At 42.6% G+C, this 288,358-nt stretch overlaps 16 protein-coding genes, 1 long non-coding RNA gene and 2 pseudogenes across 20 annotated transcripts in view; 10 read left to right on the forward strand and 9 right to left on the reverse strand.

Moving 5' to 3' along the window:
* Window positions 1–3,669, reverse strand: part of LOC120021193 (adenylosuccinate synthetase isozyme 2-like) — an 8,672-nt gene extending 5,003 nt beyond the window's left edge. The window contains exons 1-7 of the mRNA XM_038964839.1: window positions 3,416–3,669; window positions 2,359–2,461; window positions 2,195–2,263; window positions 2,022–2,072; window positions 1,860–1,926; window positions 1,499–1,606; window positions 1,281–1,362 (exon numbers count right to left, since the gene is read on the reverse strand). Coding sequence (XP_038820767.1) covers window positions 1,281–1,362; window positions 1,499–1,606; window positions 1,860–1,926; window positions 2,022–2,072; window positions 2,195–2,263; window positions 2,359–2,461; window positions 3,416–3,640 — 705 coding nt within the window. The 5' untranslated portion in view covers window positions 3,641–3,669. The remainder of the gene's footprint in view (window positions 1–1,280; window positions 1,363–1,498; window positions 1,607–1,859; window positions 1,927–2,021; window positions 2,073–2,194; window positions 2,264–2,358; window positions 2,462–3,415) is intronic.
* Window positions 3,670–20,414: 16,745 nt separating this feature from the next.
* Window positions 20,415–53,427, reverse strand: ehd1b (EH-domain containing 1b). Its single transcript, XM_038965088.1, has 5 exons — window positions 52,590–53,427; window positions 45,457–45,554; window positions 22,920–23,332; window positions 22,592–22,756; window positions 20,415–22,436 (listed from the first exon to the last, which is right to left on the reverse strand). The coding sequence occupies exons 1-5, from the start codon at window positions 52,976–52,978 to the stop codon at window positions 21,915–21,917; spliced, it is 1,587 nt and encodes a 528-aa protein (XP_038821016.1). The 5' UTR covers window positions 52,979–53,427; the 3' UTR covers window positions 20,415–21,914.
* A 19,149-nt stretch (window positions 53,428–72,576) lies between these two features.
* wdr74 (WD repeat domain 74) lies at window positions 72,577–76,015 on the reverse strand. The gene is made up of 10 exons (XM_038965618.1): window positions 75,898–76,015; window positions 75,584–75,690; window positions 75,308–75,432; window positions 74,899–74,962; window positions 74,606–74,749; window positions 74,391–74,492; window positions 73,918–74,074; window positions 73,440–73,582; window positions 73,258–73,311; window positions 72,577–73,149 (listed from the first exon to the last, which is right to left on the reverse strand). The coding sequence occupies exons 1-10, from the start codon at window positions 75,956–75,958 to the stop codon at window positions 72,967–72,969; spliced, it is 1,140 nt and encodes a 379-aa protein (XP_038821546.1). The 5' UTR covers window positions 75,959–76,015; the 3' UTR covers window positions 72,577–72,966.
* A 2,899-nt stretch (window positions 76,016–78,914) lies between these two features.
* On the forward strand, window positions 78,915–85,847 carry cnih2 (cornichon family AMPA receptor auxiliary protein 2). Its single transcript, XM_038964525.1, has 6 exons — window positions 78,915–78,995; window positions 83,807–83,875; window positions 84,358–84,405; window positions 84,873–84,985; window positions 85,415–85,558; window positions 85,820–85,847. The coding sequence occupies exons 1-6, from the start codon at window positions 78,915–78,917 to the stop codon at window positions 85,845–85,847; spliced, it is 483 nt and encodes a 160-aa protein (XP_038820453.1).
* A 6,966-nt stretch (window positions 85,848–92,813) lies between these two features.
* Window positions 92,814–95,070, forward strand: LOC120021325 (ubiquinol-cytochrome-c reductase complex assembly factor 3). The gene is made up of 2 exons (XM_038965032.1): window positions 92,814–93,065; window positions 94,390–95,070. Exons 1-2 carry the CDS (start codon window positions 92,949–92,951, stop codon window positions 94,525–94,527), a joined length of 255 nt encoding a protein of 84 aa, XP_038820960.1. The 5' UTR covers window positions 92,814–92,948; the 3' UTR covers window positions 94,528–95,070.
* Window positions 95,071–95,278: 208 nt separating this feature from the next.
* On the forward strand, window positions 95,279–97,703 carry LOC120021498. Its single transcript, XR_005472517.1, has 2 exons — window positions 95,279–95,704; window positions 97,440–97,703. It is a non-coding gene; the product is annotated as an uncharacterized LOC120021498 (long non-coding RNA).
* A 61-nt stretch (window positions 97,704–97,764) lies between these two features.
* LOC120021495 lies at window positions 97,765–99,565 on the reverse strand. The gene is made up of 5 exons (XM_038965284.1): window positions 99,435–99,565; window positions 98,926–99,007; window positions 98,667–98,808; window positions 98,469–98,524; window positions 97,765–98,332 (listed from the first exon to the last, which is right to left on the reverse strand). Exons 1-5 carry the CDS (start codon window positions 99,509–99,511, stop codon window positions 98,207–98,209), a joined length of 483 nt encoding a protein of 160 aa, XP_038821212.1. The 5' UTR covers window positions 99,512–99,565; the 3' UTR covers window positions 97,765–98,206.
* LOC120021497 lies at window positions 99,421–106,875 on the forward strand (annotated as a pseudogene).
* A 2,312-nt stretch (window positions 106,876–109,187) lies between these two features.
* On the forward strand, window positions 109,188–111,573 carry znhit2 (zinc finger, HIT-type containing 2). Its single transcript, XM_038964906.1, has 2 exons — window positions 109,188–109,339; window positions 109,430–111,573. Exon 2 carries the CDS (start codon window positions 109,514–109,516, stop codon window positions 111,389–111,391), a length of 1,878 nt encoding a protein of 625 aa, XP_038820834.1. The 5' UTR covers window positions 109,188–109,339; window positions 109,430–109,513; the 3' UTR covers window positions 111,392–111,573.
* A 469-nt stretch (window positions 111,574–112,042) lies between these two features.
* Window positions 112,043–114,076, reverse strand: LOC120021042 (annotated as a pseudogene).
* A 2,671-nt stretch (window positions 114,077–116,747) lies between these two features.
* vps51 (VPS51 subunit of GARP complex) lies at window positions 116,748–124,622 on the reverse strand. Its single transcript, XM_038965090.1, has 11 exons — window positions 124,273–124,622; window positions 122,180–122,309; window positions 121,895–122,041; window positions 120,902–121,121; window positions 119,078–119,999; window positions 118,724–118,939; window positions 118,495–118,578; window positions 118,251–118,385; window positions 117,963–118,084; window positions 117,710–117,797; window positions 116,748–117,608 (listed from the first exon to the last, which is right to left on the reverse strand). The coding sequence occupies exons 1-11, from the start codon at window positions 124,468–124,470 to the stop codon at window positions 117,348–117,350; spliced, it is 2,523 nt and encodes an 840-aa protein (XP_038821018.1). The 5' UTR covers window positions 124,471–124,622; the 3' UTR covers window positions 116,748–117,347.
* Window positions 124,623–124,672: 50 nt separating this feature from the next.
* On the reverse strand, window positions 124,673–132,920 carry frmd8 (FERM domain containing 8). Of its 2 annotated transcripts, none has more exons than XM_038965092.1 (11): window positions 132,789–132,920; window positions 132,382–132,469; window positions 132,080–132,247; window positions 131,481–131,582; window positions 131,122–131,180; window positions 128,903–129,069; window positions 128,553–128,768; window positions 128,309–128,432; window positions 127,959–128,108; window positions 127,611–127,839; window positions 124,673–125,824 (listed from the first exon to the last, which is right to left on the reverse strand). In XM_038965092.1, exons 2-11 carry the CDS (start codon window positions 132,467–132,469, stop codon window positions 125,805–125,807), a joined length of 1,323 nt encoding a protein of 440 aa, XP_038821020.1. In that variant the 5' UTR covers window positions 132,789–132,920; the 3' UTR covers window positions 124,673–125,804. The 2 variants fall into 2 exon arrangements, with proteins under 2 accessions (XP_038821020.1, XP_038821019.1); XM_038965091.1 differs by having other exon boundaries at window positions 124,673–126,306.
* Window positions 132,921–136,590: 3,670 nt separating this feature from the next.
* Window positions 136,591–150,649, forward strand: LOC120021043 (solute carrier family 25 member 45). Its single transcript, XM_038964693.1, has 6 exons — window positions 136,591–136,627; window positions 136,726–136,769; window positions 136,880–136,951; window positions 148,250–148,438; window positions 148,523–148,775; window positions 149,096–150,649. Exons 1-6 carry the CDS (start codon window positions 136,591–136,593, stop codon window positions 149,377–149,379), a joined length of 879 nt encoding a protein of 292 aa, XP_038820621.1. The 3' UTR covers window positions 149,380–150,649.
* Window positions 150,650–151,462: 813 nt separating this feature from the next.
* On the reverse strand, window positions 151,463–161,243 carry ganaba (glucosidase II alpha subunit a). 2 transcript variants are annotated; one of them, XM_038965093.1, is made up of 25 exons: window positions 161,062–161,243; window positions 160,701–160,802; window positions 160,438–160,546; window positions 160,140–160,267; window positions 159,809–159,988; window positions 159,441–159,506; window positions 158,652–158,718; window positions 158,269–158,365; window positions 158,017–158,113; window positions 157,525–157,696; window positions 157,294–157,414; window positions 156,875–157,110; window positions 156,613–156,739; window positions 154,915–154,994; window positions 154,543–154,683; window positions 154,299–154,395; window positions 154,068–154,169; window positions 153,724–153,967; window positions 153,285–153,349; window positions 153,046–153,122; window positions 152,843–152,917; window positions 152,580–152,693; window positions 152,365–152,477; window positions 152,171–152,268; window positions 151,463–151,960 (listed from the first exon to the last, which is right to left on the reverse strand). In XM_038965093.1, exons 1-25 carry the CDS (start codon window positions 161,079–161,081, stop codon window positions 151,851–151,853), a joined length of 2,838 nt encoding a protein of 945 aa, XP_038821021.1. In that variant the 5' UTR covers window positions 161,082–161,243; the 3' UTR covers window positions 151,463–151,850. The 2 variants fall into 2 exon arrangements, with proteins under 2 accessions (XP_038821021.1, XP_038821022.1); XM_038965094.1 differs by lacking the exon at window positions 159,441–159,506 and having other exon boundaries at window positions 161,062–161,242.
* Window positions 161,244–164,996: 3,753 nt separating this feature from the next.
* LOC120021044 (phospholipase A and acyltransferase 4-like) lies at window positions 164,997–165,675 on the forward strand (the record flags this gene model as incomplete). Its single annotated transcript, XM_038964694.1, has 2 exons — window positions 164,997–165,111; window positions 165,374–165,675. Coding segments are annotated over 2 exons (417 nt in total), but the record flags the coding sequence as incomplete, so codon positions are not given.
* A 5,059-nt stretch (window positions 165,676–170,734) lies between these two features.
* LOC120021692 (zinc finger protein-like 1) lies at window positions 170,735–174,474 on the reverse strand. The gene is made up of 8 exons (XM_038965529.1): window positions 174,330–174,474; window positions 173,947–174,063; window positions 173,721–173,832; window positions 173,420–173,613; window positions 173,084–173,159; window positions 172,671–172,877; window positions 171,706–171,829; window positions 170,735–171,495 (listed from the first exon to the last, which is right to left on the reverse strand). The coding sequence occupies exons 2-8, from the start codon at window positions 174,046–174,048 to the stop codon at window positions 171,309–171,311; spliced, it is 1,002 nt and encodes a 333-aa protein (XP_038821457.1). The 5' UTR covers window positions 174,049–174,063; window positions 174,330–174,474; the 3' UTR covers window positions 170,735–171,308.
* Window positions 174,475–177,876: 3,402 nt separating this feature from the next.
* cdca5 (cell division cycle associated 5) lies at window positions 177,877–181,631 on the forward strand. Its single transcript, XM_038965184.1, has 5 exons — window positions 177,877–178,191; window positions 178,664–178,731; window positions 178,867–178,935; window positions 179,050–179,556; window positions 180,714–181,631. The coding sequence occupies exons 1-5, from the start codon at window positions 178,158–178,160 to the stop codon at window positions 180,792–180,794; spliced, it is 759 nt and encodes a 252-aa protein (XP_038821112.1). The 5' UTR covers window positions 177,877–178,157; the 3' UTR covers window positions 180,795–181,631.
* A 16,332-nt stretch (window positions 181,632–197,963) lies between these two features.
* Window positions 197,964–200,487, forward strand: LOC120020945 (RDS/peripherin-like protein xRDS35). Its single transcript, XM_038964591.1, has 4 exons — window positions 197,964–198,113; window positions 199,234–199,664; window positions 199,846–200,092; window positions 200,296–200,487. The coding sequence occupies exons 1-4, from the start codon at window positions 197,964–197,966 to the stop codon at window positions 200,485–200,487; spliced, it is 1,020 nt and encodes a 339-aa protein (XP_038820519.1).
* A 1,784-nt stretch (window positions 200,488–202,271) lies between these two features.
* Window positions 202,272–223,270, forward strand: LOC120021364 (ribosomal protein S6 kinase alpha-4-like). Of its 2 annotated transcripts, XM_038965097.1 has the most exons (19): window positions 202,272–202,577; window positions 203,129–203,244; window positions 203,841–203,912; window positions 204,120–204,187; window positions 204,293–204,443; window positions 204,610–204,725; window positions 204,895–205,002; window positions 205,250–205,330; window positions 205,464–205,567; window positions 205,931–206,081; window positions 206,197–206,358; window positions 213,855–213,980; window positions 214,954–215,087; window positions 215,815–215,908; window positions 218,735–218,905; window positions 219,256–219,447; window positions 219,543–219,711; window positions 221,638–221,801; window positions 222,509–223,270. In XM_038965097.1, the coding sequence occupies exons 2-19, from the start codon at window positions 203,151–203,153 to the stop codon at window positions 222,731–222,733; spliced, it is 2,382 nt and encodes a 793-aa protein (XP_038821025.1). In that variant the 5' UTR covers window positions 202,272–202,577; window positions 203,129–203,150; the 3' UTR covers window positions 222,734–223,270. The 2 variants fall into 2 exon arrangements, with proteins under 2 accessions (XP_038821025.1, XP_038821024.1); XM_038965096.1 differs by having other exon boundaries at window positions 202,272–203,244.
* The last annotated feature ends 65,088 nt before the right edge of the window (window positions 223,271–288,358 follow it).

The following is a 288,358-nucleotide window of genomic DNA, read 5'->3' on the forward strand; positions in this document are numbered from 1 at the left end:
AGGCTTCCACTAGATGTCAACCGTCTTTCAAAACTTGTTTCAGGCTTCTGCTATAAAGGAGGGGGGAATGGGAGCTGAATGAGTCATGGGTCTGGCAGAGTGTCTCAGGCTCGTGACGCGCGCTACCGACAGAGTTAGCTCTCGTTCCAGTGCTTTGCTACAGACAATGGAATTCCCGGTTGGAACATTATTGATGATTTATGTTAAAAACATCCTAAAGATTGATTCCATACATCTTTTGATATGTTTCTACGACCTGTAACGGAACTTTTGAAGTTTTTGTCTGGAGGTAGTGCTCATGAAGATGGATTACTGGGCTGAACACGCTAACAACTAGTGGCTATTTGGACATAAATTATGGACTTTATGGAACAAATCAGTCATTTATTGTCTTACTTGGATTCCTGGGAGTGCATTCTGATAAAGATCAAAGGTATGTGAATATTTATCACGTTATTTCTAACTTCTGTTGACTCCAACATGGCGGATATTTCTTTGGCTGGATTGGGCTCTGAGCGCCGTACTCAGATTATGCTTTTTCCGTAAAGTTTTTTTGAAATCTGACACAGCGGTTGCATTAAGGAGAAGTCTCTTTAATTCTGTGAATAACACCTGTATATTTTATCAATGTTTTATGAGTATTTCTGGGATTTCTGTGGCTATCTGCAAAAACACCAGATGTTTCAGAATCAAAACATTACTGCAAGTAACACGCCAATGTAAACTGAGATTTTTGGATATAAATATGCACATTATCGAACAAAACATACATGTATTGTGTAACATGATGTCCTATGAATGTCATCTGATGAAGATCAAAGGTTAGTGATTAATTTGATCTATATTTCTGCTTTTTGTGACTTTGGCTGGAAAAATTGCTGTTTTTTTTTTTTTTTTACTTGGCTCTAAACTAACATAATCATATGTTGTGTGTTCGCTGTAAAGCCTTTTTGAAATCGGACACGATGGGTAGATTAACAAGATGTTTATCTTTCATTTGCTGTATTGGACTTGTTAATGTGTGAAAGTTACATATCAAAAAAATATGTTCGAATTTCCCACGCTGCCTTTTCAGCGGAATGTTGTCGAGGGGTTCCGCTAGCAGAACGCCTGCGCTAGACAGGTTAACAATGTCTACCCTGTATTTCTGATCAATTTGATGTTATTTAAAAAATTGACAACTTTTTTTGCTTTTCTTTAAAAAACATGGGCATTTCTAAGTGACCCCAAACTTTTGAATGGTAGTGTATATTAGGACATTAAAGCACTGTTCTTTTCACCTTCAGTTGTTGCAGCTCATTGTCAATGTCAACATTTAGGTCAGGGTACATAGTCAGGAATTGCCCTGCTAACACACGGAACCTGTGGACAAAGAAAAGGCCATCAGCTATATCAATCAACATCAACTTTTTTTATTGATCATTAAAATCATTAAGGTTCAAAAGTGTATTTCAGGTAACTTACATGCATTCTTACAAACAATAATTTTGGTACTAACTTCTCCGCAAAGACAGTGAAATCAGACACAAGGTCACAGACTCGCAGTCCATTGCGAGCAGCTTTGGAAGAATAGGCAGGTCCAATGCCCTTTTTGGTGGTTCCCAAACTGGAAAACAATCAAAAACAGAAGAATGGACATTCAGGAATGCCACAGCAATAATGAACACTGCCTTTGCAGTAGCCCTAAAAGGCTACCATGACTTCCATTTTTTGTTGTTGTTGCTACAACCACTTTCACCACACAGTAAAATGAGGAACAGGGCGTCGTCTTCAAAGAGTCTCAGATAAGCACTCCTAATCGGAGACGCTTTATGAACACAGAGTCACCATCACTTCTTCATACAATAAAACCCACGCACTTCTTTCCTGCCTGTAGCTGTCTCTGTTGTTCCTGGATCCCATCAACAGCTTGGTGGAAGTTGAACACTAAGAGCAGATAACGCAAAAAAATATATATCATAAATTCATAGAATTGCAAGACACTAAACCAAAGATTTGTAAAACAAACAGCCATGTCTTACCAATGTGTGCACGGTCAGATATCTTTAACCGCTTCTCCCATCCTTGCAGTCCTGGACAATGACAAAAACAAATAGCTGTTATCAAAAACAAAGTGTTATCAGTGGAATCCACTTCCTTCACCTTTTTATCTCCATCATCTTTCCTGTAGGCCTCTTCAATTGCCAATACTCACCGTTGCCTTTCTGCAGGTTCTTTTCAGCCTCCTCGAAGAGGCCAGGCAGGTGTATCACAACCCCGTTCCCTGTGGATGAGCAGTTCAGTTATGGATGGTTTGAATAGGAAACCAAACCAATGAAAACATTGTCGAGGCTGAAATGTAAGAGAGGGTCAACCCACCAATAAATGAGACAGCCTTCTTGTTGAGCACTCCACTGGGCAGCAAGTGGAAGTCATACTCCACAGAGTCCACCACCACTGTGTGGCCTGCGTTGTTGCCTCCCTGAAAGAGACAACATTTACATGAACAACAAGAGAAGGAACAGAAAGTGAGTACAGCCCGCAGTGAACGAACACAGTGAACTAACACAGTGAACGAACGTGTAAGTACCAGTTAACTGGCAACATTTGATAAGTTTTCACTTTCCCCCCCCCCCTTTTTTTTTTACAACTACATCACTGAGCACAGCCAAATGTGAATAAGTAACTACCCGTTAACTGGTAAAGCTTTGTTTCAACAGCTATAAAACTTCAGTTTAGTACAAAATACGGACACGTGTTTGTGTAGTTAACAGGAGATAACGGTTTATTACTCACCAGTCAAAACTAGTCGAATGAGGGTGGGTATAATTTTTGGAACTTTCCAACAGGAATCTGTCCAAAACTTAAATAACAAGGATGCCAACAAACAGCACATACAAAGTAAGATGATAAATTCACCTAGTTAAATAGCTGCCGAATAGGCATCAACTCACCACGTAACTTACACTTAAAGTTTGTCCATAGGCTACCAGAGTGAGGAGTCATTTTTCGGAATAAAACGTGGTGAGTGAAAAACGTAACAAAATTGGCCACTCCCTACCCGGTATCTTATTCTGCCCGCTATACAACTTTATATGCGTTGTTTGTTGGCAACCTTATTATTTACGAAGTGTTTGGAACAGATTCCGATTGGAACGTTCCACAAACTATACCCACCCGTTACTGTAGCTAGATAACCCATTTGTTGTCGTGGGTTGTTACCCACTACCACCAGATAACATGCTTAACTAGCTAGCAATGCTAACGTTCGCATGATAAGTTGCTAAATAGCTAAAGTTATCTAGTAAGCACATTTCCTAAATATTATATACACTAACTACTATTGGTTTTGCCTAGCCAACGCAGCAGAATGAATGGCGTACTTTTGTCAAGTTCAAAATGCCTTGTTTGCTAGCTAGTTTGAGTAGCTACGTACCTGACACCTGCATACTAAATCCGCGTCCAGCGCTAGCAGGTCAACCACTTTCCCCTTTCCCTCGTCTCCCCATTGCGCACCGAGAACCACGGTTACTTTATTCCGAGGTTCCTTCGGAATCCGCAGGGACTCGACCTGTCCACTCTCCCGATGTCGCTTGAAAGCTGGCTCTCCGTTCATGGAGGCCGTTTCTTGGCCATTACACAATGTGCTATCTGCTGCCATGCTGCTGTGCTTTGCTTAAATCCGGAAGATAAAATTAGCGGGAAACGAGGTTGCCAGGTCTGGTAAAAAAATGGTGTATTGTCCATACAAAACCCACCAACAAGCCCTGAAAACTAGCCCTTTTCTCACAGTAATAGAGGAGTTTGACACATTAAACCTAATTAACCCCCTTTCCATATCATAATACAGCGAATTAAGAATTAATATCTACTTAACTTGTAACGACGAAATGATCAAAATTCAGTTTTCCATCAAAATAATATTATTGCGAGCTAGCGTGACATAATACATTCATTTGAATATGTTGCAAGACAAAATATAACTCGCCTTTATTAAACTCGCCAGATAAATCGACATGCATTGATGGAAAATGAACTCGTTTGAATGATGTTATTATAAATAAATCCCTTTTGGCATGTACATAACTACATCAATTTTACAGGTAACATTGCTTTTGTTGCTGGAATTTCAATCACTGAACAAATATTAATAATATGGATATGAACTGAATATTCTTGAACATTTTTGTTTTGTTTTACCGTCAATCTAATGCATTCTAATAACAAGCTGGCAATTGCGATAGAGCTGTGACCATGATCACAAGTGAAAACTTACAATTGTATTAACTAAACAAACATAGCCATTAATAATTGGCACAAATTGATTTGCATAGACATCATGTCAACATATGTATTGTGACAAATGGTAGGATAAGGCTACATTAGCATATAAATTAATAGGCTAGGCTACTTGTAGGCCAACATATCAAAATCAAATCAAATTGTATTTGTCACATGCGCAGAACACAACAGGTGTAGACCTTACCGTGAAATGCTTACTTACAAGCCCTTAACCCTTAACCAACAATGCAATAAATAAAAAATACCTACAAAAAGTAAGAATAAGAAATAAAAGAAACAAATGACTAAAGAGTGGCAGTAAAATAACAATAGAGAGGCTATGTACAGGGGGTACAGGTACAGAGTTAATGTGCAGGGGCACCGGTTATTCGAGGTATCGAGGTAATATGTACATGTAGGTAGAGTTATTAAAGTGACAGCGTAAAAGAGGTGGGGTGGGGAAATGCAAATAGTCTGGGTAGCCATTTGATTAGATGTTCAGGAGTCCTATGGCTTGGGGGTAGAAGCTGTTTAGAAGCCTCTTGGACCTAGACTTGGCTCTCCGGTACCGCTTGTCATGCGGTAGCAGAGAGAACAGTCTATGACTAGGGTGGCTGGAGTCTTTGACAATTTTTAGGGCCTTCTTCTGACACGCCTAGTATAGAGGTCCTGGATGGCAGGAAGCTTGGCCCCAGTGATGTACTGGGCCGTACGCACTACCCTCTGTAGTGCCTTGCGGTCGGAGGCCGAGCAATTACCATATCAGGCACTGATACAACCAGTCAGGATGCTCTCGATGGTGCAGCTGTAGAACCTTTTGAGGATCTGAAGACCCCTGCCAAATCTTTTCAGTCTCCTGAGGGGGAATAGGTTTTGTCGTGCCCTCTTCACGACTGTCTTGGTGTGCTTGGACCATGTTAGTTTGTTGGTGATCTAGGCACCAAGGAACTTGAAGCACTCAACCTGCTCCACTACAGCCCTGTTGATGAGAATGGGGGGGGGGGGGGGGGTGCTCGGTCCTCCTTTTCCTGTAGTCCACAATCATCTCCATTGTCTTGATCACATCGAGGGAGACCTCCCTCCCTGTAGGCTGTCTCATCGTGATCGGTGATCAGCCTGATCACCGATCACGATGAGACAGCTGTGTCATCAGCAAATTTAATGGTGTTGGAGTCGTGCCTGGCCGTGCAGTCATGTGTGAACAGGGAGTACAGGCAGGGACTGAGCATGCACCCCTGAGGGGGTTGAGGATCAGCGTTGTGGATGTGTTGTTACTGACCCTTACCATCTGGGGGCGGCCTGTCAGGAAGTCCAGGATCCTGTTGCAGAGGGATGTGTTTAGTCCCAGGGTCCTTAGCTTAGTGATGAGCTTTGAGGGCACTATGGTGTTGAACGCTGAGCTGTAGTCAATGAATAGCATTCTCACATAGGTGTTCCTTTTGTCCAGGTGGGAAAGGGCAGTGTGAAGTGCAATAGAGGTTGTATCATATGTGGATCTGTTAGGGCAGTATGCAAATTGGAGTGGGTCTAGGGTTTCTTGGATAATGGTGTTGATGTGAGCCATGACCAGCCTTTCAAAGCACTTCAAGATGACAGACGTGAGTGCTCTAACGCACATGTATCATACTCCACATTTAATGTCAGTTTCATTGTGGACTTTTCTCCACAACAGAAGCATGCGAGGGAGTTCCATAACTTCCATTTCAAATGTCCACTTGCGCAACTCTAGAACAGAGCATGCGTAAAACCCATCGCTTGATACGATTTTCCATAAGTAAATTCGACATTAGAATGCAAATCACCTCCGACCGAATTCATCTAATGCGCTTACATTTGTATTCCAGTATTGTCAGCATTATTTCTTGATTATGTTTATGGAAATAGGTGTCTCCATAATGTCAATCTAAATAACTTACCTTCGCGTGATGTATTGTTGTCTCAACCTTGTTGCCCTTTGTGCTGTTGTCTGCGCCCAATAATGTTTGTGCTGCTGTCATGTTGTGTTGCTACCATGTTATGTTGTTGTCTTAGGTCTCTTTTTATGTAGTGTTGTGGTGTCTCTCTTGTCGTAATGTGTGTTTTGTCCAATATTTTTTTTATTTTGAATCCCAGCCCCCATCCCCGCAGGAGGCCTTTTGGTAGGCCGCCATTGTAAATAAGAAATAGTTCTTAACTGACTTGCATAGATAAATACATCAAATAAAACCTACAACTGGTCAAACGTTTTCACGACGTGCAAGCGTGCTTCTGTCTTCAGCTGCCTGCTGTAGCGCTCTCTTAACACCACACCCCTCCGGACCTCTGCGGCCATGGCTTATTAAAGGCTTCAAGGCTTCGGCCCTCCTCACTCACTCAATAAGAAACTGCCGGACAGTCAGCAGCAGCAGATCAAATTGAAATACATTTTTTGAAATGCCATGGCGGCCGCGGTGTAACCTAGAAGGGGTCCAAAAACCCGCGACCAATTTTATGGAACCCGCCTATATGGCAACTCTGGCGGGAAAGGAAGTGATCAGTTGAAACAGGCAATTGTCTAGTGGTGCACGGGTCAGCTGTTTGTTCATACGCACCCACCTGCAATTGCTTATAATAACCCAGCCCCAACCGCTTTATTCCAAAATGATATTTTTTTTTTAAATTCCTCAGCAATGTATACACAATACCTCACAATGACAAAGCGAATAAAGAGTTTTTAGAAATATTTACAAACAGTTTTTTTTTTAATGTTTGCAAAAAAACACCTTATTTACATAAGTATTCAGACCATTTGCCATAAGATTCAGGTGCATCCTGTTTCTATTGATCATCTTTGAGATGTTTCTACAACTTGATTGGAGTCAACCTGTGAAAATTTCAATTGATTGGACATGATTTGGAAAGGTACAAACCTGTCTATATAAGGTCGATGAGGTTTAAGGAATTGTCCGTAGAGCTCCGAGACAGGATTTTGTCGATGCACAGATCAGGGGAAGTGTACCAAAAAAAATCTGAAGCATTGAAGGTCCCCAAGAACACAGTGGCCTCCAGCATTCCTAAATGTAAGTTTGGAACCACCAAGACTCTTCCTAGAGCTGATAACCCGGCCAAACTGATCAATCAGGGGAAAGGGCTTTGGTCAGGGAGGTGACCAGGAACCTGATGGTCACTCTGACAGAGCTCTAGAGTTCCTCTGTGGAGATGGGATAACCTTCCAGAACAACAACCATCTCTGTAGCCCTACACCAATCAGGCTTTATGGTAGAGTGGCCAGATGGAAGGCACTCCTCAGTAAAATGCACATTAGAGTTTGTCAAAAGGCATCTAAAGACTCTCAGACCATGAGAAACAAGATTTTCTGGTCTGATGAAACCAAGATTCTACTCTTTGGCCTGAATGCCAAGCGTCACGTCTGGAAGAAACCTGGCACCATTCCTATGGTGAAGCATGGTGGTGGCAGCATCATGCTGAGGGGGTGTTTTTCAGTGGCAGGGACTAGAAGACTGGATCGACGCAAAGATGAACGTCCTTGATGAAAACCTGCTCCAGAGCACGCTGGACCTCGACCCTAAGCACACAGCCAAGACAACACAGGAGTGGCTTCGGGACAAGTCTCTGAATGTCCTTGAGTGGCCCAGACAGAGCCTGGACTTGAACCTGATCAAACATCTCTGGAGAGATGAAAATAGCAGTGCAGCGACGCTCCCCACCCAACCTGACAGAGCTTGAGAGGATCTGCAGAGAAGAATGGGAGAAACTCAAACCCAAATACAGGTGTGCCAAGCTTGTAGCGTCATACCCAAGAAGACACAAGGCTGTAATCCCTGCTAAACGCAGTGTCTCCGCGTGGTAGCATAGTAACGACTACCCCGCGGCTTCCCTGTTCCATCTATTGCTGTTCACTGGACCCTATGATCACTTGGCTACATAGCTGATGCCTGCCGGACTGTTCATAAATAACGGTACTCCATTTTGTTTATTTTTTGTATATCTGTCGGCCCCAGCCTCGAACTCAGGCCCTGTGTGTAGTTAATCGACCCTCTCTGCCCATTCATCGCCATTTTACCTGTTGTTGTTGTCTTAGCTGATTAGCTGTTGTTGTCTTACCCGTTATTGCCTTAGCTAGCTCTCCCAATCAACACCTGTGATTGCTTTATGTCTCTCTCAAATGTCAATATGCCTTGTACACTGTTGTGTAGGATAGTTATCATTGTTTTAGTTTACTGCGGAGCCCCTAGTCCCACTCAACATGCCTCAGACACCTCCTTTTTCCCACCTCCCACACATGCGGTGACCTCACCCAGCATAACTAGCCCGTCCAGAGATGCAACCTCTCTTATAACTCGGTGCCTGGGTTTACCTCCACTGTACCCGCACCCCACCATACCCGTTTGTACATTATTCCCTGAATCTATTCTACCACGGCCAGAAATCTGCTCCTTTTATTATCTGTCCCCAACGCACTGGATGACCAGTTTTGATAGCCTTAGCTGTACCCTCATCCTACTCCTCCTCTGTTCCTGGGTGATGTGGAGGCTAACCCAGGCCCTGCGTGTCCCCAGGCACTCTCATTTGTTGACTTCTGTAACCGAAAAAGCCTTGGTTTCATGCATGTTAACATCAGAAGCCTCCTCCCAAAGTTTGTTTTACTCACTGCTTTAGCACACTCCGCCAACCCTGATGTCCTTGCCGTGTCTGAATCCTGGCTTAGGAAGGCCACCAAAAATTCTGAGATTTCCATACCCAACTACGACATTTTCCATCAAGATAGAACTGCCAAATGGGGAGGAGTTACCATCTACTCCAGAGATAGCTTGCAAAGTTCTGTCATACTTTCCAGGTCTATGCCCAAACAGTTTGAGCTTTAAATTTTAAAAATTAATCTCTCCAGAAATAAGTCTCTCGCTGTTGCCGCCTGTTATAGACCCCCTCAGCTCCCAGCTGTGCCCTGGACACCATATGTGAATTGATTGCCCCCCATCTATCTTCAGAGTTTGTTCTGTTAGGTGACCTAAACTGGGATATGCTTAACACCCTGGCAGTCCTACAATCTAAGCTAAATGCCCTCAATCTCACACAAATTATCAAGGAACCCACCAGGTACAACCCTAAATCCATAAACATGGGCACCCTCATAGATATTATCCTGACCAACTTGCCCTCCAAATACACCTCTGCTGTTTTCAATCAGGATCTCAGCGATCACTGCCTCATTGCCTGCATCCGCTATGGGTCCGCGGTCAAACGACCATCCCTCATCACTGTCAAACGCTCCCTAAAACACTTCTGCGAGCAGGCCTTTCTAATCGACCTGGCCCGGGTATCCTGGAAGGATATTGACCTCATCCCGTCAGTCGAGGATGCCTGGTCATTCTTTAAAAGTAATTTCCTCACCATCTTAAATAAGCATGCCCCTTTCAAAAAATGTAGAACTAATAACAGATATAGCCCTTGGTTCACTCTAGACCCGACTGCCCTCGACCAGCACAAAAGCATCCTGCGGCGGACTGCGCTAGCATCGAATAGTCCCCGCCATATGCAACTTTTCAGGGAAGTCAGGAACCAATACACGCAGTCAGTCAGAAAAGCAAAGGCTAGCTTTTTCAAACAGAAATTTGCATCCTGTAGCTCTAACTCCAAAAAGTCTTGGCACACTGTAAAGTCCATGGAGAATAAGAGCACCTCCTCCCAGCTGCCCACTGCACTGAGGCTAGGTAACACTGTCACCACCGATAAATCCACAATAATCGAGAATTTCAATAAGCATTTCTCTACGGCTGGCCATGCTTTCCTCCTGGCTACCCCAACCCCGGCCAACAGCTCCGCACCCCCCGCAGCTACTTGCCCAAGCCTCCCCAGCTTCTCCTTCACCCAAATCCAGATAGCAGATGTTCTGAAAGAGCTGCAAAACCTGGACCCGTACAAATCAGCTGGGCTAGACAATCTGGACCCTCTCTTTCTAAAAAATTCCGCCGCCATTGTTGCAACCCCTGCAATTAACAGTCTGTTCAACCTTTCTTTCGTATCGTCCGAGATCCCTAAAGATTGGAAAGCTGCCGCGGTCATCCCCCTCTTCAAAGGGGGTGACACTCTAGACCCAAACTGTTGTAGACCTATATCCATCCTGCCCTTCTAAAGTCTTCGAAAGCCAAGTTAATAAACAGATCACTGACCATTTTGAATCCCACCGTACCTTCCCCGCTGTGCAATCCGGATTTTGAGCTGGTCACAGGTGCAGCTCAGCCACGCTCAAGGTACTAAACGATATCATAACCGCCATCGACAAAAGACAGGTCTGTGCAGCCGTCTTCATCGACCTGGCCAAGGCTTTTGACTCTGTCAATCACCGTATTCTTATTGGCAGACTCAACAGCCTTGGTTTCTCAAATGACTGCCTCGCCTGGTTTACCAACTACTTCTCAGACAGAGTTCAGTGTGTCAAATCGGAGGGCCTGTTGTCCGGACCTCTGGCGGTCTCTATGGGGGTACCACAGGGTTCAATTCTTGGGCCGACTCTTTTCTCTGTATATATCAACAAGATCGCTCTTGCTGCGGGTGATTCCCTGACCCACCTCTACGCAGACGACACCATTCTCTATACATCTGGCCCTTCTTTGGACACTGTGTTAACTAAACTCCAAACGAGCTTCAATGCCATACAACACTTCTTCCGTGGCCTCCAACTGCTCTTAAACGCTAGTAAAACTAAATGCATGCTTTTCAACCGTTCGCTGCCCGCACCTGCCCGCCCGACTAGCATCACTACTCTGGACGGTTCTGACTTAGAATATGTGGACAACTACAAATACCTAGGTGTCTGGCTAGACTGTAAACTCTCCTTCCAGACTCATATTAAACATATCCAATTTAAAATTAAATCTAGAATCAGCTTCCTATTTCGCAACAAAGCGTCCTTCACTCACGCCGCCAAACATACCCTCGTAAAACTGACTATCCTACCGATCCTCGACTTCGGCGATGTCATTTACAAAATAGCTTCCAATACTCTACTAATCAAACTGGATGCAGTCTATCACAGTGCCATCCGTTTTGTCACCAAAGACCCTTATATCACCCACCACTGCGACCTGTATGCTCTAGTCGGCTGGCCCTCGTTACATATTCGTCACCAGACCCACTGGCTCCAGGTCATCTATAAGTCTTTGCTAGGTAAAGCTCCGCCTTATCTCTGCTCACTGGTCACAATAACAACACCCACCCGTAGCACGCGCTCCAGCAGGTATATCTCACTGGTCATCCCCAAAGCCAACATCTACTTTGGCCGCCTTTCCTTCCAGTTCTCTGATGCCAATAACCGGAACGAATTGCAAAAATCGCTGAAGCTGGAGACTTATATTTCCCTCACTAACTTTAAACATCAGCTATCTGAGCAGCTAACCGATCGCTGCAGCTGTACATAGCCCATCTGTAAATAGCTCATCCAATCTACCTACCTCATTCCCATATTGTTTTTATTTACTTTTCTCCTCTTTTGCACACCCGTATTTCTACTTGCACATCACCATTTGCTCATCAATCACTCCAGTGTTAATTTGCTAAATTGTAATTACTTCGCTACTATGGCCTATTTATTGCCTTACCTCCTCATGCCATTTGCACACACTGTATATAGACTTTCTTTTTTTTCTATTGTGTTATTGACTGTACGCTTGTTTATTCCATGTGTTGTTGTTTGTGTCGCACTGCTTGGCTTTATCTTGGCCAGGTCGCAGTGGTAAATGAGAACTTGTTCTCAACTAGCTTACCTGGTTAAATAAAGGTGAAATACGTTTTTTTTTAAATAAATGTGCAGAGTAAAGGGTCTGAATACTTATGTGATATTTCAGTTTTTTTTGCCTCGTCATTATGGGGTATTGTGAGTAGAATATAATGATGAGGGGAAAAAACAAATCAATTTTTATTTTTAATTATTTATTACAAAAAACACAAGGAAGGGGTAAGAAAGTATTAGAACATGAAGGTCAAACTATACAGCATCAAGACACTATCAAACATGTATCAGTCTTTCCGCAACAGAGCCATCCTTATGTGTGAGGGTGCGTGCATGATAGTGATATAAAATACATGTCATAGTTTCCTTTTTCATGATCACAATCTTGTGAAACCTGAACCCTCCAAGATCCCCAATAGCTGTCCCTCAACCATTCGAGACCCCTCCCACAGTCCCCCCCAGAAAAAAATATTATTCCAGAAATAATTAATTCCATTCCCCACCCCCAAGAACCCCCCCAATGCACCAACAACAAAGAGAATGAACTAAAGAGAAAAAATAAAAAGACAGAAGAAAACAGCAAACAACAATGCAATTAAAAAAATAATAATAATACATTTAAAACAAAGGACATCAAGGACAACTAAATCACAACAGCAATGCCAACTGTTTGTGTGCATGTCTGGCACTATTACATGTATGTGTGTGTTCTTGTATGTGTTTATTTGAATGAGAGTGTGTGTGTGTATATGCATGTGTATTAACACCTGCATGGCATCAGCCTCAGGCAAACCGGCATTAGTTGTAAAAACACTTCCACCTAGTGTCATTCAAATGTACTTTTATGTTTTATTGTGACTTTATTGTGATGGTCAAAAAATCTTTGACCATCATTCTCTCTCTCACACAGCAACTCCACTCCCACTTGTCTCCAATTCCACATACCAACCCTTAGCCCATCCCATCTATCTCTGCTGGGCACCCACTTCGTGTTTCTACGCAACACATATCTTTCAACTATGCTATGATGTTTAACGTACAATTTCAATCTATCGAATAGAATCTACAGATTGCGTGTTGAAGATAAATATTTTACTAAGAGTATTAGTAATTGACTGACCCGGTCTTTCCAGATCTCCTAACAGTACTATTTCTAGGGTCAATTTTAGATCAATGCTATGCATTTTCAGCTATTCCTGAACCTGAGACCAGAAACAGGCTACCTGAGGGCAATACCAAAATAAATGGTCTATTGATTCTGTATCCTCACAAAAAAATCTGCAGAGCTTCGATGATTTTATGGCCCAAATATTCAACATTTTGTTGGTGGCAAGAATTCTATATAATAATTTTAGCTGAAAAGCACGAAGTCTTGAATCTTGCGTTGTTTTATAAATCAACTCATACACCCTGTACCATGGAATCGGTATATCAAAAATCTCTTCCCAACTATTTTGCAATCTGTATGGCACAGTTGTCAACATCCTGGTCCTCAAATGAAACTGGTATACTTTCCTATTTATGCTATTTTTATTCCTCTGCCAGTTTTGATCCTTTATATTGGGCAGAGAGACCAGTTCCCTACCTCCTCCTGCTGCCACTCGCCTCCTCCATTTTTGGGGCAATGCTGTAATCAATTGGTTGTACTCTTGGATTGAGCAGACCTCCCCGTACAATTCTGATAACTCAATGAAGGACATAACTCTACCATTACAATTTACAATATCATTTAAGAACAAAATACCATTTTCAAACATCTTTCCCATAAATATAGGTATTTTATCAACCAGCACATTTGAGTTCAGCCATAATATTTGTTCTAATATTTGTTCTATCTTTTCAGGGGGATGAAATTGAAATTGTAGCCAGCTCTGCAATGCTTGTTTGAAAAAGACAGATACTTTGAAAAAAGTATCATTTTCAATTAATCGAAAATGAGACATGGCCATCTGCACAAAGGCAAAAGGGCCATTTTTAAACAATGGATGAGCTTTTCTTATTAATCTACTTGAGAACCATTTAAGATTCAAATAAAACTTTTGAATGAGTGAAGCTTTTAGAGAGAGGTTTAGTGCTTTTATATGTAATAATCTCAACCCACCCAATTCATATTCATTATATAGATAGGCTCGTTTTATTTTGTCTGGTTTAGCGTCCCAGATAAAGCAAAATATTTTTTTCTCATATGATTTGAAAAATGAATCATCAGGAGTAGGCAGCGCCATAAGTAAGTGAGTAAACTGAGATATGACTAAGGAGTTAAATCAGGGCAATTTTCCATAAATAAACAGGTATTTACCTCTTCATGGTTGCAGGATCTTGTTTATTTTTACAAGTTATCTATTGATTTTCATTGTGGAGAGCTTATTTATATCTTTTGTGATATGAATACCGAGTATGTCTACTTCACCATCAGCCCATTTTATAGGTAAGCTGCAGGGTAATGTAAAAGTTGTATTTTTTAAGGATCCAATACGGAATATTGTACACTTATCATAATTAGGTTTTAGTCCAGAGAGTACAGAAAAGTTATCTAGATCTTTAATGAGACATTGCAAGGATCTAGCTTGCGGACTTAACATAAAACTTGAGTCATCGGCATACATGGGCACCTTTGTTTTTAAGCCTTGGATTTATAATCCTCTAATGTTGGTATTGGATCTGATTTTAATAGCAAGCATTTCGATGGCCATAATGAATAGATATGGTGACAGCGGACACACTTGTTTAACTCCTCTTGACAATTCAAAACTCTCTGAGAAGTAGCCGTTATTTACTATTTTACACCTGGGGTTGCTATACATTATTTTTACCCATTTTATAAGAGAATTACCGAATTTGAAAAAATCCAGGCATTTATAAATAAAATCCAGTCTTACTTTATCAAATGCCTTTTCAAAGTCCGCTATAAATACCATTCCTGGCTTCTTATGTTTCATGATGTTATATTATTTCTAGTAGTGGTCGTATATTATCTCCAATGTATTGTCCATGTAAAAAACCTGTCTGATCAGGATGAACAATACCTGGTAAAACCCTTTTAATTCTGAGTGCTATGCATTTTGCTAGTATTTTTGCATCACAACATTGAAGTGTAAGGGGCCTCCAGTTTTTTTTAGATAGACTGGGTCTTTATATTTGCCATCTGGGTCTTGTTTTAATAATAGAGAAATCAGACCTTCCTGCTGAGTACCTGACAGACTACCTTTTCTATAGGAGTAGTTAAAACCTTTCTAGGACACACGTTCCGCTAGCGGAACCCCTCGACAACATTCCGCTGAAAAGGCAGCGCGGGAAATTCAAAAATATTTTTTAGAAATATGTAACTTTCACACATTAACAAGTCCAATAGAGCAAATTAAAGATAAACATATTGTTAATCTAACCATCGTGTCCGATTTTTAAAATGCTTTACAGCGAAAACACAACATATGATTATGTTAGATCACCGCCAAGTCCAAAAAACACACAGCCATTTTCCCAGCCAAAGATAGGAGTCACAAAAAGCAGAAATAGAGATAAAATGAATCACTAACCTTTGATGATCTTCATCAGATGACACTCATAGGACATCATGTTACACAATACATGTATGTTTTGTTCGATAATGTGCATATTTATATCCAAAAATCTCAGTTTACATTGGCGCCATGTTCAGAAATGCCTCCAAAATATCCGGAGAAATTGCAGAGAGCCACATCAAATAACAGAAATACTCATCATAAACTTTGATGAAAGATGCATGTTTTACATAGAATTGAAGATACACTTGTTCTTAATGCAACCGCTGTGTCAGATTTCAAAAAAACTTTACGGAAAAAGCAAACCATGCAATAATCTGAGACGGCGCTCAGAAAGAAAATAAAATTCTCCGCCATGTTGGAATCAACAGAAATCAGAAATTACAATATAAATATTTGCTTACCTTTGATGATTTTCATCAGAATGCACTCCCAGGAATCCTAGTTCCACAATAAATTGTTGTTTTGTTCGATAATGTCCATTATTTATGTCCAAGTAGCAACTTTTGTTAGCACGTTTAGTACACAAATCCAAACGCTCGTGCAGGTCCAGGCGAACTTCGGACGAAAACTTTTTGAAGTTATATTACAGGTCGAATAAACTTGTCAAACTAAGTATAGAATCAATCTTTAGGATGTTGTTATCATAAATATTCAATAACGTTCCAACCGGAGAATTCCTTTGTGTCTATAGAAGTAATGGAACGCAAGTCGATATCATGTGGAATGCGCGTTACCAGGACCTGGCTCTCTGCCAGACCACTGACTCAAATAGCTCCGATCCGGCTCAACATCACAGTAGAAGCTTCATTCAACGTTCTACAGACTGTTGACATCTAGTGGAAGCCGTAGGAAGTGCAAACAGATCCATATCCCACTGGGATTTCAATAGGCGATGAGTTGAAAATCGACCAACCTCAGATATCCCACTTCCTGGTTGGATTTTTCTCAGGTTTTCACCTGCCATATGAGCTCTTTTATACTCACAGACATCATTCAAACAGTTTTAGAAACTTCAGAGTGTTTTCTATCCAATAGTAATAATAATATGCATATATTAGCATCTGGGACAGAGTAGGAGGCAGTTCACTCTGGGCACGCTATTCATCCAAAGTGAAAATGCTACCCCCTATCCCTAAAAAGTTTTAAAACAATCTAACGATGGAGCTTTTAGTATATCAAAAAATACTTGATATACCTCTACCAGTATGCCATCAAGCCCTGGGTTTTTTCCAGACTGAAATGATTTAATAGCCTCAAAAAGTTATTCCTCTGTAATTTGGCCTTCGCACTGATCTTTCTGTACATTTGTTAATTTTCCATATTATTTGGAAAGAATTCCTTACCGTAATCTTCATTCAGTGGGAGAGGATGAGACGGAAAAGAGAACATCTGCCTAAAATAATTAGCTTCCTCTTTTAAAATATAATTTGTAGAATCATAGATGACTCAGTCTTCAGTAACGAGATTCTGCAACCAAAAAATTGTTAGCGTTCCTGTATTGGAGATTCAGGAAGAATTTTGTGCATTTTTCTCCATATTCCATCCAGTTTGCTTTATTTTTGTAATAGATTACATTAGATCGTTCTTGAATAAGTTCAAGTTCTTTTTGTTTTGCCTCTAACTTATTTTGTATCTCTGTAGTATCGTTTTTATTGGTATCTACCTGTACTATTAGTTCATGGATTTCCCTTGTTAGTCTTGTTTCTTTAGCCAGAAACTGCTTTTTTATTATTGATGAATATTGAATTGAGTGACCACTGAAGGTACATTTATTTAATCAATTTTAGAATAAGGCTGTAACCTAACAAAGTGGAAAAAGTCAAGGGGTCTGAATACTTTCCAAAGGCACTGTATATGACATGTATTAATGCCGAAAATAACATGCAAAACAGGCAACAAAAAACAAATGTCTTTTATCTAAACAGGTGGGGCTCAAAACAGGTGGCTCTGCCCCACCTGCCCTGAATGACCGGTTGCCACTGGTATTGATACACCATCCAAAGTATTTTTAATATAATTAATAACTTCATCATGCTCAAATGGATATTGAATGTCTGCTCAAATTTTTTTTTACCCATCTACCAATAGGTGCCCATCTTTGTGAGGGATTGGGAAACCTCCCTGGTCTTTGTGGTTCAATCTATTATTGCACGTAAAGTGAGTCCACAGAACTTATGTGACTTGTTAAGCAAATTTTTCCTCCTGAACTTATTTAGGCTTGCCATATTGAAGGGGTTGACTCAAGAAATATCAGCTTTTCGTTTTTAATATATATATATATTTTTTTAAATGCATTATTTTCAAATAAAATACAATGTTATTGGTCACATACATGGTTAGCAGATGTTAATGCAAGTGTGGTGAAATGCTTGTGTTACTGCATAGTTTCTTAAGGACCTGAAGCGAGGTGACCATCCCTGTCGGCGCTATATTTTGCCCCATAAAGGGAGGGCGTATTGCCCCACTAACTCCCCCTTTCTAAATATTATGTTTTTATTGAAATACAGAAAATTCTGCTAACTTATTTCCCTTCAAATAGGTTTGCCTAAGGATAGCCAGATAGCTTTTTTTCCTGTCAGAAAAAAATTACTTTTCCCTTAAGGGGGCTGTTAGTTTCCATTTTAACCATCTGAACTGTAGGCTACAGTTCCCTTGACGTGCCTTAGGCCTATTTGAAGTCCCCGTCTTGTGACTAATTTTTATAGCATCTCACATAACATAGCACTGCCTATCATCCTCTTTTACCACTTCACCAAATCTTTCCCAAACATTTCTTTTATAACAAATTCTTATTTACAATGACGGCCGACCGAATATGACGACATTGTGACGTTTTTGTTAGTTTTGGACTTTGGTGAGTGTTCTGGCACACAATTATTTTTCTGGAGGCAAGCCAATGTTCGAAGCTGAAGTCTTTATTTATTTATTTTACTGGGCAAGTCAGTTAACTCATTCTTATTTACAATGACGGCCTACCCTGGCCAAACCGTAACCTGGGCCCCTTGTGCGTTGCCCTATGGTACTCCCAATCACAGGCGGTTGTGATACAGCCTGGAATATAACCAGGGTCTGGAGTGATGCCTCTAGCACTGAGATGCAGTGCCTTAGACCGCTGCACCACTCGTGAGCCAAGTCTACGCCTCTTCGTCAGTGATTTGTCAACAGCAGGGATTCTTCAGTAAAGTATTTGTCATTCAACGAGAGACAATGACAATACAATATAAATAACAGAATTATATTATGACAGGGAGATGGATGATGGTTCCAAAATGGCAGCGTCCATGGAATTGTTGCTTGAATCTGAAATTGCAGCAAGTGAAGTGTGTGACAATGAATGGAGAACAAGCAAAAGTTGTAGAAGACAAGATTTCTTATTGCATTTTTTAGACAAGGAGGTTCATTTGGGAAATGTATTTGTACTATTGAGGACTGTGAAGAGAGCAGTGGGAAAGGTGGGTTCAATCAAGGTGACTAGAAGGGGCCTTGTTTTGGTTAATTGTGTCGATGAAGAACAGAAGAAGCTGCACTGGATCTGGCAAAATTTCCCACGTCAGAAGTAACATGTATTGATCTTCAGACCAGGGCGCCTGCCAAAGTTGTTATAGCTGGAGTCTCGTTAGATATAGATGACTAGTACCTTATTCAGAAAATCCCAGGTGTGGTCAGTGCACCTTATGGTAAATGGAATAAAGGAGAAGCGCCTATATATACTGTTTGAGGAAACCACCTGAACGGAGACCATGTGTCCAAACCACTACAGTGTGGGAATTGTAAAAGATATGGTCACATGTCAAATGTTTGCAGACGGCAGAAGTATGGTATTGAAGAATCTGTGAATAGAAAATGTTGCCACTGTGGTGGGGATCATACTATGGACTTCCTTGAGTGCCCTGTTAGGGTGAAAGAGGTTGAGGTGTCAAGGATCAGGCCTGTACAGCAGATCTTCAATGTGGAGGCGGTGAAGAGAGTTGAAGGGGCAAGAGGCCACAGTGTTGAAGATATGGCGGTGGATGCATTGCAACCAGTTGCTGGTGTTTTAAATCAATCAAGTGAAGTCAGATTTTGTAGCCTTTATAGCCACAATGATTAATTGTACAGCACAAGTGTCTAAGAAGTCCAAGAAGCTGGACATATCTGCAGCCGATATGTTTTTGGGGCTCCAAGACTTCACAGCAGAAGCACTGCAAGGACTATTGTCGCTAGGAAATGTTCCGCCCTCACAGGAGACTTCTGAGCATGTGAAGGACCTATTTAGAAATGTTTTTTAGTTGTTTTTTTTAACAAAAAAAGCAGGTTGATTTTTTAAAGTTAAAATACATTTGTATATTTACATTCCCCCCCCACACTATTTCCTTATTATCCACCCGCACAGTAGGTTGTGGATTGCACATCCAATTATTTGTAAATGCCATTATACTATAGAAGAGACAACACGTCTACGTGCACATTTTTTTTCATTAAAATACAGCACCAAACATCTTAGTTTGATGTAAAATTGAACAACTAAGACATCTTCCAAATTAGTAACAGATTTCAGTTACCTTGAGGAATTGTATACTGGCTACGGCGTATCAAAATGGACAAACTGTACTATTGTCGCTTTTTTCAAGTTAAGGTCTTAAGGGAGTATGAGAACAAACTTGTTCGGTTAGCCGCCAGCTGAACTGAAGCATGCTGACGCTGTCAAACCGCGCATCACTACAGCAAGCTAACATTGGCTGCATGAGCTCACATGTTCCCACTGTGAACATTTGGCAAAATTAAAGCATATTTGTACAAATACAGTGTATTTTACTAATGCGTTTGAACAGTTAGTACATTTTCAAATAGTTCATTATAAGGACTACTGCACTGGAATGAACAAGGACAATTTTAGCAATGTTTTATCCAGTCATTTCAAAACACAGTCTATGAAAAACAAATATTATAATACAATTTTATTTCACAATAGAGACTAAAAACAATGTACATATGAACATTTAAGAGCTGTAAAGTTGAGGCACTTCTACAAAAACGTCTACAGTGACTGTCATTAAAGGCTAACCAAAGATGTGACTGCCAGGGATCAAACTGGGATTTTGAAGCTAGTACTGTTCCCTAAAATCAGTTAATTGGTTTTCCATAAATATATTTGATCAGACATTTTGTCAATGCATACTGTATGCCCAACTAGATCTGGACGATATCAGAAAATCCATATGATAAATTGACTGAAAAATGGCATAAAATGTAGCTTAAATGTCACATATTTCATAATTTTGGACAAAATATATGGTTTACAGGAGACAGCTGTTACAAAAGACACCAGGAGCTAGGCAATGTTTTCCAAGACAAACGTTTGTCTGTGATCTAATAAATCTACAAGTCAGTGACAATATGAGGCACAACAATCTGAACTTATCATTCAATAATAAGTTCAGATAATGTAAGGTTGATGTACCATCTGCATGTCAGTTGAGTCTACAGAAGAGAACAAAGCAGAAGCGTTTGGCATGCTGGGAAGAATACCTTGTCTATTGTTATCATTCATTATGGGGTGACCTATATTTGCCCTGCCAACAGGTAGCCCTATATTTGTACTTCTGCAACTCTTGTTTTCAGACTTTAAAGCCACATTTCCTTTGAGGATTCACCCTTGTTTACCCAAAAGGTTCAGGCTTTTCTTTCCATGGGTGCCTGTGTTTCTGCAACTCTTGTTTTCAGACTCTAAGAACACTTTGCTTTATAATGGCTTTAGAAAAGCTAAACATACACATTGTTTTGATTAGAAATTATATCATATGATTAAATGTTTGTAAGTAGAATAAACAATTGACTAAACTCGGACACAAATCATATCGAACTTAATGGAAGACGAGGATTAAATATAATTTCCCCAGCATATATTTGTTATGAGCGCCCCTTATTTCTTTAATCGTTTGATTTGTTGAGTGACCTGTATAAGTATACGAGACATTTTTTATCAAAGGAATAAATATAATTCACTTTTGGACATGGCCCAAAGTGGAAATTTAAATGTGATTGTACTGTGTGCACAAATTACATCAAAGGCCTTATGATAAAGATGAGAAATATAAGTAATAATAAAGATCAGGGATTCACAGGTGATGAATAAGTTAAAAATGTTTATTTCTCTTTTTCTATTTTTGAATGGACTATGCCAATTGTCATATAGATACAGTCTAACATTACTTTAACCCCAACACCACAATTTATGTCACATTCCCATACCCCACAACACCTTATCTAGGCGGTTTGCTATCGAACACCCACTTAACGGTCACATTTACCTTGGCCAAAATACTAACCCTTTTCCCTTTTAACTCATCCCATCAACCCACCCACCCAGCTCTCCCAAACACCTCTAAGCACCATTCTACTTGTTCAGGCCTATTCCAATGCCATATGACAGATTTCCAATTCTACAGTCCCCTTTTGGAAGGGGGGATAAGGTGTTCTGGCAGGTCAGTGGGAAGCTCGTGACCCTCAAGCTTCACCTTGATCAAGTGATTGGCAAGGGAAAACTCTTCGTCGTCCAGGAAACCGTCCTTGTCTACGTCGGCCAGCTTCCAGATCTTCCCCAGCACTGTGTTGGGCAGCTTGGACTTCACCATTTCCTTCTTGGCCATGGCACCAGACACTTTGCCGTTGACAGGAGACAGGGTGTAGAAGATCTCATCGTAGGTGGGTTTGTCTCGTGCCACCACCCACTCCAGCTCATCAATGCCCTCGCCTGCACCCTCGCCGTAGCCATGGCCGAAGGGCCCATTCATGGTGCCCTCAAAGGCACCACCTTGGACTGACTGGCTGGGCATGGCTGCCTCCTCCTGGCGGACGAGGGTCATGAGTTTGGCGATGTCGTTGGCTAGCATGTCCTCAACGGCCTCCAGCAGCTTGGGCTTCACCACCTGGAACTTACTGAAGTCCTGGTTTGCCAAGATCTCCTGTGTGTTCATAAAGTTGAAGAGGTCAGGGGAATTCTAGTCAAGTAAAAAGGTATCTGCAATGCTCATCACTACTATCGCTATCATTACTTACATGGCCACTTTGGTTAACAGAAGTACTACCTCCACTGGAAAAATAATGTATATTTATGTACCTGCATCTTAGCTAGTTTGGGGAAGTCTCCAGGTGAGATCTGGTGCTCTTTCTCAATCCTCGTGTAGATCTCCCCCAGGTTGGCGATCAGCTCCTTCTTCTTATTATCCTTCCCAAACATATTGGGCATCTCCTTCTTTAGAGAGCTGATGATGTAAGCGTGGACCTGGAGGGAGGGAAGACTAAATCACATCTGGACCTAAACAGCTACCCACTGATCAATTTTTATTTCAGCACAATGAGGGTGATACAATAATGCAGTAGAGTAATTGCTTTCTGAGATTAATGTTACTGTTAACAAGCCCCAACATTTGAGACCTAGGTCTCACCTTGGCGAGGCGAGCCCGCTTGATGAGGTCATTGAGCTTCCTCAGAGCAGCATTCCGAGGCAGCCCCTGAATATCCTTGAAAAGGTCCTGTTCCTCAGCCTCAAAAAGCTTCCGGTTGTCTGGGACCAGGAGCGGCTGAGCCCAAAAAGAACCGATATACACCCGGATCACCTCTGGAGTACCAACAATTTTACCAAGAGACCACATGAGGGCGCCATAGACCCTCATCAGCTGCTGCGTGCCAATCTGGTCAGCCTTGTTCAGAACCACCCGCATCTTGTCCTCATGGTTCTTCAGGGCACGGATCACCTCAGAGAATTCATCTGAGATGTCCAGTTTGTGGGCGTCGAAGAGCAGGATGATGCGGTCAACGCGTTCTGCAAACCACTCCAGCACTGCAGCAAAGTCATAACCTGAAGAGAGGAAAGAGAATTGTATAAAATAAAAAAGGGGGTGTGAAATCTTCAAAACATCAATGTGAATTAAATCCTTTTATCAAAAAGGTTAAGATTTAAATCATATGAAAATTGTGTGAGACGCGTTCAAACAAATTCCAGTCCAACAAGTTTATGGAATCTGATTATGTAAGGAGTGGAAATATTCACATAAATCAACACCAATTTGATTTCAATTGGTGTGAGCCGCTCCTAGTAGTCCATGGGCCACCCACCAAAAAAAAGCTTCAGAAAAGGCATTCTGTGACCCAGGAAACATCATTACGTTGATAATTTTATGAATATGAACACTGTGGTTCAAAACTTGTAAGTTTAACATCAATAGTTTTATATCTTTAATCAAAATTATGATCAAGGAAAAATGTTAACCATATACAGTGGTTTTCTGAACAACATTTTTGATGGGTGACCGTTAGACTAGACCAAAGTAAGAGTGTGGTTGTTTCTCTATGCAAATCAAACTCAGATTCCAGCTTATCCTGTCTCCATGGTCCCTCTCCACACAGCAACAGACACCCCCCAGCTACAGATCCAAAAACAGGTATATTTCACAATGAGACAAAATGTGTTTTTCCTGTGCCAGGAAAACCTTAACCAAACACCCTCCATCTTCCTCCCTCTTCTCACAGTGTGACACAGACACTGACCCTTCACCCATGACCTCCAGAGCATAGAAATGGATAAAGCAGAATCCAGTTCATTGTACGTGACACACCTAGTAAAGCCATATGAAATTGATGTGATGATGCAAGCGAATTTGGGCCTCACATTTCACCCTCATGTTCTAAAAGATAAGCGTCAGGTCTTATTCATAGTTGTTTTCTGGAGCACAATGTTGAACACTAGGTCTAGCCTACATAAAACACAACAAAAATATAAAACATGCAACAATTTAGATTTACAGTTCATAAGGAAATGAGTCAATTGAAATACATTCATTAGGCCCCAATCTATGGATTTCACATGACCGGGAATACAGATATCCATTGGTTGGTTGATTGTGGCATGTAGAATATTGTCCCACTCTTCTTCAATGGCTGTGCGAAGTTGTTGGATATTCGCAGGAACTGGAACACGTTGTCGTACACGTCGATCCAGAGCATACCAAACATGCTCAACGGATGACATCTGGTGAGTATGCAGGCCATGGCAGAACTGGGACATCTTCAGCTTCCAGGAATTGTGAGAAGATCCTTGTGACATGGGGCCATGCATTATTATGCTGAAACATGAGTTGATGGCGGCAGATGGATGGCACAACATTGGGCCTCAGAATCTCATCATGGTATCTCTGTGCATTCAAATTGCCATCGAAAAAATGCAATTGTGTTCATTGTCCGTAGCTAATGCCTGCCCATACCATAACCCCACCATGGGGAACTCTGTTCACAACGTTGACATCAGCAAACCGCTCGCCCACACAACGCCATACACAGCGCTGGTGGACATTCCTGCAGTCAGTACGCCAATTGCACACACACTCAAAACACAAAAAGACACCTGTGGCATTGTGTGTGACAAAACTGCACATGTGGCCTTTATTGTCCCCGGCACAAGGTACACCTATGTAATGCGGTTTAATCATCTGCTTGATATGCCACACCTGTCAGGTGGATGGATTATCTTGGCAAAGGAGAAATGCTCACTAACAGGGATGTAAACATTTGAGATAAGCTTTTTGTGCATATGGAAAGATTCTGGGATATTTTATTTCAGCTCATGAAACATGGGACTAACACATTACATGTTGCCTTTATATTTTTATTCAGTGTGTAATTAATATATATATATTATACACACACATCTCACGCCAAAATAGAATTCAATGTTTAAGCGTTTGTTTACGATCAACATTCAAAGGAAATCGTATGAAATTCTTGGTTCTGAATGAGTACAGATGCTTTACACATTAAAATTTGTCCCAAACTTGACATTCACACTCATCTTTTAAATTAATGAAAGTCCATTCTATTCACTCTATTTCTACGACAGGGATGGCTTCGCCCCACACAATATCCTCCCCTGAATGACAAACAGGAAAGAGCCTTTGGCGCATTAATTGTGCAGCGGGGAGACACTGGGACCACAAAGAGACCTCTTCCTCACCTCTGTTTAGAACGGTTATTTATTTGTTCATTCTGAATTGAACTAGAGGGCAGCAGGGCACTGACTCTGCCTTGGCACGCTGCGCTGGAGACAAAAAAAAACTTTAAAGGGAAAGGCCACAATTACTATCAACGTCCACAGTTTTTAAAATGTGCTTGGGAAGTACAATGCAGAGAACAGTCTGACTCAGCGTTCCATTTGAGTAGCGAGAAACAGCTGTCTTCATCCAATCTCATTGTTCCTCTCGCTCTCCCTCACACATATTAAAGAGATCCATTATAAGCTGTTATTTTATATGCAATAACTAGGCTACTTACTTAAAACCTAGTAAAAAGTAATTTATTTATTAAATCACATTTCTGCTGATTAAACCAGAAGAGAAGCCCGAAAGGCGTCAACCTGTGTGTACGTAGAGCCCGATCTTCCTCTGTCGAAGGATTGGTGCTCGACTAATATCACTTTACGTAATTGTTGTGTCTATAGATTTGTTCAATGTGGTGTTAGTATGTATGTATGTATGTACAGTTGAAGTCAGAAGTCTACACACACCTTAGCCAAATACATTTAAACTCAGTTTTACAATTGCTGACATTTAATCCTAGAAAGATTCTCCGTCTTAGGTCAGTTAGGATCACCACATTAATTTTAAGAATGTGAAATGTCAGAATAATAGTAGAGAGAATGATTTGTTTCATCTTTTATTTCTTTCATCACATTCCCAGTGGGTCAGACGTTTACATGCTACCAAATACATAGAGTGTATTGCCTTTAAATTGTTTTACTTAGGTCAAATGTTTATGGTAGCCTTCCACAAGCTTCCCACAATAAGTTGGGTGATTTTTGGCCCATTTCTCCTGACAGAGCCAGTTGTAACAGAGTCTGGTTTGTAGGCCTCCTTGCTCACACACACTTTTTCAGTTCTGCCCACAGATTTTCTATGGGATTGAGGTCAGGGTTTTGTGATGTCCACTCCAATACCTTGACTTTGTTGTCCTTAAGCCATTTTGCCACAACTTTGGAAGTATGCTTGGGGTCATTGTCCATTTGGAAGACCCATTTGCAACCAAGCTTTAACTTCCTGACTGATGTCTGGAGATGTTGCTTCAATATATCCACAATTTTCCTACCTCATGATGCCATCTATTTTGTGAAGTGCACCAGTCCCTCCTGCAGCAAAGCACCCTCACAACATGATATTGCCACCCCCGTGCTTCACGGTACAAGTACAATCTTTGTCCCCATGTGCAGTTGCAAACCGTAGTCTGGCTTTTTTAATGGAGCTTTTGGAGCAGTGGCTTCTTCCTTGCTGAGTGGCCTTTCAGGTTATGTCGATATTGGACTCGTTCTGCTGTGGATATAGATAATTTGTTCCCGTTTCCTCCAGCATCTTCACAAGGTCCTTTGCTGTTGTTCTAGGATTGATTTGCACTTTTCGCACCAAAGTACTTTCATCTCTAGGAGACAGAACGCGTCTCCTTCCTGAGCAGTATGACAGCTGCGTGGTCCCATGGTGTTTATACTTCCGTACTATTGTTTGTACAGATGAATGTGGTACCTTCAGGCATTTGGAAATTTCTCCCAAGGATGAACCAGACTTGGAGGTCTACAATTGTTTTTCCTGAGGTCTTGGCTGATTTCTTTTGATTTTCCCATGATGTCAAGCAAAATAGGCACCGAGTTGGAAGGTAGGCCTTGAAATACATCCACAGGTACACCTCCAATTGACGTCATTTAGCCTATCAGATGCTTCTAACCATGACATATTTTTCTGGAATTTTCCAAGCTGTTTAAAAGGCACAGTCAACTTAGTGTATGTGAACTTCTGACCCACTGGAATTGTGATACAGTGAAATAATCTGTCTGTAAACAATTGTTGGGAAAATTACGTGTCATGCACAAAGTAGATGTCCTAACAGACTTGCCAAAACTATAGTTTGTTCACAAGAAATGTGTGGAGTGGTTGAAAAATGAGTTTTAATGACGACTCCAACCTAAGTGTACGTAAACTTCCGACTTCAACTGTATGTATGTAAGTTGTTTTGTCAAACTTTTTTCAGACAAGATCCAAGAGTCAATTAAACAGTACAGTAGTTTGTTAGGATTGTTATACACTAGGATAATAAGCACAAAGAATAATAATAGTTGGCTGTAGTGAATCACAGGAAAGTATTCTTCCGTCAGTCTGGGTTTTGTGTCAACGTCAGCAGGATGTGTGATCTCTGGACCGATCCAATGAGGGCGTTACCTGGCAAAGTCCACGAGAACAGCTCCGCTTATCTCTACTCGCTTTAAGGAGGGATGTGCTGGTAATAAAGTCAGGGATGTCAAATCTACACCGAGAAGATCAAAAAGCACAGCGCTGCAGGTCACAATTCTTCACATTTAACTTGAAGGTTAATTGTTGCCACACCACATTGTAACTGAACAATCAATCTCTGGTGAAATAAAGTTGAACACTTCAAGGTGAGCTCAATCACAAGAGAGAAGGAACATTCTGAATATTCAACCTAATATCTTACCAGCCAATCAACTGTATGTCAGGCCCACCCAAAGTCTGTTTCAAACAATGGCATTAATTCTGCTTGTTTTGCAATAACTAAAGAGTTGAATTGCCCCCAACCCTGGAGCCAAATATTGGTGGAGGTGAAAGTGAACCTAATGGAAGGAATTTTTCAGTTGTGTTTTCCAGCAGCACAGCTAGCTAATCATCCAACATCAGTGCCAAACCTCTAATGCCCTTGTGGCTGAATGGAAAGCAAGTACCCGCTGCAATGTTCCAACATCTAGTGGAAAGTCTTCCCAGAAGAGCGGAGGCTGTTATAGCAGCAAAGTGGGGACCTTGGATGTACACAGATAGCTAACAATAATATGCATGTCAAGCTCTCCTGGCTGAAATTGGAGGAGAGAACTACTGGCACACAGCTCAGACACTCATGCATACCCCACAAGACATGCCACCAGAGGTCTCTTCAAAGTCCAGAACAGACTATGGTAGGTGCACAGTACTACATGGAACTGTTCCACATCAAGTAACTCATGGCAGCAAAATGAGAAATAAAAAAAACACCTTTAGGAACAACAGGGACTGTGAAGCAACACATATTGGGCACACACTTCATCTTGTGAATGTATTGTAAATGTTTTAAAACATTTATAAACTGCCTTAAATTTTTCTGGACCCTAGGAAGAGTAGTTGCTGCCTTGGCAGCAGCTAACGGGGATCCATAATAAATACAAATACCAACTCCATATTAATGCACATGATTTTGGAATGAGATGTTCGACGAGCAGGTGTCCACATAGCAGATACACTATATGGCCAAAAATATCAGCAACTATCTGCTATGAACGCACGCATGGAGTTAAGAACAATACCAAACTAGGGGAGATCATTTCTCATTTCAAAATTATGTAATAATAGAGAATGTGGCACTGCCTAGGGTGAGAAGGATCACTGTATGCTGAGCTGGTGGAGAATTTCCACGTCATACTCAGATGCCTATATGAAGCATAGGTTAGAAATTTGAGACAATCCTTGCAGGGCTCAGAAATAGACATACTCAGCTGTCTGTCCGATAGCAGCATGCCTGTTTGTATGCGCCTAGGCACCTACACAGCTTACTCAAAATACTGTCCAGATAGACATCCACACATTCATAACCTATTGTCAGTGCATTCCATCAGTTTGGCTTAGATATTAACTGTGTAAATCATGTCTGAACTTCATAAACCATGCTAGTGAAACCTGATCCATGTGGGGGGGGGGGGGTGCTTTCAAAGACTGACAGTTAACCACCCCCTGCCTGGCATCACTTCCTACTATGTGGTCCTACTGACGTGTACTTGTTGGTCATTAACACCGCTGGCCTTGTCATGAGTTACATTACTGGTTATTTGGTACATGGTAGTCCAACAACTCCACTCCTTCACCCCTGACAATAGGCAGGGTCATTATCAATGTCCTGGTGGATAGAACAGGAGCCGGGGTAGTATAACATCTAATAACTATCTCCTCTGTGTCCCCTTGGGAATTGGCTAGCTTTTCACACTAATGGGGGTCATATGCATGGCATCCCCTCTCCAGTTAATAGAAAGGCTTGGAACAGAGAAAGGATCTAGAAATATGTTCATGGAATGGAAATTATAATTCCACAATACAATGGATATTTACTTATTTGTTGGCACAGGGCCTGCTTTTGATGGAACATGTTGGTATCCTGTATGGCCCGAGGTCAAATGATTCATTGTGGGTTGTGTGTGAATGTATGCATGCGTTCAATACACACAAAAAAATGAACTTAATACATTTCAGAAATATAAAAGAAACAGGCATAGGGTGGTGGACATGAACATTCTTTCTCCTTTAAGGTTAAGGAACCAGCCACGTTGCATAAGCTGTTTGTTGTCACTGGTTAACCACATGGGTTCAAATCTCTTCCAACTCACTTGCTGCTGACAGCAGACACAGCAACCCCTTTATTACCAGCCTTAATTTGACAGGAATTGTCTAAGCGAGAGAGAGAATGCCCGTGACACCCGAAACCGGGAGAAAACTTGGGAGTCACCGAGGAGGACCTTGAGCATGTATACAGTAAATCATGAACGGTCTGTTTAAGTGAACCTTGCAGGTCATGCTAGAGTGGCAAGGACATCGCCTCATTCACCTGCCGTACCTTCACAGATGAAGTAGTAACCTAGATTCACTACTGTAACCCTGAGGCAAAATAGCAGTGCCCTTATTAGGAAAAGTCCTCACTAGCACCCTAAAAGAAAGCTAGCTAAATAGCCTACTCTTTTTTCCATATAGCCTAGTCAAGCAGGCCATAGTATTATGATTAACAGAATTGTAAAGCAGCCGTGGAGCTGAGCTAGTGGACAAATACAGAGTCAGAAGACTTGAGATTATTAACTGCCCTTGCAAGGTCTGAGCTAGGGCAAATGAGACAAGTATTACTTTGAGGCAGATAACACACTACAAAAAAAAAAACTGTTTCAAGTGAGATGTAGGCATCGGTATGAGGACGAAAAATAATTTATCAGCACCACAATACCTACACTCCACCCATGCTCTACCAAGGTTTTCCGGCACAGTGCTTTGACCTACTACAGTATCTATGTTGGTCTATTGTAATTCAAACAATGTGTATGCAGGTTAACCTTTCTAGGACACACATTTCGCTAGCGGAACCCCTCGACAACATTCCGCTGAAAAGGCAGCGCGGGAAATTCAAAAATATTTTTTTGAAATATGTAACTTTCACACATTAACAAGTCCAATACGGCAAATGAAAGATAAACATCTTGTTAATCTACTCATCGTGTCCGATTTTAAAAATGCTTTACAGCGAAAACACAACATATGATTATGTTAGTTTAGAGCCAAGTCAAAAAAACAGACATTTTCCCAGCCAAAGATAGGAGTCACAAAAAGCAGAAAGAGATAAAATTAATCACTAACCTTTGATGATCTTCATCAGATGACACTCATAGGACATCATGTTACACAATACATGTATGTTTTGTTGAATAATGTGCATATTTATATCCAAAAATCTCAGTTTACATTGGCGCCATGTTCAGAAATGTTCAGCCTCCAATATCCGGAGAAATTGCAGAGAGCCACATCAAATAACAGAAATACTCATAAACTTTGATGAAAGATGCATGTTTTACATAGAATTAAAGATACACTTGTTCTTAATGCAACCCCTGTGTCAGATTTCAAAAAAACTTTACGGAAAAAGCAAACCATGCAATAATCTGAGACGGCGCTCAGAAAGAAAATAAAATTCTCCGCCATGTTGGAGTCAACAGAAATCAGAAATTACATTATAAATATTCCCTTACCTTTGATGATCTTCATCAGAATGCACTCCCAGGAATCCTAGTTCCACAATAAATTGTTGTTTTGTTCAATAATGTCCATTATTTATGTCCAAGTAGCAACTTTTGATCGCACGTTTAGTACACATATCCAAACGCTCGTTCAGGTCCAGGCGAACGTCGGACGAAAACTTTTTGAAGTTATATTACAGGTCGAATAAACTTGTCAAACTAAGTATAGAATCATTCTTTAGGATGTTTTTATCATAAATATTCAATAACATTCCAACCAGAGAATTCCTTTGGTCTATAGAAGTAATGGAACGCAAGTCGATATCATGTGGAATGCGCATGACCAGGACCTGGCTCTCTGCCAGACCACTGACTCAAACAGCTCCGATCCGGCCCCACTTCACAGTAGATGCTTCATTCAACGTTCTACAGACTGTTGACATCTAGTGGAAGCCGTAGGAAGTGCAAACAGATCCATATCCCACTGGGATTTCAATAGGCGATGAGTTGAAAATCGACCAACCTCAGATATCCCACTTCCTGGTTGGATTTTTCTCAGGTTTTCGCCTGCCATATGAGTTCTGTTATACTCAGACACCATTCAAACAGTTTTAGAAACTTCAGAGTGTTTTCTATCCAATAGTAATAATAATATGCATATATTAGCATCTGGGACAGAGTAGGAGGCAGTTCACTCTGGGCACGCTATTCATCCAAAGTGAAAATGCCGCACCCTATCCCTAAAAAGTTAAAATGATATGAAAACATGCTTTGCTTTTATACTTACAAGACCATCATGCTTGATTGAGTGTTTTTTCTTGCAGTAATGTGGTGCCTGCCTATATTTTCTTAAACCTTATTTAGAAATACATGTTATTGTGAAAAAAAATGTTTCATAAAATATTTGGGGTCAGTAGTAGGGTTGAATATTTTCCCCAGCATTTTACAAAATGTTCCAAATGTTATAAAAGCGGAAAAGGGAAAGTGGGAGGAGGAAAAAGGAACTTATCTGTCGGTCCTGTATTAAAAAGACCATGACTGTTTAAGGAAAATTGCGATAAATAAACTATACCAGTTTCACTTAAGGACCAGAAAATTGATAGCAGTGCCATTGATTGCAAAAGAGTTGAAGATATTGTTGACGCACATGGTTAATGAACTGACACTCAAAACGTTTAATTTTTCAATTTAAATTCTACACAATTCTTGCAACCAATAGAATGTTATTGATAGACCACTGCGCCACCCGGGAGGCCTTAAGGCACTGCATCGCAGTGCTAGCTGTGCCACCAGAGACTCTGGGTTCGAGCCCAGGCTCTGTCGCAGCCGGCCGCGACCAGGAGGTCCACGGGGCGACGCACAATTGGCCTAGCGTCGTCCGGGTTAGGCCGGTAGGGATATCCTTGTCTCATCGTGCACGACGTTTCCTCCGGCATGTTGGTGCGGCTGGCTTCCGGGTTGGATGCGTGCTGTGTTAAGCAGTGCGGCTCGGAGGACGCATGGCTCTCGACCTTCGTCTCTCCCGAGCCCGTACGGGAGTTGTAGCGATGAGACAAGACAGTAACGACTAACAATTGGATACCACGAAATTGGGGAGAAAAAGGGTGTCAATTATAATTTTTTTATGTTATTGATATGGGGGATAAAAACTGTCCCAGCTCTGCAGATTTTTCTGCGAAGAGACTGAATCATTAGATAATTTGTTTTGGTACTGTCACAGGGCCAGGAATGGCTGAAGAATTGCAATATTTACCTGGAGCAGATAGCACTACTGGGTGATCTGAAGTCAATCGATCAATAATATAAAATAAAACATTTTGTATTAACTTTACAAATCTGTAGAAACAATGAGAATAGAAAAGTTTAGAACTTATGTGAAACATCACAGCACAGTTGAAAAATATGGCATATAGAAATCCAATATCAATGGTATTAAGAGATAGATGGGAGGGGTTGAATGGAGCTGAAGGTTAGGATAAATGACAGCAAATAATAACAAGATAACTAATGTAAAACGTATATGGGTTAAGAACAGTTTGAAAGATTTGGCAAATAGAAATTAAACCGGATGGACATCAGAAATAGATGGGAGGGGAAGGACAGGCGTACAACAGAAAAAATAGAACTATTGTAAAACACATCCAGGCTGTGTAAGGGCTATTTGACCAAGGCGTGTAATGGAGTGCTACATCAGATACCCTGGCCTCCAGTCACCTGACCTCAACACAATTGAGATGGTTTGGGATGAGTTGGACAGCAGAGCATGAATGAAAAGCAGCTAACAAGTGCTCAGCATATGTGGGAATTCCTTCAAGACTGTAGGAAAAGTATTCCAGGTGAAGCTGGTTGAGAGAATGCCAAGGGTGTGCAAAGCTGTCATCAAGGCAAAGAGTGGCTACTTTGAAGGAACTCAAATATATTTAGAGTTTAACACTTTTTTGGGTACTACATGATTCACTATGTGTCATTTCATAGTTTTGATGTCTTCACTATTATTCTACAATGTAGAAAATAGTAAAAAATTAAGAAAAACCCAAGTGTCCAAACTTGACTGGTACTGTATATATAAAATAAGTCCCATCTCGAAAATAAATCACTATTCTCCTTGGTAACCCGGTATTTCCCACAGAAACCGGAAGAGTCATTCAAAAGAATTATAAAACATAAATGTCTGGAGTTGATTAAAGCTTTGATCAGCATGAAATTTCAAACATTGTTTCTACTTGAGCCTGATGAGCCATTTACAGTTGAAGTCGGAGGTTTACATACACTTAGGTTGGAGTCATTAAAACTTGTTTTTTTAACCACACCACAAATTTCTTGTTAATAATAAACAATAGTTTTGGCAAGTCGGTTAGAACATGTACTTTGTGCATGACAAGTAATTTTTCCAACAATTGTTTACAGACAGATTATTTCACTTATAATTCACTGTATCACAATTCCAGTAGGTCAGAAGTTTACATTCACTAAATTGACTGTGCCTTTAAACAGCTTGGGAAATTCCAGAAAATGACGTCATGACTTTAGAAGCTTCTGATAGGCTAATTGATGTCATTTGAGTCAATTGGAGGTGTACCTGTGGATGTATTTCAAGGCCTACCTTCCAACTCGGTGCCTCTTTGCTTGACATCATGGGAAAATCAAAAGAAATCAGCCAAGACCTAAGAAAAATAAATTGTAGACCCCCACAAGTCTGGTTCATCCTTGGGAGCAATTTCCAAAACGCCTAAAGGTACCACGTTCATCTGTACAAACAATAGTACACAAGTATAAACACAATAGGACCACGCAGCCGTCATACCGCTCAGGAAGGAGACGCATTCTGTCTCCTAGAGACTTTGGCGCGAAAAGTGCAAATCAATCCCAGAACAGCAGCAAAGGACCTTGTGAAGATGCTGGAGGAAATGGGTACAAAAGTATCTATATCCACAGTAAAACGAGTCCTATATCGACATAACCTGAAAGGCCGCTGAGCAAGGAAGAAGCCACTGCTCCAAAAGCACCATAAAAAAGCCAGACTACGGTTTGCAACTGCACATGGGGACAAAGATCGTACTTTTTGGAGAAATGTCTTCTGGTCTGATGAAACAAAAATAGAACCGTTTGGCTATAATGACCATCGTTATGTTTGGAGGAAAAAGGGGGGGGGCTTGCAAGCCGAAGAACACCATCCAAATCGTGAAGCATGGGGGTGGAAGCATCATGTGGGGGTGCTTTGCTGCAGGAAGGACTGATGTACTTCACAAAATAGATGCCATCATGAGGGAAATTATGTGGATATATTGAAGCAACATCTCAAGACATCAGTCAGGAAGTTAAAGCTTAGTCACAAATGGGTCTCCAAATGTACAATGACCCCAAGCATACTTCCAAAGTTGTGGCAAAATGGCTTAAGAACAACAAAGTCTAGGTATTGGAGTGGCCATCACAAAGCCCTGACCTCAATCCCATAGAAAATTTGTGGGCAGAACTGAAAAAGTGTGTGCGAGCAAGGAGGCCAACAAACCTGACTCTGTTACAACTGGCTCTGTCAGGAGGAATGGGCCAAAATTCACCCAATTTATTGTCGTAAGCTTGTGGAAGGCTACCATAAACATTTGACCTAAGTAAAACAATTGAACTTCTTATGGCTGCAGGGGCAGTATTGAGTAGCTTGGATGAAAGGTGCCCAGAGGTGCCCATAGTAAACTGCCTGCTCCTCAGTCCCAGTTGCTAATATATGCATATTATTATTAGTATTGGATAGAAAACTCTGAAGTTTCTAAAACTGTTTGAATGATGTCTGTGAGTATAACAGAACTCATATGGCAGGCAAAAACCTGAGAAAAAATCGAAACAGGAAGTGGGAATTCTGAGGTTGGTCGATTTTCAACCAAGTCCCTATTGAATACACAGTGGGATATGGATGAGTTTGCACTTCCTACAGCTTCCACTAGATGTCAACAGTCTGTAGAACCTTGTCTGATGCATCTACTGTGAAGTGGGGCCGAAGGACACAGGAATTAGTCAGGTCTATCATGACCTGACCATGCGCATTCACATGAGGGAGCTCTGTTCCATCGCACATCTGAAGTCAATGTAATTCTCCAGTTGGAACGTTATTGAAGATTTGTTAAAAACGTTCTAAAGATTGATTCAATACATCGTTTGACATGTTTCTACTGACTGCTACGGAACTTTGACATTTCGTCTGCTTTTAGTGAACGCGCTTCCTGACTTTGGATTTGTTTACCAAACATGCTAACATAAATAGCTATTTGGACATAAATGATGGACATTACCGAACAAAATGAACATTTCTTGTGGAAGTGCGAGTCCTGGGAGTGCATTCCGATGAAGATCAGCAAAGGTTAGTGAAGAATTAAAATGCTTTTTATGAGTTTTGTTGACTGCACAATTTGGCGGTTAACTGTATGGCTTCCTTTTGTGGCTGAACGCTGTTCTCAGATTATTGAATATTGTGCTTTTGCCGTAAAGCTTTTTGAAATCTGACACAGCGGTTGCATTAGAATTAAGGATACACTTGTTCTTATGTGAAACATGTATCTTTCATCAAAGCTTATGATGAGTATTTATGTTATTTGATGTGGCTCTGCAATTTCTCTGGATATTTGAGGCATTTCTGAACATGGCACCAATGTAAACTGAGATTTTTGGATATAAATATGAACTTTATCGAACAAAACATATGTATTGTGTAACATGAAGTCCTTTGAGTGTCATCTGATGAAGACCAAAGGTTAGTGATTAATTTTCTCTCTATTTCTGCTTTTTGTGACTCCTGTCTTTGGCTGGGAAAATGACTGTTTTTCTGTGATTTTGCGGTGACCTAACATAATCGTTTGTGGTGCTTTCGCTGTAAATCCTATTTGAAATTGGACACTTGTGGGATTAACAGCAAGATTACCTTTAAAATTGTATAAAATACATGTATGTTTGAGGAATTTTTATTATGAGATTTGTTTGAATTTGGCGCCCTGCACTTTCACTGGCTGTTGTCATATCATCCCGTTAACAGGGATTGCAGCCATAAGAAGTTAAAGGCAATGCTACCAAATACTAATTGAGTGTATGTAAACTTCTGACCCACTGGGAATGTGATGAAAGAAATTAAAACTGAAATAAATCATTCTCTATTATTCTGACATTTCACATTCTTAAAATAAGTGGTGATCCTAACTGACCTAAGACAGGGAATTTTTACTAGGATTAAATGTCAGGAATTGTGAAAAACTGAGTTTAAATGTATTTGGCTAAGGTGTATGTAAACTTCCGACTTCAACTGTATTAAATACAATATGAGCCCAAGCCCAAATTATTGTGCCGTTATCCAATACATGGCCAAAATGATAAGCTACTGCGCATTACGCACACAAAAAAGCCAATAGATGTAGCTAGCCACATGACCAAAAGTATGTGGACACATGCTCATCAACCGTCTTATTAAAAATCATGGGCATTAATATGGAGTTGGTCCCCCTTTGCTGCTACAACAGCCTCCACTCTCCTGGGAAGGCTTTCCACAAGATGTTGGAATATTGCTGCGGGGACTTGCTTCCATTCAGCCATAAGAGCATTACTGAGGTCGGGCACTGATGTTGGGTGAATAGGCCTGGCTTGCAGTCGGCATTACAATTCATCCCAAAGGTCACCGGTCAGCAACAGTTGTGGCTGAAAAATCCTTTGTATATATGCCGTCTTCGGTAAATAAATGAAACTAGCTCCAGTAGGCTAATCTTTGAGTGTGAACTGTATTATAGGGAGTGGAATTACGCACATGGTTCAAACTATGACAAAGCAGAAGAGAACATGCGATTCTGGTGAAGCACGAGGCCTGCAAAGTCACAAGTATAGGTTAGCGAAATTGAAACATAGTGCCTAATTGTATAATTAGTAGGCTGACGCACAAACACAATATTTCGCCTAACGTTTTTAGCCTTCCTCCTCTCCATTGTTGCTTCATTCATTCATTCATTCCTCGCTTTCAGAAGTTAAATATGTTTGTCCTCATCTTCATTCGAATGACATCCTTGAATAATATAGGACTAGAACTAGATGCACTTTCACTTCTTTTCAAGAAGATTGAATGGTTATGGGTCTAAATAAATAACTGCTATAGCCTACCACCATCACGGGTTCACTCCTTTTAACGTACCTGTGAGTTCTATTGGGCTGCTGTATTTAACATTAGGTAAAAAAGAGCTTGCGTCCCTCTTCAAATAGTCTATTGGTATAAGAAAAATAATGTCCAGCAAGCTATTCTGGTCTAGCTTTTTCTGCATGGGACTCCAAGAGCTAAGGAGCATTTGTTAAAGAAGAGGCCAGCAGAGCACAGGTGCTTGCACAAGAGAGAGGATATAAGTTAAGCTTATTATGCATAACCCATAATTAACTTCTTATGGCTGGGGGAGCTATTTTCACATTCAGATGAAAAGCGTGCCCAGAGTAAACTGCCTGCTACTCAGGCCCAGAAGCTAAGATATGCATATTATTAGTATATTTGGATAGAAAACTCTGAAGTTTATAAAACTGTTTGAATGATGTCTGAGTATAACAGAACTCATATGGCAGGCAAAAACCTGAGAAATCCAACCAGGAAGTGGGAAATCTGAGGTTTGTAGATTTTCAAGTATATGCCTATCCAAGATGGTGTAAATTTGGTCCGATTGCACTTCCTACTTCCACTAGATGTCACCAGTCTTTAGAACCTTGTTTCAGGCTTCTACTGTGAAGGGGGAGCGAATAAGAGCTGTTTGACTAAGGGGTCTGGCAGAATGCCATGAGCTAAGTCACGCGAGCGGCCAAGAGCAAGCTGCGTTCCCTTTCATTTCTAAAGACAAAGGAATTGTCCGGTTGGAATATTATTGAAGATTTATGATAAAAACATCCTAAAGACTGATTCTATACATCGTTTGACATGTTTCTACAAACTGTAATGGAACTGTTTTGACTTTGTCTGGACTAAGTGCCTGCGCCTTGTGAATTTGTGAACTAAACGTGCAAGCAAAAAGGAGGTATTTGGACATAAATGGACTTTATCGAACAAAACAAACATTTGTGGAACTGGGATTCCTGGGAGTGCATTCCGATGAAGATCAAAGGTAAGTGAATATTTATAATGCTATTTCTGACTTCTGTTGACTCCACAACATGGCGGGTATCTGTAAGGCTTGTTTTGGTGGCTGAGCGCTGTACTCCGATTATTCCATGGTGTGCTTTCGCTGTAAAGCTTTTTTGAAATCTGACACTGCGGTTGCATTAAGGAGAAGTATATTTTTAATTCCACGCATAACACTTGTATTTATCAACATTTATGATGAGTATTTCTGTAAATTGAGGTGGCTCTGCAAAATCACCGGATGTTTTGGAAGCAAAACATTACTGAACATAACGCGCCAATGTAAACTGAGATTTTTGGATATAAATATGAACTTTATCTAACAAAACATACATGTATTGTGTAACATGAAGTCCTATGAGTGCCATCTGATGAAGATCAAAGGTTAGTGATTAATTTTCTCTATTTCTGCTTTTTGTGACTTCTTTGGCTGGAAAAATGGCTGTGTTTTTTGTGACTAGGCACTGACCTAACAGAATCGCATGGTATGCTTTCGCCGTAAAGCCTTTTTGAAATCTGACACTGTGGTGGGATTAACAAGTTTATCTTTAAAATGGTGTTTAATACTTGTATGTTTGAGGAATTTTAATTATGAGATATGTTGTTTGAATTTGGCGCCCTGCACTTTCACTGGTTGTTGTCAAATCGATCCCGTTAATGGGATTTCAGCCGTAAGAAGTTAAAGCTAATACTGCATTGAATTCATTACCGGAAAGGGGTAGGCTAGGACATCTATATACAGTGCATTTGGAAAGTATTCAGACCCCTTGACTTTCCACATTAAGTTACAGCCTTATTCTAAAATGGTTTCAATTTACACACAATACCCCATAATGACAAAACATAAAAATGTTTAGAAATGTTTACTAATTTATTAAAAACAGGGGTGCAACTCAATATTACGTTTTTTTGTTTTGTTGACTCCGTGTATATTTAAGCATTAAGGCACGGAGGGGTGTGGTATATGGCTGTTCCTATGCACTACGCAAAGCGGAGTGCCTGGATAGAGCCATTAGCCATGGTATATTGGCCATATCCCACAAACCCCGGAAGTGCCTTATTGCTTTTATAAACTGGTTACCAAGGTAATTAGAACAGTAAAAAGTAATTTGTCATTCCCGTGGTCTGATACACCATGACTTTCAGACAATCATTGAGGGTTTGAACCACCCAATTTTTAAACATTTTAATAGCAGGACACTAAAGTTATTCCACTGAAGAATTAGGCTGTTTAAGTAGGTTTGAATCCTAAGCAACCTGCATACACATTGTTTGAAGTACAATAGACCAACAAAGCTGCTGTAGGAGGTCAAAGCTGTGTGCTGGAAAACCTTGGTAGAGCATGGGTGGAGTAGGCATTGTGGTGCTCATGTGAATTTCCTATTTCGTTTAAGACTGATGCGTACTTCTCACTTAAAAATGTTTTTGCTTTGAATATCCATGGTTTTACATCGGAAGGTGATTACATTATAGCACAGCAATACATAAGTAAAAATACACAATGACAAATGGCAACAGAAAGTGTAGTAATTAATATTTATTTAATATTAAAATAGCAGATTTTTCAGAGGGATGTAAAAAAAAAAAAACAGAAACCCATTTAAGCCAATATGGAGTTAACTGGAAAAAAAGACAAATCGAGCAAGCTCCTGGAAAATAAAAATCAATATGTAGCCTACCCATCAACCATTTACATACATTATTGACGGTCACATTAGGCGGCTCGGAGAGCAAGGCATGAAGTGGCACAAACCGCTCTGTGTTCTGCGCCAGCAGAGTGCCTGTGCTACTTCTCGCCATGACATCCTAGTCACCCCCCTCGATGGAAACGACTTGGGATACACCTAGGGGACGGCACTGGTGTGGCAGATGCACGGATTTGGTCATCCAAAGGTTTCCCGGGACAACGGTGGTCTTCTCTGATATCGCACAGCGTAGGAGCTGGATGTTCCAGAGGATAAACTAGTGCATTGAGGGCCTTGTGCTCCATCAATCAGCTGGTGTACGCATTTCAGGGAACACAATCCACTACCCTGCCACTAAACAGTGTGTCCCTGGGATGTACCGTAGAGGTGGAGTGCATCTGGGCATTTTTTATACTTCTATTGGTCATTTTTTAAGCTAGGACTCCGGTACACAGGCGGGAGCACTCCAGTAAAGTAGATGGTAACTCACCATAACGTTGGATGCCAACTGCCGATAAACTCCACAGAAGAAAAGGCGGAGGCAACAACGCTGGTTGGTAGCTAGCTAGGACAACAGTAGACAGTGTCTTTCACCCCAGCTTGTCGGACACTGTTTTCCTGCAGTTCTGTGAACGACGGCGAAGGCAGGTGTTTGGTAGGCGTTAGCGAAGGACACTGGTTGCTAGCTAGATAAGTAGGACTTCAGTACACAGCAGGCGGAATTGTTAACTAGCTCGCACACCAGTAGACAGCGTACTTTGCAGGTGGTTAGCATGCAGGAGCAAAGGACACTGTCCTAGCTAGTTAGATATCAGGAACCCAATGGGATGCTCGAGGTCTGAATTGCGGGCCGCAAACACACACTATTGGCAAGACGCGCGCACTAGTACACACACACACACACACACCACAGTCCCTGTCCATTGCAACTCAGCAATGCTCTGAAGAGCCACCTAATAAGCACACAACATACGTGTGTGTGTTGTTGGGACTGGGGTGTCAAAACAATACATGAAAGAGAAATGGTTAAAACCCTGCCTATTTCTACCATTTCGCATCTTAAAATCTGATTTTAAACCTAACCACACAGGTTACCTTATGTCTAGCCCCAACCATAAATTAAAACCAAAAAGCTAATATTTATGAATTTTTACAATAACCAATTTTGACTGTGGCTGTGGTAACCCTTCAGATTCCATGGCTGTAACGTTAACGCTTACAGGCTGACTGCATCGCATGTGCGAGCGTTGCAAAATAAATTTTGAAATCTATGTTATTCAATTATTATGCGCGCCAACGAGCGTCTGCATTGCCAAGGGCTAAATTTGAAGTCAGTTCTAGTTCTGACGCATATCACGCTGTAAGTCCTGCCTCTCCCATATCCTCATTGGTTATACCCACGTGGGTGACTGAAAGACGAATGAGGTCAGTGGCGGTAATGCACCTAATTTGTGAAAGTTGCCAATTGCATTATAAAGTCAAGAGAAGAAAAACCCTGGAAAAAGGAGAGATGACTAAAAACGAGTCAGTTGACCATTTTATGTGTGGATTAATTGTCGGAGTAGAGGACCTTGTGCATTTCACGTAAAATAACTCAATGTTTATATCCCAGGACAAATCAGCTAGCAAGTGCAAGCTAGCTAAATTGCCATACATGTTTAATGCTTTCGACCTGTCCCCAAATTAATATAATTGGTTCAGAGTTTGTTTTGATATTTTAACCTGCGTGTCGTGATCGCGTTTGGTGTGAGGGGACAAAATACATTTATGCACGATGGCGCACACGCGCAGTCGGTTTGGGTTCCGTGTTATGCTGCATTTAGACTTAGGATGTAAAAACATACCAGTCGGCATAGTGGAACAAGAAAGCATGAAAGACTGACGTCATAGGCAAGCCAGTATGCATTGCTATGGTTCTTTCAGTAAACAAACCAATCAACATCCGGTAGAAAACAACACTATGGCAAACGGCAAAAGTGGAAACATTTGAACTCTGGCGGCAAGCCCCGTCTACCGTGGTGGCTGACCTCAAAAGGCATTTACCATTATGCTCGCATTGAAAACAATGACATCCGGTTTGCTGTCTACCATCTAAAACACTACATTACACTACAAACCCTGTCATGAACGCATTATCTTGACACTATTTAAAATTGACAGTCTGGTGATGACAGGACACTTGTTCTTCATTCACTCAGTACTGATTGAACTTTGTTTTAACCATTGCATGTATAATGCGTGGCAGTTTCCCAAAGTTGCGCATTGACTAGGAACTTTACTTAGCTAGCTGTGATTTGTTTGTGGAAGAATGCGGGATAGCTATATTGTGCCGGTGCATGATCCGTCCATTCAGCTAACATTACAGCCTTGGTGCTAGCTAACGTTACTGGCTAAAGTTAGTTGGCTAGCCAACTGGCAATATAAGCCAAGGACGTTTGCTATGCTATTTGTGCTTATTACGCGCAAGTGTCAAAGACCAACAGTTTACACAAATGACTTCAGCCATGTGAAAAACCTGCCATAGCAAAATAGTTAGATTCCTTTGCGTGTAGCTTGCCTCGCATCCGACTGGTGTTAACTAGCTACTTGCACTGTTAATGCGCAACTCAATTGCTTTGGTCCAGTTTTAGAACTCAGATGTGTCTGAAAAGATGTTAGCATTGTCAGAAATGCTACAACAATGTAGCACATCGTTGGTGCTTATCGGACAGAAATGAGCATGTGAGTGATAAATTATACATTTAATACAAACTGTTGCACCTACAAACGTATTCATTCTGAAAGGTGGAAAGTAATGGTCACTAAATGGATGCTGTAGCATAGTTTTAATCAGACATCTGGAATTTCAGCTAGGTTTGGGTAAAGAAATAATGGCCAACAAAGCCAGTCTGTTAACAGAGTTATTCAATGAAAATGAAAACAAAAGGATGAAAGGGAAAGTAGTTTGGAGTGGGATGAGAGAATTTGTGAAGGGAGATGGACTGACAGCGTTCAATTTGGACATGTGCCACAGTCACAGGGACAATGGGGAAGTGTACTGCAGTGACCCTGGATTGACTATGGTGTGGGTTTCCTATGAGTGTGTGTGTGTGTGTGTGTGTGTGTGTGTGTGTGTGTGTGTGTGTGTGTGTGTGTGTGTGTTTCCTATGCGTGTTTCCTATGTGTGTTTTAGCCCGTGTCTGTGTAGTATGTATGTTATAGAGAGATAAGAGGACAGCTTGGGGAAAATACAACTAACAACCTCCTATTTTCCATCAGTGACTAATGATTGTAGCAGGGCTTCCCCATTGTAGCAACTGGCCCCACTATTGCCTAATAAAATGTATTCTGACCACAATAAGCACTCTACAAACTGTTGTAACCCCAGTTTCATCAACCCTGGTTCAATATACTGTCAGAATGTGAATTCAAATCCATTCTGGCCTGCCCAATTTTACTTCACCATGGTGCTCATGTGACTCGTGGGTACTGAGGTGTTCAATACTCTCTCCAGTAAGTGCATGAAAGCCCTGTTGCAATGTCCCAGTCCCCGACTCTCCCACCTAAAGTCAAGGACGGTACAGCACACCATCGTTCCACTCTCATCAATTCCGCTGGACTTCAAACACTCATTCGATCTCCTGCCTTCAGCACTCAACATCAAAGAGTTCATGAAACGTGACAAGTCTACTTTTATACCACCAAGGTTTTAGTAAAAGACCAACTATAAAAGCCTCCGTTTTCTCACCTTCTACCTACCACTGCATCTCTTTCCTGTCCCCAGGAGGCTGTTTTACCCTGGAGTGACCATGCTAGCATCCTCACACCCAAGGTGACTAATCTGCTAAGGACCAGGATATTTATTTTATTTAACCAGGGTAGAACATGTGAAAGTGCTCGCACCAAGTTGAAAAGTGAAGGGTGAACCAGTCAGGGTGTAGCTGGAAAGGGGAGACTCAAACACATGCTCTAGGGCACCCACAAGCCTAGTCTTTTGCCCATCCCTGAAAGTGTGTGTAAAAACACATACCTAGAACTCAATGTATGCTTTGGATGAAGTCAAAAAGTTCCAGGCTCAACATTGAGTTAAACTAGCAACTCTCTCCGTCATCCTGCCCAGGAGTCAGTGTTTTGCCCTAACCATCCATCCTCCAGCCCTTTCCCTCCGAGGCTCCCACCGTTTCCTGGCCCCTGATGGCCTTCCTCTCTGTCAGGACATTTATCTTGGAGTGGGATGGCACTCACACACATTCTGTCACTGTGTTCAACATGAGGGGGGCAGGGTCGTGGAGAGGTTCTGACATCCTCTCTTATGCAGCACACACATACTCCCAACAGGAAGGTAACACCGCTTAACACCCTACATTCTAAACAAAAAGGTGAACAATTGTTTCCTGAACAAAACCACTAGGCTATATCTCCACCCAATGCACTTGCCCTAGGACCATATATAGGAGGTAGTCATCTTCTGACGCAGATCACACACACAGGAATTCAGCCTAGAAATCAGAATGTAGGCTGTTCTGCAGTAATATAAACAGGACGGCTAAAAATACATGCTGTGTTATGCTCTGGTAATGCAACTTAATCAATTTCATTCCTCTGCTTCACTACGGGTGTGTCTGAATGCCAACAGTATGAATCTGCATTCTCAAAGGCACAAAAAAAAAAAAAAAAAATCATGAGACAATATGGAGAGATAAGATGGAGAGCAGGAGAGGAAATGAACAAGGGAGAGGAATAAAGGACAGTCATTGAGAGGGGGGAGAGGAATAAAGGACAGTCATTGAGAGAAGAATGCAGAAAGTGAAGAAAGATGGGGTAAAATAATGAAAAATAGGAGGTAAAGCACCAACCTCTGCTGAGCCTCTGCTTCTCTCCAGACAGGATTCCTGGGGTGTCGATGATGCTGATGCTCTCCAATACAGCGTTGGGCATCTGAGCACACACAAACCTGGGAGAAAGATGCAGAGCGTTGATATGTAGTAGGGCAGACCCCATTTAGTTGAATGGTTGATTGTTTGGTCGACCAGCATTTCTTCAGTCGAGCAGTTGCAATAATGTTTTACTAAAATCATGGTGTACCTGACACCTGTTTGATTGGTGCCTGTCTGAGTGGACTAATCCATTGTGAATGCCGTGGGGCTGGCACATTAGTGATGTGATCTATTAGTCTAAGACATGCTACTGAAATTGTATATAGTTATATTATGTAAGAATGGTGCAACACAAATAAAATTATATTATTCTATAACAAATGCGCGTTCTCCCGCGTTGGATAGTGGTCTGCGGTTCTGAAACATAATTGCGCTGTTGAATTGGCACCTTCCTAGACCATGCTGGTATGTGCATAATAGCAAAGTTAACAAGCATATTGGTGTTGAGAACCATGCGGCGGAGTCACCAACAAAGAGTTAGGAGACGAGAAAACAGCCCTTGCCTTAATTGTCTAAGAACAGTGAGAGGAAACCAACTTATGTCTATAATCAATACCCTAAAATGTTAAGTGCCTGGCTTTATAAATCATCCATATATAGTGCATTCAGAAAGTATTCAGACCTTGACATTTTCCAAATTTTGTTACGTTACAGTCTTATTCTAAAATGAATTGAATTGCCCCCCCCCCCAACCTACACACAATACATCATAATGACAAAGAAAAAACAAGTTTATGCATTTTTTCTAATATATTTAAAAAGAAATCACATTTACATAAGTATTCAGACCTTTTACTCAGTACTATGTTGAAGCACCTTTGGCAGCGATTACAGCCTCGAGTCTCCTTGGGTACGACGCTACAAGCTTGGCACACCTGTATTTGGGGAGTTTCTCCCATTCTTCTCTGCAGATCCTCTCAAGCTCTCCACAGTATAATTCTAGAGCTCTGTCAGAGTGACCATCAGGTTCTTGGTCACCTCCCTGACCAAGGCCCTTCTCCCTCGATTGCCCAGTTTGGCCGGGCAGCCAGCTCTAGGAAGAGCCTTGGTGGTTCCAAACTTCTTCCATTTAAGAATGGAGGCCACTGTGTTCTTGGGGACCTTCAATGCTGCAGAAATGTTTTGGTACCCTTCCCCAGTTCTGTGCCTCAACACAATCTTGTCTCAGAGCTCTACGCACAACTCCTTCGACCTCATGGCTTGGTTTTTGCTCTGACATGCACTATCAACTGTGGGACCTTATATAGACAGGTGTGATCCTTTCCAAATCATGTCCAATCATTTGAATTTACCACAGGTGGACTCCAATCAAGTTGTAGAAACATCAAGAATGATCAATGGAAACAAGATGCACCTGAGCTCAATTTCAAGTCTCATAGCAAAGGGTCTGAATACTTATGTAAATGTGTGTTTTATATTTTTAATACATTTGCAAAAATTGCCTAGTCATTATGTGGTGGTGTGTGGATTGATGAGGGGAGAAAAAACAACAACACGTCGTATAAACAATTTCACAAATTTGTCTTATTATTGTCATCATCAATCGTTATAATATGTCATTATCATTAGCAGGCTTAGTATAATCACCATCGAGCTGTAGAGCGCATCCTGTTTAGCTTTAATACCGTAACTTAGGCCTATATCTCAATACTTATATAGGCTACTGTATCAATCAATTATTTGTTCATGTCATCACACAAGTCAGTTTGAAATGCAATCAAGCATTTTAGTTAAAAAAAATTATTCAATGGTTGCTATATTTAACGTAAACAATAAATAGGCCTAAACCGTTCCACTTCAGAAATTGAATTCACAAATTAATGCAACTTTTCTGTAATAAAGGCTTTACAAAAACAAAAAATTCTGGTATGCTTATAATTTATTTCGTGTTTACAATGTTCAGAAAAATGATATTGTAATCTAACCGCACCTGTTTGGCATGTATCGCATACTCCTGACCTTTTCTTAATCTCCAGTATTTTCCACAACTAGTCAAATTTATTCCACACATCTGAATTCCCCTCTACCCCCTGAGCAACCAATAAACATTCCCTCGTTTATATACAGTAATCCCTCGTTTATCGCGGGGGTTACGTTCCGAAAATGACCCGCGATAAGTGAAATCCGCGAAATAGAAAACTTTTTTTTTTTTTTACAATTAGCAACTATTACATGTATACAAATACAGTGACTCACGTGTAGGCCGTTTCACTGCTCTTCAGACTGGGCCGCTGCATCCTGACTGCGCTCTGCAGTGTTCTCTTCTTCTGAAGCCCGCGGTGCAGGTGTGTTTGTTCGGGAGAAGAACATAGTGATAGGCAGCTGTTGTCGCTCTTTTTTCTTCTTTGCAAAAAGATCCTTGTACACCGACATGCCACCATCGATTACGTTGGAGAACTGTAATGAACGGCTCATCAAAGGGTCCCATTCCTCAGCTACTCGCTTAAGTTCAGTGGCCATTCGCACCATGGTTGCTAAGCGACCAAGCGTTAGTCCTTCCTCCTCATCTCTCGTGTCCTCTTCTCCCTCTTCTCTTTCATCGTCGCTTTGTGGCTTTGTCATTTCTGCCAGCTCTGCATCGGTCAGCGGCTGTGCGTCTCCATCAATCAGGGCGTTTATGTCATCCGGACTCATGTCATTAAAAAAAGCTGCATAGCTTTTACCTTCCCTTAGCATGTCCAGAAGTTTAACTTTATCTGAGATAGGTAGCATCTTCCGCCGTTTGGGCCCATCCGCAGGTGCTTTTGTCGGTCCAGGCCGTTTCGTCGACATTATGGGTTTAGGAGATGTTCGAAATTACAAGATAATTTGGCCAACTTAATGTAAATTTGCCAAGCTGTTTTATGTACGTACACATAACTGCACGAGACGACAAAATGATAGCACAATTCGTAGCATGTTTTGATACAAGAAGCGGGAGTGAGTTTTTAGCGAATCAGAATGCAGAGCACAATGCACCAAAAAAAAAAAAAAAATGCATTATGAAAATCCGCGAAATAGCGAATCCGCGATAAGTGAACCGCGAAGTGGCGAGGGATCACTGTATAGTTTAGTTGATCCTGTTTTTCCATTCACATTATCAACACATTTGATCTAATTTATGCTTATTTATAAGTTCTGATGACAAGTAAATTACTGGAACTGAGCTTTGATGCAAACCTACATCCTCCGACATCTTACAAGACAATAGATGAGGAGCTGTATCTGAGCTGTCCAGCTCCTCTAGAAATAGACTGACTATTGTTTTAGGAGACCCTCCAAATCAAGGCACAAAACCATATGCTACACTCAATACAACGAGCACACCCACACACTTTGTCCATTCTGTTATAAAACTATTTAGAGAAAGAGTTCAACAAAATCACTTGTGGAAATGTTGGGCAGCTAGCTAGGCCTTAACACCGGAGAACAATAAACACATGACTCCTGCATGATTATTTGAACACCATGTACTTGAAGCAGCTTTCATTTTTCATCCACCCTCAGAGGCAGTCAGTACATTTAGTTGGCAAACTAGACATTTACAAGACGAGATAGACTTATCTATCCGCTGTCAGGCAATTCAAATGTAGTAGAGTCTTGTGTGAAGGGCCTTCAGTGGAATGATATAGTGAACCTGTACATGAGCTCATTTTCTTAGAAATGAGAGTAAATGGCAAAAAGCAGAGCATACTGGAAAAAGCGATTATCGCTTTCCCCTCCCCTCAATGTGACAGAGTGGCAGGAATTCCCTTATTATGGCAGAGGTCTTATCTTTCTAACCCCTTACCTCATCTGATCATGGAAAAAGTTTCCTCAGTGTATCTGGATGCGTATGCATAACTCCTGACTAAACCACTCCATGTCGCTCACACAGCCACCATCACCCAATCCTGAAACATACTTGCCGGTTGCAGTCATAAAATTAAATAACATTAAAAAAAAAAAACCCTAACCCCTCAATTGCAACCCTCCACATATCACTCAGCCAGAGGCAGCCCTTATCGTCACGACACACCCACCCTTCCTGGATGTTTCCCTTAGATTTTCCCCAGCCCCATTTATGTTGGGTCTCTTCCTCAGAGTCTCCGCTCCCTCAATTTTTTCCCCACATCTACTCTCATCCCGAATTCCTGGCGTTCCCTTGGCTCGGTTGCCAACGGACGTGGTCTGTGTGTGAGCTGTAAAGTCAAAAACAGAAAGGGGGCTCTGGGAGGCATTGACAGCAGCAGCATACACCACCCTGACAGGTTCATCATGCATCTGGAGTACTGTTAGGGGGTTTAGGGGTTGAGAGATGCAGCAGAGTGGGGCTGGCTAGAACGGCAAGGTTATGGATGACAGTGCTGTGCATGATTGCCAAGAGAGAAAGGAAACACGTTACGGGTCAATGAGCTGCCTATTGTTTGAAGGAGAAACGGCTGATTCAGTACCCGAGTTCTTTCTGCCAAGGCAAAGCTGAAGTAAGGGTCTGACTCTGGCCTTTCTGCTCAGAAAGCCTGACCAGTCCACAGACACAGAAAGAGTTTAAGAATCCCTGCACTAAAATAGTGAATTAACGAGCCAAATGTTTCAGGGCAGGGGGTAACAGTCGCATAGAGCCAAGTATAAACTCAGCTGGTAAGTACCGCTATTGTAGCTTTTTATCAGCGCTTCCCCAGGAGAGCATCACCACTCCCTCTTACTGTTAAAACCCCAGTCCCCACTCCCTACACATGACGACATTCAATACAGAGGATCCCATTCCTCAAGTGGCAGGCTAGTGTCAACTTGGGTCACACCCAAGGGAAAAGCACAACTGATTGAAAATAGAGTTGTTCTGAACACAGTGCTAAAAACACTGACATGTGACATGACACATCCACCTCAACTTTCAAAGGCAATTTTAAGTAAGGGGGTTGGGGTTGTACAGTCTTTCTGTTCTCATATTTCAAAATCCATAAGAGTGTGTGAGTATAATATATAAAAAAAAACATTTTACACAAAGCAAAAGATAAGCCTACATCTGCTTTTCAACTGCCACCCAAAAACATTATTTTCCATATGCACTACTGGAATGCAGGATAAAGTGATGCACACAGTCCAGGTAGTCACAAAATGTAGCTTCAGTAGCACAGCTCAATGTGTAACCTAACTAATATATTTAATTATGTGAGAAAATGGAGGTGAGTCTTATTCTGTTGACATGATGATCAATGCTTGACAACCCTTCGACAGAAAAATATTCTCATCATGTAGACTAGCCTACCCACTGTATCTGCGAGCTGTTGGCTAGAGCACAAGTGCCAAGACCAGTCCAGAGTAGGCACATTTGCCATTTAACGCAACAGTTTGTGGAAAAACTATCAGTAGAGGGGAGTCAAGTGCAAGTGTTGGTTCAGGGACGTGATTTATTTTATTATCGTTTTGGTGGAAACGCACCACTGGTGGGAAAATACAAATGTTCTATATGTGGATTTTTTAATAATCGCCTGAAAATCTGTCACCACCTAGCTATAAACCATTTGAGTTGACATTCATATTTTTTTATGTTGAATAAATGAATGCGAAAAGGTGTATTTCATAATCTAGACGTACTCCATAAATTAGCGCACACTATAAGTAGTATGACACCAAGATGTTGTCTGTATCATATACGGTTCACATATGATAAAGGTGTTGTATTCGGCGCATGTGAAAAATACAATTTGATTTGAATGTATAGGTCTAAAAAAGGGCCACTTCCATCATGATTTCCTCAAAAATGGTTTGTGATACAAATGTTAAAATGCATGTCAAACATAGAAACCTCATGGGAGGAACTGTGAGAATTGCTGGATCAATCCGAGATTCCAAAAATATTTTCCACTCCCACTGGCATGGAATCGCCATAGACTGTTGCAAGTGAAATGATTCACAGAGCGATGGTCATGATTTAGCATAGTTTTAGTGAAGCAAAAGGTCCATAACACTGACAATCCACTGTAAAGATTATGAGTATGTTTCTGACATCAGTTATACATTAAATAAAACAATAGTTGGTCAGGATACAACATTGTAGAATTGGTGTGTAAATTACAAATTTATGAGGCCTCTAATGACTTGTTGCAGTTTCCCAGGAGGATAGACTACATATTTATTGGCTATTAACATGCAGGTGTTTTATCATGCCTTTTTTTCACTGATACGGGTCCGGTCTTTGTAATTTAACCAATTTGATGCTGAAGTGATAAAATAATGTCCAAAATTGGGATTAGTAAAGTACTACTCTACCCTGTCTGTCCAGGTATTCTGCATGAATGTGGGAATCAATGTAACAATGAAAGCAGCACCAGTTAATAATTGATCAAACCCAACAGCCGCTTCCGCAGCTTGTACCAGGACAGTGGCTGTGTCATGGGTCCTCTGAGGGGAGGAGACATTCTGCAATACAATTATCATACTTACAATACGTACAGTGTAATTAATAGATCACACATTTTCTCTCAGTCAGAGTAAGGGTAATAGTCTAGCTACTATCAGAGTTGATTCTCATTTCTTACATAAGCTATGCCAGCTCTTGCATTAATGTACAGAAGTTGATTGCAAGGTGATGTCAAAACAGGATGGACCTATTGACCACACCCCATTTCACTTTAAGAGACGACCTTAATAATATTCGTCATACTCCCATGACAGCTCTGTGTGAGAGTATTATGAAAGCATAGATAGGAGGGGGAGTATTTTGTTCAGGTAGTAAACTTGTTAAATCGATCAGTCTCAGTCAAAGGACATGGGCTGAGTAGAGGTGGCTCTTCAACGTAAACACACAGCCACTCCGCTCCATACTGTCACACACTGAACCGAGGATAAGAATGAATAAGATACCAAATATGAATATATGGAGAGAAAAAAAAGTTAAATGATTATCCGGTGATTCTCGAGCAAATATGAGAATCAATAGAGAAGAGCTAGCTAACGTTAGCTATCCACCAAAAGTGCTAACTCAGGCCATCTTTTTAATTCCCTGGCTGGGGGAATTTATAAAATATTCCCAGTTAGCTGTCCAAATAAACTAGTATTTCGCTAAGTAGTTACACTGGACTGGGACTCACCGGTTAAGAAAAGCGTTGCCAAAAGCGTTGAGTTTTCTGAATGGTTTCTTGGGGTCAACTACTAGAGCGTTGCCTGGGATCAGCCCCTCCTGCTCTCCATGCATGACCGCTATGAAGGAGTCGGTGGTCGGTTCGGGCCCTATCCGCATGCCGGGGAAATCTTGCTCCATTAGATGCCGGATAAATGTGGTTTTACCTGTAGAGTATTGGCCAACCAAGAGCACCATAGGCTTGTTGTCAAAGTCGGCATCTTCCAAAGCGGGTGAATGGAAATCGTGGAAGCGGTAGGTGTCTTCCAAAGGAAAGAGTTTGGTCCTGTACAGTTTTTTCAGCCCTTCAGAGACATTTTGGAATAGTTCTGGGTCCTTCTTGCCATCCCTTTTAAACATGGTGCCCGAATTCGCAAATATTGCAGATGTACTTGTTATCTCAATGCAACGGTAGTAGTTCAATTAAGTACAGCTGTTTATATCGCTGGATAACGGTCCTATGTCTCTCCCCGATGAGGTAGAAAGTTTGAATTAGTAAGTTTGCTAGCCAGCCAGACGGTTAGCTTTCTAAGTGTCTTTAATAGCTAGCTCGCTCAGTGTCTCCTCTTCACTCAGAATAATGTGATAACGGTCTGAGGGTTTCGGCTAGCTACCACAGTTTGTGCAAATTAACAGACGGTTTTTCTGGTCGAAGCTATTTACTTTTACAATAGATTAATGAAGCTATCAAACACGTTTGCTCTAACTCTGGAATTCAAACCGCAAGGCTAGCAGCAGACCAAGAAACCGTCTCTTGTCAGACAACCGTGCTTCTCCAGTCAGGTCTCGAGCCCTCCCTAGCGGAACGTCAAAAAGCGTGTAACAGTGAGGGGATTCGATTAATATTGCCCGGGCTCCAGGGTAGGCGTGTTTTGCACAGGGTGAAAGTTGATTGCATTCGTTTTGGAAAAGGGCTAACCCCCAATCGTGAGCCAGGTGCCCGGTTCAAAGTCCACGGCGAAGTCGACTCAAACCAAAAGTGATGTCATTATGCACGATGAGTAATGAGTAGAATTCTGTGTTTTAACATGCAAACGTGATTGCTTTTGATAAAAACGCTTTATCTGCCTTCCCAATGAAAACTAGTTTTAAAATGTAAACATATATTTTATGTAAAAGAGATGTATGTTTCTGGCCAATGCACCGTGCTGCCTTGTTGACAACATGGCCGAGCGGTGCAGATTACTGTTAGATTTGATAAAGGCATTCCTCCCTCACCACTTTTGCCCGTTCACCTTACTGGCCATAGACCGGTGTCTTGCGGCTCAGCATAATTGAATCGATTCAGTATGACGCCTGTATAGCAGAGTAAAAGGCAAAGCGCGAGTTATAATTGGGCCCAAAATCTGTCTTCTCCAGCAGTTGGCGTTTTTTCCACTCACCTAGCGATGAGTTTTTGTATGGAGGTCAACGAGAGTGTCGAATTTGGTTAACAAAAATGGAATGGCTTATTTGCAACGTGTGGTTTATTTGATCGAATAGAAGTTATAAGTAGCACGGACACGTGACATCCCGGCCACTTTCAGAAAAAAATACTTTATATCGTGGCGCAGTGGTCTAAGGCACTGCATCTCTGTGCTAGAGGTGTCATTACAGACCCTGGTTCGATCCTGGTATCACAACTGGCCATGATTGGGAGTCCCAAAGTGCGGTGCACAATTGGCCCAGCTTCGTTCGGGTTAGAGTTTGGCCAGGGTAGGCTGTCATTGTAAATAAGAATTTGTTCTTAACTGACTTGCCTAGTTAAATACATGTTAAAAATAAATGTCAGAGTTCATAGTGTATCTGCCCTCTCATTGGCTAGAATGGTCCCACCTGATCTTGCTTCCTCCCAACTGCCTTCCATTTTTGAAGATATTTATTTTCATCCTTAGAGCGGCCACTAGGGTATGTGATCAATATGATGGATCATCTGTGATAGGGCTCGCCAGTCCTAAAAAACACAAATGAGTTATCTCTGGTTAGTTCATCCATTCCTATGGGGAAAATCTCAAAACCATTACTGACACCCCTCTCGGCCCACTGCAGTTTGCCTACAGAACTAACAGGTCTGTGGAGGACGCTATCAGCATGGGCCTACACTACATTCTCAAACACCTCAATAACCCAAAGACGAATGCAAGGATATTGTTTCTGGACTTTAGCTCTGCATTTACAGTTTTTTCTGAATGCTTAAACACTAACAGTGATTCTTGAAGCACTATCTCTGAAACCATTAACACTTGTAGCCAATGCATTTACCAAGTGTGCCAAACTGAATGCACGTTCTCTGCTTTACACTCAGTTTGCAATTTAATAACACACTTCTAGCAAAACTGTAAACATTGGTCTCTACATTGCTACACTATTTCGCCAATTGCCTTTCCACATTGACACGTGAAAACACTTTCAGATAATGAGTTCACTTACAAATCAGAGCTTGAGCACTATAAATAGGCAACAGGTAAACATTTGGTTTGGACAACAATGGAGGCCAATATTGGACAGCGAGTAAGAGGGGTGAGAACTAGAGGAGCACGAGGAAGAGTAGGACGAGGAGGTGAAGAAGTAAGAGGAGGAAGAGGTGAAGTAGGACGTGGGAGAAGGAGAGGACGGGGAAGAGGAAGGGGTGTCAGGAACACAATAACTGATGAAATCCGAGCGACTGGTTGACCATGTTGTCAACCATGGGATGAGCATGAGGGAGGCTGGGCAACGGGTTCAACAAAATCTGAGCCGCTATAAGGAGAGGACGGGGAAGGGGAGTCAGGAACACAATAACTGATGAAATCCGAGCGACTGTGGTTGACCATGTTGTCAACCATGGGATGAACATGAGGGAGGCTGAGCAACGGGTTCAACCAAATCTGAGCCCCTATACTGTTGCAGGTATCATCCAGATATTTCAAAATGAGAACCGGTAAGTAACTGTAAGTGCTGTAGTCTTACTGGTACAGTAATATGTACTGTACTTTCATAATGAGAAGGATCTATCAATAAAACCATTCAAATGTTTTTAGTTAACTGCAAGTAAACCCGTATCTGGTGGAATAGGACGACTGTTCACCCCAGAGCAGGACCCACATTATAAATATGGTCTTTGCAAATAACTGCATCAGACTCAGAACTGCAGGACCACATAATGGCAGATAACACCATATTCCAAAACGTCAACAGAGTGAGTCTCTATGCACTGTCTCGTCTACTGAAACTCAATAGAATTCGGATGAAGCAGCTGTACTGTACAGAGTTCCTCTCGAAAGAAACTCAGACCGTGTAAAACAACTGAGATATGAATATGTGCAGGTAAGTTATACTATCCTATCATTGGTACTGGATCTGGAAGTGTATGGTGCTACATCATATTGACTGATCCCTGTCTTTTCCTATTGTGCTACATTGCAAAAACAAGGGGCCATTATCATCGGACACCGTGCCATCATCAACGTCCCGGGACAACGTGGTGGCAACATAACAATGTGTGCGGCTATTAGTCAAAACGGTGTCCTTCACCATCATGCAATCCTAGGCCCATATAACACTGCACACATTATCACATTTCTGGACACCCTCCACAACAGACTAATCCCTAATGACCAGGGGCCAGAGCAGCCCAGGTATGTTATCATTTGGGACAATGTTAGTTTCCACCGGGCTGCTGTGGTCCGCAATTGGTTCACAGGTCACCCACTTTTCATCGCACTCAATCTCCCCCATAATCTCCGTTCTTGAATCCTATTGAAGAATTCTTCTCTGCATGGCGTTGGAAGGTGTATGATCGCCAGCCCCATCAACGCATACCCCTTCTACAGGCAATGGAGGAGGCTTGTGGAGACATGGATCATGTCAGGCCTGGATAAGACCAGACCCACAAAGAAGGTGAGATGTAGCCTAATTTTTTTCTGTTCTTTTTTTTCCTCGCACAAATGTTTTTGTTTTCTCCTACTGCGCTTTTGTTGTTTGAGGAGTGTTAGAACATAAAAAAATATAAAACACTTTTCCCCCTTATTTGTATTGATAGTGTGTTATGTTCGGAATACACATCAATACTTTACACATTTGGATACCTGTGTGTATGTGTGTTTACTACATGAATGACAAAACTTTCTTGCAAACTGCTATGCCCTGCACACAGAAAAAGAAAAAGCCAAGTGTTTTTCATTTATACTTTCAGTGCGTAGCTTCGTGTGCTTATTCAAATTATGGTTTGTGTGTATTGTATTGACACAAAAACAAAAACTTTTTAAAGTTTGAAGAGTTTTGCAAGAATTGTTTGCTTTTGCAAGAGATGTATACTGTTTTGCTGGTTTAGTGAAAGGGTTTGTGGTTAGTGTGTAGACTTTTGCAAAAATAGCCTATAGTTTCAAAGATCGTGCCTAAGCAATCAGAAAAAACTAATACCATCATCCCAGAACTGCTACGAAACAAATTCTCCCAGCTGAACGTGTCCAGCTCCATCTGTCAGTGGATCAGACTTCCTGTCCAACAGGACACAACACGTGAAGCTGGGAAAACACCTTTCGTACTCTTTATCCCTCAGCACCGATGCACCACATGGATGCGTGCTCTCACCTCTACTATACTCACTCAACGCCAATGACTCCACCTCCAACAACGCATCGGTCAAACTACTGAAGTTTGCAGAAGACACCACTCTGGCCGGTCTCATCACAGACGGCGATGAGTCCTTGTAACGTAGAGAGGTCTACCGGTTAGTGGCCTGGTGCAGTCACAATAACCTGGGACTCAAAACAGAAAAAAACATGGAAATGGTGGTTGACTACAGAAAACGCCGCAACCATCTCTCCCCCTCGAGATTGATGGCTCAGTTGTTAGCACAGCTGAATCATTCAAATTCCTGGGGACCATAATCTCCCACAACTTCAAGTGGGAAGACAGCATCACAGCAGTCACCAAGAAGGCACACCAGCGGATGTACTACTTGCGGCAGCTGAAAAAACTAAATCTCCCAGTCAATCCTGATCCGGTTTAATGCATCAATCATTGAGTCATCCTCACCTCCTCCATCACCATCTGTTTTGGGTCTACATCTTGCAGCTGCAAGGACAAACGGCAACGCACTGTGCGGTCTGCAGAGAGGGTCATCGGCTGCCACCTGCCCTCTATCGAAATCCTGCATGACTCCAGGGCAAGGAAGCGTACAGGAAAGATAATCTAAAGAACTATGAACTCTATTCTGGACACCGCATCAAGCCATCTCTGATTTGTACACAAAATAACTGCACTATACTGCATTGCACTCTGTTCATCTCTCTGCATTTAGATATATTCATACTGATACTATACATTTCTACATCCACTGTATATCAGCTGTATACCCACTGTATATCAACCGTACACCCACTGTACATTTATATATCTGCTCTCTCTCTTTATAGCTCTATGCTCACTCTACCTAGTTGTATATAATGTATGTAAACTTTGTTTAAACTCTGTTGTCTGTATTCTGTCTGTAAATGTTGTCTGTCACTAGCAACACTATATCACCAAGTAAACTTCTGAGTATGTGTAAATGTACTTGGTGATTCTTACATGAATGAGGAAAGAATAGCATTTTGGGATAGATGCCAAAAATAAATTCTGAGGTTAACACAGGCTTACGAGATCTTATACGTTTTGTTCTATGAGATAATATCAGTCAGTTAACATGACCTTTATGAATAATGAAGCCTTTATGTGCTTTTTAAAATTAAATAAATGCTTCAAATTTCACAAAACGTGACGTTAGCTGATGAAGATTATCTAATGGAACAAAACGTATAAAATCTCATAAGCCTGTGTTTACCACAGACCTTATCTTTTGCCGTTTATCCAAAAACTCCATTCATGGCGGAGTTAGTGCCTACAAAAGACGTCATTACTATTTCTCTCTATTAGTATTGTGTCACTAAATGCATTACGTAATTACATGCACACTAGCTAGCTAGAACACACTAACTAAATAAAAATACCCCTCTCTACAAGTCTGATGAGCACATGCTTTATGAATTTGCAAGAGAAACCCCAACCATTTTGGCCTGACAACAGGGCAGATAATAATATACTTTTTTTTATTCACATTTATTAAATGGAAGCAGTATAGCCTAAAACAAGGAAGGAGCTATATAATGACAAACCCTGAATTAAAAAAAATATATATTTAAATCCCAGGAGAAAAAAGTACATTTAGGGAATTATTTAGGCTAATTTGGAGTGTTAAATTTCCCCAAAGATATTGTTTATTTTTTTCCCCACCGCTTATGTTATTGTGTGCTTCTCATACTTTAGCAACATTTGTGTGGAGTGGCCCCGACTGGTCGATACACAAACACTCCCTAGATAAATGTGTATGTACTTTTTGTAACGATGGTTCTATTGAAACTGAAGTTCATGCCTTGTTTTACTGTGGGTTATACAACAAAATTAGGGAAGTTCTTTTTTTGTCAGCTGTCAAGGCAAAATAAAGATTTTAATAGTAACAATAATGTAAATGCCTGTGTCAAAGCCTGCCATTTCGTCCTCCAACAGAGACGTTTCTTTATAAGTGCCTAATTGTTCTTTATGCATACATGTGTATAAATCATGTAATGCATTATAGATAAAAGCTGAAGAACATATAGTTGAAGTCGGAAGTTTACATACAGTTAGGTTGGAGTCATTAAAACTTGTTTTTTAACCACTCCACAAATGTCTTGTTAACAAACTACCGGTTTTGGCAAGTCGGTTAGGACATCTACTTTGTGCATGACAAGTAATTTTTCCAACAATTGTTTACAGACAGATTATTTCACTTATAATTCACTGTATCACAATTCCAGTAGGTCAGAAGTTTACATACACTAAATTGACTGTGCCTTTAAACAGCTTGGAAAATTCCAGAAAATGTCATGACTTTAGAAGCTTCTGATAGGCTAATTGACATCATTTGAGTCAATTGGAAGTGTACCTGTGGATGTATTTCAAGGCCTACCTTCAAACTCAGTGTCTCTTTGCTTGACATCATGGGAAAATCTAAAGAAATTTCAGTCAAGACCTCAGAAAAAAAATTGTAGACCTCCACAAGTCTGGTTCATCCTTGGGAGCAATTTCCAAACGCTTGAAGGTACCACGTTCATCTGTACAAACACACAAGTAGTACGCAAGTATAAACACCATGGGACCACGCAGCCGTCATACCGCTCAGGAAGGAGACGCGTTCTGTCTCCTAGAGATGAATGTGCAGTTTCAAACCGTAGTCTGGCTTTTTATGGCGGTTTTGGAGTAGTGGCTTCTTCCTTGCTGAGCAGCCTTTCAGGTTTTTTTTGATATAGGACTCATTTCACTGTGTATATAGATACTTGTGTACCTGTTTCCTCCAGCATCTTCACAAGGTCCTTTGCTGCTGTTATGGGATTGATTTGCACTTTTTGTACCAAAGTGCGTTCATCTCTAGGAGACAGAACTTCCTGAGCGGTATGACGGCTGCGTGGTCCCATGGTGTTTATACTTGCGTATTATACTTGTTTGTACAGATTAACGTTGTACCTTCAGGCGTTTGAAAATTGCTCCCAAGGATGAATCAGACTTGTGGAGGTCTACAAATTTTTTTCTGAGGTTTTGGCCGATTTTCCCATGATGTCAAGCAAAGAGGCACTGAGTTTGGCCTTGAAATACATCCACAGGTACACCTCCAATTGACTCAAATTGTCAATTAGCCTATCAGATGCTTCTATTGCCATGACATCATTTTCTGGAATTTCACGCTGTTTAAAGGCACAGTCAACTTAGTGTATGTAAACTTCTGACCCACTGGAATTGTGATACAGTGAAATAATCTGTCTGTAAACAATTGTTGGAAAAATTACTTGTCATGCACAAAGTAGATGTTCTAACCGACTTGCCAAAACGATAGTTTGTTAACAAGAAATTTGTGGACTGGTTGAAAAACGAGATTTAATGACTCCAACCTAAGTGTATGTAAACTTCCGACTTCAACTGTACATCCAGGTACTTTCCGCAGGTTCTGGAGTTGTAAGCAAACTCATGGAAAACGCTGCACACTGCTGCTCATGGTCCCAGGTAATATTTATTTACAACAACGTTTCGACCCTTATGTCTTCATCAGGCATCCATATCCCCGGTGTGGGTGGAAGGTCCTATATATATATATATATGTAGGTTTCCTATAGAGATCTGTAGAGAGGGAGGTGTTGCCCTTAATAACCATCACATCAGGAAAACTGATTTGTGTATATATATATATATATATATATATATATATATATAATGGGGCAGTACTCAGTGCCATCACTTCCTGAAACAGGAGGTAAAAAATGTATAACATAGTTTCACAATATTAACATTCAATGTATCAAAATATAATCATACACAGGGAACGTGATCAATATTTACAGTAATATACATACACATACAATATTCAATTAGGGTAAAAAAAAACACAATTTAGAAATATTGAAACTATAAAAATGGTTTCAAGTCAAACTCCTCGTTAAGGCCAAGAGGAGACAGTGTGTTGAGCCTGTGGATCCAGAAAGATTCCCTTTGAAGAAGTTTCCTCTCAATGTCCCCTCCCCTGCGTGACATCTTGACCATTTCTATTCCAATGTATCTCAGAGATCTAATAGGATGGCCAGCTTGTACAAAATGAGCAGCAACCAGATGTTTTGTTTCACCTGTCTGTATATTGCTGCAGTGCTCACTGATCCGTGTCTTAAGGCTTCTACGGGTTTTCCCTATGTAAGACGGACCACAAGGACATTTCAACATGTAAATAACACTCGTGGACATAGGGGTAATCAGGCCCATGATCTTAAATCTTTGTCCTGTGTGGGGGTGGGTAAATTAGTTGCATTTGTACGTGAAGCTGCATTGAGCACATTGGCCACATTTGTAAGTAGATTTGTAATTAGAAAAGTTTCCCTTTTCTCTGGTGGGTAATTAGATTTAACACAATATCTCTCACGTTTGTGGGTATTTTAAAAACCATACGTGGGGGATATTTAAAAATGGGTTTCAATTGTGGGTCAGTATCAATAATGTACTAGTGCTTCCAGATAATGTCTTTAAATGCCTTCCCCAATGGTGAGTATTGGGTGAAGCATGATGGGACATGTTCTGCTTTTTCTTTGACTTTTGGTTGAAGGTTTTCCAACTGTGTTAGTCCTTCAAAATGATAATTGGCATGTTTTACCCAATTGTCTTTGTACCCCCTTTCCTTAAATCTTTGTGTGAGGTCCGTGGTCTGTTTCTGATGAGGCATCAGAGCTGCATATTCTTCTGATACGACTTAATTGACTTATATGGAGACTTTTAATAAGTGGACATGGATGAAAGCTGTCACCTCTAAGGAGGGTATTTCTGTCTGTAGGTTTCCTATAGAGATCTGTAGAGAGGGAGGTGTTGCCCTTAATAACCATCACATCAGGAAAACTGATTTGTGATAGGTCATAGTTAATGGTGAAGTGAAGGTGTTCATTCATAGAGTTTAGCATGGAATTCCAAAAGTTCTTCCTGGGTGCCTGTATAGATCACAAAAATGTCATCCACATATCTCAGAATTAGGAGAATATTGGAGAGAGAAAGGTTAAGGTCTGAATTCAGCACCACCTGTTTTTCAAACATTCCTAGATATAGGTTAGCATAATTAGGAGCCCTAGTGCTCCCCATCTCTGTCCCTTTGGTCTGGAGGAAGAAGTCTCCTCTGAAGAGAAAATAGTTGGAGGTTAGTACCAGTTCAGCCAAGTCCACAATACAATTGGTCCTGGGTAGAGCATTAGGGGGACGTTCATTGAGGTAGAACATGAGGGCCTCTAGGCCGCCCTGATGGGGGACGTTAGTATATAGACTGGTAACATCGAAAGTACACAGAATAGAATTTAAGTATATGGTCCACAGATTTATACAAATTAATAAAATCAATAGAGTCTCTAGAGTATGTGGGGAGGGAGATCGCCCCAGGTTTCACAAAATGGTCTACAAAGGTAGAGATATTCTCTGTCAGAGATCCGTTACCTCTCACAATGGGCCTGCCTGGTATAGGTGGTGTCATGCTCTTGTGAATTTTGGGTAGAGCGTATATGACAGGTGTGGTTGGACAGTCAACTTTCATAAACTCATATTCTGTCTTTGTAATTTCCCCTTCATTCAAAAAACTGTGACACTTTATCATGGATCAGCGATTTGAATTGATTAGAAGGGTGCTTTGGGAGTCTTTTGTAAAAATTCATCATCAGAGTTTCCTTTTCATAGTCTGCTGCATTTAGTATCACTATTGCACCTCCTTTGTCGGAAGGTTTTATAATGATACTGGAGTAATTTTTCAGTTCCATAAGAGATTATTTCTCTGCTTTGGACATATTGTGGAATACCTTGTATTCTTGTTTCTTAGCCAGGAGATTATGTGCATCTTTCTCAACTAGGCGGAAATATGTCTCAAGAGAGGGATTTCTTTTGGGTGGTAAAAATTTGCTTTTCCTCTTAAAATATGTATTTTTCCTTATTCATCTCCTCAGGGTGAGAGTCAGGTTCATTGTCATTCAGGTTATCAATGGGAGAAACATTAGCATTGTTTCCTGTCTGGTTATTAATATCGTTCAATAGATTAACATTGGCAGGTGCATAGGGAGCAACCCCATTAACAAAAGACTCAGTCAATCTCAAACTGCAGAAAACGTTTGAAAGTCTATAAATGTATCAAAGTCCTTGGCCTGTGTTTGGACAAATGATAATCCCTTACCTAGGGCAGAGGAACATGTTTAAGAAATAGACCTGTTGGGCAAGTTTATTACCGGAAACTGCTTCAAAGGGAATCTTCCTTGATCCACAGGCTAAATAAATATCACCTGGGAACATGAGCAGCAGTGTGCTGTGTTTTCCTTTCTGTTATCCATGCATTATAGATGACACCTGTACCATGTTTGACTATGATTGTTTTTAGTGTCTCAAAACTCAATTTCAGTGTTCTACAATGTGGTCAAAAAAAATCTGGATTTTGGATTATTGTATCACTGTGACACTTACATTTTTCTAACTCTACTTAGTCAGTCCTCTTTCTTCATGGAGTTTACTGTTGAGGTCAAACTATTGACACTGTTGACATATCACACACACACACAAAATATATTTCTTATTTAGTGCACTATGAAACTCCTCTGACTGGTAATATCTCTGTGAGATTCCTGAAGTGAGTCATCCAGGGACCGCAATGTGAAAATTAAAGTAAGTTCATGACGTTTTTGGGTGTTTCCCCAGCACAATGGTGATTTCATATAAACAGAGGAGACCTTAGGAAGATTAGTAGAGCTAAGTGATAAGGTAAGATTGGGTAAAAGGTGTGGGAGTGGAGAGTCTTATAGTAGTACATCTGGGAATATTTTTGCTTTCACTTTTAAAAGCCCCTCCCTGGCAGGTTTATGTTAAAACACCCCTCACCCTGTGGCAACACTCAGGAATACTAACCTTCTACCAGACTAGACGTCTGTAAAATTCTTGAATTTATAGAGATTTTTTTTTCACTAACTCTCATGCACTTATAACAGGTATTATAAACTGGGTGGTTCGAGCCCTGAATGCTGATTGGCTGACAGCCGTGGTATATCAGACCATATACCACGGGTATGACAAAAACTTTATTTTTACTGCTGTAATTACTTTGGTAATCAGTTTATAATAGTAAGGCACCTCGGGGGTTTGTGGTATATGGCCAATATACCACGGCTGAGGGCTGTATCCAAGCACTCCGTGTTGCGTCGTGCTTAAGAACAGCCCTTAGCTGTGGTATATTGGCCATATACCACACCCTCTCGGACCTTATTGCTTAATTATATTATTTAAACAATCAGAGAGTGTTTTTTCAATCTTTATTTCCAAGGTTGGCAACAAAGCAATTGTATTGTCTTCAAATAACTTGCAAATGTATACTATACAGAATATTATCAGTGGTTTCATAAATACATCATAGGTTTCTGACAATTTATCAAACATATCAATGAGTTCCTTTGCTCCATCTAAACCCCTGTGTGTGCTCAGTAGGATAGACACAGCAGTGGCCTACAGAACTGACAGGCAGTTGTGTTGCAAACACTGGCTGTCAATTCATAGGTCATCACCATGCATCCCATGCATCCCTACTCTGAATTCAAACCAAAGTTTGGAGGGCATACATATCTTCACATGATGTTGTCATTGAAAACAAGGAGCCCATATCTCTTGAATGGTCTAGAGACTGTCCTTAATAATACAACATTTATCATAAAAAAATACATGACAATGTGGTGAAAGCAGATATAACTGAGTTCAACCGAAAGAGGAGAAACATCAGAACAGCCATAATAAACAAGGACTGTGATATTCTAAACATTGATTCTATGTCAGAGCTGGCTAGGGGGTGACTCTCTGCAGGTAACAGCATCTCCACTGGAACACAGACAACTTCCACATGGAGTTGCTGTTACAGCCAGCAAGCACCAGATTTGTCCACAAGCTGTTCATAGCACACTATGCCTCCTACAGGATAACGATATTACTGCATTCATGCAACATTTAGCTAGTCCCATATATTGAGGTCACACCTTCAGTTGTTTCTGGTGGGTGTATGATATCTCACTTTGAAATACCTGAAACAGAAGTACATATAAGGTCAAATACAGGGAATTTACGTGGGGTTAAGGCAGGACTCTGACTTAGTCATTCGGTACTGGTACATGTGATGAGCCTGCAATAGCAACTGACTTTGACCTGTCATTCCCCCTCTACCATCTTTATGACCGGCTATAGTCAACATCATAGCACACAAGGGCCAAGGCCTGTCTAGATAACAGGGTTTTTATGGTGGCTGTCAACATAAGGGTGCATTGAGGATTGTGAACACAAGTTGAACAAAATGGGTGTGTCTGGCTTCTCAATAACTATGTTCCCTTTTTAATCCTACTTTTACTTCACCATCAAATGTATTTAGTGTTTGGTATACTGATAATTTATTCCTGATGGAATATTGTTACTCATTTCTTTTTTTAAATTTCTCTCCCCTATCATGCTCAGCATTCCCTCTCCTGCTCTGATACCCCTGAAGACTTTTCCTCGCAGTAAACCTCTCTATTTTGGGAAAAACAAAACAATAAAGCAATTAAAAAACGGTGACACTGACCCTGACGGCCCTGTCTGACTCATCGCACTTGTTGTCAGGCACACTCTCAAACACTGCCTTTTTCATATTTTCTATCTCTCATCCATTTATCATTGTGTGTTGGCCGTGTGGCTCAGTCGGTAGAGCATGTTTCTTACAATGCTGAATGTCATGGGTTTGGTTCCTGCTGGGGCCACCCCTATGTAAAATGTAGCCTAGAGCGTTGGGCCAGTAATCGAACGGTTGCTGGTTCGAACCCCTGAGCTGTCTAGGTGAAAAATCTGTCAATGTGCCCTTGAGCAAAGCACTTAACCCTAGTTGCTCTGGATAAGAGTGTCTGTTAAATGACTAAAATGTCAAAATGACTGTAGGTCGCTTTGGATAAAAGCATCTGCTAAACGGCTTACATTCTTCTTATTTTTTATTTTATTTCACAAGGTAGGCCAGTTGAGAACAAGTTCTCATTTACAACTGCGACCTGGCCAGAATAAAGCAAAGCAGTGCGACACAAACAACACAGAGTTACACATGGGATAAACAAATGTAAAGTCAATAACACAATAGAAAAGTCTATATACAGTGTGTGCAAATGTAGTAAGATTAGTGAGGAAAGGCAATAAATAGGCCATAGTGGCAAAATAATTACAATTTGGCAATTAAACACTGGAGTAATAGATGTGCAGAAGATGAATGTGCAAGTAGAGATACTGGGGTGCAAAGGAGAAGAAAAAAAAAATAACAGTATGGGGATGAGGTAGTTGGGTGGGCTATTTACAGATGGGCTATGTACAGGTGCAATGATCGGTAAGATGCTCTGACAGCTGATGCTCAAAGTTAGTAAGGGAAATATAGGACTCCAGCTTCAGTGATTTTTGCAATTCGTTCCAGTCATTGGCAGCAGAGAACTGGAAGGAAAGGCGGCCAAAGGAGGAGTTGTCTTTGGGGATGACCAGTGAAATATACCTGCTGGAGCGCGTGCTACGAGTGGGTGCTGCTATGGTGACCAGTGAGCTGAGATAAGGCGGGGTTTTGCCTAGCAAAGACTTATAGATGACCTGGAGCCAGTGGGTTTGGTGACGAATATGAAGCGAGGGCCAGCCGACTAGAGCATACAGGTCGCAGTGGTGGGTAGTATATGGGGCTTTGGTGACAAAACGGATGGCACTGTGATAGACTACATCCAATTTGCTGAGTAGAGTGTTGGAGGCTATTTTGTAAATGACATCGCCGAAGTCAAGGATCGGTAGGATAGTCAGTTTTACGAGGGTATGTTTGGCAGCGTGAGTGAAGGATGCTTTGTTGCGAAAACCTGGAAGCCGATTCTAGATTTATTTTTGGATTGGAGATGCTTAACGTGAGTCTGGAAGGAGAGTTTACAGTCTAACCACACACCTAGGTATTTGTAGTTGTCCACATATTCTAAGTCAGAACCGTCCAGAGTAGTGATGCTAGATGGGCGGGCGGGTGCGGGCAACGATCGGTTGAAGAGCATGCATTTAGTTTTACTTGCATTTAAGAGCATTTGGAGGCCACGGAAGGAGAGTTGTATGGCATTGAAGCTTGTCTGGAGGTTTGTTAACACAGTGTCCAAAGAAGGGCCAGAAGTATACAGAATGGTGTCGTCTGCGTAGAGGTGGATCAGAGAATCACCAGCAGCAAGAGCGACTCTTCTTCTTATATATTAACAACTTTGTCAATTGGTCTTCATGTTTAAACGCTGGCCCCTGTGAAACGGCACACTATATCAACAGTAACAAACACAAGGAGCCTGGCCTTCTCATACTAAATATAACAATTTCCCTAATAATGAATAACCATATTCCACACACACAAACACACACACACACACACACACACACACACACACACACACACACACACACACACACACACACACACACACACACACACACACACACACACACACACACACACACACACAAGGACATTGAATGACAGAAATATAATTAAATCTGTTAAATGTATATCTCGAAATACTCTCTGGTTGTAAGGAACTGATTTTAAACCATCTGTTTTCAACAATTTCCCTAATAATGAATAACCATATTCCACACACACAAACACACACACACACACACACACACACACACACACACACACACACACACACACACACACACACACACACACACACACACACACACACACACACACACACACACACACACAAGGACATTGAATGACAGAAATATAATTAAATCTGTTAAATGTATATCTCGAAATACTCTCTGGTTGTAAGGAACTGATTTTAAACCATCTGTTTTCCCTGAAACTGCTCTACTCCAGCTGTCACTGTATAAAACAGTGGAATGTCAAATGATGTTTGTAGGCCTATGTGGCGAAACTTGTCCCCTTATTCAAACAGCCTCTTGTTAGGACAGCCGTTTAGCCTTTGAAACTGGAAGTAGAAAAATCAAGTATTGAGGTTTGTAAGATAATAACGTTATGTTTTCCATTTTAAGGCAAAGACTGATATTGAGTTTATCTTGCGAACAAAGGTTGGCATGGGATGGGTTGCCATCTTTTGTGGATGGATACATAGGAATCTCAGTTTCACGCCTTTACAGGTCCAATGCAGACATTTTTATCTCAATATCAAATCATTTCTGGGTTATAATTAAGTACCTTACTGTGATTGTTTTCAATTAAAATGGTCAAAAAGAAACAAAAATAGCTTCTTAGCAAAGAGCAATTTCTCAAGCAAGAATTTAGCTAGGACTGTCTGGGAGGGGTCTGAGTGGGGAGGGGAAAACTAGCTGTTACTGGCAGAGAGGTTTGGAACTCTCTTTCTTATTGGTCTATTAACGAATTGGCCAAAACGCCATCCTTACAAAACAGGCTGAAATTTTAGCCGGTCTTTTCAAACAGCTCTTACATTAAAAGAGCATTATCATAATTTTTACTTTCACAGTATTATTTCAACATCATAATGTGGAAATATATATGAAACACAGGATAATCACGTTTTTGACTGAACTAGGCCTTAAGATTATTCTTATCCTATCTAACATGTCTTGTGAGTGTACAGTTGTAGGAAATGTAAGTCCTAAATATGTGCTAACACATTCACAAAGACAAACATCATACAAGCGCAGTACTCACCTTCAGATGCAGCCGAGCCTGGCCCGATGGCTTTCATAGCACGAGGCCAAAGGTTAGGGAGCGTCAGCTTTTGGGGGGTGCAAGGATAGAAAGGCAGAAATAAGGAAAGAGCGGTCTAATGTAGCAGAAAAGTCTGACAGAAGGCAAAACAGGGATGAACATATACAAAGACACCCTCACTAAGAGGAGAGGTAGAAAGGATAAGGAGTTTAGGGTGCATTTGTCAGCAATGCAATGGCAGAGAGAGTGGCCAGTTTAAGAGAGATCAGGAGTGGGAGCCAAGTTAATTATTACACTCCCAGTCAATATTTAACAGTCTCAACGCCCTGCCCCTCAATCCAACATCCTGATTCCACAGACTCACACTCAAGGTAGGGCTACAGTGAAACACACTCGTAATTCTCGTTTGTTCCATTCACAAACACAGTCAACACACAAAAACTGTGCCAATGACAGCATAGCACACATTGTAAAACGCATTTGTAAATCCACCATTCCATTTGTCATTACCACTGAATGTATGATTATTTGACCTCAACGTGACTTCCCATGAATGCACTTATTCTCATTGGCTCGTCAGTGTGAGCTCCATGTTATGTGGCAGCACTGATTTATCATTAAACCCGTACTAAAGTATACAAGTGAGTGGAACTCTGCACCTTGTTCAATGTCAGATTTCTCCACCAACTCTGAATCAGTGCTCTGAGCGAAAATATAAAATGTTTTAATGAAAAAACACTGGTGTGGTTGGCTAACATGGTGGGGATTGTGTGGTTGGAAAAACTTTTGTTCTAGTTTGTGTTTTTTGGAGTCACTAGACTAGAGTCAGAAACATCCCAAACTATTCAATGGTCGACAAGCTGGCGGTGTTTTGTCAAAAATGATTGTTACATACTGTGAAAGAAATGCAAAAGGGGTGAAACAAATTCATGCACACACAACACACACACATGCTTGTTTTACTATTCTTGTGGGGACCAAACAATTGATTCCCATTCAAAATCCTATTTTTGCTAACCCCTAACCCTAAACCTAACCCAAAACCTAATCCTCAGCCTAACCCTAATTCTAACCCTAACTCCTAAGCCTAAAATAGCCTTTTTCCTCGTGGGGACCGGCGAAATGTCCCAACTTCTGGTCCCCACAAGGATAGTAAAACCCAAAATATATATATATATACACACACACACACACACACACACACACACACACACACACACACACACACACACACACACACACACACACACACACACACACACACACACACACACACACACACACAGGCTCTTAATTACTGGAGTAAGCAAAGATGAAACTCAGTGAGATCGTGAGGCATTAGTGCAGGAGGAAGCACAAGACTCTGGACTCTAAACACTGAACAAGGGAGACAGATTTTATAATAGCATAATAAAAATGCTTTTGAAGAGTGTTAATGATTGTTAAAAACAGGGTTAAAGTGTACACATTTCTTTTATCAGTGCAGAGATATAAAACATATCTAAAGTTACGTATATATTTTTCTTAATTTCTAAGAGCACAGACCTTTTACAATTCAATTCAGCAACATTCTCTGGTTTCTCAGCTCCTACTTAATCCAACAGGCCATTGCTGTTAAATGTCATCTCTTCTCATAAAGTGTGAATGTCTACTGAAAACTGAGAGATGATTGTAATGAAAACTTCCCACAGCATAGTTTTTCGTCATGTATAAAAAAGATGGATCCCTGCTCAGACGAGCAGAAAGAAAATACTAAATAAGCTCCACACCATTGATATGAGGAAACTGAAAACATGAATCTCACAAGCACACGGTCTGTGTTGAGGCCCCCTCCCCTCCAATAGGTTTTGTAATACTAAAACATTCCTTCCTCCACCCTATGAGGTCTTAGGATCAAGTACATCATTTGGCCAGTTTAGCAACAATCTTTTCCTTTTTGTGCCTTTTGCACCTAAACTACTTACCCTTTCTAACTTGTCCTTATTGCGGTCTATCGACAATCAGGTGACAAACATCATTCACATTTTATTAGACACATGACATGTTGCAATAGCCCGTGTGGATGTGTTTTTTCCCTGAGAGAACATGACACCTCTTCAGGGTATTATTTATTTTGGGACCAAAAAAAGTATTTATCCTTGAATGTAATTTTTTAACTGAAAGTAAATGCTGAGCAGCAATTTATTTGCAACTGACAAATAAAGAGAAAACTCTTCTTTTAAGTTGTTTCCTCCTTTATTCAGACTGGTCTTATCTTATCGGGAGTTAAGGAATGGCTGTGTCTGTGTACAGAGTCCAGTCTCAGAATGAGCCGAACACAGGTATCTTATCTAACACACACTGCTCTCCATGAAACTAGAGAAATGTGGTGCTGTCTTCAATACACCCACAAGGTCACAAGCAACTCTTAAATCCCAGCAGGTCAATTTGAAGACATAAAACCTAATGAAACTCACACTGCAATAATGTACTTTGTCAACCACAGTGATAGGTTACACAAGTGATTGCTCAATCATGGTTATAACTAATCCATTCAACCAACACTTATCGTTACACCAAGGTTTATTATACCTTGATTCCCTAAATGTAAGATAGGCCTATCTCTTGAATAAGGTAGAAATTAAATTGAATCATTCATTAGACCCTTACCCCCTAGGCTTACAAACATCAATTTCCACAGAACACACCACTGCTGGCTAAAATCTAAACAATTAACAGAGACATATTTACTCAAACTGACAAACACAAATTATAAAACACTTCTGGGCTAACTTCACAGCTTTAAAGAGCAACTGCCCCTAAAAAGCAACTTCTCATTTTGAAATCGGCCAATGTGGCATTGATATGAGTCAGAAACATGTATACTAGTGTCAAAATTTAGTGTAAATAGGATAATTTGTCATAAAGTCAGTCTCTTCCAAAACGGAGATTTGTGAGATAGGAAAACATGGTATGTCACAGAATGAAGGTTAAGGTTACCGTGACACTTTTCCTTTGGTTGGGTTTATTTTAATCCTGCCAACAGCACCCAAGTATTCATAAATTCTGATCGTAGCTGCACGCGACCCGATCATAATGCCCATGGTCCATTTGGTCAAATTAACCAAAGTATATTTTCTTTGATAGTCGATATCCCTATGTTAAGGAGCATCAGTCAATTACACAATGTACATGGGACAACATTTACATGTCAATAGCTCTTAAACTAAAAAACCTAAAAACGACATACACATTGTAGAAATTCATATACAAATAATTAAAGCGACAACTAAAATATGTATAACATGAAAACATTGTCTCATTTACATTGTGTAAATCATTGACCGTTCCTAACGACCCCCAGAGATAGGCTATCCAATTTCAAACCAACTTTGCCACGGTCACACACCAGCCGGCTGAAGTTAATTGGCGAAGATGGCTAGCATTAGATAGCCTAGGCGACTTCAAGACAAGATCTGGTTGGACTGTTTCAAGTTATCTAGGAGGGTGAGTGACTGTAACTATGTACTTAGCAGAGTGAATGTACAAACACGCACCACGCACGAACACACATTAAACCACACCCCCAAGACAACTCGTTTGGCTTCAGTCACGACCGTTGGATTTCTTAATGACTAAGCCAAGAAACGAGGTCATATCAGGAAGTTCAGCCCCCCTTTAAAAAGACACCCATTGTGCTGAGTGATTTTCCTAATCAGTACCCTCTACTCCATTCCAGCAGACACCAAAACAGAAGCAAACCAACCAATGGTACCAGACGCCATCGGTCTCTTTATTAGGGGCGTTGCACTCTCGCTGTCACAAACACTTACAAGAACCAATCCTGTTCAGAGTTCTATGAGATGTTTTAATAGCCCTGGGGATATTGTACATACAATACACTTTTTTGGTGTGCCAAAAATAATATATATTATTTATGTTAGCTACATTTCAAGGAAGTTGGTATGGAAGGGCATGCAAACAACGCCAGAGTGAGTTTAGTTTTAATAGGAAAACTACAGCTATTTCAGTACAGACGCAACAGGAAAACAGTCTGTACATCCGTAACAGACTTTTGGCAGACCTCTAGAGCTTCTGCGTTTCTCATAGAGCACAGCCCTATCCTTAAGCTCTCCACTGCAGGTCATTTGACCACTTTTCTTTTCTTCGTAGTCTTCTCTACACCTGTAACTACGGCTTCCTCTTCGTCTGTTGCTCTCTTCTTAGCCTGGTCATTTATCATCTCCATAGTGTCCCACACCTCATCCACTTCACCTCCCTCTTCTTTCACTTCCTCCACATCTCCAGTTACTGCTGAACTGCTCAGCTGAAATGGAGAACGGAGAGACTGTAAACACACTACAGTATATTGTTGCAGCAATATCACATGTTCACAGCAAAAGTATAATTCATAGCACTTTAAATTCTCCCCTACCTCTAGATCTTTGCTGGACAGAAGCACACAGTTGAGTCGTGACTTCAGATACACCTGCAAGGGAGACGGAGAGAACATCTTGAACACAATTATTAAAAACAACTCTAGGATGCTTCCCTAATGATGGTTTGTGTAGCTAGTGTACTGAGAGTGTAAGAGAGAGATGGTGTGTTTGTGTGTACCTTGTGCTGTAGGGAGCGGTCCTCCAGGCTGTGTACTCTCAGAAAGCGATCCAAACCACAGGAAGCCACCAGAGGGAGAGAAGGGTGGCACTGCAGCCCCCGCACTCCTCCTGCCATCCCCTTCAAACACCCACGCACCAGACCTGCAGCGAATGGAGAGGTGAAGAGGCGGCAGGGTTATACAACCAACAGACTGTAGTCAAGGAGAGGATCTCACGCAACATGCATTCGCACAGATAAAAAGCTCCATCTCTACATGACTATCAGAAGACAATCATTCTGATCACTACAGGCAAAGAACGATAAAGCTAAACAGACGCTTCAATGAGCAAATATAGCAAAATTATTCTCTAATGTAGTACAATGACAAATAAATACATGGGCAAAATGATAGAGGCTAACATGGAAATGTTCTGAAGCAGATGGCTAAGCAACTGCACAATCATGTCAACAAGTAGACATCCTTTGCCTCACTCACCTTTCCGCAAATCTAAGATGGCGAGTTCTCCATGCGTGTTGCCCACTACAACACTGTCTTGGTTGGCAGGGAGGGATAGGGCTGTGAGGGGGTACTCCCCAAAATGAGCCTCCAGAACCGGACGCCTCTGGGGAGAGGCAGGGTCATACACTCGCACCTAACAGAGAGAGAACAAACAGATGAGTAAAAATAGATGGCTTTTGTAACGTCATTAGATAAATGAGGCAAAGAGACGTGATCCAAGTCATTCATCCTGGTACCTGAACTTGACCAATATGAATTAAAATCTTTACAGAAAAGGGACTATTAAAACCTTTAAGAGTCCCTTTTCACACTACTGAGCAAACTGCAGCTGGATGTATCATTTGAGTACTTTGCTCTGGGTCAGTGGCTGAGAACACCAGCAGACCTAGTCTAAGAGCAGGGCTTGTACAGGAAGAGACAGACATGCAGGCAGGCAGACAGACACAGACCTGGTGGTGACCTGTGCAGGTGACGATCTTGTCGGAGTCTGGGATGAAGGCCATGTCTCTGACCCACTCTGGCACTCGCAAGTCCAGCCAGTCATTACGTACCTGCAACATCAAAAACACAGCACTGTGTTAATGGAAAATCACCTAAAAATAATAACATACTATGTAGACATTCCCACTGTAATTCCTTGACATGTAGTTGTTAACACTCTTACATTCTTGGAGGTGAAAATGGGTGTTTCAGGCCTCTCCAGATCCCAGACCTTTAGGCCATTCTCCTTCCCTCCTGTGGCCACTTGGTTGCGCTGTGAGGGATTCTGTCGCATCCGACAAACATTCGTCCCTGCATTTATCTCAACCTGGATATAGGGACAGAGGTTATATTCAAGGAACTGGCAGTGCACAAAAAGGCAGACAGTGAACCTTGTTCATTAATAAGTATCTAGTATCCATCAGCAATGTAACAACCCCTAGGGGGCCCAAGTGGTATTCTGGCAGTGTCACTCACTGTGTCTGTGCTGCCCTCCTTCCAGACCCTCAGAAGTCCTGTCTCCACACACGTGATCAGAGCACTGCAGAGACACATAGCGAGTGTGTAGTCCAGTGTCAACATCAGGGGTGTATTCATTAGTCTCAGACCGTAGCAAAACATTTGGCTTGTTGCAAAACGTTTTGCAATGGAAACCGTTTACTGTAGGAACCAAACAAAACGGGGAGGGACCATTTGTCCAATAGAAACTCCAATAGAAACTCTCTGTTTATGGTAAATGGTTTCTGTTACAAAACGTTGAAACAGACCAAACGTTTTACTACAGCCTGCGACAAATGAATACACCCCTGTATCCTCAACACATGACCTTGGAGCTGCTGGTGTGTACGGTTTTGTTATGACTATGTCTTCATCTACAAGACTATACCTGTCTGTGACAGCAAGTCCTGTGAACCTGCCCTGGGTGCTCTCCCCACACTGTCTGGTCTCAGTGAAGATGCCCTTCTCTGTGCTAAATGTCTTCACTGTGCCATTCACAGAACCCACCAGTACCTAGAACAGAGAAACTCAGGTAAACAACAGAATGGCACAACACTCATGATGCAAACTTTCAGACCTACGTCCACTCTTAGCCAACACATCAATGACCAACAGATCAGACATCATCAAGGGCTCCATTACTTTCTAGAGCCCCCACACACACCTCAGTCTCATGTTGATCTCCCCAGCCTAGGACACACACTTCCTGGTCCCGGCTCAGGCAGCTCATCTCACAGAAGTTGAAAGCCTGTTTTTTGGATAGGCTCACTCCTAGTGAAACAGACAGACAGAGTAAGTGATAGACATTTAAATATCCTGATGATGAGCATCATTCCCAAAACAATCTGTGTCGCATTGGGTAATGTACTATCAAGCTAGCTACAGCTAGCTAGCAAACACGTGGGGTGGTTAGTTAGCTCTAACAAACCAGCACACAAGCACAGCATGGCTAAGTTTACTGAGATAAATAATTTTTACCTTTTAATATCCCTGTTTCCGATCCCACCCATACTGAGCACACTTGACTTTTGTCTGCCATGAAAAAGAACGAAAAGATTGTCAAGAATATTTTTTTTTTAACACGTTATGGTGTGTCCAAAATGTCCTCCGTAGGGATACACTAGTCACCGTACTTCTGTTCCGACCAAAATGATCTTATATAACATTTCCAGGAGATGGTGCTCTTGAGCTTTACATTGTACATCACTGCATCTTATCCAAAATCCACAGCCACTATTGCAGACAAAGTATAATATTTACAGTATCACTCAGACTGATAGATAAGGGCCGTACACAGAAGCAACCCACAAGACACCAAAGGAGAACACATTCATTTTGCTGTTGTTTTTACATTATGAAAGATTCACTGACTTCATTTTCAAAAGGGTGTTTTTTCTGATGCTACTGGTGTTTTTCAAATGTTCAAGTTTGTATTCATTAAAGTGGCACTCAGGAGTGAGGTAGAGCAGGGGACAGGCAGAGGAGAAGGAAGAGAAGAGAAAATTGGACTTCAGGTCACCCTGGAGGATTTACCAGAGATGAGCTATTGGCATGGATTTAGTGGGTGACAAAAGAGGGGACAGGGATAGGGATTAGGGGAAAACAGCATGGGCACTTTAATATCCAAAGCCAAAGAACTGTGGGAATTAAAAAGTTGTAGAAATCCTCCAAAGAGAATATGCCAAAGAGACTGGCAATAGCAGGGTAGAAAGGGATGAGAGCGAAAACAGCAGGACCACAGAAAGATAGAGGTAGTTTTGAGAAAACAGAGAAGGGGAGGGAAAGAAAGTAAGAGAAATAATCATAAACTTAAAAGAAAGACAGAGAGCCTTTTCATCTTTCTGGAAATTACAGAAGAATAGGAGACACAGCATCATGACACAATGAGAGGGGATGAGGGAGAGACAAAGAGAGAGAGCAGGAGAGAGTGAGAGAGAGTGATAAAGAGAGTGAGAGAGAGAGGAGAAAGAGAGAGCGATAGAGAGAGAGCGGTAGAGAGAGAAAAAGGGAGCAGAGGGAGGGGTAGATAGAGACAAACAAGGGAAGCCGACAATTTTTTTTTATTTGGAGCTTCCCCTGCCCCCTCAACCATCTCTTGGGAACAAGGGAATACAGCAACGGTTTAAAGCCAGGGAGAGAGGGACCGAGAGAGAAAGAGAGAGAGAAAGAGGGAGGGAGAGACTGTTGAATGCACTTGGCCGGTATATTCTAGGGTGATCCAAATCTTGCTTTATCAGGCCGTCAGAGAGAGAAGAAGAAGAGACTGAGGAGAACAGAACATGAGGGAGAGTCTTTCTCGGTCTGTTTTCAAAATCGTTCCATTCTTTTTTAGAGAAAGAGAAGAGAAAACATAAGGGGGAGCTTTGGAGAGAGAAAAGCGAAAGAGGATGGAGGGGGACAAGAGACAGAAGGGAATGAATTAACTTAGAGACTACTAAGGGATGTGGAGATGTTTTTCCTTTCTTAAGAAAAAGACTTGTACCCAAATAAGAGCAAAAAATGTTTTAACATCTAAACATAGTTGATTCTCTAAATGCTGTTTTTCCACCCTGCAAGTGAGCACTGAAAAGCATATGCGTGAAGAAATCTGATGGACGCGGCTGAGATAGAGAAAGGCAAGGCAGAGAATTCTGACATGGTGTCGACCCAAATTGACAGAGTGGGAAGAGGAAGGAGTTGGATATTCAGTGATAGACGCATCTACCACCAAACACAGGTACACTCTGATCAATATTAAGATCAATGAAAATATCCATCGTCATCATCACAGATTATCATTATCCTGATACATCGTTCATCAGTCTTTATTGATTTGAGACCTCAGTGTGGAGTGCCTAAGTATTCTATCATGTTGCTGTTTATTTATATTCTACTCTATACATTACAGCACCATTTATCAAATCATTGCAAGCTATTATTATCAAATTGATCATTTGATTGTAAGCTAGTGATCTTTGCTCATTTTGTTATTATAAATTATCACTAATAACTGTCATCGTAAGAATATTTATGGGGCACATGTATGAATTGCTTCTATTGTATGAAAAACAAAATATCCTTTCTCTTTACATTAGTGGACAATTATTATATGCCTACAAAACAGTCCTTTCTTTCTTGACAGCATATCTGCTCCGTTTAAAAACATAGAAATATCAGGATATACCAAAATCAAAATCTCTTTTGAATAATCTCTAATACCAATTACAACTATAAATGCTTGTAGTTCAAATGTAAATAAATAAATACATTTGCCTATTACAGATGTGCGCTAACAATTATATTGTTCTTGAAATATGTGCCATCATGATTTTTTTCTAAGCAACTGAATAATAATAATAAGCCATAACACTGCAAACTTCTGCTATAATAACCACAAGCCATACTGTCTCTCACCTCACAATAATCATTCCTCTCTTTACTTTACATACAGTCCAGTGTGTCAGGGAGTCACTTACTAGCTGTGTCACTGTGAGCAAGGTGTGTGGATATTGTGCAAAGTGGAGGTTACTGGAAGGGGGAGGGGACAGACACATAAAGTGCACAAAACCCCTGTCTGTCAGAATCAGAGGAGGCTGGGACCAGAGGAAAGAGCATTACTCAGCTGTAGCTGTTCTCCATGAAAAACTGTGCCTGTCGACCGCTTTGCAAATTGTATGTGTGACAGAGAAGAAAATATTTTGCACACTCATGAAAAGGAAAGAGGAACTCAAGCAGAAGGAGCAACCTAGATAAGCAGAAATAGAGAGACCACAGCTGATAGACTGGAGAGTGGAGCAGGGATTTTTTCTTCCAACACAGTACTTCAGCTCCTCACCTGGACAATACGGGCTCTCAATACAACGTAAGAGGGAAGGGAGTCAGAGAGTCAAGGGCAGGGAGTGGAAGAACAGACAAAAACCTCCTGAGGAAGGAGAGATAGTCATCAATAGAGAGAGAGAGGAGGGGAAGTTCCCCCTCTCTCGACCCAACTCGTTGTCAGGCTGGCTGACACAGCCATGGCTTTCACCTTCGCGGCCTTCTGCTACATGCTCACCTTAGTGCTGTGTGCCGCACTCATCTTCTTCGTCATCTGGCAGGTGAGTTGAGCTCACACACACACTCACTCACCTTAACCATGTTTATAAACTCTGGGTGATGGCGGTTAAACCATGTTTCAGCAATATTCTCTTGTTTGCTTTGTGACTCATACCTGAAATAAAGAATTGGTTGGTCTGAGAAATACCTATAATTCTGGGAGAAGACTACTTAACGTAATAGTAGTATGAGACAATGCAATAACTGTAGTCTAGCCATTGGTTGGTGTGAATGTGTGCCCACGTGCCCATCTGTGACTCACTATTTATTTTACTAATATCAGTACTGTAAGTCTCTCTCTCTCTCTCTCTCTCTCTCTGTTGTTATAATAAGCACATGTACAGTGCCTTCGGAAACTATTCAGACCCCTTGACCATTTCCACATTTTGTTAGTATAGCCTCCCGGGTGGCGCAGTGGTCTAGGGCACTGCATCGCAGTGCTAGCTGCGCCACCAGAGTCTCTGGGTTCGCGCCCAGGCTCTGTCGCAGCCGGCCGCAACCGGGAGGTCCGTGGGGCGACGCACAATTGGCATAGCGTCGTCCGGGTTAGGGAGGGTTTGGCCGGTAGGGATATCCTTGTCTCAGTATGTAAAATGTAAAAAAAAATGTAATAAAATTTATGCACTCTACTGTAAGTCGCTCTGGATAAGAGCGTCTGCTAAATGACTAAAATGTAAATGTTAGGTTACAGCCTTATTCTAAAATTGATTAAATCGTTTTTTCCCCTCATCAATCTACACACAATACCCAATAATGACAAAGCAAAAACAAACCCTTTACTCAGTACTTTGTTGAAGCACCTTTGGCAGTGATTACAACCTTGAGTCTTCTTGGGATGACACTACAAGCTTGGCACACCTGTATTTGGGGAGTTGCTCCCATTCTTCTCTGCAGATCCTCTCAAGCTCTGTCAGGTTGGATGGGGATCATTGCTGCACAGCAATTTTCAGGTCTCTCCAAAGATGTTCAATCGGGTTCAAGTTCAGACACCTGTCCTGATGCCACTCCTGTGTTGTCTTGACTGTGTGCTTAGGGTCGTTGTCATGTTGGAGGAAGGTGAACCTTTGCCCCAGTCTGAGGTCCTGAGCACTCTGGAGCAGGTTTTCATCAAGGATCTCTCTGTATTTTGCTCCGTTCATCTTTGCCTTGATCCCGACTAGTTAGGTTTCCTCCAGACATGTGCCATGTTTCCTCCAGATGTGACACTTGGTATTCAGGCCAAATAAGTTCAATCTTGGTTTCATCAGACCAGAGAATCTTGTTTTTCATGATCTTAGAGTCTTTAGGTGCCTTTTGGCAAACTCCAAGCGGGCTGTCATGTGCCTTTTCCTGAGGAGTGGAGTGCTGCAGAGATGGTTGTCCTTATGGAAGGTTCTCCTATCTCCACAGAGGAACTCTAGAGCTCTGTCAGAGTGACCACCAGGTTCTTGGCCCTTCTCCCCCGATTGCTCAGTTTGGCCGGGCGGCCAGCTCCAGGAAAAGTCTTGGTGGTTCCAAACTTCTTCCATTTAAGAATGAGGGAGGCCACTGTGTTCTTGGGGACCTTCCTGTCTCAGAGCTCTACGGACAATTTCTTCAACCTCATGGCTTGGTTTTTGCTCTGACAACTGTGGGACCTTACATAGACAGGTGTGTGTCTTTCCAAATCATGTCCAATCAATTGAATTTACTACATGTGGACTCCAATCAAGTTGTAGAAACATCTCAAAGACGATCAATGGAAACAGGATGCACCTGAACTCAATTTCGAGTCTCATAGCAAAGGTCCTGAATACTTATGTAAATAATGTATTTCTTTTTTAGTTTTTTATAAATTAGCAAAAACATTTAAAAAATCGTTTTTCGCTTTGTTATTATGGGGTATTGTGTGTAGATTGCTGAGGATTATTATTTTTTAAATCCATTTTAAAATAAGTCTGTAACGTATTTAACTAGGCAAGTCAGTTAAGAAAAAAATCGTATTTATAATGACTGCCTACTACGGCCAAACCCGGACAACGCTCCTTTCTAGGGAGTTTTTCCTAGTCACCGTGTTTGTACATCTGCATTGCTTGCTGTTTGGGGTTTTAGGCTGGGTTTCTGTACAGCACTTTGTGACATCAGCTGATGTAAGATGGGCTTTATAAATAAATTTGATTGATTGATTGATTGTGCACCGCCCTATGGGACTCCCAATCACGGCCGGATGTGATACAGCCTGGATTCAAACCAGAGACTGTAGTGACGCCTCTTGCACTGAGATGCAGTGCCTTAGACCGCTGCGCCACTCGGGAGCCCAAAGTTTAGGGGTCTGAGTACTTTCCGATGGCACTGTATGGCACCACAAACAGGAAGTTTATTAATATGAGCTAGTGAAAAGGAATTTAAATTTGAGTAGGAATGGGGAGACAATTAGATGGAGGGCGAGAGAGATATATGTGCATTACTGCAACCCTCATCATAAGGACCAGCCTACTGACTGCAGAATTATGGTAGGAATTTGTACAGGCGTCACTGGAGACTTCTTTACAATCAGTATTCTACATGTCTAAAGCCTCAGACACAGACTGCACAAAGGCCAGAGCTCATCTCTCTCAGCTATAGCCTTCTGTCGAGGGAGACATTGTTCATTTGAAATTCAACACAGCATTATCAGATCATTACAAAAGACTGGTTTGAAATTACTATAAGTATTGACTACTAAATTGACTAGTGGGTGAGACTGTACTGCATGTGAGTCAGTCAATGTGTGTGTTTGTGTCTGTGTTTGTGGGAGAGATGCATGTGTATGTGCCTGTGTGAGAGAAGGGGAAGGTAAAAGGTGGGATAGAGTGTGTGTATGCGTCAGCAACGAACCATGTTATTGAGAATGCTTATCAAACTCTCATTTTGTTCCACCCCTTACCCCCATCTGCCTCCATCCATGGTTTGCGCCCCCCCATCTCTGTGTGTCTTTCAACCAATGAGACGGCTTGTTCACTTCTATAGTAACCATGGTGCCCGCTAAGGGGCTCATCAGATCACTATGGAAACTGTATCTGTTTACTATGAAGAGGAGCGTGAAACAGAGAATAGGAGGTTGTGCTATCCGGGATCCTTGGGACATCCCCACCCTAAACCTTAACCCTAACCTTAACCCCTACCCTAACCATAACCCTTGCCTAACCCTAACCCTAACGCTTACCTTAACCATTTTACATTTCAACTTCAAAGGGGTAGGGACGTTCCAAGGATCCCCGATAGCACGGGACGAGAAGAGGGAGTGGTTTAGATCTATAAGGGGGAAAGGTGTTGTTGAAAGTAAAATATAGATGTGGAGAGTTACATTGGTCTCTGAAAGGGAAAGATGGATGTGACAGGGAGAGAGGAATGTTGAGAGGCAGAGAGGGATGCTTAGATGGAGATCTAAGAAACAGAGAAAAACAGAGAGTCTAAGGATTTGAAAGATATAAAAGGATGAATGGAGGTATGGGAATTGCAAACTTAATGCGGAAATCAGCAGTTGAAAAAATAGCAAAAGAACTCCCCGCCCCTCGTTTGGTAAAAAGCTGTTAGGTGAGAATTATTGGTTAGTTGAATGATTAAAATATTCCGCCCTGAAACATATAATTGTATGGAAGTGATTAGAATGTATAACATCATAATCAATAAATGTGTAGTCTAGTCAGAATTAGGGTAAAGACAATATGTCTTTATGGTATTATAAACACAGACTGTCTGAGCTTGGTGCCGACCTGACTAGAGATTTGGGAAAACAACAAGGAGTATGTCTCAAGGACAAGGTCACTAATCTCTGGCGGCTGGGTAGCAGGACATGTGTGTGCGTCTGTTTGTATGTGTGTGTGTGTGTGTGTGTGTGTGTGTGTGTGTGTGTGTGTGTGTGTGTGTGTGTGTGTGTGTGTGTGTGTGTGTGTGTGTGTGTGTGTGTGTGTGTGTGTGTGTGTGTGTGTGCGTGCGTGCGTGCGTATGGTTGTGTGAATGTGTGGGCGTGAGAAGTCAGTATAAAATGAATTGTTTTGTATTCCTGACTTTAGAATGTTCTCTGAATAAACTGTACTAACGTTTTGTATAAGCTGAGTCTTTGACTAATTATTATTATACCCATGGTCTTACAAACCTCAGGAATTGGTCAGAGCTATTGATTGATTGTTATTATCATTGGGATTGGAAATTCTCTTATCAATTGGTCCTTCGAGCCGGATTTCAATACCTGTTTTCTGTCGTCCCATGGGAGTGCCGAAAACCGTGCACGGACGGATCAGAGATCCGTAAGTTAAAGACCTGACCTCTGGAAATTGAGGTTCCATTTCAGGCCGGTGGCAAACTGGTACACGACAGAAAACGGTGACGAAATCCAACCAACATTGAATTCTCAGCTGCAAGATAAGGTGGGATGGAGCTGGAAAAATGTAGCTATGGATGCAAGGACTGACCAAAATTATAGCTTTAACCATGTTGTGAGGCTATATAGTGTTTGATTACATTGACTTTGTTTAAAAACATTGGAGTCAAACAAGCTTCTATTTTGAGTTCTGATGGGGTAAGACAGTTGAGCTAAGCTCATGAGGCATTATAAATTATATTCTTCAAGAATCAATGGGTACATATCATTAATTTACAGTCCAAAAATGGTTGTAGCAACTGCAGATTACCCCTTTAAGATAATAAGAAATCTTGTGAAAAGAGGCTAAAAGGGATATGATTGGAATTTAACGAGAATAACACATTGTGAATGTGAAAGAAAACACCATCCATTTACGTTCAATATTAATTTATCTTTATCCAATGCAAATGATAGAAAATGTAACCATATACACTGTACATGTGTTTTTAGATTATTGCGTTTGACGAGCTGTGCACAGACTTCAAGAACCCAATCGATCAGAGCAACCCCACCAGAGCGGTAAGGTCCCCTGCTTTATGAAAGGGAGTGGAGTTCTGTGAAGTGTGACCCAGTTCTATGAGCCCATCTACAGTCACAGCTGTGAAGAGTAGAGCACTATAGACAGACAGGCAGACAGACAGACAGACACACACACATAGACCATGGCTACTTATTCAAATAGAAAAACCGTTGTCTTATTTTGAATGGTTTATTTATCATGTTTGATCTATTTATTTATCATGTGTGAAGCATTTACTCAATGTAATGTTGCTTCTATTTTGCCAGTGATATTTTTGCTGAGGGTTCCTTCATCTCATATAGCTACACAATAACGTTCTGTATCTGACTCTCCATATCTGACTCCCCATATCTGACTCCCCATATCTGACTCTCCATATCTGACTCCCCATATCTGACTCCCCATATCTGACTCCCCATATCTGACTCTCCATATCTGACTCCCCATATCTGACTCTCCTTTCTCTCTGTTCACTTTTCAGAGGGAAAGAATTCTGAATATTGAAAGAATATGCAACTTGCTGCGGAAGGTCAGTAAGTGGCTCCAAGGCGCACACACACACGCACGCACGCACGCACGCACGCACGCACGCACGCACGCACGCACGCACGCACGCACGCACACACACACACACACACACACACACACATTATAATTACCTGGCTTTCTATACTGCCACCACTCCCTCATTTTCTCTGTCAGTGTTAATGGACAAGCTGTAGAGTCGATGAAGGGAGATTGAAGGAGGGAACACCTGGAGGCCAGCAGGCTTTTATGAAAATCATAACTGATCCCTGCTACTCTCATTCCATATGAAAATCATAACTGATCCCTGCTACTCTCATTCCATATGAAAATCATAACTGATCCCTGCCACTCTCATTCCATATGAAAATCATAACTGATTCCTTTTCAAAGCATTTTGTCCTGAAGTGTTTCTGATAACGACATTTGCATTTGTGTGGTGTGCACCCTATTTGTATGTTTTATTTCTAGCTGGTGGTGCCAGAGTACTCCATCCATGGGCTGTTCTGCCTGATGTTCATGTGTGCTGGGGAGTGGGTCACCCTGGGCCTAAACATCCCCCTGCTCTTCTACCATCTCTGGAGGTACACACACGACACAAGACGACACAACACAGCATGGCACGACACAACACGACACGAACAACACAACAAGACACGACAAGACGCAACAAGACATGACATGACACAAGACACAACACAACACAACAGGACACGACACAACATGACACGACACAACACAAACAAGACACGACACAACACAACACAAACAACATGACATGACACAACACAAACAACACTAACAACACAACACGAACGACACAACACAACACGACACGAACAACACGACACAACACAACACAACACGAAGGACACAACACAACATGAACAACACGACACAACATGACACAACATGACACAACATGACACAACCAACTCCCACCACTCTCTCAAACAGGATGCTTTTTAGTTGTTTCTGTTGTAAGAATGCTCTCTCTCGCTCTCTCTCGTCAGGTTTTTCCATCGGCCGGCAGATGGGTCAGAGGTAATGTATGACCCTGTCAGTGTGATGAATGCAGACATCCTGAACTACTGTCAGAAGGAGTCCTGGTGTAAGCTGGGCTTCTACCTGCTCTCCTTCTTCTACTACCTGTACAGGTGAGGTCATATTACAGGTGAGGTCATATTACAGGTGAGGTCATATTAATCAAGCTATTTATCATCAGTCCAGCCAAGTTCATTGGTGAATGGGGATCTGTATGAATGGGAGCCTCCTCTTCTTACTGCACAATAACTGCTGTCACTCAGACCTAAAAAAAAGAGTGACAGGGGACATGATGTTATTGCTTGGCAACATCACATTCCTTCTAACATTGCTGTCCTTCTTTCCTATTTCCTGCCTCTCTCTGTCCTTGGCAGTATGGTCTATGCCTTGGTGAGTTTCTAAACACAGAATAGAAGACAAAGCGACAAAGAGGAGATTGAAAGACAGTAAAAGAGAAAGAGCATGCAAGACTAAGACTGGGTGATGTCACTCACCCTTCTTTCTCACCACCCATTACTCCATCACAGACCCTGTTTTGCTCTCCTCAAATCTTTGGATGGAGGGACAAACATCGGAGGACATCGTGAGGAAATTAGGCAAAGTAAAGAGACTTTTTTTAGGCTGCTCAGACACTGCCGAGACATAGAAGAGGAGGCGCAGACAGAGAGGAGGAATGAAATAATGAAGAGAAAGAGAGAACACATCTTAGCCTGTGTACGGGATGCCTTGATCTGACCACATCACGTCTTAAGGGCTGCGGGTCTGCTATTCTTAGTGATACTGTCACTCAACTGTGAATTTATAACGTTTGTGTTGCCTAAGTCCTAGCGTAGATGTTGCGGATTCATACGTCAATATCCTTCCATTCCAATAAACCTCACCATTTTAGAAAATAAACATGTATTTAGTTATTCTACTAATTTGGTTATTATTAATTATTTCAATAATTCAGTACTTGTGGTAAATCATATTCCGAGGATATGAATAGTTAGTTGTTTAAGCAAATAAATACACAGTTCAATGCTACTATTTTGATCCAGAGTGATAGTAATTGTGTTATTCACAAATATCTAATATACGTAATTTATGAAGTCAACAACACAAACACACAATATGAACTGAACATATGAACACAACATGAACCAATGGAGCAAGCCAAGTGGAGAAATTACAAGCTTTAAGACTGTTTTGATTATGATGCAATGGCCATAAGCTTCTGCGAAGGATCGCGGACACCCTGGAGCAATGTTTGAGTCTAGGTCCATCCCAATCAAGACACTATCTCCCAGTCCCCGTTCCTGCCCAGGGCAAACAGGCGGATTTCATTCCAACAGAAAATTATTCAGGATTGAAGGGGATGTTTTAGCTCTGACCGAGTTGGTACTTGGGTGTTTAAGTATTCTGTGTTTGTCTGTTCTGTTCTAGGCAGCAAGGGATGATTTCACCTGGACTTTCCATGCTCTGTGCTCAGTGATTCTAGATTCTAGAAATCTCATTCAAGAAAAGCAATAGCTAGGAGTGATTACTGTACATGGGATCATTTTTCCTCTGTGGACTAATACTGTGTGACACAAATAACTGATGAGGCTGCTGAAGATGCTGATGTTGATAGGGTTCCAATGATGACTGTGTCAAGCGCATAAACGCATCTCACATAGAACATTATGGTGGGACTTACATACTGTAACTGTTCTCACTCATAGGTGTCACAGTGAATGTTGTCAGACACTTTAGTCTTCGGTTCATTTCAAAGCCGTGACTTAGCTGGTGCTGTCCTCATCGTCATGAATCCATAGCGCTATGTGTAGATAATTGATAATGATCGGACTGTGTGATGTTAAAATCATTAGAAAAATGGGTAATACTGGAACTTGAAAAATACATGTAAAACTGAGTGATTATTTATTATAAGCTGACCATAATTGTAGTAATGAATTGTTTACAACAGTTGTGATCAGTTGGCATCTGAACACAAACAGAGCCCTGCATTATAATGGAGCCACTCACATTTTAGTAATGTGTCAATATTGTTCAGCTAGGTTTCTTGTGCCAAGACACATACAGTATGTTGATCCTGACAGTTCCCTCTAAAAAAGGACAACAACTCCTCAACCCCTGCCAACAATGTGAGTCAATCACAGACAATTGCTAAAGCACAAAATGGCGGGTCACAGAGGAGGGGAAATATAGCTAGGCTGACCATCAATGACTGTCATAATGCAGTTCATCAGAATGAATGAATTAATATATATTTAAGAATAACTATTTGTAACTGTCTTCTATACATCTCTCATCACTGTATTCTATATTTGTTGGTGCGGTAGTTTATATTCATTAGAATACAATATGATATACAGGTCACAAACAGCAATTCACATATTATAATAAAATAGCAATGTGTTAAAATATTATGTGGTACAACTACTGTGTTTTCTCTTGTCTAAATCTATATTTTCTTGAACATATCATTCAAAAGCCTATTTTGTTAAGAATTGGATTCATTGGTCCACTTGTAGTGCACTGGGTGTTCATAGTTAAAAATGCAAATCAAAGAAATTCAATGCATGATTGGGAGGTGACGGATCTGTCTCAATAGTTGTAAGTAACAGGTGATCAAAAGAACATTGGAAGATCGAAAAGAAGATGTAATCTGAAGGCCATACTTTGTTATGTCTCTATCCCAAGATATTCTGTTTGCTATTGACTCGAGGGAACCTGGAATAGTACAATAAACAGGAGCTCAGGATTGTACATCTACAAGAGAGCAAGTATGATGGAGGAAGTGAGTGTGTAAATTATGGGGGTTGGAGGGGAGAGTGGGTGAGGGAGAGTTGGAGAGGTAGAGACAGGCAACCGGACATAGACTGCATCTCATTATACGGTGTCACCATGGCAACATAATTGTGTTAGATTCCTATTGACTCACCCTGTCTCTGCCTCACTCTCTTGCTCTCACTCAAAACTCAGAATCAAATCCAAAATAGGCTTTACATGCATGGCAGCACTGAAGTATAGGTAGATGCATGATACATCAAATACATTGTTATCACTTATCTTATTCAACTCAAATGCACAGCAAACCATCTCTCTACATTACTCACATACACCCACAAACACACACACGCACGCACGCACACACACACACACACACACAAAGACAAACACACATACAAACACACACACCCACAAACACACACACGCACGCACGCACGCACACACACACACAAAGACAAACACACATACAAACACACACACCCACAAACACACATACGCACAGACACACACACACACAAGTCATATTATATACACACCACACGTTTATGTAAGCATGCACATAAATGCCCTCTCTCCTTCCCCTCTCTCAGATACTTGACAGTCCATACCATATATTTCATATTTCATTCATTCTAGCCCCCCCCCCCCCCCCCCCCCGTAATAATCATTTTCTCAACTCCGTCCCTGCACTCTCTCCCTCCTCTCTGCCTCCAGAGAGTAGTTGCCATGGAAACTGGTTACAATTGATAAGTTTGAAACATAAAGTACGCACTTGGCATATGCACACACACACACACACACTCTCTCTTTCTCTTTCTCTTTCTTTCTTTCTTTCTTTCTCTCTCTCTCTCTCACACACACACACACACACACACTCTCTTTCTCTTTCTCTTTCTCTTTCACACACACACACACACACACACACACACACACACACACACACACACACACACACACACACACACACACACACACACACACACACACACACACACACACACACACACACACACACACACACACAGAAATGAAAATACACTAGGATTTCTACATGGTGCATATACTCCACTCCCCACCTTATAAAGTGTAAGCAAAGCAAGACATCAGGCAATATTATGACTCAGACATTGTGTGTCCTCACAAACAGGGAATAGTACAAGTAATTGGTGGTATGTCATGCCCATTGATGTATAGTTGGTAAAATGGCTGATTAACACTTTGCTAAATGATTGGGTTTCTTGAAGTGAACCCATCACCTATATTTGGAATTAATTCCACAGGAATAGTCAGAGAGAAGGGGGGAGGCAAAATTGGGGGGAGATATGAATTATACATTAGAGAAGATTTCTGATAGTTACACCTGGCCAGAAATAAGAAAAGACTTTAACTGGAAGGGAAGGAGAGATGGGGAAGTGGATAGAGAAAAGGGTGACAAATTACTGGGGGTTAGAAAAGACAGGGCGCTGTGGAGATATCTGGGTGAGAGAGACATGGGAGTCTGGATGGGGTTATTACACAACTGGGCATGAACTGGTAAGACAAATGAGGGCATTAAATACTGTCCATTTGGGCTGTGTCAGTTGAGGATCTGTCATGATGCGACAGCCTAGTTTAAATATGCAGGTTACATGTAATCTATGAGCAAAGCATGTCAGAGATGAATGAACTAAACTGGTTGATACCAGACTCAGTAAACTGAAGATGTACTGTATGTGTGTCATGTACTATGTTCCCAGTGAGTCAATATGTCTGGAGACAAGCATGGTTCCCTGAATAAGAAACGCAGCCTATGCATAACATCTGCATATCATCACTTTTTTTGGCAGCAGTAAATGCTATACTAACTCACAAATAGATTTCCCAAATCTGCAGCCAAATCTGCAACATGCAACTGAAGAAGCAAGACTTCTTCACTGGGGCTTCTTTTCTACTAAATCTCTCAGTAAAAGGCACATGCTCACTAATATGCCAAGAGAGGTACGTTAACAGATACTGTATTCCCTCCCACCTTATCTCTCTCTAACACACACACACACACACACACACACACACACACACACACACACACACACACACACACACACACACACACACACACACACACACACACACACACACACACACGCACACACGCACACACGCACGCATGCACAAACACACACCACTGCTTCCCATTTGTACCCAAAAATGCACACTGAAGAGAGCCCAGATCCATCAATGAACATGTTGTATGTGTCTCAGATTATAGCAAACATACAGTAGTTGAAAACAACAATAGGCATGTCCTCTCTCTCAGTCTCATCTGTTTGATGCTGTGTCATGCTGTGAAATATAACACTGGAACAGCAGGGGAATGGGGCTACGTGTTGGTGTGAAGAATGCTACCAATTCTGTTTCTGAGCTATGCACAAACACACAAGCATTAATATTCAAGAATACTAGAATACTCTCAGACAAAAATGTACTCGGACAAACAGAGTGGGACAGGATTTAAACCACAATCAGACAAAGAATGAACACATGGATGTTGACTCTTGTGCACATAGCACCTTCGGGAAACACGGGTGTCATGGCAACGGGAACTGGCATCTGCAAGCGTTACTGTTGCAATCAGAGAGGAAAGGAATGGAAGATCAGATGGGGTAGGTGTGGGGGTGGGATGGAGGGTGGGATGGGGTAGGGGTGTGGGGGTGGGGGTGAGGCGGAGGATGGAATGGGGTAGGGGCGTGGGGGGGGGGGGGGGGGGGTGGGGGGGGGGATGGGGTGGGGGTGTGGGGGGATGGAGGATGGAATTGGGTATGGAGGATGGGATGGGTGGAGGATGGGATGGTGTAGGGGTGTGCAGGGATGGAGGATGGGATGAGGTAGGGGTGGCGGTGAGGTGGAGGATGGGATGAGGTAGTTGTGGGGGTGGGGTGGAGGATGGGATGGGGTATGTGTGGGGGTGGGATGGAGGGTGGGATGAGGTAGGGTTGGCGGTGACGTGGAGGATGGGATGAGGTAGTTGTGGGGGTGGGGTGGAGGATGGGATGAGGTAGGTGTGGGGTGGGATGAAGGATGGGATGAGGCAGGTGTGTGGGGGTGAGGTGGAGGATGGGGTGGGGGGTTGGGATGGAGGATGAGGTAGGGGTGGGGGGTGGAGGATGGGGTGGAGGGTTGGGATGGAGGATGAGGTACGGGTGGGGGGTGGAGGATGGGATGGGGTATGTGTGGGGGTGGGATGGAGGATGGGATGAGGCAGATGTGTGTGGGGGTGGATGGGGTAGGGGTGGGGGGGTGGGATGGAGGATGGGATGGGGTAGGGGTGGGGGGTGGGATGGGATGGAGGATGGGATGGGGTAGGTGTGGGGGGTGGGATGGAGGATGGGATGGGGTAGGTGTGGGGGGTGGGATGGAGGATGGGATAGGGTAGGTGGGGGATGGAGGATGGGGCGGGGTAGGTGTGGGGGGGTGGGATGGAGGATGGGATGGGGTAGAGGTGGGGGGTGGATAAAAGTGTCATTATTGACTCAGCTATCAAGGAAGAAGGGAGGGAGGGAGGGAAAAACAGTGAGGGGAAAATGTAATGTGCTGTTATGTATTTTGTGCAAAATGTTACACATAATTCTAAAGGGTCAGAGTGTTACAGTACGCCTAGGGCTAAGAGATATTTTGGAAAAGAAAGACAAAGTACAAAGTACTGAGTCTAAAAACTGCGAGGAAAACAATACTTGTCTTAGAAAGCAATAAAGCACACTGCCTCACTTACAGCAACATGTATTTCTAATAATATTTTAAAAAGCAGATTGGTAAGACATTAGTTATCTTATATTGTTAAATTGTGTATAAAATGGTATATACGTTATTATCAGTGATGGACCTTTAAACAGTACAACAAAATGTCACAGGGATCTCTAGTTTTGAAAATGATAATTGCTCACAATGTCACCAACTCTTGAAGAGTTAGGAGTACATTTTAGCGCATAATATCACAGCAGAACTGCGAGTTCTATTATGTATTTTTAGCAAGTTACATTAGCTGGCACTGAACCTTAACAATGCTTTCTCCTTCCACCCTACCTGACACTGATGAATGCATATTATCAGCACTTATCAGCACTCAATACACCCCCACACACTATGACTCACGCATACGCACACACACACACACACACACACACACACACACACACACACACACACACACACACACACACACACACACACACACACACACACACACACACACACACACACACACACACACACACACTTTCTGCCAATGTGCACACGGCGGCACAGGTGATTTTCTGAAGGGAAAGTGTACCGAACAGTACTGTATTTGACAAAAAAAAGACGCTACTTGACTGACACCTGGTGGTTTTGAGTGGAAATTGCACAAATAAGCTTATCGTCAGTGGTCCCTACGCATTAAACAAATTGTGTTAATAATGCACCGTCTTACATTTACATTAGAATATTGGTCAACACAAACAGGAATATGGTCCACTTCTTGAATTAAAAAAGAAAAACGTGGTTTGACATGACATCACATAACTCATCTAAAAAAGGTTTTATAAAGAAGGGTAGGCTATCCCATAATGCACTGCATATGCCTGTCAGCGGACATTGAGCACCTCTTAATGAACTTACTAGCTAACAGTCAAAACAAAAATAGAACAGTGTATAGCTAATTAAGAACATACTCTCAATACGTCTTCGAAGGAGGATACAAACAAGCCTAACATAATGAGTGGTCTACGCACTGTCCTGGTCTCTACTGGGTTTGTCGGTGTGGTAGGCATTGGATATGGAATGTGGTCAGTGATTACACCAGGAGAGGAAAGGAAGAGGGAAATGCTCAAGGTAGGCCGCTAACAATGCACTTGACTTGCACAGCACTGACTTTTTAAACCGAGCAAAGGACTGCTTGTCCTTTGTTAGTCAGATGTGTATGATTTGTGCATAAAATTTTGTTTTTGTATGTGGTAAATGGCTTGCCAGTAGTTTCACCTATCAGACATAGATAGGTACATGACGCGGTGGTTCTCTCTTTGCGCACTTGTCCGGGAGAAGGTTCTCCTAGTGGTGCTAATTGCTTAATTCAGTGGTTCCCAAACTGGGGGGTGCGAGGGGTCCGTGTAAGAATGCACAAGGTGCAATTTCGAAATTGGGAAGTGCATCAACAGTTTTCCTCTTATGTCAGTCATTGCAGACCTTGGAGAGTTATTTTTAACTTGTCAGAAATGTCCAGATCAACTACCCCATGTCAGCGTTTTTTTTGCTGGTTTTTTAAGCCCATTGATTTTGTTGTAATGTTTGAGTCACTCGGATATCACAAGAACACACATAAGACATGGAAAATGTGTATAATTTCAGGAAATAAGCTTTAAACTTGCAAAATGACGGAAGAGGGGCCTGAGTGAAAAGTTTGGGAACCACTCAGTTAATTGACGAGCCATAGAATGGCATAGTCTGTCACTAACACTCACCAGAGACAGAAGAGAAAGTGCTGATAGAAATGTGTCATGTGGATTGGAACATGGAATCATGTCCATCCTATATATTTAATTTCTATCTGCAACCATCTGCAATTGCCTTCCACTGAAAAAGGCCGCCTGATGGTTTCCTGGTCTGATTTATACCATCTGAGGCATGATGTGATACGTAAATAATTTAGTCAACTGATCAAATGGCGAAAGGAATAAGAACCAGCAGAGCAGACGGTCTCAATAACATTATACCCAGCTTTGTTTTGGTGTCAGCTTCTGTTGCATTATCTGTATGCAGTATCAGCTTTACATTCACCTCGGCTATGAAAAGCCAACTGACATTTACTCCTGAGGTGCTGACCTGTTGCACCCTTGACAACCACTGTGATTATTGTTATTTTACCCTGCTGGTCATCTATGAACATTTGAACATCTTGGCCATGTTCTGTTAATCTCCACCCGGCACAGCCAGAAGAGGACTGGCCACCCCTCATAGCCTGGTTCCTCTCTAGGTTTCTTCCTAGGTTCTGGCCTTTCTAGGGAGTTTTTCCTAGCCATTGTGCTTCTACACCTCCATTGCTTGCTGTTTGGGGTTTTAGGCTGGGTTTCTGTACAGCACTTTGAGATATCAGCTGACGTAAGAAGGGCTTTATAAATACATTTGATTTGACCTGCTCTTTTTCCAATCTGACCATCAGAATCTACCCGAAGCTAACCCACTGAGAATGGAGGAGACAAGGAAGAGGAATGCCCTCATGATGCAGGTGCTGAAGGAAGCTGCAGAGACTGATGACAACATTGCGAGAGGATTGGGCCCTATGAGATCCCAGAAATAGTCATGCTCACATGCTGGTCATGTTCTCCTGCTCAGACGTCACATGCATCATCCAATGGTTGTGTGCCACGTCATCGACTGTGCCGTCGGGCACCAGATTGCTATAACGTGGTTAGCTGATACGTTAAATAAAACTATCCAGATCTGACATGCGACGTCTGAGCAGGGGAACACGACCATTGTCTTCACATTGATCTGAAAGTCAAGGGGAAGAGACCATACAATTACAGATGACACACCAGTAGACTTGAGCTTCACCACTTCCTCTTAAGAGACAAGATTATATTGGCTAAGTGTTTGCATTTATGTTGAGTATGAATGAGTTTAAGGGGCGTTAAGTACTTTGTTTCACTGAATGAGAAAGTGCTGAAAATAAGAGACAATGGTTCCCAAACTTCACGACTTGAACACATGCTCTGTTACATTGAAACAAAGCATGTTTATTACAATAATAGTGTTGTATATAATTCATTAACCATTTTTGCTAGCTGAAAGTGCTTGTGATGGTCACAACAATGTATGGCTAATAAAATGTAAACAATCCTGCCTAGTTTTTTATATTGAATATGTTCTGTTATTACGTTTTGTAAGATCAAATCGATTTCATGGATAGAGTAACGTTTTTAAATGATGTAGTTTATATGATCATGAATATAATTCTGTTGTCACTTGTCAGCGGACCACTGTTGGGGACCCTTCTACCGGTTGCACTAATTTCCGGTTTAAGGAAATGACGTTATTTTCAACTGATGTCGAAGGTTGCGGTCAGATTCATGCACAACACATGCAGTCGTAATCGTCATACCTCAGTGGTCGTAACTGTGATCGGGATTACATTTTTAACTGATGTACGTTTTAATAATAAGCGATCGTAGTGATTTGTCAAATTAGCTGCTTGGTAGTTATCATCACATCAAGCCAAGCACAGCTAACGAGCTAGTTAGCATAAATCCATAGATTTTTTTTGACAATGTCAACACCAGAGCCATTGCCCGTACCACGGGGCTCAGTATCACCGGCAGCGGGTCAAATGTTTGGGAGCTGCTGGAGTTGTCGGATTCTTTCAGGTGGAGGTCTGCTGTTAGGAGCTGGATATGTCTTCCTAGCCGCCCGAAAAGTAATGCGCCAAGGTGGGACAACCTCTATGGGAACTGTCGCACAAGTCGCGTTTGCAGCAAGTGAGTATTGCGATTTATTGGCAGCATGTCTAAATGTACAGTGGCAAGAAAAAGTATGTGAACCCTTTGGAAATACCCAGATTTCTGCATAAATTAGTCATAAAATGTAATCTTATCACCTAGGTCACAACAATAGACAGTCTGCTTAAACTAACACACAAACAATGATACGTTTGCATGTCTTTTTGGAACACACTGTGTAAACATTCACAGTGCAGGGTGGGGAAAGTATGTGAAGCCTTGGATTTAATAACTGGTTGACCCTCCTTCGGCAGCAATAACCTCAACCAAACGTTTTCTGTAGTTGTGGATCAGACCTAGACAACAGTCAGGAGGAATTTTGGACCATTCCTCTTAACAAAACTGTTTCAGTTCAGCAATATTCTTTGGATGTCTGGTGTGAACTGCTAACTTGAGGTCATGCCACAGCATCTCAAATCAGGTTGAGGTCAGGACTCTAACTGGGCCACTCCAGAAAGTGTATTTTCTTCCATTGAAGCCATTCTGTTGTTGATTTACTTCCGCTTTGGGTCGTTGAGCTTCAATTGGTGGAAAGATAGCCTAACATTATCCTGCAAAATGTCTTGATAAACTTGAATTCATTTTTCCGTCGACAATAGCAAACTGTCCAGGCCGAGGCAGCAAAGCAGCCCCAAACCATGATGCTCCCGCCAACATACTTTACAGTTGGGATGAGGTTTTGATGTTGGTGTGCTGTGCCTTTTTTTCTCCACACATAGTGTTGTGTGTTTCTTCCAAACAACTCAACTGTAGTTTCATCTGTCCACAGAATATTTTGCCAGTAGCGCTGTGGAACATCCAGGGGCACGCTTGCAAACTTCAGACATGCAGCAATGTTTTTTGTTTGTTTTAGACAGCAGTGGCTTCTTCCTTGGTGTACTCCCATGAACACCATTCTTGTTTAGTGTTTTACATATCGTAAACTCGTCAGATGTAAGCATGTTCCAGAGATTTCTGTAAATCTTTAGCTGACACTAGGATTCTTCTTAACCTCATTGAGCATTCTGCGCTGTGCTCTTGCCAGTCATCTTTGCAGGACGGCCACTCCTAGGGAGAGTAGCAACAGTGCTGAACTTTCTCCATTTATAGACAATTTGTCTTACCGTGGACTGATGAACATCAAGGCTTTTAGAGATACTTTTGTAACCCTTTCCAGCTGTATGCAAGTCAACAATTCTTGATCTATTTTGTTCGAGGCATGGCTCACATTAGGCAATGCTTCTTGTGAATATCAATCTCAAATTTTGTGAGTTTTTATAGGGCAAGGCAGCTCTAACCAACATCTCCAATCTCATCTCATTGATTAGACTCCAGGTTAGCAGACTCCTGACTCCAATTAGCTTTTGGAGAAGTCATTAGCCTAGGGGTTCACATACGTTTTCCAACATACACTGAATGTTTAAATTATGTATTCAATATAGACAAGAAAAATACAATAATTTTAATGTTATTTAGTTTAAGCACACGGTCTATTGTTGTGACTTAGATGAAGATCAGATCAAATTTGATGACCAATTTATGCAGAAATCCAGGTATTTCCAAAGGGTTCCCATACTTTTTCTTGCCACTATCTCCTGCATTGTAGTAGCAGCAGCAATTTATCCAACATTACTAAGAAGGTGAAAGCAAAGGCAAGAGCTATGATGAGTTGACGCTATTCAAAGTATTCTAGCAGGGCCTCTGCAGTGCAGTCAACTCAATATTTCTGTTTCAGGTTTGGCTGCTTGGGGAGTCGTGGTCATCGCTGACCCTGTGGGGAAATCACACAGGAAGGCGTGAAGATGCTCTGACAGATGGAATTATTTGAAGCTGCTGAAGTATATGCCATGGTCATATCCAAGATCACTTTGGTAGATAGTGATCTTGGCATAATGGATGAGAACATGCCAAAGACTATTATCATCTGTCAGTGTGACTTGTCTATAATACATGAAATAAATTGAGAACATGTGCACTTGGAACTACCTTGTGCAAGTAAGAATTTCATTGGATGATATATACCATGTGTATCCTGTACATACGACGAATACAACTTGAACTACCTTGTGTTCATGCCACCATGGCTGTATTTAGACAGGCAGCCCAATTCTGACCATTCTCACTAAATTGGTCTTTTGACCAATCAGATAAGCTCTGAAAAAGATCTGAAGTGAAAAGATGAGTCGTCAAAAGACCAGTTAGTGGGGAAGAAACAAAACAGAATTGGAATCTCGAGTCCATTTCATCTACTTCTGAACCATCAGAAAGACAGCCAATCATACAACTGCTCAATTCACCCAATGTAAAGGAACCATCAAATTGGTGTGGAGTACCACTCTTTCCTCAGAGTTTTATTGTATTTCATCACAGTGACCATCAGTCCAGTGACAAATGTAATTATAAATGACAGATATTGCTCCCAGTCCATTGCGCTCACTGCATGAATGGTCATGTCAATGTTGAACTGTGATGAGACAGACACAAGGCTTTGGGCAAATAGTTTTATGAGTTGGCGTTGGGTCCCTTCTTCTTGCCAAATGTCGGTACCACATTCACAAAGCGCCTATTATACTGGATCCTCCTTTTAGCCCTACCAGTCTTCTTTTTCTTCTTCTCCTGCTTATCCACCTGTGAGAATGGTTATAAACAAGAGTCAGGTGTGGTGTCTTGATGTGCACACTAGAGACTAAGCAAACTTGCCAGAAGAGCAAGTCATGTTGAATATGCCACATTAATTTAATTTCTATTAAACACAAACGCCCACCTTGGGAGTCTGTCCCCTGACTTTCCCCGCTCTGGCCAAGGAGCCATGGACTTTGCCTGGGATAGGAAATGGAAATGAATCAAAGCAAGCCCCTCCGAATTCTCTTCAAAAAATGGTACAGAAACAAAATGTCTCAGACCTTAATCATTTCACATATTTACAATAATGTTCAAGAATGTTTAATTATTGATCACTTACCTCCCAACAGTCGAGGGTTAACCTCAAGAGTGCTGAACTCCAGTGCCGATTGGCCAATCACAGCATCGTCCTGCAGGGGTTCCCCGCACAGAAAAACCACCTGGTCATCACAGGAGAGTCCCTCCAATGCCTCAATATGAGCCTTGTGGAGAAGGGAAGAGAACAAAGAGCTGAATGTGGTTAACCTTTCATGGTCATCAATTAACTTTTAAACCAAAAAAAAGTTGGCAGACCAAGGGACAATAGTGCTATACTTTACCTTGATGTCAGCGACAGTTTCTAATCGAGACACCTGAAAGGTGTGGAGAGTCTGAGCACGCACAAACAGCTGCATGGTCAACCTGTTTAAAATAAGATGGATGATGTTAGGTCAGTGTGTCCTACAATCCTAAAAGACCCAAAGGGTTGTGCAGGGTTTTGTTCCAGCCTAGCACTAACACACCTGATTCTAACATGGTCACCAACAGGGTTTAATTTAACTTTTATTTAACTAAGCAAGTTATGTATTAGTTTGTTTCTTCAGACTTATGCCAGAATAAACGGTGAATCAAATGTCCAACAACTAGTGCAAAGATTAGTAGTTTGTGGTTAATCATTAGCAACTGACATGAAAGCTAGACTAACCAGAGCGGTAGAACAATATATATTTCCTGTCGACATCAACAAAGACAACTTTTTTTTAAGAGACAATGTTTAAAATGTCATGAAACTTTTGAGTCCCTTTGTTATGAGTTACAAAACAGAATTTAAACTTATTTCATGACTCACCAAAGTCTCGCAGTGTAATGATCGTGTGCTTTGCCAATGGTGTTTGGCCTGGAAATGGAAAACAGGAAGCATTTCATTGCGCATACCTGTGACGTGGTATTCTCTGATCCCGCCCACGTGTGGTGGTCGAGAAAAATGATGTCGCGCTCCTTCATAAACAGTACCACAATGTTATGCAGATGATTTAGGGAAAGTTTCAAGCTTTACGACCACACGGCAAGAATACCAAATACTACGATACGGTTACGACTGAGCTATTTGATACCCATATACAGTACCAGTCAAAAGTTTGGACACAGATACTCATTCAAGGGTCTTTCTTTGGACTATTTTCTACATTGTAGAACAATAGGGAAGACATCAAAACTATAAATAACACATATGGACTCATGTAGTAACCACAAAAAGTGTTAAACATCAAATATATTTTATATTCTTCAAAGTAGCCACCCTTTGCCTTGATGACAGCTTTGCACACTCTTGGCATTCTCTCAACCAGCTTCACCTGGAATACTTTTCCAACAGTCTTGAAGGAGTTTCCTTCTCTCTGCGGTCCAACTCATCCCAAACCATCTCAAATGGGTTGAGGTCGGGTGATTGTGGAGGCCGTGTTATTGTCCTGTTGAAAAGCAAATGACAGTCCCAATAAGCACAAACCAGATGGGATGGCGTATCGCTGCATAATGGTGTGGTAGCCATGCTGGTTAAGTGTGCCTTGAATTCTAAATAAATCACAGACAGTGTCACCATCACACCTCCTACTTCATGCTTCACGGTGGGAACCACACATGCGGAGATCAACCGTTCATCTACTCTGCTTCTCACAAAGACTAGGCGGTTGGAACCAAACATCTCACATTTGTAATCATCAGACCAAAGGACAGATTTCCACCGGTCTAATGTCCATTGCTCATGTTTCTAGACCCAAACAAGTCTCTTCTTATTGGTGTCCTTAAGTAATGGTTTCTTTGCAGAAATTCGACCATGAAGGTCTGATTCACGCAGTCTCCTCTGAACAGTTGATGTTGAGATGTGTCTGTTACTTGAATTCGGTGAAGCATTTATTTGGGCTGCAATCTGGGGCTGGTCACTCTAATGAACTTATCCTCTGCAGCAGAGGTAACTCTGGGTCTTCCTTTCCTGTGGCGGTCCTCGTGAGAACCAGTTTCATCGTAGCGCTTGATGGTTTTGCGACCGCACTTGAAGAAAGTTCTTGAAATGTTCCCGAATTGACTGACCTTCATGTCATAAAGTAATGATGCTGTTGTTTCTCTTTGCTTATTTGAGCTGTTCTTGCCATAATATGGACTTGATATTTTAACAAATCTATGGCTATCTTCTGTATACCACCCCTACCTTGTCACAACACAACTGATTGGTATTAAGAAGGAAAGAAATTCCACAAATGAACTTTTAACAAGGCGTACCTGTTAATTGAAATGAATTCCAGATGACTACCTCATGAAGCTGGTTGAGAGAATGCCAAGAGTGTGCAAAGCTGTTGAATTATCTCAAATATAAAATATATTTTGATTTGTTTAAAACGTTTTTCATATGTGTTATGTAATAGTTTTTATGTCTTCACTATTATTGGACAATGTAGAAAATGGTCAAAATAAAGAAAAACCCTTGAATGAATAGTTTGTCAACTTTTGACTGATACTGTATCTTCTTTCAAAAATAATTTACGTGGCCGAAATTGTTAAAATTGAAGTAACAAACATTAGCTAGCTAGCTAAATGTAGTAATGAATAAATTGATATTAGTGTAGCGAAATGCTTGTGCTTCTAGTTCTCGACAGTGCAGTAATGTCTAACAAGTAATCTAACAATTTCACAACAACTACCGTATACACACAAGTGTAAAGGGATGAATAAGAATATGTACATATAAATATATGGATGAGCGATGGCCAAACGGCATAGGCAAGATGCAGTAGATAGTATAGAGTACAGTATATACACAGGACATGAGCAATGTAGGGTATGTAAACATTATATAAAGTGGCATTGTTTAAAGTGACAAGTGATACATTTATTACATCCAATTATTCATTATTAAAGTGGCTAGAGATTTGAGTCAGTATGTTGGCAGCAGCCACTCAATGTTAGTGATGGCTGTTTAACGGTCTGATGGCCTTGAGATAAAAGCTGTTTTTCATTCTACTTTGATGCAAATTAGCATTTTCAAATCAGAGAGTAAATAGAGCAGAATATATTGATAGTCACCTTGTCTGAGAGAGATTTACATGGTTATCAAAACGTCACGCCAGGGTGAGCTACACAAAGCACACCCCTTATTTTAAGTGTTTCTAAAATTAAAAAAAAAAAAATATTGGTGGAAAAACGATTGGAACCATTTCCCTGTTTGACCCCCATTTGATTTTCTTAGTCACTCAGATAACATATTAACATGACACAATGTGTAGAATTTCAGGAAATAAGCTTTAAAACTGCCAAAAAAATCTGCACCCCATTGCAAAATGTACAGAATTGCAGCAAATTAACTATTAAACTTTTTCTCTCCGCATTCAAGAGGGGGGGGGGGGGGGGGGGGGCAAACCAAATATCCCCTATTTATTTATTTCACCTTTATTTAATCAGGTAGGCCAGTTGAGAACAAGTTCTCATTTACAACTGCGACCTGGCCAAGATAAAGCATAGCAGTGCGACAAAAACAACAACACAGTTACAAATAAACGTACAGTCAATAACGCAAAATAAAATAAAAATAGAAAGATCTATGTACAGTGTGTGCAAATGTGGAAGAGTAGGGAGGTAGGCAATAAATAGGCCATAGAGGCAAAAATAATTACAATTTAGCATTAATACTGGAGTGATATATGTGCAGATGATGATGTGCAAGTAGAGATACTGGGGTGCAAAAGAGCAAGAGGGTAGGTAATAATATGGGGATGAGGTAGTCGGGTGTGCTATTTACAGATTGGCTGTGTAAAGGTACAGTGATCGGGAACCTGCTCTGACAGCTGATGCTTAAAGTTAGAGAGGGAGATATAAGACTCCAGCTTCAGAGATTTTTGCAATTCCTTCCAATCATTGGCAGCAGAGAACTGGAAGGAGAGGCGGCCAAAGGAAGTGTTGGCTTTGGTGATGACCAGTGAAATATACCTGCTGGAGCGCGTGCTACGGGTGGGTGTTGCTATGGTGACCTGTGAGCTGAGATAAGGCGGGGCTTTACCTAGCAAAGACTTATAGATGACCTGGAGCCAGTGGGTTTGGCGACGAATATGTAGTGAGGGCCAGCCAACGAGAGCATAGAGGTCGCAGTGGTGGGTAGTATATGGGGCTTTGGTGATAAAACGGATGGCACTGTGATAGACTACATCCAGTTTGCTGAGTAGAGTGTTGGAGGCTATTTTGTAAATGACATCGCCAAAGTCAAGGATCGGTAGGATAGTCAGTTTTACAAGGGTATGTTTGGCGGCATGAGTGAAGGAGGCTTTGTTGTGAAATAGGAAGCCAATTCTAGATGTCATTTTGGATTGGGGATGCTTAATGTGAGTCTGGAAGGAGAGTTTACAGTCTAACCAGACACCTAGGTATTTGTAGTTGTCCACATATTCTAGGTCAGAACCGTCCAGAGTAGCGATGCTAGTCAGGCAGGAGGGTGCGGGCAGCAATCGGTTGAAGAGCATGCACTTAGTTTTACTAGAATTTAAAAGCAGTTGGAGGCCACGGAAGGAGTGTTGTATGGCATTGAAGCTCGTTTGGAGGTTTGTTAACACAGTGTCCAAAGAAGGGCCAGATGTATACAGAATGGTGTCGTCTGCGTAGAGGTGGATCAGAGAATCACCAGCAGCAAGAGCGACATCAATGATATATACAGAGAAAAGAGTCTGCCTGAGAATTGAACCCTGTGGCACCCCCATAGAGACTGCCAGAGGTCCGGACAACAGGCCCTCCGATTTGACACACTGAACTCTATCTGAGAAGTAGTTGGTGAACCAGGTGAGGCAGTCATTTGAGAAGCCAAGGCTATTGAGTCTGCCGATAAGAATGCGGTGATTGACTGAGTCGAAAACCTAGTCCAGGTCGATGAAGACGGCTGCACAGACCTGTCTTTTATCGATGGCGGTTATGATATCGTTTAGGACCTTGAGCGTGGCTGAGGTGCACCCATGACCAGCTCGGAAACCAGATTGCATAGTGGAGAAGGTACGGTGGGATTCGAAATGGTCGGTGATCTGTTTATTAACTTGGCTTTCGAAGATTTTAGAAAGGCAGGGCAGGATGGATATAGGTCTATAATAGTTTGGGTCTAAGGTGTCTCCCCCTTTGAAGAGGGGGATGACCGCAGCAGCTTTCCAATCTTTGGGGATCTCAGACGATACAAAAGAGAGGTTGAATAGGCTAGTAACAGGGGTTGCAACAATTTTGGTGGATAATTTTAGAAAGAGAGGGCCCTAGGGCTTGCCCTGCATAAATGTGTGGAATTGGGATGGATTGAATGACAGACACTACTTCTTATCCCTTTTCAATGCATTTGTCAATTAGTTTTTTCATGAATGAGTTATCAGGAGCACGCGAGAATACATTTCTCCCTTCAAAAACAGACATTGTGTAGCCCAGCTTGAGAAGCCAAGAGTGGGATATTAGCATTGTCATGACGTTGGCAGTGGGGGTAGGTTTATGACAGTCATAAATACCTCTTTCCCCCCTTTTCCTTCTCCCTACTATAACTGATGTGACATAAGAAAACCCCTTGGTTAACATAGAGGTTCTGGGAACATCAGAAGTGGGGGGAAATGAACTATATTCTGGTAATCCGACCAACTGAACATATGCGGTGGTACTTAAGGTATATTATGTCAGTTCGGTTGCCCTCTGACACATTCTCATCAATGATAGAATGACAAACTCTACTGTGGAAAGTCTAAACGTCAGAGGTATCGGATTCACATGGAATTGTTGTTTAATTCTAATGTTTGAATATGACATTATTTGTGAAGAGGTGAAATGTAATTTTAGCTTCCAAATGAGAGATCTGGACTTTCATAAGTGTTCCTCTGCTCACTAGGGGCCCGCCCCTGTGAAGAGACATGGGTAATAGACTTTTCAGACACACCCCTCTCCCTCCACTATAAAAGCCATTGACAAGAATATAACTTCCTGTTCCGGGTACGCTAGGATGACGATCCGGTGTCAGAATGGTTCAGATAATAACTACAGAACTAAGCCAACATCAGCATGGACTTTGATTGTGAATGGTATGAACTTTGAACTCGTATTCACTACAGAAGTGATATCTCCTAGCCGTTGAGTTAGCAACAGCTAAACGCAGGTTAGGAAGGACGATACGGTCTTCCATCTACTACACACAACGCTCCTCCAACGTATCCAGTAAGGCACCAGAGACATTCTTCAAAGGACAGAGGACTCGGGTTGGCGACACGGTCCATCTACCACCAACCTACTGAAGCGCAGCTCAGAGTAAATATTTATTGCATTTTCCTTTTCGAATGGGCGGTAATTTAGAATGCATAAGATACTGTATTTACGATAGCACAGCTCGCCTATGTTCCAGTCTCCCGCTCTTTCACTAGGACTCAGCCCCTTCCCTTTGTGTAACAAGCTGTCATATCTATTCCGCCCGCTAGGGACGTTTTTCTGTATGACGTAATTTGTGATCAAGTTATTTAATTGTATATGTGTGATTCTGTGTGATTAGTTAGGTATTTAGTAAATAAATAATTAAACCCAATTTTGTATTGCTGATTCAACTTGTTAGCCAGGATTCTTGCAGATAATCAAGGATTTACAACTTTCAGATGAGACTGAATAAAATGACGATTAATGTGACTGTTATGGATGTAAAATCTTACTAAATCTTTAAGAGTTTATTCGAAAGATAACAGCTCTATAAATATTATTTTGTGGTGTCCCTCTCTAGTTAATTAACATTTACATGATTAGTTCAATCAGGTAATATTAATTACGGAGAAATTATTTTATAGAATAGCATGTCATAGCAATTAATCTGGCATAGTCAAAGACACGACAGCATCTACAGAAGAATACAAATTTGTGGAACGACTGATAGCACCTTCACGAGTTTCCTTTCCCCCTAAACATGATGGTCCTTCCCCATTTGGCTGGACTCCTCCATCAGGTGAAGCTTGACACCTTATGCTATCCTTTGTTTTAAGGCAAATGGAGAGCAATGGTTTGGTTCTCACACTGATTCAACTTCTGCTTCAAATACCTTACTACATTTAAATTTGTTGTTCGAGTTGTTTTACGCTTCTAATGTTCTGTACATAATTTATCTGCCAACACTTAGTCGTTTATAGTCTCATATACACATCTCTCATAGGCCTTTTCTCAATTGGATTTGCTGAACTCCTGTGTCCTCTCTCCATCCTCTCTCGCCTCCTTTTGAAAAAAGTCAAAGATAATGAAGGAGGGGTGGCGAGTAGAGGGAAGGTGTATGGAGATGTGCTTGTTTGAAATGAAACGGTCCTTCTCCACTGCACGTCATCAGGCAAATTAAGTTTACAGGAGTGTAATCCCAAAAGAAATGTGTAAAGTGCTAAAAACACATTTAGCTGTTGTGCTAGACATTTTATAGATCGTTTTTAAATGTTTGCATGCTTTTCTCCTCTGAGAAAGAAATATCTGATTCAAATGGGGTGTGGCAGATTTCAAAACTCTTCTGCAAAGAACTCCGGTAGGTTACACAGAACTCGGTAGGATACACATGACTATCCTCGATGAAAGTGGCTATCGAGGAGGGCCGGACACTTTTCCATTAGCCTATAAACAAATTAACACTCTCCTCGACCATGTCATGGAGGAGAGAGGAAAGAGGACAGACTTTTTCTCAAATGAGACCATAGTCTCAGCAAACACACCTTGGGTATCAGGTGCTATTTACTTTATGGTTGATTAACCTCAATTAAATATTTTTCCTATTTTTCTCACCCCCTTTAGCCAAACATTTTATAGAGGTGCCTCTTGCTTTACCATACATGATCTGTCGCTCCCGAATGCACAATGTTCCTGTCTACACTTACCTCACCCATGGCAGCCGCAAGACAAGGTTGAAGGGGACATCTGGGTGAGTGAGACAGAATTTCTAGGGTTCTTCTGTCAAAGCATTGTTGAAACTTCTACAGAATTGCATATCAGTAAGTATGACTGGCTGGAAACCAGAGTAGAAGTATAAGAGCTGTTGTATTTATCTAGCAACAACTTTGGGTTGAATGTTATGTTTTCCTGTCACTGTGCAGTTGTTTCCCCCTGATTAATCCTGCTACTTTTGTGTCTCCTGTCAGGCTTTTGAGAAGGATGTTAAGGAGTACCTGCAACAGTTTACTGGCAAAGACCTGCCAACCCAGGTCAATGAAGTGACCATGACAATTCGAGTCGAAGGTCACTTTGATACAGCGCTGAAGGAGTTGCTGGTGAAGAAGGGATTCTAAGTGGACCTTTGGCGAGGAGGTAAACTGTCGCAGAACAGTTGTCAAAGAAAAATAGTGCTTACTTTTCTATATGCACCCAACATTTTGAAATGAGTGGATAAATAAGAGACAGTTGTTTATTTATGTCCATGTCAATTATATTTGTTTGTATGTAACACCTTACGCTCAAATGACAAGAGTTCTTCAAATTTGAATCATTAAATGGCCAATTGCTATGGGGGATGTCTGCTTTATTTAAAACAAATGTTTTTATATCCACAGGAACAATATCAGTTGTAAGTTTGATATGTGATTCTTGTATTCATTGCTGTAAAATAATACCACAGCTTATCAGTGGAGGTTCCTCAGATGAGGAAGAGGAGGATCATCCTCAGTGAATTTCATAAAAATGAAATTGTAAAATATTTAAAGTTATAATTTTTAGATAAAACTATACTAAGAATATTCACGTCACCAAATAATTGATTAAAACACTGTTTTGCAATGAAGGTCTACAGTAGCCTCAACAGCACTAGGGTAGGATAGCACCATGGTGTAGCCGGAGGACAGCTAGCTTCCGTCCTCCTCTGGGTACATTGACTCCAATACAAAACCTAGGAGACTCATGGTTCCACCCCCTTCCATAGACTTACATAGTAATTATGACAACTTCCAGAGGGTGTCCTCCAACCTATCAGAGCTCTTGCAGCATGAACTGACATGTTGTCCACCCTATCAAAGGGTCAAATAATTAATTTAGTACTGGAAGCATAAGCTACAGCTAGCTAGCACTGCAGTGCAGTGCATCAAATGTGGCGAGTAGTTGACTCGAAAAGAGAAAGACAATAGTTGAACAGTTTTGAACAAATACATTTCTTCTAAAATGAAGGAGCCGCAAGAGAGAGATTTAGTTTAAAAAAATGTAGTTTCATTTTCACTTACTTAGCTAGCAAATGCAGCTAGCTAGTTTAGCCTACTCAAACACCCTGCTAAAACAAATGGATGCTATGTTAGCTAGCTGGCTATGACTATCCAACCCAACACTGAAACTCTTCCAAGTCAGGGTAAGCTTTTGGTTTTACAAATGTATTACCACCAGGGCCTGCGGGTGTAAGTGCTAACTAAACTGCTTACTGACTGTGCACTAACGTTACTGCATGATTGTAATGTGTTTACTAACTCATTAGTTCTATTAGCTATGTTGACTATGACGTTACTTTAGCTAATATGGTGACAACGGTATAGGCTGTGTATAGCGGTTAAGATATGGTTGGATTTTTTTTTTTGCCTGGTCACATACAGCTGATGTGTTGTGCATTAAAGTCCACAAGCGAAGGGAAAAGGTGAGAGGAGGAGAGCGCATAGATGCGAGAAGGAATACAACGTGGCTGCTATGATAGTGAGCTGGGTTTACGCGTGATAAGGGGTGTATTCATTCTGCCAATTCTGTAGAAAAAAATTAATGGAACGAAACGGGGATAAACCTACCTGAATTTGTCCATTAGAAACTTGTTTGCAACTGTTGGACTAATGATTACACCCTAGATCAGCTAGATGCATGCAAGAGTGTGCAAGGTGGTATTGAATGTGTCACTGTTTACCCATGTGTTCGTCTGTCTCCTGAAATGTTTCTCTTGACCTGTGTGTACCTACGTTGTAAACTTTCATTCATAGGCTAGGTTTTAGCAACCTCATGCAGTAGCCTAAAACTATCACTTTTACATTGTACTGGGTGAATGGCATATGAATGACAGTCATCCAATATGCTGTAATAGAGATAAGGCCATGCTCATAAAGAAAAACGGCACCGACCGCCAGTGGTGTTCATTGTTTTGTGGTGTAGTCAATACTCAATACTGGCAAGTTAATTTAGGATTTGGTGTTTTACACATATTTTTCATCACTGTTGATGGATTTTTTCATAGGAATTTAAACTTGAGGGAAATATTCCTAAAGATGCTGATGTTTTCTGTGACTTTTAAATGCAGCTCATTTCATTATCCAGTTTCTATGGCCGTCACTAGTTACCACAGCCACAAAGTCATACACCCCGCCTATTTTTACAATTTATCTTCTTTAAATGTGATTTGAAACCTAACCCTAGCGTTAACCATATTGCTAATCTTATGTCTAACCATAACATTAAATTAAGACCAAAAATAATTGTTATGTTTTCATACATTTTTACGATATAGCCCATCTTTTACTTTCTGGCTGTGGTAACTAATGGAAACTATCTTCCGTGTCTGGCAGTTGTTTTTGCGAGCGTTTTACGACGGGGAGACGTCATCCAATAGCGACAAGCTCAGAAACCATTTACGGCAGAAGTTTTACCAACGTTTAGTCCGAAATAGTTAGTCGCACATGTTGTGTTCTTTGATAGTTTTAGGCTGATTAAATGCCGAAGAAATTGTAATTACTGTACTACATATTGAAGTATTGGGATTTACATGTGTCTGACGACGTACTGAGAAGGCTTCTAAAGGTACGGCCATAGTAGTGAAACAAGTTATAATATATCTTACATTCAATTCTGTAAGTGGACTCGAGTTGTAAAATCTGTCTTTCCTTTCAGGCAAATTGGACGTTCATCGTTTCACTCAACAGAATTACATCAGCATGCAATGAGAAGTAGAAACTAATTTGCCCACCCAAAATCATGAATCCAATACTTAGACAGAGAATCCCTCCATCTGTGCGGAAGTTGTTGACTGACATTGGACCAAGGGATGAGCAACACTGCAGTGAATGGACTGACACAGAGCCTGAGACTGTCACTAGAGATGGAATTGAGCTTCCTGCCAGAGGAACCACCAATAGCAGTGGATTTCTGACACCAGCTACTGGGAAAGAGGATGGAGATGCAGACCATACAGATGCCACAACACAAAGCAAAGTGTGTGGGCTGTGCTTATGCAAACCTTCTTACTACACCTGTCCACGATGCAATGTACCTTACTGTGGCCTGGAATGCTACCGGAGTACAAATCATTCTGTGTGCTCAGAGGAATTTTATAAGGAGTCTGTGTTACAGGAGCTGAAAGATATTGGAGAAACAGAGTGTGAGGGGAGGAAGAAGATGCAGGATATTCTGCTAAGGCTGAGACATATGGCAGATGGGGCAGAAGGAGGGATGGAGGGTGTTTTAAAGACCGTTGAGGAGGAGATGGGGGGTAGTGAGGAGACAAAGGAAAGAGCACAGGTTTTAGACCTCCTCTCCAAGTTAGCAGAGATTCAATCATCTGGGGAAGGGAATGTGGAGGAGATTTTAAACAAACTCAAAGAGTTAGGAGACAAGGATGAAGAAGCAGGGCAGGTGGTTTCTGCAAATGTTGGAGACGTCGATGAGGGGGTTGAAGGCGCCGAGGAGCTAGACTTGGCTGACAGGCTCTCGGGGCTGGATATCGATGCTCTCTCTGAGGAGGCATTGTGGGACCTGTTGAGCAGCCAGGAGAAGGAGAAGTTTAGGAGTCTGGTGAAGGGTGGCGCTGTAGGAGCTCTGGTCCCCCTGTGGAGACCCTGGTGGGAGCAGCACGAGGAGGGGGAAAAATCTCTGATGGAGGTATTGAAGGAGGAGATGGGCGAGCCAGGAGATGATGCAGCAGGACAGGGAGGGAGCAGGACAAGAGAAACAGTGAAGACAAATAAAGGACAGGGGGGGAGTCTGCAGAAGGAAGAAGGGGCAGGTTTATCCAGTTGTGAAATAAGAGAGGCAGAAAGTCAAGTTGTGGTCATTGCGGATAATGAAGTCAAGGATTCTGGGAAAAGACTTGAGAGTGTGGGTAAATCAGGGAAGGAGCAGGGACAGAGAAAGGGTAAGGGAAAATACAGAAAAGAGGCAAGCAAGGCTAAGGGACCAAAATCAACCCCTGGTGTGCCTCCAATCAATGTCAAAATCCCACCTCTGAGCTCCTTGTCATCCCATCCATCCCCTCTTGTTCGCCATGGCTTGGTCGATGCACTGTTTGGCTACACCTTCGCCCTACGCCTGTTCAATGGTGACATCGAGTCAAACGTAACTCAGGAGTTTTGTCAAATGGTTCTCACTGTGTCCGAGGCCCTAAGCTCAGGCAGGGTGTTCAGCTCCCTTCAGGAGACCCTTGAGGGAGGGGAGGCAGCCATTTTGGCCGGGGGCTACTTTGACCGAGAGGACCCCAGTTCCCCAGCCAGGGCTGTGGAGGCTGTGGCTCATATTCTGACTGGGAGAAGTAAGCAGGATGTCGTTGGATACTCCTTGGCAGCTTTGAGCCAACTCCGTATGGTGCTATCCCAAGCCAGGGCAGCTCTGCCCAAAGAGGGAGATGAAGGGGACATGAGAAAGAACTATTTCCTCGCGGGGAAGAAATGTGAGTTCTTTCAAGCTTGGGTGTCTGACAATGCCCAGGAGGTGAGAAGACTGGCCGCTGGGTTATGGAGAGAGCACAGGAAGAGGGAGGATGAGAGGAGTGCTTTGCAGAAGGAGAAGAGAAGAGTTGAAGAAAGCTGGAAGAAGGGAAGAGGGAAAGTGAAGGGTGTGTTGATTGAAGAAATAGATTGAGAACATTTTGGTATTTTATGACAGTTAAGTAAATATGAGTCTCTTTATTATCTTGTTTTCAGGGCAAGCCTGGTATTTGTTTGTATACCATTTTGTAAAAATGTATTCTGACTGCAGTTACCATTGAGACATGTTTATTGTTTTGTTTTTTAATTACAATTCAGCTATGCAATAAAGGTCATGTAAACTAATAAGGCTTACATTTCAGTTATCAATATTAAAGAAATGGGCCTACACTGTCGTTCTAAAAGAAATTGTTCAACATTACCTTAATTTCAATACATGCATAAATTGTCATGATAATTTGAATATACTTCAGATTAGTGCTGTTAGACGTCACAGTTACTGAAATGTGACTAATCTATTCATTTGAAATTGAGTTTAGGGCTGGTTGCCCGGACAGAGATTAAGCCTACTTCTCGACTAAAAAGCACTTTCAATGGAGATTCTCTATTGAGCATGTTTTTTAGTCCAGGACTAGACTTAATCTGTCTGGGAAACCGGCCCATCGTGTCCAATCTTGCGGAAGTATGGCTAGATCAGTACGATAGTGTATCACTGACATTCTATTCCGGAACAGCCACTGGTTATGGACACGTGTGCAGGGTGGCTGCAGAGAGGATCTTATGTATTTTCTAGGTACTTACCATACCAGGGCCATGAGAAGGTCTCCTAAGTAGTTAGGATGGCGGACGAGGCCCCACCAGCCTGACACCAAAAGGCGCTTCCCCGTTGCTGTGGCAATAGTCTCCAGGTCTACAGTAAGGCACAGGGGAACTTTTTTCAGTTTTGGCAGTCATTTGAGAGAGCTCAGATTACAAATTATTCACACTCCATCTGCTCTTTTTAATGGGCCCAGATTCTACTCTGTGGTGCTTCCTGCCATCCACTGTATTCATATCTGCACTTCGATCCATTATGGAAAATACAATTTGAAACAGACAGTAATAAAGCTGTCGCCAGAGAGAAGACCAAATTCTATCTATCCTCTCAAAACTGTTAAACTGATTTAAGAAAAGTTTATTAACAAAATATGTGTGGATGTTGCCATGCCAGGAGATACCAGAACTCTAATCAACAATTTGAATTCCGACTTGCAACACTGGGATGCATAGGGTCCCGTCTGAATTGGTTCTTCTGGGAGTTGGATTTTCTGAAGATATAATACCCAACACCTAATGCCAGGTAAACAGGAAGAGAAAACCGGAAACAGGAAGAGAAAAATTACAATCCATGAATAAGGGTACATACAATATACCAAATATTCAAATGATTAAAATAAGCATTCACACTGCCCCACCCCACACCTTGAAACTTGACTTACCATTCAATGTGACTATAGCTGTGGCTCCTAGAGGACTGAGGGACTGTGGGTGCACCACCAGGAAGTCAGCCTGCATGCCGTATGTGAAAGGAACCCAGGCCAGGTCCCCAAAGGCTAACAAACCCAAAGCCATCATGCACTATGTCCATGGTGGTCAGTACAGCCTCCTGCAATATCACATATTCTCCTTTCAAATGAAACATTATACAGCACTGCAGAAATGTAATGAATTAATTCAGGGCTCAATGATACATTCGTAGTGTACCACCACAAATGAAATTGGCATCATCATCGGAGATCACTCTGCTACCACTGTTATTTTCTGTGGACTGTTCCTGTGGACCGTCCTCCTCTCACCTCCTTCCACAGAGCATCCGCCACGTAGAGCAGCTGGAAGCTGTTGACCAGTATCATGGCCAGGGAGGCGGAGTCCCGTAGCTCCACCTCTTTCATCAGCATCCCAAGGTTAATCACCACCTAATTGGAAGAGAGTATGTTGGATCAGATAAAAAAAATATTTATCAACACAATTACATTTAACTTGATAAAATTTAGTCATCCTTTTCCACTCACCCAGCCAATCAGACCTGGTCTCAGCTCACAAAAGTATTTCAGATCGAAGCTTCCAATCCGTGGGTTCAGCTCTCGTCCCATAAATAAGTCATACAGAGGGTTTCCTGTGTGAGATATAGCAGGCTTGAGCCTATACAGAAAAACCTCTGATACATGTTCATGTATAATTTTGTTAACTATATATTTTCCATTTATTATTTCCCTAATCCTCCACCTTTACCTGTGTTTCCCCCCTGGGCGAGGGCATGGTGAGGGGCCCAGAAGGAGCATATGTAGAGGTAGAGGGAGAGGAGGAATGACACCCCAATAGCACACACTGCCAGGGGCAACAACAGCTCAAAGAGATACCCCAGGGGCATCCCTAGCCATAGTGGCAATGTCAACAGCACAGCTGTGATGCACAGGGCATGAAAACCTGAAGAGAAAGATAGCACGATAGAAACAGAGCTAGAAAGGGTGGGAGATCAGAGAGAGAAAGAGATACAAAAACAAGAATTAGTTGGGAGAGGGAATCATAAAACAAAGAGGTAGAGTTTGGACTAAGTAGCTTACAAAAATATAAATTAGTCTTTGGACCAATGGCATGCATAACTCAAGGTCAAGGACACCTGGCAGTAGATAAAAGGAAAACATAACCAGTTAACTCCTTCCACCCAGATCAATCAAACCTGCCAGAAACTATACACACACAGGGGTAACTGACGATTGACATTGGAACCCACTGCTTAAAAAGCATTACTATAGCGAGCAATAGTAATGGAGTCTTTTTGTGGGCACTAACCCGCCATGGTTCGTTAGGCAATTTAGGAATTTAGTTTTTGAAGGATTTTTCTATAAACGCCAAAAATAAGGTCTGTGGTAAACACAGGTTTAGGTTTAGGTTTAGGAGATCTTATACATATGAGATAATCTTCATCAGATAACGTCACTTTTTGTGAATAGCGGAGGTGCATAAAGATGGCGGCCCCCATGGACGTGTTTAACTATACTGGTGGGGACCAGAAGTCCCCACAAGAATAGTGAACAAAAAACATTTGACCAACTGGGGATATTTTGTTAGTCCCCACAAGGTCAAATGCTATTTCTAGGGGGTTTAGCGTTAAGGTTAGCATTAGTGTTAGAATTAGGGTTAAGGTTAGGAGCTAGGGTTAGGTTTTCAGGTTAAGGATAGGGTTAGGGTAAGGTTTAGGGAAAATTGTATTTTGAATGAGATTGAATTGTGTCCCCACAAGGTGAGTTATACAAGACTTTGTGCACTTACCACAAATTCCTTCTTTTACTCAGTTCGCCGTATTGTACTTTGCTATCCGTTACTATTTTCTTGTATGGTGATTAGCAGAGTATACATGATCCCAATTCTAGCTCCAAGACAGCAACAATTTGAAAAAAATAAAATAAATGTAGATTGTGCTGATTTGTTGTCACATTGAACCATATCGCGCTCCGTAGTTTAAAAAAGAATCTGTGATAGTGCTAACACAATGATGTCATAACTTAATTCCGCCATCTTTATGCATGTTTGCCATTTTGAAGCATTTATATACGAATAAAAAAACACGTAAAACATAGTCTTCAATATTCATAAAGGTTATGTTTACTGACTGATATTATATCATAGACCAATGTGTTAACCTCAGACCTTATTTTAAGTGTTTATCCAAAAACCCAATTCTTTCTCCATACATTTTCCCCATAGGAATGGCTGAACGAATCAGAGTAACTCAGTTAGGACTACAAGCTGGCGAGCTCTATTGCACCCACCAACCCTACAATACCGTTTATGGGGTACTTGAGTCTCGATCCATCTTTCAGCACCATACCCTCAGACAGCTGCAGGTAAGACAGAGACAAGTATATCAGCCAAATCTCACATGACAACACAGTCAATCGACAATAACTCAAAGGTATTCCTAATTAATAGCTGGTCTCACCTTCCCAATAGGCAGCAGGTAAAGGAAGATCTGGAGGGTCATCCAGCCCAGTATGAGAACAGGGGCCAAGGGGTACCATAGCTGGGCTGTGGAGGGAAGGACAGGGGGCTACTGGAGCACGCTGGCCACAGGGGAGCGACATACACACAGCAGGTAAAGCACCGTCAGGGGCAGGAAGACAAGGATGCAGGTGGCACCTTCAGGGGAGAAGAAGTGAGGTGAGTTGAGAAGACTGACTGAGAGTGGGTGCGAGATGGGATTGCGCAATATCCCTTTTTAAAGTGAACCTACAAAATTTGTATTATTTTTAATAAAACACACACTATTGGACTCACCCAAATTCCCTCCAAATTCCCTTTCTGCTTGTGAGGATTTTTGTTTGTTTATCTTCATGATCTGTCTCCTGTGAGCATTTTAAAAGGAGGACACTGGTAGAGAGCTAAACTAAGCTAAGATACATCTGTATAGGCAGCTCCATTTCGGAGCCTCAATGTATTTGGACTAGTAGACTGTAATGGTCGTACTGTATTGTTGATGTTGAGAAATAAAACATAACTCAGAGCCAAAATAGTTTCTCTATAGCGTAATAAGGATACGAGTCGATTGAATTACCAAAGTCATAGACAGGTTATACAACATATATAGGTTATATCACAGCAGAAAAACAATTACATGCGCTTTAATAGATACCAGGAACAGTAAACCGTTTTGCGCTGGACGTAAACCAACAATATTAAAGGGTTTTTCATCGTAGCATAATTTCTAGCATCACTCACCTGTATTCCTCATGTATGCATACTCCAAACAATAAGCACAGTGTGACCATAAGAACGCGTGCACCGAACCGCCCCCAAAATAGCCCCTCTGAACATGTCCCATCTCTAAACCAATTAGATTAAGCCATGGCCATCAGAAGTGCGTGGAGAGGGGAGTGTTAAAACCAATCAAATTTACGCTAGGGCGGTGACCACCTTTATCAAACGGCCGAGAAAAGTGGTCAAATTTCTACTGTACACCTTTTAACTCGACTGCGCGCTTAATGGTTGCGAGAGACGGGACTCATCGTCTCATGCTTATGACATTTGAGGAAGTACTGATGTTACACATTTCCAATTATTTCCAATGATTCCAGTCATTGATTCAAACTACGATCAATCAATCAATTATGATTGAAAAATATTTTACTAGGCAAGTCAGTTAACAACAAATTCTTATTTTCAATGACGGTCTAGGAACAGTGGGTTAACAGCCTTGTTCAGGGACAGAACGACAGATTTCTATTTTGTCAGCTCGGGGATTTGATCTTGCAACCTTCCGGTTACTAGTCCAACGCTCTAACCACTAGGTTACTTGCTGCCCCACTTAGAATACAGACACTTTATATAGCATACTTTACAGAGATGAATACTTGTAACACAATCATTATAATTTAGTCTGCAGAATTAAGTGTGCAAAACAGAGAAGAGAAAGAAAATAATTGAGATCACATGACCTTGAAGGTAGGAGAGGCAACTCAGTACCTCATCTGTTTATGAATGTAACTTTTTTTTATTACACCATATTACTACATTACAATTTTAGTAATTAGCAAACAAATGATTATAGATGCACCCCACCCAAACATCCTAATTTAGACAGGCAGCCCAATTCTGATCTTTTTTCCACTAATTGGTCTTTTGACCAATCACATTTTCACATCCTCTCTCCAGGGGGTTGGTACAAAGTGGATGTTTCCCGTTTTTCAGGGATACAATATTTTTAACCAAAGCTTCCATTTCCCCTGAAAAAACAGATGTGGGAACTCCGTTCAGGCGTCTTTTTACACCTGCCACATTAGGTTATTTCAAATCAGATCTTTTTCAGAGCTGATCCAATTGGTAAAAATACCAATTAAAGATCAGAATTAGTCTGGCTGTCTACATGCAGCAATAGTAAGTAACCTTAATCCTCCTACTGATCCCACATTTACATCATGGGAATCCAGTGTGTCCAGCAAAATATCTATTTTTTAAGTCTTCCAGTTCAGTTGACTTCAATGTTCTTTTTTTTTTTTTTTTTACTCTGTTACACACCATTCAATTTCACCATCGCATTTCACCAGTTCCTCAACCAATGTGACCTCTAGCCTTTAACCTCTCTCACAGATGACCTCGATGACGCTCTGCTCCATGGGAGCGGGGTCCAGGCAACGGTGGGCAGTGCTGCCCACTATCTCATCGAGCAGGAAGTGGACCAGGTTCTCATCGGAGACAAAGCGCCAGAGGTACATCTGCAGGTAGTGGCAGTCCACCTGAATCTGTTGCAGGCCATAACGACCAAAGGTACGCAGGCGGACACACTCCAGGAACGTCTTCAGACTGATCTTTATGATTCCCGTCAACACAGAGACCTGAGAGCAGAGAGATCAAGACAGAAAGAGTTGAGGCAATAAAAAGGCTAATGGAGGGGGGGCAGGGAACCAGAGCTGTGTCCAAACCACTCACTACCCACCTTGTTAAACTCCACAGGACTGAATATTTCAACCCGCTCAGAGAAGAGCTTGTGTATGTTACTCAGGAGATTGGTATCCATAGGAGCACTGCAGAGAGACAAAACCGTTCTTAAATCTTTATCCATTGGGGAAGATAGCAATCATCCTAACATTTGACTGACCCTGCCTCTGCCAAACCTCCACACATTGTGATGCAGTGTATATTATGTCATTATAAACATATTGTGTGTTAGGCAACTGTAGATCAGGTACCTAGGTGTGTAGCTAGGGGCATAGCGGGTTTGCTGCCTCGAACTGCTATAGACGGAGAAGGTCCTTTTGCTGGAGTCACTGCTGTGGGCTTTCCTCACCCCCTCCTCATAGAGAAGACCCACCTGTAGGGCAACACAGGGAGAGAGGGACAGATCAGGGAGTAGTAAAGCTGTTAAGATTCCTAGCACTGATGTTGCTTTTGTCCACTCACAATTATACAGTAATTACAGTTTTCCCACATTGTAAAGCATGTTTACCAAAGGGTTTTAAATAGATAACGGGCCTTACCTGCACATCAATAGAGGTGGTATCCTCCACCACTCTCTTCATCACAGCACGGACATTCCGGGGCTCGATGGTGTTGACCCAGTCTCGTGTCTCCACACTCTTTCTCAGCATCTGGGATATGATCAGGCCCTGAACCTGTCCACAGCAACAGAGAAGGGGTCAGCAGAGAAATAGAAGGACGAGGCCTGAAGTGGCCATTTGCAGCAATAGTCATTTGTTGGTAAGAAGGTGGGAAAATGTGTACCTTGACATAATGGTTCAGTAGCCTCTGTGCTGCCTCTCTGGCCTCTCCACATAAAGCTGTGACTGCAGTTACAGGAGAGTGATGCTGTGAACACAAGAGAAACGAGAGGATATAACAGCATGTGTAATAGCATGTGATACACATTTCTCATGACTAAAGAGGACTTTTTTTTCTTACATTCCCACCAATTGCTTTCAAGAAATCTTCAGAGGTTCATTGGCACATTTACCTGCACGAGGAACTGTTCGTCTGTGAGGGTGAGGATGTAGGTGATGGTGGAGGTTTCATAGTCCAGGCAGAGGCGTGACAGCAGCAGTAGGAGGGCAGGGGGTGTAGAGCCGCCCCGGTCTCCTGCACTCTCACAGAACTGACGCGAGGACTGGCACACAAACTTAATGAAGTTAACCACCAGGCTCTCACGCACACCGTGGCTACAAAACTCCCCCTGAAGAAAGAGAGAGAGGAGAAAAAGATCCAACCGGGATGTCAATGTTAACATACAGTTAGTTACATAAATGGCATTAAAAAAATATATGGGGCCAACTAACTAACCACCAATAGCATGAATATTCATCTACCTCACCTTGAAGTAAGGCTTGTTGGAGAAGGTGATGTCCTTTGCAGTAAAAAGGTGCACGGATGCCAGGACTGACTTGATCTGATTGAGAATGGAGGCAGACAGAGTGGAGAGGAGCTCTGGCAAGCTGGCCGGAGCATCTTTCCCGGTGGCTGGCCCCCCTAGATGAGACCCACCTCCGGCTGAGCTTCCACCCAGCCGAGGGGCTGCTAGGGCCTGCCTCACGTCTGTCAGGCTGTTCAGGTAGAAACTCTGCAGGGCTGCCAGGTACTGCTTGATCCTCTCCCTGGCTGCTCGCACTACGATCTCAGTCCCCTGGCTGGGCACAGCAGACCCAGGCAGCAGTTTGGCCACAGCCTGGAGCCTGCGGTGGAAACGGTCCAGAGCCCGGACCAGGAGAGAGTTGTCTCCAACACTTTTCTCCTCCTGTATCCTCCTCTCAACCAGGGAAAAGTAGCGGGTGGCCAGGGCATCCACAAAAGCATGCAACTTGCCAATAGCCATCTGGGGGATGTTTTTGGAGGCCATTTCACCCTCTTGCGGACGGTTGACAAACAACTCTTGGTACGAGGCAATGACCAAGCAAAGGCTGCTGACAAATTCATTGCAACCTCTGTCTATGAATTCCAGAATATCAGTCCTTGAGCTGGGAGAGAGGAAGGGATTTTTTAGAGAGGAGGGGCCAGTGGGAGATCCAGCAGTGGGTTCAACTGACAATCTGCGGGCGGGGCCAGTGTAGGGATCTGTCACTGCTGTGGGTCCAGAGGACAATGGTGGTCTCAGCTCCGCCTCCAGTCCTAGGAGGTCTGCTTCCAATCGTGACTGGGCGTGACTCAGGAACTTGTCACAGAGTTCCTCTGCCGGCTCATCCAGCTGCAGCAGAAGCTCCACACACTCTGAAAGGTCCTTCGCACTCGAACCTCCATCTCTGCAAACACATGCAACACCAAACAAAGATGAGGCATTCATGCAGTTATAGTGTAGTATTAACCACGTTTCCATCCACAATTTCTATGCGAGTAAAGTCATAACGTACAAAACAAAATCACGACAGCTGTGATGGAAACAGGAAGTTTCGATTACATTTTATAAATGGGGACATGGTGGGATCTTTTTGTTAATTACAATTAATTATGTGAGAAGTGGTGGTGGAAACGCCTTTATGCACAAATATTAATATAATAACCATCATATCGAAGTAAACTTGGAGTCATGCGATGATATGGTGTGTGGTCCTCCCACTACGACTCGGGAAATCATGCAGTTTATTAGGCTACAGATGAAATATGTTTATATGAACTTCATAGGGTGCTGAAAGTGCACGGTGACGAGCTTGATGCTCCTTTCCAATAAATATTGAAGGTCTTATTGACATGATGATCGATGCTTGACTGCCGTTTGACAAATAAAAATATTCTCGCTCGTATCCATAATAATCTCATCAACCACACTGTATCTGTGAGCTGTTGACTAGAGCGCATGTGCCAAGACCAGGGAAGGCACATTTGCTATTTAACAAAACCGTTTTTTTACAAAACTATCGGTAGAGCTGAAAATACGATGGAAACACATTTAACTTTATATTTTTATTTGGTACATGAAAACGAAAGCGAAAAAGTAAATTTTGTGTGCACTACGTCATGATTTTTAATCCACAAAAAGTCAATTTGGTGGAAACACACCACTGGTAGGAATATGCGCATATTTTCTTTATGTGAATGGAAACCTAGCTAGTGCTATATAATATGAACCAGAAATTAAAATTAAAACACCATTGTTTTGCAACCATACCAAAGTGAATACCAACTGAACGTTTCCTGAGACTCCTACCTGAATTTCTGCCTAAGCTCCTGTGCCAACTTGTCCATGATGGCATGACAGTCATCCTGGATGCCCCTGAAGGAGGGCATGTGGCTGTACTGCTGCAGCACGCAGCGGGCACGGCGATGGGAGCTCACTGCCTGGGCATAGGCCTGCAGCTCCAGGCACTTATTCAGCCTGGCAGGCAGCTCAAACAGGAACTGCAGCTTCCTCAGGAGAGTGTGGACTCCTGGGTGAGGGGTGGGGGGGGGGCTGCGTTTAGACAGGCTGCCCAATTCAGATATTTTTCCCACTAATTGGTCTTTTCACCAATCACATTTTTTTCAGAGCTGATCTGATGGTCAAGTGACCAGTTCGTGAAAAAAATATCAGAATTGGGCTGCCTGTCTTAACACCGTAGTAGACAATAATGTGTATAAACCCTGGATGACTGACAGAGGGCGCTGTATTGAAGACACTGCCCAGCCATCTTGGTAATCGTCCTCCATTGTAAAGCTATAAAAATGAATTTATTAATGTCTACATTCGTTATTGACACGTTTACTCTATTACAGACAGCTAAATGCATACTTTAATGATATTATGTGAGCTAAACATAAAAATAAAAATGTAAAATGTATATAAAAACATTTTCCTTAAAGTATTTTTTATTTTTTGTACTATTGTTACCATCCCCACTTCAATAAAAATGACTTAAATACATGTACTTTTGTCCTTAAAACATTTAATTGAAATACTGTAGAGTTCCATTCATTCCTATGGAGGACTGCTCCTACTGAGGAGTGCCAATATGGCCAACCGATGGCTTCAAAGCCTCAATGGCCAATACATAGCATCAGCAATCTAGGGTTTATATACATAATTAGTAGTAGCGTATTATGAAGTGGTTCACAGTCCACACAAGTAGTCTTACAATGATAGATATATGACCAAGAAATACGATTTGTTTATCTAGTTTTCATTTCAGGCGGTGGAGGCGTCACCTCGGGTTTCATTACCAACCTGACAGTTTGGTGATCTGTGCATGCTGGTCCTGAAGGGTCCCACTGATGCGTGCACTGAAATCTGTGATAGAAGCCATGTTGGTAGAGAGACAGTCCATTTCATCCTCCATCTTCTTAAAATCATTCTTCATTTTTCTGATTGTGTCTAGTAGGAGAAGATGAGGACATTCATTAATTCATCACATGGTATACAGTATGTGCACAGAACAGAGTGAGACCAACATGATCCAATTCAACAACATGATGTCCAACGCATTGCATACACTATCACCTATTGTCTTACCTGTGGCAGAGATGAACTTGTTGTAGTTCTCATACACCAATGTCTGCATGTCACTGTCCAAGGAGCGGATCTGCTTCACCATGCAGCTCTCCTGGTCCATCAGCTCTCCGAGGGAACATTCTCTCCTGAGCTGCAGACACCAATAGGACTCAAAGGTCAGTTTTGAAGACAACAGACAGCTACTGTACTACCTGGATGACACCAATCATTTCTATATACACTAGATGACAGGTGTTTTGTAGCCTCTATTTTGGCACTCCCTCACCATTGTAAAACATATTTAGGAAGCTATATAAATGTATTTATTAATATCTACATTTGCTTTTGCCACGTTTATTCTATTACAGACACCTTAATGCATACTTTTAAATGATACTATACAAATTAAATATACATTTACACTACCGTTCAAAAGTTTGGGGTCACTTAGAAATGTCCTTGTTTTTGAAAGAAAAGCAATGATTTTGTCCATAAAAATAACATAAAATTGATCAGATATACAGTGTAGACATTGTTAATGTTGTAAATGACTATTGTAGCTGGAAACGGCTGATTTTTAATGGAATATCTACATAGGCGTGCTGAGGCCCATTATCAGCAACCATCACTCCTGTGTTCCAATGGCATGTTGTGTTAGCTATTCCAAGTTTATCATTTTTAAGGGCTAATTGACCATTAGAAAACCCTTTTGCAATTATGTTAGCACAGCTGAAAACTGTTGTTCTGACTAAAGAAGCAATAAAACTGTCCTTCTTTAGACTAGTTGAGTATCTGGAGCATCAGCATTTGTGGGTTCGATTACAGGCTCAAAATGGCCAGAAACAAAGACCTTTCTTCTGAAACTCATCAGTCTATTCTTGTTCTGAGAAATGAACGCTATTCCATGCGAGAAATTGTCAAGAAACTGAAGATCTTGTACAATGCTGTGTACTACTCCCTTCACAGAACAGCGCAAACTGGCACTAACCAGAATAGAAAGCGGAGCGGGAGGCCCCGGTGCACAAATGAGCAAGAGGACAAGTACATTAGAGTGTCTAGTTTGAGAAACAGACGCCTCACAAGTCCTCAACTAGCAGCTTCATTAAATAGTATCCGCAAAACACCAGTCTCAACGTCAACAGTGAAGAGGCGACTCCGGGATGCTGGCCTTCTAGGCAGAGTTCCTCTGTCCAGTGTCTGTGTTCTTTTTCCCATCTTAATCTTTTCTTTTTATTGGCTAGTCTGAGATATGGCTTTTTCTTTGCAAATCTGCCTAGAAGGCCAGCATCCCAGAGTCGCCTCTTCACTGTTGACGTTGAGACTGGTGTTTTGCTGATGCTTTAGATACTCAACTAGTCTAAAGAATTTGTTTTATTGCTTCTTTAATCAGAACAACAGTTTTCAGCTGTGCTAACATAATTGCAAAAGGGTTTTCTAATGATCAATTAGCCTTTTAAAATGATAAACTTGGATTAGTTAACACAACGTACCATTGGAACACAGGAGTGATGGTTGCTGATAATGGGCCTCTGTATGCCTATATTCCATCATATTCCATTAAAAATCAGCTGTTTCCAGCTACAATAGTAATTTACAACATTAACAATGTCTACACTGTATTGCTGATCAAATTGATGTTATTTTAATGGAGAGAAATGTGATTTTCTTTCAAAACAACATTTCTAAGTGACCCCAAACTTTTGAACGGTAGTGTATATACAAAGTATCATTTTTGGAAAGTTCAAATCTTTCTGTTCCCACTACACCAAAAAAATGCTTAAATACATGTAATTTTTATAATACATTTAATTAAAAATAATGTAGAATTATATTCTTTCCTATGGAGTACTGCATCTTCTGGGGAGTGCCAATATGGCCGACCGGTCCCTTCGAAGCCTGTCATTGGCCAATACATTGCGTCAGCAATCCAGGGTCTTGTTTATATACACCACTTGGTGACACCAATGACAGACAAGCAGTTGGCTCCCTCGTACGGTAAAATAATAGCAATCCTTTGCCACTGTAAAAGCACGTTTTGCCTTTCACGTATTGTCTTATGGTCAGTGAATAGCGAGCTATATGTGTCGCATCCAGACACAGAAACTGGATTTTACCTTATTGAGATAAACCTCAGGATCGAAATGCGGCCCGTTGATATCGCAAGGATCCATGGACTCAGCTTGATCCACGGTCTTTCCTTCCTCGTTCAGCCCATAGTAGAGCTTCAACATACCGTGCACTCTGCGCTTCCGCGCTGGGTCGGAGTCAGGTGGGGTGGTGCCCGGAGCCGTAGCATTAATATCCCCGTCCATTTCGACCGAATATCTGCGAAACAAACCAAATAATAGCTAGCTAAATACAACTGACAGCCACCTAAACAGACAACCAGCTATGTTCCCCGACACTACCAAACCTGCAAGAGAATTACCGTACTGTCATGACGAGATGCTTGTAAAACACGAGCCAGTAGGTGGCAGCAAGGACTCAAGGAACACCAAATCAAGACATTAAGGCCCTGATATGGACAAACGTTTTTATTGTAAAAATGAACAAAAAAATGTTTCAAATAAAAATATAAAATTCAAGTTTCACCGTTTTGTCAAAACAGTATAAAGCTGAATAAAAAGGTTTAATGGGTTTGACTAAACCTACAGCCACTTGTTTAGTTTGTAATTTCTATAATGTGCACTACCAAAGAAAACTGAAGTTAAAGGGTTTGATATATTTGACTGTCTCAATGTGTACACACGAGGTCATGTAAATTTATAGCAAAACGAGCAGTTAAAAAGGAATATAGCAACATTCTGGTGATCATGTTTAACAGACAAACAAGCCAACACAAATACCAGGTTAGTCTCTCAATACCAAATTAATACTGAAACAAAAGGCACTTGGTCGAGACTGCATTGTAAATGAATAAGGCTTCAAATGACCCAATGCCTAATTTGTGTGAGAAAGACAGAGTCAAAAGGTATTACTCCAATAATATCAATAATTACCAAATGTAAAAACTGCAGTATTTTAGATATCAACAGTGCAGTCTAAGATAGTCATGTGCACATAAAAGCAAGAGTACACTACAATTGTTTTAAAATAATAGAGAGCTTGACTTAGGAACAATGAATTAGACCATTTTGTTGTTCTGATTCTTTTGTAGGTTTGCATAATTGACTATCAGTTATAACAGTAGAAACCACATTCAGTTTGTATTAACACTAAATTGCATCAGAGATATACAGTAGAATCGCTCCTCTCATACTGACACACTGAGGAGATGCCAGCAGGAAACATCCTCTTCTTAAATGGACAGCACCTAAGTCAAACTGCCCTTGTATGTTGTACAATATAACAATAACAAAAAGTGAAATCTAAAACCACTTGGAAAAGGGTGCAGTCTGGAATATGGTTGACCTTGTGATTTCTGGGAGGACACAGATTCAGTCTCTCATGGTCATCATGGACTGTATGTTTAGCACAGAGCAGCATAGACTACTGCAGGAAACATGTTTGTTTTGGTACAAAGACTGAGGTTTGAGCAATATATAGTTGCAGAGCCTTCAATATCGCCCTCCTTTTAGACAATACCCCGTGCTGTTTGGGTTCCCAAGAGTGTTGCATACGTCTCAATGGGCGATACTGTACGTAGTCATAGTAGATCAATTCCATCTGAGGGAGAACAGTAAAAAGATCCCTTATCACAAGGGTAAAGATACAAAGTGGTGCAACTGTGAATGTTACTATTACTCCACAGTTTCATATTAAAACTACCAATAGGTAGCCGGCTCAACTTGACCTGTGAAGCAACAACACTCAACATCACCTAAAGAATGTCAATATTCTCATCTAACTTCATATACACACAATTATGCATAAATATTTATTCACACTTAAAATCCCACTCTTGGTCCATTGTGTTTCCGCAAACAAGATATGCAAGGAGTTGGCGTTTCTTTCTTTCTCCTCTCAATCTTAACATGCATGTTCAGTTTTGGTCTCCAGTTAGCATTGAGCAGTGCCTATACTGGAGATGGAGGATCACCGTTGCTCCAAACTCTCTTGCACCTGTACTACGGAATATGTTGGTGGCTGTGCCTGCCTGGTGAAGAAGGAAGCAGCCCTCTTCGGCTTCAGACGTTTGATTTCTTTACCTGCCGGGTCAACAAATACATTTAACAGTTAGGTTTTACAACCTTACCTGATATCAAACAAGTGAAACTTACACTACCTGGCCAAAAGAATGTGGACACCTGCTCATCAAATATCTCATTCCAAAATCATTGGCATTAATATGGAGTTGGTCCCCCCCTTTGCTGCCATAACAGCCCCCACTCGTCTTGGAAGGGTTTCCACTAGATGTTGGAACAATGCTGCGGGGACTTGCTTCCATTCAGCCACAAGGGCATGAGTGAGGTTTGGGCACTGACATTGGGCGATTAGGCCTGGTTCACAGTCGGCGTTCCAATTCATCCCAAAGGTGTTCGATGGGGTTGAGGTAAGGGCTCTGTGCAGGCCAGTCAAGTCCTTCTACATCGATCTTGACAAACCATTTCGGTATAGACCTCCCTTTGTGCACGTGGGCAATTAAGAAAAAAAATACATATAAATAATGCTGAAACAGGAAAGGGACTTCCCCAAACTGTTGCCACAAAATTGGAAGCACAGAATCGTCATAGCGTTAAGATTCCCCTTCACTGGAACTAACGGGCCTAGCCTGAAACATGGAAAACAGCCCCAGACCATTATTACACATCCACCAAACTTTAGTTAACATTCTCCTGGCATCCGCCAAACCCAGATTCATCCGCCGGACTGCCAGATGGTGAAGCGCGATTCATCACTCCAGAGTCTAATGGCGGCGAGCTTTATACCACTCCAGCCGACGCTTGGCATTGCGCATGGTGATCTTTGGCTTGTGTGCGGCTGCTCGGCCATGGAAACCCATTTCATGAAGCTCCCGGGGAGCAGTTATTGTGTTGACGTTGCTTCCAGAGGCAGTTTGGAACTCGGTAGTAATTGTTGCAACTGATGACAGACGTTTTTTTACGCGCTTCAGGACTCGGCGGTCCCGTTCTGTGAATTTGTGTGGCCTACCACTCCGTGGCTGAGCCGTTGTTGCTCCTAGACGTTTCCACTTCACAATAACAGCACTTACAGTTGACAGCGGCAGCTCTAGCAGGGCAGAAATTTGATGAACTGACTTGTTGGAAAGGTCGTATCCTATGACGGTGCCACATTGAAAGTCACTGAGCTCTTCAGTACGGGCCATTCTACTGTCCATGTTTGTCTATGGAGATTGCATGTCTGTGTGCTCGATTTTATACATCGGTCAGCAACGGTGTGGCTGAAATGGCCAAATCCACTAATTTCAAGGGGTGTCCACATACTTTGTGCATATGGATGGTTAATACTGACTAAATGAATGGCATGCATGATTCTCCCTCCCCAGACTAACCGTTGTCCACATAGCTGATGGTGTTCAGTGTATGGACCCGACTGCACACCACACTGTTCTGCCTACGCAGTTTGCCACGGCGACCGTTCCCTTCTCCGCCACTGCCCCCCGCCTGTCCAGCAGGCTGATGGGATGGACCGACATCGCCGTCTGTTTCCGTGGTCGTCCCTCCTTCGGCTGCAGAACGTAGCTCCACACAGAACTCGATAAGGCCGCTCATAAGCTCTGCCTAGAGGTACAAGGAGGGAACAAAGACTAGTAGGAATTCTGGTCACTTCAAGGGAATCTATGACCGCCTACTAAGGAAAAGCACAATGGGAAATAGAAGTTAGGTTTAGGTTTTAATACTTGTTTTGAGTAGATCTTCAGTAACTTGTTGACAGGGGTGCCAGCCTCCTCCCCATCGAATTCGAGCCACAGGATGTGTGAGTCACCCTCCCCTTCAGGATAGCTGTGGTCCCAAGACAGCTCACTGAAGCGCAGGCCTAGGAGCACGTGCTGTCATGGAGTAGGGATGCATCAGAGAGAGGCAGAAAGGGAGAGGGTTGGGTCATTCAGTGAAAAGTATTTTTGCATTGATAAAGAATCCCTCTGGTTCATGCCAATACTTAATTCACACAGAATAAAATAGGTAATATTCTGCTTGTTATGGAAAGGAGTTATCATTAATTTTAACTTGACATTATTCCAGGTCTCACCTTCTCTTTGACATTCATTACATACACCCCCTCCAGACTGATCCCCACATTGACAGCTTTCCGTCCTGCTCTATAAAGAATCCCCTGGGCTGGCTTGTCGATCTCCCCCGAGAAGAAAGCACACCTGCCCAGAAAAAAAATCAAACTCACACCAGTGAGACGTGATGCAAGTGGCACAAGATAGAAACTGAATGTGTTCCATGCACCATGCAGTTGAGGTCATTTTGTCCAGCTTGTTCCTTACCCGTAGTAAGGCAGAGAGTGGCATGTGCTGAGGTACTGGCGTATACGCTGAGTGGGCTCCAGGGGGGTGCTGCCTGAGGTGCTGATCTTGCGATATTCCTCCAACAGGTTGCGCTCTAGCCCTGCCTGACGGCCCCCTTTCCCCCTCAGGGTAGAGAACAGCCCCCCACCTCCCCCTGAAACATGTACAGGCAGGAAGGATATCAGCTTCTTCTCCCTGAGTGAGTTGGGAGAAGAGGCAATAATCAGGGCATTGATAAAAATTATTGAGTTATACAGGTATTGAAAAGAATTATGAGTTATACAACATAACTTCAAGAGGCAGATGTTCAAATCCCTGGCATAGTTTACCTTAAAGCAGCCGTGGCTTTCTGGTCATCCAGACCGATACCCAGCTCCAGAGCAAAAGACAGTGCGCCCAAACCCATCCAGGTCTCAGGGTCACAGGGGAAGCGGCCAGCGAGGATGTTAACCCGTGCCTCATCATAAAGGAGTCTCAACACCCCCTCGTCTTCAATCTAGAGGGAAAGGCCATGCAATGACAGATGGAATATAGGAGGATCCAAACAGAAACAAGGGAATTTGGGTAATTTCCATGTAAAAGGACCCATGAGCACCAACATGTGAAGTTCATAAGAGCATCTCAAATTGAGTGTCAAATGAAAGCTAAGTTATATTTCAGAAATTAAGGCATATACATACTTTTAAACCATTTTTCATTCTAAAATTAAGAATAAGCAATGGCTTTGATTTCTGGTCAAACAAATAGAACAAAACATTCCCAGAAAGGCTTAAAAAGGTATTAGAAATAAATCTAAAACAATGTTGAAGACACATGCCAACGAATAAACACATAGTTAAAGAAATTGTTCTGCCTTCTGTAAGTTTAAGAAACATTGCGCCTTAATTCCATTACCAAAACCCCACATATCTTTAAGATATTTTCTAATTTCTCTCCCTCACGAGGAAGGATAATGAAAGTTCAGAAGTAACAAGTAAAGGCAGACATATCAATTAGTTAGTGTTTCTACTGATACCAATTTTGTTGATGAATTATTCAGTGATTAAAACTCAATTCCGTTAACGATTTGGTAACGGAATTTCAGCAATTGAATTGGCTATAATGGGAAAGCACTAGTAATCAAACCAGTTGTGTTCACAAGCTTGGACAGTAAATAAGAGTATTGTTTAGTACAGTAAAGAAAGAAAAAAAGCATAGTAATGTACAGTAGAGTAAAGTTCAGAACACTATAACGTACTCTATTGTAATTTACCTTGATGTCCATACTTTTGGGTCAGATTTGGTCCAGTCCAACTAAATTTGGTCTTGTTTAGGGACAGATCTCATTAAAATAATAGCCAGTGTGTAGAATAATACCCAAATATGCAAAGGCGGATATTGCATATTTATACTTTTGTCTACCCATTTAAACGACACATCACCATGAAGAGAAGGACATTCATAACTATAATTATGCATTTATGCAGTAGTTTGTGTGTCGGGGGGCTAGGGTTAGTCTGTTATATCTGGAGTATTTCTCCTGTCTTATCCGGTGTACTGTGTGAATTTAAGTATGCTCTCTCTAATTCTCTCTCGGAGGACCTGAGCCCTAGGACCATGCCTCAGGACTACCTGGCATGATGACTCGTTGTCCCCAGTCCACCTGGCTGTGCTACTACTCCAGTTGCAACTGTTCTGCCTGCGGCTATGGAACCCTGACCTGTTCACTATGATTACTATTATTTGACCATGCTGGTCATTCATGAACATTTGAACATCTTGGCCATGTTCTGTTATAATCTCCACCCGGCACAGCCAGAAGAGGACTGGCCACCCCTCATAGCCTGGTTCCTCTCTAGGTTTCTTCCTAGGTTTTGGCCTTTCTAGGGAGTTTTTCCTAGCCACCGTGCTTCTACACCTGCATTGCTTGCTGTTTGGAGTTTTAGGCTGGGTTTCTGTACAGCACTTTGAGATATCAGCTGATATAAGAAGGGCTATATAAAAATACATTTGATGTTTAGTACAGATCAGGGACTCATGATGAAATTCCATTACCGGGTGTAAATCACCTTCACTTAGACTACTGTAGTTCAATAACCAAAATACTTTTTCAAAGTTAATGTTTCATGTCATAGCTGACACCCCATTTGTTATGTAGACATTGTTGAATCTTAATTCAGAGCAGATATTTAACCGTTTTTGGAAAACATGGAAACAAAATAACGGAGGAAGATTTTACCGAAATTCTTTTACCAAACTCAGCATCTACCCAAATGTTCAGTGTAGATTGTTAAAAGTAGTCCTTGTGCCTAGAGTTGTATGGTTTGCATAGCATACATTTTAAGTGAAGAATCTGAGTCTGCGCAATTTCCGTTACCGTTGAATTTCCCTTCATCATTCTTGTAACAAACAAACTTTTGTCTGAAGGTTGGTGCTAGAGTACTCGGGTATGTGTCTACGAACAGGAAAGTATAATCTATCCATTTGACAATACAACCTTACTGATATTAAAGGAAAATGTTTTCCCAACAGCTTCATGTAAAGTTTGAGAAAATGGAACAAGCAGTACCTGCAGCTCTTTAGACTTGGGATAAAACACATTCCTTCTGTACTGCAGGCTCGGCTCATCTGAAAAAAAAAAAAAAAAAAAAAAAAAGACTACAGCATGTGGAGGGTATTACAGAACATTTTATATGATGGCAGATGTACAGTTTAGGATTAGTGATGTTGGGTCAGAGTAAACAGGAGGTCAGGTTGACAAAGTAATATGAATTCAGCAGTGGGGATGAATTTTTTTTAACAATTTGGGGGGGAAATAACATGGGAGACAAAATATGAATCTGCTCAAAATACAGAAACAAATACAAAAACGTACAAAAAAATATTTAATTAAGTCATCCCTACACACAGAGACACAGGCAGTCTCACCTTGAGATATGTCCTCCTCCGAGGCCTCAGTGAAGCGATACAGAAGGTCCTGCCACTGGCGGCACAGTTTGTAAGGCTGATGCTTCGGCTTTAACTGCAGTTCTGAGAGAGGAGGAAAAGGCAGGATGTAGACAACCAAATGTCATTATTTTTGAAAGGATGAATAAACATTCTCATTGTATAACAAAGATCAAATGATTGGCATGACAAAGCATGCTAATCTTTAACACTATATCCACAAGTTAGACTTGGCCTAGACTAATTTTGCTGTAGTGATCTCTTCCATATTTGACAAACAATGCCAGTCTTCCAACATGACAGTAGTTCAAGAGAGAAGCATACAAATGGGCAGTGTTCCACTTGTGGCCCAAGGGCTCCACAATCTCTACACATACATGAGACAGTGAAACAGACCAGCCACAACACTATTCCTTTGTAATACAAATCAGCCCTCCCCTTGAAAAAAGCAACAAAAATGTCAAATGAATGACAAATGATTCAGTTGTTTATATTAAAATAACAGCACAGCATGTGCAGCACAGCTGTTGAGGGCTATGGGAGGAGGAAGAGTGGTGCATTACAGAGAGAGCTGTCATTACCGAGCAGAGGAGAGCAGAGCCAGAAGGCAAAGACATCCATTGCCGAATCAGGAATGTGGAGAGCCTCCCGGACACTGTGGCCTAGCTCCTGGACACTCACACAGCCAACCCCCTCCACACACAGGTGTACAGCACTGTCACCCACCAGGTACACAAGCACATCTTGAGCTGTAGGAGAAAACACACAGGGAGGGAAGTTGACATAACACTAACACAATCTTGGATCTTCCAAATAAGAAAAACAGAGGGACAAAACAATATTCTATTGTAAACACCAGACTGAAAGAAAGAAGGGAACTGACCGCGGGTGACTGAGGAGGCCACACTTCCCCTCTGTGATTTACCCTCCGATGGTTCTGGAGGAAACCTCCCACACTCATCTCCTTCCATCTGTGGGACACAAATATTAAATAGTTTTATTTTGAAGGTTATCCAGCAAATTCACTGACACACTTAACGTTAGACATTTCAGAAGTTACGTTGGTTGCTAATTATATTCCATATTAAGGATTTGACTTACTCGTCGTTGTTTAGTCGTAAGAAAATAGTTACAGCTAACGTTAGCCGCCAGTTTTTGACAGGCGGGATAGCGACATTTCACATCTAGCACCCTGCGCGAACAGTAGCTATTCGTACACGAGCTATGTTAGCTAGTTAGTTACTAGTAGCAAGAAGTCAGCGGTGCGCTAAACCAGTAAGATTAAATTACCTTATTTTACTGACGAGGTGGTATTGACAGTGTATAACAACTTCAACAGTTTACCAGCAAACTGACAACTCTGGAGAACTGCGCCCACCGCCGTCCAGACTCCAATCCGGAAGTGTCGAGCCAGTAAAAACAAGTATTTTATACGTAAACCAAGATAAACCACAGCCTGTCGTTTCCAATTATAACAAATTAGTCATAGTAGGCAGAACAAGCAAGGAGGTGGGCAGAGCCAAGCACGAGCTAGCGAGATCCTATTGGCGTGTTCTACTAGCATATATCTGCACATGTCCATTAGGGACGCGGGAAGAGTCTTTCTTTTCCCAACGCGGTTACGCCAAAACCACGCCCCGTTATTTAAAGAGACGTTCTACTACGCTCCCATTGGCTAGTTTGCGTTGTCTCACTCACAGGCAATCAGCGCTGAGACCGTGGCTACTTAACGTTACTAGCTTGGTATTTGAAGTTGTTATATTATCTTTAGTAGTCTATTTTCCGGTAAAAGCATATGCGTATTATTCATAATTTCTCAAATATTTACTTTACTACAAATATTTATTTGCTACAGCCATTGAATCTGTCTTTGAGCGTCAAGGGACGTTAATGGCTAGCTCGGTCCACGACGTTATGTTGTTATATTTTTTAATCTTGAAATACAAGGGCAAATGTTATTAATCAGTGACTGAAATTTCACGCTAGGTGATATTCACTTCCGGACTTGGTGAAGGCTCAAAGCGTTGTAGAACGCCCCTCTGAATAACGGGGAGTGATTTTGGCTTAACTGCGTTGGGGAAAAGAAAGTCGCGTTAGGAAACCCCTACTCTGTGCAGTGCGCGTGTGCAATAGCTCAATTCGCCTTTGCACAACTTCTAAACAACGCGATTTTTAAAAACTTTTGCAAAGGATAAATCTACAAAACTTTAATCCACTCTTTTCATAACAGATTGTAGTTTTGGGAACAGAAAACTGTATTGAGATCAAATGATTCATCGATGAGAAAATGTGCAGAATGTCGGACAAAATCCATCTCTTTCCATCTTCACCCACTGATGGCTTCCTCTCACTACCATATTTGGTAGTGAGATTTGGTAGTGCAATAAGGCACCTCAGCAGTTTGTGGTATATGACCAATATACCATGGCTAAGTATTCAGTTCTTAGATAATTTATTATAACATGGGGGAGAGGGGGCAAAGGGCAGGTCGAGGACAGGCAGAGGTTCGTAACCAGGTCAGAGTCCGACAGGTACAGGACGGCAGGCAGGCAGAGGTCGGTAATCCAAAACAGCGTCAATAAGGGACAGAATGTCAGGCAGACAGAATGGTCAGAACCAGAAGGACGAGAAAACACGCTAGTAAGACTTGACAAGACGAACTGGCAACAGACCAACAAAAAACACAGGTATAAATACACAGGGGATAATGGAGGAAAATGGGAGACACCTGATGGGGGGTAGAGACAAGCACAAGACGGGTGAAACAGATCAGGGTGTGACACTAAGGGCTTTGCAACAGCCGTTGTATATCAGACCGTATACCATGTGTATGACAAAGCATTTATTTTTACTGCTCTAATTACTTTGGTAACCAGTTTATAATAGCAATAAGGCACCTTAGGGGTTTGTGATATTTGGCCAATATACCACGGCTAAGGGCTGTTTCCAGGCACTCCGCATTGCGTTGTGCATAAGAACAGCTCTTAGCCATGGTATATTGGCCATATATAACAAACCCAATCTGGCCTTATTGTTTAAATATACAACGGCTGTCAGCCAATCAGCATTCAGGGCTCGAACAACCCAGTTTATAATTAAGCAATAAGGCCCGAGGGGGGTGTGGTATATGGACAATATACCATGGGTCAGGGCTGTTCTTAAGCACGACGCAATGTGGAGTGCCTGAATACAGCCCTTAGCCGTGGTCTATTGGCCAAATATCACAAACCCCTAAGGTGCCTTATTGCTATTATAAACTGGTTACCAATGTGATTAGAGCAGTAAAAATACATGTTTTGTCATACCCGTGGTATACAGTCTGATATACCACAGCTGTCAGCCAATCAGCATTCAGGACTTGAACCACCAATTTTATAATAGACCATATACCACGAGTATGACAGAACGTTCCTTTTACTCTTCTAATTACGTGGCTAAACAGTTTGTAATAGCAATAAGGCACCTCTGGGGTTGTGGTATATGGCCAATATACCACGACTAAGGGCTTTATTCAGGCACTCTGCGTTGCGTCGTCCGTTGCATGGACTGCACTTTAAAATATATATATTTATAGCGGACAGTTCACATTTTTACCCTAGAAAAATGAATCAAAGACGATTAGCCTTGAGATATAGTACTGTAACGACCCTGGGTTTATAACCGCGGAAATCGACTCTGCCGCTCGAGCATGCTTTTGCGGCACAGTCGATAGCGCGCCGGAATTCGGGCTAGAAGGTCGAGGGTTCGAGACCTGCTCCCTGCCTGTTTCATTACAGTCATACAATAGTGCGGGTCGATCAAGAAAGTATAATGCTCCGATATAACTTGTGTTGGTGTGTATTCTACGATGAGGTAACGCTCAAACCAGGTAAATCTTCCTCTGATCTAGGTCACCAACCAATTTTTTTAGTCGAACTCACTCTTCAAAATATTTGCTTTCATTCTTTTAAGCGCAAAAAGCAAGGTGGATGTTCGCCCCAATTCATTTTGTATATTATTAACTGGTTTACTGCTCCAGACTGATGGGTGCGTTTATTAATTCTGCACAGGTTGAATAGCAGCATATCACTAGCCATTTACAAGCCATATAAGCAATGCTATATGCTTTAGCGACCTATATTTTCGATCAATGATTTAGAATGGGACTCCAATAGATATCTTGACATTGAACAGTCAACCCTGTGCAGACTCTGCGCCGAGGAAACAGAATCAATAGATTTTGTTTTTTGGTACTGTACTTGCGGTGGCTTGCTTTTGAAGACAGGTAAGTGATAATGTCTGTGTTCAGATGGACCTACAAACAGTAGGCCTACTGTTAAGAGATCTGAAAAACCAAGATCAACCAATGGGAAATATGAATATACTCTTCTGTAAAGTATTTATTCTTAGGGCAATCTAGGTTGAAACGGTACAAATATAGAGGTTCAAGAACCTCGTTAGACATCACAGTAAAATAGAAGGATGTATTGTCAAAGGAAACAGTAAAATGGTAATGTACTGGGAAAGATGGGTTAGTTTGTGGATGATGGGTTAGTTTGTTAGTTTCTGAGGTTTGGAATTAAGATTGCAGTGTACTGTATGTGAGCGAAAATAGCTGTAAGTAGCAGTAAAGGCATATTGTTGTCTGTTAGTCCCCACCCCCAGCCCCCATAAAAACAATAAAAAAAACATATTGACATGCACAAGACTGCAATGATTGCACTCTCAAGCTCAAAGATCACTCTTTGAGATCCAGAACCATGTGCTGTGAAATCTGTATTAAAGTTCAATGAGTCTACCCACTGGGCACACACTGGTTGAATCAACGTTGTTTACACGTCATTTCAATTAAATTATGTTGATCCAACATTGATACATTGAATTGACGTCTGTGCCCACTGGGTAATGTCATCAGAGAAAATTATTAATAATTTTATATTTTCCCCTAAACTGTAAGGGCTATTCATGTATCATCATAAAACAAATGCTGAATTCTGACTAGATGGTTACAAGGTGAGAGATTGTAAACCCAACTACCTTGATTAACCTGGGACTGATAGTTGTACTGTAATTTATCTGTTTTAGTGTGAGCAAGCAACTGAGCAAGCCTACCATGCCGTTTGTGGAATTCATAGCAGGATGCATCTCAGGTAATGTATAGGGGTAACATAGATCTTTGTGTATAAAAACATTTTTGGACATGAATATGGATTGTGAATTTGACTAGGCGTAAATTAATATGTTCTAGGAGCAGTAGGGTTGGCTTTTGGTCATCCAATGGACACAGTGAAGGTACAAGTATTGGACTCACTCAAACTTGATGATTATATCCACTAATTTAGACCAAGGAATCTAAACTTGTTGACAAGTCACATAATATGTATATTATACTCCATATGTAGGTGCGTCTGCAGACCCAGGTTAAATACAAGGGGATTTTTGACTGTGTGGCTAGGACATACACTCGTGAAGGGGTAAGGTTTTGAATACTTTGGTATTATATGACTCATCCCACTGTGCATAGCACGTAATTTCAATGTCGATAATTGGGTGATATTTGGTTGAGACGAACAATGAGATTACAACCTATATTCACCCACTCAAAAAGACAGCCAAAAGTTAGATGAATTTCCAATGTGTTATTACTAGTCTTTCAACCATCTAAAAGCACAACCAAATTCCAATGAAAAAACAACGTCTTCTTTTTGGTTTAGTTTTCACTCAAATGTCTATCACTGCGCTTTCAACCATGCACAGCAAAGTTCAAGTGGGAATACAATGTCAGGATTTTTGGTTTATTTATACAATATATTTAATGTGTTAATGTGTTATCGCTGTGCTTCATCTAATAGCAGAACCAAATGACCTGAATTGCTGTTGAGATTACATTAAAAGTACATAGTGCAGGTGATCTATGCCGTTCGAGATTCTGCACAGATTATTACACAAAGGTGAAGATCTCCACAGACCTGTGACGACCTATGCATGTTATCTTGAACATCCACACTGTAAATTATTACATAAAAATACATGTATAGTTACAGTAACCTCAAAATGTGGCCATGGATATGTTACTCATTTTGAGGTAAAATGTTACATTAGTTTGTAAGATAGCCTTAACGTAGGCTATTTACTGCATTACAAAAGTAATATTAAATTGTATTTGCTTGACAACACAACCAGATATGAACATTTAAAGGAGATCTACTGCTTGGATAGTTCCATCTGTGCAACTGGCTTATGCCCAATCTTTAACTTTTATTTTTGGTTGAGTTGGAGACGTAAATCCAACATATAATTTGTTAACAAGTTAATAGGCTATTTATTGTATTTCAAATATTGAAATGTATTTGGTTACATTTAAAATGTTTACATTTTAGTTATTTAGCAGTGTCACGTTCGTCGTAGTGAGGAGACCAAGGCGCAGCGTAATGTGAATACATTCTTCTTTAATAAAACGAAGAACACTTAAACAAACTAACAAAAACAACAAAACGAACGTGAAGCTATAATAACAGAGTGCTGACATGCAACTACACATAGACAACTACCCACACAGACAGGTGGGAAAAGGTAACCTAAGTATGGTTCTCAATCAGAGCAACGATAGACAGCTGCCTCTGATTGAGAACCACACCCAGCCAAACACACAGAAATACAAATCATAGAAAAAAGAACATAGAATGCCCACCCAAATCACACCCTGACCAAACCAAAATAGAGACATAAAAAGCTCTCTACGGTCAGGGCGTGACAAGCAGAGGCTCTTATCAAGAGCAACTTACAATTAGTGCATTCATCTTAAGAAAGCTAGGTAAGACAACAACATCACAATCGTATCAAGTACATTTTCCCTCAACAAATATTTATCATCAAAGTCAGTGCTAGTGGGAAAAGAGAAGTGCCTTTAAAAAAAAGTCGGGGCGCCGTGAGAGTTATTTAAGATACTCTTCAAAGAGGTAGGGTTTCAGATGTTTTCCCCAAAATAGGAAGGGACTCCGCTGTCCTGACTTTAGGGAGAAATTTGTTCCACCATTGGGGTGCCAGGGCAGAGAAGAGCTTTGACTGGGCTGACCAGGAGCTGTCCTCCCGTAGGGGTGGGAGGGCCAAGAGAACCAAGGTGGAGGAAAGGAGTGCTTGGTTTGTGATGTAGGGTTTGAGCATAGCCTGAAGGTAAGGAAGTGCAGTTCCCCTTGCTGCTCCGTAGGCAAGCACCAGGGCTTCGACTGGAAGCCAGTGAAGTGTGCGGAGGAGTGACATGGGAGAATATTGGTTGAACACCAGGCGGGCTGCAGCATTCTGGATAAGTTGCAGGGGTTTGATGGATAAGTTGCAGGGGTTTGATGGCACAAGTGTAGAGCCCAGCCAACAGAGAGTTGCAGGAGTCTAGACGGGAGATGACAACTGCCTGGAATAGGACCTGCGCCGCTTCCTGTGTGAGGAACGGTCGGACTCTACAGATGTTGTAGAGCATGAACCTGTAGGAGCGAGTCACTGGTTTGATGTTTGCAGAGAACGACAGGTTGTAGTCCAGTGTCACGCCAAGCTTCTTTGCACTCTGGGAGGGGGACACCGTAGAGTTGTTAACAGTGATGGAGAGGTCTTGGAGCGGGCAGATCTTCCCCTGGAGGAAGAGTAGCTCAGTTTTGTTGAATTTGAGCGTGAGGTGGTGGGCTGACATCCAAGCTGAGATGTCTGCCAGGCACACAGAAATGTGTGTCGCCACCTGTGTATCAGAAGGTGGGCAGGTTGTTGGGCGGCTGGACATCACTAGTCACAGGATTTCATCTGGAGAGAGGTGAGAAAGAGCTCAAGGCGTAGGGTAGTTCTGTGTGAGTGGGACTAGTGGACTTAGTAGAGTGAGGAGCGGATGTTGTCAACCTTTTTTCAAAGTGGTTGACAAAGTCGTCCACAGAGAGGAAAGGGGGAGGAGGTGGAGGATTAAGGAGGGAGGAAAAAGTGGAGAAAGGTTTCCCAGGGTTGGCGGCAGAAGCTTGACATTTATAGGGACATTTAGAGTGATAGAAAGAGGCTTTAGCAACGGATACAGAGGAGGAGAAGTTACAGAGGAGAGTGTGGAAGGATGATAGGTCCTCCAGAAGTTTATTTTCCTCCATTTCCACTTAGCTGCCCGCAGCCCTGTTCTGTTAGAATGCAGTGAGTCACCCAGCCACGGAGCGGGAGGGGAAGGTCAGGCCGGCTGGGAGGTAAGGGGACAGTGAGAGTCAAAGGATGCGGAAAGGGAGGAGAGGAGGGTCGAAGAGGCAGTCAGGAGACATGTGGGAGAAGGATTTAGCAGATGGAAGAGAGGATAGGATAGAAGAGGAGAGAGTACCGGGAGAGAGAGAGCAAAGATTGCAGTGGCGCATGACCATCTGGGTAGGGGCTGAGTGGTTAGGGTTGAAGGAGATATGGAGAGAAAAGAAAACAAAGTAGTTATCAGAGACCTGGAGGGGGGTTGTAGTGAGATCAGTAGGCAAACAGCCTCTAGTAAAGATGAGGTCAAGCATATTTTCTGCCTTGTGAGTAGGAGGTGACTGGGAAAGGGTGAGGTCACGAGGAAAGGAGTGGAAAGAAAGAGGTGGAAATACATTTATTGAAGTCCTTGTCGGGAGGTTAAAGTCGCCCAGTACGATGAGTGGTGAGCCGTTGTCATGAAATTAGCTTATCAAGGTGTTAAGCTCATTGGTTGTCAACGCAACCAAATATCAACATTTGAAGGTGATTTATCTTCTGCTTGGATAGTTCCATCCGTGCCACTGTCTGGCTTTAATTCCAGTTTGTTTATGAATTAATAATCAACATGTTGGATATATGTCTCCATCTCAACCAAAAATCTAATTTAAAGAATAGGACTAAATCAAAACAAACTTGAAATGCACTTTAAATAAAGTTTGATTTGATTTAGTCCTATTCTTTAACTAGATTTTTGGTTGAGATAGAGACGTGAATCCAACATATCAAGTATCAATTTGAAAACAAACTTGAATTAAAGTCAGTGGCACAGATGGAACTATCCAAGCAGAATATACATCTCCTTCAAATGTTGATATATGCTTGTGTTGACAACCAAACACAAATTTTTTATATTTATCTGTTTGTTATATATGTAATTACCCCAACCTCTTAATGTTTTGTACACTCAGTGTATTTATTCATTGAATGGTTCTCTCATTGATCGGGTTCCCGCTTTAAATATCTGGGCATTTGGATTGACAAGGATTTAACGTATAAAAACATACTTATGAGCTTGTTTAAAAGCTATGTAAGATTACATATCTCCATTGTTGAAGTAAAAAAAAAAAGTATTGGTTAACTCTTGAGGTTCCTCGGGTCTCCACCGAATTACAGTACCAGTCAAAAGTTTGGACACACCTACTCATTCAAGGGTTTTTCTCAATTTTTTACTATTTTCTACATTGTAGAATAATAGTGAAGACATCATAACTATGAAATAACACCTATGGAATCATGTAGTAACCAAAAAAGTGTTAAACAAATGTCACGAGAATTTTCAATCACAATGATAATAACTAACAATCAATAGCTTTGACCAATCCCCGAGGTTTGTAAGGCCATGGGTTTAATAATAATTAGGCAAAGACTCAGCTTATGCAAAAGGTCAGTACAGTTTATTCACGAGAACATTCTGAAGTCCATAATACAAACACAGTCTTTATAACACACACACAAACAAGTTCAAATCTTAAGCTACACCTTGCTCAGACAGTCTGTGTTTTTCCACTACACAGATACATTGTTTCTTTAATCTGCAACATGTTTCATAATCTTCTGCAAGCCTAACAGTTTCTCCCCTCCACGGGTGGAGACAGAATGTCCTGTAAAGAACACAGTAGTACAAATTGTCTGTCGATAGCTCCTCTTATCATTTGTTTCCCACTTGCACCCTGCTTACATACTAAAAAGGAGCAAAAGGTCCTTGTTCTAATTCTGACTAAAACTACACACACCCTCAGATTATAGATTTATGATTCTTATAAATTTCATACAATTATATGGTTTCAGGGTGGAATATTTTAATCATTACCATTAAGCATATAATTCCCTTATCAATCCACCCTTAATGACTAAATAATACACACTGATACATCCACCGTCATATGGAATCAAAAAATCAAACAAAACCAAACAAAACCAATACATGTATTTACATCAGATACTCATCATCGACTGCTCTAGGCCTATATCCAATTATAACTCTTCTTTTTAGGATTTTTATTACAATCTTCATTAAAGGAACAGTCTGTCTAAACATTGAAGATAGTCTCATCTAACATTGGCTCCTTGTGGTTAAAAGAAACGGAGCCATCTCCTAGGCCTGGAGGCCTGTATTCGTCATCCCACTGGTCGGAGCTCGGAATCGGTCCATATCTCACCATCTGTTGCATCATCGATCTCTCTAGAGTTCTGGTGATCAAACCTCTTACACATGGGACCAAACAGCATCCACACAACACCAACACACTCATACAGGTGAAAGCAACCCACAATACAGTACTTACAATATTTTTCCATTTCCCAAACATGCTATCGAACCACCCTGTCAGGAAAGTATCCACCCCAGAGTTCTCTGCTAACTCATGAGCTAATGTGGTCAAACCTGCCATGGTCACTGATCCGTCTGGAGCTGTGTTATTAAAAAATAAGCGTACAGCAATGAACCCCAATCATTCTACATACCCCGCCCTTTTCTACCAATAACATATCGAGTGTCAGTCTATTTTACCAGGTCATGAGGGAGGTGGCGGATAATTGGTCAGAGAACCCCTTTACTGCAACCCCGGTTTCATTCATGAATCTCTGTTAATTGTAATAGATGTAATTAATCCAATCCACATTTTTATTTATTGTCAACTACTAAAAGAACGTAGTGGTAAAGTCTTCACCTATTTGATTCATAGCTTTGTATTAATCTGTAACTTCCCTGAGGATGCCAATAGCATCCATCTAGACCAGGGGTGTCAAACTCATTCCACGGAGGGCCTAGTGTCTGCAGGTTTTTGGTTTTTCCTTTCAATAAAGCCCTAGACAACCAGGTGTGGGGAGTTCCTAACTAATTAGTGATGTTAATTCATCAATCAAGTACAAGGGAGGAGCGAAAACCCGCAGACACTCGGCCCCCCGTGGAATGAGTTTGACACCTGTGATCTAGACCATCCTGGTCAAAACTCCTTCTGTGCCTACTTTAGCCTCCTATAACTGGCCTCTGATGACTAACTCGAACTGGTTGGACCAATAACCCCGGGGCGCAAGTTCCTAACCACCCTTTGTGGTAGTTTCTGTCGTATGCGTCCTTTGCTGGTACGAGCCCACCCTACATCAGTTATAGGTGCTGTTAGGTTAAGAATTTTCTCCTGTACTTCCAAACCTAAGTCAGTCACATTAACGATTACCTTTCAGCCATTAAAATCATCTAAGTTCTCAGTGCCATTCTTGTATCTACAACACTGGTACTCATCAGGAGTTAAAGTGAACCGAGGTGGGTTGGCCGAGTACTTCAATCTGGCCAACCCAATCCCTGTAAAGTTATTTGCTTTCCTAGGGAATTGTTTAATGTTTACCTTAAATCCTATATCTTGATCTTCTGTGACTCCTTATTCTGTAAGTCACTCATCAGTGTATTATATAGTTTATCTTTTACTTCTTATCAATGACAACGGCGTCATATAATTAGTACCAGAAGGTGGTGGATCTGGATGTATCAGAAAGGTTACCAAGACTATGATGCAGCTCAGAGTCCCTACTCTTCCCAAAAACCGCCAACCCTCTCCTGCCCTTAGTCGATCTGCTAGGCACCACCCCATACTCACACCTCTAGGAGCACACACAGTGATGAACGGTCGGGATAGGGAATCTTCGTTAAGGAGGTGACCCCCGGACCCTGTTGATACTCGGTTCTTCTCCTAACTCTCTGTGTAAGCAGCAGTGCTTGTATGTGTACATACCCTTTTGCAGTGGGTAACGTGGACCCAAGTGACTCTCTCAGCTATTCTAATGGCAAAGGCGGTGGTTTAACAGAACCTGGTATGGGCCTTCCCAACGGGGCTGCTTCCAGTCTTTTCTCCTCAGGGACTGGATCCACCCCCAGTCTCCTGGTTGGATTGAGTGAATCACCTTCTCCTGTAATTCACCTGTTGGACACAAAATCTTGGACATACGGGTTTGGATAACAAACAGTCTTCTCATGTGTTCTGCTAGTATATCTTCAACTTCTATGTCTACTTGCTCTGGTCCCTAACTCTGGCATTCTATTTGTTCTACCTGATTAGCTAAAATGTCATCCATTATTTAAAGAAATAGATCCTGGTAAACCAACTCTAGGGATTATATCTTGACCTAATATTTTAGCTACCATAATCGTGTCCGCCAAGTAAGTTGGGAACACTTCTACCCATTTGCTATACTTATCTATTATTGTTAAACACCCCTTCTTCCCCTCACTTCGGAATAGTTCAATGAAGTCCATTTCCAAATGTTGGAATGGATATTCTACAAATTTGTATTTATTTATTTTAAAGTAGTTATCCCTAGGCCAAATCAAATCAAATTTTATTTGTCACATACACATGGTTAGCAGATGTTAATGCGAGTGTAGCGAAATGCTTGTGCTTCTAGTTCCGACAATGCAGTAATAACCAACGAGTAATCTAACCTAACAATTTCACAACAACTACCTTATACACACAAGTGTAAAGGGATGAAGAATATGTACATATAAATATATGAATGAGTGATGGTACAGAACGGCATAGGCAAGATGCAGTAGATGGTATAGAGTACAGTATATACATATGAGATGAGTAATGTAGGGTATGTAAACATATAAAAGTGGCATTGTTTAAAGTGGCTAGTGATACATGTATTACATAAAGATGGCAAGATGCAGTAGATGGTATAGAGTACAGTATATACATATGAGATGAGTAATGTAGGGTATGTAAACATTATATTAAGTGGCATTGTTTAAAGTGGCTAGTGATACATTTTTTACATCAAATTTTTCCATTATTAAAGTGGCTGGAGATGAGTCAGTATGTTGGCAGCAGCCACTCAATGTTAGTGGTGGCTGTTTAACAGTCTGATGGCCTTGAGATAGAAGCTGTTTTTCAGTGTCTCGGTCCCTGCTTTCATGCACCTGTACTGACCTCGCCTTCTGGATGATAGCGGGGTGAACAGGCAGTGGCTCGGGTGGTTGTTGTCCTTGATGATCTTTATGGCCTTCCTGTGACATCGGGTGGTGTAGGTGTCCTGGAGGGCAGGTAGTTTGCCCCCGGTGATATGTTGTGCAGACCTCACTACCCTCTGGAGAGCCTTACGGTTGTGGGCAGAGCAGTTGCCGTACCAGGCGGTGATACAGCCCGACAGGATGCTCTCGATTGTGCATCTGTAAAAGTTTGTGAGTGCTTTTGGTGACAAGTCGAATTTCTTCAGCCTCCTAAGGTTGAAGAGGCGCTACTGCGGCTTCTTCACCACGCTGTCTGTGTGGGTGGACCAATTCAGTTTATCCGTGATGTGCACGCCGAGGAACTTAAAACTTACTACCCTCTCCACTGCTGTCCCGTCGATGTGGAAAGGGGGGTGCTCCCTCTGCTGTTTCCTGAAGTCCACGATCATCTCCTTTGTTTTGTTGACGTTGAGTGTGAGGTTATTTTCCTGACACCACACTCCGAGGGCCCTCACCTCCTCCCTGTAGGCCGTCTCATCGTTTTTGGTAATCAAGCCTACCACTGTAGTGTCGTCTGCAAACTTGATGATTGAGTTGGAGGTGTGCATGGCCACGCAGTTGTGGGTGAACAGGGAGTACAGGAGAAGGCTCAGAACGCACCCTTGTGGGGCCCCAGTGTTGAGGATCAGCGGGGTGGAGATGTTGTTACCTACCCTCACCACCTGGGGGCGGCCCGTCAGGTGGTAAACGCACAGGGCGGGGTCGAGACCCAGGGTCTCGAGCTTGATGACGAGTTTGGAGGGTACTATGGTGTTAAATGCTGAGCTGTAGTCGATGAACAGCATTCTCACATAGGTATTCCTCTTGTCCAGATGGGTTAGGGCAGTGTGCAGTGTGGTTGCGATTGCGTCGTCTGTGGACCTATTGGGGCGGTAAGCAAATTGGAGTGGGTCTAGGGTGTCAGGTAGGGTGGAGGTGATATGGTCCTTGACTAGTCTCTCAAAGCACTTCATGATGACGGAAGTGAGTGCTACGGGGCAGTAGTCGTTTAGCTCAGTTACCTTAGCTTTCTTGGGAACAGAAACAATGGTGGCCCTCTTGAAGCATGTGGGAACAGCAGACTGGGATAAGGATTGATTGAATATGCCCGTAAACACACCAGCCAGTTGGTCTGCGCATGCTCTGAGGACGCGGCTGGGGATGCCATCTGGGCCTGCAGCCTTGCGAGGGTTAACACGTTTAAATGTTTTACTCACGTCGGCTGCAGTGAAGGAGAGTCCACAGGTTTTGGTAGCGGGCCGTGTCAGTGGCACTGTATTGTCCTCAAAGCGAGCAAAGAAGTTGTTTAGTCTGTCTGGGAGCAAGACATCCTGGTTCGCGACGGGGCTGGTTTTCTTTTTGTAATCCTTGATTGACTGTAGACCCTGCCACATACCTCTTGTGTCTGAGCCGTTGAATTGCGACTCTACTTTGTCTCTATACTGACGCTTAGCTTGTTTGATTGGCTTGCGGAGGGAATAGCTACACTGTTTGTATTCGGTCATGTTTCCGGTCACCTTGCCCTGGTTAAAAGCAGTGGTTCACGCTGTCAGTTTCGCCACAGCCATTTGAAATAGACTAATGTGTGCACTATTCGGAGGGAATAGCTACACTGTTTGTATTCGGTCTCTACCATCCTTCCTCCCTGTTGGCACATGGCTCTGCCAATGTGTCAATATTGCTGCATATCTAAACAAGGACTTAGGTAAGATTAGTAAATTATTCTTATGTCTGACATTATCTTGTAGGATTGCCCCTTTCATTTTCCACATGTCCAATTCTCCCTGGGGCGTTCGTTCTTGGCTATCCTGTAACAATATTCTGTCAAGTGTCTTATCTTCTTTAAGATTTATCTGTGCTGCTTAGTATGGTTTTAAATGCATTTGTGCTGTCTGTGTAAATAGTATCCTTTCTCTCCTTTCTTATTTCGCAGGCTCTAGTCAATGCTACTATTTCGGCCTGTTGTGCAGAATAATTTCTGGGCAATGGTTCAGTGTCTAACACCTTAGTTCCTGAAACCAACTAAGCTTTCATTCCTCTTTTAGTTAGGGTAACAACTACTTTCAACAAAATCATCATATCTCTTCCTAGCGAATTTACTAAACATACACTTCAAATAAAAACTAAAATACCGGCCTGCCCTCCTAACTTGTCATATTTTTAAAACAAATGGAGCAGAAAGTCTTTCCACTAATGAATATCCTAAAGCTAAGCGAACCAAATTCTCTTCCCCTTTTATTCTTATTGTCTTTTCTGTCTGTCACGATATTATTTCTGTCCCCCATTTCTCGGGAGAGCCTTATACTCTGCCATCTAATCCTGTTTATGTTTAATTATGCTGGTCTCCACTCAGTAACTGTTATCTATCCATTCTGTGTCACTTCTATCTTCTCTCCTACTGCTACTCCCAAACCATCAAGGTCTCAGCAGTGCGGAGAGGGCTTCTCCGTCTGCCCTTCCTTCCATCTGTCTGTCGCTCTTTCTTATAACAGTCAGTATCAAATATGGGTTCTGTTTACAAATATTGTCTAAATGTCTCACTGTCTCCCTGTCTGCACTCATGGATTTTTAGAAAAATCAACATGTCTATGGTAGTAATCTCTAAGATTATTACCTAGTTGATAAAGCTTATGTCGATACTCTCAATGATCCTGGATCACCACAGATGTCATATATCCCTGTCCTGTTGGCTTAGAATATGTCCTAAATACTTAACATAAGTCTACCATTATTAAACTTATTCTTGCTAACTTTAAAACCTTATTCAACAACAAAATATAATAATACTATTATATCAATTTCACAGCCTTGTTGTGTTAAATTTCTTACACTGCATACAGCAACAGCTGACTACCGAAAGGAAAATAAAACTTTGCTAGATTACTAAACATTACTTAAGCCAAAATACTGGGAGTTTCAAAATAACCTTATGACAGTTTTTTATAAACCCACCTTCGCCCCATTTTTAACACATAATTCTCCATGAGAGTAATGTATAAAAAATACTACTACTGGTCAAAAGATAAAACAACATTTCAAATAACATAATCAGATCAAAATCACTACTCTGAAACCCTCCACAAAGAAAAAGTATTGTACCCTTATGGCCATAGGAAGAGAGACTTAAAACCCTGGATGGGATACCAAAGGGTAGCTTCTGATAGATCAATTCTCCAGGAGGTGCTGCCCAGCCTATAGTTTTTTTTTTCTGATAGATTTTATCGTTGAAGATCTGAAGTTCTTTTAAAAGTACAAATTCAACATATTTTATTCAAGGTTTGTCTATGTTGAAATTTGGTTATCGTGATGACATAATCCTGTAGTTGAAATCTTACCCAAAAAACAACAGTTGATTACTTTTTTTCAAATCTAATGTATTTTCCTCGTAGATTTCACGTCACAATACGTTGACAAATTATGTTGAAACAACGTTGATTCAACCAGTTTGTGCCCAGTGGGATTTGTCGATGAGTGTTTTATATTTTCGCAACATTGTTGTACCATCAGTAATTCCTTAACTATACTATTTTTGTATTTGTTGGATCAGATCCCTGGGTTCTTCAAGGGCATGACATTTCCTGTCCTGACTACTGGCATCACCAATGCTGTGGTCTTTGGTTCCTATAGCAATGCTTTAGACTGCCTCACCCAGTCCCAACGGAATGACCGAATCCAAGGCAACCCTGCCTCGGCATCAGCAGTCTTCGCAGCTGGCTGTTTCTCAGGTCTGGCACAGGTAATATGGAACGTGCTTTAAATGGCCCTGAAATATGGCATTGTTGTGTGTACTTTTTAACACCATGCTTGTCTTTGCTACCAGGTGGTGGTTACTGCACCTGTTGACCTGGTGAAGGTACGCTTGCAGTCCCAGACCAAGGGCTGGGCTGGGGTCGGTGGTGACGGGTATCGAGGTCCCATTCACTGTGTGACTGTCATCCTGAGGGAGGAGGGGCCAAGGGGATTGTTTCGAGGGGGGTTGGCTCTTACCCTGAGAGATGTACCCTGCTATGGAATCTACTTCTTGCCTTACGAAATCACCTGCAGGTTTCTGACTGAAGAAGGCAAACGGCCAGGTCAGTTGGAGAGTGAGGTTGTGTTCCAGGCCATCTTTTTTTGCAATTGCGCTGCACATATGAAAAGATTGCTATATTATATGAATGTGGTTCCTGAGATGTTACTCTCATCTCCAGGCATTTTGAGATATGATAAACTGTTATACGTCACTGCAATAGAGACGACTTGGAGTGTGTGTGTGTCATTAACAGTTCAAAGGCCATGCTAGTCTGTGAGAAGAGAGAGAGCAAGTGTCTAGATTTGACCGTTTATTGCTGATGGTTTGAGTGCTAGTGCAACTACATAGATTTTCAGGTAATTATTTGGTTTGAATCTGCAGGCACATTTGCAGTATTGATGGCGGGTGGGGTGGCAGGCGTGGTGACGTGGGCCTTTGCCACGCCCATGGATGTGGTGAAAGCGCGGCTGCAGATGTCCGGTGCTGGGGGCCGGGTGTACCAGGGGGTCCTGCACTGCATGAGTGTGAGTCTGAAGGAGGAGGGGGTGAGAGTGTTCTTTAAGGGGCTCCTCCTGAACAGTCTGAGGGCCTTCCCTGTCAACGCCATCACCTTCCTCAGCTATGAGAGCCTGATGCGTTTCCTCACCCGGCCGCCTGCAGACTGACCACAAGACTATATGCATCTCCTGGATATACTCCGGTCAGACCAAATGATGGAAAGAATACCAACATTGGATGGGCAAACCATTATGTGAAATGAACTGGTATATACAGTATACCTTAGCATGCTATACTCAGAATTGTATCTGCTAAACTGGAGTTTCACACTTTTTTGTGTTATCCTCAATGTGGGCACTCAGACAGGGCTCATGATGCTGTTTTAGTAGGACACAGTTCTGTGATATCATAGGGTGTCACCTCTGAGAGCTATGATACCATCAGTATTTTATATCATGAGACAACAAAACCTTGAATATGAAAACACCTGGAAACCAAATGTTTATACCAAGACATGGTGTATTTATGTACTGGTATACTGTATGAACTTCATAGCCTTCATTTATAATAACTTTGTAATAAACAAAATGTGAAGCAAATGGGAATGTAGTTGGTTTATTACTGACAACCAATCCTCAATTCAAATCATTCTGACTTTTTTAGTTAAATAAACCCCCTTCTCCAACATGTAAACATTTAGTATAATTATGCATATTTGACTTCTTGCATAAGTCAATGTATTCACCCCCTTGGATTTATTCACATTTTGTTGCTTGACAAAGTGGGATTGAAATGGATTTAGTTGTGATTTGTCATTGAGCATCACAGAATACCAAAGTGAAAAGAATTCTACAAATGTTAACATATAATAACAACATAGTTGTTGCAAAAGTATTCAACCCTTTTGTTTAGAGAAACCTAAATTAGTTCAGGAGTCAAACGCAGCTTAACAAATCACAAGTTACATGGACTCATCCTGTGTGAAATAATAGGGGTTGACATGATTTTTTTTAAATGACTGCCTCTTCCTCTGTCCCCAATACATACATTGAACTACAAAGACTAGGAGGCATTTCAAAAGCCTCAGAGAAGGGCAGTGATTGGTAGATGGGTAACAATACCAAATCAGATATTTAATCTATCTTTAAGCATGGTCAAGTTTATTATGCTGTGGATGATGTATTAAACCACACACACAAAGACAGTCGTTCTTCTGAACTGAGCTACAAGACAGGAAGGAAACTGCTAAGAGATGTCACCATTGGTGCTTTCAAAACAGCTCCAGTTAAATGGCTGTGAAGGGAGAAAACTGAGGATGGATCAACATTTCAGTTACTCCACAATGAAATGTGAAGAATAAAAATAAAAGGAATAACCTTTTTGGCCTAAATGCAAAGCCTTATGCTTGAGACAAATCCAACACATCACTAAGTAACTGCCTCCTTATTTTCAAGCATGGTGGTGGCTGCATCATGGTATGGGTATGCTTGAAGTTGGCAAAGACGGGAGTTTCAGGATAAAAATAAATGGGATGGAGCTTTACACCAAACACAGGAATGCACCTTTCAGCAGGACAATAACCAACAACACAAGGCCAAATCTACACTGTAGCAGGACAATAACCTACAACACAAGGCCAAATCTACACTGTAGCAGGACAATAACCTACAACACAAGGCCAAATCTACACTGTAGCAGGACAATAACCTACAACACAAGGCCAAATCTACACTGTAGACAGTGGATGTTCCAAGTGGCCAAGTTACAGTTTTGACTTAAATCTGCTTGGAAATCTATGGCAAGACTTGAAAATTGCTGTCTAGCCATGATCCTCAACACCTTCCCAGATCTTGCACAATCCAGGTATGCAAAGCTCTTAAGTGACATACCTAAGAAAATCACAGCTGTAAATTGCTGCCAAAGGTGATTCAGTGGAGTGAATACTTATCTATTCAAGGTATAGTTCTTTTTAATTTACATTCTAATAAATAAAAGATTCCACTTTGACAGAGCAATAATGTAGATCAATTACAACAACAAAAAACGATTAAATTAATTTCAAACCCACTTTGTAACGCAACAAAATGTGAAAAAAATCCAAGGGGGTGAATACTTATAATACCCTCTGTATTTCATAATGTCCGATAAAAGGTAATCTCTTCTTCATACTTGTCTATTCACAATGCTAACCCATGTAAAAGCTAATTCATTAACTTGTAACAAAAATGGAAAGGAAATAAAATACAAACATTACATTTGGACATTCATTGTCATCATTTATTTATTTTATTTAGCTAGTCATATAGAGTCTTATAGGGAGTCATTATCATCATTGTCATAATTTCAACCCTGGAAAAAATATTTCTTAAAATTAAGTATCAAAGATTCAGCCTCTTGTTAGTGGTGCAGAATTTCTCCTGACTAACACCATTTGTGGTCCTGAGTTTCATACTCTTTCAACAACCCTGATCCATTTCTCCTGCGGTTTCTTTCTCAGGGTTCAGGTAACTGTTCCAAATCCTAGCCACACTTTTGAATCTGGTTGTGTGCTTTTCTGTAGTTGTATGTCTACTTGTTTGTCCAAAAGTCTGTGTGTGACATTTCATTTGTCTCTTGACTTCTGTATGTGTGTCCTGTGTTACCGCAGATGTAATGTCCAGTTGACCCCTGCGTTCACGCCTGGCTTACGAAGAGTTAAGACTGCCGTGTCCGGGTCAAACTCAAACTCCACAGAAGACTCCCCACCATCTGTGGAGGATGGGTGAAGAACATCAGGCACATTGTAACAAACCCTAATGTTCACAACCCTTACCACTTTCTGCACTAGCCTGCCAACACAAAAATAACTTCACTGCAACAAGTTATTTTTCCATTACATTATCAGAAGGACGTTCAGGGGAAACTCCTGGCTCTACACGTGACACCATGTTGCCTGGTTATTGATGGTACATGACTAACCTGTCGTGAGGGTGACAGCATCAGGCTTCTGAGCTCCCAGGATGTTCACTTGCTCTACCCAGGAGGCCGTGGGAAACTGGGAGTCAGGAGACAGGTCACTGCAGCATCAGAGAAAGAAACAGGTTACACTCGATACAGAAACACAGGGAGAACATGGCCTGGTTGGAATAATAATGTTAGTTAGAGGGACAGACCTCGATGAGAGGCTGTTCGCAGTGAAACTCAGGCGTCTGTGAATAAACTGCTTGTCTGTCTTATGTTTAAAGGTGTGACCATCATCTATGTAAAGCTCTCCTTCTGCATTGCCCTGGAACAAAGAGAAACATTTATATGATGACAAAGCCCCTGCAAGTAAAATGGTGCAACAACAATGGTAGTGATATCATAGTGGTGTAAACGAAGGTTATACCTGTGAGTCAAGGGCCACGTAGAGGGTGTAGGGATCGTTCTCCATGCAGGATGAGGACCTGCGAACACGGTTCTTCCGGCAGATAATGGAACCTCCTCGCTGGAACACTGGAATCTGTGAGAGGAAGAGGTGGTAGGGGACAGAGAAAAGAGAGAAAAGCGAGAGAGTTATTTGTGGGAAAAGGTGCTGAGAGGTGGGTGATGGCTAAAGACCATAGGAGTTGAGAGAAACAAACAGCAGATCCATGTTAACAGAGAACCTACTGAGCTCATGGTGACAGGGATAGAGAGGTTCTGAGCTCCGTCATGTCTCTGGAACGTGTGGACGTCATACCAGACCTGTGACGGGGAGAGAAGCGCGAGGAGGTCAGAGAACGAGAAGGTATCGGGTTGATTGAACATGTGGTATATTTCGACAGGCAAAACTCCAGGTCAGCCTTCCCCCTCTCTTCATCCTCAAAACTCACCTCTCCATTCCCAGGTAAGTAGGCTGTGACCCCACTAGACCTTTCATCTGTTACAGGGTGAACCAGAAGATCTCTGCCTGATAAACACACAGGGGGAGAGGTAGTCTGAGGTAATGCATCATCCTCACCAGGTTGAAGAGCTCAACTTCATCCAAACATTTAGGTATTCAAAAGTATTGTACCATAAAAGGTTAAGAGGTACATACCGGTCTAAAGGCCACTCTCCCTAACCTACTTACCAATCAGGAACTCATCGTCAATGGAAAACGTGGCAATATCCTCTGGATACTCCACCCACAGGGGCCTATAGTACAGGGAGAGAGAATACAACCCAAGGTGAATCAAAATACAAGGATTCTCTCTAATATCTTCTTAAAGACTAGTGCCAGCTATAGACCTTCAAAACATAGACGTGGCAGGGCTCGACATTAACGCTTGTCCGCTTGCCTGGGCATGTAAAACAAATAGTCAGAAAGACGATTATAGAGTTAAGTTTTCCGCATGGACAAGTAAAAAAAAGCCTACTCCGATCAGAATTAGATCAGTGTGTTGCGCACCCCATAATAATGGTTATTATGGTGTTACAGAAGATTGTTTATTTTTGCACTAGTGACTTGAGCTGACAAGTAAAAAGTTAACAAAAAAATCAACCAAAAAGTGTCTAAAAAAAGAGCCTACCTCATGACAGGCTGGCCAGTGCGTTGGGCGTGGTAGAACTGCAGGTACCAGTAGGGCAGAAGGGTGTAGCGCTGGCGCACAGCCTCCCGGATGAGAGCTGTGTTGTCAGGGCCAAAAAGCCAGGGCTCCCTCCGCGGGGTGTCCAGGTGGGCGTGGGCACGGAAGAAGGGCTGGTAGGCCCCCGCCTGGTACCAACGCACCAGCAGCTCCGCACTGGGAGTCTTAAAGAAACCCCCCACGTCAGCTGGGATGAGAGGAGTGATTAGGATACTTTAAGAATTACTATCAAACGAGGATTGACCGAGCCATCCAATCTGTGCAGCACCAATCCCTGCCAGCCTCACCTCCACAGAAGGAGATGCCAACCAGGCCCAGGCTGAGACACATGGGGATGGACATCTTCAGGTGGCCCCACTCAGCTGCATTATCACCAGTCCAAACTGCACCTGGAGGAGAGTGGGTGAATGCATGTGTGTGAGAGAGTGAACACTTCAAGAGTGGGTTGGGGTTCAGTGAAGACATACAGTATACAACATTTATGGTAACCAGAGGGAGGCGTTATTGGAGGGTCTAACCATAGCGCTGAGACCCAGCGAAAAAGGCCCTGGTCAGGACAAAGGGCCTCTCCAACCCCCCGGAGCGCTGGATCTGACCCTCTGCTGTCGCCATTTGCTGAGAGAGGGAAAGAAGGGAAGACAGAGTAGATGGTAGAAAATAAGTAAGGATGCTGTAACTAATCCAAAACAATCCCAACAGTGTGGACAGTGAACACCCCCGGGGCTATCTAGTCCTAGTCACACCGTTCCATCCCTTCCTCACCACGTAGAAGCCATAGAGGTTGTGGATGTCTCTGTGCTCCCAGGGCCCATGGAGGGCATCCTTGTGCATGGTGACCTCTGGACCGTTGAACACAGACGGCTCGTTCATGTCGTTCCACGTGTACAGGTTCTCCATCGAACCCTGAAGAAGAGAGACAGGAGATAAAGACATGTCAGTACATCTGGGGTCTTACAGGTAAATCAGTAGCTCAAGGCTCCAGTAGCTTTACTGGTTAACCAGTGACATCAATGCTAACTGACTCAGTGAAGAGTACAAAGTTCCCAAAGGAAGTCAAGAAAGGAGAAGGAAAGAGAAAAAAGTAACTGCGGTTAAAATGTGGAGAGGAGACGAACTGATACGGGGTTTACTCACCTCATACTGGTCATAGGCAAACATGCTGGCCCACCACTTCCTCATCTCAGGGTTGGTAAAATCTGGGTAACCTGCATTTCCTTTTACAAGAAAATATAGAGTACATATACATAACAGTTCTAAACAATTCCAGCCTTTGGGTGACTGAATCAGTATAAAAACAGGCAAATCACTGCGTTGACATTTATTTTCAAAATATTGCCCTGGAGGTAGAACTGAGCGATTTCCGTTAGATGGGGCAAATTGGCTATTTCAGAAAAACGTATGATTTAGCTTTTTGGTCTTAATTTAAAAGGTTAGTGTTAGGCATTAGGGTTAGCAGTGTGGTTAAGGTTAGGTTTAAATCAGATTTCATGACTGTGGCTGTGCCAGCTAGTGACCACTCTGCAGATATGCTTCCAGGGCAACATTCATGACAAATGCTAACCTGCACTGTGTTGTCTGGTACGTTTTAGAATTTATCAATCGATAAACACACTAAATTACCAAAAGTATGTGGACACCTGCTCGTCTAACATCCCATTCCAAAATCATGGGCATTAATATGGAGTTGGTTCCCCCTTTGCTGCCATAACAGCCTCCACTCTTCTGGGAAGGCTTTCCACTAGATGTTGGAACATTGCTGTGGGGACTTGCTTCCACTCAGCCACAAGGGCATTAGTGAGGTCGGGCACTGATGTTGGGCAATTAGGCCTGGCATGCAGTCGGCGTTCCAGTTCATCACAAAGGTGTTCGATGGGGTTGAGGTCCATGCTCTGTGCAGACCAGTCGTCACCAATCTCGACAAACCATTTCTGTGTGGACCTCGCTTTGTGCGCAGGGGCATTGTTATGCTGAAACAGGAACTTCCTCAAACTGTTGCCACAAAGTTGGAAGCACAGAATCGTCTAGAATGTAATTGTATGCTGTAGCGTTAAGATTTCCCTTCACTGGAACTAAGGGGCCTAGCCCGAACCATGAAAAACAGCCCAAGACCATTATTCCTCCTCCACCAAACTTTACAGTTGGCACTATGCATTGGGGCAGGTAGCGTTCTCCTGGCATCCGCAAACACAGATTTATCCGTCGGACTGCCAGATGGTGAATCGTGATTCATCACTCCAGAGAATGCATTTCCACTGCTTCAGAGTCCAATGGCAGCAAGCCTTACACCACTCCAGCCGACGCTTGGCATTGCGCATGGTGATCTTTGGCTTGTGTGCGGCTGCTCGGCCATGGAAATCCATTTCATGAAGCTCCCGACAAACTGTTATTGTGCTGACGTTGCTTCCAAAGGCAGTTTGGAACTCTGTAGTGAGTGTTGCAACCGAGAACAGACTATTTTTATGTGCTATGCGCTTCAGCACTCGGCGGTCCCGCTCTGTGAGCTTGTGTGGCCTACCACTTCGCGGCTGAGCCGTTGTTGCTCCAAGACGTTTCCACTTCACAATATCAGCACTTACAGTTGACTGGGGCAGCTCGAACAGGGTAGAAATTTGACAAACTGACTTGTTGGAAAGGTGGCATCCTATGACGGTGCCACGTTGAAAGTCACTGAGCTCCTCAGTAAGGCTATTCTACTGACAATGTTTGTCTATGGAGATTGTATGGCTGTGTGCTCAATTTTATACACCTGTCAGCAACGGGTGTGACAAATAGCCGAATCCACTAATTTGAAGGGGTGTCCACATACTTTTGTACATATTGACATGTTCCTACCTGGCCAGCACCAGCCCTCATAGTCTCCGCCATCTTTGTTTTTTATGTAGTAGCCTCGAGAGCGAATCTCAGTGTGGATCTTATAGCTGCTGTCCACCTTAATGTGAGGGTCCACTATGGTCACCATCTGTGGACAGCCGGGACAGGAGAGGGCGCAGTGAGTGGAGAAGGGAGAGAGAAGAGTGCCAAAAATGTAAATGATCTTCTCATTACCACACACACACACCATTTCAAAATCCTATGTTTCCATCATTAAGTTCACCTTGCGTCTCTTATCCAGGAGGCCCTGCAGCATGTCTTTGGGCTGTGGGAACTTGTTGTTGTCCCAGGTGAAGTAGCGCTTGCCGTCCGTGTGCTCAATATCCAGCCAGATGAAGTCATAGGGGATGTCGTGTTCATCAAAGCCCTGGTCCACCGCACTCACATCTTCCTGGTCGTTGTAGTTCCAACGGCACTGGTGGTAGGCCAGCGAAGAGAGGGGGGGGAAGGCCTGAGTGCCTACGACAGCCAGAGAACAGAAGGGTCATTTCTAAAGTGAAGGTAACACTTCTGGGATAGGGAGCAGTGGAGCTATAAACCAACCATGTATTGAACATTAAAATGTGCTTGGTGTGAACGTGTAGAATATACCGTGAGTGACGTGTACCTGTGTTCCTGTTAGTGAGTGTGTAAGTAGTGTACCTGTTAAGGAAGCGTACTGTGTGAACACATCATTAGGTCGTGGTCCCAGCATGATGAAGACGTCAATAATGCCACTCTCAGAAATCCATCGGACGTCTGTCTGAGGGACCTCACTGGAGCCCTGAACGCAATCAAACATGCACAAAGAGGATTCAGAGATCAAACCAAGTGGATCCAAGGGCAAAGAAGGAAAGGCAAGACAGTGTGTGAGATCCAGTCACACACACCCACCTGTCCAGAGCTGACGTCCACCCATGTCTCTGCTGCGTTGAGCCAGAAGAGACCCATAGTCCTGTGGGTGTTGTGTGAGAGGAGGACAGGCACTGCTCCATACAGAGCCATAGGGTTAAAGAGCTCATACTGGAACACATCCAGGTTATAAAGCCTGTAGGGGTCTCCTCCACTGAGGAGAAAAACAGGAATCACTGTGTTAGCACTGGTTGACCAACAAGAGTGGGGACAGGTAGCCTAGTGGTTAGAGCGTTGGACTAGTAACCGAAAGGTTGCAAGATCGAATCCCCGAGCTGACAAGGTAAACATCTGTCGTTCTGCCCCTGAACAAGGCAGTTAACCCACTGTTCCTAGGCCGTCATTGAAAATAAGAATTTGCTCTTAACTGACTTGCCTAGTTCAATAAAAGTTCAATAAAAAATAAATCAGAAAACTACACTTTGAAGAGCTGAGTGCAAATGACACTGGGGCAAAGGCCGTTTATAGTCTCACTCTGTGTTTTTCAGTCTGAGGCCGTCTGCGTGTTCAGGGATGCCGTAGACGTGTTCTACTCCAGGCAGGGAGAAGTCCAGACTGATGGAAGAGGGACCTGGAGGACAGAAGGCAGGTGACACCAGAGCAGTGTTTTTATTTATATATATATTTTAAAAAATTAAACACATGATGTCAATGTAAGTAAATAGGTGAAAACAAATAAATGGACTTGAGTAACAGTTTGTTGTAGTGTACAGTACAATGATGTACCATTAGGCTTGGTGTCGGCATGGGTCTTGAACGTCTCCTCCCACATTCCTGGCTGATCCACCTCTTCTTCTGCCTCCTCCTCCTCTCTTTCTGACACCTGGAAAGTGAGAGGGGTTTTGTGGAGAACCAGAAAAGAGGCCAAACGTGTAGCTCAAGTGTCTCAGAAAGGTGCTACTCATACACACCCTAGTTCAAAGTTCACATCAAATTGATACCAGAAGTTGGAGCTCTTCTCTCACCCTATTAGGTTACTACTCACAACCTGTTATCTCTACACACTTTGGACACAAAAAATGGACAGAACGGGGTCTATAAATGCACCAATAAACCCATGCAGTGTTTGCATCAGAACAATAAGGTCTTTGGAATAGAACACAACACACCTTTTCCTTGTCATGCTTCTCTGTGTCCTCTTTCTCCCCAGCTTCCTCTGTGTCTGTTTGGCTTTTGCTGCATCACACAATAATACATATCAATGTCAAAAGAGTGGTTGATTGCTATAGAAACCACATGGAGAAATGTGAAGGACAAGTAAAGCAATATAAACTGCATCTCATCACCTGGATTGACATGTTGTTAGTGATCGATTAAAGGACAAACTCTTTCAATTTGATAATTGTCATTGAGTTAAACATGCATTATGTACTGGCATCTTGTTGACATAGCAGTTCATCTTAACTTATGTTTGCATTGATCTTAATATGGGGGTTGCACAAAAATGTGCAGATTTTAAGTTAGGATTCAGCCCATAGAAAATGATTTGGTAATGGGTACAGATATACCCACATTTCTAAACTTTGCAGGACAATGATTCAGAAGATTTTTTATTTGTTAATAATTATAAATGGGTAAACCAATCAAATCACTGAACAATAAAATATGACATGCAATAATTTGTTTAGTTTAGAGGGTGGTGGGAAGCTTAGTAAATATATGTACACTACACTGAGCAGTAGAGGCTGTACAGACTTATGGAGAAATTGCACACAGCAACATGTTTACATATATTTATTGTTGCTCTGGTAAAGTTAAGATCAAAAGTAAAAATCTGTTGACTTCATTTTTGACTTGTGGCATTTCTACTATAAGACAATACAGCCACAAGCTATTTCAGTAGTTCAACTCAGGTGTCACACAAACATTACATCAAGAGGCAAGCTAAGACCAGTTACCTAGAGAAAACGCTCTTGATCTTATCCCACATGCTACCGACTGTGCTACTTATTTTGTGGGAAATACTGGAGGACATGGTGAGAAACAGGAGGGAAAGGAAAGGAACAGAATAGGATGGGAAAACAGATCAGTACAGCACAGCTAAGTGCATTTTAGAAAACCTTTGAGACAATTATCAAATTCAGCAGGAGAGCACAAGTGGAAGCCATCATTAAAAGCCTTCCATGAAATTACACAACATATATTACACGGCAATATTCCGTCAAAGTCCATCACAGGTCTAGTATACGCATTCAATTGCATTGTTCCATGTGATATAAATGCATGGTTTCGTTCCTGTACATGCAAGACTGCATAAGCGACTCACGTGTCCTTGCGTATGCGGAGCTGCTCGAAGGCTAGCAGGCCCCGGGAGTTGAGGGACAGCAGCACCTGTGGGCCCTCCATGATGTCCAGGCGGAAGGGCTGGGCACTGAGGATGAGCCTCCAGTCCTCCCCACCCAGAGACAGCACCACCCTGTGCTCATCCTGGGCCACCACTGACATACTGCATTGGAGAGAAACAGCCATCACACCCATGCCAACACACCCACTATGGACCTTCTCTATACTTTACATCCGTTACAAAACCGCCCCAGAATGTGAGACATCAATAGTGGGCTGATATTGACATGTATAAAATAAATGGACAAACTCACAGTTCAGTGGGAGGGTCAGTGATGAGAACATCAGGCACCTCATATCGAGGCTTGATGGGCTTCAGCTCATTGATCTTCACTCTGGTCATGTTCCCCTGGAGGCGATACAGCTCGAGCAGCAAGAGAACCTGAACACAGGCAATGAAATGATCACACGGTTTGCACGATGTGGAAGAACAAAGTGTATGGTGGATTTCCATTGTGTGCCATCCAAGTAATCCATTATCAAAGCGAAGTAATTTCACCCAATCTCCATGACAACTTATTTACGTGTGCAGCAGGTCTTGTTCATTCTGACCTTATTATTGTTATTCAGGAGCTGCACTGTGAGGTGGGAGTCACTGAGTTCCAGCGTCTCCAGTAAGGCTGTGTATGATGACTGGCCTGGCTTCATTGCCCTTTGACGACTACACACACACACATTATATACTTGTATTAGCTGACACACAAATTACATTACACAATAACGTTATTTCGTTTTGGTCTCAAAATGCCCATCTAGGTAACGTTATTGTTGTTACACATTTTTCTACAAGTGAATTGATGGTAGGCAGCCATCACCTGCAGAAGGCACTCTGGTCACATGTTTTGAAGTTACTACGATCCACAGCTTGAGTGATGCTCAGGAAAACAGACAGCACGAGCACAAGATATAGGCACATCCTAGGGAAGAATGGAAATAAACAGTGATGTAACTACGTTTGCAATTATCATATTCCAGCTAGCTAAGTCATGGTGCTGCTGAACTGATTAGTTAGTTAGGTAGTTTTCCTCTAGGTAGCAAGCTATCCGTGACAAAAGACAACTGACCAAATGCGGCATTTATAGATAATATCCACAAAGACTGATGCAATAGTATACATGTTTTCTGTTGTAATGGCTAGCTAGCAGGCTAACTGAGCCTGAATTCTGAAATAACTACCGTTCAATGAAGCTCGCCATCTTGATTCAGCTTGCTTAGCTCTCAAGCCTCGCCCCTTCAAATCATGTGCACGCAGATGATTTGACAAATATAAAGTATAGATGCCTGTAAGCAACAAAATGTGTTATTTGGGGGACAGTCAGAGCCAACCCTGTCCATCTTGTAGATGTTATTGCCTTAACTTGAAATGGTAGTGGGATGCTATAATAATAAACGCTCTAAACATGGTGCTTTCTGTTAACCGTGGCTTAGCGTTTCGATCTTGAATGCGCTCCACATTGCCGCGAGTCATTCAATGATTGGTCAGTTCATTTTGACGAGGGAGGCGCGTGTGCATAGCAAAGGCGCGTTAAACACGTTGGGGTTTTGGAACGTTCAGATAGAAATATACTATGTAGAATAGGACGCACGTCGGCTCTATTCGTTCATGTCATTTCTATTTGCAACGTTCGGCAACGTTTGGCGACTGAAAGTAGCCAGGAGTCCATCCCAAATTAATGGAAAAGATGGGTACGGTACTGTCTAAAATGAAATGAGAAAAATGCCACGTGGCATGGACTCAACATTAGACAATTTCTGAAGTTTGACAAACTTTGGAGTGTGTTATCATGGAAAGCAGGAAAGCAAAGGCTGGCTTTTTCAAACAGAATCTGCATCCACTAGCTCTAACTCCCAAAAGTTTTGGGACACTGTAAAGTCCACGGAGAACAGGGGCACCTCCTCCCAGCTGCCCACTGCACTGTGGCTAGGTAACACTGTCACCACCGATAAATCCATGATAATCGAGAATTTCAATTTCTACGGCTGGCCATGCTTTCTTCCTGGCTACCCCAACCCCGGCCAACAGTTTCCGCACCCCCCGCAGCTACTTGCCCAAGCCTCCCAGCTTCTCCTTCACCCAAATCCAGATAGCAGATGTTCTGAAAGAGCTGCAAAACCTTTACCCATACAAATCAGCTGGGCTAGACAATCTGGACCCTCTCTTTCTAAAATGATCTGCCGCCAACCCCTATTACCAGTCTGTTCAACCTCTCTTTCGTATCGTCCGAGATCCCTAAAGATAGGAAAGCTGCCGCGGTCATCCCCCTCTTCAAAGGGGGTGACACTCTAGACCCAAACTGTTATAGACCTATATCCATCCTGCCCTGCCTTTCTAAAGTCTTCGAAAGCCAAGTTAATAAACAGATCACTGACCATTTCGAATGCCACCGTACCTTCTCCGCTGATCAATCCGTTTTCTAAGCTGGTCACGGGTGCACCTCAGCCACGCTCAAGGTACTAAACGATATCATAACCGCCATTGATAAAAGATTGTACTGTGCAGCCGTCTTCATCGACCTGGCCAAGGCTTTCGACTCTGTCAATCACCGTATTCTTATCGGCAGACCAACAGCCTTGGTTTCTCAAATGGCTGCCTCGCCTGGTTCACCAACTACTTCTCAGACAGATTTCAGCGTGTCAAATCGGAGGGCCTGTTGTCCGGACCTCTGGCAGTCTCTATGGGGGTACCAGAGGGTTCAATTCTCGGGCCGATTCTTAAACGCTAGTAAAAATAAATGCATGCTTTTCAACCGTTCGCTGCCCGCACCTGCCCGCCCAACTAGCATCACTATTCTGGACGGTTCTGACTTAGAATATGTGGACAACTACAAATACCTAGGTGTCTGGCTAGACTGTAAACTCTCCTTCCAGACTCATATTAAACATCTCCAATCCAAAATTAAATCTAGAATCAGCTTCCGATTTCGAAACAAAGCCTCCTTCACTCACGCCGCCAAACATACCCTTATAAAACTGACTATCCTACCGATCCTCGACTTCGGCGATGTCCTTTACCAAATAGCCTCCAACACTCTACTCGGCAAACTGGATGCAGTCTATCACAGTGACATCCGTTTTGTCACCAAAGCCCCATAAACCACCCACCACTGCGACCTGTATGCTCTAGTCGGCTGGCCCTCGCTACATATTCGTCGCCAGACCCACTGGCTCCAGATCATCTATAAGTCTTTGCTCGGTAAAGCCCCGCCTTATCTCAGCTCAATGGTCACGATAACAACACCCACCCGTAGCACGCGCTCCAGCAGGTATATCTCACTGGTCATCCCCAAAGCCAACACCTCATTTGGCCGCCTTTCCTTCCAGTTCTCTGCTGCCAATGACTGGAACGAATTGCAAAAATCACTGAAGCTGGAGACTTATATTTCCCTCACTAACTTTAAACATCAGCTATCTGAGCAAGCAATCTGAGCAGCTAACCGATCGCTGGTTTTAGCCCATCTGTAAATAGCCCATCCAATCTACTTACCTCATCCCCATATTATTTTTTATTTACTTTTCTGCTCTTTTGCACAACAGTATTTCTACTTGCACATCATCATCTGCACATCTATCACTCCAGTGTTAATTTGCTAAATTGTAATTACTCCGCTACTATGGCCTATTTATTGCCTTACCTCCTCATGCCATTTGCACACATTGTATATATACTTTTTAATAAAAAAAAGATATATTGTGTTATTGACTGTACGTTTGTTTATGCCATGTGTAACTCTGTGTTGTTGTTTGTGTCGCACTGCTTTGCTTTATCTTGGCCACGTCGCAGTTGTAAATGAGAACTTGTTCTCAACTAGCATACCTGGTTTAAATAAAGGTGAAATATATATATATATACATATTTTTTTAAGATTGTTGTATAATGGCATTTTATTATGGTTAATTGAATTCCTTCTACTATTGGATAGCCATTAGCAACATTATGAGCATACATTGTATAGAAAGGCTTTCAGGTTTAAAACTCGTTGTGAGTATAGGCTTCCGAGTGGCTCAGCGGTCTAAGGCACTGCATCTCAATGCTAGCGGTGTCACTACAGACCCTGGTTTGATTCCAGGCTGTATTACAACCGGCCGTGATTGGGAGTCCCATAGGACGGCGCACAATTGGCCAAGAGTTGTTTGGGTTAGTGTTTGACCGGGGTAGGCCATCATTGTAAATGAGAATTTGTTCTTAATTAAGTGACTTGCCTAGTTAAATAAAGGTTAAAGAAAAAATAAAGTTGAACTATAGTTGATATAACTGTATTTGCTTTCCAAATTCAGGTTGGAACATTTTCATTATATATTTAAAAAATACTAATTTTAAAAATCTTATTGTTGTGAATTTATATGTACATTTGTCATTTGTATTGCAGCGCTTAAATCGTTGCTGCTTCCTTCTTGCCTGGTATGGATTGTTGTTACTTTTATGATCACTTTATAAACAATCCTTAACAGGCAAGAAGAAAGTTTCATAAAAGAAGCCAACCATAACACACCAGACATGTTACATAATTTCAATGCCAAACCTGATCTAACAGTGGAATCAGATGGTCCCAAGAAGGCACCAATCACTCATTACCATTAAACATTTACATAGATTATCTCATTGACAAAGGAAACTCTAGTTTAAGGCCATCCATATTTTGAGAGGTCAGCTCTGCATATTTTGAGAGGTCCGCTCGACACAACTCACAAGTACTACTCCAACAGTCAGAGATCAGTGTTTACTACCCAAAATAGACTGTGAAAATCCAATTAATGGCTTGATCCACTGTAGCCTAAGCAACACACAGTAGCCTTTAAGTTAGCATGTCTGTTTTAATCAACAGGGGAGCATATTGCAAGTATGAACTTTTTTCACATGCTGGATAAATACAGTATACGCAAGAACAAATCAAAACCTGGATATGTTATGTTTTTGCCACAATCTTATCAAAAGGAATGACATTGTCCCAATAATGGTAAGTCAGTAACAACGTGCAGTGTATTTGACTTGACAGACCTGCTTTGGTATTTTTGTTGTGCTTGTGGGGTAATCTTTGTCAAATACTGACTTAACATTGAATATAGACTTGTGTACTAATTGCCAGTTGTAATGTAAAAATCTGATATTGTGTTGTCAATATCAAACAAAGCCTCAACCTGGGGACCTGATTGAGATATTCCGGGGGACCTATCAGCACTGGGCCTTGTATGTTGGAGAAGGTTACATCGTCCACCTCTGTCCCCCCAGTAAGTACAATTTGCTCCTGATCTTTAATACTGGATGTCATGGCACAGAGAAGCCTATAAAGTACATGTATAAGGGATTCATGGACCTAGAAAAAATATGCTTATGATTATGTTTATAAAATCGTATACAAACTCTATCAGAAAAACATAGTACACATCACTGATCTGATTCTGATACCCCCCTAAGATTTTCCTATCTGCTCTTTCCTCCACTCTCACGTGCCCCTGCCTCACCCCACTGATCCTACCTCCCCTACCTAAGCTGAGGCAGCTGGGGCTGGTGCCTACAGCCTAGTGTCTGTGTTGTGTGACACAGCCGTTGTGACCAAGGAGAGCCTGGAGGAGATAGTTGGGAAGGACAGGTTCCTTGTCAACAACCTGCTGGATGGCAAACACAAACCCCGGAGTGTTTATGACATACTGAGGGATGCCCGCAGCCTGCTGGGCCTGGAGATGCCTTACTGCATCCTGTGGGGAAACTGTGAACACTTTGTCACAGAGCTGAGATATGGGAAGGGAGAGTCCCGGCAGGTGTGTGTGCTGACAATCATGATATCCTTCTAAGGATATCATGACATATCCTGTGATGTTGGTAAAGCAATACTTTTGGTCTATGCCTTTGTTTATTGTTTGTGCCAGTTGCCAAGCTGGACTAATGGGCTCCCAAGTGGCACAGCGGTCTAAGGCACTGCATCTCAGTGTAAGAGGTGTCACTACAGACACCCTGGTTTGAATCCAGGCTGTATCACAACCGGCCGTGATTGGGAGTCCCATAGGGCGGCGCACAATTGGCCCAGCGTCGTCCGGGTTTGGCCAGTGTAGGCTGTCATTGTAAATAAGAATTTGTTCTTAACTGACTTGCCTGGTTAAATAAAAATGTATTCAGTTTAGGAACAGTTGACCTGACCAAGGAGACTAGTCGGATAATCAGACACTACCTTGTAAAATGGGAGATGCATGTTACATATTAAAGCCCACATGGCTGCGTTTAGACAGGCAGCCCAATTCTGATATTTTTTCCACTAATCACATCAGATATTTACCCATCAGGGCTGATCTATTAGTGGGGAAAAAATTCAGAATCATTCTGTTTAGGACATGAGTTCTCTGTTTGCATTTTAAAACAAGATTATTTGGGGATAGGTGTTTCTCATCGGTTAGTGGTTACTGTTATGATCTAATCTCTTTTTGCAGGTATATTATGCTCTGGGCGTAGGTGTTAGAGCAGTGGCGATTGGCATGAAGGTCCTGAATGCAGCGTCAAACATCTCTTGTGTGAAGTCAAAACAAAAGAGGGTACTCCTTTGAACCTTCGAGTCACCCTCCTCCTTCTACCTCTGGGGTGAATGCAGAGACAGCGGAATTTTTTTTTTTGACAGGGGGTATAATTCCCGACATTTGGTAGGCTATTTGTAAGTCAATTAGTCTAAAATTAGACACATGCATTTTCTTTTCTGCCCTTCGCCTACTAGTTGCCCCTAGAACAGGGTTTCCCAAACTTGGTCCTGGGGCCTCCCCATGGTGCACATTTTGGTTTTTGCCCTAGCACTACACAGCTGATTCAAATAATCAAAGCTTGATTATGAGTTGATTATTTGAACCAGCTTTGTAGTGCTAGGGAAAAAAACTAAACGTGCACCCGGGGGAGGGGGGGCACTAGGACCACATTTGGGAAACCCTGCTCACCAGGATAATGTCATAAATTTATAGAATTAATGCATACATTTCTAGTTGGCAGTGTGCCTCTTGTCAAATATACAATATTGTACTTGCTAATCTTATTGATTGGCCCTCTTTAGGAAAACTACAGCTTTTCAGAACAATAAGGAGATTGAGTGCCTATCCTGTTGTCCTATGTATTGTTACACAGACAGTGCGTAGGCCTAAATATGTGGTGTGATTCCATGCATGATTGTTGACAGATTGTACATGATGAATTTCTTAATGTTTGTTTAATTGACACATGAAAAGGTAGCTTTTTGTCTAATCACATTAAACTGTATGATGGTGAATCAAATGTCATTTTCATTCTTCTGATTGGTGAGTCTTCAATTTTGTTAATTAAAAACTACACCCGTGGTATGACTACAGTACATATTTCTAATTTAGAGGACCCTTCACTACACACATTATAGCCGATGATGTGGATGTGGATTACCTCTCTGATTCAGAGGGGTTGGGTTAAATGCGGAAGACACATTTAAATTGAACGCATTCAGTTGTACAACTGACTAGGTATCCCCCTTTCCATGCCCAGAGCCTTCTATTTATTTGTAAATAGGCTTGTGTTCATTCCAATGAAAAGATTCAAGGCAAAAATGTTTATTTTGGTCTAATATTTAGAATCTTGGTTCTTGACGTTTCTGTGATGTCATAGCTGGAGAATATGAACATTCTATTACCTTCAGACAGATCCACACTTCATCACAGTAGGTGTGCTGCCAAATTACAAGTTGGGACAATTTTATCCAGTACAAGAATCTGTATCATTGTGCAAGTGTCAGTCTAGGTCTCAAGAGTGGGCCACCAGTAGTCTGTGACATGGCAGAAAGTGGTGACCTCTTCGAGAATGTAAACTATGTTCTGTTTATCCTTTTACACACAAATCAATGCACAAATACATAAATAGTAAATGTCTTACAATCTGCTGGACAAAGACGATGCTTTACAAATCTAATCATATAATGATATGTATGATATTTATCCTAGATCCAGTTACTCATGATCCTTATTTTATATTCAAATACAGAAAATGCTTGTTCTCATCTCATCCATTTTGTGAGCAGGGCAACACCTCCGCTTTGATGGCATGGCTGTTTTCCCTGTCTGTGTCAAAGAGAGGGCTGTACACAACCATGTCGCTGCTCCTCTGCATCTTTCAGCTAGGCCTACTGGTCGCTGATGTCATCCTGCACTTTGTTATCAAGGACAACAGCTTTCCAAGCCAGCACCACACAGAGGCCATACTGGTGGCTACTTCTCACTTGATAATTATCATTGATAGAGGTTATATGAAAATGGAGATATTTTGTCTGGGTATTGATATCAGGTTGATATTAAGACAATCCCTGATATATATTTTTTACTCAGTTGTTTCAGGTGGTGAGTTTCTACTGGTCACTGATGGGCTCAGTGTATTCACTCCAAGCAGGAAATCGCAAGATGGGCTTCATTGCCCTACTGTCAGTCTGTGAGTCAATCAATGTCTGCATGCTCTTCACTCCTAATTTTAGAGATACAGAGCTTATTTGTTTTGCATGCCCCAGTTACTGTTTGACATGAGCACCTTCATTTCTCTCTTTTTTCTAGTTTTTAACTTGGTCATTTTCATCACTCGCTTCTGTTATGAGTTACTTATGATCCAGTACAGAAGAGAGCAGTTCTGAGATACCAATAAATGAATCACCTTAACCTCAGGAAACAGAGACCACTTGCAAGGGTCATCATTATTTCTCAGAGGACATGTTGCCATGTGAAAATTATCAGTATGACATGATATAAGGTCTACAAGTATGTGTTCATAGATAAATGAAGTATTTAATTGAGAAATATGTGAATAGTATAGAAAAACATAATGGGTGTTTTTTTTGTATGTCTGCTTTATCAACATCACATATTCCTCAAAAACGACATATTGTTACACTGACAGAATCTCTCAGCAAGAGAGATGTTTGTTCCTCAAATAATTTAACATGTTTAATGTCACTTGGAGAGAAGTGCAGAGATATATAATAACAGCAGATTGATATAGGTGGTGTAGAAATTTGATTTCAATACAGAAATGTCACTTCTCAAACATATATAGTGCATTCGGAAACTAATCAGACCCCTTGTCTTTTTCCACATTTTGTTACATTACAGCCTTATTCTGAAATTGGTTAAATAAAAACAATTCCTCAATCTACACACAATAGCCCATAATGACAAAGTCTAAACCGTTTAGAATTCTTTGGTAATTTATTAAAAAGATAAAAAACAAATACCTTATTTACACAAGTATTCAGACCTTTTGCTGAGACTCGAAATTGAGCTCAGGTGCATCCTGTTTCCATTGATCATCCTTGAGATGTTTCTAGAACTTGAGTGGAGTCCACCTGTGGTAAATTAAAATGATTGGACATGATTTAGAAAGGCACACACCGGTCTATATAAGGTCCCACAGTTGACAGTGCACGTCAGAGCAAAAACCAAGCAATGAGGTCGAAGTTATTGTCCGTAAAGCTCCGAGACAGAATTGTGTCGAGGCACAGATCTGGGGAAGGGTACCAAAAAAGTTCTGCAGCATTGAAGGTACCCAAGAACACAGTGGCCTCCCTCATTCTTAATTGGAAGAAGTTTGGAACCACCAAGACTCTTACCAGAGCTGGCCGCCCAGCCAAACTGAGCAATCGGGGGAGAAGGACCTTGGTCAGGGAGGTGACCAAGAACCCAAGGATCACTCTGACGGAGCTCCAGAGTTCCTCTGTGGAGATGGTAGTCCTTCTGGAATGTTCTCCCATCTCGGCAGCACTCCACCAATCAGGCCTTTATGGTAGAGTGGCCAGAAGGAAGCCAATCCTCAGTAAAAAATGCACATGGCAGCACACTTGGAGTTTGTCAAAAAGGAACCTAAAGGACTCTGACCATGAGAAATAAGATTCTCTGGTCTGACGAAACCAAGATTGAACTCTTTGGCCTCAATGCCAAGCGTCACATCTGGAGGAAACCTGGCACCATCCCTATGGTGAAGCATGGTGGGGGCAACATAATTTTGAGCGGCAGGGACTGGGAGACTCGTCAGGATCTAGGGAAAGATGAACAGAGAAAAGTACAGAGAGATCCTTGATGAAAACCTCAGACTGGGGTGACGGTTCACCTTCCAACAGAACAACGACCCAAAGCACACAGCCAAGACAATACATGACTGGCTTCGGGACAAGTCTCTGAATGTCCTTGAGTGGCCCAGCCAGAGCCCGGACCGATGAAACATCTCTGGAGAGACCTGAAAATAACTATGCAGCGACACCCCCCCATCCAACCGGGACAGAGCTTGAGAAGAAGAGATGAATGGAAGAAACTCCCCAAATACAGGTGTGCCAAGCTTGTACCCAAGAAGACTCAAGGCTGTAATCACTGCCAAAGGTCCTTCAAACTACAGAGTAAAGGGTCTGAAATACATATGTAAATTTGATATTAGTTTTTTTAATACATTTGCAAAAATGTCTAAAAACCTGTTTTGGCTTTGTCATTATGGGGTATTGTGTGTAGATTGGAAAAAAAGAAAAAATGTAATCCTTTTAAAATAAGTCTAACATAATTTGAGGGGTCTGAATACTGTCCGAATGCACTGTACTTATTTTAGAGGTCCCATCAACACACCTTTCGTAGCACTTCAAACTCATGAGAAAGTAGATCACTCTATCAAAGAGTGTCTGAGCACAGGGCACTTGTGGATTTAAGACTGCATTTGCCATTTTAATGCTAAACCAAGACCAATGTCCAATGGGTTAACCACTACTTGAATATCCTCACAGTATCTGTTGTACATTTTGTTTATCCACAAAATATGAACGTATATTGCATACAGAATTTGAGAATTGGTTAAACATTTATTCCAGTTCAACACAAAACACACACACCATCATCTCATTCAATTTCTATATTTACAGACTCATTTAATCACCATACAATACAGTGTGTGAATGTCAGACGTAGCATTCTTCCAATTCAACACAAACATCACTCAGTCAATTAACTTATTGATGCCCACTTCAAAAATGTGTCTTAGCAGATGTTGCAAAAAGCCATGTGTGTCATAGAATACAGTATTTCTGTTGTGAATCTGTTTCCCCCATCACCATTCATTCCAACATTGCAATCTCATTTGATGTGGAGTGGATCAAAATATATATAAATTCATTGTACATCTAAAAGCAACGTAAATAATAAATTTGAAAGTGTGTACACACACAAGTCGGTTATATATCCTATTAGTTCTGAGAAGTAGATGCTTAGGAAATCTGCACCTGCCTATCCCAAAGAAGGAAAAAGGGTGTAAGATTGCCATCATTTCCAGGACAAAATGCACCATCCCATCCTCTTTTCTTTCATGTCTGAGAGAGAGAGAAGGTATCTCTGCCTTTACTGGTCCCACCATCTTAGATGGCCTATATCGGCCCCATGTTCAACACTCACTAGGACTTGGAGGTGGGTGCTGGTCAGTTGTTGCCCACTCGGATGTTGGGGTTTAGTAGGGGGTCTAAGTTGGGGTCGGAGTCGGCTGAAGCACGGCCCAGTTTAGCCATAATGATGATCAAGGTAAAGAATCCCAGAACTCCGACCAGAAGGAGCATGAAGACCCTCTGCTTCCAGGACAGGCCTGTCCTCTTGGAACCCGCCCGGTTTCTGAGAACACAAATTAATTTACATTTTCAGAGTTAAGAGAAATAAAAAAATAAAAAAAAGGACTACCTTTGGAGACAGAGTAATAGATCGGATCTATAAAAAGTAAATCAAATACTGTTGTCATATGTAAGGAGGTTTGCTAGGAAAGATGTGCTTGCTGTGTAATAACAAAATGAAGCAAAACTTTAAATAAATAGTAACATTACTGACTTGAGAATCCGTGCAAACCAGCTGAGTGCTGGTCGTCGCCGGTACTTGTCGTCATCAAAGTCGATCTGTGTCACAGAGCTGTGTCCAGAGTCCCTAGTGTCATAGATCTTCCTTGGGGATGATGCTGGAAGCAATAATTCACATTAAATGAATAAACCAAATATATGAGGATACAGCATACACCTGCATCTACGTGAGGAATATCAGATGTGTCATCAAAAATGTCAGGAACTAGGATTAGAGTTGAGGCTAAGGTTTGGATTAACATGTATGGCATGTGTGGCGGATGAATCAGAATTAGTTGGGTAACATAGATAAATAAGATGTTTATTTACATAATATGCTTATGTGAGATACTTGTCATTAGAATGTATCCCTTTGGACTATACTGTTGGCAGTTGCACTTTTCCCTTCTCAGCTAGGGCTCAGTCACTTGGGGCCCAGAGAGGGGAGAGGTCAGGCTTGTCTTTTACAATGTCTTTGGCCAATAAATCCTAAAGAGCATTCCAGATAGTAAAGGCAATGGTTTGGTACTACGAAGTACCAGGAACGAGATTAGAACCTCGTTTTAGAGACCAAACTGAGCGATAATTTATAGCGAATGCAATCTGGCTAAGGAATACTCCTTTCTCAAGTAAAAGGCCCTTTGTGAAGAGTTCCTAAGATCTGTGGTTCGTCATGTAACTTGAGGGGTGTATCTTTTCTATAAAAGATCTCAGTTGCCATTATGTTGGGACTCTCAACAATTCATTATAGATAGTGAATTGTTGAAAGTCACAGGGCTATGGTAAAGCGCATATTATTAAAGATGAAATTTAAGTATAACTCTGACTGGTGTGTGGTTTGTAACTCTCCTCATTTGGTAATACAGGAAATTGCCACGACACATGACAACACTGTGTAGCTGGTAATGGTTAGGATTAAGATAGCTCTACTAAACCTGGGTACCATTCATAGTCCTTTACCTGTGTGTAGGGTGATGGTGTCACTGGTGGTTGCAGTGATCATGTTGACCAAAGAGTGTTGTTCATGAGCCACCATCTCCCCGTTGTTGTGGAGACTTCCATGATCTTCCTGTACTGTGTTTGGAACTGGAGTAGGGGTGAGGCTAGGGTGTGGTTGGGAGGCGTAGGAGTGGGTGGGGTAAGCTTCAGTAGGCTCCAATGCTGGTGCTAGCAGAGTAGGGGAGAAGGGAAGGCAAATGTAAACTCCCAGATTCAAACAAACAATTCCAACATTCAGCTTAGCATATGTCATGACGCCCTAGATAAATAAAAAAAACACATGTGATAAATGGCATATATTATTATGTATTGCAACACAGGCTCCCTTACTGTGGACAAATAAGGCAGTATCAACAGCAGAAACAATAACTTACCATCAAACGTGGACCAGTCAGCATAATCAGTGACATCCTGTGTGCTGTCTTGAATAGCTTTTACAGGTTCTTCAATCTTGCAGTGGAGAAATGATGTACCTGTTAGAGTTGAATTGTCACAGAATACCTATTTCATAATATATGGGTCTTCTCTCTAAAATAAACACTTGATTTATGGGGTCCTAAAAAGTGAATATTGTTTAAGCTCTAACATACAGTATTTTACACTAATATAATACACAACTGAATGTCAGCCAGCATTTGAACCAGTATCCCCCTTGTCACTATTCAATGTCCCTGACTGCTAGTGTGACTCAGCCCACCCATATTCCTCACCAGAGGTAGGCCTAGTCCAGCTCTGGCCCAGTTGACTACGGACAACTGTTCCCTCAACATGTCAGCTATTGGGCTGGCCAGGTTGGAGGGGGGGAACACTGGACCCTGGCAGCTGGGGCACTGGTATCCTGCAGGAGCAGTGTGTAGGGGCAACCGGGCTGCCAGGTGATGAAGACAGGCCCAGTGGAATACATCTTGGATAGAGAGAAAGAGCAATGAACCAGAGGGTTTGAGCAAATCCCATACAGCAGTAATATCAAGCAACAGCAATAAGGATCTATCCTAATGTTGACATTCTTACCATAGCAGACCAATCTGACAGTATCCTGGGAGATCAGTGGGTTATTACACAGTCGACAGTTAGGGTTGTAATCACTATCCTGAAGCCACTGGAGGTAGGACTGCACTATACACTTGGGATCAGACAGGTAGAGAAAATACCTTAGTTTAATGGCAAACAACTACTATGTGGTCTATATTTAATTTAACATGACACATTGGGTACTTAGAACTGCCCATCCACTGACCTTGTTGTGGTTGGAGACCAGGCAATGCTCACACACATTCACCCGATGTTCAAAGCAGAACAGGTTGGTCACCTTCCTCTTAGGACACTTGCACAGACCCATGGTCTGTCTGTCGTGCTGTAGACAAGTGATCACCAAAACAATCTTCAGCAACGACATAACTAGTTAACGTAATAGCTATTAACTAAGCAATAGTCTGATAAACAAGGCAAATCTACTCATGGTTCAAATGTAGTTTGATTATTACATATTGCATAGGTGCAAGACACTACTTGTATGTATTGACAATGTAGATTTATAGTTAGAGCTAACGTTAGCTAAGCTAGTTCACGAACATCAGATGCTTTTCGTGTCGCTTTAGTTGTAAGTTAACTCAACCTTACCTGTCACACACGTTTTCTCCTCGATGATTTATCGTTTGAAGGAAAAGGTTGTACAAATAACTAAAGCTAGAAAATGCGAATGTTTTCAGAAGCGGACATTTTGCCACGTCTCTTCCGGCAGTCGCAGTATAATGATGTCACATAAACGCGGAACATAAACGGTTATGTTAAGAAAGGATCCAGCTTTTATTCAAATTAAAAGTCAAAAGTTTCTATTTTTTTGCATTTTAGCTAACCTTTTACCTAATTATCCTAACCGTGTACGTTAATTCTCCTAACCTGCTTCGAAAAATCAAATCTGACGTTAATTTGACAAAAGGTGGAACCATTCTAGCCAGTGACCCACATTTATATCAGCTGGTCCACGGTCAGGTTTTACAGTTTGAACTTAGGTTGTCATGTTACGATTGGTTTGGCGAGAGCTGATCATCAATTATATTTTATTTTACATTAGAAAGAATCGTTGGCGCACTTAATGGGCGTGTCAGCCTCACCCACATTAAAGTTCGATTTATTCACTAATTTAAATCAAAATCAAATTAAATGTTATGTCACATGCGCCGAATACAACACGTGTAGACCCTACAGTGAAATGCTTACTTGCAAGCCCTTATTAACCAACAATGCAGTTATAATAAAATACCTAAAAAAAGTAACAAATAAAAGTAACAAACAATTAAAGAGCAGCAGTAAAATAACAATACTGAGGCTATATAAAGGGGGCACCAGTACAGAGACAATGTGCGGGGGCACCGGTTAGTCGAGGTAATTGAGGTAATATAGATGTTCAGGAGTCTTATGGCTTAGGGGTAGAAGCAGTTTAGAAGCCTCTTGGACCTAGACGTTGCTGTGCGGTAGCAGAGAGAACAGTCTATGACTAGGGTGGCTGGAGTCTTTGACATTTTTTAGGGCCTTCCTCTGACTCCGCCTGGTATAGAGTTCCTGGATGGCAGGAAGCTTGGCCCCAGTGATGTACTGGGCCGTACGCACTACCCTCTGTAGTGCCTTGCGGTCGGAGGCCGAGCAGTTGCCATACCAGACAGTGATGCAACCCGTCAGGATGCTCTCGATGGTGCAGCTGTAGAACCTTTTGAGGATCTGAGGACACATGCCAAATCTCCTGAGGGGTAATAGGTTTTGTCGTACCCTCTTCACGCCAAGGAACTCTCAACCTGCTCCACTGCAGCCCCGTCGATGAGAATGGGGGCGTGCTCGGTCCTTAATGATGGTGTTGGAGTCGTGCCTGGCCATGCAGTCATGAGTGAACCAGGAGTACAGGAGGGGACTGAGCATGCACCCCTAAGGGGCCCCCGTGTTGAGGATCAGCGTGGCAGATGTGTTGTCACCTACCCTTACCACCTGGGGGTGGTCCGTCAGGAAGTCCAGGATCCAGTTGCAGAGGGAGGTGTTTAGTCCCAGGGTCCTTAGCTTAGTGATGAGCTTTGAGGGCACTATAGTGTTGAATGCTGAGCTGCAGTCAATGAATAACATTCTCACATAGGTGTTCCTTTTGTCCAGGTGTGAAAGGGCAGTGTGGAGTGCAATAGAGATTGCATCATCTGTGGATCTGTTAGGGCGGTATGCAAATTAGAGTGGATGACCAGCCTTTCAAAGCACTTCATGGCTACAGACGTGAGGTCGGTAGTCATTTAGGCAGGTTACCTTAGTGTTCTTGGGCACAGGGACTATGGTGGTCTTCTTGAAACATGTTAGTATCACAGACTCATACAAGGAGAGGTTGAAAATGTCAGTGAAGACACTTTCCAGTTGGTCAGCGCATGCTCGGAATACATGTCCTGGTAATCCGTCTGGCCCTGCGGCCTTGTGAATGTTGACCTGTGTAAAGGTCTTACTCACATCAGCTGTGGAGAGCATGAACACACAGTCGTCTGGAACAGCTGATGCTCTCATGCATGTTTCAGTGTTACTTGCCTCGAAGCGAGCATAGAAGTTATTTAGCTCATCTGGTAGGCTTGTGTCACTGGGCAGCTCTCGGCTGTGCTTCCCTTTGTGGTCTGTAATAGTTTGCAAGCCCTGCCTCATCCAACTCGCGTCTAGTTCTAATACACTCGCGTCTTTATTGTAGTTTATTTATTTAGATAGAATCACATATTTATCATTAATTTAGTATCTGTGCAGTGCTGAAGTAAAAGGTTCTGAAGAACACCTCCAAAAGAAAGGCCAGGCTGTATCACAACCGGCCGTTATTGGGAGTCCCATAGAGCGGCGCACAATTGGCCCAGCGTCATCCAGGTTTGGCCGGTGTAGGCCGTCATTGTAAATAAGAATTTGTTCTTAACTGACTTGCCTAGTTAAATAAAAAAAATACATGTGATTTGGTAAGAATGCCCCTCTCCCAGTGACTGGCAGAACAGGTGTTGTATGTTGAGGATGAGGGCTGCAGTAAATATCTCAGATAGTGGGGAGTGAGGCCTAAGACGGTTTTATAAATAAGCATCAAGCAGTGGGTCTTGCGACGGGTATACAGAGATGACCAGTTTACAGAGGAGTATAGAGTGCAGTGATGTGTCCTATAAGGAGCATTGGTGGCAAATCTGATGGCCGAATGGAGAGCACCCTTACCTGCCGATCTATACATGACGTCTCTGTAATCTAGCATAGGTAGGATAGTCATCTGAATCAGGGTTCGTTTGGCAGCTGGGGTGAAAGAGGAGCGATTATTATAGAGGAAACCAAGTCTAGATTTAACTTTAGCCTGCAGCTTTGATATGTGCTGAGAGAAGGACAGTGTACTGTCTAGCCATACTCCCATGTACTTGTATGAGGTGACTACCTCAAGCTCTCTTAACCCTACCTCAAGCTCTAGTGTGTTAAAGGTCCCAAAAGCATACACATCCCTGGGTCGCTTTTCTTTTCAGTTCACTGCTGCTAGCGACTGGAACGAGCTGCAACAAACACTCAAACTGGACAGTTTTATCTCAATCTCTTCATTCAAGACTCAATCATGGACACTCTTACTGACAGTTGTGTCTGCTTTGCATGATGTATTGTTGTCTGTGCCCAATAAAGTTTGTACCATGTTTGTGCTGTTGCCATGTTGTGTTGCTACCATGTTGTTGTCATGTTGTGTTGTTACAGTACCATGCTGTGTTGTCATGTGTTGCTGCCATGCTATGTTGTTGTTTTAGGTCTCTCTTTAGGTAGTGTTGTGTTTGGAGGATCTAAAATGGCGCCAGAAGAATGGCAGCTGTTTTACGGGTGCCCAACCAATTGTGCTATTATGTGTTTTTTCACCTTTTTTTGCACTATTGGTTAGAGCCTGTAAGTAAGCATTTCATTGTATTCAGCGCACGTGACAAATACACTTTGATTTGATTTGATCTGTTGTCTCTCTTGTCGTGATGTGTGTTTTATCCTATATATTTTATTTAAGTTTTTATTTTTAGTCCCCCTTGCAGGAGGCCTTTTTGTAAAGAAGAATTTGTTCTTAACTGACTTGCCTAGTTAAATAAAGGTTAAATAAATAATAAAAAAATAAAAAATAACGGACAGGAACTGCACTCCAATGTCTCTTCCGGTACTTCCAGGCGGGTAATTTTGAAACTTTTGAGGACTGACCTATTAAATCAAAATGAGCTACTCTCAAGTTATTCAGTCGTAGTTTTGCATTGGTTATTTGTTGCCTAGTTAGCTTGTGTGATATATTTATTTGCTAATTAATTAATAATTTGTTTTACTAATTTCTCAAGTTAGCTAGCTTGTTGTCGATAGCTACTAGCCAGATAACGTTCATGTGTATTCTTGCTAGCTAATCACCCACCGAATTCATGTATTAACGTTAGTAAGTAAGTTGGACAGACGGCAAGGATGAGCAAAGAGACACATCAATCCTTTTTGGCTGGTCAGTATGTTTGCTATTTTGTTCTTTATTTCTTAATTTAGAGAAGTGCTTCTGTTTATAGTAGTGCTTGTCTGTAATTAGCAGATGTGTGGTTCACTCCAATGGCGAGATAATTCTAAATCAGTCAAATTGTCAAATGGTGCCTATTGTGCAGACTCAGTTAGACAGCTAGCTATATGCATCAATCTCAAATCAATGGCGAAGATGGACAGTACAATTATGGAAATAGATGGTAGTCTTCATATTGAGGCATACAGCTGGATCTTCACAACATCTCGACATTACTCCAAGTTTTTAGATAACAAAAAAAAAACGGTCATTTCAACTTTACCAGTCAATTGACTTTATCAGTCAAGGGACCAGTCAAGTCATGTTGCTAACTAAAGATCTCACATCATTGTTAGCTGTATAAAGGGAAGCCAATGAGCCAATATTGTTGATGGTTGTGCCATTCTTTGTTTTATCATACCAGATTCTACCAGCCAGCCACGAAGGAGGTCAGCGCGGTTGACCTCTCCAAATCAAAATGTCCCCAACTCAGTAAGTAGTACATTTTGTCAGCACAACCAGTAACATTTCAATTTACCTTTTGACATAGTCAAACTGCATCCTGCAAGTATCTTCAGTCTTGTCAGTGCTTTGTCTAAGTATATATCATGTTACTGTAATCCACAGGCTCCTACAGACACTGTGAAACGCAGCATCACTGTGAGGAAGATTGCACCCAGGAAAACACAATTCAATGTGAGTTGAAAGAACACAGCAAATTCATTTCCAGAATAAGCTGCATAGTTTTAATGTTTGGTCCTGCTATTTCATATCAGCCCAGTCATATGTGCACAATTGCTTTTGTTTCAGGTACCCTCAGAGGACAACAAAGAAAATGAACAAAGATTGTCTGAAGGCAGTCTGAAGAAGGCCAAAATTTCTATCCCAGGACCTGCCCAGGTTCCTCCACCAAAAGCCACCATGCTCTCCCCGATCTTGGCCCCCTCACCACCCTATCCCCAGGCTGCAGCGAACTCTGAGGACTCAGCATGGTCACAGAAGGTGCGTCGGTCCTACAGCCGCCTAAGCCTAGGGGACCGTTCGTTTGAGCGTCCCCAAAGCCAGGACGTGTCCTCCCCATCTCTGCGTCGGGAGACCCTGTTTGGGTTTGAGAAGCTTCAGACACCCCAGGTTCTCCGCAAGGTGGAGGGGTCCAGGGTGGGCCCTGAGGCCTCCAAGTCATTCTGTGGGGTCAGCTCCTTCACCCTGATAGAAGGGGACGACAGTGCTGCAGCTGCTCCTGAGCCAGATGTCAACATCCCTGGTGTTGCTGTGGTAAAGGAGAAGAGGAGGAGGAAGAAGGTTCCTCAAATAAAAGTGAGACCATAACTGTATCGCATTAGTGGATACCCACTGCTCTCAGAGCAGGCCTGACGGATTTGACTAGCAGAAGTGACTACGTAGGAGGTTAGGAGAACTTATGCAGCAGGTTAGGACAATTATGAATAGGGTTAGCTAAAATTGTCCACAACTTGAACATATCTAGCTATAACTACGCCTGCCTGAGCACAGTCTTGTTTTCCAATAATGTGATTCTGTGAGAACAGAGGGCATATGATACTACTGCGGTCACTGTTGACAACATTGATAAACAACTTAACCATAGTAGACTACAGTGTACATTCAATCCAATTTATTCATGAAGCCCTTCTTACATCAGCTGATGTCACAAAGTGCTGTACAGAAACCCAGCCTAAAACCCCAAACGTCAAGTGATGCAGGTGTAGAAGCACGTGGCTAGGAAAAACTCCCTAGAAAGGCCAGAACCTAGAAAGAATCCTAGAGAGGAACCAGGCTATGAGGGGTGGCCAGTCCTCTTCTGGCTGTGCCGGGTGGAGATTATAACAGAACATGGCCAAGATGTTCATAGATGACCAGCAGGGTCAAATAATAATAATCACAGTGATTGTAGAAGAGTAAATGTCAGTTGGCTTTTCATAGCCGATCATTCAGTGTCTCTACCGCTCCTGCAGTCTCTAGAGAGTTGAAAACAGCAGGTCTGGGACAGGTAGCACGTCCAGTGAACAGGTCAGGGTTCCATAGTCGCAGGCAGAACAGTTGAAACTGGAGCAGCAGCACGACCAGGTGGACTGGGGACAGCAAGGAGACATCAGGCCAGGTAGTCCTGAGGCATGATCCTAGGGCTCAGGTCCTCCGAGAGAGAATTAGAGAGAGCATACTTAAATTCACACAGGACACCAGATAAGACAGGAGAAATACTCCAGATATAACAGACTGACCTTAGCCCCCCAACACATAAACTATTGCAGCATAAATATTGGAGGCTGAGACAGTGTCTCCCAACTCCTCCTAAGGCACCGTCTGACGATACCCCCAGAGAGGGCCAAACACCATCAAGAAATGAAAAGTAACACTTATTGCTCACTTAAACTATTTTCAAGATGGAGATGTGTAAGACCCTATAACATATGTACCTTTGTGTTGATCTACTTTTCCATTTCCTTCCTACCCAGCTGGCAGAGCTGGACGACCTTGCGGCAAAGATGAATGCAGAGTTTGAAGAGGCGGAAGGATTTGATTTGGTGGTGGAATAAACTCATAGGTCATCCTCAAAGACTTTGACATGTAACTAGAAATCCTTTTTGCCAAGATTGAAGAAAGTAAACTTTTTACACTTCTATGATTGCATTTCAAAGGTGATGAGGTGTGAAAGTAGTTGATATTTGCATAAATATGGCACCTATGGGAACAACAAACAGGATTCATTTACAATACAGAAATGTAGATGTAGGCTTTTTCAACGTTCTAAATGTGAGATTGGTTTAAAAAGTGACTTAATACGAGTTGTGTAATCTTAAAACCAGTTTCTATCTTCACTGATGTTCCTGTCACTTTGATAGGTTGATATTTCTTGTCTTTTTGAGATGACAACTTCATTAGGTCACAGGGACATTATCTTGTGTTGAAGAGCACCCTTTTATATTTTAAATGATTGTAAATTGGATTACAGACATCAGGTGTGTTTTAACTTGTACGATTTATTTACAAAGCATTTTCTGTGATGTTGTGCTTACAGCTGTTTGTTTTTTGCTTTTTTCTTTGTTAATTTCCTAAGTGTTAGAATTTGGGACAGAAGATGTCCAAACTAAGAATCGTTATCATGGCAGATTGTCATGTCCTACTATGATTTCAGAACTTGTGCTTTTGGATTTGATTGAAACCTGTATGTCATGCATTCCTTTATCACATTTGATCTCTAGGGGGTGCTCTCACCCTCATTGTGGTTTCTTCATCACTGTTTTTACATATAAAATATTAGTTTAAATGTCATTGTTTATTCCTCTCATATACAGTTGAAGTCGGAAGTTTACATATACCTTAGCCAAATACATTTAAACTCAGTTTTTCACAATTCCTGACATTTAATCCTAGTAAAGAATCCCTGTCTCGGGTCAGTTAGGATCACCACTTTATTTTAAGAATGTAAAATGTCAGAATAACAGTAGAGAGAATGATTTATTTCAGCTTTTAGAATTTTGGCCCATTTCTCCTGACAGAGCTGGTGTAACTGAGTCAGGTTTGTAGGCCTTCTTGCTCGCACACCCCTTTTCAGTTCTGCCCACAAATGTTCTATTCGATTGAGGTCAGGGCTTTGTGATGGCTACTCCAATACCTTGATTTTGTTGTCCTTAAGCCATTTTGCCACAACTTTGGAAGTATGCTTGGGGTCATTGTCCATTTTGAAGACCCATTTGCGACCAAGCTTTAACTTCCTGACATGTCTTGAGATGTTGCTTCAATATATCCACATAATTTTCCTCCCTCGTGATGGCATCTATTTTGTGAAGTGCAGCAAAGCACCCCCACAACATGATGCTGCCACCCCTGTGCTTCACGGTTGGGATGGTGTTCTTCAGGTTGCAAGCATCCCCCTTTTTTCCTCCAAACATAACAATGGTCATTATGGCCAAACAGTTGTATTTTTGTTTCATAAGACCAGAGGACATTTCTCCAAAAAGTATGATCTTTGTCCCCATGTGCAGTTGTAAACCGTAGTCTGCCTTTTCTATGGCGGTTTTGGAGCAGTGGCTTCTTCCTTGCTGAGCGGTCTTTCAGGTTATGTCAATATAGGACTTGTTTTACTGTGGATAAAGATACTTTTGTACCTGTTTCCTCCAGCATCTTCACAGGGTCCTTTACTGTTCTGGGATTGATTTGCACTTTTCGCATCAAAGTACGTTCATCTCTAGGAGACAGAATGTGTCTCCTTCCTGAGCGGTATGACGGCTGCGTGGTCCAATGGTGTTTATACTTGCGTACTATTGTTTGTACAGATGAACGTGGTACCTTCAGGCGTTTGGAAATTGCTCCCAAGGATGAACCAGACTTGTGGAGGTCTACACATTTTTTTCTGAGGTCTTGACTGAAATTTCTTTTGATTTTCCCATGATGTCAGGCAAAGAGACACTGAGTTTGAAGGTAGGCCTTGAAATACATCCACAGGTACACCTCCAATTGACTCAAATTATGTCAATTAGCCTATCAGAAGCTTCTAAAGCCATGACATTTTCTGGAATTTTCCAAGCTGTTTAAAGGCAGTCAACTCAGTGTATGTAAACTTCTGACCCACTGGAATTGTGATACAGTGAAATAATCTGTCTAAACAATTGTTGGAAAAATGACTTGTGTCATGCACAAAGTAGATGTCCTAACTGACTTGCCAAAACTATTGTTTGTTAACAAGAAATTTGTGGAGTGGTTGAAAAATGAGTTTTAATGACACCAACCTAAGTATGTAAACTTCTGACTTCAACTGTATGATGGTTTAGATTTTAGGGATTTAAGACTTTATCTGATCAAATTTATTATCAGATTTAACACTTCTTTATTGGCTGTCTTCTTCATGACTTACTCCAGTATATTGAGTTTTTGTTGTTATAAGGTCTAGTTTATAGTGGTTGCTTTTTTGCAAATTTCTGTTTCATGAATATAATAAATAGTTTGAGCTATATTCTGTCTAATAATGGTTGTACGAAACACACTGAGTTGTAGATGTTTTGTCCTTTTGTATGAGTTTGGTATTAGAACTGTACTACATGATGCCATCATTAAGGTAATTCATTTTTCTTTAAACAGTTTTTGAAGGAACATTTTACCAGGCCAGTGATCCTGAATGTCAATTTGTTTATATTAAGTATCAATGTTATAGGTCTCTGAAAAAAGATTGTCCTTAGAATTTAAGGAGTCACTTGATTTCTGAGTTATCTAACCTATATTTGGGTTGGGTCTCACATTGGCCCCACACTGCTTTGTCCTTCCCTTCTCTTTGCTGGAGGGTCTCAATGCAGTACTGCCATTGATTGTGAGTGGAGGGTTGTGCTGTATCACACAATTGGCAATCGATTCGGGGAAAGGGGCTGCGGGCGATGGACAACTACAGACAATAGGATTGTATTGCTATAACCTCAGAGCTAGAAATTAATTAAAATTAATGTCTATATAACTGGTGTCAAACATCCCGAAAGCACTTGTGTCCCTCTGTACTTACCAACTGTCAGGGTCTAGTGATATGGTAATTGAATGTGATCATTAATTGCAAACAATCATGTTTCTTGGTATGTGGTTGCTTAACATGCTATTGTAATTCAATGGAGTTCTCAAAGCTTTCCTTCATTTTCGTTGTCATGGTGTCTTTTGCAGTGATACAATAGGGACAGGCAGGTCAATAGCAAGCTGGACATTAATAACCAGTCAATCTCCTAAACACTGGAATCCAAACAGTTGAATTGTATACATAACTTAAGGGCAACTTTATTTGAGAAAATGCACAGACAACATATTGGTTTCAGTCTAAACTTCCTTGACATGAACATAACAATAATGAATTCTTGAATATTGTTATTGAGTAAACTAAGCTTGTTGCACAAATAAGTATTTTTTTAAATGAACATTGCCCATACCATGTCACTTGAATAGATTAGCTGACCAATGTTTAATTTTATCGTGGATGATAAAAATAGAAAAAGAGCACGTGTTTTGTCTATGAAGTAGTTTTCACATGAGATTTGAAAAATCGCTTGGGGCTAGTGGATGGGTGCAAAGGATTTATTGATGTTTCATGCATGCTCCACCGCAATTGGAAAATTGTTACATCAGATGGAGGGTGCAGGCAGAATCCTGGTACAAAACATCAATGATCATCTCAACCTGTGTCATTCTTATGCGTCCTCTGACAGAGTATGTGCTAGCACTCACTGCTTATGTGGTTTAGGATATCAGAATTAATGATTAAGATCAAGTTAATTGAGTTAAGTAGATTTTTTATGTTTCTTGACTTAGACAGATTAGGATTCTTGAATTTCTGGCACGTCTAAAACATTTCACACCATGTTTTAGGTAAGTCTGACTGTGATTTGAGATTGATAGTATTTGCTGAAATATTATGTTTGTGTTGACTTAAAGTATTTCAAGAATAACTTAACAGATGTTAGTAGCTGCATTTAGGAAGAAAATAGTTGTAGTTGATGTGGTTAATGGCCTGTTTTAAGTTAGCATAACTATTATGCCCTTATGAAAGTGCTCAGTTAAATTAGCTCACAGAAAATGTATTCAGCATGTAGTAATGTCCTAACTTTGCTATAATTCTGTTATTTTTCCAAATAGTTGAGCTATGGTCCAGAAAATATATTTGAATCATCAGAAAGTATCAAGGAAATAAAACAGGGAGAGGAATAGTTGCAGACCGCACTACCACACGAAAGCAGTGGAGGAGGACTTGCGTTTGGGGAAGCAGCAGGTGATGGAGAAGTACTTCACTCCCGTACAGCATAAGCAGGGGACCAGGAGCCACAGGCACAGCAGGCCCCACTTCCATGACCATCACGAGAGGGACCACAAGCATTGCAAGATGGCTGACCAAAAAACTGATCACCACAAACACCATCTCCGCCATCACCACAACCATGATTATCATCACCATCCTCATCACCAGCATGAGCTAGATTGGTCAAAGGATCACAATTGTCATGGGTATGTTTGATTAAATTAGTTTATTAGTTCACTAATTTCTGAAATCTTGGATGGAATTTCTTGTTTTTATATTCAACATTTTGGACATTGTACATATTTTGAGAAATATTCAGATGTGACAAAATAAAAAAATATAATAATCTTATTATCCTGTCCTAGTTAATTTAACCAGCACTGCGTTATTGTAAAACGTGTAACTCACAGGAGGTTGGTGGCACCTTAATTGGGGAGGACAGGATTGTTGTAATGGTTGGAGCGGAATAAGTGAAATGGTGTCAAATACATCAAACACATGGTTTCCATGTTCCATGCATTATTATGAGCTGTCCTCCACTCAGCAGCCTCCACTGGTGTAACTGAGCCCTAAGAATATGGTCTCTGAACACTGCTGTCATCCTGTTCTCCTCTTGCAGTAGCAACCATTCAACATCAGAGGGCAACATCGTCTGCCACCATCACCATGGCCACAACAATCAACCTCACCACCACAATGAGAAATCACACCACTCTCCCCCTGACCATCCTCATCACCAACACCAACCGCATCACCATGCTACAGATGATGTGACCTCCCACCCTCAGATTGCAGCAACTTCCTCCAGCTCCTCCTCTGGTTCCTCATCATCATCTTTCTCATCTTCCTTCTCTTCCTTAACATCATCCTCTTCCTCCTCATCATCCTCTGGCTCTTCATCCACCTGGTCCTCTCAGACCACTATAAATGAGTCTGTGAAGGATTACAAACATCCACTGCAGAACCCCAAGTACTCACAGTCCTGTACTGAAATCTGTGAGGGGAGGAAGGCCTATGATGATGAGGAAGATGAGACATCTCCTTTAATAGATGACGAAGGCTATCTCCACAAGTCCCCAAGCCAGGAAAGGAGCCTGAAAGGAAAAAAGAAAAAGAAAGCTGTGTCCTCTCATCTGACCCCTGCCAAGATCACCCTGAAGAAGCAGGAGAGTGCTAAATTGGTAGGAATGGCTGGCAAAGTCCGCAAGGCAAAGTCAATGGAGGCGCTGTCCCATTGTGAGTACAGGGATGGAGATGCAGATACCATTGTAGATCAGGAGGAGTTGGGGAAAAGCAAGGAGGTAGCCAATAAGAACTTAGTGAAGGACAAGCTGAAGTTCTCTGCCTTTCTGAACGAGATCACCAGGCAGGTGCTCAGCCCATACAGACTCACCTCTCTTGGAGTCACAGCTGCTCACAGGCCTAGCAGCCCAGAACAAGCCTCCCTGAGGTTCCCCAAGGTGGAACGCACAAGGGAGCAGAGGCAAAGACAGAAGAGTAGTCGGCCTGGCAGTGCAAGCTCTACGACAGTTAGTGTTCACTCCCATATCAGTAGGCATTCCCATTCCAGGAAGCACTCTCATTCCATCAAGCACTCTCGCTCCCATCTTGGCGCAAACCAGCATCACCAACACCATTGCCACCATCAGCCTGCAAGAGACATGCACCACAGTCCTAGCAGCCACACCGATGACAGCAGTAGCCCAGAAAATAGCCCCTCATCAAGACATCACTCCCGTTCTTCAACACCACACCATCATAACAAGCATCTCTCCCATTCTCAATCTCACCACCATCACAGAGGTCTTCAAAGTCCATCTCATCACCATGGAGACCACCAAAGCCCAAAGCATCACCATGGAGACCACCACAGCCCAAGCCATCCCCATCGCCATGGAGACCACCACAGCCCAACTCATCCCCATGGAGACCACCACAGCCAAACTAATCATCATGGAGACCACCACAGCCCAACTCATTCCCATCATCATGGAGACCACCACAGCCCAACTCATTCCCATCATCATGGAGACCACCACAGCCCAACTCATCCCCATCACCATGGAGACCACCACATCCCAACTCATCACCATGGAGACCACCACAGCCCCACTCATCCCCATCACCATGGACACCACCACAGCCAAATTCATCCCCATGGAGACCACCACAGCCCAAGCCACTCCCGTGATCATGGGGACCTCCACAGCCCCAGTCATCCCCATCTCCATGGAGGCCAACACAGCCCAACTCATCCCCATGGAGACCTCCACAGCCCCAGTCATCCCCATCATCATGGAGACATCTACAGCCCCAGTCATCCCCATCACCATGGGGACCTCCACAGATCCAGTCATCTCCATCACCATGGAGACCACCACAGCTCAACCCATCACCATCCCCATGGAGATCACCACAGCCAAACTCATCCCCATGGAGACCACCACAGCCCAACTCACCCCCATCACCATGGAGACCACCACAACCCAACTCATTCCCATCATCATGGAGACCACCACAGCCCAAATCATCCCCATCACCATGGAGTCCACCACAGCCCAACTAATCCCAATCAGCAAGGAGACCACCACAGCCCAACTCATCACCATGGAGACCACCACAGCCCAACTCATCCCCATCACCATGGAGACCACCATAACCACACTCATCACCATGGAAACCACCACAGCCCAATTCATCACCATGGAGACCACCACAACCCAACTCATCCTCATCACCATGGAGACCACAACAGCCCAACTCATCCCCATCACCATGGAGACCACCACAGCCCAACTCATCCCCATCACCATGGAGACCACTACAGCCCAACTCATCCCCATCACCATGGAGACCACCATAACCACACTCATCACCATGGAAACCAACACAGCCAAATTCATCCCCATGGAGTCCACCACAGCCCCAGTCATCCCCAACACCATGGAGGCCACCAAAACCCAACTCACCCCTATCACCATGGAGACCATCACAGCCCAACTCACCCCCATCACCATGGAGACCTTCACAGCCAAACACTTTCCCATCACCATGGAGATCATCACAACCCTAGTCATCCCCATCACCATGGAGACCACCACAGCCCAACTCATCCCCGTCACCATGGAGACCATCACAGCCGAACTCATTCCCATCACCATGGAGACCACCACAGCCTAAGCCATTCTCATCACCATGGGGACCTCCACAGCCCCAGCCATCCCCATCACCATGGAGACCACCACAGCCCAACCCATCACCATCACCATGGAGACCACCACAGCCCAACTCATCACCATTCCCATGGAGACCACCACAGCCAAACTCATCCCCAACACCATGGAGACCACCAAAACCCAACTCATCACCATGGAGAATATCACAGCCCAACACTTTCCCATCACCATGGAGACCATCACAGCCCAAGTCATTCCGATCACCATGAAGGTCACCACAGCCCAATTCATCACCATCACCATGGAGACCACCACAGCCAAACTCATCCCCATCACCATGGAGACCACCACAGCCCAACTCATCACCATGGACACCACCACAATCCTCTCCACCCAGATTCACACCATCACCACGTCTCCCATTCAGAATCTCAGCATCACCACGGCACCCATGCAGAATCTCTCCATTCCCATAGCTCCCATCCAGAATCTTTCCATCACCATGGCTCCCATCCAGAATCTCAGCCTCACCACGGCTCCCATCCAGAATCTCTCCATCACCACAGATCCCATCCAGAATCTCTCCATCACCACAGATCCCATCCAGATTCTCTCTATCACCACGGCTCCCATCCAGAATCTCATGATCACCAGGGCTCCCATCCACAATCTCTCCATCACCGCGGCTCCCATCCAGAATCTCTCCATCACCGCGGCTCCCATCCAGAATCTCTCCATCACCGCGCCTCCCGTCCAGAATTTCTCCATCACCGCGGCTCCCATCCAGAATCTCTCCATCACCGCGGCTCCCATCCAGAATCTCTCCATCACCAGGGCTCCCATCCAGAATCTCTCCATCATCGAGGCTCCCATCCAGAATCTCTCCATCACCGCGGCTCCCATCCAGAATCTCTCCATCACCAGGGCTCCCATCCAGAATCTCTCCATCACCGAGGCTCCCATCCAGAATCTCTCCATCACCGGGGCTCCCATCCAGAATCTCTCCATCACCAGGGCTCCCATCCAGAATTTCTCCATCACCAGGGCTCCCATCCAGAATCTCTCCATCACCGAGGCTCCCATCCAGAATCTCTCCATCACCGAGGCTCCCATCCAGAATCTCTCCATCACCGAGGCTCCCATCCAGAATCTCTCCATCACCGTGGCTCCCATACAGAATCTCACGATCCCCAAGGCTCCCATACAGAATCTCTCCATCACCGAGACTCTAATCCAGAATCTCATGATCCCCATGGCTCCCATCCAGAATTTCACAATCCCCATGGCTCCCATCCAGAATCACATGATCCCCATGCCTCCCATCCAGAATCACATGATCCCCATGGCTCCCATCCAGAATCTCACGATCCCCATGGCTCCCATCCAGAATCTCATGATCCCCATGGCTCCCATCCAGAATCTCACGATCCCCATGGCTCCCATCCAGAATCTCACGATCCCCATGGCTCCCATCCAGAATCTCACGATCCCCATGGCTCCCATACAGAATCTTTCCAACACCATGGCTCGCATACAGAATCTCTCCATCACCACCATAGTTCCCACCAAGATTCCCACCACCACCTTTCTCATTCAGAAACTCACCATTCACACTCCCATTCTGAACCCCATCACATTTCTACCAACCCAGAATCTCATCATCATCACCACCATCCTTCCAATTCTGAATCTCACCAACATCCCTCACCTGCAGACACACAGCACCACCATCAGCACCATGATGGTCACCACAGCCCATCAAGCCATTCTAAGGAGCACTTTCCTGTCAGTGCCACGGCTACAGAGCTGGAGTCATTGTCCCATTCCAGCAAGTCTGGTTCTTCCAGGAATACCAGCAGCCCCACGAGTCAGGACGAGCGGCAGACGGGCTACAGCGGCTCAACTACCTCTCTACATAAAGTATGACATTGCTCCGGGGGTTGGGTTTATCATTATCGCTAGTTATGTCAAGCATTATCTACAGTATACTGTATATTTATTGACCATTTGGTACTGTTGAACATGTTTTACATTCTTAATTAAGCAATTATGTAAGAATGTTCCACTCATTTGTTTTCCATCGATTGTGGAATTAAACATGCAGGCTCCTTCCTAACTACGTAATCATGGATGACACATGGAAAAAGTGATCACATGCAAACTCATGCACATCAAATTATCACACAATGTGTCCCTATTGGTTATCAATGTCTATTAACTAGAAGCTACAGAATCAATTTCTATTTCTGAAATGCACGTTGTGGACGACTGTAAATACTTTTTTTGTTTTTTGTCCTTCCCATACAGGAAGCATCCGAGGTTAATCGAATAATGTGAGTTTGATTTTGTTTAATTTGATCTCCGTCTTATTGTTTATTGGGGGAATAATTTTTAATTGAGAAAATAAAGTTTTTAAAAAATCCTCTCTTCCATATGTTTGTTGTTTAACAATAAATATTTTTCTTGAAGATACACATTATTATCTAACTGAGCACTAAACCCCTCCCCCTCCGCTCTCATACTTCATTCAGGATGCTTCAGGAGCAAAATGAGGATCTGCACCACAGTTTGTGCCAGACTGTCGTGCGAATGGAGTGCATGGGCACAGAGTTTAAGAGCAGTCACCAGCTCCTTGAGTCAGAACTACAGAACACTTGTGTCGAGCTGAGCAACCTCCTGGACAAATTCAAAAGGTCAGGGGTGTGATGAGACGTTGGGACGGGTTCCTCTAGAATTATGAGGGGGTTCAGAGAGGAGTGGCAGTTCCAATCCATTTTATTTGCCTTTTACAGGAACTCATTCAAAAGTTTACAAAAATTCAAATCAGCATTCATTTTGAGTTAATATGCATGACATTGTCAAGCTTAGATAGTGCTATTATTGTACCTCTTACAGTCCTTATGTATCTCTCTCCCATTTCAGACTTACAGATAACAACTCCTACACTCAACAGACCAAAAATCTCCTGGAGCAGAAGCTTCATTCAGTGGTGAGGCACCAGAAGATCAAAAGCTCATTTTGCATACAAGTATACATTAGATACGTCAATAGAAGGGATTTTGTTCACATATCTGGAAAATTGTATCACCATTTTCATCATGTTTATGTCTGTTCTGTCTTATGTGTGTGGTCTGTCAGGCTCAGAGTATGGACGGGGAGCGTGAGCATCTGAACCAGCGCATCACAGCCATGACAGATCAGCTGTCCTCAGCCAAGAACACCATCCACAGCATGGAGACTATTAACGTGAGAACTCCTGATGAACAGATCTAGCCGAGACAAAAAGACAACCTAAAACGTGCGCAAAACCAGACCAGAGTGGCCAAGTACAGAAAAATACTACTAGTACAGGCCCTGAAACAAATTCGCCTGACCTCTATGATCCCCTGACCCTCGAGCCCCAACCTAGGAATGCATTGCAATAAGAATCAGCTATAGTGCATGGTATGCACTTACACAATGTAGCAAATTGTAACTATGTTCCTCTTTGTATAGTATAAAATGTCTCCTACCTTTCACCATCCAAATCTCCCTTTAGTTTGACCTTCTGTTTATTCATCATGCCCATTTTAGTTGAGAGTAAAACCACCAATAGAAACCATTGTTTTTGTTTCGAGCTGCATGTAGTTAATAAATGTTGTTTTACATAACCCATTGTTTCTAAAAAAAAAAACATTGTTATGAAGCTATGATTTGTCTTTTAGTGTTGATTTTTTTTCTCTTTTTTTCTTGATGTATAATTGTGCGTTGTTCTTTGTCAACAACATGCCTGTATTCTGTTCTGTGTTTTTAACGTTTGATCATGATTGACGAACCGATTGATTACTCCTTCACCCTTTAGGTAACATCATTGCTGCAAGAAGCCTTGGACCAACATTTCCACCGAGATGATTCTGTCAATCAATTAAATCTCCCAGTTGCGCCACCACCGGTCCAGTTCATGGATAGTCAGCATTATGGAAAGGTCACCGCCACAGGGGAGGACCTATCGCTGGGAACATTGCCAGAAGAGGAGGAATCTGATTGGTCGGAAATGGGGGATGAGGCTCCAAAATGTGTTCTGAGGTCAGGGGGAGATCATCATGGTGGTACAGCGTTTCAACCGTGGAGACAAGAGCGTATTCGCTGGGCAGGGCAGGGAGAGGGAGAGACAGAGAGTGAGTCAGGGAGTGAGGAGATTGTCAGACAACACCCTCTCCGCTCCCAGCAGGTCCCCCATCTCCATGTTACCATTCACTCTGAGACCTTACCAGCCCCCATAGATGGTGTCACCCTCACCACCATTTTCAGGAGCTCAGCTGATGGCCCAACAGAGGATGTGTACAGGGCCACTGCGAGCCGCAAACTAGGCTCTCCCATCCGCATCCTGTCAGCCAGTCTGGATGAGATCCCCTCCTGTAGGGGGAAGAATCAAAGACAGGAGGAGCAGCATGGCCAGCTGAAGGGCACAGAGGCCATGATGGACCTCCACCAACCAGAGGACGGTACCATGGATGACTCAGAAGATGAGATCATCCATAACTGGAGGACAAGGAGCGGGGACATGGCTGATGATGGCGGTGTGGATACCACGGAGGCAGATCCTGGCAGCAGTCTGGAAAACTTGCAGTCGGCCCAAAATATGCTCAACCACTTCATCTGCCAGCTGCAGCCTAGCGAGGGGGAGGACAATGGATACCGGACAAAGTGCTGAATGGGGAAAGAACACAGCTGTGACACCTGATCTCTTCACAGAGACACAGATGTTGACTGGGTTGGTGCATGGTTGTTTAAGTAATTCAACTTAAGAGTGATTTTTATTACATTTGATATTCATAATTCATCTATGAGTATGTTGTATTTTAAACATAAAGCAACAGAATTGGTCTTTATAACCAATTTAATAATAATAATTTAAATTATAATTCAATTATTTAAATCTGATTTGAAAGTTTCCAGGCCTAAATATTATTCATCATTAAAAAAACAGCCAGCAACAAGTAAGAAAGAAACTTGCAAACATTATTTTTGTTCTGCACCTGAAGCTATTATTAAGGCAAGCGGCCCAAGTTGGAGATCGAGGATACCCAGCTCCACGTTTTGATATTTATGATATTTTTCTCTATTCATAGTCAAAAACATGTCCTGGTGTGTTTTTGTTGTTGTTGTTACGCTATGCAGGGAATGGCATTGATGTCCTCCAGAGGTAACATCAAACAAAAATCACGTCGCTTTGATACCTCCTGTTCTCGGGTGCGATCTCTCCGGGAAACACTGTCCAGGCCTCCCTCCCGTCTCATCATAGCAGAGCACCGAGAACTTCACAGCCCAGTGCTTTCCCATCACCATGGAGACCACGGCCGAATCTCGCCCGTTCCACTGATTTATAGAAAATAGATCCTTTCAGAACCTCTTGTGCATAATTCATTATACTGGTTGGTGTGTGTCTTTCTCTCGGTGTGTGCATGTTAGATAAGACGACAAGTGTTTCACAGAATGTAGGTCCTTAGGTAAGATGTAAGACATGTATATAGATATACTTTGTTTGTCCTCATAAATTAATTCACCTCCAGACAGACATAATGCAAGGTGTAGTTTGGACAATGTATACCATCAAATATTTACTACAAATAGTATCCGTTGGACATTCACGGTGGATTGGAAACAAGCTTTCTTAAGACCGGTTTTAGTTAATGTTTTAGTTAAAATGAAAACAGAATTTGGGGATGGATCGTGTGGTCTGGTGTGTATGGTTCCAACTGCTAAAATATATAAAGGTTTCCTCCCTAAAGTAATAGTTAAGAATCCTTGGAGAAAACAAAGAAACATATTTATTCTTCTTGCATGCAAACTATGTTTTATCTTATAATATTGATGTTTATGTCTCCATGTTGATATGATGGAAAAAGCAACATGACATAATGTAAAACTGAATCACCATTATAATTGTGGTCACCAGAGGCATGCAACAGTCCAGTGAGATACACTACCTTTCAAGAGTTAGGGGTCACTTAGAAATGTCTTTGTTTTTGAAAGAAATCCTCCAAAAATTGTCCATTAAAATAACAAAATTGATCAGAAATACAGTGTAGACATTGTTAATGACTATTGTAGCTGTAAACGGCTGATTTAAAATAAAAATAAAGGAATATCTACATAGGCGTACAGAGGTCCATTATCAGCAACCATCACTCCTGCGTTCCAATGGCACGTTGTGTTAGCTAATCCAAGTTTATCATTTTAAAAGGCTAATTGATCATTAGAAAACCATTTTGCAAGTATCTTAGCACAGCTGAAAACTGTTGTGTTGATTAAAGAAGCGATACAACTGGCCTTCTTTAGACTGGTTGAGTATCTGGAGCATCAGCATTTGTGGGTTCGGTTACAGGCTCAAAATGGCCAGAAATAAATAACTTTCTTCTGAAACTTATCAGTCTATTCTTGTTCTGAGAAATGAAGGCTATTCCATGCGAGAAATTGCCAAGAAACTGAAGATCTCATACAACCCTGTGTACTACTCCCTTCACAGAACAGCGCAAACTGGCTAACCAGAATAGAAAGAGGAGTGGGAGGCCCGGGTGCACAACTGAGCAAGAGGACAAGTACATTAGAGTGTCTAGTTTGAGAAACAGACGCCTCACAAGTCCTCAACTAGCAGCTTCATTAAATAGTATCCGCAAAACACCAGTCTCAACGTCAACAGTGAAGAGGCGATTCCATAGATGCTGGCCTTCTAGGCATTTCTTGCATTGAATAGCCTTCATTTCTCAGAACAAAAATAGATAAATTGTTTCTAGCCATTTTGAGCCTGTAATCGAACCCACAAATGCTGATGCTCCAGATACTCAACTAGTCTAAAGAAGGACAGTTTTATTGCTTCTTTAATCAGAACAACAGTTTTCAGCTGTGCTAACATAATTGCAAAAGAGTTTTCTAATGATCAATTAGCCTTTTAAAATGATACACTTGGATTAGCTAACACAACATGTCATTGGAACACAGGAGTGATGGTTGCTGATAAATCGCCTCTGGACGCCTATGTAGATATTTCATAAAAAATCTGCCGTTTCCAGCTACAATAGTCATTTACAACGTTAACAATGTCTACACTGTATTTCTAATCAATTTTATGTTATTTTAATGGACAAAAATGAGCTTTTCTTCCAAAAACAAGGACATTTCTAAGTGACCCCAAACTTTTGAACGGTAGTGTAAGTATGATACACTATAAGCAATGTTATTATGCCACATGACATTTCTGTTTTGTCCTGTATGGGATTTCCCGCTGGTGACCATAGTAAAGATGTTTGGATGGATTGGAAGAAGCATATAGGCAAAGTTGAAAAAATACTATAAGCAACATTTATTTATCTTCAACCTAGCATATAGAGACATGTTGGGAACAGATTTTCAACCAAAATCATAGTCACTGTGTCACATGTCAACATTTGAGGAAAGCACAGTGTGTTGTGATGTCTATGCTGCCATGCTCTCTGCTGCCTCGCCCTCCAATCCATACCTCTGTCCTCCATGGTGTATTACAGGACCAGTGATAGATAGATTTCCACTATTTACAGTATATGTTACATATTTATTATTTATAAATGGCGGTTGCTATCACCATATTTCACCTTGTTCTAATTCCCTAGGTTGATCATAATTGAAATTAACCTTGTGTGATATGGTTTAGCACTGTAGAGCTGCTACTGTCTGTATTTTTATCGTTGTGTTGTGTCCTATAAATGTGTCTGAATGTTCTCAATAAATATAGTCACCTATAATTTACAAATTTATTAACATCAAATAATTCCATAAAACATCTATCATAATTGATTCAGTTGAATATGTTAGAAGGTGACAGCTTTAGATTGAGGGGGAGGAGAGTTAGTCAGTCAGTTATCACCAAGGGGAGCCACTCTTTGATTTATGGTTTCTCTGCATGCAGCAGCTTTACTGAGATATGAGTAATATATGAGTAAATGTATTTTCTACCCATTTCTCAGGCCATTTTAGTGGCCTGTTAACTTAGGGGCACTCTCCGCGGTGGTTGGCAATGAAGCGGATGTTTCCCGGTTTCCAGGGTATTTTCAACCTAACTTCCGTTTCCCCTGAAAAACGGATGTGGGGACTCCACTCAAGCATATTTTTTCACCTGCTATCTTAACTTAGGGGTTGGCTTGTCCCAAGGTTTTATTAACACTGATGTACTTTCATAAGGTCATGTCAGTCCACCTTCTTTATGGTCGTTACTAGTTACCACAGCCACAAAGTGAAAATTGGCTATATCGTAAAAATTCATGAAAACAAACATTTTCTTTTTGGTATTAATGTAAGATTAGGGTTAGGTTTAAAATCAAAATTGTAGAAATAGGCAGGTTTTAGCCATTATTGTGGTTGTGATAACTAGTGGCAACCCATTGAGTGTGTCACATGTATATTCGTTCTGAATTGTCAAGAGCAAGCCACATCATGGCAGTTTAAAATGTGTGTTACTGTCACAAAACCACCCAGTAAACAGAGAAGTCCATGTCCTCTATCTACCTTAGGTTTTTAGGCTGGAAATGGTTTTCCATGTTAGTTTAAACTCACCCTGTTGAGGCTGTTACAGGAGCTTTAGACAGGATTATCCTCACTTTCCCCCTCTCTCCCTGTCTCTCTCACTCTCTTTCTTTCTTTCCCCCTCTCAATTCCATTAAGGAAGAGTAACTTGGTATAGTATATCCTTGGTGAGTTTATTACCAATATGCTTGTAGATCATTTTCACTAGTGCTTACCTGCATCCTTTTCAGACTTTACAGTATATTCCTGATAACCAGATGTGTTAGTAAAACATATTGATTTGTGGTCATGAGATATATATTTGACTATATCAATCTAATCAAAATTGATATCAATCACCAATAAATGTTGACCACAGTGCTTGAGAGCAAGGCCATACACATAGTTAAATATATATATAATAATTATTAGCTTCATGCTAACATTTCAGAGAGGTTATAGGTTATAGACTGGCAAATGTATCAGTGCCCATGCTTATACAGTATCTTTCACCCTGTCATCTTCAATTTGGTTAGTCAGAGCTCATCTATGTCCCCACCCCTGGTTCAAGGGAGGCTAGCTTTGCTGACCAGACAGTGGCCTGGATTCCAATTGGAAAGGCCTGTTTAATAGGACAGGTGAGGGATTAGTGCTAAGACTCTCCCGATGTCCAACATTGTCCAAATCCATTGTGTCTCACCTACCTAAGCATGGGCACACAGGTGCTAGAACAGGACTAAAGGGTCACCTGGACTTTCTTTAATAACTTTTTTGGGGGATCAAGCAGGTGAACTTTGACACACCGCCACTAATAAATCCAGGAGATACCAATTAAGATACCAATTAAGATACAACGTTCAGTATTTTGTGGCTTTTATTTCTCCCCACAGATTTTGTTCACTAAACCATTTTGGTCTGATTATTCCTTATTTGCTTTTGGATTACAAACCCTTCTTTCTCCTACAAGAATCCTCTTACCATCTCTCCTTTGAAAAACACTCATCGAATCAGTCAACTCCATTTAAAATTCTGAATTCTACCTGTTGCACTTCAAGTTTTTCCAGACTTACTCTTCTTCACCTTTGACCTTACCCACCCTTTCCAGGTCGCCTCTCAGATCATTCCAGCAGTCAGTCGCTGCACTCTCCTCCTTCCCCTCAGATCCAACTCATCATCCCTTCATCACCACATTCCTAATTTATTTCTCCCAGTAACCCTCGGAGCCTCCGTGGGCTCCCACCACCACCATGGTGCTGATGAAGATGAAGTTCCCTTTTGAGAAGAGGGTGAAGCTGGCCCAGGGGCTGTGGCTGCTCTCCTGGATGGCCACACTGGCCGGAGCGTTCACCTTCACCCTGGGCTGCTTCCTCAAGACCGAGCTCCGCAGGAGGGCAGAGGTAGGCTACTGCAACGCTCTACAGCTTTACACTGTACGCTCTTAGAAAATGTTTGCTATTTTAGAAACTAAAAGGGTTATTCGGCTGTCCCCATAGAAACCCCTTTGAAAACCATTTTTGGTTCCAGGTAGAAGCCTATTGGGTTTGATGTAGAAGCCTTTCCCCAGAGGGTTCCACATGAAACCCAAAATAGTTCTACCTGGAACCAGAAATGGTTCTACCTGGAACCAAAAAGGGTTTTCCTATGGGGACAGCCTAATATCCCTTTTGGAACCCTTTTTTCTAAGCACGTACAACGCCACTAGGGTTCTTCCAATACAATACATATGACTTATCCATAAGCTTCACTTTCTCAGGGTGTATTCAGTGAAGTTCTACAGTATGCCTGAATCAGAGTGATACTTGTAAACTTCTGATCATAAACTGCAGGAAAAGCATGAGGGTGAAAGGGGGGGAATTTCATTACACCTTATTTGAGTGTATTGGAGCTTAAATTAAGAGTACATTTTTTGAGTGTTTCTAGATGACAATGAAATGCATTGGAGTGTTGAAGATAACATCTCATGTAGAATTCAGGAGCCTTTGATAATGCTCTCATGAGTGGGATTGGGATGAAGTATCTATAGATCTATTGGATAGGTGGTTAGATGTGAACGTTATGAACAAGGGGAAACTGTCTCTGGTCTGAACATACCGGTGATAAGCTCATAATAGGGATAAGATGAGCTGACCAACAGAATGTGGAGTGACTGAGTGATTGACAGTTTTATTATGATCCTATTCATCATCTATCTCTTGAGATTACAGTATTTGGAATAATATACGGTCAATTATTGCACTTGTTGAGTACATCAACAGAAACAAAATTCCTCTCAATGCAGCCTTTTGCAGCAAATATTTATGTTCAATTTCAGTAAAAATAAAAACAACCTAATTGATTTCCTCCAATATACAATATAGCCTTTAGTTATGTTCCCCACTGTAAACCATGAGATTATTCACTGACCTCTACATGTTCACTTTTCCTTAAATATGGGATCAATGGGTTGACAGCCTAACATATCAGTTTATACTGTATAGTTTGCTGCATCACTGATGCATGAGGTTCTTCTGCCTACAGGTAATGGACAACACAGAGATCCATGCTGTGCCCAACACCCTGATGATAGTGGGTCTGGCCTCTCTGGGTATCAACTACTTCGCAGGCCGTATGTGCCAGGATGCGCTGGACGCCGGACGCTTTCCCCGCTGGAAAACCTTCATGCAACCCTACTGGGGTGTTTCCCTCCTCTTCACCCTGCTCATGTTGATGGCTGTGATCATGAGCTGTGCCATGAAGGGGAATCTGGAGTCCTCCCTGAAGATCGGCCTGAAGAACGGCATCCGATTCTACAAGGACACAGATACCCCCGGCCGCTGTTTCCAGAAGCAGACCATTGACCGCCTGCAGATGGAGTTCCGTTGCTGCGGAAACACCGACTTCAAGGACTGGTTCGAGGTCCAGTGGATCAGCAACCGCTACCTAGACTTTAGCTCTAAGGAAGTGAAGGAGTGAGTATTAGAGGACCGGGAGCAGTCTGACAGTCTTTGGTAAAGGAAGAATCCCATGTCAGATTATAACTTAAATAAATAATTATGGTTATAGGAAATGAGATGGTTGAGGTAATACAAAGGCATGATGTAGACCGTTTATTCTCTATTTACTTCCCTTCTCTCCTCTCTTCTTCTTTAGCCGTGTTAAGAGCAACGTGGACGGGCGTTACCTGTTTGATGGGGTCCCTTTCAGCTGCTGCAACCCCAGTTCCCCAAGACCCTGCATCCAGGACCGCCTCACCAACAACTCAGCCCACTACAGCTATGAGCACCAGACCGAGGAGCTCAACATCTACATCCGCGGCTGCAGGGAAGCTCTAGTCAACTACTACATGGGCCTGATGAACACTATTGGTGCTGGGGTCCTGTCTGTCTTCCTGCTGCAGGTACTGTGCAGATATACAGTACATATCAACCTATACACCTAAAAGTAAGCTAATGTCCTGTGTGGCAATCAGAAGGCTCCCGGACTCCTGTGAGTGGCCACAATTATACTTGTAGCTCGCTGTTGAGTAGTAATGCAGTATATCCAACATCCTCCTGTATAACCTTTCTCCCTTCTCTTCCCTCTCCTCTCCTTTCCCTCCAGTCATCTGTGCTGGTAAGTCTGCGGTACCTGCAGACAACCATGGAAGCGTTGGCAGGGCAGGAGAACACTGAGATTGAGACTGAGGGCTACCTGCTGGAGAAAGGGGTGAAGGAGACGATCATGGAGTATGTGACTCCTGTGCTGGTTTTCCTTCAGCTGAACCAGGTGGGCAGTGAAGACACTGAAGCTTAGGCGACCCCCGCCAGATAAAGTGGAGAAATCAAAATGTTTCAGACAGGGTGGTGTAGGGGACAAACGTGGCATTTTATTGGGTGATAAATAATCTAACTAGACACTGGTCAATTAATCTGGTATTTTTTTTACATCACAATCCATTTTAATGCTGATATATTTCTGTGTTTAATCTTTTACCCCTAAATGCAGTGTTTCCCAAACTCGGTCCTGGGGACCCCAAGGGGTGCACGTTTTGATTTTTGCCCTAGCACTACACAGCTGATTCAAATAATGAACTCATCATCAAGCTTTGATTATCTGAATCAGCTGTGGAGTGCTAGGGCAAAGAGTTTGAGAAATTCTGCCTAAACGAGTGACATGAATGTTGTAATCTATTTCAGTCACTTGAGGGCTAATATATTTTTGTATCAGTTGTCCGGGGACAATGCACCTCAGTCTTAGCTATCCATGGCTGCGCTAACATACACACACACACAATACAGGCACATATTAATCACATTAACCTCACCCCAAACCCTCCACAATTCTCCATGATTAAATAAGCTTTTCGATGTTTAATCAATTACATATACTCCCCAAAGGAGAAATAAAAAACACATTATTATTGTAATTTAGTATTTTATAACTCGGGGTTGCTATGCATGGTTATTTCCACCTCACCATTGCAGTGTTTTCTCAGTTAATACCACAACAATATTATGGTTGACACTTAATAATGCAAAGATATCTCCAATTACTAAGGGATAGAATTATATGAACATTTTACATTTTTGGGAATATTTTAAAAAGCACATGTTACATTTTGCGTAAAAGACTAACAGCAATGTAAAGCTAAATGTAGAAACATTCAATGCTCTGCTATGTAACCCTCAGCAATATGACATATACAGCACTTTATTACAGAGCTATTATGACAGAGAATTATTAAAGGTTCAAGTTTTTAATTGATTTGTGGAGTTCTGTCATTTTGTCTATGTGTCTTTGTTTTGACCAGCTTTCCTTTCCCTACCATTTCCACCTTTTGACCCCCCCACCCACCCACACTTTGCTCACACACTTTATTTTTCTCATACTCTCGCATTCGACCTGTAACCCTCTCTCTAAGGGTGCATTCATAAATTCATCAGTTATTCTGCGCTCCGTAAGTGTCAGTCAGTGGGAGGAATAGAATTATGAAGATGATGATTGATGTCATTAATGCAATGAAAGCTGTGAGTAGGGCTATGTCTGTGACCTCTGTCCTGACACCTTTCACAACTCTGCTAATCCCTGGGATAATACTCCAACTGCTGCCCCAGCAGTTGCTGCTGCCCCAGCAGGCCATGCAGCGGAGAAGAGATACATACATAATAAAACCAAGGAACATTATATGGAATAATATTAAACAACTGGTGGTTTGTTATGCAAACCAGAAATACAAGGAGCATTATATGGAATAAGATTAATCAACTGGTGGTTTATTATGCACGCCAGAAATACAAGGAGCATTATATGGAATAAGATTAAACAATTGGGAATAATTATGTGTTGGCCTACTATATAATATTACTGAAGATTATGATAGCTGATAATTAATCAATATCATAACAATAATCATCAGCATCGTCATCATCCCCATTACTGTCATCCCCACAGTCAAATAAGCTATTATCAGCACAATTTCGAGTAGTTAGTAGAGCTAAAAGTATTACCTGTAGGCTGTAGCAGCCCACTTCTAAGCGGTCTAACCAACAGGTCTCTCTCCAAAAAGTTCCTAAAACTGTGACATTGCGGCTTCCGTACTATGGACTACTCCAGCCACAACATCAACTATCTAGCTAATCTACTTTTACAATCATTGTTGTCAAATAACTTCAAAAGTGGTATATCACATCCTATCCCGGACGAAATAGCATAAAATAGGTATTCGCAACATGCTAGCTATAAACAGTACGCTTGCTATGAAATTAAAATTAACCGACAGTCAGCAAGCTAGCTAACGTTAGCTAGCTCTGACAGGGACAGCTAGCTTTCTAGTTAGCGAACGACGTTAACCGTTTGGTTGTGAAGTTGCCGAGGTTTTACATAGTTTCGACGTATTACTGAAGGTTAGTTAACTAGCTGTAATCGTCTATAACCGGTTAGCGTAGCTACAAATGAGTAGCTAGCTAGTTACTAATTTCAGTTTGTCAAAAATATTGTTGCAAAAGGTAGCTAGCTAGCAAGAGATAGGCCACTCGCTACTATGTAGCCAGTTTAAAGCTGTCTGGTCAGTTCGGCGCTATATTGTAACTCAGTGCTAGAGAGATCAGCAGCAGTTAACGTTAGTCTGTTGTAGTAGGCAATAACATCCTAGTGGACACAGTTATCTGCTCGCTACAGACGTACGATTCTGGTTTATTGTTAGTAACAGTGTTAGCTAGTATTTTCGTTTTAGTAGTAGATTAGGCGGAACAGCGGGATGTCTAGGGGATTAAGTCTAGCAATGATATTGTTTAGAAAATAAAGCAACAAAACTATGTTTATAATGCATGCAACGGCTCCCAAATGAATTCTTACATAAGGCTACATTTGTTATTTTCTTTGACTACATAAAATCTGATGCGTCTGAGGTTATTATACAAAACACTTAAGCTAAATCGGTTTATTTATTTTGAAGAGTAGCCACATAAACATTTGAAATGTCTGGAGACGGCTCGGATAGTAGTAGTAGCGAGGACTCCGATACTGGGATCCGGAGGAAAGCCTGCACTGTCAAACATGAGATCACCAATGGTAATTAACCATCAAAGTAAACTACTGTTTCATAATGTATTATTTGAACCTGTCAAAGGATTTGAATATGCTATACACTTTGGGTAAATGTTGCCCATCAGTATTTCAGTGAATGAATAGAACAGGCTTCCCCAATTCAAGTCGATGGTGGACTGGCGGACATTGCGGGTGTACCCATAGGAGTAAAGCAGGAAGTAAAAGCAGGAAGTATACCCATCAATATTTTTTGATTTAGTTCTACTGACGTTACAAAAAATGCATTCCATTGCATGAGCCACATCTGGTAACTTCATTTGAATGAACATTATGCATTACCATGGAAATTATTGCATCACAATACCAGGCAGCCATTGTGAGTGTATCCATGAGTTTAACAGTCAAAGGTTCCAAGCCCGTTCTATTCATTCTAGTTCTATGACCCGACACCTGGGACCACAGCAATGGATGAATGCAAGCAGACCATCAATCATGTTTGTTGTGGTGTCACAAAATATTCACAGTTTACTGTGCTCAGCTGTGTTTTTTCAGTGTGTGTGTGCACGAGCGTGTGTTGTGTGTGTGCAAGCACCGATACTGTACTCTCTCCCCCATGCCAGCAAACCTCACGGGCCATACTGAGAGAGTGGGCATGGAGAACTTTGAGCTTCTCAAAGTCTTGGGCACAGGAGGTGAGTTTCACTTTGCCGATCTGAGGTTCATAGCATAGGGTCATGGTGTTATTGGAGACCTGGAAAACTTAATTTTACTGTCTATTTTTTGTAGAACATTTTAGAATAAACTGTATCAAATGTAGTGGAGGCTCCTGGGTGGGTGGTAGGGGCTACAATCAAATGTGATGCAGAGTTTTCCATTCTGTGCTGTGTGTCTCTGTCTAGCCTATGGGAAAGTTTTTCTGGTCAGAAAGAACAGTGGTCATGATGAAGGGAAGCTGTATGCCATGAAGGTGAGTCTCTGTGACATTGGTCCAAAGACAACCCAAGCATTGACATTGTCTGATGTAGGGAGAATTTATGGGCGGGTTGACTGACTGTTGATGATTATGTCTCAGGTGCTGAAGAAAGCAGCCATCGTTCAGAAGGCAAAGACTGCAGAGCACACGCGTACAGAGAGACAGGTGCTGGAGCACATCCGCCAGTCCCCGTTCCTGGTTACACTGCACTACGCCTTCCAGACCCAGACTAAGCTCCATCTCATCTTGGGTGAGTGCTGGGTCAAAAAGACCCATACATGGAACTCTCCGGCTTTGATCTTGAAGTGCTGAAAGTGTATCTTTCTGTGTGTATGTTTCTGTCTATATGCCTGTGTATGTGTGTGGTTTGTGTTTGTCTATTCAAATGTTATATGTATCTGTGCACGTGTGTATAGACTATGTGAGCGGAGGGGAGATGTTCACACACTTGTACCAGCGGGATCACTTCTCTGAGGAAGAGGTGCGGATTTACATCGGGGAGATTATCCTGGCCCTGGAGCACCTCCACAAGGTATGTTATCGAGCATTTCTGTCCTTTACATTACTTGGCAGATATTCCATTCTATTTACTTCCTACATGTTAATCTTACATAATTACGTGAAGGCTAGATTCTATCCTCTCTCTGTTAATCGTATGTTATCCTGTGTATGTAACTTCCTGTTCGGTATGATTCGTACAGCTGGGCATCGTGTACCGGGACATCAAGTTAGAGAACATCCTCTTGGACAGCGAGGGACATTTAGTGCTAACAGATTTTGGGCTCAGCAAAGAGTTCCTGGAGGAGGAGGTACGTAAAAAAGGAACCCTTTTTCATTGATGCTTCTATTTGTGTGGATGCAATCTGTGCATGTATGTATCCATGCATATATTTTTGTCACTACAGACTAGTCTTATCTGGTTTTCAGGGATACATCTAATTCAATCTAACTTCCTTTTCCGCTGAAAACTGCATGTGGGAACTCAGACGTTTTCTTTTACACCTGCTACGTTAGGTTACTACAGACTGAGACGTGTGTTTGTTTTCCCTACTACAGAAGGAAAGGACGTATTCGTTCTGTGGCACCATAGAGTACATGGCTCCAGAGATCATCAGGGGGAAGTCTGGTCATGGAAAGGTAAGAGTTAACCCATCACACAGGGAGAGAACTTTGGACATGCGCTGTGAGCTACATCATTTTATTACACATCAATTACTGTAGAACACAAAGAGTCATCTTTCGTTTATTTTATCATCATTCCTTTCTCCAGTCGGTAGATTGGTGGAGTCTGGGGATCCTGATGTTTGAGTTACTGACGGGGGCGTCACCATTCACCCTGGAGGGGGAGAGGAACTCCCAGAGTGAGGTGTCCAAGTGAGTGCTGTGTGTCATACACCCCTCCTCACAAACACTGGTTCCGTCCCACTCTTTCATCATTGTCTATGGCCCTCGGCAACTTATCAAAATAATGACATCTATTGTAAAGGTGGCTCCTTTCACCCTCTCTTTTAGCTTGCTGTCTGAATACAATAACAAAGAAATTAGTTGTGCTGCGTCCTTTGTGTAACAAAGCCTGCAGCTTAATTAGATATTCTGTTAATGTGTTGCTTTGCAATCGTGTTCTTTATGGCCATAATGGTTGGCTTATAATTAGGGCTGGGTTTACACAGTGTATACAGTGATTGTTCTTCCCTCTTTCTCTTTTTCGTCCCTCCCCCCTTCATGCCCTTCTCTCAGGCGCATCTTACATTGTGAGCCGCCGTTCCCCTCTATGATCGGCGCAGTGGCTCAGGACCTGTTGAGGAAGCTGTTGGTCAAAGACCCCCACAAGAGACTGGGCTCTGGGCCCCGAAGGGCCGAAGACATCAAGACTCATGCCTTCTTCAAGGTGCTCGTCTTCACTCCTGCTCTGTCTCTAGGCCCATCTCACTCCCTCTCTCTATCTCCCAACTGCCACACACACACACTCTCACCATTCTCTTCCCATTGCTCTATATTCATAGGGTCTCAGTTGGTCAGACCTGGCTGAGAAGAAGGTAGTCAGCCCATTCAAACCAGAGATCAGGAGTGAGCTGGATACAGGGAACTTTGCTGAGGAGTTCACTGGCATGAATCCTCTCTACTCTCCAGCCAGCACCCCACCAAGCACTGATCGACTGTTCCAGGTACCCCTTACACCCTACCCTCTGCAATACGCAGAATACATACTCTGTGCCTACACAGTCACAGAAAGACACCTTTTGATAGTCCCTCCACAAAGAAGACTCTTCTCATTATGGTAGGAGACTATAACATAGTGTTAAGTACCTCAATGGACCGTAAAGGAAATCACTCTACAAACTATCATCACCGTGCCCTTAAGGAAATCACAAATATTATGGACACATTCGAAATAGTGGATATTTGGAGACTAAAAAATCCTGACCTAGTGAGATATACATGGAGGAGACTTAATCAAGCTAGTCGTCTTGACTACTTTCTTGTCTCGTTGTCTCTTGCATCAAAGGTTAAAAAAGTTTTAATAGGAGACAGAATGCGATCGGATCATCATCTAATTGCCTTCACATAACTCTTATAGAATTTCCATGTGTACGGGGATATTGGACATTTTAAGTTTACTGGAGGACAACTTATTTTTAACTAAGACAGAATAATTTATAACAGAATTGTTCCAGTATAATATAGGAACAGCAAATGCACTTATTGTTTGGCATACCTTTAAATGTACCATCGGAGGTCATTCAATTCAATATTCATCAATAATAAAAGCAGTTTCTGGCTAAAGAGACAAGACTAACAAGGGAAATACATGAACTAATAGTACAGGTAGATAGCAATAAAAACGATACTACAGAGCAGGGGTTCTTAAACTTTTTCAGCCTGGGACCCAAATGAGAAGTTCTGTGTTTTCCTGGGACCCAAGCTTACAAAAACATGCAACTATACGTAAATATCGATACTTTCATTGCCCCTATGACCATTAACAAATGCAACATAGACAAAGAACAATTAAATGAAATACCCATATAAAATAGCTATTAATGTTTATTTTTCCCCATTAAAACACTCTTACATATGTGTCTAGGTTGGACCTGTTGCTGTTAAAATACAATAATTCACTGGAATAAACTGATTGATCACATCACGCAGATGTAGACCATAAAACAGACGCACACACACAGTCCTAATGATAGTTGTGTGACTGGTTGAAGTTTTCAACAAGCAGGTCTATTCTGGGCTCAGTTTTTGACAGTTGAGAACCCTGACTCGCACAGGTATGTGGTGCCAAACTGGATCAGAACATCTACTGCTTTCTCAGTCAGTTTCTCAGCCTCAAAAAGCATCTTGCGTCTATCGGTTTATTCCAGTTCAGAATACAAATGATTGCTTGTATTTTAACAGCAACAGAGACACCGCTGCTAAGCAGAGATCGCACTGAACAGAGAGTAGAGACACCGCTGCTAAGCAGAGAGTGCACTAAACAGAGAGTAGAGACACCGCTGCTAAGCAGAGAGTGCACTAAACAGAGAGTAGAGACACCGCTGCTAAGCAGAGAGCACACTGAACAGAGAGTAGAGACACCGCTGCTAAGCAGAGAGCGCAATAAACAGAGAGTAGAGACACCGCTGCTAAGCAGAGAGTGCACTAAACAGAGAGTAGAGACACCGCTGCTAAGCAGAGAGTGCACTAAACAGAGAGTAGAGACACCGCTGCTAAGCAGAGAGCGCAATAAACAGAGAGTAGAGACACCGCTGCTAAGCAGAGAGCACACTGAACAGAGAGTAGAGACACCGCTGCTAAGCAGAGAGTGCACTAAACAGAGAGTAGAGACACCGCTGCTAAGCAGAGAGTGCACTAAACAGAGAGTAGAGACACCGCTGCTAAGCAGAGAGCGCAATAAACAGAGAGTAGAGACACCGCTGCTAAGCAGAGAGCACACTGAACAGAGAGTAGAGACACCGCTGCTAAGCAGAGAGCGCAATAAACAGAGAGTAGAGACACCGCTGCTAAGCAGAGAGCGCACTGAACAGAGAGTAGAGACACCGCTGCTAAGCAGAGAGCGCAATAAACAGAGAGTAGAGACACCGCTGCTAAGCAGAGAGCGCACTGAACAGAGAGTAGAGACACCGCTGCTAAGCAGAGAGTGCACTGAACAGAGAGTAGAGACACCGCTGCTAAGCAGAGAGCGCAATAAACAGAGAGTAGAGACACCGCTGCTAAGCAGAGAGCGCACTGAACAGAGAGTAGAGACACCGCTGCTAAGCAGAGAGCGCACTGAACAGAGAGTAGAGACACCGCTGCTAAGCAGAGAGCGCACTGAACAGAGAGTAGAGACACCGCTGCTAAGCAGAGAGTGCACTGAACAGAGAGTGCAGGGTCGCGACCCATACTTTAAGAAAGGCTGCTACAGAGTTACAAAATAAATTAAAGGGGAAAAAATTATAACTTGAAGAACTTATTCAAGAACAATCTAATGTAATCTATTAAAAAAATATAACAAACTGGATGGAATATGGAGAAAAATGCACAAAATACTTCCTGAACCTCCAACACAGGAACACTAACAAAAATAATTAGCAGAAACTCGTTACTGAAGACGGAGTCATCTATGATTCTCATTCTCCAAATGATATTTTCAAAGAGGAAGCTAAATATTTTAAGCAGTTGTTCTCTTTTCCATCTCATCCTCTCCCACTGATTGAAGAATTCTTTCCAAATAATACAAAAAATGGAAAATTAACAAATGTACAGAAAGATCAGTGCGAAGGCCAAATTACAGAGGAATAACTTTTTGAGCCTATTAAAACCTTTCAGTCTGGAAAAACCCCAGGGCTTGATGGCATACTGGTAGAGGTATATCAAGGCTTTTTTGATATACTAAAAGCTCCATTGTTAGATTGTTTTAACTACTCCTATAGAAATGGTAGTCTGTCAGATAATCAGCAGGAAGGTCTGATTTCACTATTATTAAAACAAGACCAAGATGGCAAATATAAAGATCCAATCTATTTAAAAAACTGGAGGCCCCTTACACTTCAATGTTGTGATGCAACAATAATAGCAAAATGCATAGCACTCAGAATTAAAAGGGTTTTACCAGGTATTGTTCATCCTGATCAGACAGGTTTTTTTACATGGACGATACATTGGAGATAATATACGACAACGACTATGAATAATATAACATCATGAAACATCTAAGAAGCCAGGCCTGGTATTTATAGCGGATTTTGAAAAGGCATTTGATAAAGTAAGACTGGATTTTATTTATAAATGCCTGGCTTTTTTTCAATTTCGGTGATTCTCTTATAAAATGGATAAAAGTAATATATAGCAACCCCAGCTGTTAAATAGTAAATAACGCCTACTTCTCAGAGTTTTGAATTGGATGTAATAAATGTATCACTAGTCACTTTAAACAATGCCACTTTCATCTCATATGTATATACTGCACTCTATGCCATCTACTGCATCCTACCTATGCCGTTCAGCCATCGCTCATCCATATATTTATATGTACATATTCTTATTCACTCCTTTACATTTGTGTGTATAAGGTAGTTATTGTTAGATTACTTGTTAGATATTACTGGATGGTCGGAACTAGAAGCACAAGCATTTTGCTACACTCGCATTAACATCTGCTAACCATGTGTATGTGACCAATAAAATTTGATTTGATTTTGAATTGCTAAGTGGAGTTTAACAAGGGTGTCCGCTGTCACCATATCTATTCATTATGGCCATCGAAATGCTATCTATTAAAATCAGATCCAATAACAACATTAGAGGATTAGAAATCAAAGGCTTAATAACAAAGGTGTCCATGTATGCAGATGACCCAAGTTTTATATTAAGTCTGCAAGCTAGATCCCTGCAATGTCTCATTGAAGATCTAGATAACTTTTATGGACTCTCTGGACTAAAAATCTAATTATGATAACTGTACAATATTATGTATTGGATCTTTAAAAAGCACAACTTTTACATTACCCAGCAGTTTACCTATAAAATGGGCTGCCGGTGAAGTAGCCATACTTGGTAGTCATATCACAAAATATATAAATAAGCTCTCCACAATGAATTTCAATAGAAAACTTGTAGACAAGATCCTGCAACCATGAAGAGGTAAATACCTGTCTGTTTATGGAAAATTGCCCTGATTTAACTCCTTAGTCATATCTCAGTTTACTCACTTACTTATGGCGCTGCCTACTCCTGATGCTTTGTTTTTCAAATCATATAAGCAAAAAATATGTTGCTTTATCTGGGACGCTAAACCAGACAAAATAATGCGTACTTATCTATATAATGAATATGAATTGGGTGGGTTGAGATTATTAAATATAAAAGCACTAAACCTCTCTCTCAAAGCTTCACTTATTCAAAAGTTTTACTTGAATCCTAAATAGTTCTCAAGTAGATTACTAAGAAAAGCTCATCCATTGTTTAAAAATGGCCTTTGTGCAGATTGCTATGTCTCATTTTCGATTAATTGAAAATGATACTTTTTTCAAAGTATCTCTCTTAAACAAGCATTGCAGAGCTGGCTACAATTTCAATTTCCTCCCCCTGAAAAGATAGAACAAATATTACTACAAATATTATGGCTGAACTCAAATGTGCTGGTTGACAAAATACCTCTTATTTATGGGAAGGGTATTTTGTTCTTAAATTATATTGTAAATTGGAATGGTAGAGTTATGTCTTTCATGGAGTTATCAGAATTGTACGGGAAGGTCTGCTCAATCCAAGAGTATAACCAATTGATTACAGCATTACCCCAAAAATGCAGGAGGCTGGTGGCAGCAGGAGGAGGTAGGGAACTGGTCTGTCTGCCCACTATAAAGGATCAAAACTTGCGGAGGAATAAAACTATCATAAATAGGAAAGTATACCAGTTTCATTTGAGGACCAGTATGTTGACAACTGTGCCATACAGATTGCAAAATAGTTGGGAAGAGATTTTTGATGTACCGATTCCATGGTACAATCAATCAACCAGTATTAGTTGATATATAAAACGGCGCAAGATTTAGGACTTTGTGCTTTTCAGCTAAAATTATTATATAGAATTCTTGCCACCAACAAAATGTTGAATATTTGGGGCATAAAATCATCCAAGCTCTGCAGATTTTGTTGTGAGGATACAGAATCAATAGACCATTTATTTTGGTATTGCCCTCAGGTAGCCTGTTTCTGGTCTCAGGTTCAGGAATGGCTGAAAATGCATGCTGTAGCATTGATCTAAAATTGACCCTAGCAATAGTACTGTTAGGAGATCTGGAGAGACCGGGTCAGTCAATTACTAATATACTAATACTCTTAGTAAAAGTATTTATCTTCACCTCGCAATCTGTGGATTCTATTCGATTAGATAGATTGAAATTCTACATTAAACATCACAGCATAGTTGAAAGATATACAGTGGGGAGAACAAGTATTTGAAACACTGCCGATTTTGCAGGTTTTCCTACTTACAAAGCATGTAGAGGTCTGTAATTTTTTATCATAGGTACACTTCAACTGTGAGAGACAGAATCTAAAACAAAAATCCAGAAAATCACATTGTATGATTTTTAAGTAATTAATTAGCATTTTATTGCATGACATAAGTATTTAAGTATCAGAAAAGCAGAACTTAATATTTGGTACAGAAACCTTTGTTTGCAATTACAGAGATCATACGTTTCCTGTAGTTCTTGACCAGGTTTTCACACACTGCAGCAGGGATTTTGGCCCACTCCTCCATACATACCTTCTCCAGATCCTTCAGGTTTCGGGGCTGTCGCTGTGCAATAAGGACTTTCAGCTCCCTCCAAAGATTTTCTATTGGGTTCAGGTCTGGAGACTGGTTAGGCCACTCCAGGACCTTGAGATGCTTCTTACGGAGCCACTCCTTAGTTGCCCTGGCTGTGTGTTTCGGGTCGTTGTCTTGCTGGAAGACCCAGCCACGACCCATCTTCAATGCTCTTACTGAGGGAAGGAGGTTGTTGGCCAAGATCTCGCGATACATGGCCCCATCCATCCTCCCCTCAATACGGTGCAGTCGTCCTGTCCCCTTTGCAGAAAAGCATCCCCAAAGAATTATGTTTCCACCTCCATGTTTCACGGTTGGGATGGTGTTCTTGGGGTTATACTCATCCTTCTTCTTCCTCCAAACACGAAGAGTGGAGTTTAGACCAAAAAGCTCTATTTTTGTCTCATCAGACCACATGACCTTCTCCCATTCCTCCTCTGGATCATCCAGATGGTCATTGGCAAACTTCAGACGGGCCTGGACATGCGCTGGCTTGAGCAGGGGGACCTTGCGTGCGCTGCAGGATTTTAATCCATGACGGCGTAGTGTGTTACTAATGGTTTTCTTTGAGACTGTGGTCCCAGCTCTCTTCAGGTCATTGACCAGGTCCTGCCGTGTAGTTCTGGGCTGATCCCTCACCTTCCTCATGATCATTGATGCCCCACGAGGTGAGATCTTGCATGGAGCCCCAGACCGAGGGTGATTGACTGTCATCTTGAACTTCTTCCATTTTCTAATAATTGCGCCAACAGTTGTTGCCTTCTCACCAAGCTGCTTGCCTATTGTCCTGTAGCCCATCCCAGCCTTGTGCAGGTCTACAATTGTATCCCTGATGTCCTTACACAGCTCTCTGGTCTTGGCCATTGTGGAGAGGTTGGAGTCTGTTTGATTGAGTGTGTGGACAGGTGTCTTTTATACAGGTAACCAGTTCAAACAGGTGCAGTTAATACAGGTAATGAGTGGAGAACAGGAGGGCTTCTTAAAGAAAAACTAACAGGTCTGTGAGAGCCGGAATTCTTACTGGTTGGTAGGTGATCAAATACTTATGTCATGCAATAAAATGCAAATGAATTACTTAAAAATCATACAATGTGATTTTCTGGATTTTGTAGATTCCGGAATTTTAGATTCCGTCTCTCACAGTTGAAGTGTACCTATGATAAAAATTACAGACCTCTACATGCTTTGTAAGTAGGAAAATCGGGAGTGTATCAAATACTTGTTCTCCCCACTGTATATGTTGCGTAGAAATCCAAAGAGGGTGGCCAGCAGAGATAGGTGGGATGGGCTGAGGGAAGCTGAGGGTTGGGATATGGAATTGGAGACAAGTGGGAGTGGAGTTGCTGGGCAGGAGATAGAATGATGGTCAAAAATAAAGTATAAAAAATAAAGTCAAAATAAAACGTAAGTTTGAATGACACTGATGGGAAGTGTTTTTACAGCTAATGCTGGTTTGCCTGAGGCTGATGCTGATGTTTGTACACATGCAAATACACACACTCTCATTCAAATACACACATACACGGACACACACATATGTAAATAGTGCCAGACATGCTCTCAAACATATACAGTTGGCCTTGCTGTTTTGATTTTAGTTGTCCTTGATGTTCTTTGTTTTTTTTGCACTGTTTTCTGTTTACTTTTGTCTTTCTTTTTTCTCATGAGCTAATTTTCTTGGTTGGTGCATAGGGGGTGTTCTTGGGGGTGGTGAATGGAATTAATTTAATTTTTAATAAAACATTTCTTGGGGGGGGTGACTGTGGGAGGGGTCTCGTAGTTGTTGAGCGGCTTCACTGCAAGTATATTGTATGTTTTGGGTGTTCAATAAAATAAAAAGACTCTTCTCTTCCATTTCAGGGCTACTCTTTCGTTGCTCCCTCCATTCTGTTCAACAAGAACGTGGTGATGGGGGACTTCATGGAGGGCCAGATGGGAGCAGAGCGGCCGGGCTCATCCACTGTCCGTCGCAGTGCTATGTTAGCGGTATGGATCTAGTCCTCACATGGCTGTCGGAAAGCCAGTGCTATGTTAGCGGTATGGATCTAGTCCTCACATGGCTGTAGGAAAGCCAGTGCTATGTTAGAGGTATGGATCTAGTCCTCACATGGCTGTAGGAAAGCCAGTGCTATGTTAGAGCTATGGATCTAGTCCTCACATGGCTGTAGGAAAGCCAGTGCTATGTTAGAGCTATGGATCTAGTCCTCACATGGCTGTAGGAAAGCCAGTGCTATGTTAGAGGTATGGATCTAGTCCTCACATGGCTGTAGTAAAGCAAGTGCTATGTTATAGGTATGGATCTAGTCCTCACATGGCTGTAGGAAAGCCAGTGCTATGTTAGAGGTATGGATCTAGTCCTCACATGGCTGTAGGAAAGCCAGTGCTATGTTAGAGGTATGGATCTAGTCCTCACATGGCTGTAGGAAAGCCAGTGCTATGTTAGAGCTATGGATCTAGTCCTCACATGGCTGTAGGAAAGCCAGTGCTATGTTAGAGCTATGGATCTAGTCCTCACATGGCTGTAGGAAAGCCAGTGCTATGTTAGAGGTATGGATCTAGTCCTCACATGGCTGTAGGAAAGCCAGTGCTATGTTAGAGGTATGGAACTAGTCCTCACATGGCTGTAGGAAAGCCAGTGCTATGTTAGAGGTATGGAACTAGTCCTCACATGGCTGTAGGAAAGCCAGTGCTATGTTAGAGGTATGGAACTAGTCCTCACATGGCTGTAGGAAAGCCAGTGCTATGTTAGAGGTATCGAACTAGTCCTGACCTGGCTGTATGAATGTTGTTAGGTGAATGTATTATGTCAGGTCTTGCTGGTTGGCCTGAGCTCAATCTGAGCTGCTTTAATAAATATCCGTCCAGCCAGCAATTTAAAGATTTAACAATTTAAAGATTTGGACACATTCTACAGTTTCCTGTGCAGTTGTATTTGACTTCCCTCTCTTGTCCTCTGCAGGACTCTACGTTCTTCCAGCTGTATGAGCTGTGCCTGCAGGGGGCGCCCCTGGGCGAGGGCAGCTTCTCTGTGTGCAGGAAGTGTCGACACCACCAGAGTGGCCATGAGTACGCCGTTAAGATCATCAGCCGCAGGTGAGTCAGCCGGGGTGTGGCGCTGGCTGAGACTCTGTCACTCGCTAATGCAATGTGTCATTGTTACACCAGCATGATGAATTACACACTTCACGCTGCTGTGTTTTAATGCCTATTCCATGGCATTTTGTTATTTATTTATTTTATTTTAAGGGGGTAGGGCGCTTGGCATTACCAACCACAGTATTTTTCAGACCAGTTAGTACATACTAGCAACACGCATAACCACCAAACCAGACAGGCAAATTCATGGAAGCTAAGACAACCCAAGCCAAGGACAAATCATCTTAAATCTACAGTTTTATATAGAGCCATAGCTGAATGGAACTCTTTACCAATCCATATTTCTCAGGCAAAAAGTAAATCCACCTTCAAGAAAAAAATAAAAGCGCATCTAATGTGATAGACCATATGACTGGACAGGAAATAGAAAGCATCAACTGAATGTTAAATGTGTTTCCTGTCAGGTATTTTAATTGTCTATATTGTCTACTTGTTGAATATTTGTGAAGTCTTGATTTGTGTTTGTAATGTCTTGTTAATTGGTGTTGGACCCCAGGAAGATTAGCTAGCGTTACGGCGTTAGCTAATGGTGATCCTAATAAAATTACAACAAAAAAATGACCACAGCTGTTTTATAGGCTGTTTGGCGCACTGAGGTGCTTTGTGTTGTTGATCTTTAATGTGTGAATGCCTTGGAACCCTCTCTCTCTCTCCTGCTTGTTAGAATGGAAGTGAACACTCAGAGGGAGATTGCTGCCCTCAGGCAGTGTGAGGCTCACCCCAACATTGTCAAACTGCATGAGGTCTACACTGATCAGGTATAGAAGGATGATATTATGCACATGCACGCACCTTCAAGCACTAACAACTACAGGCACGCACCTTCAAGCACTAACAACTACAGGCACGCACCTTCAAGCACTAATAACTACAGGCACCCACCTTCAAGCACTAACAACTACAGGCACGCACCTTCAAGCACTAACAACTACAGGCACCCACCTTCAAGCACTAACAACTACAGGCACGCACCTTCAAGCACTAACAACTACAGGCACGCACCTTCAAGCACTAATAACTACAGGCACCCACCTTCAAGCACTAACAACTACAGGCACGCACCTTCAAGCACTAACAACTACAGGCACGCACCTTCAAGCACTAACTACAGGCACCCACCTTCAAGCACTAACAACTACAGGCACGCACCTTCAAGCACTAACAACTACAGGCACCCACCTTCAAGCACTAACAACTACAGGCACGCACCTTCAAGCACTAACAACTACAGGCACGCACCTTCAAGCACTAACTACAGGCACCCACCTTCAAGCACTAACAACTACAGGCACGCACCTTCAAGCACTAACAACTACAGGCACCCACCTTCAAGCACTAACAACTACAGGCACGCACCTTCAAGCACTAACTACAGGCACCCACCTTCAAGCACTAACAACTACAGGCACGCACCTTCAAGCACTAACAACTACAGGCACCCACCTTCAAGCACTAACAACTACAGGCACGCACCTTCAAGCACTAACTACAGGCACGCGCCTTCAAGCACTAACAACTACAGGCACGCACCTTCAAGCACTAACTACAGGCACCCACCTTCAAGCACTAACAACTACAGGCACGCACCTTCAAGCACTAACAACTACAGGCACCCACCTTCAAGCACTAACAACTACAGGCACCCACCTTCAAGCACTAACAACTACAGGCACCCACCTTCAAGCACTAACAACTACAGGCACCCACCTTCAAGCACTAACAACTACAGGCACCCACCTTCAAGCACTAACAACTACAGGCACGCACCTTCAAGCACTAACAACTACAGGCACCCACCTTCAAGCACTAACAACTACAGGCACGCACCTTCAAGCACTAACAACTACAGGCACGCACCTTCAAGCACTAACAACTACAGGCACGCACCTTCAAGCACTAACAACTACAGGCACCCACCTTCAAGCACTAACAACTACAGGCACCCACCTTCAAGCACTAACAACTACAGGCACCCACCTTCAAGCACTAACAACTACAGGCACCCACCTTCAAGCACTAACAACTACAGGCACCCACCTTCAAGCACTAACAACTACAGGCACCCACCTTCAAGCACTAACAACTACAGGCACGCACCTTCAAGCACTAACAACTACAGGCACGCACCTTCAAGCACTAACAACTACAGGCACCCACCTTCAAGCACTAACAACTACAGGCACCCACCTTCAAGCACTAACAACTACAGGCACGCACCTTCAAGCACTAACAACTACAGGCACCCACCTTCAAGCACTAACAACTACAGGCACGCACCTTCAAGCACTAACTACAGGCACCCACCTTCAAGCACTAACAACTACAGGCACGCACCTTCAAGCACTAACAACTACAGGCACCCACCTTCAAGCACTAACAACTACAGGCACGCACCTTCAAGCACTAACAACTACAGGCACCCACCTTCAAGCACTAACAACTACAGGCACGCACCTTCAAGCACTAACAACTACAGGCACGCACCTTCAAGCACTAACAACTACAGGCACGCACCTTCAAGCACTAATAACTACAGGCACGCACCTTCAAGCACTAACAACTACAGGCACCCACCTTCAAGCACTAACAACTACAGGCACGCACCTTCAAGCACTAACAACTACAGGCACGCACCTTCAAGCACTAATAACTACAGGCACGCACCTTCAAGCACTAACAACTACAGGCACCCACCTTCAAGCACTAATAACTACAGGCACGCACCTTCAAGCACTAATAACTACAGGCACCCACCTTCAAGCACTAACAACTACAGGCACGCACCTTCAAGCACTAACAACTACAGGCACGCACCTTCAAGCACTAACAACTACAGGCACGCACCTTCAAGCACTAATAACTACAGGCACGCACCTTCAAGCACTAACAACTACAGGCACCCACCTTCAAGCACTAACAACTACAGGCACGCACCTTCAAGCACTAACAACTACAGGCACGCACCTTCAAGCACTAATAACTACAGGCACGCACCTTCAAGCACTAACAACTACAGGCACCCACCTTCAAGCACTAACAACTACAGGCACGCACCTTCAAGCACTAACAACTACAGGCACGCACCTTCAAGCACTAACAACTACAGGCACCCACCTTCAAGCACTAACAACTACAGGCACGCACCTTCAAGCACTAACAACTACAGGCACGCACCTTCAAGCACTAACAACTACAGGCACCCACCTTCAAGCACTAACAACTACAGGCACGCACCTTCAAGCACTAACAACTACAGGCACCCACCTTCAAGCACTAACAACTACAGGCACGCACCTTCAAGCACTAACAACTACAGGCACGCACCTTCAAGCACTAACAACTACAGGTACTTTCTTTCTCTTCTCCTTGGCTGTGTTTACTTACAAGGTTTCAGGTCTTGAATCACAATAATGTTTGACATTTGGGGTATTTATTGGGGAACTTAATCAATCATGCAGCAAGAAACTATTTTCTCATCATACAACCTTATTATTTTCTCTCTCCCCACCCCCTCTTTTCCATCTCCCCCCCACCTCCCTCTCTTTCCCCATCCTCCCTCCTTCTCTCTCCCTCCTCTCTCTCAGTTCCATACATACCTGGTGATGGAGCTGCTGCGTGGGGGGGAGCTGCTGGAGAGGATCAAGAAGAAGAAGCTGTTTGGGGAATCAGAGGCCAGTCAGCTGCTCAGGAGCCTGGTGTCAGCTGTCGGCTTCATGCACGAGGCTGGAGTGGTGCATAGAGACCTCAAACCAGAGGTGGGCCAACAGACAGACACAGACAGCGAGAGAGAGGGAGTCTAAATATATTCTATAGAAATGTATGGCCCGAAAGAAGTCATTGAGTTTGCTGCAATAGTACTCTGTACCAACCAAAGCCTGTAGCCAGTGAGTATGATGAGATCAAAGTCTTTAGCAATGCTGTAAAAACCACTAAGCATGGCCTATCAGGTTTATGATTTTATTTTGTTGGTTCAGGCTAAAATAAATTGACATTTGTTGCTCCATTACATCAGCCAGTGACTGTAACCTTCTGATGACTGTGTTGTTCTTGCACGGCCCACTCACTTCTCGCTCGCTCTCTTTCTCTTTCCTTTTCTCTTTTTCAGAATGTGCTGTTTGCAGACGAGGGGGAGGACTCGGTGCTGAAGGTGATAGATTTTGGTTTTGCCCGGCTGTGCCCTGCGGGCAGCGCCCCCCTGCAGACTCCCTGCTTCACACTGCAGTATGCTGCTCCTGAGCTCTTCCACAGCACCGGTTACGACCAGGCCTGCGACCTCTGGAGCCTTGGGGTCATCCTGGTACTTACTCTCCTAACCTGACTCTGTAATGTGTCATTAGTAAAACTAATTATCGTTATGTTATTAATGACTGTGTGTGTCCGTCCGTCCGGCAGTACACCATGCTGTCAGGACAGGTGCCCTTCCAGAGTAAGCAACAGCAGCGAGCGGGGATGACCTCATCTTATGCTGTTGACATCATGCATAAAATTAAAGAGGGAGACTTCTCGTTGGCTGGAGAAGCCTGGAAGGGTGTGTCAGGGGAGGCTAAAGAGCTTGTGAAAGGTATGTTCTGAATCCCTTACATTATCCTTATTCACTCATTGACATGATCCAAATCACATTTTATTTGTCACATGTGCCGAATACAACAGGTGTAGCCTTACAGTGAAATGCTTACTTACAAGCCCTTAACCAACAATGCTTTGAGAAGTTTTTTTAGAAAAAAAAGTGTTTAATAAAAAATAGAAAATAAAAAGTAACAAATAATTAAACAGCAGCAGTAAAATAGCAAGGCTATATACAGGGAGTACCGGTACAGAGTCAATGTGCGGGGGCACTGGTTAGTTGAGTTAATTGAGGTAATATGTACATGTAGGTAGAGTTAAAGTAAATATCCAAAGATAATAAACAGAGTAGCAGCAGCGTAAAAGAGGGGTCTGGGTAGCCCTTTGATTAGCTGTTCAGGAGTCTTATGACTTTGGGGTAGAAGCTGTTATTAAGAAGCCTTTTGGACCTAGACTTGGCGCTCCTGTACCGCTTGCTGTGCGGTAGCAGAGATAACAGACTAGCTGGAGTCTTTGACAATTTTTAGGGCTTTCCACTGACACCGCCTGGTATAGAGGTCCTGGATGGCAGGAAGCTTGGCCCCAGTGATGTACTGGGCCGTACGCACTACCCTCTGTAGTGCTTTGCGGTCGGAGGCCAAGCATTTGCCATGCCAGGCAGTGATGCAACCAGTCAGGATGCTCTTGATGGTGCAGCTGTAGAACCTTTTGAGGATCTGAGGACCCATGCTAAATCTTTTCAGTCTCCTGAGGGAGAATAGGCTTTGTCGTGCACTCTTCACGACTATCTTAGTGTGTTTGGACCATGTTAGTTTGTTGGTGATGTAGACACCAAGGAACTTGAAGCTCTCCAACCTGCTCCGCTGCAGCCCCGTCAATGAGAATGGGGGCGTGCTCGGTCCTCCTTTTCCTGTAGTCGACAATCATCAATCAATCACGATGCAATTATTCCTTCTCCATTCACTCAATCTTTTAAACATTTCCCCCGTCTTTATCTGTCCCTGCCCCTCCCTGCTCCTTCCTTTCCTCTCTCTCTCCCTCTTCTAAACTAACCCCCCTCCCTTCCCAACCTTTCATATTTTTCATTTTTGCTTTCCCTCCCTAACTCTTCTAAACCTCCCTCCTTCCCTCACTAACTCTTCTAAACCTCCCTCCTTCCCTCACTAACTCTTCTAAACCTCACTCCTTCCCTCACTAACTCTTCTAAACCTCACTCCTTCCCTCACTAACTCTTCTAAACCTCCCTCCCTCCTTCCCTCACTAACTCTTCTAAACCTCATTCCTTCCCTCACTAACTCTTCTAAACCTCACTCCTTCCCTCACTAACTCTTCTAAACCTCCCTCCCTCCTTCCCTCACTAACTCTTCTAAACCTCATTCCATCCCTCACTAACTCTTCTAAACCTCCCTCCTTCCCTCACTAACTCTTCTAAACCTCCCTCCTTCCCTCACTAACTCTTCTAAACCTCACTCCTTCCCTCACTAACTCTTCTAAACCTCACTCCTTCCCTCACTAACTCTTCTAAACCTCACTCCTTCCCTCACTAACTCTTCTAAACCTCACTCCTTCCCTCACTAACTCTTCTAAACCTCACTCCTTCCCTCACTAACTCTTCTAAACCTCACTCCTTCCCTCACTAACTCTTCTAAACCTCCCTCCTTCCCTCACTAACTCTTCTAAACCTCACTCCTTCCCTCACTAACTCTTCTAAACCTCCCTCCTTCCCTCACTAACTCTTCTAAACCTCACTCCTTCCCTCACTAACTCTTCTAAACCTCACTCCTTCCCTCACTAACTCTTCTAAACCTCACTCCTTCCCTCACTAACTCTTCTAAACCTCACTCCTTCCCTCACTAACTCTTCTAAACCTCCCTCCTTCCCTCACTAACTCTTCTAAACCTCACTCCTTCCTGTTTGTGTTCAGGGCTTCTGACGGTGGATCCAGAGAGGCGTCTCAAGCTGTCTGCTCTGAGAGAGAACAGCTGGCTGCAGGGCGGGGCCATCCTATCCTCCACCCCCCTCTGCACCCCAGATGTGCTAGAGTCCAGCGGCCCCATCGTCCGCTCTTATGTCAACGCCACCTACAAGGTAATGGAATTCCAGTGGGAAGAAAGTATACATTTTCTATAACCAGTAGATTACATTCCTTGTGTTCTTTTATTTATATATATGTTTTGTATTTTTTGAATCTCCCAATCAAATCAAAGTTTATTTGCCATATGCAGAGTATAGCGTATAGTACGCATTATAATTAAATGCTTACTCACTCGCCAGCTCTCCTCTCCAACAGTGCAACATCTATAAAGTATTCAATCAAAAGTTAAGTTAAATGTAGTAGTAAAACAAATAGAGAACACAATATAAAATAACACCATAGGAATATAATAAAGGGTATGCGCAATATAATGACAATAGAGAAATAACCACAATAGAGAAATATAATGGAGGTGTATGTGCGTTGTAATAGAATAGGTAGGTTATATTTAAGCAGTAAGGCCAGAAGTGTGGCATATGGCCAATATACCACTGCTAAGGGCTGTTCTTCAGCACGGCGGAGTGCCTAGACACAGCCCTGAACCGTGGTATATTGGCCATATACCACAAACCCCAGAGGTGCCTTATTGCTATTATAAACTGGTTACCAACGTAATTAGAGCAGTAAAAATAAATGTTTTGTTGTACCCGTGGTAAACGGTCTGATATACCACGGCTGTCAGCCAATCAGCATTCGGAGCTCAATTCACCCAGTTTATAATTTTGTATGTACTATTGTATGTACATCCTCTCTCTATTAGGCGTTCAACAAGGGGAAGAGGGAGGGCTTCTTTCTGAAGAGTGTTGACAACGCCCCCCTTGCAAAGCGACGCAAGCTCAAGATGACAAGTACAGGTGTGGAGACTCGACGGAGCTCCTCTTGCTCATCCTCTTCCTCCTCTTCCTCAGCTGCCTCTGCCACCGCAACAAACTCAAAAACACAGCCACCACACCAAACTCTGTCCCCGAAGCTAGAAAAGCACTAGAAGGGGAGTAGGGGGAAGAGTGGGAGGAATAAAGTTAGGAGAAGGAAGCACATTAATTCAGATATGACAGATTGGGATACTGTCTCTGAAAGACCAGAGATGACTTGATTTGAATTCCAAAGTCATCTAGAATCTCCAAATTCTAAGTCTAAGAGCTTTTTTATGAACCAACTAAGAGACTAGTTAAATATTTAAGGATTCACCTCCCTGTTTTCTAGAAAGATGATGCTATTTGCGTTATCGTAATGATGCAATGACTTTATCTATATGTGTTTATACCATTTGCAGTAAACTGCAGTAGCTTGTACCATCTCATTTAATTTTCTCAAGAAATTAACTAACATGTAATTTCTTGAATGGAAATAAGCTTTAGATCAGTGTTTTCATAACTCCGGTCTAGAGGATAAATATCAGTATGGTAGGTTATGGAAGACTGTTGGCTTTAAGGTCATACTAATGAAGGTTTCAGTGACCTTGCCAGGGTGACGATGATGAGCATGCAGTTATCCTGATGTTAACATGTTCTCAGTACCAGAGGGAGGGAGGGAGGGAGGGAGGCAGGGTGGCGGGAGGGAGAGGTAAAGGGAAATGAGGAGCCATAATGAGCACAAGCCATATATACATAGGGAGGTCATGACCTCTACACCGGAGCACTTGTAGATACATACACAGCACTCATCGCATGACAAACCGAGGCAGTGGTTAGGAGTCTGTTGGAAGTCTCTCACTGTATCTAATGGTGTGGTTGAGATTGAGAAATAATGGTGCTACTGTACGATATAAAATAAAATCTATTATTATTACTGCGGACAGCTGTTCAAGTGAACTTTGACCCTGCGTGATGATCCCAGTCCATGGGACGCAGTCTTTGTGACCCAGATGTCCCATACTGCCAATTTACAGGAACCTTAGTATCATTCCCTTTGGCTTGAGATTTCAGCGTTCTATTGACATTGGTCTCGCTGTGTATACTTAACTGGTTCACTGCAAATCAAATAACGGCATCCATTGTCCTGTGTGTGTGTACATGTGTGCTTCATTAATTAACAACCATCATGATTCTGACTAAATAAGATAAGACGGGGAAATAAAACACTGGGTTATGATAAACATTCTGATTTTATATTATATTATCATACACAGATGACAGTGCCCTACAGCTCATGGGGTTGAGTTCTTATGAGCAGAGCAACTTTTCGCTATATTTCTCAAAGGGACAAATCAAAATATTAATTATTTTGTACTGTGAGTAAGAATTGTCACCCTGATTGAAAGAATTTAGTGTTTTTTTAAGACATTTCGGTATTTTATCATTGAATGTCAGTTACACTGATCATTTACCAATCAATTTTTTACCCAAATATATTGACTGTTGATTAGATTTGTACCTGGATATTGCACAAATGTAGTCATTTAATCAGTGATACACATTTCAGCTTTAAACACAGTGCTTATTTGAGTATTTATTACATTTTATGGGTTGTGATGTGTGTTTCTGATGCTGTGGTAATGGTTTTCAGACTGATTTACCTTTGGTGGGTTTGAGTGTATGTACTGTATGCATGTTGATTGGTTTGCGTGTGCGCAGCGTGACTGGTTCTGGGTATTATATGTGCTCTTTTCCTTAGTCTCCAGATAAACCATTATTGCAGGTTAATGTAGTAAATATCATTTTTATTAGTTATTTCTTATAAACATTATTTTGTGTCGGGAACTGTGCTTTTGTTCTATGCTATTGTTTGTATTTTCATTTGGCTGTTGATGTCGTATGTTGTCTTTTTAATGTTATGAATTTGAGATACTATTTTTAATGAGCTACTGCCCATTCCATGTATTGTTGTCCTTTTTGGCAAAAGATATTAAATGTTCTTCAAAGCATATCATGATATTGAGATACACTATGTCACAATAACTTGTAATGCTTTGTTTTGTGTCGAACACTTAAATGTGGAGAAAAATAAATGATTTTACTCAATATTTATTCATTTTCTTCAGTTCTTAGTCTCTTACATAAATTTGCCGTGAGTCTTTTTGCTTAGGAGATAATGATTGATGTATATTTTTAATTCAACTTTGTCTTGAATTTTATGCATCCAGGAAATATTTGTTACATGAGGTACAGTATCGGTTGTGACAGTTGACAGAAATTGACTTTAGTGTTAATGTAACCAGTAGGGGACAGTAGGGTGCTTACCAGTAGCAGGCCAACAGGCACAATGAGCCATTGAAAACCAATAGACAACATGGCTATAACTTGATTATCATTTTGAAATTAATCAAAACTATACTTGAGTGGATCATTTAAATGGGAAATTGTGATATATTGAACGTGACACAGATGGATATGGATGAAACTAAATCAAAACCATTCCAATAATTTCAGTACAATCTGCAGTCTTGGAAATGACCCAAGGCATGAGCCTGCCTTTGGTAAGAGAGCACGCGAACACACACACACACACACACACACTGGGATGGATTAAATGTATACGTGAGCAGATACAGCTAGCCCTTTAACACAGATCCACGCAAACTGCTTTGGCAGACCCCAGAGCCCTGCAAATACCACACATAGACTTTGTCTTACATTCCTCCACCAAGCTTTTAAATAATTAAAACAGTAGAGAAGCTCTACTCGTGTCAATGCATCAAGGTTGATTTCATGGCAGACCAACCACTCTCTATTCTCTGCCATCAAAATTGTATTATTTATTTCTAAAAACTCCTTTCATTATTAAGTACCGGTACCTAAACATGACTTCTGTGCACCATATAACCCGAGGAGGAAACATTCCATCACCAGCATGTTCTATACTGAACCCAAACAGTTCCAGTGCTATCAGGTAGAAAAGGCAAAACCAGCAATCATGTGACTGGAGGCCAAGAGGGTGTCCGCATGCAAGGTCACTGGTGGTGAGTGCTCATTTGTAAGCCCAAGCACTAGAGTCACATTGACGGATGTGTTGCTGGCGCAGGGGAAAACATGGAAGGAATATGCGTAAGCAAGGCTAACATACAGTGCCTATCGAAAGTCTACACCCCTCTTGGATTTCTTCACATTTTATTGTTACAAAGTGGGATTGAATTGTCATTTTTTTTATCAACGATCTCCACAAATTCTAATTTTTTTTAAAGATTCATGAAATACAAAACAATAATATACCTTGATTAGATAAGTATTCACCCCGCTGAGTCAATACATGTTAGAAACACCTTTTGCAGCGATTACAGCTGTGAGTCTTCTTCAGGAAAAATCCTAGGGGAAAACCTACTTCAGTTTACTTTACACCAGTAACCAGGAGAGGAATTTACCTTTCAGCAGGACAATAACCTACAAAACAGCCAAATCTACACTGGAGTTGCTTACCAAGACGACAGTAAATGTTCCTGAGTGGGCAAGTTACAGTTTTGACTTAAATCTTCTTGAAAATCTGTGGCAAGACTTGAAATTGGCTGTTCAGCAATGATCAACAACCAACTTGACAGAGTGAGGCTCCCTGGTCTTGTAGTTGAATCTGTTTGAAATTCAGTACTTGACTGAGGGACCTTACAGATGTTGTATGGGGACAGAGGAAGAAGTAGTCATTAAAAAATTATGTCAACCCCTATTATTTCACACATAGTGAGTTCATATAACTTCTTATGTGATTTGTTAAGATACATTTTACATCTGAACTAATTTAGGCTTGTCTAAACAAAGGGGGAGAATACTTTTGCAACAACGATATTTTAGTTATTCTAAAAATGTTATTTTAACTTTGATATTATGGAGTATTTTGTGTAGATCAATGACAAAACATTACAATTAAATCTATTTCAATCCCACTGTAACGCAACAAAATGTGAAAAACGTTCAAGGGGGTGTAGAATTTCTATAGGCACTGTATAAGCTAAATCTACATATAGGCTATTTATCCATTGTGTGTGTGTGTGCGTGCGTGCGTGCGTGCGTGCGTGCGTGCGTGCGTGCGTGCGTGCGTGCGTGCGTGCGTGCGTGGGTGGGTGGGTGTGTGTGCACTTCTCCATACAGCATGTGTGGGTGGCAGTGTTAGTGTCCTTATGCTTTGGGAGATGTCTTGCTGAATACTGCATTAGCCATCTGTCATAAGGAGAAGAGGAGGTAAGAGTGATCCTCAGTGTCTGTCCTGTCCCCTTTTACCTCTCCCTGCCTCTCACTCAATGACATTTACACAAGACACTTTAATATTGCAACAGTCAACATCTGTGAGTAGGTCTGAGACATCTGACTTAGAGAGTGTGTGAACAGTACACACACACCCAATCACAGTACACTCTCTCTCTCCTTTTCCTGTCATTGCGGTGAGCGTCCACTTTACCACTGGCAGTTAAATAGCTTGAAAAATAACAAAACTATCTTTCATTGTTTTTTATGCCAAGACTTTTTAAACGTTAATACACATTTCATTTGAATAGCTCGGCTGTTGAGAGCCTTGGCTTATCATGATCAGTGATCAATATTGAATTGGATTATATTTAGGAACAGATTTAAATTTAGGGGAGGATTGCCAAAATTGATTTGGATTATATTTAAGGACCGATTTAAATTTAGGGAGGGTTGTCAAACTGTTTGTTTTGCTTTGGGGAGGGTTGTGTTGTTTTTTATTGGGCACAGGGGAGGGAATTGCGTTTTTTCCCTGGTTTACAATTGCTCTTTTGCGAATATTTCTTCCATCCTAGCCAAATTTCCTCATCTGCTTGCGGGCACCATCCTTATACCAAGGTGTTTTGGTATTTCCCTTATGCACTACGCTTTTCCGCGCGCTAACTTTTACTATGCCACAGGTCAATATAGTCTACCAGTGTAACTGTATATCCTGCCCTGTATCCACCATTCATAGTGTCAATAGTGGTAGGTGGATCGTTTGTCTGGATCTGCAATAGACCAACTAGCAATCATACCACACATAAAAGTATTTAAAGCTGCATACATTTTCAATATGAATCCACAAGAACAAATGGGAATAGCTGATAGGCAGCAGACCGGAGAGGCCAGGTGCATTATTGTGCATGAAAGAACAATGAAGACATGAAGCATGCAGTTCAAAAAGCCCCCCTATTGATTGGGACAATACAACTATCCTACCCAAGTCTAACTTACAACAACACCACAATTTAAGTTATAATTGCATTATTGTTTTCAAGAGTGCAAAATTCTGCAGTGAAAATGTCATTTGAATAGTGATTTGTGATTTGAAGGTTTCATTCCATTTGGATCAGTTGTGGGCCTAATCTCAACAATTTATAAGGTCTAGAAAAGCACAGTAGCATTCTGGCTGTATTTTTACTTCTGATACTGAATGCGCTGTCTGTTGCAGATCATGATTCTCCCAAGTCATCCTATAATAATATGGCCACATAGCTCCTGGCAGGCCCAGTTTTTCAGGAAAGCTTAATAAATTCTCTGCATCCTCCAATCCGAGCGGCTATTATGTGATAACCATCTTATGGGTTGATATAAATACTTTCCCCAAAACCTTCTCAATTAAATGTTAACTGCAAAGTAGGCTTACCTGGCAGAAGTATATCACGAGTAAGTATATAAATTGTATCTACTATTTGTTATTTTAAAATTTTCCCATGAAATGAGCAGCAGCAGTACAGAACCATCACTAGCCCTTATATTAGATGCACATTCCTCACTTGCTATATGTGCAATTAAAGGGCAAGATGCGCAATTAAAGGGGAATTACACTCACAAATCCAAATGTGTTTGTATTCTTCCAGACCTAAAATAAATGTGTCTTATGTGATTTAAGCATTGACATGGACTCAGAGCTGGTGCCTATATATGCAGGGAGTCAGGAAGCAGGTGCAGAAGGTGAGTTTATTAATAAGAAACATGATGATAAACAAAACAGGAGTAGCGTACTGAACGTAAACAAAACCAATACTGCCTGAAGACTGAGGCTACTGAGGGCTAAATAAAGGGGAACTAATCAAGGTAATGATGAAGTCCAGGTGTGCATAACGATGGGGAGCAGGTGTGCGTAATGATGGTTGCCAGATGTGCATAATATGGGTTGCTAGGACCGGTGATTAGTAAACCGGCGACATCGAGCGAGAGAGGGAACCGGAGTAAGCGTGACAGTACCCTCCCCTCCCATCTCCGATGCTCGGCTCCAGACATAGGACGGCTCCAAGGGCGAGGAGCGGGCCGGTCCGGACGGCGGAGATGGCAATCGAAGACAATGTTGGGGTTCAGGATATCGGCCTCTGGAACCCAACAGCGCTCCTCTGGGACATACCGTTCCCAGTCCACCAGGTACTGAAGCCTACCCCCACAACGTTGGGAGTCCAGTAGGGACCTGATGGCATAGGCAGCGGGGACCACGAACCACCTGCCTGGGGAGGGAAACATGAAAAGAGGGTGAGATCCGGTAGTTGGTGGGGAGTTGTAAATGGTAAGTTACCTCATTAACCCTCCAGGGGACATTGAAGGGCCCCACAAACCGGGGGCTCAGCTTCCGGCAGGGCAGGCAGAGCGGGAGGTTCCTGGTGGAGAGCTACGTGGTCCGCCTGATCCTTCTGACGGCGGACAGCGCGCTCGAGCCTCACGTGGGCATCGTTCCATACTTTCTCTGCACGTTGGAACTACTCTGTCCACTGCAGGGGCCTCGGTCTGGCTCGGAGTCCACAGAGCCAGGGCCGGCTGATATCCGAGGACGCACTGGAAGGGAGTCAGCCCAGTGGAGGAGTGACGAAGTGAGTTCTGGGCGTATTCTGCCCAGGGAAGGAACCGGGCCCACTCCCCCTGCCGGTCCTAGCAGTGACTCCTTAGGAACCTCCCCAGCTCCTGGTTGGTCCTCTCCACCTGCCTGTTGGACTGAGGCCGGTGTCCGGGATGTGAGGATAACCGTGGCCCCCAGCTTCTTCATAAAGGCTTTCCAGGCCCGCGACGTGAATTGAGGACCATGGTCAGAAACGATGTCCTCCGGAAGGACATCGTGCCTGAAGACTTGCTGGAATAGTGCCTCAGAGACCTAGAAAGCGATAGGTAGACCGGAGAGAGGGATAAAACGGCAGGATTTAGAGAATCTGTCAACAACGACCATAACAGTGGTTAAACAATCAGAAATTGCGAGATCAGTTACAAAGTCTTCGGACAGATGTGACCAAGGCCGCTGAAGCATAGGAAGGGGAAGTAGTTTTCCTGCTGGAGCGTGCCGGGGAGATTTGGATTGGATACCAACGGTGCATGAGTTAACATAGAGAGAGGGATGTCCTGCACCAAGGTGGGCCACCAGTATTTACCGGAGAGGGATTGGATGATGCGGGTGATACCTGGGTGTCCAGCGGTGATGGATGTGTGTGCCCAGGTCAACAGCTGATCTCTCACCCCCGTGGGGACATAGATGCTCTCTGGTGGGCAGGTAGAAAGAGCGGGTTCGCTCTCCAGAGTCTGGCAGATGTCTACATCTACGTCCCAGTACACAGGGTCAATGATTCGGGAGGACAGATTGATAGGCTGGAGGGCACTCACAGCACCCTCCACCAACGCGGAACCACAAGGTGCAGGAAAGCAGGTCCTCCAGCATCCTCGTCCCCAGGCGGTGATTCTCATCCTCAACCAGGAGATGGTGGGGTTATGAAGTTGGAGCCACGGGAGGCTGAGGATGACTTTGTGACATGTGTAATTGTGTGTAATTGTGTAATTGTGTAAGTATTTATGCTGCAGTAGTTTATGTGTCGGGGGGCTAGGGTCAGTTGGTTATATCTGGAGTACTTCTCCTGTCTTATCCAGTGTCCTGTGTGAATTTAAGTATGCTCTCTCTAATTCTCTCCTTCTCTCTTTCTTTCTCTCTCTCGGAGGACCTGAGCCCTAGGACCATACATCAGGACTACCGGGCATGATGACTCCTTGCTGTCCCCAGTCCACCTGGCCTTGCTGCTGTTCCAGTTTCAACTGTTCTGCCTGCGGTTATGGAACCCCTACCTGTCCCAGACCTGCTGTTTTCAACTCTTAATGATCGGCTATGAAAAGCCAACTGACATTTATTCCTGATTATTATTTGACCATGCTTGTCATTTATGAACATTTTGAACATCTTGGCTCTCTCTAATTCTCTCCTTCTTTCTTTCTTTCTCTCTCTCGGAGGACCTGAGCCCTAGGACCATACGTCAGGACTACCGGGCATGATGACTCCTTGCTGTCCCCAGTCCACCTGGCCTTGCTGCTGTTCCAGTTTCAACTGTTCTGCCTGCGGTTATGGAACCCCTACCTGTCCCAGACCTGCTGTTTTCAACTCTTAATGATCGGCTATGAAAAGCCAACTGACATTTATTCCTGATTATTATTTGACCATGCTTGTCATTTATGAACATTTTGAACATCTTGGCTCTCTCTAATTCTCTCCTTCTTTCTTTCTTTCTCTCTCTCGGAGGACCTGAGCCCTAGGACCATACGTCAGGACTACCGGGCATGATGACTCCTTGCTGTCCCCAGTCCACCTGGCCTTGCTGCTGTTCCAGTTTCAACTGTTCTGCCTGCGGTTATGGAACCCCTACCTGTCCCAGACCTGCTGTTTTCAACTCTTAATGATCGGCTATGAAAAGCCAACTGACATTTATTCCTGATTATTATTTGACCATGCTTGTCATTTATGAACATTTTGAACATCTTGGCCATGTTCTGTTATAATCTCCACCCGGCACAGCCAGAAGAGGACTGGCCACCCCTCATAGCCTGGTTCCTCTCTAGGTTTCTTCCTAGGTTTTGGCCTTTCTAGGGAGTTTTTCCTAGCCACCGTGCTTCTACACCTGCATTGCTTGCTGTTTGGGGTTTTAGGCTGGGTTTCTGTACAGCACTTCGAGATATTAGCTGATGTACGAAGGGCTATATAAAATAAACTTGATTTGATTTGATTTGCCGGATCCCAATGGTATGAAGTTAAGTTCAGGGAGGAGGCGAGGGCCTGGTTGATGAAGTTCCCAGCGGCACCGGAGTCCACTAGAGCTATAGAGACAACACTTGAGGGACAGACAAGGTTTGGCGGAAAACAATGATAATGGAATACTCACACCTACCCTGGGAGACGATAAGTCACGGTGCCGCCCCTCTGCTCTAGTGGACCCCGGGTTGGGATGCTGGTGCCCCTCCTGGCCACAAAAGGGACAGAGCCCAGAGGCAGTATTCTGTAACGTAAATGCAGGGAGTCAGTAAGAAACATGAAGATAAACAAAACAGGAGTAGAGTACTGAACATAAACAAAACCAATACTGCCTGAAGACTGAGGCTACTGAGGGCTAAATAAAGGGGAATAAAAAGTGACGGGCTACACCGGGCCAGTTGTGCGCCGCCCTGTGGGACTCCCAATCACGGCCGGTTGTGATACAGCCTGGAATCAAACCAGGGTGTCTGTAGTGACACCTCAAGCACTGAGATTCAGTGCCTTAGACCGCTGCGCCACTTGGGTAATGATGATGTCCAGGTGTGCATAACTATGTGGAGCAGTTGTGTGTAATGATGGTTGCCAGATGTGCATAATGTGGGTTGCCAGGACAGGTGGTTAGTAGACCGGCGACGTCGAGTCCCGGAGAGAGGGAACGGGAGTAGGCGTGGCAAGAGCATCCAATTGTTGTTTCTTGAAGAACAATTGTAAAAAAAAAAAATCCCATATTTTGGGAAAACATAAACATAATTTGGGAGAAAAAAGTCATTGATTTTATAGGGCACTCCTTAGAGTTGTTTATTAACCATTATTTTACCAGGTATATTGACAGAAAACAGTGCACTACTTTCATTTGTACACTAAGGACCCCGGGAAGAGTTGCAGGGGAGAGGAGAAGAGAAGAATGGGCCTATTTGAAAGCTAGAAACACTTTTTGTAGCTTGTGAAATGTTTCATTAGCTCTCATGCTAGAAATGTTTGGAGACCCATAATGACATAGACTGACCAGGTGAATCCAGGTGAAAGCTAGGGTATGATCCGTTATTGATGTCCCCTGATAAATCCACTTTAACTTTTTAAACCTTGAGACAATTGAGACATGGATTGTGTGCCATTCAGAGGGTGAACGGGCAAGACAAAAGATTTTATATGTAATTGTATATGTATTTAATTGTACAGTGTATGTAATTGTATATGTATTTATGTAAAAAACATAGGGACCACAATGGTAATAAGTTCCCGACTTTATTGTGCAATCCTTGAAAAAATATTTGTACTGTGTGTCTATATGTATTTTTTTAACTGACAAATAAAATCAATCAATTCAAACTGTGCAGTGGCCATTTGATGAATGGAAAGAGACATCTGTTACAAAACATCAAAAAGTTTAATGACATTCTGAGATTGTCAAGCCTTCAATACTGGGTAGGCCTACAAGGTAGGGAGGGATGTATTTTCTGTTTGTCGAGATTGACATAGTATTTTTATTGTGGTGTTGAAAACGCAAACCATGATACTGAAGTGCCCGAAGTCGGTATGATTTTTTTATTGGTTGTGTGGTTCATTGGGACCAGTGAAATTTTAGCATGTAAATCTTGGTGGGGCAATTTTTTTTAAATGTGGGATGCATGCAAGAAAGCCAATACACAACACAACACTAAACAATACATTAATTGCACTATAACGGTGACAAACGGTGCCCGCAAACTGTTAGGGCCTACATAATGCTGTCCCAATGTCACGACTCCCGCCGAATTCGGCTTCTCTCCTTGTTCGGGCGGCGCTCGGCGGTCGACGTCACCGGTCTTCTAGCCATCGCCGCTCCACCTTTCATTTTCCATTTGTTTTGTCTTGTTTTTCCGCACACCTGTTTTACATCCCCTCATCACTCTCCGTGTATATTATCCTCTGTTCCCCCCATGTCTGTGTGTGTGATTGTTCGTTACTGTCACGCCCTGACCATAGTTTGCTTTGTATGTTTCTATGTTTTGTTTGGTCAGGGTGTGATCTGAGTGGGCATTCTATGTTGTATGTCTAGTTTGTCTATTTCTATGTGTTTGGCCTGATATGGTTCTCAATCAGAGGCAGGTGTTAGTCGTTGTCTCTGATTGGGAACCATATTGAGGTAGCCTGTTTTGTATTGTGGGTTGTGGGTGATTGTTCCTGTTTCTGTGTTTGTTCACCATAAGGGACTGTTTCGTGTTCGTTCGTTTATTCGTTATTTTGTTTGTTTGTTTCAAGTATTCTAATTAAAATGGATACTTACCACGCTGCATTTTGGTCCTCCGATCCTTCTTACTACTCCTCCTCAGATGAGGAGGACGACGATCGTGACAGTTACGTGTCATGTGTGACGGTTCATGCTGGTTTTTCGCCGGGTCTTTTTTGGAACCCGTGGTATTGTATGCTGTACATTATTTGTGTGACGAGTGCGCTATTCGCTTTTGACTTTGTGTCGTTACGCAGTTGCGTCCGACTGTTTTCCTTCTGCCAAATAAAGGGTGCCTGTTCACTCATCACTGCTCTCCTGCACCTGACTTCAGTTGACCAGTTGCACACACTGTTGACACCCAACACCTTACCACTACTACACCTGGCTATCATTGGAGCCTTGTCTGGCCACGAAACAGTTCATTCAGCCTCATTTACTGCCTTTTTAAAAAACATAGCTGATATGGCTGACTTGCTTAAACAAATGTGGTTTCTACTGACAATTGAGAAGTAGAAACTATGGCATAAGGGGATGATAAGCAAATAAGAGGCAATCCGTAATTTAAATTAAGACGTTAATGAGCGAGCTAGGACGAACGTAGTCAATATATCTATTTGTTCAGCACTTTTGAAATGTACAGCGACAGAATTCCGAACATGGGCCGTTCTTAAAGTGTTCTCCTAGTACACCAAATCAGAACCATAGGATAAATATAGGGGGCATATAAGCAGACAATGAAAGCTCTTACAATATTTGATGATTAAGGGTTGCCTTCCAGAAAGACATTAAAGATTCATTGTCTGCTTGAAGGTCTGCTTGAAGGACATTAAAGATAACATTCTCTGTTTCACGGAAACATGGCTCACTCGGGATACGTTATCAGAGTCGGTACAGCCACCTGGTTTCTTCACGCATCGTGCAGTAAGAAACAAACATCTCTCTGGTAAGAAGAAGGGCGGGGGTGTATGCCTTATGATTAACGAGTCATGGTGTGATCATAACAACATACAGGAACTCAAGTCCTTTTGTTCACCTGACCTAGAATTCCTTACAATCAAATGCCGACCGCATTATCTACCAAGAGAATTCTCTTCGATTATAATCAGGGTCGTGTATATCCCCCCAAGCAGACACCTCGATGGCCCTGAAAGAACTTCATTGGACTCTATGTAAACTGGAAACCACATATCCTGATGCTGCATTTATTGTAGCTGGGGATTTTAACAAGGCTAATCTGAAAACAAGGCTCCCTAAATTTTATCAGAATATTGAATGCACGACCCGGGCTGGCAAAATTCTGAATTACTCTAACTTCCGCTACGCATACAAAGCCCTCCCTCGCCCTCCTTTCGGCAAATCTGACCACGACTCCATTTTGTTGCTCCCAGCCTATAGACAGAAACTAAAACAGGAAACGCCCGTGCTCAGGTCTGTTCAACGCTGGTCCAACCAATCTGATTCCACTCTTCAAGATTGCTTCGATCACGTGGAGTGGGATATGTTCCAGATAGCGTCAAACAACGACATTGATGTATACGCTGATTCGGTGAGCGAGTTTATTAGCAAGTGCTTCGGTGATGTTGTACCCACGGCGACTATTAAAACCTTTCCCAACCAGAAACCGTGGATTGATGGCAGCATTCGCGCAAAACTGAAAGCGTGAACCACTGCTTTTAATCAGGGCAAGGCAACCGGAAACATGACCGAATACAAACAGTGTAGCTATTCCCTCCGCAAGGCAATCAAACAAGCTAAGTGTCAGTATAGAGACAAAGTAGAGTCACAATTCAACGGCTCAGACACGAGAGGTAGGTGGCAGGGTCTACAGTCAATCACGGACTACAAAAAGAAAACCAGCCCCATTACGGACCCCGATGTCTTGCTCCCAGACAAACTAAACAACTTCTTTGCTCGCTTTGAGGACAATACAATGCCACCGACACGGCCCGCTACCAAAACCTGCGGGCTCTCCTTCACCGCAGCCAAAGTGAGTAAAACATTTAAACGTGTTAACCCTCGCAAGGCTGCCGGCCCAGACGGCATCCCTAGCCGCGTCCTCAGAGCATGCGCAGACCAGTGTTTACGAACATATTTACGGACATATTCAATCAATCCCTATCCCAGTCTGCTGTTCCCACATGCTTCAAAAGGGTCACCATTGTTCCTGTTCCCAAGAACGCTAAGGTAACTGAGCCAAACGACTATCGCCCCGTAGCACTCACTTCCGTCATCATGAAGTGCTTTGAGAGACTAGTCAAGGATCATATCACCTCCACCCTACCTAACAACCTAGACCCACTCCAATTTGCTTACCGCCCCAATAGGTCCACAGACGACATAATCGCAATCACACTGCACACTGCCCTAACCCATCTGGACAAGAGGAATACCTATGTAAGAATGCTGTTCATCAACTACAGCTCAGCATTTAACACCATAGTACCCTCCAAACTCGTCATTAAGCTCGAGACCCTGGGTCTCGACCCCGCCCTGTGCAACTGGGTCCTGGACTTTCTGACGGGACGCCCCCAGGTGGTGAGGGTAGGAAACAACATCTCCACCCCACTGATCCTCAACACTGGGGCCCCACAAGGGTGCGTTCTCAGCCCTCTCCTGTACTCCCTGTTCACCCATGACTGCGTGGCCATGCACGCCTCCAACTCAATCATCAAGTTTGCAGACGACACTACAGTGGTAGGCTTGATTACCAAAAATGACGAGACGGCCTACAGGGAGGAAGTGAGAACCCTCGGAGAGTGGTGTCAAGAAAATAACGTCACACTCAACGTCAACAAAACAAAGGAGATGATCGTGGACTTCAGGAAACAGCAGAGGGAGGTTGTTGTGAAATTGTTAGATTACTTGTTAGATATTATTGCATGGTCGGAACTAGAAGCACAAGCATTTCGCTACACTCGCATTAACATATGCCAACCATGTGTATGTGACCAATAAAAATTTATATGATTTCATTACATTTCCCTAAAACAGGTTATAGGCTACATGTGTACCACCAAGTCAGAACAGTAAGCGAAATTAAGAGGGGAAAATAGACCAAATTATTAGGGTGAGGCACATGGGCTACTAACAGCTTACTACACAACATACACTTAGTATTAATTTCTTAGCTATAGTATACATATCTCCCTGGCATATTACATAATTTATGCAGCAGCATACAAGACATTTTTGGACTCACCTTGTTGTGCTGTGCTCACTTGAACAGGAAGGTGGCATGGCGGTCCTTCGTGGGCAAATCATCAAACCTTGTCATCAAAGTCTGGCATTCTCTGGATTTATGGTGCTTTCAAGACAACTGGGAACTCTGAAAAAAACAAGGTTGAATCATGATGACGTCAGTGATCCAATCAAAGCTACTGTAGATATGACGTGATTTGATGTAATTTCACCTGTGGCCAATGGTCTTGAGCCTTCTTGGATGGGCACTTCTAATGTAACTCTATGGCAGCACCCAAGGGGCTTGAATTTTCAAGCTCTACCCTTAGACTTGGCGGTGACGTAGTGTCCCATGAGTGAACACTGAGCCAATCACGGCGCAACTAGAGAACATTACCAACACCTATGCTCTGTATCTTCCGCTGGCTAACCCACCATCAAAGAAAGCACTGAGCTAGGCTGAAACCCCTGCATTTTGGAGCTGCCTTACTCAATAAATCAAAAAAGGGACCATGTTTGTATGTGGCTTTATTAACTCAATGAACTGATTTATGACACGTATATTAATGCCAAAATAACATGCAAAACAGGCAAGCCACATTTTTATTTTATTTTTTGTTTTTCATTTTATTTTGAGGTAAAAATGTGGGGCTCTGCCCCACCTGCCCTGAATGACGGGTCACCACTGATTGAACACAGAAACCTGTTGGTGGGAAATTTGTAGCATATATTTTATATAATTATAAATATAGCATCAAAATGTAAAAAATCTGATATCCCCTAGCTGATCATTGTCTGCAGCCGGTTCTGATCGTAGTGTAATGAAACAGGCAAGGAGAGTGAGCTCGTCCGTGGTGATCGGCGAACCCTCCACCTTCTGACCCGTAGCCCTGCAAGGCATCGATTGTGCCACAAAAGCATACTGACGTAGCAAAGTCAATATCCACCTTTATAAACACAGGGTTGCTACAGTTATTGTTATTTTTGGTTGTAAACATTATTTTGAGTTAATAATTTTTTTTATGACACCTTGAGTTGGACCAGAACTGTCCCTTATATCATAATTATACCTGCCTTAGGCTATGCTAGGGATCCACTCTGTTCTTTCTATGGTAATTAGAATGTCGATTTGGTTTGTGACTCGTGATTGATGGAGGTTATTGCTTGAAACACTCAGATGGTGGTCTTTTGTGCTAATGAAAAGCTGTTGTGTTTCCTTTTAAACAAATTAAAACCATTTCCATAATAATAAATAAGAGGACATATTCATCTTCAATTTGGCTGCCCCACGTCCTCTGCATAATGCTTTCATTGCATGCTGATGAAAGTGATTCAAGGTATGTCTAGTCTTTGCATAACCTTTCACAGATATATAGGAAATGATTAATCGGTTGTTTGTTTATTGGTAAAAAAAAAAAAAACTCATTTCGTAAAACCAATTAATTTATAGCTCAGTATTAATTTGTCTGAGATGTGCAACGGTAACCTAAGCAACTACAGCATTGGTCTCAGGGCTGAAAGAAATGAGATTGTTGATGTTTCGTTTCTAATTCCTTGAACGTAAACAGCAGTTTACCCCAGTTTCTCCTCACTCAGTCTACACCCATTCACCCCTATACCACGAGTCATCACTAACCCCATCCCCAACTGTGACAGGCTCTCAGACAGCGAAGCAGTACATCGATTCAACGGCTAAAATGGCATTTTCAATTCAAATGCCATTTCACCCCCCGTAACTCAATTTACTCCTGCAATTCCATTAACCTCGCCCTCCATACTGGCCAACCCCCCTCTTCCATCGCCCTCTCTTTTCACCCCACCCCCTTTATTCTCATCCCTTCATTTCTGGTTCATTTGAGAGAGAAAGGGTAAGAGTGAGGGATGACCCCTGTCTTCTTTACTCTCTGTCCCTTGTCTGTGATGTTACATTGACCCCCACCCCTAACACCAATTATCATTATCCTGCCCCGCTCTGCCCTGACGACCTCTCTCTCTCTCTCTCTCTCTCTCTCTCTCTCTCTCTCTCTCTCTCTCTCTCTCTCTCTCTCTCTCTCTCTCTCTCTCTCTCTCTCTCTCTCTCTCTCTCTCTCTCTCTCTCTCTCTCTCTCTCTCTCTCTCTCTCTCTCTCTCTCTCTCTCTCTCTCTCTCTCTCTCTCTCTCTCTCTCTCTCTCTCTCTCTCTCTCTCTCTCTCTCTCAGCGCTGAGCAGAGGATGATACGGCTGCTGAAGGTGTCAAACATGTCAAATTAGAGGAGGAGAGGTGAAGAGGGAGCACACAGAAGAGAGGGTTTCAGGCGGATGCCCTTTGGTTGGTATAATTTCCTATGAAATAACGACTCATCTTTCTCTCTGTCATTGTTAAGTGCACCTCCCTCAGTATCTGATCTACAGGGCCGTGAGCAGTTTATTAAAAAGTGAAAGTCATTCTAAATGAGCTTATAATGCTCAACCCTATCTGGAAACAGCAGACAGACCCTAATGGGAAGCTACAGCGTTTCTCTGACAAGGTTAAACACAATGGGATGGACAGTGGAGGAGATGGGGGATGTAGGACCGCAGGCAGTGGGATTAACTAGCCAACACAAGCATATTTCTGTCCTCAAATAAACAAGCTGCCCCACCCATTAGTACTTTCTTAGTAGTTTACTGTCCCTTGTAAGTGGGGGGACCGTTCAGAGTAATTTATAATGCAGGCCTGAGGGCATCAGACACTGAGGCTGTGAAATGGACAGCCTTGTCTATTGGGATGTTGAACTGTCATGAATTGTCGTGTCCATCTGTGATCTAGGTCAAGGCCTTCTCTCTCTTGTGTGTGTGCAATTACGTGTCCGGTCAGGCACGCGCAGAGACAACGCATGCACCGCCATCATTTCAAAGGCAGCACAATCAACTGCATTGTGGAGACGCCACTGCTCTTATTAGCCTCTCTCCATCTCTCTCTATTGAACTGAAGCTGAATCGCAGTGTGGTCTTCACAGTGCATACAGTCACGGAGTCCTCACAGGCCTGATGCCTTTTATAGGTTCCCTGTGTGTTGGAGCTAGCTCTAACCACTGAGGGATGCACTGTTGACTACATTCTCGCCCTTGTGCCCAAACAGAGTGTCAGTGTAGCATAATGATTACATTTGAGGTGATTCATACCAGGATTGCGAGGCAGGGAGTAGTGGAAGATGGGGGGGAGAAAGGTGACAAGTAGAGTAGAGAGGAACCACACGAAGCAAACAGGAGGAGTGGAGTGCAACCACATTGTTCACAACCAGTCAGTCCCCCCTCATCCCTCCCCTCATTATCATCATCATTAAGATTGATCTAATACAATCTAGTGTATGTGTCAGGATAAAACAGTTTGGGGCAGTGATCATTACAGTTGTGCCCAGCAGGAAGAGCTCAGAGGGATTTTAAAGTATGCACTCCCCACTCTGCCAGCTGGACTGAAACCTTTAGAGCTGTTGTGTCATCTTCTCAATGGAAGCCTGTCAAGTGCTGTCTCTGTCAATCAGCCAGCCTGACAAGCCCACCAGTTTAGTGGGTGTTTGTCCAACATGTGATCTGAAGGGAGAGGATACTGAAATAGAAACTCTACAATTTGTTATTTTTGTATGATTGTGTGGTGTGTTAATTGTATTATATGGTAGTAATATACTGGTAATATTCTGTAAAATATACTATTAATGGATTACAGTACTGGATTGTTCATTAAGGATTATATTCTGGGGTTCCAAAAGTGTTCTCCGGCTGTCCCCATAGGAGGACTCTTTTTGGTTCCAGGTAGAACTATTTTGGGTTCTATGTAGAACCCTCTGTGGGAAGGGTTTTACATGGAACCCAAAAGGGTTCTACCTGGAACCAAAAAGGGTTCTCCTATGGGGATAGCCGAAGAACCATTTTAGATTCTAGATAGCATATTTTTTTCTATGAGTGTAGCATAAGCACATTGAACCTTTTTGTATACACATGTTGATAGCCAAAATGTGGCCTTAGATGCTGGTCTTTGATATGTAACCCTGTCATGCTACAGTAGAATTAGAGTTTAGTGACAGGACTTAATCCAGAGATGTCTGAAGGAGTAAAGCAGATCCAGTTAAGACACATTCTGGACTACATATCAGAAAGCATTCTACCAGAGTCTCAACAGACACACACCACTTCTAACCATATGCATCTATGGCAACTCCTCCAACCTTCTCCACCTCCAATATTTCAGTCCCTTACTGACCCAGTGGTGTGGAAAATTAGATCTCTAATTGGGAATCTTCAAGAAGGAATCCGTAACTAGTAATTTCACACGTCTTTGGAGTCTGTGGGGGGTGAGCCCTGTTTGGAGAATAGCTCACCCCCCAGACAGACGAGGGGTACCACAAACAGAGAGGGTGTGGTGTTGTTGAGATGCTCCTCTTTCTGCACCCCCACTGTTCCCTCTTTCTCTCTCTCTCTCCACCCTGCTGTGTGTGCTTGTACCAACCCCAGGCCCTTCTCTCTCTCTTTGTGTCTGCACTGAATGGCTATGTGGATGCTGCATACATACTTTTGATATATCTGTGATTTATGTTAGCCTCTGTGTGATGATTGGCCTCTTCATATAAAAGGCCAGGCAAGACGTGTGCGCTAACTCAACACAACTCTCCGTTCCCCACACCTCCCTGTCCTCAACCTTACTATAGCAGTCCCAGTGTGACGCCTTTTACTCTCCCCCCAGCAACAACAACAGTAGGAACAAGGAACCCAGGTGGCGCTACAGAGATGAGAGAGAGAAAACAGCCACAATAGACCTGCTGGGATGAATGATATCAACATATTAATCATAGGTTGGTTGGTTACCTCATATAATATTTCATAACAATGATAACACAGATGACATCATCAAGGCCGCATAATAAACAGCCAATCAGCATTCGGGGCTCGAACCACCCACTTTATAATAAACAGTATAAATACTTTGAACGGGTTACTAGTTATCTGTTCATCTCAGTTCTGTGTAGCTCATTGGAGTATTTCCTGTCAAGTCAAATGTTCATTGGATTTGATGAGAGTGGTTGAGGGAGATTGCGCAGTCTACCCCGGTCCTCTGAAAGGTTTGCGGCGTAACAGAATTCTTGTGAAAGGGGGAGGCGTTTATCATATGCCATGTGATTTTATTGATTGCATTGACAGGCAAATGAGATATTAAAGCAGGAAATTAAAAATTAACTCCTCCTCTCCTCCTCCGCCCCTTTCTAGCTGTCCTGTTCCTCTGCTATGATGGCTTATTTACAACCTCGTTCCATTCCTGTTTACAGCATCGATTGGCCCTGTGTTTGTTTTACCTGTCACCTAGGCCATACATCAACAGAAAGAGGGAGTAACGGAGAGAGAAAGAGGGGAAAGAGGAGAGGGAGAGAGAGAGAGCATTACCCAAAGAGGCAATATAATCTTGTTTGCTCATTAATTTGATCAAAAGATTGCAATGTGTACAGCACATTCAGTCAACGGAACCCATCAGTAGTGCTGTTAAGTCAGTTATGTCTCAGCACAAGTTCAAATTTAAACATCTCAAGAGCATGTGTGTGGGCCGCGGATTTTCTTGCAGAAAGTCGGTTTATTTATAAGTGGTTTTACTTTTGTTGTCAGTGGTGGTATGGGACAGCGAGATGGCTCACCAGTATTGGTCATCCCCATTGGTGCTCAGCGGAGCCGACCCTCTGACCATACAGTGCCACAAAAGCATCCCTGGCCTCATTCCCTGGGGATATCTGCTCATTTTACCCGTCGTTCTCTCTCACTGTCCTGCCTCCCCCTCAGCCCTGACTCCTCTCAGCCATGGCCCTTTCCCAACCTGCTCTCTCAGGTGACCAGCCAATGAAAATAGGAATCTATTAACAGGAGAAAAGGCACTTGAGTTGAGATCAGATAATACAATTGATTAATAATGACATTAATAAAATTAGGGATTTGGTGGTCTTTCTGTCTGCGAAATTATATACCTCTAGAATGCTTTTCTGAGGGTGTTTTCCATCAAAGCCATACCAAATTTTTTTACACCTTTTTCATGGTATCCAATTGGTAGTTACAGTCTTGTCTCATTGCTGCAACTCCCGTACAGACTCGGGAGAGGTGAAGGTCAAGAGCCGTATGTACTCCGAAACACAACCCAACCAAGCCACACTGCTTCTTGACACAATGCCCACTTATCCCAGAAGCCAGCCACACCAATGTGTCAGAGGAAACGCCATACACCTGACGACTGTGTGCACTGCACCTGGCCGCCACAGGAGTTGCTAGTGCGCGATGGGACAAGGACATCCCTGCCAGCCAAACCCTCCCTAACCCGGACGACACTGGGCCAATTGTGCGCCGACCCATGGGTCTACTGGTCACAGCCGGCTGCGACAGAGCCTGGACTCAAACCCAGAATCTCTAGCGGCACAACTAGCACTGCGATGCAGTGATTTTGACCACTGCACCACTTGGGAGGACCTCAAAGCCTTACATAACAATTAAGAAATGTAATATCAAGTGCAGTCAACAATAGAGAGGGCGTATTTGAATGTAAAACATGCTGCCTACAGGTGTAGGATCTTAATTTGAGGCAGTTTGCTACAGCAGGAAAATAATCCTGCAGCAACAGGAAATGTGAATCATTTTGTGGATTATAATTAATGGCCATTTTTGTAGGAGTTAATACATTTAAAATTAAGTCTGAAATGTCTAACTCTACAATCACATCATTTAGCAGACACTCTTATCCAGAGTAAGTTCATACTAGTCCCCTGTGGGAATCAAACCCACGCAAATGGCGTTGCATGTGCCATGCTCTACCAACTGAGCTACACGGGAAGCCTTTTTAAACCTCAAATACACTGTATATGAAATGTTGCTGCAAGGTAAGCTAGCTGTACATAGCTTTTAGCTACTGTACATACATATCCACTACATATACAAAAGTATGTGGACACCCCTTCAAATTAGTGGTTTAGCTATTTCAGCCAAATTCGTTGCTGACAGGTGTATAAAATCGAGCATACAGCCATACAGTTTTCATAGCTGCTGCTACTCTCTGTTTATCATATATGCATAGTCACTTTAACTATACACTCATGTACATACTAGCTCAATTATGCCGACCAACCAGTGCTCCCGCACATTGGCTAACCGGGCTATCTGGATTGTGTCCCGCCACCCACCACCCGCCAACTCCTCTTTTATGCTACTGCTACTCTCTGTTCATCACATATGCATAGTCACTTCAACCATATCTACATGTACATACTACCTCAATCAGCCTGACTAACATCTGTATGTAGCCTCGCTACTGTATATAGCCTGTCTTTTTACTGTTGTTTTATTTCTTTACTTAACTATTGTTCACCTAATACCTTTTCTGCGCTATTGGTTAGAGCCTGTAAGTAAACATTTCACTGTAAGGTGAATACCTGTTGTATTCGGTGCACGTGACAAATAAACTTTGATTTGATTTGATTTGATTCATAGACAAACATTGGCAGTAGAATTGCCTTAATGAAGAGCGCAGTGACTTTCAATGTGGCACTGTCATAAGATACAACCTTTCCAACAAGTCAGTTTGTCAAATATCTGCCCTGCTAGAGCTGCCCCGGTCAACTGTAGGTGTTGTTATTGTGAAGTGGAAACGTTTAGAAGCAACAACGGCTCAGCCACGAAGTGGTAGGCCACACAAGCTCACAGAAGTCCTGAAGCACGTTGCACATAAAAATTGACTGTCCTCAGTTGCAACACTCACTACCGAGTTCGAAACTGCCTCTGGAAGCAATGTCAGCACAAGAACTGTTCGTCAAAGCTTCATGAAATGGGTTTCCAAGCCTAAGATCACCATGCGAAATGCCAAGCGTCGGCTGGAGTGGTGTAAACCTTGCCGCCATTGGACTCTCAAGCAGTGGAAACGCGTTCTCTGGAGTGATGAATCACACTTCACCATCTGGCAGTCCGACGGCGGACGCCAGGACAAACGCTACCTGCCGAATGCATAGTGCCAACTGTAGAGTTTGGTGGAGGAAGAATAATGGTCTGGGGCTATTTTTCATGGTTCGGGCTAGGCCCCTTAGTTCCAGTGAACGGAAATCTTAACGCCAGAGCATACAATGGTATACTAGACGATTCTGTGCTTCCAACTTTGTGGCAACAGTTTGGGGAAGGCCCTTTCCTGTTTCAGCATGACAATGCCCCCGTGCACAAAGTGAGGTCCATACAGAAATGGTTGTCGAGATCGGTGTGGAAGAACTTGACTCGCCTGCACAGAGCCCTGACCTCAACCCCATCGAACACCTTTGTGATGAATTGGAACACGGACTGCGAGCCAGGCCTAATCGCCCAACATCAGTGCCCAACCTCACTAATGCTCTTGTGGCTGAATGGAAGCAAGTCCCCTCAGCAATGTTCCAACATTTAGTGGAAAGACTTTCCAGAAGAGTAGAGGCCGTTATATATACAGTAATGTGCAAAAGTTTTAGGTAGGTGTGAAAAAATGCTGTATAGTAAAAATTCTTTCAAAAATAGACATGTTAATAGATTATATTTATCAATTACCTAAATGCATAGTGAGTGAACAGAAGAAAAATCTAAATCAAATCCATATTTGGTGTGACCACCCTTTGCCTTCAAAACAGCATCAATTTTTGTAGGTACACTTGCACAAGGTAAGGGATTTTGTAGGCATGTAGTCAGGTGTATGATTAAACAATTATACCAAACAGGTGCTAATGATCATCAATTCAATATGTAGGTTGAAATACAATCATTAACTGAAACAGAAACAGCTGTGTAGGAGGAATAAAACTGGGTGAGGAACAGCCAAACTCTGCTAACAAGGTGAGGTTGCCGAAGACAGTTTACTGTCAAAAGTCATACACCATGGCAAGACTGAGCACAGCAACAAGAGACAAGGTAGTTATACTGCATCAGCAAGGTCTCTCCCAGGCAGACATTTCAAGGCAGACAGGGGTTTCCATATGTGCTGTCCAAGCACTTTTGAAGAAGCACAAAAAAAACGGGCAACGTTGAGGACCGTAGACGCAGTGGTCGGCCAAGGAAACTTACTGCAGCAGATGAAAGACACATCAAGCTTACTTCCCTTCGCAATTGGAAGATGTCCAGCAGTGCCATCAGCTCAGAATTGTCAGAAAACAGAGGGACCCTGGTACACCCATCTACTATTCGGAGAAGTCTGGTCAGAAGTGGCTTTCATGGAAGACTTGCGGCCAAAAAGCCATACCTCCAATGTGGAAATAAGGCCAAGCGACTCAACTATGCATGAAAACACAGGAACTGGGGTGCTGAAAAATGGCAGCAGGTACTCTGGACTGATGAGTCAAAATTAGAAATATTTGGCTGTAGTAGAAGGCAGTTTGCCGAAGGGCTGGAGCGCGATACACAAATGAGTGTCTGCAGGCAACAGTGAAGTATGGTGGAGGTTCCTTGCAAGTTTGGGGCTGCAAATACTTATCAATTTTTCAATACCATCAGGAGGCATCTGATTGGCCCCAAATGTATTATGCATCATGCCAACGACCCCAAACATACAGCGAAAGTCATTAAGAACTATCTTCAGCATCAACAAGAACAAGGAGTCCTGGAAGTGATGGTATGGCCCCGACAGAGCCCTGATCTCAACATTGAGTCTGTCTGGGATTACATGAAGAGAGAGAAGCACCTGAGACTGCCTAAATCCACAGAAGAACTGTGGTTAGTTCTCCAAGATGTTTGGGCCAGCCTACCTGCCGAGTTAATTCAAAAACTGTGTACAAGTGTACAGAGAAGAATTTATGCTGTTTTGAAGGAAAAGGGTGGTCACACCAAATATTGATTTGATGTAGATTTTTCTTCTGTTCACTCACATTTTCATTTGATTTGATTTAGAATGGGCCCATATGCGCCGGACCCAGTATCTCAGAAACGTCCGCCCTCCTGGGTTTTTCACGCACGGCACGACAAACAAAAGATATCCAGTCATTGACAGTCTTATGGGAAAAAACAGCTCATTGATGAGAGAGGTCAAAAGAGAATGGCAAGAATTGTGCAATATAACAGGTGGGCCACAAACAGACAAATAACGGCGCAGTACAATAGTGGTGTGCAGAACGGCATCTTGGAAAGCACAATTCATTGGTCCTTGTCACGGATGGGCTATTACAGCAGACAACCACACCAGGTTCCACTCCTATCAGCTAAAAACAAGAAGAAGCGGTTCTACTGGGCACGCGATCACCAACACTGGACAATTGAGGAGTGGAAAAACATTGCCTGGAAGATGACAGCGAGTTCAGTTTACTTTAGTGGCCTGCACAGTCCCCAGACCATAACCTAATAGAGCATCTTTGGGATGAGATTGAACAGGCTGTTCGCAACATGAACGTACCATCGTCCAATCTGCAGCAACTGCATGATGCCATCTCGCCAGAATGGACCAACATCCCTGTGGAACATTTGCGACACCTTGTAGAATTCCCCAAATAATTCAGGCTGTTCTGGAGGCAAAAGGGGGTCCGACTTGGTACTAGATGGGTGTACCTAATAATCTTGCCAGTGAATGTATGTATATACACTACCGTTCAAAAGTTTGGGGTCGCTTAGAAATGTCCTTGATTTGGAAAGAAAAGCAAATTTTTTGTCCATTAAAATAACATCAAATTGATCAGAAATACAGAAGGCCAGCATCCTGGAGTCGCCTCGTCACTGTTGACGTTGAGACTGGTGTTTTGCGGGTACTATGTAATGAAGCTGCCAGTTGAGGACTTGTGAGGCGTCTGTTTCTCAAATTAGACACAAATGTACTTGTCCTCTTGCTCAGTTGTGCACTGGAGCCTCCCAATCCTTTTCCTATTCTGGTTAGACACAGTTTGCGCTGTTCTGTGAAGGGAGTGGTACACAGCGTTATACGAGATCTTCAGTTTCTTGGCAATTTTGCACATGGAATAGCCTTCATTTCTCAGAACAAGAATAGACTGACGAGTTTCAGAAGAAAGTTACTTGTTTTTGGCTATTTTGAGCCTGTAATCGAACCCACAAAAATGCTTATGCTCCAGATACTCAACTAGTCTAAAGAAGGCCAATGTTATTGCTTCTTTAATCAGAACAACCGTTTTCAGCTGTACTAACGTAATTGCAAAAGGGTTTTCTAATGATCAATTAGCCTTTTAAAATTATAAACTTGGTTGCTGATAATGGGCCTCTGTACGCCTATGTAGATATTACATAAAAAATCAGCCGTTTCCAGCTACAATAGTCATTTACAACATTAACAATGCCTACACTGTATTTCTGATCAATTTTATGTTATTTTCATGGACAAAAAATGTGCTTTTCTTTCAAAAAACAAGGACATTTCTGTGACCCCAAACTTTTGAACAGTAGTGTACATACTGTTCAATATACAACGGGCTCGGGAGAGGCGACGGTCGAGCCATGCGTCCTCCGAAACATGACCCACCAAACCACGTTTCTTAACACCCGCCCGTGTAACCTGGAAGCCAGCTGCACCATTGTGTCGAAGGAAACACCGTTCAACTAACAACTGAAGTCAGCCTGCAGGCACCTGGCCCGCCACAAGGAGTCACTAGAGCACGATGAGCCAAGTAAAGCCCCCCCGGCTAAACCCGCCCCTAACCCGGACAACGCTTGGCCAATTGAGCACCTTGTCTGTAGTGACACCTCAAGCACTGCGATGCAGTGCCTTAGACCGTTGCACCACTCGGGAGGCTGCGTGAGTGTACATTTTATACAAACACGGTATTTATGTTGGCATTATAAAAAACAATTTTAATACAGATTACAATAAATAAAGGGAAGGAGAAAGGACTGTTAAAAAAACACTCTAGATTAGACTGACAAGAGGAGCACAGTTGACATGACTCATTGTAACCTAAAATTGTGTGACAATGACAGACAACAAAACACCAAAGATGGGATCTGCACTTCATAAATGCCATGCTTTGAACCTTGTTCTCTTTTCAACATTTAAATGTGTAACATCATTGATGTTGCCTGCCTAAGAAAGGGTTTAATTTGTGTTAAGTGTTGCATTCATCAATTGTCTTCATGCTTTGATACATGCTGAATATCTTGCATGCCATTAACAGTGAATATAATTCAGAGAGAAAGAGAGAAAGAGAGCGAGCGAGCGAGCGAGCGAGCGAGAGAGAGAGAGAGAGAGCATGTGTGATGCATCTGTACATCAGCAACTTTCTTTGTGAGAAACATAGAGGAACGTTGGGGATGAGGATGTGTAAGGTCACGTGGGCGTTCACTGATGTTAATTAGCCACAGAGGGCAGAGAGACCAGACGCTGGGTCCCCATGATGATGTCTTCTGTGTGTTTCTCTCTCTCTCTGCTCCACTGGGGTGAGCCTTCCGGTGGTACACAGGTTGGCTCAGGGACCCCTATCACCAACAACAAATCCCCCAAAACACCCAAACAGTCTCAAACACAAGACCAGACCCCTCCTGTATTTGACTACCTTTCAACTCTAAACTAAACTACAAAGTCTCCCTGCTGCACATACAGTATCCCTCCTGCCGCCCCACCGCCCCTCTCCCTCTAGAAGCAGCCCCATGCAGTGGTACAACACCCTCAATGGGCCTCCGGGCCTGCTAACCAACCAGCGACTTCCTCTACCTATGCTCAGCTAGCTGCCCCTCCCTCTCCCCATGCTCAGCCCAGGATCTTCCGATGCTTACACCAGAATAGCGAACTACTACTCTTCTGCCACATCCATGTCTGACACATGATATCTTGGGACCGGTTCCAAGGACCCAGATTAATAAGCTCTCAGGCTAAACAGTATGATGACCTTCTCCCTTCTTCCTTAAAGTAACAGGACGGTTAGAATGTTATCCCCCATCTGGCGATACATCATGCATCTACCACTCAAACGTGTACTCCAATTCTAATAAACACAAACACTTTGGAAGCCCATGGAAAACACACACATGAGCACATAATACACTCTGGCTTTCCCCCCTAGAGACAGAGACTCTCTGTAAATAGGAAGACCAAGCACTAAAAAGCTTGACGGACGACACCACTTAATGCCCAGACAGAGTACCTCATGCTGTTTGATCTGGCCTCCATGGTGAATGGGGGGGTCCTCTGACTGTAAATATTCAATGTATGAAGTGCTAATGGCCACAGCAAGACTGACATTAGCCACACTGACTAATGGCCACAAAGTCATTGACCGTTTTGGAACCACATTGATAAACGTGGCGTTTGACGTCATCGAACACAGTATCTGAAATGTCACTGCAGGCCATCCAGCTTGTCACACTGGATATTAATATTAATGGATGATATTAATAAAGCTTCAACAGTCCGCACGCAAACACAACATACCTTCCAGGGACATGAATGAATGGCCAGATTTAAGAGCCATTTTAATGTAGATCATTGGAAATATTTTCCTTTCCTATGGTTTGTTCTTCATGGAATTGAAAATATTTTACACCATTGTCTCTCCGGAGGAATCCACTCTTGAGCAGATTATATTTCCAATTGGTTTCAACAGAAAAGGGTCAAATCCCTTCCAATTTCTTGTCGGTCAAAGTCTTTCAATAGAACTGAAACATTCAATGAAAAGGCCTAGTAAATTGGAAAAATATTCTTAAATCTCTTAAAGAGGCAAGCTGCAGTTGCTACATAAATTTTTGGACATAGAAATTAATGATATTCACTTATTGATTCTTGAAGAATATAACTTATAAATGCTTGATGAGCTTAGTTCAACTGTCATACCCCATCAGAACCCATGATATAACCTTATTTTACTCCAATGTGTGTAAACTATGTAAATGTTAACAAACACAATATAGCATTAAAACATGGTTAAAACTATAATTTTGATATCATGGATGGTCAGTCCTTGCATCCATAGCTCTGTCTATGCAACAGCGCCTCTTCAACCTCAGGAGGCTGAAGAAATTTGGCTTGTCACCCAAAACCCTGACCAACTTTTACAGATGCACAATCGAGAGCATCCTGTTGGGCTGTATCACAGCCTGGTACGGCAACTGCACCACCCTCAACCACAAGGCTCTCCAGAGGGTGGTCTGCACAACGTATCACTGGGGGCAAACTACCTGCCCTCCATGACACCTACAGCACCCGCTGTCACAGGAAGGCCAAAAAGTTCATCAAGGACAATAACCACCCGAGCCACTGCCTGGTCACACCGTTATCAGCCAGAAGGCGAGGTCAGTACAGGTGCATCAAAGCTGGGACCGAGAGATTGAAAAACAGCTTCTATCTCAAATCCATCAGACTGTTAAACAGCCATCACTAACTCAGAGAGGCTGCTGCCTACATTGAGACCCAATCACTGGACTCTTTAATAAATGGATCACTAGTCACTTTAAACAATGCCACTTTAAATAATGCCAGTTTAATAATGTTTACATATCTTAGATTACTCATATCACATGTATGTACTGTATTTTATACCATCTACAGCACCATGTCTATGCCCCTCGGCCATCGCTCATCCATATACTTATATGTACATATACTCATTCATCCCTTTAGATTTGTGTGTATTAGGTACTTTTTGGGGAATTTTTAGATTACTTGTTATATTTGTGTGTATTAGGTAGTTGTTGGGGAATTGTTAGATTACTTGTTAGATATTACTGCAGTGTCGGAACTAGAAGCACAAGCATTTCACTACACTCACATTAACATCTGCTAACCATGTGTATGTGACCAATAACATTTGATTTTATTTGATTTCTCCAACCCCTTCCCTTAGCTTTTTACCAAAACAGGGGCGGGGAGGCGGCTTTGTTATTGTTTCAACTACTGATTGCCACTTTAAAGCATGGTATGGTAAGCAGGGTAGTGTACAGTGTGTGGGGTCAATACTATAATACTGTATATGCTCTCTCTCTCCCTCTCACTCTCTCTCTATTTCTTTTTTTCCCTCTCTCTCTCTCTCTCTCTCTCTCTCTCTCTCTCTCTCTCTCTCTCTCTCTCTCTCTCTCTCTCTCTCCTCTCTCTCCCTATGAGGTGTGGGAGCTATAAATTAAAGTGGGGAATTACTGCTAACTGTTGGAATAAATTTAAGCGCTTTTGCATCTGTAAACACAGTCTGACTGCGTAATTACTGCACACTCCCACTGAGAGCATCGGAGGAGAGCGAGAGGGATGGGGGAAGAAATGGGAAAGGAGAGAGAGAGGGCGGCGGGGGGGGGGGGGGGGGGGGTACATGGAGGGGGATCTGACTTGGGCCTCGTGAGTCGAGGTTGGATAGTAGATTTATTTACAAATTTTGTTTATCTTGTTGTTAAGTGTAAACAAGAGCAATCTGAATCATTTTGTTGATTTATTTGAGCATGTTTCCAAGGCTTCTGTGCACATGTGTACTCTGCTAAAAGGGAATTAATTCCTTCTTAATTTATATAATAAAGGCACAGATTGATAATATCAATATTACACACATTAACAATAGCTGCATCATCATGCTTTTGAAAAACAGGGCTGCTACCTTGTGTGTAGGCTTAGCCAGGCATTCATGGATCCCAACAGAGGTAACTGAGACAATAACATTTTAAAGTATTTATTTTCACTGTGATTGTCCATGTGAAAAAAAACTTTAGATTTTGGTTCAGTTGATCTTTGCTGCCCTGCAGGTAGAATAAGAGTTGGAGATAATCAAGCAGGAACCAAAGAGCTTGAGAATGCTCAATCAGTAATCAAAGGGAGAAGGATTCTTCACATGTCACTCACACTCCAAGGAAAATGATGACAGCCACTTAAAAAAAGATATAGGAACATCAGGCTGACTGGAGGGGGAGATACCATGAAGGCTCGAGGGAGAGATGAGTTGATGTAGTATGTGAACAAAAACACAGTGGTAAAACATGTTGAGGATGAGGAAAAATGTACACTGCAGTAAGAGCAAGAAGAAAAATCATAGAACTGGACGAGAACAACATAAACACAACTGGTGATGTTAACACAGTATATCACATGGAAGAGATTAGGGGAAACAGCGAGAGGTTGAGCTGGGGGGTGTAGAGGACGGAAGGGGAAGGAGGGAGAGAGAGGGCAAACATGTTGGAGCTCTTATCAGTGCGGAGTTGATTGAGAGGCTGTGCAGAGTGCGTCAGATAGTGAGAGAGCAGCGGTTGCCTTGGGGATCATTGGCTTCTCTGTGTCACATACACCCCACACCTCCTCTTCACACACACACGCGCACACACGGCGCACACACACGCATACTCACAAACTCACACACACAAGCTTCTTAGCAGGTGCAAACAGGCCCAGCACTAACCAGGTAACAAGGTCTAAAGCCTGTTCATTCCAAAACACTATATATCCATTTTCATTCCAAAACACTATATATCCATTTTCATTCCAAAACACTATATATCCATTTTAATTCCAAAACACTATATATCCATTTTCCGAAATGTTGGTAAATTGGCTTTTCTTTTTAAAGAACTTACAAAAGAGATTAGTGTGTTTTTCCACTATCTAATCATGGCATGGGGTCGTTCAATGAGGGCTCCCGAGTGTCGCAGCAGTCTAAAGTACTGCGTCTCAGTGCAAGAGGCGTCACTACTGTCCCAGGCTGTATCACATCTGGTTGTGATTGGGAGTCCCATATGGCAGTACATAATTGGCCCAGCGTTGTCTGGGTTTGACCAGTGTAGGCCGTCCTTGTAAATAAGAATTTGCCTGGTTATATAATTTTTATTTTATTTTTTATCTATCATTTGATGGTTTCATTTCAGAGAGACAAATATCATGTTTATTTGCATAACGCTATATATCAGTGTCACTCTCAAAGAAATAAGTATTAAAGTGGTAATATGTAACTTTTTGGGCGACATGACCAAATTCACATAGAAATGTGAGTTAAAGATCTATCATTCTACCTGAAACAAGTCTAATAGCGGTAGATATGTTCTATGTGCGCTATTTCTATGCTTCCCGTTCTTAAGAACGGGAACGCCAGATCTATAACTCACATTTCTATTTGAATTTGGTCGGGTCGCATAAAAAGTTACGTATTGCAGCTTTAACAACTAACAAACACTTTGTGCTGTTTAAAACACTTTTAACATAGGCCAGGCCCTGTTGTAACATAGGCCAGGCCCTCCTCATATCCCAGGGATAATGCCTTGCATTACGCCTGGGAAGAAAACACTTCAATTTGCTCAACTTGCCATTGGTTTAACCATGGGCTCAACTTACCCCAAGGCCATTGGCTCAACTTACCCCAAGGCAAACATTTTGACTACATTAGCCCACACAGGCACAAGGATGCACTTTCATGCTAGGTATAGGACCTCATATTGAAGCTTATAGAGATCCCAACTGATGTATTAATCAATCTTAAAATGAACTACTTGTTTTAGAAACCTCATATTTTGGGCAAAATCCGTTTTTGAGAGCTAACTTATTTACCAGTTTTCCCATGTGGTTTCTTTCTTACCCCACTCTCCCCTACTGCTAGACTTTACACAGTCAAATCTAACAAATAACTACATTTTTAATAAAGAACTTTACAAATGCTTTGTGACATCAATATCTAAAAACACTTTCAAAAAATGAACCAATACAGTAATATGAGATATGTATGTAAAACATTTACATTTGACATTTTAGTAATTTAACAGATGCTCTTATGCAGAGCCACTTACTGTTTGTGCATTGATCTTAAGATAGCTAGGTGAGACGACCATATCACAGTCAAATATACAGTATACCAACTTTCCATTCCAGCTAACCAATGGATATACAGAATAGCGTTTAAAAATATATATTTTTAAATACACCTCTAAAATCTATGAATAACAAAATCTGAGAACACACACATGGAGGTACCCATAAGCAATAATTTCTAGTGAAAAAATAAATGTGAAAAATGTGTGGATATAGCATTTTGAAAATAAACTCTTCATATACAGATATATTAAGCACCTTTCTACATTTCAATTGGCTGAACAGTTCTAGGTGCTGACATGTCTAACTGACTTTTCCTGATGTTTTATCACAACTTCACTTTAGCTCTCTGACACACTCGCTCTTCTTCCTCCCACTCTACCTTTCACTCCCCATCCCCTGTCTCTCGCTTCATCAGACATACTGTATCCCTTGGAAATGATCTCCTCTCTCTCAGTCCCTCAATAATTAACACCAAGGTTCTATGCTTGTCTGCTCTCAGCAAAACCCAGGGGGACGTGAGAGAGGGAACGAGAGAGAGAGAGAGAACGAGAGAGCGAGAGAGAGAGAGAGAGAGAGAGAGAGAGAGAGAGAGAGAGAGAGGGAACGAGAGAGCGAGAGAGAGAGAGGGAGAGAGAGGGAACGAGAGAGAGAGGGAACGAGAGAGAGGGAACGAGAGAGAGAGAGAACGAGAGAGAGAGAGGGAACGAGAGAGAGAGGGAACAAGAGAGTGAGAGAGAGAGAGAGAGAGAGAGAGAGAGAGAGAGAGAGAGAGAGAGAGAGAGGGAACAAGAGAGAGGGAACGAGAGAGAGAGGGAACGAGAGAGAGAGAGGGAACAAGAGAAAGAGGGAACAAGAGAGAGAGGGAGAGAGAGGGAGACAAGGAAAGAGGGATGTAGGGACGATGCACATTTCACTCCTACTCCAGGTACATGTGCAGAAACCATCAAGGCATTACTGAAACTAGTACTGTTGATTAAGTACATGCTCCATCAATAGAAACATCAGTTTAAATTCTGATCACTTTCCCTCTGAACAGAGAAAAGTCATTCTGTCTCCATCGGTGATAGAGATATGGGCAGAATTGAATGTGTATGGGCTGGTAGAACTGCATGTTACTAAAAAGCCTGTACTGCCTATGAATGTGACATAATTACAACATTTCTGAGACTCTACAAGAGTCTGGGTGACAAATGGAAAAATAAATCTATACTTACCTCTATTCTATATTCAATTGGCTGCAGTAACGCCAGGAACTGAAACAAAACTCGCTCTGAAAAATATGGTCACAGCTACTGACAAAGACCATCGCAAACATTGAAATAATGTCCCTGTCACAGGTGATAAACTGAGCCTGCAATACAAAATCACACAGGTACTGCCTCCCAGACATCAGTCCTAAAAAAGAGCAGCATGCTCTTAGATGCCTCTTCAATGAGTTGACCTACTATCTTACTGGCACACTGCAGAGCACCACACAGCTCTCCCCAGAGAGGCCATCATGCCAGTGTACACGATTCCCACCACTGGGCTCCAAAGATAAACTCCCAGCAGCAAAATCAAACAAATGCATCTGCCAATGCAACAGTGTCTCTGCAGTAGCAGAATGTGGCATGATGTAAGGCAAGCACAATAAATCTTAAAGAAGTGGAAAAATGTTTTGTCTAGAGGCAGTTTGTTTGAAATGGTTTGTTGATCTATTGGCAAAATTAACTTGACAGGCTAAGAGAAATATAAGCGAGAAGGTCAAAGCGAAACAGAAGCAAGGGAGGTGGTGGAGGAGGAGGAGAGTGAGACTTTTGATGATTAGGTATTAGCAGTGCAGATATATCACTGGTATTGATCAGTGCACAGCCAGGCACTTAACAGCCCCCCACACACACACACACCAGCGCAACACCCCAAAGTGAACTGAGTCAACACTCAGATATAAATTAATATTTACATAGTGGTACACTTCACACCATAAATTACAATTGCATGACATGCAAAGGAAGTTGCTGATGCACAGATGCATCACACATGCTCTCTCTCTCACTCTCTATTTCTCTCTCTCTTTCTCTTTTATCTCTCTCATACATACAAATATTGTGAAACCACAAAACACATCTACAAATAGAGCTGTTGTTGAAAGGTGGCCCACTCACAGTGTATGTGTTCATTCATTGCTAATGCACATTTATATAGCCAAGCATCTGGGTTTGCCCTATCAGACACACCATCACCCTTGCACCCCCGGCAGAGCCATTTGTAGATACCGCCAGTATGCATGCTAAAGGAACAGGATGACATGAAAGAGTGTAGGGGGAGAGAGCAGAGCAAACCACACAGTAACTGTGGCATATATGAAGACAGCTCATGCATCATTGATCACACTTGCACTAATTTACAGTATTCATGCAGAGGTTGATATTCACTATCATCAACCCTAGTTGTACAACTGACTAGGTATCCCCCTTTCCCTTTCCTTTCCTGCTGTCTTTACAGCGTGTCCTTTAGAAACGTCACCTCAGTGTCCTAACCACGGTCATTAAAGGTCCCTGGACAGGGAGGAACGGTGTTACAGTAATCAAGAAACCCTAGCCAGCCACATAATTGCCGTACCTTTTCCAGCCAATCAGCAACTAGTGTATCTGGTGCTCTGATTGGATGCCCAGCCTCTGTAGTCCACCACCCCCATGGTGAACACTTCCCAAATCACAACCCCAGATGAGGAGATGTAAAGTGGGATACACGAAAGAGATGGAAATAAACGGACTGACGTCATCCTTTATCTACTGTCATCCTTTTGACGTGGTCTTTGCATGGCCACCGTGTCCACTATGGACCCTTTGTATGGAAATTAACAATGGTAACCAAGGCAGCAGAGAGAATATAGAGAGAGTATACACAGATGGTTACTTCCATATAACATCAACTGGCAATATCACTATCATTATTACAGTGTCTGTGGAATAATAATGATCATAATTTGTATTTGGCTTTGAAGTTATGCTCATGTATAGTTCAAAAAGCCCATGCGGAGACCTACAGATGTAAGATCTTAATTTGACCTATACTGTCACAGCAAAATAATCCTGCAGCGACAGGATTTGAACGTTTAGTCCATAATGTTGCTTGATCGGTGGTTAGGCTATCGGCTGGCCAAAAGTAGGCTACATGAAAAGTGCAATACTCTTAATATAGCCATGTGTTAGTGTGGGATTTCAGTGACTTTATGTAAATCAAGAAGCTCATCTGCATTTCCTGCTGTGCAGGAACATTGTCAGCAACAAAAGAGTGATCAAATTAAGATCCTATATCTGTGCAATATGAGGTTTGCTGAGATTCAAAACTACATGAGTCCAAAGACTAGGCTGGGGCAGCAGGTAGCCTTATGGTTAAGACCGTTGGCCCAGTAACTGAAAGGTTTCTGGTTTGAATCCCAGAGCCGACTAGATGAAAAAATGTTGACGTGCCCTTGAGCAATGCGCTTAACACTGATTGCTACTCTAAGTCGCTCTGGATAAGAGTGTCTGCTAAATGACTAAAATGTAGGCTTCGGTTTGAGTTGTGAATCCTTATTACAATGATAGGCAGGCTACGTGTGTGTGTGTGTGTGTGTGTGTGTGTGTGTGTGTGTGTGTGTGTGTGTGTGTGTGTGTGTGTGTGTGTGTGTGTGTGTGTGTGTGTGTGTGTGCAAAAAAGACGGGGGGGAGTGCGATAGAGAGGAGGATGGACTATCCAAGCACAGACACAGTTGAAAATATTGGGGATGGGGGGTAGCCATGGCAATGGCAAGGCCCAAAGGCTAGTTACTGAAGCCAAGTTAATTATGGAGAGGAGGGAGATGGCTTTGTTTGTCTCTGGTGGCACCTCTCTCCCTTTAGTCTGTCACTGCAATATTGACAAGTGGCAAAAAGGTAAAACATGTTTTAAATGATTGAAAGAGAGAGATAAATAGAAAGAGATGTACAGACTGAGTGAGAGGAAGAGACGGGAAGATGATGTAATGACGGCTGGGAAAGGATGTGTTGAGATGCTGCTATTTTCCTGGATATGGAAGCCTGTCTCACAGCATGGACTAAGGGTCTGAATGTACTCAACAGTGTGCACATTTAGCATTTACACAAGTTAATGTTTGCACTGTTACACTGTTATTTTCAGAAAATAAGAAAATTAGCTAAACCATGAAACTGTCTTTATTTACACTTAACTTTACTTAGATGATGCTCAAAATAATTATATTAGATGGTTGTTGTTTAGGCCCCATGTTCTCTCTCTCTCTCTCTCTCTCTCTCTCTCTCTCTCTCTCTCTCTCTCTCTCTCTCTCTCTCTCTCTCTCTCTCTCTCTCTCTCTCTCTCTCTCTCTCTCTCTCTCTCTCTCTCTCTCTCTCTCTCTCTCTCTCTCTCTCTCTCTCTCTCTCTCTCTCTCTCTCTCTCTCTCTCTCTCTCTCTCTCTCTCTCTCTCTCTCTCTCTCTCTCTCTCTCTCTCTCTCTCTCTCATTGAGACTATTACCAAAATGTTCCTGCTATGATGTAAGATGTACAAGTCCTAGCCTCCTGTTCTTCCATCCATCTTTTCCTCCTCCCTCTGCAGTGCTGCTACCGCTCTCAGTTTAATTGCTTGTGATTGTCAATTCCACTCTTTAATTGTTCTGACATAACAGGAGGAAAAACAATGACGTGCCATAGCCAATCTTTATCTCTGTTTCTTCTTCCCTATGCATTCCTGCAGCAAAGAGAAACAAACAAATGCAAAAAGTGAGCGAAAGAAAGAAAGGGAGGAAAAGGAGAGAAAAATGTATTCATATAATCACTCAGGCTGATGTATCTGAATGTCTCCCTATGGGACTACATACTAGGCAAGCTTATGACATACTGTACCTACATACTAACAGTAAGTGCTTGCAGCACTTGTAATCAGTTAAGTTACCACCAAAAATATTGTAATCGGATTAAAGATACTCTTGAAAAACTAGATGATTGCTTCTTGGATTACTTTTAAATTCAGAAAGGAGGTTTGCGAAAAAATACATTATGACACCTTTCGGTTTTCTCAATTATATTAAATTCACTATGAGAGCACTATGATGACACACCAAATGACAACCACCTGTCAGAGACCACTATGATGTCAGACCACTATGATGTCAGACCACTATGATAACACATCAAATGCTTTTGGTGGATCTTTTTAGTCATCTTCTAATATATCTTAAGGGGAAAGTAATCCAAAAGTAACTGAAAGTAATCCGATTATGTTACTGAGTGGGTCATTTAAAAAGTTACGTTACCGATTACAATTTTGGACAGGTAACTAGTAACTGTAATGGATTACATTTAGAGAGTTACCTACCCAACCCTGGTTACATTTGACTTGTAATATATCTGAGCATCCAGAGAAGCATTATAAGTTAGCTGTATCACTGTGGGTTACAACAGCCAACAACTCAAACACATTTTCAAAGCTTCATAATGGAGGAACACTTAAATGACATTCACTGATACAGTTTCCAATTGTGACTCTAATTTGTCATAAATGGTTAAAACCAAGTTTCTCATACTTTATTTCAATTTTATGTACCCAGCAGAGCATTCCATCCTACTAACTGTAATTCTATGCATATTAAATCCCTGAAACTGTGTGAGTGTAGTATTGTGAATGTCTGTGCGTTGATCTTGTCATATGTGTTTCATCTCTAAATGTTTTTTATTGCATTTCAATGTTACATTGAAGTGTTGTAATTATTCATGGAATATCTGATGACGTTCTATTATAGGAAATGAGTCATATAGTACAGCAGCAACAGTATGCTATGCAATATGCCCTAAGGACATTTTAGGAATGCTATCTTATCTCCAGACAAATTGCATCAAAATTGCCCTCTCTCAAGTTGAAGGCAGTCACACTGTCTGGGCTGGAGGGAAAGATTGCCTCTGCACCTCATCCAATCACACCCAATGTGTGATAAAATAGAAAACCAGCCCATCTACCGCTGGCAATGTATCAGGTCATAAAACATTAACTTAATTGTAAAAAATGTAATAAAATAAAAAACATTGTTCTGAGCATGCTGCTTACCTGTGGGGTTCACAACACACACTTTGCTGTACAGTCTATTACCAGCCTAAAAACATCATCCTGTGATATTTATGCAAAAAGCATTTCTGTCAATAATGTTTATGTCAATACGTTGCAGTCAATGAGAAAAGATGAGTGTGTCACGATCGTTGGAAGCATACTCGGACCAACGTGCAGCGTGATCTGGGTTCCACATCTTTAAGAGAAACACACAAAACAAAACAAAACAATTAAGAAATAAACGAAACGACAATGGAGTGCTAACATGCAACTACACATAAACAATATCCCACAAACCACAGGTGGAAAAAAGGCTACCTAAATATGATCCCCAATTAGAGACAACGATTACCAGCTGCCTCTAATTGGGAATCATGCAAAATCACCAACATAGAAAAACAAAAAAACTAGAACCCCACATAGAAAGAATAAACTAGACTAACCCCCAGTCACGCCCTGACCTACCCCACCATAGAAAATAAAGGCTCTCTATGGTCAGGACGTGACAGAGTGTCACAGGGTTGAAGCTTACACTGAGTATACCAAACATTAGGATCACCTTCCTAGTGTTGAGTTGCACCCCCCCCCCCCCCCATTTCCCCTCAGAACAGCCTTGATTCGTCGGGGGATGGACTCTACAAGGTGTCGAAAGCTTTCCACAGCGATGCTGGCCCATGTTGACTCCAATGCTTCCCACAGTTGTGTCAAGTTGGCTGGATGTTTTTTGGGTGGAGGACTATTCTTGATACACACAGGAAACTGTTGAGTGTGAAAAACACAGCAGCGTTGCAGTTCTTGACACAAACCGGTGTGCCTGGCACCTACTACCATACTTCGTTCAAAGGCACTTCAATATTTTGTCTTGCCCATTCACCCTCTGAATGGCACACATACACAATCCATGTCTCAATTGTCTCAAAGCTTAAAAATCCTTGTAGAAAAAAAGGAAGGGAAGCACTACTAAGGTACACAATAGTAGGTTTTGGTAGACAGAAGGTGCTAAGGTACACAATAGTAGGTTTTGGTAGACAGAAGGTGTTAAGGTACACAATAGTAGATTTTGGTAGACAGAAGGTTCTAAGGTACACAATAGTATATTTTGGTAGACAGAAGGTGCTAAGGTACACAATAGTAGGTTTTGGTAGACAGAAGGTGCTAAGGTACACAATAGTAGGTTTTGGTAGACAGAAGGTGTTAAGGTACACAATAGTAGGTTTTGGTAGACAGAAGGTTCTAAGGTACACAATAGGAGGTTTTGGTAGACAGAAGGTTCTAAGGTACCCAATAGTAGGTTTTGGTAGACAGAAGGCTCTAAGGTACACAATAGGAGGTTTTGGTAGACAGAAGGCTCTAAGGTACACAATAGGAGGTTTTGGTAGACAGAAGGTTCTAAGGTACACAATAGGAGGTTTTGGTAGACAGAAGGTGCTAAGGTACACAATAGGAGGTTTTGGTAGACAGAAGGTGTTAAGGTACACAATAGTAGATTTTGGTAGACAGAAGGTTCTAAGGTACACAATAGTATATTTTGGTAGACAGAAGGTGCTAAGGTACACAATAGTAGGTTTTGGTAGACAGAAATCATTTTTTAACCCGTCTCCTCTCCTTCATCCACACTGATTGAAGTGGATTTAACAAGTGACATAAATAAGGGATCATAGCTTTCAGGCAGGCAAACAGGAAGGCAGGCAGGCAGGCAGGCAGGCAGGCAGGCAGGCAGGCAGGCAGGCAGGCAGGCAGGCAGGCAGGCAGGCAGGCATATTCACTCACTCACAAACAGACAGACAGATAGATAGACAGGCAGGCAGACAGAGAGGCAGACTGACAGAACACACAAAAGGCAGACAGACAGATAGACAGGCAGGCAGACAGGCACGCAGGGAGGCAGGCAGACAGACAGGACACATAAAAAGCAGACAGACAGACAGGACACACAAAAGGCAGATAGGCCCTAACCCTAACCCTAACCCAGATTCATTTACACTTCCGGCTCAACCCTAACTCCAACCTCAAACCCTGGGGGTTAGGGTTAAGGTTGAGCTGAGCCAAGATGTGGAGGGTTTGGGTTAGTGTTGAGCCAAGATGTGGAGACAAACCTAAGGTTTAGAGTTATGGTTAGGGTTAGGGTTGAGCCGGGATGTAGACATGAAGCTAGGGTTAGGGTCAGGTTTAGGGTTGAGGTTAGAGTAAGATTTGAGCAGGGATGTGGACATGAAGCTAGGGTTAGGGTCAGGTTTAGGGTTGAGGTTAGAGTAAGATTTGAGCAGGGATGTGGATGTAACGGATGTGAAATGGCTAGCTAGTTAGCGGGTACGCGCTAGTAGCGTTTCAATCAGTTACGTCACTTGCTCTGAAACCTATTAGTAGTGTTGCCCCTTGCTCTGCAAGGGCCGTGGCCTTTGTGGAGCGATGGGTAACGATGCTTCGTGGGCGACCGTTGTTGATGTGTGCAGAAGGTCCCTGGTTCGCGCCCGTGTCGGGGCGAGGGGACGGTTTAAAGTTGTACTGTTACATTGATGCTGTTGACCCGGATCACGGTTGCTGCGGAAAAGGAGGAGGTTGAAAGGGGGGTGAGTGTAACGGATGTGAAATGGCTAGCTAGTTAGCGGGTACGCGCTAGTAGCGTTTCAATCAGTTACGTCACTTGCTCTGAAACCTATTAGTAGTGTTGCCCCTTGCTCTGCAAGGGCCGCGGCTTTTGTGGAGCGATGGGTAACGACGCTTCGTGGGTGTCAGTTGTTGATGTGTGCAGAGGGTCCCTGGTTCGCGCCCGTGTCGGGGCGAGGGGACGGTTTAAAGTTATACTGTTACATGGACATGAAGCTAGGGTTAGAGTTAAGTTCAGGGTTGAATTTAAAGTTGGTCTAACTCTCTCTGTCTGCCTGTGAATGGGTCTATTTAGGCGAGAGATATGGAGGTGGGAGCGAGGAGGGAGAGAGTAGGGTGAAAGAGAGAAATGAGTGAGAGAGAGGGAGAGAGAGAGAGAGAGAGAGAGAGAGAGAGAGAGAGAGAGAGAGAGAAGGAGGGTGTCATGTCCATAGGCATTCATAATGTAGTCAATTGGTTGAAGCTCATCTTTTACTATTGACTGCAATGTATTGTCATAAACATCATATGTTGTGATGCTTATCTTTTTGCAAAAACATCACAGGATGACGTTTTCCAAGGGGGAGGCTAAGCCCACCCTGTGAGCCAAACAGAGTCTTAGGTGTTCTGAGGTCCACCCTAATCAGTGGACTGCAACAGATGTCCAACCTCTCGTTAACCTGGAAAACACCCTGTTCCAGCTTTGTCTGACCGCCATGTTGGTGAATCTATCATCCACATTCATCCTCCAAATCGGCTCTGTCCTGTTCCAATACTCTCAAACTGCACTCTTCCCTCCTTCAGCCCTTCCTCTTTCTGTTGTTGTAGGCTAATCACTGATCTGACATGACTAGATGGGTGAACGGTATGCCGATGTTTACAATGTGAAGTTTGTATTTTATTATTTTCAAAGGAAAGTCGGTCATTGTGGTTAGAATGAATTAGATATTATGGTGTGCATGTTTTCAATTTGTGTCTTTCTTTTTTGTAATTTCCTTCTGAAAACAGCAGACGCAAATTTACTCAAGTACACACACTTAAATAAATAAATATAGGTCTATGTGGGGGGGAAATACTACAGATATGGGAATGATTAACCACATTTGACATGTCTTCATGTTAGAGAGAAAGAGAGACATCGAGAGAGAGCGAGCGAGCGAGAGAGGTCACATCTCTTTTCAGGCACAGACAAAGTCATCTCTCTCCTTTGACCACCCCATCCTCGCAAAAGCAGAGTCAGTCTCACTTGCTTTCCTTCAGCACCCCTTCCACCCTATTCTCCCGCTCTACATCCCCGAAACCCTTACCAGAGCGTCAGCGACAATGGTCAGTGCAGAGAGAGGAAGAGGGTAAATACATCACGTTTCATTTTAATTTCGGCTATGCCATCGAAAAATTACGGGGGCTGAGAACTTCGAGGAAAATAATCTAGGGAGTGAATATGATTAATGAGTAATCACAAATTCTTATCACCTAACGCACAAGTTGATCAGAGCGGTCCAGCTGTCTTGGCATAACCTATTTGATTTATTTCCATTATGACTGCACATTTACTGTAGGCTATGTCGCAGCGGGAGGATATTTGAAAAGGGCAGAGGGAGGTAGGTTGCTAAGAGAGAGAGAGATAGAGAGACTTGGCAGCACATTATTATAATGATGGTGAGTGACTGATCCACACTTGACGCTGGCGACTTAATTTGGAACTACAAGCAAGGGCGATTTTGTCGTTTCGTCTGCTTCTGGAGGGCATCGGGACGAACCTGCAAATTGCCTGAACAACGCTCTGTGAGGCGCACAAAAGAAAGCCTGGGAGAAAAAGACGACTGGTGTAAAGGCGGTAAGGTGAATGTTGATCGTTTTGCCAGGGGAGGATTGTCAGTAGCCTAGCTATTGCACTTATTCCATTGTGCATCAGTTTGGGTGAGGCTTGCTTATACCGTCTTGACAAGTCAAAGCTACCAGTGGTGTCTGTCTTGATAAAGTAGGCTAGGCTACTAAATACACAAATGCAGTAAATGTGGTGAGCCTCTTGCACATTTTGCATATTAACAAAAAAATCTAGCGATTTTTTTCAAACGTATGCTTTTTCCATATGACTAACTTAAGCACTAAGGCCCGAGGGGGTGTGGTATATAGCCAATATACCACGGCTAAGGTTACAAATTCACGCACACTTGAATAGCCCATAGAACGTTTAAATTACATTTCATTTTGCCTATACAGGCGGTAATGGCCGCACGAACAAGTTGGGATAGTGGAGAGCGGTTACTTCCCGTGTAGGTTACCTGTGCGTGACAAATTCTCCTTGTGTGTTTATGTTTGCGCGCGTTTTTTAATTTATTAATGCGGCATATTAGCAGGAAGACAGTCAACCAGGGTGCTGTAGCCCATGGTAACGATGAAGTTGGTTGTGGCAGTGGAACACATTTTCTGTGATACTGTTGTATCCTTTTAGGCATACTCCCGTCTATGACAGGCCTATGGGGGTACCAGTAAAGGTTGAAAGGCTCGACGACCTGGCACATAGCGCCTTTAGAATATCCCACTTACAAGTGTCCAGGTCAGCAACAGCCCAAATGTACATATTTAAATTGCTTGACTAAACCAACTAACTGAAATATCAATGTGTAATGATGATAAATACCATTGGAATATAAATCATAGGGCTATCCCTTGGATTCTGCAGGCTCACTTGTGGTTTAAAGATTACAGCCCATATATACACAACATGACCAAAAGTATGTGGACACCTGCTCATCGAACATCTCATTCCAAAATCATGGGCATTAATACGGATTAGTTCCCATTTTACAGCCTCCACTCTTCTGGGAAGGCTTTCCACTAGATGTTGGAACATTGCTGCAGGGACTTGCTTCCATTCAGCCACAAGAGCATAAGTGAGGTCGGGCACTGATGTTGGGTGATTAGGACTGGCTCGCAGTCGAGGTTCCAATTCATCCCAAATGGGTTTGATGGGGTTGAGGTCAGGGCTCTGTGCAGGCCAGTGAAGTTCTTCCACACCGATCTCGACAAACCATTTCTGTATGGACCTCGCTTTGTGCACGGAGGCATTGTCATGCTGAATCAGGAAAGGGCTTTCCCCAAACTGTTGCCACAAAGTTGGAAGCACAGAATTGTCTAGAATGTCATTGTATGCTGTAAGATTTATCTTCACTGGAACTAAGGGGCCCGAACCATGAAAAACAGCTCCATTCCTCCTCCGTTCCTTATTCCTCCTCCGCCAAACTTTACAGTTGGCACTATACATTGGTGCAAGAAGCGTTCTCCTGGCATCCGCCAAACCAAGATTCTTCAATCGGATTGCCAGATGGTTAAGCGTGATTCATCACTCCAATGAACGCGTTTCCACTGCTCCAGACCCCAATGGCAGGGAGCTTTACACCACTCCAGCCGATGCTTGGCATTGCACATGGTGATCTTAGGTTTGTGTGCGGCTGCTCAGCCATGGAAACCCATTTCATGAAGCTCCCGACGAACAGTTCTTGTGCTGACGTTGCTTCCAGAGGCAGCTCTCCAGTAAGACAATTCTACGGCAAATGTTTGTCTATGGAGATTGCATGGCTGTGTGCTTGGTTTTATAGACCTGTTAGCAACTCTGTGGCTGAACTAGCCGAATCCTCTAATTTGAAGGGGTGTCCAAATACTTTTGTATATAAAGTGTATTTCAGCCTCGCACCAAATATCCTCTGCTCAGTGTCAGTCCTACCTAGAGTGTAGACCTTACAGGGTTGGCAGGTAACCTAGTGGTTAGCGTGTTGGGCCAGTAACCGAAAGATTGCTAGATTGAATCCCCGAGCTGACAAGGTAAAGATCTGTCTTTCTGCCCCTGAACAAGGCAGTTAACCCACTGTTGCTAGGTTGTCATTCTAAGAAATTATTTGTTCTTAGCTTACTTGCCTAGTTAAATAAAGGTTAAATATAAATTAGGGTGGTAAATTTCCCAGTTTTCCAGAAATACCGGTTGGACGATCCCTGGATTAGGGATGGATTAAACTGAAAATCCGGGAAACCGCCACCGGGATTTATGGGAATTTTGGGAAAGTTACCAGATTTTTGCAACCCTAGTCCCACCCCTTTACTCAAACCTAGTCCCACCCCTTTACTCAACCCTAGTCCCACCCCTTTACTCAACTCTAGTCCCACCCCTTTACTCAACCCTAGTCCCACCCCTTTACTCAACCCTAGTCCCACCCCTTTACTCAACCCTAGTCCCACCTCTTTACTCAAACCTAGTCCCACCCCTTTACTCAACTCTAGTCCCACCCTTTTACTCAACTCTAGTCCCACCCCTTTACTCAAGCCTAGTCCCACCCCTTTACTCAACTCTAGTCCCACCCCTTTACTCAAATCTAGTCCTACCCCTTTACTCAACCCTAGTCCCACCCCTTTACTCAAATCTAGTCCCACCTCTTTACTCAACAACGTGTGTTATTTCATACAGCAACACATTGGGGAGATTGACTGACACTGGCCCCAACAGGTTTAGCTTTGGAAAACATGGATACATACAGGCCATCGAGGAACTCATTCTTTGTGAGATTTATTTTCCTTGACATTTTTACGTGGTGAGAGTTTAGGTTCTTCTTAAGGTTTTCCATCACAACAAAGCAGCTCTAAATGCCTGTAGGTGTATTAGTTGCAGTGTAATGATTTTTCTAGTCTTTTTGAGGCTCAATTCCCCCCTGAGCCCCTTCTCTCTACTGGACCCCATCAGCCTTCCTTCTCCATTTCTCTCTTTCTCATTTGCTCCATGTCCTTCCCTCTCTCCTCTCTCTCCCTTTACCTCTGTCTGTTCCTCCATAGATGGGCATTTGCATCATTTATGGCTGTTGGAGGATGGTATTAAAATCAGAGAGAAATTCCCCAGGTATTGACAATGGCTTAAGTACAGCACCTTATCCATTGAGTGGCAGAACAGCAGGCACCATTATGAGCCATCAATCACACTCCTTCCTTCCTTCCTTTCTTCCTTCGCTAAATGGACTATACTAGAATGGGGCTGGAGGCACGCAGGAATGAATGAATCGCTTTGGGAATGGGTCTTGATTTTTCATGCAAATGTACCTTTCTTAACTCTCCGACTCAGAATATAAATTCCTCCCATTTTAGCTGTGTTATTATGGCTGAGTTTTCCTGGTGTCATTTGGGTCTGTTAGACAATCCTGGGTTTTTCTATTTATACAGAGAGTGGAACCACATTTATTCTCGGACAGTTTGTCCTTATTACTCAGTGAAGTCATCGGAATATGGGCATTTTAACGGAGAGAGGTGAACACCTAGTTCCCCATGCAAACACAGTGATGCAAATGTGTGCATAATGAATAATAGCATATTATTATTATCTTTAAATGTCACTGAGTCCCTCTGCATACATGAACATAGCCATCAGTTTAATCAGCATCTGTATTTACCAGGACTATGATATGCTAATTACATTACTACTCAATGTTCAGTATTGTTACTCTGGGACCGCTATTGGATGACCTTCATTGTGATACCGGATGCCATTGCCCTGGGTATAAAGATCAGTGGTTTCTGGGATATGTCTTCAGTTTAGGGTTTGGCGCCATAACAGGTACCAGCTTTCTGTTCATATGATTTCTCCTTATATTTTATTTGTCCCCTGAAGTTGTGTAGCTTACTCTAATTAAACCTTGAGACATAGCTGAAGTGGCAGTGTCCATGCATAATCATTCCTTACCCTGGCCTTATATTAGCATTAGCAGTAATAGGCAGTTGCAACTTTCTGTCAAACCATTCTCCCCCCTTTCTCTCTCTTCCTCTCATAATCTCTTCCCTATTTCTGTCTGTCTGTCTGTCTGTCTGTCTGTCTGTCTGTCTGTCTGTCTGTCTGTCTGTCTGTCTGTCTGTCTGTCTGTCTGTCTGTCTGTCTGTCTGTCTGTCTGTCTGTCTGTCTGTCTGTCTGTCTGTCTGTCTGTCTGTCTGTCTGTCTGTCTGTCTCTCTCTCTCTCTCTCTCTCTCTCTCTCTCAGCAGCCAAGTTGCTGATGTCATCAGGAAGGTGAAAAATGAGAGGAAAGAGAGAACGAGAGACTTAGGGTTTGTGTCTTCACATTGACACCCCTCCCTCCCTCTATCCCTCTCTTCTCTTCTCCTCCACCCTCTTCTCTCACTCAGTGACAGCTGGCAGCCAGTAGGGCACAGTGGACATGCCAGCACAAGTACAGACATTTGCCAACTCCCAGAGACATACACATAGAACATAACTAATTCATACACAGCTCTCTATCGCTCACTCACTCTCCCTTTTTCACACACACTCAAACCGTACACACTTAATGGAGCATACAAATCAAATCAAATGGTATTTGTCACATGCGCCGAATACAACAGGTGTAGACCTTACAGTGAAATGCTTATTTACAAGCCTTAACCAACAATGCAGTTCTAAGAATCTTTTTTTTCAAACTAATAAAATACGAATAAGAAATAAAATACCAAATAATTAAAGAGCAGCAGTAAAATAACAATAGCGAGGCTATATACAGGGGGTACCGGTACAGAGTCAATGTGCGGGGGCACCGGTTAGTCGAGGTAATTGAGGTAATATGTACATGTAGGTAGAGTTATTAAAGTGGCTATGTATAGATAATAACAGAGAGTCGTAGCAGTGTAAAAGAGGGGGTGGGGGGGTGCAATGCAAATAGTCTGGGTAGCCATGTGATTAGATGTTTAGGAGTCGTATGGCTTGGGGGTAGAAGCTGTTTAGAAGCCTCTTGGACCTAGACTTGGCGCTCCGGTACGGCTTGCCATGCGGTAGCAGAGAGAACAGTCTATGACTAGGGTGACTGGAGTCTTTGACAATTTCTAGGGCCTTCCTCTGACACCGCCTGGTATAGAGGTCCTGGATGGCAGGAAGCTTGGCCCCAGTGATGTACTGGGCCGTATGCACTACCCTTTGTAGTGCCTTGCGGTCAGAGGCCAAGCAGTTGCCATACCAGGCAGTGATGCAACCAGTCAGGATGCTCTCGATGGTGCAGCTGTAGAACCTTTTGAGGATCTGAGGACCCATGCCAAATCCTTTCAGTCTGCTGAGGGGGAATAGGTTTTGTCGTGCCCTCTTCACGACTGTCTTGGTGTGCTTGGACCATGTTAGTTTGTTGGTGATGTGGACACCAAGGAACTTGAAGCTCTCAACCTGCTCCACTGCAGCCCCGTCGATGAGAATGGGGGCATGCTCGGTCCTCCTGTTCCTGTAGTCCAAAATCATCTCCTTTGTCTTGATCACGTTGAGGGAGAGGTTGTTGTCCTGGCACCACACGGCCAGGTCTTTGACCTCCTCCCTATAGGCTGTCTCGTTGTTGTCGGTGATCAGGCCTACCACTGTTGTGTCATCTGCAAACTTAATGATGGTGTTGGAGTCGTGCCTGGTCGTGCAGTCATGCGTGAACCGGGAGTACAGGAGGGGACTGAGCACGCACCCCTGAGGGGATGTGTTGTTACCTACCCTTACCACCTGGAGGCGGCCCGTCAGGAAGTCCAGGATCCAGTTGCAGAGGGAGGTGATTAGTCCCAGGGTACTTAGCTTAGTGATGAGCTTTGAGGGCACTATGGTGTTGAACGCTGAGCTGTAGTCAATGAATAGCATTCTCACATAGGTGTTCCTTTTGTCCAGGTGGGAAAGGGCAGTGTGGAGTGCAATAGAGATTGCATCATCTGTGGATCTGTTAGGGTGGTATGCAAATTGGAGTGGGTCTAGGGTTTCTGGGATAATGGTGTTGATGTGAGCCATGCCCAGCCTTTCAAAGCACTTCATGGCTACAGACGTGAGAACGACGGGGCGGTCGTCATTTAGGAAGGTTACCTTCGTGTTCTTGGGCACAGGGACTATGGTGGTCTGCTTGAAACATGTTGGTATTACAGACTCAGACAGGGAGAGGTTGAAAATGTCAGTGAAGACACTTGTCAGTTGGTCAGTGCATGCTCGGAGTACACGTCCTGGTAATCTGTCTGGCCCTGCGGCCTTGTGAATGTTGACCTGTTTAAAAGTCTTACTCACATCGGCTGCGGAGAGCGTGATCACACAGTCATCCGGAACAGCTGATGCTCTCACGCATGTTTCAGTGTTACTTGCCTCGAAGCGAGCATAGAGGTAATTTAGCTAATCTGGTAGGCTTGTGTCACTGGGCAGCTCTCAGCTGTGCTTCCCTTTGTAGTCTGTAATAGTTTGCAAGCCCTGCCACATCCGACGAGCGTCGGAGCCGGTGTAGTACGATTCGATCTTAGTCTTATTTTGACGCTTTGCCTGTTTGATGGGTCGTCGGGGGGCATAGCGGGATTTCTTATAAGTGACCGTATTATGTACATGCAGTCCTGTATGCAGTCAGAGTTCACAATAAATATGCTGCACCCTATTAAGAAACTGGATTATAGTAACTGGATTCAGAACTCTATTATTGATAAAGTAGACTCAGTATATGAAGACCACACTGGCTGAGCCGAGTGTCTCCTTCCTCAAAAGCCCCGACATTAGTGAGTACAGTCGATTTGAATCCCTGCTCTCCTGGTCTAGCCCTTTAGTGCATTGACCCCATTAATTCAACAATTTACACAAGGAACACATGCTCAGATCACTTTAGCATGCTACAGACCATTCTGTACAGCATGTAGTACCTCAGGTCCTTTAAGTTGAACAGTAAAGCTCATTTTACCTTATTCCTTAGATATATTGGAGCACCGCCATACTAGTTAATTGGTCCAGGAAAGTCACATGAGACTTTTGAAGAATGCATAATTACTGTTGATTAAGTGTAGGATTAAAAACAGAACATGCAGTTGGTTGTTTATTTTTAATTGGTGTGTCACACTTACAGCTGGTTTTAAGAAGACTTTCGGAAGATATATAGTTGTTGCTAATGAAAATGAGTGTTTTTTTGTTTTCTGTGCATTACAATGACCAAACCATCACTACTGCTGCAGAGGTGAGAATATATTTCCATAATTAGCTTAAATGCATATCAGCAGTGCATGTTGGCCTGAAGTGGAAATTCTGCATTTTGACTCTGAAACCCTCAAGTGTTTTGAGACTTGCATACAGATAAGAAGAAATATTGTATAATGGCATACTATTTTAGATGCTCCCGAGTGACCACAAAAAGTAAGAGGAAGTGTAACGGTTGTCCTCCTCCTCTTCGTCCGAAGAGGAGGAGTAGGGATTGGACCAAAGCGCAGCAGGAAAGTTGGACATAACGAATTTATTAAAGAAAAGACGAAACACGATAAACACTTGAAAGGATTATCAAAATAACAAAACGACGTAGACAGACCTGAACATGGAACTTACATAAATACACGAAGAACTCACGAACAGGAACAGACTACATACACGAACGACAAAACGATACAGTCCCGTGTGGTGCACATACACAGACACGGAAGACAACCACCCACAAACAAACAGTGTGAACAGCCTACCTTTATATGGTTCTCAATCAGAGTAAACGTCAAACACCTGTCCCTGATTGAGAACCATATAAGGCTAATTTCCAATTACCTAAACATAGAAACACAAAACATAGAACGCCCACCCCAACTCACGCCCTGACCAACTAAACACATACAAAAATAACAGAAAACAGGTCAGGAACGTGACAGGAAGACGTTTAAGCAATAAGGCCAGAGGGGGTGTGGTATATTGCCAATATACCACGGCTAAGGGCTGTTCTTATCCAGGACGCAACGTGGAGTGCTTGGATACAGCCCTTAGCCGTGGTATATTGGCCATCTATCACAACCCCCGAGGTGCCTTATTGCTTTATTATAAAATGGTTACCAACGTAATTAGAGCAGTAAAAATAAATGTTTTGTCATACCCGGGGTATACCACGGCAGTCAGCCAATCAGCATTCAGGGCTTGAACCACCCAGTTTATATATATTGATATAACACAGCAACATAATAGACATTTACTAACCTGTTGCTCACACAAAACCAAGAAGCAAAGCTCAATAAGATGTTTTTTTAGATTTGTAAAACATCTGTAACAAACAGCTAGTCTACAGAATGATTTAACGATTTAACAGTAAAAGAGGAACTGAACGTTCAGTTAATTGGACCAGCTGGAATAATTTCAGGCAGGATTTCCTCAAACCCCATAATTTATCTGAAGTGATCAACACCTGGAGTAAAGTACTTCAAATCAAACTGAGCTCGCTGCCATAAAGCATACATACAGTTGCAAGTTTCATCGATTAAACTTGCAGACAACTCTGGAAGGTATTGATAAGGAATGTTCTCCACAGACTGTCTGGTTCTGATAATTATATTTCATCAACTCTTCATGGCAAGGTTTTAATATCACAATTCTGACAGACTGTTGATTCAGATTCCCAGAGATATGTTCAGCCCTCTTCCACAAATGGGACATGACATTTGGGTTGGTTTGATGTTAGTGAGGGGGCTGGAGGCTTAACAACAGTATTAAAAAACGTGGATTTGATCTCTCTGGGCTTTCTGGAGGGCTGGGTTACAGACCTCTCCACCAGATTATGAAAGTACAGATGCCAGCCATTGCAAACACATGAGATTATGGCTACACAAATGTAGAGTGGCAGCAGACAAGATTATAGTACAAGATTAGGCCCATGCATGCGCCCACACATAAATGGATATGCATGCCCTCACACTCTCTCTCGCTCTCTTGCTCTCTCTTCCCCCACCCCCCCCTCTCTCCCCCCCCCCCCCCCCCCTCTCTTTCCCACACACACATGAATACATTGTTACAGTTGTGCCCAGAAACATACCCACGTGAGTTCCCACTCGTAAAACGCACACACACGTAAACACATGAACTCAATAGCTATGTGTAATCCGGGATTATTACAGTACAGAGAGGCAGTGCTTGTCAGACACTTCATATTAAAGCCACCACACAATGCAGCAGCAGATTAGAGGGAGGCAGGAATAGAAATAAAAAGAAGTACAGGACAGGATCAAGATGAACATGGAGGGATGAGAGAGGAGAGACAGTGATGAAGACAAAGAGGGAGGAGGACTTGTTGTGAGATAGATGGATACAGAGACATAGAGAGAGAGAGAGAGTGATAGAGACAGAGAGAGTGATGTGATAGAGAGAGAGAGAACAATAGAGGAGAGAGAGAGCGAGAGAAAGAGTGATAGAGAGAGAGAACGATAGAGAGAGAGAGAGAAAGATGGAGAGTGAGAGAGCAATACAGAGAGAGAGAGCGATAGAGAGTGAGAGAGAGAGCAATACAGAGAGAGGGAGAGCAATAAAGATTGAGAGAGCAATACAGAGAGAGAGCGATAGAGAGTGAGAGAGCGATACAGAGAGAGCGATACAGAGAGAGCGAAAGAGAGAGAGAGAGAGAGAGAGAGAGAGAGAGAGAGAGAGAGAGAACGGGATTTACCAGGGCTCTGTGGAGATGTGAGACAGTTTGCATGCCTTCCAGTTGCCCTATCAGATGGATATCATTGTGACCGCAATTTTTATCATCAACACTAATTAATGACAGGCGAGCTGGCATGTTTGAGCTAATTTGGCTTGCTTGGCATTCAGATGTTGTGAGTTGCATTTCAAGGATTTCTCCCCTGAGGCTTCCAGTACCTCTACTCCTCCAGTACCTCTATTCCTCCAATACCTCTACTCCTCCAGTACCTCTACTCCTCCAGTACCTCTACTCCTCCAGTACCTCTATTCCACCAGTACCTCTATTCCTCCAGTACCTATATTCCTCCAGTACCTATATTCCTCCAGTACCTCTACTCCTCCAGTACCTCTACTCATTCAGTACCTCTACTCCTCCAGTACCTCTATTCCTCCAGTACCTCTATTCCTCCAGTAACTCTATTCCTCCAGTACCTCTATTCCTCCAGTACCTCTACTCATTCAGTACCTTTACTCCTCCAGTACCTCTACAGGTTCTTGGGTTAAAAACATAGATCAAATGCTGATGTTTATAACACTTACAGATCAACACTCAAAGGTTGTGTTCATAAAATTATTATTACTGTCTTTTTGGGGGGGTGTTCTCAGGAAATTGTAGATAATAGTTATGTATTCCCTATGCCTGGCTATAAAGTATCTGGGAAAGAAGAATGCATTCAACCAATCACAAAGTACATTTTCCTGTACTCATAAATAAGGTGAGCAGTGTAGAGTAATGGTTTCTTGGAATCCATCAGTTACCCTATATAGCTGGTTATTTCTCAACCATTTTCCAGAGAGACCCATTCTGAGCCACAGTTTGAGGATATGGCAGTAGACTTACTGTAGACTAGAGAGCTATTTCGAGGTAACTGAGCCCACAGCCTGTCCAGATGTTTTCCCCCTGAGACATCTGTGTGGATTACCTCAAATTACGCCCTTCATCTGAACCCTAAATAAATTATACCCACAATTGTGTTTTACTTGCCATATGGGGATATATTCTCTACCAACCGACCAATCAATCATTCCTTCAATTCAACCCCTCGATCAATCATGTTTTAGTGGATGATGTGTGTTAAGCGGTAGACGAGCCGTCACAGGAAGCTTAACATAATGAGATAAAGCAGAGGACCGCACCTAATTGGATTACATTAGCAGATCGCATTCACAACAACAAAGACAGGCCTGAATGAAATAAGTCCCATTCAAACACAGTTTGTTGTGAAGATGAGACTGGATCAGGTGCAGGTGGATGGCCTTAAGGAAAGCAGTACCGAGAGGCATATGTATGTGTGTGTGTCGAGTAGAAACAGGCCCATGTCCACACAGACCTGTCCCTCCTGCACCTTGGACAGGTTCATTCCTCTCTCCTTCCCTCCATCCATCCCAAGTTCCCTCCTGCCATTGAGAAATCATCTCTGTGCTTCAGACTCTCTGGTCATCTTTTATGCTTCAGACTCTCTCGTCTTGTTTGTGAAATGAAGTACAATGATCAGTTGTGCAGAAAATGTCGCAGAGTTCAAATGGAGTTCATTGGCACTGTTGTGTCTCCTGGATGTTTGTTTTTTTGCTCTCTGTCCTGTATAGCCGGAGTGAAATGTGGACGAGGCTTGGGATGAAACGTCCCACCACTAATTATTTATTTCTCAGTCTGGTGTGTTTCCATACTGGAGGTCTTCACGGAACCACCTGTACCCGAGACCCGATCTGGGACCCGAGCGGATCCGGATCCACAATTCTAAATAATGTCACGGGTTTGGGTCGGATCCGATATGGTTTTAACTGACTTGTCTAAAAGGGCCCGTACAGATCCGAATGCGACTACTGCAGCAGAGACAGAGAGACAAATTTCATAATTTATGCTGCTGCTCTTGCTTTTCACGAGAGTGAAGCGTGGCGCGTGTAGCTTGTTGTTGGCCAATCATGAGTCATCAAAGCGGCAATAGGCTACAGTCATAGAACCTAGCTCCATGTGTGGCAAAAGTTAGGAGATATCTAATCAGGGTTGGGGAGTAACGGATTACATGTAATCCGTTACCTGTAAGGGATTACAAAAAACGGTAGCTGTAATCCGTTACGTTACCAGCAAAAATATTGTAATCGGATTACAGATACTTTTGAAAAACTAGATGATTACTTCGAGGATTACTTTTAAATTAAGAAAGGATGTTTGCGAAAAATGACATTCAAATCAGCATTGAAAAAGTCAGAGACCACTATGATGACACACCACATTTTTTTGATGTGATCGTGGGAAAAGTGCAGGAATAGGCTTTTGTAGGCTACAGTACAAGCTATGTCTTCCAATGGTGAGACTGCTGGCGGCATCCAAAGATTATTCAACTTGAATATATGCTTGGAGGTAAGGATGACAGCAGTGGTGTATTCTACAGCTATACGGATATCACTTATTATTGATATCTACATGGTGCTGCTCTCTCATTTAGTTATTTGCGCCTTACGGATTGTGGTTGTTGTGGATGGCTGCTCGCAAATCTAAATGTGTATTTGAACCCAATAATGGTTGAATTCAAGAAGCTTAAGCTGCCTGTCAATCATTGTTTTTTTTATGAGCACAGCATTTATTTTTCAACTTGAATCATTGAGCCCAATCAGTCCTCCATGACAACAAAATCATAAACAACAGAGTAGGACTGGCTAATAAGTCCTTAGTTTTGGGGTCATGCTCATGTAAAACAATTTTGCTAATCTATACTTCCATACTTCCATATTCCAAGTCCAATTCTTGAAGATCAAGAGTTATAACATTTATGGAATGACTGGAATTCTGTAAAGATATCATTTAATCGTATTATTATATGTAGTAGAAAGCGATGGGTTTCAAGGAGCCTACATAACCAACCTATAAAGTAACATTTAACATCCATATATGGCCAGCTATGTAAACTTTAACATTTATTTATCCTGCAATAGATGTCGTTCAGTTTGTAACATACATTTTTGTCTTCTTCTAATGCCTCTTAATTAAGGGGAATGTAATCTAAAAGTAACGGAATGTAATCAGATTATGTTACTGAGTTTGGGTAATCCAAAGGTTACGTTACTGATTACAGTTTTGGACACTGGAACGGATTATATTTAGAAAGTAACCTACCCTGTATCTAATCAATGGAAAATGGAATCAAAATTATGGATTTAAAAGTTAAAGGAGAAGGATAGGCTACAATGACCAGTAGCCAACAGGTAGGGTGCTATTTAATATTCTGAATGGACTTGTTGTTATTTGTAACTGTAGGATGAGAAAGCGCATGCACTGCAGTCTCAGTTAGCCTAGCTAGCTAGCTAACGTTAGCTAGCTTAACTAGCTTCTCCCGGTTTGATGCAGTCAAGACAGTTACAACGTAATTATATTTGATGATAAATAACCTAGCTATGGCAGCTATTAGTCTACTATAGCGCGTGTCTTGGTCGGTTGCTGTCTCTCGTCTATTGCTCCCTCCTCCCTGTGTCACTCACTCACAGTATAGTCCCTTCCCGCTTGCTCGAACTGCACTTCTCTCCCTCCTCTCGCGCTTTATCAGCTCTGGTTAATAAAGTAGCTTAAAAATTTACTTTTCTGCTGCTTCCCACACTTGGATTGGATCTGGGCACACACTGGTTGAATCAACGTTGTTACCACGTCATTTCAATTAAATTACATTGAACCAACGTGAAATAGACATCTGTGCCCAGTGGGTATGGAATACCCACTGGGCACAGATGTCTATTTCACGTATATGGAATACCCACTGCTCGCTTAACCCGGAAGCCAGCCGCACCAATGTGTTGGAGGAAACACTGTCCAGCTGGCGACCTGAAGTCAGTGTGCATGCTCCCGGCCACCACAAGGAGTCACTAGAGCGCAATGGGATAAGGATATCCCTGCCGGCCAAACCTTCCCCTAACCCGGACGACGCTGGGCCAATTGTACGCCGTCTCATGGGTCTCCCGGTCACGGCCGGCTGCGACACAGCCCGGGATCGAACCCTGGTCTGTAGTGACGCCTCTAGCACTGCGATGCAATGCCTTAGACCGCTGCGCCACTCTGGAGGCCCCGGATGCTGCATTTCTGTTAATACTCTAATACAAATGTTCCAGTGTGTAGTCAGGTTCAGGTGAATACTATTGTCACACAGAGAGACACGTTGGTAAAAACCAAAGTGGATCACCAGAATACCTATGAGAACGTATTGTACAGGCCTGTCACTGTGCAGCTCATCTTGCTGGGGTGGGAGGGGGTGGTATCACTATAGCAGATGTCTATTCTCAATTTTACAGAAATAATACAGAGTGCCACCTGAATTCTTGATATACAATTTTCAAAAGTGTCAGACAGCTAACAGGCTTCAGTAGAGGACTCATAGTCAGCCATATGAATTTGTTCCAGCATACACGCTGTCTGGAAATATTAGAGAAATACTAGCTTAGCAAACATATGAAGTTGTCTCAACATTGAAGTGAAGTCATTGCCTTTGTGTTATTAAGGGAGTGGGTTTATGACTAGCAGCTTTTCAAGAACTAAAGGAAGAGCTGCACTCACTTTCAATTGTAAAATCTGCAATATAGCTAATGGAATATTGCCTTGTAGTCAGTGTGGGAAAGGACCCACAAGACGAAAGTTGACACAGAGAGAGAGAGACAGGGGAGAGAGAGGGGGGGGGGGGTGGGGGGACAGAGAGAGGGGAGAGAGAGAGAGAGAGAGAGAAAGAGAGAGAGCGAGCGAGAGTGTTAGAGTGGAGTGGGGGGTTGTTGGAGTAGACCGCAGAGAGAAAAGGAATTGAAAGAGAAAAATAGGAGAATAAAGGGAGCGAAACAAGAGACAGATGGAGAGTGACAAAAAGTCAATCAAGTGGGCATGTGGAGACTGAGATGTAGAAACATTAGGGATGTTTTACGTCAGAGGGAGAGAATCAGGACCTCGAGAATTAAACGGGGACTCTGCCCAATGTCCCCCTATTCTCTCTTTATTGCCGTCTCCTTCCATTTGTTTCTCTCTGCTGCCTCTTTCTATCCCTCAGTCTCTTTCTCCGTTAGTGCGTGTATTGTACAGTATGGTGGCTCAAGTAGCCCAAAGCCTATGGGATGTGTCAACATGCAAACCCATTAAATCATTAGAGCCCATTTATTATTAACTCAGAATAACACACAGCTGAGGATACAACCTTTTAAATGGAAGTCACAGACAGTGCTGCACCATCAATCGAAGCCGATATGTCATTCTTCACACCCTCCAAAATGTGGAATTGACCAAAAACAGTGTCTGTATTGATCAAATAACCTGTGAACACAGGCGGCAACTATGGTTTAGTGGATGCCACCCTGTCGCCCTCCTGAGGGGTTGAAAGTTGTAATTTAAAGGTGTCATCCAAATATGAGTCATAGATGAGACTAGCCTGTGTTCTCTGCCCTCCCTCCCTCCCTCCCTCCCTCCCTCCCTCCCTCCCTCCCTCCCTCCCTCCCTCCCTCCCTCCCTCCCTCCCTCCCTCCCTCCCTCCCTCCCTCCCTCCCTCCCTCCCTCCCTCCCTCCCTCCCTCCCTCCCTCCCCTAGTGCCAGCCTCCCAGCTTCTCTCCCTCCTCTCTGCTCTCTCTCTCCCTCCTCTCTGCTCTCTCTCTCCCTCTCTCTCCCTCCTTCTCCCCCTAACTTCCTTCTCCAGTGCCTCCCTCCCAGCTTCGCTCCCTCTTGCTCCATCCCTCCCTTCGTCTCTGTCTCCCTCTCCCAAACTTTTCTCTGCGCATTGACCCTGTCCCCTCCCTCGCTCCACCTGTGTGTGACTGTGTGACTTCAGCATTAGAGGAGTGAGGTAGAGAGGAAGCAGAGATGTATAGAGAGGGGAGAGAGCTGAGAGGAGGGAGAGATAGGGAGACAGAGAGGAGGGTGAGAGAGAGCAGTGAGGATGGAGAGAGAGAGCAGTGAGGAGGGAGAGAGAGAGAGCAGTGAGGAGGGAGAGAGAGCAGTGAGGAGGGAGAGAGAGAGCAGTGAGGAGGGAGAGAGAGAGCAGTGAGGAGGGAGAGAGAGAGCAGTGAGGAGGGAGAGATAGAGCAGTGAGGAGGGAGAGAGAGAGCAGTGAGGAGGGAGAGAGAGCAGTGAGGAGGGAGAGATAGAGCAGTGAGGAGGGAGAGAGAGAGCAGTGAGGAGGGAGAGAGAGAGCTGAGAGGAGGGAGAGATAGGGAGACAGAGAGGAGGGTGAGAGAGAGCAGTGAGGATGGAGAGAGAGAGCAGTGAGGAGGGAGAGAGAGAGAGCAGTGAGGAGGGAGAGAGAGAGAGCAGTGAGGAGGGAGAGAGAGAGCAGTGAGGAGGGAGAGAGAGAGCAGTGAGGAGGGAGAGAGAGAGCAGTGAGGAGGGAGAGAGAGAGCAGTGAGGAGGGAGAGAGAGAGCAGTGAGGAGGGAGAGAGAGAGCAGTGAGGAGGGAGAGAGAGAGCAGTGAGGAGGGAGAGAGAGAGCAGTGAGGTGGGAGAGAGAGAGCAGTGAGGTGTCTAGCACTTAAATTGCCTGTTTATTTCCAGTCATCGCATCAATTACACTGTGTGTGTGTGTGTTTGTGCGTGCGTGTGTGTGTGTTGAAGGGGGTGCCAGTGTGTGGCAGCCCTGAGATCGGCAGCAGAATCTCTCCTCTCAGGGGAGAAGGGGCGTGTCTGTGCTGTGTGACAGGCTGCAGTGATTAGTAGAGCTCAGCGGACAGCATTTATCCAACTCAGCCGAGGGCATGAACAATTTTTGCCTGCAACTCTGCAATTTGTCTCCCACTACACATCATATAGGGACAAATGGGGTTTGTGCACTTTTCAGTCATGTGTATTCTTACAGGGTTACATGTATGACTGGTAATGTTATTTCTCTCATGTACTTATTAGCTACATATATTTTTATGTAAGAACATGTTGATAATTTATTGTTGCTACTATAGTATTATTACAGTGTTACTACACAGGTATAAGAGCAAGTAAATGCAAAGGGAATGGTGGATTTTCTGACTTACATCCTGTGACAGAAGGAGATGACAGGAGCTGAACCCATCATCTGAGAAGGAAGGTGCATTAGGGATTCTTAATGAATACTACTTAATTACTTTGCTGAGTGCAATCATTCAGCACATTGGCAAGTGATGATGCCTGTTATTAGGGGGTGAAAAAACAGCTGATATGCTAAAGGCCCAGTGCAGTCAAAACATATTTTCCTGTGTTTTCTATACACGCTATGAGGTTGGAATAATGAGGATAATTCACTTTTAGTGTGAGAGCTGTTTCAAAAGACGGCCTAAAATTTCAGCTTGTTTTGGTGGGAGGGATTTTTGGCCGAGCTGGTGACATCATCAGCCGGTAAATTAGTTAATAGACCAATATAGAGAGTTCCAAACCTTTGCCAATAACGTTTTCAGTTTCCCCCTCCCCACTCAGACCCCTCCCAAACAGTCTTAGCAAAATTCTTGTTGGAGAAATGTCTCTTTGTAAAGAAGCTAGGGTTTGACAGCATTGTGTTTGAACCCTGTCTTGAAAACGTCAAGACAAGCAGTGCTTTTAATCAACTAGTGAATAGCCAATCATAGACAGAGATAGTCTTCAGAAACAGCTCAGTCCTGTAAGATAGAGGAAACATGCTCATTAGATTAGAATAACTTGTCCTCGTGCCAACTTGATCGTTTATTGATCACATGCTTGGAGCAAAGCAATCACACGCTGATTCTTTTAGTAGGGGGATGGTCTCTTCAACCACAAATCTTACTGGTTGGCTTACCTCTGTGTCACAGGAGGTTGGTGGCACCTTAATTGGGGAGGATGGGATCGTGATAATGGCTGGAGCGGAATAGGTGGAATGGTATCAAATACATCAAACATATGGTTTCCATGTGTTTGATGCCATTCCATTCGCTTCGTTCCAGCCATTATTATGAGTCATCCTCCCCTCAGCAGCCTCCACTGCTCTCTGTGTACAGTATATTAGCTCGTGGCACATGGATCGTGTGTGTGTGCGTGTGTGTGTGTGACAGGTTTATTGACCTGTCTTCGTCCCCCAGGGATGCACACACAGCTCTTTTATGACCAGTGAAATAATGAATCATCTGATAATGAACCTGAGACTGTTAATTAGAGCTCCATCACAAGGAGGAACGTTTAAACAGCTCCCCCTCTATCCCCCCTCCGTTTCTCTCCTCTTCTATCTATCTCTCCATTCTCAGATCCTTTAGAACATGGCCTGTCTTTCCTTCTTGACCCTCAAAACCCACACCCTCATCATTCCTTGTCCATCTATTTTCACTCCCTTTCTCCTCTCTTCCTCCTCCTCTATTCTCCCTCCTGTCTTTACATGAGTCTCACTGGCTACTCCACTTGGCTCAGTTCGCACCAATATTTGTGTTTCTGACAAAGACTGCTCTCCTGACGCTATCTCTTCACTTAATATTTCTCCCACCTCTTCCATTCCTCACATCTCCCCCGCAACCACTCTCTCCTTCCCCCCCTCTCTTCTCTCCTCTACCTGAATTAGGCCCGTCAAAGATCATCCAGTTGAACGTTTAGAGAGGCGACTGATCGGAGAGGGGTATAGAGGATGGAACCGTCTGAAGGGCTGAAAATGGTACCGGCACAAAAGGGCTGCAGACAGAGCAGGGGGATGGAAATATCATTTTATGGAGAGAAATCCACAGATGAGGATAAAGGGAGTCAGGGATAATGATTCTGAATGAGTTTAGAGAGAGGTGGAGAGGGCGGGAGACAGAGAGAATGAGAGAGGGTAAAATGAGATGTACTGCATATGGGTCTCTTAATTAACTGTGTTAAAAGCTTTCTTATTAGGACTGATGCTCTACAGTGGAGGGAGGAAGAGAAAACACTCTCCTTCAGCTGCGTATCCAGCCCAGCCTCACAGACACAGAGAAAACACTCTCCTTCAGCTGCGTATCCAGCCCAGCCTCACAGACACAGTGTAACGGCTTTCCTCCTCCTCTTCATCCGAAGAGGAGGAGCAAGGATTGAACCAAAATGCAGCTTCTTGAGATGACATGATTTATTAAATTCAAGACGAAAAAACACGAAAACACTTTAACAAACTACAAAACAACAAACGACGTAGACGCACCTGAACATAAGAACTTACATGACACGAAGAACGCATGAAACAGGAACAGACTACATAAACCGAACAAACGAACAAACAAACCGAAAACAGTCCCGTGTGGCGCAACGTACATAGACACAGACACAGGAGACAACCACCCACAAACAAACAGTGTGAAAACACCTACCTTAATATGGCTCTCAATCAGAGGAAATGAAAACCACCTGCCTCTAATTGAGAGCCATATCAGGTCACCCTTAACAAACATAGAAACACACAACATAGACTACCCACCCAAACTCACGCCCTGACCGTCAAACACATACAAAATAACAGAAAACCGGTCAGGAACGTGACACACAGAGACAACACTCTCCTTCAGCTGCGTATCCAGCCCAGCCTCACAGACACAGAGAAAACACTCTCCTTCAGCTGCGTATCCAGCCCAGCCTCACAGACACAGAGAAAACACTCTCCTTCAGCTGCGTATCCAGCCCAGCCTCACAGACACAGAGAAAACACTCTCCTTCAGCTGCGTATCCAGCCCAGCCTCACAGACACAGAGACAACACTCTCCTTCAGCTGCGTATCCAGCCCAGCCTCACAGACACAGAGACAACACTCTCCTTCAGCTGCGTATCCAGCCCAGCCTCACAGACACAGAGAAAACACTCTCCTTCAGCTGCGTATCCAGCCCAGCCTCACAGACACAGAGACATCACTCTCCTTCAGCTGCGTATCCAGCCCAGCCTCACAGACACAGAGAAAACACTCTCCTTCAGCTGCGTATCCAGCCCAGCCTCACAGACACAGAGAAAACACTCTCCTTCAGCTGCGTATCCAGCCCAGCCTCACAGACACAGAGAAAACACTCTCCTTCAGCTGCGTATCCAGCCCAGCCTCACAGACACAGAGAAAACACTCTCCTTCAGCTGCGTATCCAGCCCAGCCTCACAGACACAGAGAAAACACTCTCCTTCAGCTGCGTATCCAGCCCAGCCTCACAGACACAGAGAAAACACTCTCCTTCAGCTGCGTATCCAGCCCAGCCTCACAGACACAGAGAAAAGGGGAGAGACAGGGAATCAGAAGGAAATGTTGTCTTTAGCAGGAAAGAAGAAAAGTCTGAGGCCATCTTTTAATGTCAGTTCATCTAACTTAGTTTATCACTTTGCTTTGTATTTATCCTTTTTTTAAATCCCCCACTCCACCCCCCCCCTCCGTCTCTCTCTCTTCCTCCCTCCATCCCTCTCTATCTCTCTCTCTCCTTCTCTGTCTCTCTCCCTCTCTCCCTCTCACTCTCCCTCTCTCTCTCTCTCTCTTACTCCACTGCCAGTGAATAGATGTAATGTGTAACAGTGTTAAAAGTCCAGTCACATCGCAGCTTGTCTGTGTGTGAGAGTATTGTCTGTGTGTCCAATAATTTCAGGTTACTGCGCCTCCTCTGTCTCCAGTCACTGATTCATATTAAATCAGAGTGACTAATAAACGGACACACACACACACACACACACACACACACACACACACACACACACACACACACACACACACACACACACACACACACACACAAATCGACGCACACTGTATTGTATTCTCAATTTATGTACTCGACACATAAAGGATTTTACTCTTCTGTAATACCCCTTGGGAATAATATAGGCAGGAAGGAGAGAGTGGAAGAGAAAGGCAGACAGAAGGGAAGAGAGGGCTGTGATGCTTCAATTAAGCAATAAGGCCCGAGGGGGTGTGGTATATAGCCAACATACCACGGCTAAGGGCTGTTCTTAGGCACAACGCAACGTGGTATATTGGCCATATACCACAAACCCCTGAGGTGCCTTATTGCTATTATAAACGTAATTAGAGCAGTAAAAATAAATGTTTTGTCATACCTGTATACCACGACTGTCAGCCAATCAGCATTCGGGGCTGGAACTACCCAGTTTATAATGGAATTTTAATAATAGAATAAGCTATTAAACACTGAGTAATAAAACCGGCACATCTTCACATTTTACTGATGACTGTTGACGACTAACTGTCTCTGGGTGGCTGTTCTGCATACAGTACCAACACATCATCCACACATCACCCACACATCACCCACACATCATCCACACATCACCCACACATCATCCACACATCATCCACACATCACTCACACATCATCCACACATCATCCACACATCATCCACACATCACCCACACATCACCCACACATCACCCACACATCATCCACACATCACCCACACATCATCCACACATCATCCACACATCACCCACACATCATCCACACATCACCCACACATCACCCACACATCATCCACACATCACTCACACATCATCCACACATCACCCACACATCACCCACACATCATCTCACAATTCATATGCAGATAGACTGACTTCAAGCCATATATAGAGAGTTGGGCCAATGTGGTTTCTGTCTGAACGTTCCGAGAGAGCCCCTTTCTCCTCCATCACCATGGGAAAGTGATAATTGACACTTCCGCGTTGTGCTGTTTGTTTCTGGTAGTTTTCAAAACCTATGAAGATGTCCAGTGAAAGCAGATATGAAATGTGTTGACACCACAACACAGTACCGACTTGGATACACATTCTCCCCAATGCCAATTAATGAATAATCTGTTAAATTCGCTGCTCTGTTTTGTTTGTTTACAGCGGCTCCTTTACAATGATTTATATATACACTAGACGACTGATAGGGGGCGCTGTGTTGAAGCCTTCCTCAGCATTGTACAAAATATTTTGGAAGCAATAGAAATGCATTTATTATTCAACTTTCATTTTTTGTCACATTTATTATATAACAGATATCTTAATGCCTACTTTTAAATTATATTATGTGAGCTAAACATTAAAAAAACAGATGAAAAAATATAGAAAAACATTTCCCTCAAAGTCTAATTTTTTGAGATTACTAATGTTACTGTCCCCACTACAACCTGTAACATGTAATTTTGTGCTTGAAACATTTAATTGAAATACTGTAGAATTCCATTCATTCCTATGGAGGACTGCTCCTACTGGGGAGTGCCAATATGGCCGATCGGTGGCTTCAAAGTCTCAATGGCCAATACATAGCATCAGCAATCCAGGGTTTATATACATCATTGGTCCTTTCATAGGGAACTGTCAAAGGTGCTTTCGTATTGTTACATTACAAACATTTTGATAATAGAGGCTCTAACATGGCAGCCATTCTAAAACCTGGCTGAGCTCTCTACACTCTTAGAAAAAGGGGTTCTGAAAGGGTTCTTCGGCTGCCCCATAGGATAACCCTTTTCGGTTCCAGGTAGAACCCTGTGCGGAAAGAGTTCTACCTGGAACCCAAAAGAGTTCTACCTGGAACCAAAAGGGTTCTACATGGAACCAAAAAGGGTTCTCGTGTTGGGACAGCTAATGAATCCTTTTAGGTTCTAGATAGCACCTTTTTTCTAAGAGTGTATATATACAGTATATGACTCTGGACTGACTAATTCAGACAATCATAACATTATCACATTCACATGTATTCACAATCACATATTGTACACAAGATGCAGAAGACCCACATATAAAACATATGTAAGCATTCACAGCATCTCCATCACACATTTAGAGCACATATACTCAACAAATACCAAAGCAATCTTCCACAAAATCACATTGATAATACTCCTTCACACACAGCCGTACGTGTTAAGGATTGTGTTTGAGCAGCGTTGGGTTCTCCTCAGAATTGACCAGTGCCCCTTCCCTGTCCCTGGTTGACCTCAGTCTCCAATTAGGTGAACCATTGCTCAGGCTGACAGCAATTCCTGCCTCCAACTTATTCTCCAATGAGTTCATGACCCCCTCCTCTCTTCCCTGTCATCTCCCTTTCCCTTTCCTGCTCCCTCTCTCTCCCTCTCTCTCTCACTCCCTCTCTCACTCCCTCTCTCTCCTTCTCTCACTCCCTCTCTCACTCCTTCTCTCTCTCCCTCTCTCTCTCCCTCCATCTGTCACTCCCTCTCTCTCTCTCCCTTTGTCACTCCCTCTGTCTCTCCCTCTCTCTCTCCCTCTGTCACTCCTTCCCTCTCTCCCTCTCTCACTCCTTCCCTCTCTCCCTTCCATCCCTCACTAAATGATCAATTGAGAGGCAGAGATGAGGTGGTGGTGTGTGCAGAATAGTTAAACTGCTAGAGCAAGGATCACACACACTCTTGAGTCGTGCACCTAAGCACCCACACACACTCACTCACTCACTCACTCACTCACTCACTCACTCACTCACTCACTCACTCACTCACTCACTCACTCACTCACTCACTCACTCACTCACTCACTCACTCACTCACTCACTCACTCACTCACTCACTCACTCACTCACTCACTCACTCACTCTCACACACACACATTCACATACACCCTCACAGCTATAGCCCTACATAAATGCAGTTTTATTCACACACATATATGTGAATGTTGTTCAAGTCTTCATACCTCCCACTACATAGAAAGGGTGTTATCACAGGTGT

This window comes from Salvelinus namaycush, chromosome 26 (genome assembly GCF_016432855.1).
Source record: "Salvelinus namaycush isolate Seneca chromosome 26, SaNama_1.0, whole genome shotgun sequence".
Lineage (NCBI taxonomy): Eukaryota > Metazoa > Chordata > Actinopteri > Salmoniformes > Salmonidae > Salvelinus > Salvelinus namaycush.

Bases quoted from the DNA above. Each gene is read 5' to 3' on its own strand.
- ehd1b (XM_038965088.1), bottom strand. From the start codon at position 52,978: ATGTTTAAAAGGGATGGCAAGAAGGACCCAGAACTATTCCAAAATGTC. The intron at 45,555-52,589 runs GTGAGTCCCAGT...TCTTTCTCCCAG, and splicing joins GGCAACGCTTTTCTTAACCG to GTTTGTGTGTGCTCAGATGC. The intron at 23,333-45,456 runs GTTGGTGCTTTA...TCCTCTCTTCAG, and splicing joins GAAGCAGAGGCTCAGCAGAG to GTTATGACTTTGCTGCAGTG.
- wdr74 (XM_038965618.1), bottom strand. From the start codon at position 75,958: ATGGCAGACAAAAGTCAAGTGTGCTCAGTATGGGTGGGATCGGAAACA. The intron at 74,075-74,390 runs GTCTGTGTCTGT...TCTCTCTGTTAG, and splicing joins CCTGCACAGGTCACCACCAG to GTGCGAGTGTATGACCCTGC. The intron at 73,312-73,439 runs GTACACACAAAC...TCTCCCTTGCAG, and splicing joins ACCGCTCCCTACAGCACAAG to GTGTATCTGAAGTCACGACT.
- cnih2 (XM_038964525.1), top strand. From the start codon at position 78,915: ATGGCTTTCACCTTCGCGGCCTTCTGCTACATGCTCACCTTAGTGCTG. The intron at 83,876-84,357 runs GTAAGGTCCCCT...TTCACTTTTCAG, and splicing joins AGAGCAACCCCACCAGAGCG to AGGGAAAGAATTCTGAATAT. The intron at 84,986-85,414 runs GTACACACACGA...CTCTCTCGTCAG, and splicing joins CTCTTCTACCATCTCTGGAG to GTTTTTCCATCGGCCGGCAG.
- LOC120021325 (XM_038965032.1), top strand. From the start codon at position 92,949: ATGAGTGGTCTACGCACTGTCCTGGTCTCTACTGGGTTTGTCGGTGTG. The intron at 93,066-94,389 runs GTAGGCCGCTAA...TCTGACCATCAG, and splicing joins GGAAGAGGGAAATGCTCAAG to AATCTACCCGAAGCTAACCC.
- LOC120021495 (XM_038965284.1), bottom strand. From the start codon at position 99,511: ATGAAATGCTTCCTGTTTTCCATTTCCAGGCCAAACACCATTGGCAAA. The intron at 99,008-99,434 runs GTGAGTCATGAA...TATTTTAAACAG, and splicing joins CATTACACTGCGAGACTTTG to GTTGACCATGCAGCTGTTTG. The intron at 98,333-98,468 runs GTGGGCGTTTGT...CCATTCTCACAG, and splicing joins TCAGGGGACAGACTCCCAAG to GTGGATAAGCAGGAGAAGAA.
- znhit2 (XM_038964906.1), top strand. From the start codon at position 109,514: ATGAATCCAATACTTAGACAGAGAATCCCTCCATCTGTGCGGAAGTTG.
- vps51 (XM_038965090.1), bottom strand. From the start codon at position 124,470: ATGGACGGGGATATTAATGCTACGGCTCCGGGCACCACCCCACCTGAC. The intron at 120,000-120,901 runs GTAGGAGTCTCA...ATGTGTTTGCAG, and splicing joins GAGCTTAGGCAGAAATTCAG to AGATGGAGGTTCGAGTGCGA. The intron at 118,085-118,250 runs GTAAGGCCCGTT...GTTGCCCTACAG, and splicing joins CCACCTCTATTGATGTGCAG to GTGGGTCTTCTCTATGAGGA.
- frmd8 (XM_038965091.1), bottom strand. From the start codon at position 132,469: ATGGAAGGAGATGAGTGTGGGAGGTTTCCTCCAGAACCATCGGAGGGT. The intron at 127,840-127,958 runs GTATTAAAACCT...TTGTACCTCTAG, and splicing joins TGAAGATCTACTCAAAACAA to GCAGAGCTTATGAGCGGCCT. The intron at 126,307-127,610 runs GTTAGTCTGGGG...TTGACCCGGCAG, and splicing joins CATCAGCTATGTGGACAACG to GTAAAGAAATCAAACGTCTG.
- LOC120021043 (XM_038964693.1), top strand. From the start codon at position 136,591: ATGCCGTTTGTGGAATTCATAGCAGGATGCATCTCAG. The intron at 136,770-136,879 runs GTACAAGTATTG...CTCCATATGTAG, and splicing joins ATCCAATGGACACAGTGAAG to GTGCGTCTGCAGACCCAGGT. The intron at 148,776-149,095 runs GTCAGTTGGAGA...TTGAATCTGCAG, and splicing joins TGAAGAAGGCAAACGGCCAG to GCACATTTGCAGTATTGATG.
- ganaba (XM_038965093.1), bottom strand. From the start codon at position 161,081: ATGGCGAGCTTCATTGAACG. The intron at 159,507-159,808 runs GTGAGTCGCTTA...CATGTCCTCCAG, and splicing joins CTCCGCATACGCAAGGACAC to TATTTCCCACAAAATAAGTA. The intron at 157,415-157,524 runs GTGGGTGTGTGT...GATTGCGTTCAG, and splicing joins TGGACGTCAGCTCTGGACAG to GGCTCCAGTGAGGTCCCTCA.
- LOC120021692 (XM_038965529.1), bottom strand. From the start codon at position 174,048: ATGGGTCTGTGCAAGTGTCCTAAGAGGAAGGTGACCAACCTGTTCTGC. The intron at 173,833-173,946 runs GTCAGTGGATGG...TCTGATCCCAAG, and splicing joins TGGTCTCCAACCACAACAAG to TGTATAGTGCAGTCCTACCT. The intron at 171,496-171,705 runs GTCAGTAATGTT...TTGTGTTCTCAG, and splicing joins TGGTTTGCACGGATTCTCAA to AAACCGGGCGGGTTCCAAGA.
- cdca5 (XM_038965184.1), top strand. From the start codon at position 178,158: ATGAGCAAAGAGACACATCAATCCTTTTTGGCTG. The intron at 178,192-178,663 runs GTCAGTATGTTT...TTATCATACCAG, and splicing joins ACATCAATCCTTTTTGGCTG to ATTCTACCAGCCAGCCACGA. The intron at 178,732-178,866 runs GTAAGTAGTACA...TGTAATCCACAG, and splicing joins ATCAAAATGTCCCCAACTCA to GCTCCTACAGACACTGTGAA.
- LOC120020945 (XM_038964591.1), top strand. From the start codon at position 197,964: ATGGTGCTGATGAAGATGAAGTTCCCTTTTGAGAAGAGGGTGAAGCTG. The intron at 198,114-199,233 runs GTAGGCTACTGC...TTCTGCCTACAG, and splicing joins AGCTCCGCAGGAGGGCAGAG to GTAATGGACAACACAGAGAT. The intron at 199,665-199,845 runs GTGAGTATTAGA...CTTCTTCTTTAG, and splicing joins AGCTCTAAGGAAGTGAAGGA to CCGTGTTAAGAGCAACGTGG.
- LOC120021364 (XM_038965096.1), top strand. From the start codon at position 203,151: ATGTCTGGAGACGGCTCGGATAGTAGTAGTAGCGAGGACTCCGATACT. The intron at 218,906-219,255 runs GTGGGCCAACAG...TCTCTTTTTCAG, and splicing joins ATAGAGACCTCAAACCAGAG to AATGTGCTGTTTGCAGACGA. The intron at 221,802-222,508 runs GTAATGGAATTC...TCTCTCTATTAG, and splicing joins ATGTCAACGCCACCTACAAG to GCGTTCAACAAGGGGAAGAG.